This window comes from Somniosus microcephalus, chromosome 7 (genome assembly GCF_052327205.1).
Source record: "Somniosus microcephalus isolate GS21.2 chromosome 7, FLI_Smic_1.0, whole genome shotgun sequence".
Classification (NCBI taxonomy): domain Eukaryota; kingdom Metazoa; phylum Chordata; class Chondrichthyes; order Squaliformes; family Somniosidae; genus Somniosus; species Somniosus microcephalus.
The window spans coordinates 167,067,267-167,355,624 of record NC_140993.1 but is presented as its reverse complement, the minus strand read 5'-3'; the positions used below and the strand labels follow the sequence as shown (position 1 = coordinate 167,355,624).

The 288,358-nt window shown below is 45.8% G+C and overlaps 1 protein-coding gene across 7 annotated transcripts; it reads right to left on the bottom strand.

The window, feature by feature from the left end:
• Positions 1 to 70,258: 70,258 nt before the first annotated feature.
• On the bottom strand, positions 70,259 to 251,572 carry LOC147114995 (hepatocyte nuclear factor 4-gamma-like). 7 transcript variants are annotated; one of them, XM_085993192.1, is made up of 12 exons: positions 250,903 to 251,457; positions 205,322 to 205,388; positions 203,884 to 204,094; positions 120,540 to 120,711; positions 105,041 to 105,135; positions 101,556 to 101,662; positions 99,690 to 99,848; positions 92,885 to 92,972; positions 92,590 to 92,742; positions 84,870 to 85,106; positions 81,944 to 82,066; positions 70,259 to 71,770 (listed from the first exon to the last, which is right to left on the bottom strand). In XM_085993192.1, exons 4-12 carry the CDS (start codon positions 120,683 to 120,685, stop codon positions 71,646 to 71,648), a joined length of 1,233 nt encoding a protein of 410 aa, XP_085849318.1. In that variant the 5' UTR covers positions 120,686 to 120,711; positions 203,884 to 204,094; positions 205,322 to 205,388; positions 250,903 to 251,457; the 3' UTR covers positions 70,259 to 71,645. The 7 variants fall into 7 exon arrangements, with proteins under 7 accessions (XP_085849318.1, XP_085849319.1, XP_085849321.1 ...); XM_085993193.1 differs by lacking the exon at positions 205,322 to 205,388; XM_085993195.1 differs by lacking the exons at positions 203,884 to 204,094; positions 205,322 to 205,388; positions 250,903 to 251,457 and adding an exon at positions 251,499 to 251,572.
• Positions 251,573 to 288,358: the final 36,786 nt, after the last annotated feature.

Below are 288,358 nucleotides of genomic sequence, written 5' to 3'. Positions count from 1 at the left end.
ATTGCAGCGTCAAAGCTGAAATGAGAGCCACCACAAAACAAACATTCCAAACATAATTTATAAATTTATCAATTCCAAATCAAAACAACAATGTCAGCTAATCACCTTTGTACATTCCCTTAGAGTTTGTCTTTCATGTTGCTTTTCCTGGGGAAGGCTGCTGACTTTCAGTGGTGGGGGGTAGAGACTGCAGATGGCCTTGCAGGATGGCTTCGAGCAGCTCTGGGCCTAGAAGGCCCGGCTGTATACAGCACCACCTCGGCATGGACGGCAGCAGTCTGGGCTGGCTGGATAACAGGCAGCAACAAGGGCATTAGCGGAGTGGCTTTGGTGGGAGGATGAAGGCTGTCTTCCTCAGAGAGGACAGTGGGTTCTTGCTCTACAGAGCCACTGCCACTCCCCCGGGGTGGTGCCTCAGCATTCCTAGCCATTTGTTGGGGGACCGATTGCTGGACTACTGTGAGACCCTGCGAGTCCCTTTCCACATTCGTAAACAATATTCCCTCTAATTTTTGGGGGGACTCACTGCCCCTTTAACAAGCTGCATTGCCCATTCAAAGTTCCGCGCCTGTGTGGTTTTTCCCTTAAAAGCCAGTGAGCCAGCTTTGCAGGACCTCCAGAGCATTGCGCGGCCACGCAGCTTAAAGGGAGCATTGCTCATAAACCCAGCCACAATGTCAGAAGTCTGAGCTTCCACAGCAGCACTGAGACGTTGGGTCACTTCCGCCTGTGCTGCAGTGGAAGCTGCGACATCGCCCATCACAAGTAGCATCATGGTTGGATCCACAAGGTCTCTCATGGGGTCGCCCATCATTTTCAAACTAGAAATCACGGACTCCAAGCTCTGCACAAAGCCCCGTGCAATGTTGGAGCCGGACTCCTCCATGTTCCTTGACACTGACATGAGTGTCTCTAGCAGGCTTTCCATTGCACCTAGTATTTCTGCCCATCACCCTTCTTCTGAAGGCTGCCCCATTGAGGTCATCATCTGAGTTGTGTGTGTAAGGAAATCTCTTAAACTCAATTAAATGATTCCTTGTGAGTCAGGTTCGAGCATATTGTCCAAATGCAAGTTTATTACTCAGACACCAATAGGATAATAATTATTACAGTTATACAATAGACTCATACAACCTGGTTTCCTGCAGACCCAAGGTGATCAAACTTGGCCTCCGTAGGTGTTGGACTTCCGACCATCCCGTGAGCTCTAACTACAAGAAGGCTGCTACCTGTTCTTTTGTATCCCTCTTTTGTCGTTTGTCACATGCTCAAAAACCTTCCAGCCTCCTTAAAGTACCCTCCCCCTTTAATGTGTCATATCACATGATGCCCAGAATGTATATTGAAGCGAGGTTCCTTCTCACCAAACCTCCAGACTTGACATAATAGCCATCTTGATGGTTTAACTGTTATTAATCAGTTTAATCTGACATCCTACCTTAATATTACAAAAGGAACAGGACGATCTAGACAATCCCAGATAGTTAATGTGACACTGCTTGGGTGCTTCCATTGTTCTGGCCAATACCTGATACTCGCACCTCACATGGGATGTAGCCAACATGTCTGCTAGTTGCTACTTCCATTGTTCTGACTAATCTCCAATATTAGCATATCCTAATCAGACAATGGCCTAGAGATATGATGGGACACCTGACACAGAAGCAAGTTTCTAACATTTCCCCCCTAATGAACCTTAGTTTCAAACTCTGGTTCATTTTTTTTTTGCGTTCAGCTCTCAGCCTGATCACCGTGAGTCTACAAACTTACGAACTGCGCAGTACCAACTTATTTACAAATAATTTTGCGGATTTTGCTAATTGCATATGAGCTTTCCATACTCATGGGGACTCTCCAAAAGGCCCCCATAAATAGGCAGAGCCTGCCAGACCCGCAGCTGGTCCACCAACCGGCGACACATGCCGCGTATACGTATCAAAGTAATAATGATAGTGATGGTCAACACAAATTGAACAACTAAGAAAGCATAAGAGAGCATACGAGCCCAGGCAGATTGCCCCACATTATATACCATTTCCCACCATTTGTGATTCCTTTCTCGATATCTTTATTATCCTGTTGCATACAAACCAAATGTTCTTGCAAGGTAGTTGTATGTTGAAGGATTGATTTCAAATTAAGCGATAGGGGGGAATCGGGTGGACCACCGATCTTAGGGCCTCCTGAAGGGGCAGCTCCAACTGTATTTCTGTAACGTTGTGCAAGTGAACTGGTATTAACATTTTACCTCCGAATTTGACTGGTTCAACTGGGGAGAGACAGAACATAGGGCTATTAAGCGAGCAGAGGGTTTCCCTGTGATGTAGGTGTGAGGCACTGGTTGTAACGCAGTAACTTCCCCTGCCCACGTAGGCAGTTCTCACCTGACCAGGACTCCATCGGCTTATGGCGCCTGTGCAGTTTGGAGAATGCTCGTCGAATGTGAACCCACACGCGGGTGTAGTGTGCTGGAACACATCACACCTACACACTCACTCCTTTCCAACTTGTCAGCAACACTCCAAGTCTGGGGCTAACCTTGTGCTCTTTCTAATAATCAACCATCGAGGATGGTCCCGAAATTCCTTAAAGATAGTATCGTAATGTTCAATGATGCCTATGGATTCTACCTTATACAACCGCACAGGAGGGGCTGTAGAGCTCACGATGATCGGGACTACCAATATCACTGGGACCCGGCCGACACTGCCCTGAAAGTGGGCCTGAGAGGCGAGAAAGGCCAGGCCGTGCCACCTGATGCGTTTATATTCTTCTTCCGTCTTATTGGTTCCTAGCTAAGTGGCCAAATGGTGATTCTTGACAAAGGCAGGAATATGATTAGATTCGAGGTCAGACAACTCTTTTTGTATTAAGGTAAGCACAAAGTTTCCATACAGACTACAGGTGATTGTTTTGGAGATGTTCTGCTGTGCGTACTCTTGGTTGTTTTCCCCATTAATCTCATTGACCTTATCCGAGATGGACTGCATGGCCGCTACTAACTCTTGGGTGGATAACAGCGTTTTACCTTGTTCATGGATTAGGTCCCCGCTTTGGTCATTTAATTTGGTTACAAGTCCCTTCAGTTGCCTCCACATGACTTTGTCATGTTCCCACATAGATTTGACATCTATACGATTCAGGCCGGCCACGTCGGCGGTGGCTCCTATCCCCACCCATTCGGCTAAACCTCGTTTGCATTGGGCCTTCGGCCCGTCACCCATGTCTGAGTCAGGGCTCCTCCATCTGTCATTTGGTTCCTCGCCTGCATGTCGCCTACCACTTCATTTAACATGAGGCGAAACAAATTAAGGCAGCTACTGTGGCCCAATCTGTCAGACATATGCAGAGAGGTTAAATTAAAAACAACCTGAACAATTTCAAAGCGCATATCATTTTATAACAAATGGCCTGATTCCATCACATCCAACCCATTTGTTTGTGGATTAGAGAGTAACATGGCACAAGGGGGACCTGGACTTCCGACAGCATTTTTACCTGGTTTCCCAATGGCCTCTAACCTCACGAGAGCTGCCATATGCGCTGTCATCACCCGGCTCACAACGGACGTTACCACTGTGCCTATTCCAGAACTGGGCCCAGTTTAACATTTGAATTAGTACCAGGCCATTCTTTCCATCAGATTGTCGGGATATTTTCCCTTTATAGGGCACCCCGACATCCCCTACAGGAGGGGCAAACATGCCAAATTGGTCTTGAAACCACCGCCACCGGATCGCACCGCTGTTCCATTACTGTTACAAATGCATTTTACCCGAAACTCATTCCCTTCCTCCACACGTGTGCCAATAGTTCGATTCCCATACAACAGTTCTTCCATGTAACCAGGGCTTGCCACCTCCCAGTGGCAGTTCCACCGTCGACTCAGTCATTCCTCGATTTCTCTCACCCTTTCTTCTTCTCTGGTTGGATTATATTTATACCGTTCACCTTGAGGGCCACTCCAGCAGCAACCCATAATCACTGCTGAGTGACACATTTGAAGCATTCCCAATTCGATTATCATACGCATCCACCCAACGATTCTCACCATACCTGGGAAGTGATCAAACACAGTATCTGGTTACTTATCAGTCTGTTTGCTGTTTCTTCTGGCCTCGCCTCCGGTCCTGTTTTGGCCAATGTGAGGATAACTGCGGTGAGAGAGAGGGTCCCGGGGCCATATAGTCACCAGACAGTACCCACGTGGGCTGGGTAGTGTAGGATTCTCAAAATTAACAGATTCCCCAAAACGAAGGAAAATCCTATTAAAAGTGACTTTGGACCCTTGCTAAAAACATCAGGCGTGATAAAAGGGCATGTTCGGCCTAACAAGGAGATTCAAGGTCAGAAACAGACTTGGCATTTTAAAAGGACATGCTCAGGCATGTTTGGGGAAAAGACTGAAACAAATAATGGGATCTACCTCTGCAGTAGACAGTTTGAGTATTTGAGGTAGTCAAACTGTCTGGGGGAACTGCAAACATCACTCAGCCCCTATCAAGAAAATTACATGCTAACAATAGACCCACAGAAGAACAGCCTCACAGAACCCATCCAAAAACATGCATAAACCAAATCGTTTAGCCAACCTACAAAGAATCTCAGGTCCCACAGGAAACTCAAAGCTTGAGGACAATTCACCACAATTAGATAAGTGCTCAACAGCTCAGGAAAACCATCCCAAAACTACTTCTCACATTTTAAACTACTTCAACAACTCAGGAAGCCATCTCGAAACTGCTTAAACATTTTACACAACTTAATATTAACGAGCCCGCCAAAATCTAACAATGGAGTTGAACTGATTTGGCGCGCAGATTAGCAGGCCTCGATTAGTATAATTGGAGGCCTGTTTTAACAGTTAAGGAGTACAGGAACCTCAGACAGGAAACAGCAACAGTTCCAAGTTCAAGGAGAGCCATCGCCGAGCAACATCAAGGTTGAGGAGCAAACATCTCGAAGCAGTTCTCTCTCAAAGAAGAAGTAACACACCAACGGACACCTCGTGGCACCAAGGGCCCCACGAAACAACCAACCGAATATTACCCACAGCCAACCGGGTAATACTGGGCCACCGCGACCAACGAAAAACCAACTTGGAAGAAACCGAAGATCCGCAAGTTTTTCCACTCTAGAAACTATCCTGACTTACCCCTGGGTAAGATTTTATCCAAAAGACTCTAGGCCCTATTTCTAACCAAAGGAAATTGGGTACTCACCTGATAAATCCAATACGCACCCTACCGCAACAGCGGACTCGCGAAGGCTGACCAGCTATGCAGGTGAAGTCCTCTATCGCGTCCGGGGTATGGCAGGCCCCAACCAACACATCTAGTGAACCCCGAAATTGCGAACCAGCTCAACTTTCAAGGAGTCGTTTTGGTGAGCATTATCCCTGGTCCTTTAGAGCCTAACTTAGCTGGTAAGGTGGGATTGGGAGGGGTGAGAGATTTGTCTACTATAATTTTTCCCACGTGTATGTCGAAGTGTTTCCCTATTTTATTAGAGTGTTATTATTGTGTTGTATTTTCTTTCTCAAATAAAGATCAAAGTTTTTGCACCAAAACCAGTTGTCTGCTGCACTTGTATCACAACCCCCAAATAAGTCCACGGTCTAGAACCAAGGGAGTGGGAGCGATTCGAACCGCTCATAAGTCAGAGGTGAAGCTGACCCCAAACACCACCCCTTACAGTAGTTGGACGGGGCCACAGCTCCCTGTCGGCAATGGCCATTGGTTCATCATGTGGCCAACATTCATCGGCATGATCATTTTTAAACTGTCTACTTGTCCCTTAGATACCGGACCTTTATACAGTTTCAGCTGGTTAACATGGACCCACCGGTCTGCATTTTTCTGCTTGGACCCTTGACAGTGTATTTTATATACTTGTGGACATAATTTATCAATGATCGGGTAAGGACCCTCGAACTTTGGGTTCCATTTCCCATCTTGATGATTGACCCGTGTCATCACCTGGTCTCCCACCTTATAACCTTCAGAATCGACTGACGAACACCCAGGGGAACCTATTCTGGCCATACCCAAGTTAAGGGCTGTGGACCGCTACACCTGCTCCAAATGGTTTTGGAGCAATTGCATTCTTTGATTCATGTGGACTCCCTCCACCTGGGGGCCGTACAGATAACCAGCCACCCACATTTCTGGCAGCCGCATTCTCCTCCCAGCTAAACCCCGTACTCTTTGAGGGGATTGCCCTACTAGCCGTTAGAAGGAGGGGTAGCAGGCTGTCCCATTCCTTCTCATAATCAGTGAGGGCTTTCACTAACTGATTTTTAAGGGTTCGGTTAATTCATTCCACTATTCCTGCTGCTTAGGAGTTATACGGGATCTGAAAGCATGACTTTATCCCCAACAATTTAAGAGTTTCTTTCATCACCTGATCTGTGAAATGGGAACCTTGATCAGATTTCATATTTTCTTGGGCTCAAAGCCACTTCCCTGCCGGCTCCCCATAACCCTTCATGGCTTTCTGGGGCAGAGAATTCCACAAATTTACGACTCGCTGAAAGAAGAAATTCCTCCTCATCTCAGTTCTAAAAGGGCGACCCTTTATTCTGAAACTATGCCCCCGAGTTCTGAAGTTCCCCACGAGGGGAAACATCCTCTCTGCATCTACCTTGTCGAGCCCCCTCAGTATCTTATATGTTTCAATAAGATCACCTCTCATTCTTCTAAATTCCAATGAGTATAGGCCCAACCTGCTCAACCTTTCTTCATAAGTCAACCCCCTCATCTCTAGAATTAACCTAGTGAATCGTCTCTGAACTGCCTCCAATGCAAGTATATCCTTCCTTAAATAAGGAGACCAAAACTGTACGCAGTACTCAAGGTGTGGTCTCACCAATACCCTGTACAGTTGTAGCAGGGCTTCCCTGCTTTTATACTCCAACCCCCTTGCAATAAAGGCCAACATTCCATTTGCCTTTTTGATTACTTGCTGTACCTGCATGCTATCTTTTTGTGTTTCATGCACAAGGACCCCCAGGTCCCTCTTACGTTAGGCCACCACATATTTTGGGATAATCTCTGTGTTAGACCCTCTCCCTTCTGAAGTCCACTGGACACGTGTCCATTGGACAATTTCGGCCTGTAGAGGGTCTGGGATTACCACCCGATTTTGGAACTGTATTAATTGATCAGGTTCCCATGTGAGGTCCTCACTGTTTTTGGGACACCCTGGGGGCCATGCCATGGTGCCCTTCATGGCTTGCCTGATTGCTGTAATCCAAGGGTCCTGGCTCTGCATTTCCACCAACATCGGGCTATTCCGATGGGTAGGCTGCAGCGGAGTAACGGGAGCCTTAGCCACGGCCGGGGCTGCCCATTCCTCCCCACTCTCCCGGAAGCCTCTGGCCAATTCATCAGTCCCAGGGGGTATTTTTAGAATGTGTTTTAACCCTCACTATGGCCACGGGATGTTGCCGCTCCCTCGGTTGGCTAAGGACATATTGCAATAATCCAGCCGTGGGGAGTGGTTTGCCATCTGCGGAGGCAAAGCCTCTCTTTTCCCAGATGGGTAGATAATCAGTTAGGGATAGGCAGTTAAAGTGACTATTAAAGAAGATAGTTAAAGGCTTTTCCCCATCTGGTATTTGAAGGACGTAGGCTACAGTGGCCAGTTCAGCTTGCTGTGCCGATTGCCCTCCCAAAATGTAACTGATTTTCCTATGCCCTCTATGGGTGCATAAACTCCAAATCCAGACACAGGTCCCTCTGGTGTAAGGCTGCTAGACCTGTCCACAAAGACATGCAGTGAGTCAGGAATAGGGTGGGTGCCAAACAGCCCTTCACCCGGTTCTGGTATCACCAAAGTGCACTCGTGCGGTTTTCCTGATATCAGAGCACCAGCTGCTAAATACAAGAAGGAGGTGGCCTCACATTTGACTATCAGGTTACGTTCTTGCAGACCTAACTGTAAAGTCTGTGGGTTATATGGTGAATTAATACACAGACTGCAAGAGTAACTTTAACAGGACTTTACTATTCGAAGGTCAGGGCAAATCTACCCAATAAATCCTTACACAGCACTTATATACCGGTGTGGTCACCACCGGTATTACAGTATACAGTAGCCAAGATAAAGTAGTGCAACCCTTAAAATAGTTCTCTTAAAGGTGGAACGTTACATACACTACAATCCTCCCTTTTTAGGTTAACAATATATACATATTCCCATTAATATAACATCTTAACATATATACAACTTTATGTGAAACAGTTCACAGATTCAGTCTCTCTGGAGGCTTCCGGACTCTGTCCGGATAACGCCTCGGTGGTGTAGTCGTTTTCGGTGGTGTAGTAGGCTCTTCTGGCAAGGTCGATTCGGCTTGAAGGACCGTTTCAGGTTCATCAGATTCCAGTATTACCGGATCGGAGGTAGATGCTCTGGGTATCTCTGTTTCAACATTAGACGTATAGAGTTGTGGAGTAGGTTGGGCCTTTGTGGATGATTCTATGATCTGGTCAACATGGCGCCTTATTATGCTTTCACCAATGTCCACGGTATACATCAACGGTCCTAGCCTTTTTCCAATAGTTCCCGGCTGCCATTTCTCGGTACGGTAGTCCCGGGCCAAAACTTGTTGACCTATCTGAAAGGATCTAGTTGGCCTTTCATTCATGCCTTGAAATTGCTGGTTCTCTACGTCCCTTCTGACGTTTGGCTTAATCAAATCCAGCCGGCATCTTATTCTTCTATTGAAAAACATCATGGCGGGAGTTTGGTTTGTGACCGCATGTGTTGCATTCCTGTACGCCAACAAGAAGTTATCTACCTTATGTTGTAGATTTATGTCTTCATTACCCATGGCCTTTATGGCCTTCTTGAAGGTCTGGACAACCCTTTCAGCTAATCCATTGGTGGCGGGATGGTATGGGGCGGACGTATAGTGCTTGACCCCATTGCTTTTTAAGAACTTCCTGAATTCTTCGGACACAAATTGCGGTCCATTATCAGAACAGATCTGTTCCGGCAGCCCATTCCTGGCAAATATGGTCCTTAATACTGTGATGGTTTTTTCCGTGGTGGTGGAGGACATTTTTATTACCTCCGGCCACTTGGAGTGTGCATCCACCGCGATTAAAAACATTGAGTCCATAAATGGACCAGCAAAGTCGATATGTACCCTTTGCCATGGAGATGAGGGCCACTCCCATGGATGCAGAGGAGCTTGTGGTGGCGCGTTTTGGACCTTCTGGCATCCTAGACAGCTCTTGGTTATTTCTTCGATGTCTCCATCAATACCTGGCCACCACACAAACGCTCTGGCTAGGTTCTTCATTTTCACTCCACCCAGATGCCCCTCGTGAAGCTCCTTTAGTACTTTCTGCTGGAGTTTGGGTGGAATCACCACTCTAGATCCACACATCAAGGTTCGTCGGCACACTGACAGCTGTTCTCTTCTGTGCGAAAATGCTGGCAGCATTGGTTCGCCATGTACTGGCCATCCCTCCACCGTTAAATCGTAGACTCGTGAGAGAGTCGGGTCATTTCTTGTTTCCTTTTCGATCATGGAATTTGTCACTGGTAGACATTCCATTATGGTTGAGTGGAACATCTCCACTGGGTCCACTGTAGTCGCCTCTTCTTCCACTGGCAACGGTAGGCGCGATAACCCATCAGCATTTCCATGCTGTTTGGACCTTTTGTATTCGATGTCATATTGGTGTGCCCCTAGTAGAACGGACCACCTCTGTAGCCTTTGTGCTGTCATAGTGGAAACGGCCTTGTTAGGGTTGAATATGGACACCAACGGCTGGTGGTCTGTCAGCAATGTAAACGTCTTGCCCTGCAGGTAATGATTGAATTTCTTTACTCCCCACACAAGGCTGAGAGCCTCCCTATCTATCTGAGCATAATTTCGCTCAGCGGAGGTCAATGATCGGGACGCAAATGCGACTGGCCTTTCCGAGCCATTTGGTAACTTGTGTGAGAGTACAGCTCCAATACCATAAGGGGAAGCATCACAAGCTAGACGAAGAGGTAGCGTTGGGTTGAAGTGAGCCAACACTTCCTCAGAGGTAATCAATGCCTTGCTTCTGCGAAAGGCCTTCTTACAGTCCTCGCTCCACTTCCATGGTACTTCTTTCCGCAACAGAGCATTCAGCGGATGCAGCACCGTGGATAGATTTGGCAGAAACTTATGGTAATAATTAATCAACCCCAGAAACGACCTCAACTGTGATACATTTTCCGGAGCGGGGGCCTTCACGACCGCTTCGATCTTGTCAGGTGACTTGTGCAGCCCCTCTTGGTCAATGACATGACCGCAGTACGAGATCCGTTTCTGGAAGAACTCACATTTCTGGCGATTAACTCGAAGGCCATATTCCTTCAACCTGGTGAGCACCAGTTTCAAATTTGTGAGGTGTTCCTCCTCGTCTTCTCCCGTAATCAGGATATCGTCCAAGTAACACTGAGTGCTTGGAATATCCTGTAAGACCTGCTCCATGGCCCTCTGCCAAATTGCTGGAGCCGAAGCTACTCCAAAAACCAGTCTATTATATCGATACAAGCCTCTGTGCGTGTTGATTGTGAGATACTGGCGTGACTCTTCCTCGACCTCCATCTGTAAATATGCTTGTGCCAGGTCTATCTTGGTGAAGTGTTTCCCGCCAGACAATGAAGCAAAGATATCCTCAATCCGCGGAAGCGGGTATTGTACCGTGTGAAGCACCGGATTAACTGTGATCTTGAAGTCTCCGCAGATGCGGACCTTCCCCGGTCCCCCTGGCTTGCTACTTGATGAAGACTTCATGACGGGAACAATGGGCGTGGCCCACTCACTCCAGTCCACCTTCGACAGTACCCCTGCACGTTCAAGCTCTTCCAGTTCTGCTTCCACAGCAGGTCGTATCGCGTAAGGTACCGATCTGGCTTTGAAAAATTTTGGGCTTGCATGTTCTGCAATCTTGATTTTTGCCTTAATTCCTCTCAGTGTTCCCAGTCCCTGCTGGAATACCTCTTTAGCCTCGTCCAATATTCTGGACAATCGTTCAGGTTTGACATCTTTCTTTCCGAAATCTACCGTCATTGTGTTTAGTGAGTGCCAGTCTATCTTTATTTTCCTGATCCACTCCCGTCCCAGAAGTGGTGGACCTCCCTCGGGTAGTACATATAAGTCCATTTCTTGGTGATCTTTGCCCTTGTGTCTCACCTTGACTTTTATCTTTCCGATGGGGTATACTTTATGCCCCGTGTATGTCTGCAATACTATCTCCGTATCCCGTAGGGGAATATGTTTGAATAACTTTTTGTAATCTTGTTTATTCATGACTGTCAACGCCGATCCAGTGTCCACTTCCATCTTCACTTGGACTTTTGCAATCTGCAGTGTGACCCAGATAGTTTGTCGGTCAGCTTCTTTACTCACATTGTGAATCCTCAGACTACCCAGTTCCTTGCTGTTGGGGTCTGAATCCGAATTCAGTTCATCTGGACTCTTCACAGTCACCTTATGTACCTTTCTGTACTTCTTCTGCGGTGACTTATTGTTGCTGGTCTTCTTTCCTGACCGGCATACTTTAGCTATGTGACCAAGTTTGCCACATTTTCTACATTCCTGGTTTTTAAACCAGCATTGGTTCTGGTCGTGTGTTGTCTTCCCACAACGGTAACATTTCGTTGTACCCGAAGTCATTTGATCCACACTGAGTACCGCTGTCTTCAGCTGCATTTCCGCCGTGCCTCTCGCTGCGGCTTCGTGCGATGCTGCAATAAGGACAGCCTTATCAAGTGTAAGATCGTTCTCTTCGAGCAGTCGCTTTTGTGTTCCTTCCTTCGACATCCCGCACACGAACTTGTCTCTCAGTGCCTCTGTCAGATTTACCCCAAACTGACAGTCTTTTGCTAGCCTACGCAGTTCAACCAGGTACTCCGCGTTGCTTTCCTCCTTTAGTTGCGTTCTCCCGTAAAATTTAGTTCGTTCCGCTAACATCAGCGGTGTGGGGTTCACATGATCCTTCAGGACAGCAACAATATTAGCGAAAGACTGATCCGTCGGTTTAGCTGGTGATAGAAGATGCTTCAATAACCCGTATGTCTTCGCACCCATTGAGTTTAGTAAGGTTAGAGCTTTATCATAATTTGCTATCTTATTGACCTTACAATATATCTCGATGCGTTCTACATACGTGGTCCAATCTTCCACATCAGAATCGAATTCGTTGATGTTGCCACGCTTAGGCATCTTCACAATCTTCCTGAGAAACAACAACGAAATTTTTCTTTAACTTTTTTTTTCCAAAAATGGCGGTTTCCCACGCTTGTCTTCTTCCCCTGCCCACTTTCAAAATGGCGGTTTCCCGCTCCTGTCTTCTTCTCCGCCTACTGGCGGGAGGGGTAAGCTTTTCCCTCGGGCGACGACCGCTGGCTTTCTGGGTTCGCAGCCTGCGCGCCGGCTTCAGTGCGTTCTTTGTTCCCTTTTCTCGGCAGGGCAACCGTCGCTGGGGACAACCCGTTGACGGCGAACAGTTCCAGCCGCTGGCTGAATCTCCTCGGTCTCCCTCGCTCGGCTCTGTCTCTCCCGCTCGCTCGGGCTCTGTCTCTCCCTCAGCGGCTTCCAATCGCGCCTCCCAGCCCTCTCGCAGTCCGGTCCTTTCCTCCCCCGGCTGCGGCTGAGTTCTCCGCGGTTTCTTATTTTTATTTCTTCCCGCGCCTTACGATCCCGGTCGCAGCGCCTCGCGGCCTCGGTAGCTGCTCGGCCTTTCGCCGGTCGCAGTCGAGCTGTCTCACGATGCTGTTGCGTCTCCCAGCCCGCTTGTAGCCCGGTCTCTCACACCGGCTGCGTTCCCGCTGGTAGCCCGGTCTCTCACACCGGCTGCGTTCCCGCTTGCACCGCGGCTTCCGTGCCCCACGCTGCCCCAGTCTCAGCGCCTCTGGGCCCGACTTCTGTCCGGCTCCTTTCCCCCCCGACCATGGTCGAGTTCACCGCCCTTCCTCCGTTCTTTTTTTTTAATTTTCCCCCTACTCACAGTCAACGTGGCCGACTTGCTTCTCGTGGCTGATCGGCTCACTCACCACCGTGGCAGAAGGGATGATCACTGCCTGTTGCTGATGGAAGGCTTCGTGTCTGAATTCTTCCTTCTTCCTTGCTCTGCAGACTCGAGTCTTCTCTCAGCAGAATGACGAGGGCGGGTGCCTCCTCTCGACGCTCGTTAACTGCTTCGGGTGTATCGCTGCCGCAGGGTAAGATCGAACTCGTCGCCACTGTAAAGTCTGTGGGTTATATGGTGAATTAATACACAGACTACAAGAGTAACTTTAACAGGACTTTACTATTCGAAGGTCAGGGCGAATCTGCCCAATAAATCCTTACACAGCACTTATATACCGGTGTGGTCACCACCGGTATTACAGTATACAGTAGCCAAGATAAAGTAGTGCAACCCTTAAAATAGTTCTCTTAAAGGTGGAACGTTACATACACTACACTAACGGCCATCACACAATCCTGTTACTGGATACTGTTCCATCCCGCAACAACCCGGACAGTAACAAATCAGTGGGAGTATGAGCAGTGAGGAAGACCACCTCCTCCAAACCAGTAATGTATGCGAACTTGTTAGTGGCCCAGCACACAGCCAGTAGGTGCCGCTCACATATTATGCATCTGTTCCACAGGCGATAGGCCGTGGGATGCGTATGCCACAGGAACCAGCGTCCCATGTCTTTCCTGCAAAAGGACCGCTGACAGCTACCTCCATGGAGTAGGATTTCCCTGCTTCTGGAGTTTTTAATGCTGGCGCATCTGTGACGGCCTGTTTAACCTATACCACTGCTTGTTCCTGCAAGGGTCCCCACTCCCAGGGAGTGCCTTTCCTAAGTAATGTATACAAGGGGGCCGTTCGGGCCACAAAGTCCTCAATAAACATTCTATGTTATCATACCAACCCGAGGAATCGTTGCAACGATGGGACATCAAGAGGTATCAGGATACCCTTTACAGCGTCTAGTGTATTCTCAGCAATTTTCCTAGACCCGTGTGATAGTGTAATGCCCAGATAGGTTACATTGGGTTGTGCTATCTGTGCATTTTTGGGGTTTAATTTCAGTCCACTCTGGGTGATCAATGTCAACAATTCTTGGAGCAGTTCCACATGGCCTCTCGCCGCAAAAAGTGCACCAATTGGTCTTGTAACATTTGGTGAAAGATGGATGGGGAATTGTGGAAGCCATGTGGTAGGCATGTCCACGTGTTCCATTTCCTGCTTTTTTTCCAGTTCTGACGAAAGGTCAATTACCTGAAACATTAACTCTGTTTCTCTCTTCACAGGTGCTGCCTGACCTGCTGAGTTTCTCCAGCATTTTCTGTTTTTATTTCAGATTTCCAGCATTTGCAGTACTTAATTTTTGTCCACGTATACTGTTGGCACTGCAGGGTAAATGCAAATTTATATTGACACGGTTCAGTGAGGGGGGCGGACCAAAAGCCATTTGAGACATCCAGTACCGTGAAGACCTTTGATGTGGCTGAGGTACGCATTTGACCCTCCGGGGAAGAGGTGACTGTTGGCGCCACAGTTGGGGAATGACGATTGACTTCTCTGTAATCAATTGTTAACTGCCAGGCCCCATCGGGTTTCCGGACCGGCCAGACAGGGGGAATTACAGGTACTGGCCTTGCGCAACACCCCCTGTGTTACCAAGGACTCGATGACCTGTGCCACAGGTCCCTCTGCTTCCTTCAGGAACCGGTACTGTCTAGCGGGCCAGATGGGATCTGGGCCTTGTATATTAACTTCCCGGTCCATCCTCCCACACTCATTTTTATGTCTGGCCCAACATGTAGTGTTATGTCCTCATGAGACTTTTAGTATTGTGTTTTGTCTCCCCCTAGTGGTTTTACTACTTACCTCCTTATTGTTGATTTATATCATGTGACATGATGTGAAAGTGAAAGTAAAACACAACCACGAGGGAGCTTAGAATTCATGGCTGGCGATGTACACAGTATCTAACGCCATCCTTCCCAGTTTCCCCCTTTGACTGGCATTGTCTGTAAGTAGCCTTTTATCAGATGTCTTTATGTTTGACCTATGTCACCATTTCTTGATATTTGTGGCCAGATGAGTTAAAATATTGCACTTTGTGGAGTTTCCATGTGGCTGGCTATTAGTCTTTCTCCTGGCATTCATGTGTTAGACCTTTGATTGTTGTATCAGATTTACCTCAAATTGTAATAGAACCGTCGAGTTATAGTGGTAACGTTTTGTTCTACTATCCTAGGTTTATTTTGTGTATTCAGATCGTGATTGTAATATCAATCGGCCTTATTTGATGTTGTAATTTCTTGCTCTCTTGTAGTTTCACCCTGTGTCATTAAACTGGATGAAAAGTAACAACGCCTCCTGTTTGGTGATGAGGGTTTAGCTGTCTGTCGAATCATAGTCGTGAGGAGGACAGAACAGTGAAAAGACACCTTTCTAATGGGCGAATCTACTAAAGGTACAGATATTCAACACCAACATGATTCAATGCATCTCCGAAGCCACACATTCCAGACACCAGTCACAAGAGCTGAAATGGAGGAACAGTCACCATCGAAACAAGCAGAGGAGACCAGATCTCACTGTTCTGGCTCCTCCAGGCATTCAAGTAGGTCTGTTACTGGTGCAGCAGCAGCAATGGCCAGAGCCAAGGCCGAAGCAGCCAAAGCAAAGATATCCTTTGCTCAAAGGGAAATGGACATAAAAATGGAAAAGGCACGTATTGAAGCAACATTAGCCGTATTGGATATGGAAAAAGAGGCAGCAGCAGCTCTAGCGGAGGCAGAAGTCCTTGAAGCAGCTGTTGAAGGTGAAGCAACAGGCAGCAACCTTAACCTTCATCTCCCTCACCAAGATCCAATGCAACGCACCACAGAATACATACAAAGCCACTCCAGTCACAAACTGTTAACTCTTCAATGCCCGACATAGAGCCTGTTCCAGAGTTAATACACGAACAGGAGGAGCCTGGCCATGCATCTCAGTGCCGTTGTGAGCTCAACAAAAACACTGTGGAAGAGGATGAACACAAGTTCCAACCAGAAGACCAAAGGCTAACCCATCATTATCGTTCACAATATCTGCAGACCTATCGCAGTCCAGCTGCTTTACCTCACTACGAACAGACCCAAGGCATGTCAGATTTTGTGAGGTTCTTCGCACGTCATGAACTCGTCACCACCGGGTTGCTACAGTTCAACGACCAACCTGAAGACTACAGGGCATACAGGTCTACTTTTCGGAACACCATAAGAGGGTTAGACCTGTCAGCAAGCGAAGAAATTGACCTACTCGCTAAATGGCTGGGTAAGGAATCCTCTGAGCAGGCCAAGAGAATTTGAGCTGTGCACATTAACCTCCCGGAAAGGGGGTTGAAGAGGATATGGGATCGTCTGGACGAGAGCTATGGCTCCCCGGAGGTGGTTGAGAATGCACTGTTTAAGAAGCTGGAGAACTTTCCCAAGATCCTCAATCGAGACCGCCTGAAGCTCAGAGAGTTAGGTGATGTCCTAATGGAAATTGACTCAGCCAAAACTGAGGGATGTCTGCCAGGTCTTCTGTACCTTGACACGGCACGTGGGATAAACCCCATTGTTGAAAAGTTACCATTCAGCTTGCAAGAAAGATGGATAACTCAGGGATCAAAGTATAAGGAAGATCACAACGTTCCCTTCCCACCTTTCTCCTTTTTTGCCAAGTTTATCTGCCAGCAAGCTAAAATAAGAAACGACCCAAGCTTCTTCTTCTCCACTCAAAGCCCTGGGCCACCGAAGACAGCACAGTCTGCTACAAGCTACAACCAGAGAACTCCAGTGTCAGTTCATAAAACTGAAATGTCACTGTTCACCACCTCCTCCAGCGACGACGCAGGTGGGAAAACGGACGACCCCGTCAAGCAATGCCCCATTCACAACAAGCCGCACCCGCTCAGGAGGTGTCGGAGCTTCAGAGAACGGACTTTGGAGAATCGCAAATCGTTCTTAAAGGAACGCGGCATCTGTTATAAATGCTGTTCCTCTTCAACCCACCTGACACGGGACTGTATCACGGCCGTCAAATGTGCAGAATGCAATAGCGAAGGCCACAACACAGCACTCCACCCAGGTCCAGCCCCCTGGGTCTCAACGGCCTCTACCGCCGCAGCAGAGAACGGCGGGGAGGAAGAGGAAGACATTCTGACACCTGAAGTAGCCTCACATTGCACCAAGGTCTGCGGAGCACACATCAGCGGCAAATCCTGTTCCAAAATCTGTCTTGTGACGGTCTACCCTGAAGGACAGCAAGAGAAAGCCATAAAGACATACGCCATGCTGGATGATCAGAGTAACAGATCACTCGCCAAGTCTCAGTTCTTTGACCACTTTAACATAGAAGGAGCAGCTCCCCATATTCACTGAAAACTTGTGCCGGCCTAGTGGAGACATCAGGAAGGAGGGCCAGTGGTTTCGTAGTGGAGACCCTTGATGGAAAGACGAGCCTGCCTCTGCCCACACCAATAGAGTGTAACCAGGTGCCTGATAACAGGTCAGAGGTCCCTACACCTGAAGCAACGCTTCATCATGCTCATCTCAAACCAGTGGCTTACCAGATTCCACCGTTGAACCCTCAAGCTCCCATCCTGCTTCTACTAGGCAGAGACATATTGAGAATCCACAAGGTACGTGAACAGGTAAATGGTCCACACGACTCACCTTATGTTCAGAGACTTGACCTAGGGTGGGTCATCATCGGTGATGTTTGTCTGGGAAATGCCCACAGACCTGCCAAAGTGAACACATTCCATACAAATGTGCTGGAGAATGGTCGCCCCTCACTCTTTGATCCGTGCCCCAACAGCTTTCAAGTGAAAGAAAGATACGGCATACAGGTTCCAAGCTCTCTCTCTGATGATCCTACTGAGCAACCAGAACACAGAAAGCAAGAGGATCATCTTGGCCAGGCAGTCTTCAAAGGGACGAGTGACGATGACAAGTTAGCTCCTTCCATTGAGGACAAACTCCTTATAAAGAACATGGATGAAGAGGTCTTCATGGACAGTAGCAATAGTTGGGTCGCTCCTCTACCGTTCAGAACTCCAAGACGATGGCTTCCTAACAACCGAGGACAGGCACTCAATCGACTCATCTCTCTCCGCCGCACGCTGGAAAGAAAGCCAGATACAAAGGACCACTTCATTTCATTCATGCAGAAAGCCTTTGCCTCAGAAGACCACACCAATGATCTAAAGGACCTGGACCTTGGAGTTGACTTACCTCCTCTACAGCGCAGCCTTGGGCTCAGTTGGGACCTGAATACGGATACCTTTACCTTCCAAGTTGAAGACAGCGAAAAGCCCTTCACTCGTTGTGGTGTCCTTTCTACAGTGAATGGCCTGTTCGACCCCCTTGGGTTTGTGGCACCAGTCATCATCCGAGGAAAAGCTCTGCTTAGAGACCTCACGGCAGACACAAACGATTGGGATTCACCACTACCTCGAGAAAAGGAGGGATCTTGGCACACTTGGAGAAACTCTCTCCAAGACCTCAGAAAGCTTCAAATTCCAAGACCCTATACTCTCATCTCTCCCTCTGAAGCTCAACACAAAGAAATATGTGTCTTTTCTGATGCTTCAAACAATGCCATAGCTGCAGTTGCCTACCTCAAGGTCACAAACCCCAATGGAGATTGTGAAGCAGGCTTCATCCTCGGCAAGGCAAGGTTAACACCACATCCCGAACACAGCATTCCACGACTGGAGCTCTGTGCTGCCGTTCTGGCTGTAGAGATGGCAGAACTGACCACCTCCGAGATTGATCTCAAGCCTGATTCTATCCCGTTCTACACAGACAGTAAGGTGGTGCTGGGCTACATATGCAACCAGACTAGAAGGTTTTATGTGTACGTCAATAACAGAGTCCAACGCAGCAGAAGGTCAACACAACCTGAACAATGGCAGTACGTGCCTACTCACCTGAATCCAGCCGATCACGCCACCAGATCTGTCACTGCATCTCGCTTAAGGGATACCACATGGCTTATAGGACCTGAATTCCTGTGTCGTCCCCAGCAGAAAGTCACAGAAGTGTCATTCTTCTCCATACGTGGACCGGCCAAGCAGCTTCGATCTGACTGTGGTACCAACTTCATCGGAGCCTGCAAGGAGCTCGACATTCCTTCTTCTAACGATGACAACACAGTTAAGAGATACCTCGCAGACCAAGGTTGCACCTGGATCTTCAATCCGCCACATTCCTCACATATGGGAGGTTCATGGGAACGAATGATCGGCATCACACGCCGCATATCGGATGCAATGCTTCTGGAACATGGATTTTCCAGACTCACTCATGAAGCCTTCACCACATTCATGGCTGAAGTGGTAGCCATCATCGATGCAAGACCACTCGTCCTTCCTTCATCAGATGCAGAGTTTCCATTCATCCTGACGCCTGCCACCCTCCTCACTCAGAAAGGAGAAGCCATTCCTACACCTCCAGGAGAGTTCGGCAGCAAGGACCTCTACAGACATCAGTGGAAGCAGGTACAGAGTCTGGCCAACACCTTCTGGAGCTGTTGGCGACGCGAGTACCTGTCAACTCTCCAAGCACGTAGCAAATGGCAGTCATCAAAGACCAACGTGCAGACGAGGAACATAGTTTCAATGAAGGACAGTCAGAACAAAAGAAGTGAATGGCTGATGGGGATCATCTCAAAGGTTTTCCCCAGCAAAGATGGTAGAGTTCGGAAGGTAGAGGTCAAGATCCCAATCAGTGATGGGACAAAGCTCTTCTACAGGCCAATCGCAGAGATCGTGCTTCTTCTCTCCAAGGAAGACCAGACGGTTGCTCCCTGATAAGTTATATTTTCTTTATTATGTGGCATCTTAGAGATACCAGACGGGGAGTGTTATGTCCTCATGAGACTTTTAGTATTGTGTTTTGTCTCCCCCTAGTGGTTTTACTACTTACCTCCTTATTGTTGATTTATGTCATGTGACATGATGAGAAAGTGAAAGTAAAACACAACCACGAGGGAGCTTAGAATTCATGGCTGGCGATGTACACAGTATCTAACGCCATCCTTCCCAGTTTCCCCCTTTGACTGGCATTGTCTGTAAGTAGCCTTTTATCAGATGTCTTTATGTTTGATCTATGTCACCATTTCTTGATATTTGTGGCCAGATGAGTTAAAATATTGCACTTTGTGGAGTTTCCATGTGGCTGGCTATTAGTCGTTCTCCTGGCTTTGATTGTTGTATCAGATTTACCTCAAATTGTAATAGAACCATCGAGTTATAGTGGTAACGTTTCATTCTACTATCCTAGGTTTATTTTGTGTATTCAGATCATGATTGTAATATCAATCGGCCTTATTTGATGTTGTAATTTCTTGCTCTCTTGTAGTTTCACCCTGTGTCATTAAACTGGATGAAAAGTAACAACGCCTCCTGTTTGGTGATGAGGGTTTAGCTGTCTGTTGAATCATAGTCGTGAGGAGGACAGAACATGTAGCCTGTTGATCACCCCCTCAACCTCGAGCAAATTGTGCCTGAGAAGTTGGTTGAGACGGTATTCAACCCACACCCCCACGGACCAAATTTTTCCTTTGGGTCGGACTACTGCATTCCCTCCCGTGTCCATATTCCCTCGCCACAGACATTGATTAATCATGTCTAACACAATACAGGTAGACTATCCTTTATCCGATAACCTCGGGACCAGCCGTGTTTCGGTTTTCGGAAAATTTCGGATTTCGGAAGGTATTTTATAAGACTGGGAAATTTGTCGGGGGTGGGTCGGCGGGGGTCAGGGTCGGCGGGGGTCCGCGGGGGGGTCGGTGGGGTGTCGGGGGTGGGGGTCGTCGGGGTCGGCGGTGGGGGTTGGCGGGGGGTTCGGCGGGGGTCGGGGTCGGCAGGGGGATCGGCGGGGGTCGGCGGGGGGTTCGGCGGGGGGTTGGCGGGGGGGTCGGCGGGGGGTTCTGTGGGGGGGTCCACGGGGGTCCGCGGCGGGGTCGGCGGGGGGGTCGGCGGGAGTCGGTGTCCGCGGGGGTCCGCGGGGGGGTAGGCGGGGGGGTCGGCGGGGGTCGGGGTCGGCGGGGGGGTCGGCGGGGGTCGGCGGGGGGGTCGGCGGGGGTCGGGGTCGGGGTCGGCGGGGGGGTCGGCGGGGGGTTCCGCGGGGGGGTCCACGGGGGTCCGCGGGGGGGTCGGCGGGTGGGTCGGCGGGAGTCGGGGTCGGCGGGGGTCCGCGGGGGGGTAGGCGGGGGGGTCGGCGGGGGGGTCGGCGGGGGTCCGCGGGGGGGTAGGTGGGGGGGTTGGCGGGGGTCGGGGTCGGGGTCGGCGGGGGGGTCGGCGGGGGTCCGCGGGCGGGTCGTCGGCGGGGGTCGGGGTCGTGCGCCACTCTGGTCATGTCGTGCGCACGACTTACGCTGAACGAAAAAACCTTCGGTTTTTAGAGGGTTCCGGTTTTCGGAAGTTTGGATAAAAGGTAGTCTACCTGTATCATGTTTCCGTAGCCAATCTACCCCTAATATGCCATCTGATTCCTCGCTGTGTCCCTTTGTCCAAACAACTGGGTGCCCACGGTCAGGCTAGTTTCACTAACTGACCGTGGTCCATTCCTCCCCCAAAGCCTCCTAATTCTATCACTCCTTTATAGGCCAATGTCTAGGGAATTTCTCTCCACACACACGTGTGGGTCGCCCCGGTATCGACCAACAACATTCGGGAGAGACCCCCACTGTTGCGGTTACATGAAGCCTGCCGTATGGGGTCTGAATGCCACACACTCACAGATGCCTGTACCAGCGAGGCCACCAACCATCGTAGTGGACTTGGAGCATTACTCGGCCCGGGCCTTGTGGCATACACCCGCCCCACCTGCCCGTTTTCCCTCATATATCATTTAAATTCCTCAATCTCTTTCCGCAAACAGTCCACCTCATCGTTCCCTCTTCCTGTCAGGCCCTTCCCATGAGGCCAGCTAGATCCCCCATTTAGACATTGCTGGGGAAAATGGCCCCTTTGCCCACAGTTCCAACACCCTGGAGCTGACTGAGTCTGGGTTTTAGGGGAGTGCTGGATGGGGGGCCCATACTGTGGGCACCCCTCGTTCCTCCATGGGGGCGCCGTGGGATGTACACCCAGGAGCTAGATCACATGGATCTTTGCCTTTTGGGATTTTACTTGTTCCCACTTCCAGTCCATCCACCCCCTTACCCACTCCTCATTGTGGTTTTCATTGGAGGGATCGTAAATATCGTTAATTGCATTATGCTTTTCATGCACGGCCCAAATCAGATATTGAATCCACTGCCTTACTTCGAACCGATTGTCACTATCACGATCGCGCCTGGGAAAGGCTGCCTGATGGTGATTCCATAATCGGTCTGCAAACACATTCGGAGGCTCACTGGCCTCCTGCTTGCATTCCAGCAGGCCTTTTAGGACATTGCGATTGGACGCCGACCCATGACCAGTGGCTTTCCACACTGCTTCTTTCACCCCTCTCCAGGTCCCAGTGCCTTTCTTAAATGAGAGAGGAAGAGTCTTATACACATCTGGATGACACACATGGAGCAGCAATTTCACACTTTCCCCCTCATCACAATTTTGTAGGTCAGCTACTTGTTGTATTGTGGTTATACTGGGACTCGGGTCCTCTCTAGGCTTAATCTGTGGGCTATGGTACTGTGGTGGTTCCCACATCCTCCCCTCTTGTGTCTTTCTTTGTTACCTTAAGGGGCATCATCACCCCTTTTCCCTCTACACTCATGCCTGCACCACCCTCATCCAGGTCGCCCTGTTCCTCCCTTCTACGTTCATATTCCCAGCAGCCCATGTGAAATCATCACACTCTATTTCTCCCGCTGAACCTAGCTGTTCCCCAACCCGTCGCCCCGATACAGCGAGCATAAGGCCCCGTTGTTGCTCCAACTTATCCTTCAACTCCCAAATCTATTTTTGACACACATAATGATTGTCTCCCTTTCCAGCAATTTTCTGGTCCTCCACTCGTTGCTTAAGAACACCCCTTAGGCCGGCACTCAGTTCATCGGTTTTCCTTTGGTATTGTTCTACCAGCCCTTTCTTTTCTCCCAGCTTTGGCTCTCACTGCATCAATTTCCTGATCTTATCACCAATCTCAATCTGTAAATAAGAAAGTGATCCGGACAGAGACTCACAATGCTGCTTTTTGTCCTCCAACTGCTTCCCAACCTCACTCTGGTTCATCTCCACCACTCCCTTTTGTCCTTCTAATTCTTCTTTTAATTTGGTAGTTTTCTGCATTTGCCACAGAATAATCGTGGCTTTCCAAACATGCCGTTTAATTTTCTTTTCCTTCTGTAATCTTTTGTATAATCTGTCCCAGACTGTCTACCTCAGACACTAATGATTTGCATGCTTCTAGCTTCTTGTCCACATATTTCTGAATAGTACTGAGTAACTCTTCCGCCATGGCGCCTACCTCCTGTACTCAACTTGTGACCGAGAGACCGTCCCCTAATTTATTTCACTTAGTCGCAAACGTCTCCCTTTTTATAACCCAAAGGGTGATCCACTCATTTATTTTACTTAGTCGCAAACTGTACCCCTTCAAATAACCCAAGGAATGGTCCACTAATTTATTTCACTTAGTCGCACAGCGTACCCCTCCCATTGGAAGCGTGTCTAGCAATCTAACTTACTTTTTTCAACACTTTTACTCGAGCCCACCCAGGGACGCCAATAAGTAAGGAAATCTCTTAAACTCAATTAAATGATTCCTCGTGATTCGGGCTCGAACGTATTGTCCAAGTGCAAGTTTGTTACTCAGACACCAATAGGATAATAAGTATTACGGATATACAATAGCCTCATACAACCTGGTTTCCCGCAGACCCAAGGTGATCAAGCTTGGCCTCCATAGGTGTTGGGCTGCCAAGCATCCCGTGAGCTCAAACTACAAGAAGGCTGCTACCTGTTCTTTTGTATCCCTCTTTTGTCATCTATCACATGTTCAAAACTTCTAGGCATCCTTAAAGTACCCTTGTGGCGGAGACCACATAGGGACAATAACACAATGTATAGCCAATGCTGTTATATGTACCTAAACACAATTCACTTTGTATAGCAATGTTGTGATATGTACATGCTGGATTGGGGTTTTGGTGCAGGGTCCCTTTAAGAGTGTCGGGAACGTGATGATGTCATGACGTCGGTTGCGTGATGACGTCATAGTCCCTGCACGGGGCTGAGCCTTCAGACCTCGTGGAGATTGATTAAAGTAAGACATGTTTTGTTTTTGCTTAAAGAAAAGTCTCAGCCTGTTGATTTCTGTCGACTCCAACATTGGTGACCCCGCTGCTCTTTTGGACGATTCTGTAATGATCAGTAACCTGTCATTCTGGAATGGAACACTAGGTGGTGCTGTATGTATATAAGAGTGGGCTACCCATGATGCACTAGGCTACCCACAAGGCAGCAGTCAAAATGGAGGCCTCTACAGATACTGTACCTAGTCCACATGTGCTCAATAAAGTGTCCAGCAAAAGCTAGCTGTTCTTAATAAAAACGACTAGTTATTAATGAACATAACATGGTACCAGGATTGGTAAGATCTGCTGAATATTGTGCAACGCGACATGGAGAATTTGAAGGCACCAGAGCATTTGAAACTCACAGTAACTATCGACTACAATTGGCAGACTTTTAAACAACAATTCAAACTCTACATTGCTGCCATCGGGTACGGTACGAAGCCAGACGCAAGGAAAATAGCGTTGCTGCCCATGGTTGGAGGACAACAGGCGATAGAGGTATTTAATACATTTGTATTTAATCCAGAGGAGAACAGAGGAAAGTTAGACGATGTGCTAAAGAAATTTGATACACATGGTTCTCCCAAAAAGAATGAAACCTATGAGAGGTACATCTTCTGTTCACGGACACAGCAGCAAAATGAGACTTTTGATAGCTTTATAACTGATCTGAAACTGAAAGCACAGACATGTAATTTCTCTGAGCTCAAAGCATCCATGATTCGTGACCAGATTGTGTTTGGTATTCATGATAAAAAAAGTCAGGGACCGTCTGTTGAGAGAAACCGAACTGACATTGGAAATTGCTGTGAAAATATGCCAAGCCAGCGAGCTAGCTCGAAAGCACGCAAAGACTTTCAGTGAAATCAATAATGATGCGATTGTAATGAATGATAATGATGCTGTCGGTGCTGTGTCCTACAAGGGGAAGAAGCATGGGCAGAACAGAAATGAAAAGCAATCGGAGGATGACATTTTTAATTGTAAGTGCTGTGGTTACAAACACCAGTTAAGACAATGCCCAGCGTTTGGAAAAATGTGCACAAAGTGTAATGGAAAGAATCACTTTGCCAAACAATGCTTGTCAAAAGTAAAAACAAAGAAAGGGCAACGAGTTAATGTGATTGAGGACACTGATTTAAGTGAGACATTTTTTGTACGAATGGTGTCATGTGACAATGTCAAAAATTATACAGAGAATGTGCAGCCCTCAGATATGGACAATGCTGAACATAAAATTAATGCAGTAAAAGAGGACAAATGGATGATCCCACTGCAGGTAAATGGAGCATTAGTTACATTGAAACTAGACACTGGGGCAAAAGCAAACTTAATCAGTATGAGTGACATTAAAAATATGAAAGAAAAGCCCAAAATACAGAAAAAGTCAGTACTACTGAAGGACAATAATGGACAGAAAATAGATAGCTTAGGTGTATGCAGACTTAAAGTGACAGTCAAAGACAAAGTGCATCATCTCATGTTTTCTGTTGTGGCTGAAGGTCTTGATTCACTATTAGGTGACAAAGCTTGTGAGGACTTAGAACTGGTCAAGAGAGTATACCGTATAAACTGTGCCATAAGCAGACCAGATGACTCAGTGGATTCTGCAGTAAATAATTTCCAGGATGTGTTCAAAGGATTTGGAGTTTTACCATTCACTTACAAGATCCAGCTAAAGGATGCTCAGCCATTGGTACATGCTCCACGAAGAGTTCCAGCACCCCTGCGTGACCGGCTCAAGAATGAACTGGACAGAACGACCACACTAGGAGTCATCAGGAAAGTCGAAGAGCCAACAGACTGGGTTAACTCCATGGTATGTGTAAAGAAAAAGAACAATGATCTAAGAATATGCATGGATCCAAAGGACTTAAGTGCAAACATAAAACGTGAAGACTACCAGATTCCCAAGTGAGAAGAAATCACCAGTGAAATGTCAGCTGCCAGATACTTTACAAAGCTCGATGCCTCACAAGGATTTTGGCAACTAAAACTGGATGAAGAGAGCACCAAATACTGTACCTTCAACACACCATTCGGCAGGTATTGTTTCCTCAGAATGCCTTTCGGGATAATATCTGCATCTGAAATCTTTCATAGAGTGATGGAACACATAATTGAAGGTCTGGAAGGAGTTCGGGTCTATGTTGATAACATCATCATCTGGGGCTCCACACTGAAAGAACACAATGAGAGACTGACTAAAGTGCTACAGAGCATACGCCGGAATGGACTGAAGCTCAACAAAGCCAACTGTCAGTTTGGCATCCAGGAAGTCACTTTCCTAGGAGATAATCTATCTGGTAAAGGAATAGAGCCAGATATGGAAAAAGTAAATGCCATACTCAACATACCCCGACCCACTGACAAAAAAGGAGTGCTACGCATCATGGGGATGATAAACTTCATTGGAAAGTTCATTCCTAACTTGTCAGCCAAGACAGCCTGTCTGCGAGACCTGCTATGTAAAACAAAGGAGTTCGCATGGACAGAAAGACATGAACAAGAGTGGATAAACCTCAAAACAGTGCTGACAACCACACCTGTACTCACCTTCTTTGACCCAACAAAAAGAATCAAAGTGTCAACGGATGCATCAAAAGATGGCCTAGGTGCGGTCTTGCTACAAGCAGAGGGTGAAGATTGGAAGCCTGTTGCCTATGCCTCCAGGTCTATGACTGATACTGAGTGTTGATACGCCCAGATTGAAAAGGAATGTCTAGGCTTGGTAGTTGGATTAGAAAAGTTCCATGGCTACATATATGGACTTCCCACCTTCACAGTTGAGACAGCCCACAGCCCACTGGTTGCCATCATAAAAAAGAACCTGAATGAGATGTCTCCAAGGATTCAATGACTCATGATGAAGCTGCAAAGATATGACTTTGAACTGATCTACACACCAGGCAAATACATAGTGTTAGCAGATGCACTATCCCGAGCACCCACAATGAGTTATGTGAGCTCGACTGAAGAAGATGTGGATGTTCATGTGAGTATGGTCACTGCTGCGCTGCCCATGTCAGACACAAAATCAAAGCAAATAGCAGAAGAAACAGTAAAAGATACAGTATTACAAACAGTAATAGAGAACATTCATCATGGTTGGCCAAAAGGTTCCTGTCCAAAATATTTTCACATAAGGCCAGAATTGAGTGTCGCAAGTGGACTATTACTAAAACAGAACAGAATAGTCATTCCACAGGCTCTACGTCAAGACATGCTCAAAAGGATTCATGAGGGACACCTCGGAATTGAAAAATGCAAATGGAGTGCAAGAGACACTGTTTATTGGCCTGGCATAAATAAGGACATTGAGAACATGATAGGCAAATCTGAGACATGTCAGAAACACCAAAACAAACAAGCAAAGGAAACAATGACAGTAGCTGACATACCAACAGCACCATGGCAAAAGGTTGGTATGGACCTTTTTCATTTGAATGGTAAGGACTATCTAATCGTGATTGACTACTATTCTAACTATTCTGAGATGGCGCTGCTCTCAAGCACCACAGCAAGCAGTGTCATAATGCATGTGAAATCCATCTTCGCCAGACATGGAATTCCCAGGATTGCCGTTAGCGACAATGGTCCGTGCTTCAACTGTAAGGAGTGGCAACAGTTTGCAGCACATTATGACTTTCAACACATCACATCCAGTCCTTTGTATGCTCAGTCGAATGGTAAGGCAGAGAAAGGTGTTCAAGTTCTCAAGCAGCTACTGAAGAAAGCAACAGAAAGCAAGTCTGATCCTTATCTCGCCCTGCTGAGCTACCGAGCCTCACCTTTAGACTCTGGTTCTTCACCTGCTGAACTCCTAATGGGTCGCAAGTTGCGTGCCACGCTACCCTGCTGTGCAAAAGAAAAGCAGAGTAAGGAACTGAGACAGAGACTTCAACTGTTAAAGCTGAAACAGAAATCATACTATGACAAGTCATCCAAAGCTCTGAAACCATTGACAAGGGATGATGTTGTCAGGATTGAGGATCCAGATGCATGGAACAGGAAAGCTACAGTTCTTGAGGAAGTAGGACCAAGGTCATACACTGTTAGAACTGAGGAAGGACAGATTCTCAGGAGGAACCGCCGTTCCCTCCTAAAAACACAAGAGACTATCGAAGAGCAAATCGATGACAATGCCACAACTGAATCTTGTCACTCACCACCAGAACAATCTAACACAAATACACATACAGGCTCTCATGAAAACACATCAGACTTACCTGTGCTGAGAAGATCCACATGTGAAGTAAAAAAGCCTGATAGACTTAATCTTTGAGTACAAAGAAAACTACGTTGAAAATGTATTGACTGTTGAAGATGTTTATGTTGTTATTGATTGATATTGATTGATACTGATTTTGTTTAACCTCAAAGAAAGGGGGATGTAATGATCAGTAACCTGTCATTCTGGAATGGAACACTAGGTGGTGCTGTATATATATATAAAAGAGTGGGCTACCCACGATGCACTAGGCTACCCACAAGGCAGCAGTCAAGATGGAGGCCTCTACAGATACTATACCTAGTCCACATGTGCTCAATAAAGTGTCTAGCAAAAGCTAGCTGTTCTTAATAAAAACGACTAGTTATTAATGAACATAACAGATTCCAAAGACCTCATCTGAAATGGCGACGAATGCCGTTTCCGTCAAATTACCTGAGTTTCAGGAACAACAGGCTGCCGCTTGGTTCGCCCAGGCCGAGGCTCAATTTGCAATCCGGGACATCACCGCGGACGACACGAGGTACTACTACGTCGTCTCTGCTCTCGGCAGCTCCGCCGCGGCCAGAGTCGCGAACCTGCTCAAAAACCCCCCGGAGCTCAACAAATATGGTACGCTGAAGGCGCACCTCTTACGAACTTTCGGACTCACCGAAGCCGAACGCGCACATCAGCTTCTCTCTCTACCTGGGCTGGGCGACTCCAAGCCCTCGGAGCTGATGGACCACATGCTGGCCCTCCTGGGCACACACACGCCGTGCTTCCTCTTCAAGGAACTGTTCCTCCAACAGCTGCCAGGCCAGGTACGGTCGGCATTAGCCAACTCTTCCACTACCAATTTCCGTGACCTGGCCAAGGAGGCCGACAAATTTTTCTCCGCCGGGCAACAATACTGCGCAGCCACACGGAGCCCTGCCCCCACTGATACAGCCCAACGGCGGCAACCCTCAAGCCTCTGCTTCTACCATGCGCAGTTCGGCCCCAAAGCCAGGAAGTGCCGGCCCCCGTGCAGTTTTCCCACATTGAAGCAAACTAAAGACCACTCGTCGGGTGCCATGGCTGTCGGCTGTTCAGGCAGTTTGTTGTTTATTACAGACACCGACTCCGGACGTCGTTTCCTTTGTGACACGGGCGCCCAGGTGAGCGTCCTGCCCGCATCAACCATAGACATTCAAGGGGGGAACCACGGTCCTGTCCTTGAAGCCGCCAAGGGCAGTTCCATCCGCACCTTCGGGAAACGGAACGTGGCACTTTGTTTTGGCGGGCAACGGTTCACCTGGGACTTTATAACAGCAAAAGTGTCCATCCCCCGTCTCGGCGCTGACTTCCTCTGCGCCAATGGCCTTTTGGTGGATGTCAAGAACCGACGTCTCATCAACGCGGAAACCTTCAGCTCGCTCCCATGTTCCCTCAGCAGGTCCAACGCGACGCAGTTGTCCAGTGCACTCTCGGCCTCCGACGAGTTTTCCCGCCTCCTCGCCCAGTTCCCGGACCTTACGAAACCCACGTTCTCATCCGCCGCCACCAAACACGGGGTAGAACATAACATTTTGACCACCGGTCCGCCCTTCTACACCTGCGCTCAGCGCCTCGACCCGGGGAAGCTCGCCATCGCCAAAGCCGAGTTCGACACCATTAAGCGCCGGTTGAACAGTTCATGGGCTTCGCCCCTCCACATCGCCCCGAAACCAGGCGGTGGGTGGCGCCCGTGCGGAGACTACCGGCGCCTCAATGACGCAACGACCCCCGACCGCTATCCGATTCCACACATCCAGGACTTTTCCGCCCGCCTGGCCGGGAAAGTGGTATTCTCAAAGTGGACCTCGTCCGGGGTTATCACCAGGTCCCTGTCCGGCCGCAGGATGTCCCGAAAACCGCGGTGATCACCCCGTTCGGGATATTCGAATTTCTCCGCATGCCATTCGGCATCAAAAACGCTGCACAGGCTTTTCAACGCCTTATGGACACCGTGTTACGGGACCTGACATTCCTGTTCGTATACCTGGACGACATCCTCATCGCCTGTGCCTTCAGGATGGAACATGTGTCCCACCTCCGGACTCTTTTCGAACGACTCAGCCAACACGGCCTAATCGTCAACCCGGCCAAGTGCCTGTTCAGGCTGTCCTCAATCGACTTTCTCGGGCACCGCATCACAAAGGACGGGGCGGTGCCACTCCCATCGAAAGTGGAGGCCATGATGGACTTCCCGCGACCCCTCATCGTTAAGACCCTGCAGGAGTTTTTGGGCATGGTGAACATTTACCATTGTTTCATCCCCCGAGCAGCCCAGCTTATGCGACCCCTTTACGAGGCCCTCAAAGGCAAGCCCGACAAACTCGCCGTCAACTGGTCTGATGAGATGGCCAATTCTTTCACGGACACGAAAAGGGCCCTGGCTAACGTGACCAGGCTGGCGCATCCGTTGCCCGATGCGCCGATCGCTCTCACCACCGATGCCTCGGACTACGCGGGCAGCGCCATCCACGAACAGTGGGTCAATGGCGCCTGGCAGCCGCTCGCTGTGACATCAGCAGGAAGCAGGTAAGTGATTGGTTGGTGAGTATTTCTCTCTTTTTTAAACCTTAACTCTGGTTTATAGTTTCTAAGGTCTCTCTGGTGTAGCGAGAACTGTTGGTAAACTATTTAACTGTAGTGTAATTAGTGGGATTGATTGATTTAATTTAAATTCAATTAATTAAAGGGTAAATCATGGCAGGACAGCCTGGGCAAGTGATATGCTCCTCCTGCGATATGTGGGAACTCAGGGACACTTCCTGTGTCCCGGGCAACTACGTGTGCAGGAAGTGCACCCAGCTGCAGCTACTGACAGACCGCATTGCGGCGCTGGAGCTGCGATTGGATGCATCATGAATAGCACGTTTAGGGAGTTGGACACACCACAGGTAGAGGTTGGACAGGAAGAAAGGGAACGGGTGACCAACAGGCAGAGTACTAGGCGCAGGCAGGTAGTGCAGGGGTCCCCTGTGGCCATCCCCCTCTCCAACAGATACACCACTTTGAGTACTGTTGGGGGGGATGGCACATCAGAGGAAGGTAGCAGCAGCCAACATCCTGGCACCAGGGGTGGCTCTGCTGCACAGAAAGGGAGGAAAAAGAGTGGTAGAGCTATAGTAATAGGGGATTCAATTGTAAGGGGAATAGATAGGTGTTTCTGCGGCCGCAAATGAGACTCCAGGATGATGTGTTGCCTCCCTGGTGCAAGGGTCAAGGATGTCTCCGAGCGGCTGCAGAACATCTTGGAAGGGGAGGGTGAACAGCCAGTTGTCATGGTGCATATAGGCACCAACGATGTAGGTAAAAAGCGGGATGAGGTCCTAAAAGTGGAATATAGGGAGTTAGGAGGTAAATTAGAAAACAGGACCTCAAAGGTAGTAATCTCAGGATTGCTACCAGTGACACATGCTAGTCAGAGTAGAAATAGAAGGATACTTCAGATGAATACGTGGCTAGAGGAATGGTGCCAGGGGGAGGGATTCAAGTTCCTGGGACATTGGAACTGGTTCTGGGGGAGGTGGGACCAGTTCAAACCGGACGGTCTGCATCTGAGCAGGGCTGGAACCGATGTCCTAGGGGGTTTGTTTGCTAGTGCTGTGGGGGAGGGTTTAAACTAAAATGGAAGGGGATTGGGAACCTGAGCAGGGAGACAGAGGAAAGGGAAACAAGGATAAAAGCAAAAGATAGGAAGGAGAAAAACAAAAGTGGCAGTCAGAGAAATCAAGGGTATAAATCAAACATGGCCACAGTAAATAATAATTCTAATAGGCCTAAGAGCATTAAAAAAACAAGCCTGAAGGCTTTATGTCTTAATGCGAGGAGCATTTGTAATAAGGTGGATGAATTGACTGTGCAAATAGAGGTAAACGAATACGATTTGGTTGGGATTACGGAAACATGGCTCAAGGATGGCCAAGACGGGGAACTCAACATCCAGGGGTATTCGATATTCAGGAAAGATAGGCAAAAAGGAAAGGGAGGTGGGGTAGCATTACTGGTTAAAGAAGGGATTAACACAATTGTAATGAAGGATATTAGCTCTGATGATGTGGAATCTGTATGGGTAGAATTGAGAAATACTAAGGGGAAAAAAACATTAGTGGGAAAGGTATATAGACCTCCAAACAGTAAGGCAGAGGTTGGGGATGGCATTAAAAGGGAAATTAAAGAAGCGTGCAATAAGGGCACAGCATTCATCATGGGTGACTTTAATCTACATATAGATTGGGCTAACCAAATTAGTAACAATACTGTGGAGGAGGAATTCCTGGAGTGTTTACGGGATGGTTTCCTGGACCAATATGTCGAGGAACCAACCAGAGACCAGGTGATCTTAGACTGGGTATTATGTAACGAGAAAGGATTAATTAGCAATCTTGTTGTATGAGCCCCCTTGGGTCGGAGCGATCATAATATGATCGAATTCTTCATTAAGATGGAGAATGAAGTAGTTGACTCAGAAACTAGGGTCCTCAATTTAAATAAAGGAAACTACGATGGTCTGAGGAGCGAGTTGGGTAGGATTGAGTGGGGAATGGCGCTCAAAGGGTTGATGGTGGATAGGCAATGGCAAACATTCAAAGATCAAATGGATGAACTACAGAAGTTGTTCATCCCAGTTTGGCATAAAAATAAAACAAAAAAGGTGACTCAACCATGGCTAACAAGGGAAATTAGGGATAGCATAAGATCCAAGGAGAGGACATACAAACTGGCCAGAAAAAGCAATAATCCTGAGGATTGGGAGCAGTTCAGGATTCAACAAAGGAGGACAAAAGGATTAATTAAGAAAGGGAAAATAGAATATGAGAGTAAGCTTGCAGGGAACATAAAAACTGACTGTAAAAGCTTTTATAGATATGTGAAGAGAAAAAGATTGGTCAAGTCAAGCGTAGGTCCCTTGCAGTCAGAATCGGGGGAATTTATAATGGGGAACAAAGAAATGGATGACCAACGAAATACATATTTTGGTTCTGTCTTCACAAAGGAGGACACAAATAACCTCCCAGAAATACCGGGGAACATAGGGTCTGATGAAAGGGTGGAACTGCAAGAAATCAGTATTTGTAGGGAAATGGTGTTAGGAAAAACGATGGGACTGAAGGCCGATAAATCCCCAGGGCCTGATAATCTACATCCCAGGGTACTTAAGGAAGTGGCCCGAGAAATAGTAGATGCATTGCTGGTCATCTTCCAGAACTCAATAGACTCTGGAACAGTACCCATGGATTGGAGGGTAGCTAATGTTACCCCACTATTCAAAAAAGGTGGCAGAGAAAAAGCGGGGAATTATAGACCGGTAAGCCTGACATCGGTAGTGGGGAAAATGCTAGAGTCCATTATAAAAGTCCATTATAAGTTGAATCCATGTGTTAATGGAGACACTGAATGCAGGAGTTGATTTAACAAGTGTTTACTGAACAAAGTCTGGAGGTGAACTAACTATACAAGACGCTATACAGGCTTATATACCCGAGTGGTCACTACCGGTACTACAGTACACAGGGGCTTCAAAAAAACATCGTTCCTCTTAAAGGTACATACACTACAATTCCTCCCCTTTTAGATAAATAGTACATAACATTTTAAGTAATCATTAAATAACATTTTTACAAGAACAATAATCTACACATTTGCTGAAGTTAATCAATTACAAATTCAGTCTCTCTGGGGGCTTCCTGACTCGGTCCGGATAACGCCTCGGTGGTGTAGTAGGTTTCGGTGGTGTAGTAGGTTCTTTTGGCAAGGTCGATTCGGCTTGAATGCCAGTGTCGGGTTCACCTGGTTCCAGTATCATCGGATCGGAGGTAGATACTATGGGTATCTCTGCTTCATCACTAGGCGTATAGAGTTGTGGTGTAGGTTGTCCCTTTTCGGATGACTCTATGATCTGGTCAGCATGGTGCCTTATTATGCTTTCTCCAATGTCCACGGTATACATCAGCGGTCCTAGTCGTGTGCAAATAGTTCCAGGCTGCCATTTCTCAGTACGGTAATCCCGGGCCAAAACTTGTTGACCTATCTGGAAGGTTCTAGTTGGCCTTTCATTCATGCTTTGAAATTGCCGGTTCTCTACGTCCCTTCTGATGTTTGGCTTGATTAAATCCAGCCGGCATCTTAGTCTTCTATTGAAAAACATCATGGCGGGGGTTTGGTGTGTAACCACATGTGTTGCATTCCTGTACGCAAACAAGAAGTTATCTACCTTATGTTGTAGATTTATGTCTTCATTACCCATGGCCTTTATGGCCTTCTTGAAGGTCTGGACAAACCTTTCAGCTAATCCATTGGTGGCGGGATGGTATGGGGTGGACGTGTAGTGCTTAACCCCATTGTTTTTTAAGAACTTCCTGAATTCTTCGGATACAAATTGCGGTCCATTATCAGAACAGATCTGTTCAGGCAGCCCATTCCTGGCGAATATGGTCCTTAATACTGTGATGGTTTTTTCCGTGGTGGTGGAGGACATCTTTATTACCTCCGGCCACTTGGAGTGTGCATCCACCGCGATTAAGAACATTGAGTCCATATATGGACCAGCAAAGTCAATATGTACCCTTTGCCATGGAGATGAGGGCCACTCCCATGGATGTAGAGGGGCTTGTGGTGGGGCGTTTTGGACCTTCTGGCATCCTAGACAGCTCTTGGTCATTTCTTCGATGTCTCCATCGATACCTGGCCACCACACAAAAGCTCTGGCTAAGTTCTTCATTTTCACTCCACCCAGATGCCCCTCGTGAAGCTCCTTTAGAACTTTATCCTGGAGTTTGGGAGGAATCACCACTATGGATCCACACATCAAGGTTCCTCGGCACACTGACAGCTGTTCTCTTCTTTGCGAAAATGCTGGCAACAGTGGTTCGCCATGTGCTGGCCATCCCTTCACCGTTAAATCGTAGACTCGTGAGAGAGTCGGGTCATTTCTCGTTTCCTTTTCAATGGTAGAATTTGTCACTGGTAGACATTCCACTATGGTCGAGTGGAACATCTCCACTGGGTCCACTGTAGGCGCCTCTTCTACCGTTGGCAACGGTAGGCGTGATAACCCGTCAGCATTCCCATGCTGTTTTGTTCCTTTGTATTCTGTCATATTGGTGTGCCCCTAGGAAACGGGACCACCTCTGTAGCCTTTGCGCTGTCATAATGGGAACGCCCTTTTTAGGTTTGAATATGGAAACGAGGGGTTGATAATCAGTCAACAAGGTAAATTTTTGTCCGTGTAGGTAATGGTTGAATTTCTTCACCCCCCACACCAGGCTGAGTGCCTCCCTGTCAATCTGGGCATAGTTATACTCAGCTGAGTTCAATGAGCGTGACGCAAACGCTATCGGCCGCTCCGAGCCATCAGGGAATCTATGCGATAATAGCGCTCCCACGCCGTAAGGGGATGCATCGCACGCCAGTCTGATTGGCAGTGATGGGTTGTAATGAGCCAACACTTCCTTGGAAGTGATCAAGCCTTTGCATTTATGGAAGGCACGTTTACAGTCTTCGCTCCATTTCCAAATAACTACCGTTTGTAGCAGTGCGTTAAGAGGGTGTAGAACCGTTGACAAGTTCGGTAAAAATTTATGATAGTAATTTATTAATCCCAGGAACGACCTTAATTGTGAAACATTTTCAGGCGCGGGGGCTTTTACGACCGCTTCAATTTTTTCAGGTGACTTATGCAACCCTTCTTCGTTCATGACATGGCCACAATATGATATTTGTTTCTGGAAAAATTCGCACTTGGGGCGATTTGCTCGTAGGCCCCATTCTCTCAGCCTCGTGAGCACCTGCTCCAAATTGGCAAGGTGTTCGTTGTCGTTTTCTCCTGTTACAAGGATGTCGTCTAGGTAGCATTGAGTCCCCGGAATCCCTTGCAGGACTTGCTCCATAGCTCTTTGCCAGATAGCTGGAGCTGATGCTACTCCGAAAACCAGTCGATTGTACTGGTACAGGCCTTTGTGTGTGTTTATCGTGAGATACCTTTTAGAGGCCTCCTCAACCTCCATCTGTAGATATGCCTGTGCCAAGTCAATTTTGGTGAAACGTTTCCCTCCGGATAGTGAGGCGCAAATATCTTCTATCCTCGGAAGAGGATACTGTACCGTGTGAAGAACCGGGTTTACAGTCACCTTGAAGTCCCCACAGATGCGAATTTTTCTCTGTTCTTCAGATTTATCATTATTCAACGTTTTCTTCATGACCGGGATGATGGGTGTTGCCCACTCGCTCCAATCTACCTTGGATAACACGCCTGCTTTTTCCAAATTCTCCAGCTCTGCCTCGACTGCTGGACGAATTGCGTATGGCACCGGCCTTGCCTTAAAAAACTTGGGAATTGCCGCATCTTCCACTTTTATTGAGGCGGTGGCACCTTTCAGGGTTCCTAGTTCCTGTTGAAACACTTCTTTGGCGTTAGCCAAGATTTCTTTTAATCGTCCAGGTATGACGTCATCATCATTTTTTTCCTTACTGGTCACTGTCAGTGCCTGAATGGAGTGCCAGTCTAAACGTATCTTTCTGATTCATTCACGTCCCAACAACGGTGGACCACCATCTTGCAGAACGTATAAATACAACTTCTGTATTTCCTTGCCGTTGTATACAACAGGCACCCTTATTTTCCCTCTGGGGTATACTTTCTGCCCCGTATATGTCTTCAAGATAATGGATGTGTCTTTCAAAGGTATATGCGAAATAGCCGCTCGTAATCCCGTCGACTTATGACGGTCAGAGCTGATCCTGTATCTAGCTCCATTTTAACTGGGGACCCCGCTATCATGAGGGTAACCCAAATGGTCTGGTAATCTTCTTTGGCAATTACATTATGTAATTTGAGACAGCTTAGTCTCTTGTTTCTGGAGTCGCTATCGCTCTTCTGGTCTTCGGAGCTACTGTCCGTCATCATTTGTACCTTTCTGTACTTTTCCTTATTGACCTTTTTACTGTCAGCGGATTTTTTTCCAGATCTGCATAAACATGCAATGTGTCCCATCTTTCCGCATTGCCGGCATGCTTTGTCCTTGAACCAGCAGCCCCTCTGGTCATGGGTGGATCTGCCGCAGCGATAACATCTCTCGAAACCCCGTGTCATTTCATGGGTGCTGAAGTCCTGTGGCTTTTGCTGTACCTCTGCAGCTCCTCTTGCTGCTGCTTCGTATGATACAGCCACACTGAAAGCCTTGTCCAGTGTCAAATCTTTCTCAGAAAGTAGTCTTTTCTGTGTTCCTTCGCTTAGGAGACCGCAGACAAATTTGTCTCGTAGAGAATCTACCAGTCCTGCCCCGAATTGGCAGTGCTTTGACAGCCTTCGTAATTCGGTGAGGTAATCAGCGTTACTTTCATTCTTGTGCTGATTCCTCCTGAAGAATTTGAATCGTTCCGCTATCAGCAGCGGTGTTGGGTTTAAGTGCTCCTGTAGGGTATCAACAATCTCCTTAAAATTCTTGTCCATCGGTTTGGCTGGAGTGATCAAGTTTCGTAACAGCCCGTATGTCCTTGCGCCCATCAGATTGAGAAGTACCGATGCCTTTTTATCATCCGCTACTTCATTCGCCTTGCAACATACCTCCACTCTTTCCACATATGTGGTCCAATCCTCTATATCACTATCGAAAGCAGTAATATTGCCAGTCTTAGGCATCCTGAAAATCAAAAATGGTGCCTCCCGTGCTTTTCCTTCTTCCCTGCCGAGTCAAGATGGCGCCTCCCGCGCTTTCTCGCTGCTGCCGCTGCTGCCAACGCTGTTCTCCACGGTTCCCGTTGCGACCTGCAGCTTTTAGCGGTATTTCTATTTTTTTTTTATTTGCACATATATTTTAAACAGTTTCTCCGTCACTTGGAGAATCGTTCCCGTCGGACCCTTTGGGACTTTCCCCTCCCTCTGCTCAGTCCGAACGCCGACCTGCTTTGCAGCGCTGGCCGTCTCCTGAGTGCTCCACCCTCTGACTCTGTTTGCTTCTGCTTTCCGACTCGCTGCCCAGCCCTGCTGCAGAGCCACCCGATCGAGCCTCAGCCAGCCGCCCAGGAAGGATCACTGCACTACCTGCCACCAGCCCGTTTAGCTGGTGAAACCACAGTTTTTTTCTTGTTTTTTTCTTTTACCTTCGTCTGAGGAATCGATCTCCTTGAGGTGCTGCCGAATTGCAGGCAAGTTCATTTCTAACTCATCGCCACTGTTGAATCCGTGTGTTAATGGAGACACGGAATGCAGGAGTTGATTTAACAAGTGTTTACTGAACAAAGTCTGGAGGTGAACTAACTATACAAGACGCTATACAGGCTTATATACCCGAGTGGTCACTACCGGTACTACAATACACAGGGGCTTCAAAAAAACAGAGTTCCTCTTAAAGGTACATAAACTACACAGAGCACTTGGAAAGCAGTGACAGGATCGGACAGAGTCAACATGGATTTACAAAAGGTAAATCATGCTTGACTAATCTACTGGAATTTTTTGAGGATGTAACTGGTAAAATAGATAAGGGAGAACCAGTGGATGTGGTGTATTTAGACTTTCAGAAGGCTTTCGATAAGGTCCCGCATAAGAGATTAGCGTGCAAAATTAAGGCACATGGGATTGGGGGCAAGGTATTGACTTGGATAGAGAACTGGATGGCGGACAGAAAGCAAAGATTTGGAATAAACGGGTCGTTTTCCGAGTGGCAGGCAGTGACTAGTGGCGTACCGCAAGGATCGGTCCTAGGACCCCAGCTGTTCACAATATATATTAATGATCTGGACGAGGGAATTGGATGTAATATCTCCAAATTTGCAGACGACACAAAGCGGGGTGGGAGGGTATGCTGTGAGGAGGATGTCATGAAACTCCAGTATGATTTGGACAGGTTGGGTGATTAAAGTGCATTTGCCATGTTTCTGCCCAATGTGGATAAATGTGAGGTTATCCACTTTGGTGGCAAAAACAGGAAAGCAGATTATTATCTGAATGGCAATAGATTGGGAGAAAGGGAAGTGCAAAGAGACCTGGGTGTTCTTGTGCACCAGTCGCTGAAGGTAAGCATGCAGGTGCAGCAGGCGGTTAAGAAGGCAAATGGTATGTTGGCCTTCGGAGCAAGAGGGTTCAAGTACAGGAACAAGAATGTCTTGCTACAGCTGTACGGGCAGCACGGTGGCATAGTGGTTAGCACTGTTGCCTCACAGCGCCAGAGACCCGGGTTCGAATCCAGCCTCGGGCGACTGTCTGTGTGGAGTTTGCACATTCTCCCCGTGTTTGCGTGGGTTTTCTCCGGGTGCTCCGGTTTCCTCCCACAGTCCAAAGATGTGCGGGTTAGGTTGATTGGCTATGATAAATTGACCCTTAGTGTTAGGGGGATTAAATTGGTGGGGTTACAGGGATAGGGTGGGATATGTGTTGGGGTTACGGGGATCGGGTGGGATATGTGTCGGTGCAGGCTCGATGGGCCGAAATGGCCTCTATCTGCACTGTGGGGTTTCTGTGTGATTTTGTGAGGGCCTTGGTGAGACCGTACCTTGAGTATTGTGTGCAGTTTTGGTCGCCTTATCTGAGGAAGGACGTTCTTGCCATGGAAGGAGTACAACGAAGATTCACTAGGCTGATACCTGGGATGGCAGGAATGACGTATGAGGAGAGATTGTGTCGATTGTGCTTATACTCACTGGAGTTTAGAAGATTGAGAGGGGATCTCATCGAAACCTATAAAATTCTGTCAGGCCTGGACAGACTAGATGCTAGAAGGATGTTCCCGATGGTCGGGGAGTCCAGAACCAGGGGTCATAGTCTAAGGATAAGGGGTAGGACATTTAGGACTGAAATGAGGAGGAATTTCTTCACCCAAAGAGTGGTGAGCCTGTGGAATTCTCTGCCACAGAGGGCGGTGGAGACCTGTTCATTAAATACATTTAAGAAAGAGTTGGATATATTTCTTAAGGCTAAAGGGATCAGGGGATATGGGGAGAAGGCAGGGACAGGGTACTGAATTTGAATGATCAGCCATGATCTCATTGAATGGCGGAGCAGGCTTGAAGGGCCGAATGGCCTGCTCCTATCTTCTATGTTTCTATGTTTCTATGTTTCTATGTTTCAGCCGGCAGCTCCGCCCCAACGAAAGGAAGTACAGTACCTTTGATCGCGAGCTTCTCGGCCTCTACCTCGCCGTCCGACACTTCCGTTTCCTGCTGGAGGCCCGCCCATTTACGGCGTTCATGGACCACAAGCCGTTGACTTTCGCCATGGCCAAAGCCTCCGAGCCATGGTCGGCCCGTCAGCAACGCCAGTTGGCCTTCATCTCGGAGTTTACAACGGACATCCAGCATGTGGCTGGGAAAGACAACCCCGTCGCCGACTGTCTCTCCCGAGCCATCGCCAGCGCTGTGCACCTCGGCATCGACTACACCCGCATGGCGGCTGTAATGTATGTAACTTTAAGGGGGGGAACTACTTTGTACAGCTGATGTATACTGTAGTACCGGCAGTGAACACACCTGTATATAACACTGAGTAGTAATCTGTACAGTTCAGTTGCAGTCTGAGCCACGTTGAGTAAACACCTATTTTACCGTTCTCCGCAGTCTGTGTCTTCTTATACACGGACGTAACATTGGCGACGAGGCAGGTTCGAACCTGCTTCAGAGACCCAGGTAAGGCCTCAGACCGCGGGTGTCGGCGGGAGGCGCGAGCGGGAAGCTTGAAAAAGCTTCAGAGATCCAGGTAAGGCCTCAGACTGCGGGTGTCAGCGGGAGGCGCGAGCGGAAAGCTTTAAAAAGCTTCAGAGACCAGGTAAGGCCTCAGACCGCGGGTGTCGGCGGGAGGCGCGAGCGGGAAGCTTAAAAAGGCTTCAGAGACCCAGGTAAGGCCTCAGACCGCGGGTGTCGGCGGGAGCCACGAGCGGGAAGCTTTAAAAAGCTTCAGAGACCAGGTAAGGCCTCAGACCACGGGTGTCGGCGGGAGGCACGAGCAGGAAGCTTGAAAAAGGTTCAGAGACCCAGGTAAGGCCTCAGACCGCGGGTGTCGGCGGGAGTCGCGAGCGGGAAGCTTGAAAAGGCTTCAGAGACCCAGGTAAGGCCTCAGACCGCGGGTGTCGGTGGGAGGCGCGAGCGGGAAGCTTGAAAAGCTTCAGAGACCCAGATAAGGCCTCAGACCGCGGATGTCGGCGGGAGGCGCGAGCGGGAAGCTTGAAAAGGCTTCAGAGACCCAGGTAAGGCCTCAGACCGCGGGTGTCGGCGGGCGGCGCGAGCGGGAAGCTTGAAAAGGCTTCAGAGACCAGGTAAGGTGTACCAGTCTCCAGTCTCGGACCTCAGAGGGAAGGAGAGAGGTAAAAAGTAATCCAAGTGTGATGTCACCAAAAAGCGGGTAAGTGATTGGTTGGTGAGTATTTCTCTCTTTTGAAGCTTAAACTCTGTGGTTTCTAGAATCGGGGCAGAGGGTATTTAAGAATAATATTAATAAATTTAATTAATTACATAGAATGGGAGAACAGGTGATGTGTTGCTGCTGCAATATGTGGGAGCTGGTGGACACCATTGATGCTCACAGTGATCACATTTGCAGTAAGTGTTGGCTGCTCGAGGAATTCCGGCTCCGTGTTGAAGAGCTGGAGTCCGAGCTTCAAACACTGAGACACATCAGGGAGGGGGAGAGTTACCTGGACTCTGTGTATCAGGAGGTAGTCACACCAATTAGATTAATTAATTCAGATGTAGTCCGTGGCCAGGGTCAGGATGGTGTGACTATAAGTGAGGCAGGTACGGGGATCCATGAAGTAGTGTTGGAGGAGCCGCAGCCCTTGCTCTTGTCCAACAGGTTTGAGGCTCTTACTCCCTGTGAGGATGGGAACGAGGACTGCGGGGAGGATGAGCAACCCGGCCACAGCACCATGGAGCGGGGGGCCATTCAAGTGGGGGGAGATAAAAGAAATGCTGTAGTGGTAGGGGATAGTATCGTTAGGGGGATAGATAGAGTTCTTTGCAGCCGAGAGCGAGAGTCCCAAAGGCTGTGTTGCCTGCCCGGTGCCACTGTTAAGGACATCTCCTCTGGGCTGGAGAGAAACTTGGAGTGGGAGGGTGAGGATCCAGTTATCGTGGTCCATGTTGGTACCAACGACATAGATAGGACAAGGAAGGAGGTTCTGCTGAGGGAGTTTGAGCAGCTAAGGGTCAAATTAAAAAGCAGAACCACAAGGGTAATAATCTCTGGATTACTATCTGAGCTACATGCAAATTTGGCTAGGGTAAATAAAATTAGAGAGTTAAATACGTGGCTAAAAGCCTGGGGTGGGAGAAATGGGTTTTGCTTCCTGGGACACTGGCATCAGTACTGGGACAGGAGAGAGCTGTTCCGTTGGGACGGACTTCACTTGGCCAGTGCTGGGACTAGAGTCCTGGCGAATCGAATAACTAGGGCTGTAGAGAGGGCTTTAAACTAATTAGTGGGGGGGAGGTTTTAAGAGAGCGAAAAGTAAAAATGACAGCGGAGAAGGCAATAGAGCAAGGTAGCAGTGGGGGAATTAAAAACCAGAGCGTGTCAGGAAGGGACAGAATGTATAATGATAAAGGTAAAGTAGTAAAAGGGGTAAAAGCAGGAATAAATTGTCAGAAAACATATTTGAAAGTTCTTTATCTGAATGTGCGCAGCATTCGTAACAAAATTGACGAGTTGACGGTACAAATAACTACACATGGGTATGATCTGGTGGCCATTACGGAAACATGGCTGCAAGATGATCATGACTGGGAACTAAACATACAAGGGTATTTGACAATTAGGAAGGACAGACAGGAAGGAAAGGGAGGTGGGGTTGCTATGTTAATCAAGGATGGAATCACTGCAATAGTCAGAAATGATATTGGGTCAAAGGATCAGGATAGTGAAATAGTTTGGGTGGAGATAAGGAATAAGAAGGGGAAAAAGTCACTAGTGGGCGTAGTCTATAGGCCTCCTAACAGTGGCAACTCTGTTGGTCGGAGTATAAATCAGGAAATAGTTGGAGCTTGTAATAAGGGAACAGCTATAATCATGGGGGATTTTAACTTTCATATTGACTGGACTAATCAAATTGGGCATGGCAGCCTTGAGGAAGAGTTCATAGAGTGTATTAGAGACGGGTTCCTTGAGCAGTATGTAACTGAACCAACCAGGGAGCAGGCAATCTTAGATCTGGTCCTGTGTAATGAAACAGGATTTATAAAAAATGTCCTAGGAAAGGATCCCCTTGGAATGAGTAACCATAATATGGTTGAATTCCAAATTCAGTTTGAGGATGACAGAGTTGGATCTCAAACCAGCATACTGAGCTTAAATAAAGGAGACTATGAAGGTATGAGAGTAGAATTGACTAAAGTGGACTGGGAAAACAGGTTAAAGTGTAAGACGGTACAAGAGCAGTGGTCTACATTCAAGGAGATATTTCACATCTTTCAAGATAAATATATTCCACTGAGGAAAAGGGGGAGGAAAAGAAAAGACAGCCATCCGTGGCTTAGTAAAGTAATAAAGGATAGTATCCGACTGAAAACAAGGGCATATAAAGTAGCCAAATCTAGTGGGAGGATAGAAGATTGGGAAGCATTTAAAAGCAGGCAAACAATAGCTAAAAGATTAATTAAGAAAGGGAAGATAGATTATGAAAGTAAACTAGCAAAAAATATAAAAACAGATAGCAAGAGTTTCTACAGCTATATAAAAAGAAAAAGGGTGGCTAAAGTGAACGTTGGTCCCTTAGAGGATGGGACCGGGAAACTAGTGGTGGGGAACATGGAGATGGCAAAGACGCTGAACAAATATTTTGCATCAGTCTTTACAGTAGAGGACACTAAAAATATCCCAATACTGGACAAACAGGGGGCAATGGGGGGGAGGAGCTAAAGATGATTAAAATCACTAAGGAGATAATGGGACTTAAGGCGGATAAATACCCGGACCTGATGGCCTACATCCTAGGGTCTTGAGAGAAGTGGCGGTAGGGATTGTGGATGCATTGGTGATTATTTTCCAGAACTCCCTGGACTTAGGAAAGGTCCCGGCAGATTGGAAAACTGCTAATGTAACACCCTTATTTAAGAAGGGAAGTAGACAAAAAGCTGGAAACTATAGACCAGTTAGCCTAACATCTGTGGTTGGCAAAATGTTGGAGTCCATTATTAAGGAAACAGTAACAGAGCATTTGGATAAACATAATTTAATAGGACAGAGTCAGCATGGTTTTATGAAGGGGAAGTCATGTTTGACAAATTTGCTCGAATTCTTTGAGGATGTAACATACAGGGTGGATAAAGGGGAACCAGTGGATGTAGTGTATTTGGACTTCCAAAAGGCATTTGACAAGGTTCCACACAAAAGATTACTGATCAAGATGAGAAATCATGGGATTGGGGGTAATATACTGGCATGGGTGGAAGATTGGCTATCTAACAGAAAACAAAGAGTTGGGATAAATGGTTCATTCTTGGGCTGGCAATCAGTAACCAGTGGTGTTCCGCAGGGGTCAGTGCTGGGACCCCAACTCTTTACAATCTATATTAACGATTTGGAGGAAGGGACCGAGTGCAACATATCCAAGTTTGCCGATGATACAAAGATGGGAGGGAAAGCAATGAGTGAGGAGGACATAAAAAACCTGCAAAAGGACATAGACAGGCTAAGTGAGTGGGCAGAGATTTGGCAGATGCAATATAATGTTGGAAAGTGTGAGGTTATGCACTTTGGCAGAAAAAATCAAAGAGCAAGTTATTATCTAAATGAAGAGAAACTGCAAAGTGCTACAGTACAAAGGGATCTGGGGGTCCTGGTGCATGAAACACAAAAAGTTAGTATGCAGGTGCAGCAGTTGATCAGGAAGGCCAATGGAATCTTGGCTTTTATTGCAAGGGGGATGGAGTATAAAAACAGGGAAGTCTTGCTGCAGTTATACAGGGTATTGGTGAGGCCACACCTGGAATACTGCGTGCAGTTTTGGTTTCCATATTTAAGAAAAGATATACTTGCTCTCGAGGTGGTTCAGAGAAGGTTCACTCAGTTGATTCCGGAGATGAGGGGGTTGACGTATGAGGAAAGGTTGAGTAGGTTGGGACTCTACTCATTGGAGTTCAGAAGAATGAGAGGCGATCTTATCGGAACATATAAGATTGTGAGGGGGCTTGATCAGGTGGATGCGGGGAGGATGATTCCACTGATGGGTGAGACAAGAACTAGGGGGCATAATCTAAGAATAAGGGGCTGCGCTTTCAAAACTGAGATGAGGAGAAACTTCTTCACTCAGAGGGTAGTAAATCTATGGAATTTGCTACCCCAGAGAGCTGTGGAAGCTGCAACATTAAATACATTTAAAATGGAGATAGACAGTTTCCTAGCAGATAAGGGAATTAGGGGTTACGGGGAGAGGGCAGGAAAGTGGACGTGAGTCTAGATTTGGATCAGCCATGATCCTATTGAATGGCAGAGCAGGCCCGAGGGGCTGTATGCCTACTCCTGCTCCTACTTCTTATGTTCTTATGTTCTGCATCACCTCCCGGGGATTCATTCCTGGAGATCAGTGGATTGGAGGTCAAGGCCAGAGACTCGGGCGTCGACCACGGGCAACTGCCCAGTCATCCAGCAGAGACTCGAGAATTGCGGGGGAGGCTGTCGAGAGCCAGGCTTGGCTTTCCAGTCTAGGTGGTCCAGCGAAACGGGCTGGCAACAGGTAGTGCGCAGACCTTCCCGGACAGCGGCGGGCTAGAGCCCGACCGAGCGGCACAGCAAAGGGCCGAGCAGCATCGATGGGGGAGAGAGAGAGAGGGCAGAGCGCACAGGGCGCAGCCGGTGTTCAGGGCCCGAGCAGCGTCGGAGAGAGGGAGAGAGAGAAGCGCGCGAAACCTACAGGGCGCCGCCATTTCCACGAGAACTGCCGGAAGCGGCGTCGGCAGCAGCGGGGGAGGAAGGAAAGCGCAGGAGACGCCATTTTAAGCCATTGGGAGATGCCATTTTAAACCACACCCAAAATGCCGAAGAGTGGCAGTACCACCGCATTTGACAATGAAGTCAAAGATTGGACTACATATGTTGAACGAATAGAGGTGTACTGCAAGGCAAATGAGGTGTCAGATGACAAGAAAGCGTCGGTATTGTTGAATTTAATGGGTGCAAAGACATATGGGTTATTGCGAAATCTAGTAACCCCAACGAAGCCAATGGAAAAGAGTTTTGAAGACATAGTAACGATACTAAAGGAACATTTAAACCCCACACCGCTGCTGATAGCAGAAAGATTCAAGTTTCACAAACGGAACCAGCATAAGGATGAAAGTAATGCTGTTTATTTAACAGAACTGCGCAAACTATCGAAACACTGCCAGTTTGGAGCGGGACTGGCAGATACCTTAAGGGACAAGTTTGTGTGTGGGCTTCAAAGTGAAGGAACCCAGAAACGGCTTTTATCTGAAAAGGACCTTACGCTGGAAAAGGCTTTCAGCATTGCGGTATCATATGAAGCAGCAGCACGGGGCACTGCAGAGATACAACAGAGACCGCAAGAATATGGCACAAACGAAATGTCATATTGAACAGAGAAGTGCTATCGCTGCGGCAGAACAACACACGACCAGAATGATTGCTGGTTCAAAGACAAAGTGTGCAGACAGTGTGGAAAAGTAGGACACCTAGCACGAGTCTGCAGGTCGGGAAAGAAAACCAGCAATAAGAAACCTACCAAAGGAAAGTACAAGAAGATACATAAGATGACGGAGAATAGTTCAGACGAACAAAAGAGTGATAATGACTCCGAAAGCAGGGAACTGAGTTGTCTGAAACTACATAATGTGATCACAACGGAGGATCACCGAACCATTTGGGTCACTCTCAAGATAGCAGGAGTCCAGGTAAAGATGGAATTGGACACAGGATCAGCTTTAACAGCCATAAACCGACGGGACTACGAGCGGCTATTCTCACACATACCCTTGAGAGACACAAAAATTATTTTGAAGACGTACACGGGGCAAAAAGTCTACCCAAAAGGAAAAATAAGGGTGACCGTTATATATAACGGTAAGGAAACACCAAAACTAGACCTGTATGTATTGCAAGATGGAGGACCACCATTACTGGGACGTGAATGGATCCGGAAAATACAACTGGATTGGCATTCCATACAGGCACTGACTGTGGCTGACAAAAAGGATGACGACGTCACACCTGGGCGACTGTCAAAGATCCTAACTGACGCGAAAGAAGTGTTCCAGCAAGGACTGGGAACACTAAAAGGCATGACAGCGACGATTAAAATTGAAGAAAACGCAAGTCCAAAATTTTTTAAGGCCAGACCGGTACCTTATGCGATCCGCCCAGCCGTCGAAGCAGAGCTGGAGAGTCTGGAACGTTCAGGCGTACTGTCTAAGGTAGACTGGAGCGAGTGGGCTACACCCATCGTCCCTGTGATGAAAAAGTCGTTGAGCAGCACGCCTGGGGAACCAAGGAAGGTTCGCATCTGTGGGGACTTTAAGGTAACAGTGAACCCGGTCCTTCACACCGTACAATATCCACTTCCGCGGATTGAAGATATTTTCGCCTCGCTATCTGGAGGGAAACGCTTCACTAAGATTGATCTGGCCCAGGCGTATCTGCAAATGGAGGTAGAAGAAGCATCAAAAAAATACCTCACAATCAACACCCATAAAGGTCTCTACCAATACAACCGGCTGGTATTCGGGGTAGCATCAGCTCCGGCTAATTGGCAGAGGGCAATGGAACAAGTCCTGCAAAGGGATCCCAGGGACCCAGTGTTATTTGGACGACATCCTGGTCACAGGCGAAAATGACAGTGACCACCTTGCCAACCTGGAGCAGGTGCTCACTAGATTGCAGGAATATGGGCTCCGAGCTAAACGCACCAAATGCGAGTTTTTTAGAAAACAGATCTCGTATTGTGGCCACGTTATCAATAAAGAGGGGTTACATAAGTCCCCAGAGAAGATTGAGGTAGTAGTCAAGGCTCCATCACCGGAAAATATGTCACAACTGAGGTCGTTCCTCGGGCTGGTAAACTACTACCATAAGTTCTTGCCAAATTTGTCTACAATACTACACCCACTGAACACCCTACTGCAAACTGGGGTGCCATGGAAGTGGAGTGACGAATGTAGACGAGCTTTCCAGAAGAGCAAAATACTAATCACATCGAAAGAGGTATTGGCCCATTACAACCCAGCATTACCAATGCGGTTGGCATGTGATGCGTCACCCTACGGCATTGGAGCGGTGCTGTCGCACAAATTCTCGGACGGCTCAGAGAGGCCAATAGCCTTTGCGTCACGATCACTAACCTCAGCCGAGCGTAACTACGCCCGGATTGACAGGGAGGCCCTCAGCCTAGTGTGGGGAGTGAAAAAGTTCAATCACTATTTGCACGGGCAGAAATTCACCTTGCTGACTGATCACCAGCCTCTTGTCTCCATTTTTAATCCAAAGAAGGGCGTTCCGGTGATGACTGCGCAACGGCTACAAAGATGGTCACTTTTTCTAGGGGCGCACCACTATGAGATTGAATATAAGGGCACAAAACAGCATGGAAATGCTGATGGGCTATCACACCTGCCACTGCCTACTGCGGAGGAAACACCAGCAGTGGATCCTGTTGAAATATTTCATTCGACTATAGTTGAATACCTACCGGTAACTAACGCTTGTACCGAAAAGGTGACCCGACACTGTCTCGGGTATATGATTTGATGGTGAAGGGATGGCCAGCACATGGCGACTCACTGTTGCCAGTATTCTCAACAAGGAGAGAACAGCTGTCAGTGTGCCGGGGGACCTTGATGTGTCGATCCCGAGTGGTAATTCCACCCAAGTTAAGGGATAGAGTGCTCAATGAGCTTCATGAGGGTCATCTGGGAGGGGTAAAAGTGAAAAGCCTAGCCAGGGCTTATGTGTGGTGGCCGGGAATCAATAAACAAATCAAGGACCTGACCAAGAGCTGCTCAGTATGCCAGAAAGTCCAAAATGCACCACCTCAGGCCCCTCTACACCCATGGGAGTGGCCCTCATCTCCATGGCAACGGGTTCACATTGATTTTGCTGGTCCATTCATGGACTCAATGTTTTTAACAGCCGTGGATGCGCACTCGAAATGGCCTGAGGTCATCAAAATCTCCTCCACCACCACGGAGAAAACTATTGCAGTCCTGTGGACCATTTTTGCCAGGAATGGCTTGCCAGAACAGATTTGCTCCGACAACGGACCGCAGTTTGTGTCCGAAGAGTTCCGGAGGTTCTTGAAAAAGAATAGGGTAAGGCATTACACATCCGCCCCATATCATCCAGCCACAAATGGATTGGCTGAGAGGTTCGTACAAACCTTTAAGAAGGCAATAAAGGCTATGTACAATGACAACATTCCGCTGCAGCACAAGGTGGACAATTTCCTGTTCACCTACCGGAATGCAACACATGCAGTCACCAACCAGGCCCCAGCCATGATGCTCTTTAACTGAAGGTTAAGATCTCACCTGGATTTGCTCAGACCAAACGTACGAAGAGATGTTGAGAGTAAGCAATTCCAGCACATCCATGAGAAGCCAACAAGGAGCTTCAATGTAGGGCAACCAGTCTTGGCCCGCAACTACCGAACAGAAAAATGGCAGCCAGGAACGATATGCACACGGCAGGGCCCACTAATGTACACAGTGGACGTTGGGGAGAGCATCGTGAGACGCCATGCTGACCAGATCCTAGAGTCACAGGAACAAGTCAACCCCATGCCTCGCCCATACGTACCTGGTGATGAACCCGACGTACAGGTCGCATCTACCCCAGAAACTGTAGCATCGGAAGCTGATGAACCAACCGATGACAGGGGGCCAGAATCACCTCCGCACCAACAGCAAGACACTCAGGAAAGGCGCTATCCAGAAAGGATCAGGAAGCCTCCCCAAAGACTGAATATATAAATAGGCTATTTTCAGCTAATGTTGCATGTTTATAGTGTTAATTGTAATTAGTTTGATATTTAATTGTTAAATGAGTGTTATGGTACTGTTAGTCTAAAAGGGGAGGAATTGTAATGTATGTACCTTTAAGGGGGGGAACTACTTTGTACAGCTCATGTATACTGTAATTCCGGCAGTGACCACACCTGTATATAACACTGAGTAGTAATCTGTACAGTTCAGTTGCAGTCTGAGCCACGTTGAGTAAACACCTATTTTACCGTTCTCTGCAGTCTGTGTCTTCTTATGCACGGACGTAACAGCGGCCGACCAGGCCTCCGACCCGGACGTCCAGGCCTACAGGATGGCGGTCACGGGCCTTCAACTAGCAGATGTCGCATTCGACGCTGCCGGCACCACACTCCTGTGCGATGTCTCCGTTGGGCAGCCACGTCCCATCGTGCCCGAAGGGTGGAGATGGCAAGTATTCGACGCCATCCATTATCTTTCCCACCCGGGCAGGAAGCTGTCACAGAAGCTGGTGGCGGCCAAGTTCGTCTGGCACGGGCTCAGGAAAGACGTTCACGACTGGGCCAGCACCTGCGTGGTATGCCAACGCTCGAAAGTACATCGCCATACTAAGGCCCCGTTGGCGCCTTTCGCGGTGCCCGAGAGGCTGTTCGACCATGTTAACGTGGACCTGGAGGGGCCCCTACCGCCCTCCTGCAGGTTTACCCACCTCCTCACAATGGTCGACAGAACCACCCGATGGCCGGAAGCCGTCCCGCTGTCTTCAACAATGGCCGCCGATGTGGCTCGGGCGTTCATCAGCACTTGGGTCGCCCGGTTCGGCGCCCCATCTGACATTTCCTCCGACCGGGGTCCCCAGTTCATGTCAGCGCTCTGGAACGCTGTCACCCGAGGCCTCGGGTTGAAACTCCACCGCACTACAGCATACCACCCTCAGGCTAACGGGCTGTGTGAACGGTTTCATCGCTCCATGAAAGCCGAGCTCCGAGCCAGCCTCCGGACGACGGCTGGATCAACAGATTCCCGTGGGTCATGCTGGGACTCAGGACCGCTCCCAAGGAGGACCTCCAATCCTCGTCCGCCGAGCTCGTTTACGGACAGCCGCTGCGGGTTCCCAGGGATTTCGTCCCCAACGCAACGGAACCTTGGTCCGCAGCCCGTCAGCTGTCCGACCTTCTGGACAACGCTAAGGTTTTTGCTCCGGTGCCCAGGTCGCAGCACGGCCTCCCACAGTCCCACGTTCCGCTCGACCTTCGTGCGGCTGAGTACGTTTTCATCCGCCACGACGCCCACCGAGGACCTCTTCGCCACCCTACGATGGACCATTCCGTGGTCCTGGAAACCGGGGACAAGACCTTCATCGTGGATGTTGGCGGTAAGCCGGACTGCATTTCTGTGGACCGTCTCAAGCCGGCCCACCTGGATCTGGATCGTCCCGTTGAGTTGGCACAGCCCCCGAGACGGTGCCGACCTCCGGTTTCCACACCCTCAATCCACCACCGACCGCCCAAGGTCCCTCCGACGAACGCCCCTGTCCCCACCCCGGAATTGAGGAGCCGTTCCAACCATGTGATCCGGCCCCCCCAATGACTGACATTGCCAGTACTAGTGAATTCTGGGGGGACGTATGTGGCGGAGACCACATAGGGACAATAACACAATGTATAGCCAATGCTGTTATATGTACCTAAGCACAATTCACTTTGTATAGCAATGTTGTGATATGTGCATGCTGCGTTGGGTTATTGGTGCAGGGTCCCTTTAAGAGCATCGGGAACGTGATGACGTCATGATGTCGGTTGCGTGATGACGTCATAGTCCCTGCACGGGGCTGAGCCTTCAGACCTCGTGGAGATTGATTAAAGTAAGACACGTTTTGTTTTTGCTTAAAGAAAAGTCTCAGCCTGTTGATTTCTGTCGACTCCAACACCCTCCCCCTTTAATGTGAGTCATATCACATGATGCCCAGAATGTATATTGAAGCAAGGTTCCTTCTCACCAAACCTCCAGACTTGACATAATAGCTATTTTGATGGTTTAACTGTTAATTAGTTTCACCTGACATCCTACCTTAATATTACAAAAGTAACAGGACGACCTAGACAATCCCAGATTGTTAATGTGACACTGCTTGGGTGCTTCCATTGTTCTAGCCAATACCTGATACTCACACCTCACATGGGATGTAGCCAACATGTCTGCTAGTTGCTACTTCCTTTGTCCTGACTAATCTTCAATATTAGCATATCCCACTCAGACAATGGCCTAGAGATATGATAGGACACCTGACACAGAAGCAAGTTCTAACAGTGTGCAGAAGAACTTGTGCGCAAACTCATCCTCCGGGGAACTGGCCTCCAAGTTACCCTTTCCTCCTGGCCTTGCTGCAGCCCATCCATACCCAGTGACTCACCACATGCAGATCCCGCCTCTATACTACCCTCTAAAGTACACACAGTGCCATTTTCTGAGTTGGTGCCTATGGGTGCCAGATGCAGTGATGGTGTGTTTTCTCCTCCTTCACTGTCCTCCTCCATTACTTCGGGGACTGGCTGTGCTGGTGGGACCTCTTGGGTATCTGAAAGGAGAAATACACAAGGGTCAGGTTGTGGTGAGGGGAGGAAAGCAATAAATCCATGCATACGCCATCAGCAGCTTGTAAGTGAGAAGAGATTGTGGGATGAGGGGGAAGTGGGATGTGAGAAGAAGGATTAGGTTTTAACATACCATCGTCATCAGCAATGGTTTCAACTTCCCCGCTCGTCACGGACTCTGTGACGGCCACTCCAGTGATCTCCAGTGTTGCTTCCTCCAGCTCCATCAGATTCTGCAGACGGGCTTCCCCTCCACCCGTCTGCTGCTGCTAGCAGGGGTGATGAGCCACCTTTACCTGCAAGAGAAAGGGAAGTGTGTCAGTGAGTGCAGTGCAATGTGTTTGGGTAATGTGCCTGCCATGGTTGAATAGCTGACAGTGTGTGCAAGGTGTGAGATGTGGTTGTGAGGCTTGAATCAGTGGTAAGTGTGTGAGGGTGACGAGAGCTATGTTTGTGAGGTGCGAGTGGTGATAGGTAGAGATTGTTGGTAGGTGAGTGATGGGGGTGTGGTGCATTGAGCAGTGTGTGAGGCTAGAGGTGCAGATGATGGGATATGGCATTTGATGATGCATTCACTCACCTTGACCACTTGTATGAGGTCATTAAACTTTTTGCAGCACTGGATCCAGGCCTTGGAGACAAAACTCGTTGCACTGATAGCTTCAGCGATCTCCTCCCAGAGCCTTCTGCTGCTTTGCCTTGAAGGCCTCCTGCCCCCCTGCGGGTGAGGACCGGATTGTGTCTTTGAACCCCCAAGACCAAAGCCTCCAGTGCTGCATCTGAAAATCACCTCGCCCTTTCTCTTAGCTGTTGGGCCATGGCTCTCTGCACAAAGACCATGAGGTGCTGCTGCAACAAAGTACCTCCCCTTTAAGTAACGCAGACAGCCTAGGGCCAAACTTTATTGGTCAGTAAACTGTACCCGATATTGGCACCAGCCGCCCCCCCCGCCCCCAACGCCCGTCAAGTGCTAAGCCAATCAGCATTGCGTTTAGCGCGGGGATCAGTGCTGCAATCATTATAATGAGCAGGCAGCACAAATTTTGCATGTTGCCTGCACCACTTTGAACGGGCGCGGGCAGATAGCGCTTTGCGCTGCTGTCTTCAGGCCTAATTGAATTTCTAGGCCAGACTGTATCTTGGCACGTCTGATTTCCAGTGTAAAATGAACAATTGTTTAGCTTCTCCTTTAAGCTTGGCATAATTTATTTTTAAATGGGCTTACTCAATAGCTCACTGGATGAATGTACTACTAGTTGTGGTACTGATCTGTGGAAGATGATGTTGGCTTTGATCCCTGGCCTGTGTTGATTTAAGAGACCTCAGTTTACATAGGATTACATAGAATATACAGCACAGAAACAGGCCATTCGGCCCAACCAGTCCATGCTGGCGTTTATGCTCCACTCGAGCCTCCGCCCAACTTTCCTCATCTAAATCTATCAGCATAACCCTCTATTCCCTTCTCCCTCATATGTTTGTCCAGCCTCCCCTTAAATGCATCTTTACTATTTGCTTCAACCACTCCCTGTGGTAGCGAGTTCCACATTCTCACCACTCTTTGGGTAAAGAAGTTTCTTCTGAATTCCATATTGGATTGCTTGGTGACTATCTTATATTGATGGCCTCCAGTTATGCTCTTCCCCACAAGTGGAAACATTGGCTGAGATCTTACCTGAGGAGGTACGTTGGGGGCGGGACTGCTGGTTTTCAGGTTCTAGTCCCACCCCCAGTGACGTCTGACGACCTGACACTATTTTCCCCTGATTGGCCTTGTTAAGCCTGCCCTGTGGGCTTGCCGGCCAATTAAGGGAAAGCCAGTGTCAGATGACGTCAGTGCATGACGCTTCATCTGCCGGTTTTCTTAAAGGGACAGGCCCCATAATTTTTTGACAGATGAATTGTCAGTGTTTGACAGCATTGAGGTGCTGTCAAACACTGACAATCACTGTCCAAAGGTGAGCCCTTGCATCCAGGCTCACCAATGACTCGCTCCTTAGGAGAAAACAGATGGCAGCTGCATGCGAGATTGCAGAAGCCATTTGTCAATTCTCCCTATCAGATGAGGCTTCACAGAAACATCAAATCTTGTCACCTGCAGATACATATAAACAGAATAAAATTATTTCTCACTACATTCTCTCACCTGTCATACTTACCTGTGCACCATTGCACCCATCACACTACCTCTGCAGCTGTCATTTGCACACTTACACTGTAGCAGACCCACAGCTCGCCTCGCTGACCCTGGCGGGGTTTCCCGCCGTCGGGAAGACCGCATCAGCAGGCGGAAAATGGTGAAAAGCCTCTTAACTGCCTGTTAACTACCTGTTACCAGGCAGTTAATTTTCTTTAATCTCCTTCCCGCCGCTCGGAGATGGGTCCCTGCATGAGTCAGGGACCCACCTCCTGGGAAGATGGTTTGGAGGCAGGTTGGGAGCGGGGTTGGGACCCGCTCCCAATTTTTCCAATTTTCCCAGCAGTCCCGCCTCCTCAGGGCTAGGAAAATCCAACCCATTCTCTCTGTATCCACTCTATCAAAACCTTTCATAATTTTATAGACCTCTATTAGGTCACCCCTCAGCCTTCTTTTTTCAAGAGAAAAGAGACCCAGCCTGTTCATCCTTTCCTGATATGTATACCCTCGCATTTCTGGTATCATCCTTGTAAATCTTCTCTGTACCCTCTCCAGTGCCTCTATATCCTTTTTATAATATGGCGATCAGAACTGTACGCAGTAATCCAAGTGTGGTCTAACCAAGGTTCGATACAGGTTTAGCATAACTTCCCTACTATTCAATTCTATACCTCTAGAAATAAACCCTAGTGCTTGGATTGCATTTTAAAGGCCTTGCTAATCTGTGTCGCAACTTCTAGTGATTTGTGTATTTGTACTCCAAGATCCCCTTGTCCCTCTACCCCACCTAGACTCGCACCCTCCAAGTGATGTGACCCCCCTATTCTTTCTACCAAAATGTAATGCCTCACATTTGTCTGTGCTGAACTTCATTTGCCAATTATTTGCCCATTCTGCAAGTTTATTAATGTCCTCCTGTCATTTGTTGCAGTCCTCTTCAGTATTGACTATCCCAATTTGGTATCATCCGCAAATTTAGAAATTGTGTTTTTGATTCCAAAGTCTAAATCGTTAATGTAAATTGTGAACAGCAGTGGTCCCAGCACTGATCCTTGTGGAACACCACTACCCACCTTCTGCCACTGTGAATAGCTACCCTTTACTCCCACTCTCTGCTTTCTGTCTTGAAGCCAGCTAGCAATCCATTCTGCTACTTGTCCCCTGACTCCGCATTCTCTGACATTATTCATCAGTCTATTATGGGGTACCTTATTGAAGGCCTTTTGAAAATCTAGATAAATTACATCTACTGCATTACCATTGTCTACTCTCTCTGTTATCTCTTCAAAAAATTCAATGAGGTTGGTCAAGCAAGATTTTCCCTTTTGAAATCCATGCTGACTATTCATTATTATATTTTTTGTTTCTAGCTGTTCTTCTATTCTCTCCTTTAGTAGGGATTCCATTATTTTTCCTACCACCGATGTTAAGCTGACTGGTCTATAATTCCCTGGACATGTTCTAACCCCTTCTTAAATATAGGTATTACGTTAGCTATCTGCCAGTCCTCTGGCACTACACCTTTTTCTAATGAATTATTAAATATGTGTAGTAATACCTCTGCTATCTCTTCCCTAGATTCTTTTAAAATGCGTGGATGCAATCCATCCAGACCGCAATGGACAGCTCCAGTTAGCCACAGGGCCAGCAGGCTAGGGATATGGGAAAAAAGGATCTAAAGCCTGTCTTATGTTGGAAATTGTGTGTGAGGGAATGTTGGATGAAGGTGGGGCCTGCCTGTAACGTGAAATAGCTTGTCTATACTCAAGCCTAGATTTTCTGTTTTTGGTATAATTTCAACCTGAAAGACTATTGGTGGATTTGTCGTAACTTTGTTGCAAGAATGGCGGAATCCCAATCAAGTATATGCACATAAACGGGGTTTCCACCGCACTTTTGATGAATTTATAGCAGAGGAGTGGAAGTGGCTCTGAGGAAATTCCCAGCCATAGTGATACAATGGATAACCTTTTAATTATGGGTTTAAAATACGATTAATAGCATTTTAAGAAATTGTGAACATAATGATTATCAAGATGAATATTAAAGTTTAATGGCAAAACACTCTTGGACTAGTCTGATAGTTTTTTTATTCATTCTCAGGGTGTGGGTGCTACCAGCAAGGCTGGTATTTATTGGCCATTCCCTGTTGGTGCTAGTGGGCCTCCATCTTGAACTGCTGCAGTTCATGTGCTGAAAGTACTCCCATAATGCTGAAGGTACTCCCATAATGCTGAAGGTACTCCCATAATGCTGAAGGTACTCCCATAATGCTGTTTATACTTTGTAGCAGTTTGTTACAGCTGAGTGGCTTACTGGGCCTTTTCAGAGGGCAGTTAAGAGTCAACCACATAAATATGGGTCTGGAGTCATATATAAGCTTGACTGTGAAGGGCAGCAGGTTTCTTTTCCATAAAATACTTTAGTGAACCAGTCAGACAGCTTGAAGGTCACTCCTTATTTCAGAATATTTTGGAAACTAGATACAAATTCTCAGACTGGAATTTGAACTCACATTTTGTGGAATATTAGTCCAGGCCTCTGGCTTGACTGGACCAGTAACATAACCATTACATTACAGTACCCATTTTATTTGCGATTAGGTAGAGTAGATCAAGTCTAAAGAAAAGTTTATTTCCCCAGTTGTAATTTGTAATTGTTTTGATTTATTTGATATTCATTTTAGTTACATCTAAACTTTGCACAATCCAGAGTAGAATACTTCATATTACATATTTGACATTTTTACAGTAAAAGTAAACATCATTTCCTGCATTGATACAATTGATTAGATTAACTGCTGTGTTCTGTCACCACCTATGATAAAGAAACATTGACTACTTTTAAATTAATCGGTGCCCTATAACTAAAATTACATATTTATTTTTTGGCAAATATATCCAGCAGAGTCAGTTGAGCAAAGAAGCATTCTAAAAAAGCTCGGAGAAAACTGGTCTCCACATCTTTGTGGTTAACTTGTGTAATCTGATGATGTCTATCTATAGCTAGTGATCACTGAATCTGTGCTGAGGTGACATTTTCTGTTCCATATAAATTGCAGCACAACTTGTGGAGGCAGCAAATTATTCAGCATGACAGATTCTGCCTCAAGAATTATGTTGATGAGTATTTTATTTGTAATTACAAGTTCCTCTGAGCAGTAGTGTCAAATAGTCTTGGCAGGCCTTCATGTCAATCCTATATCAGCTTAAACATTACTACCCACATTGCCCCTCAAAGCCTTGTAACAACTATTGATGAAGTGGTTAGATGGCCCAACATTTCAATGTGGAATTGCGATCCTGGGCCTCCTCCAACTGCCGGTGCGCAGTGCTTGCGTATCCCAGGGGCGCAGTTAGTTCGATGCATCCCCTGGGATCACATGGGCCATGGAGAGCCAATGGTAGGAGGGAATGCTTCATTCATAAGTTTGACAGGAAGAGCTGTCGAACCTATAAATACTATAAGCCCCATAAACATCACCAAAACCTCAAATAAATTTTTAAAAAATCACATTTTTAAAATAAACTATAAATTACATGAAACAACTATTTTAAACAATAATTTAAATTTTTGAAAAATGTATTACATTTTCTAACGGGGCTAAAAATAAACTTACCTTTCTTTAAAGTATATAAAAATAATAAACCTGTGGAAAGAATGTTTTGATTTTAATTAATTCACCACTTACCTTGTTAAAAGCAGGCCTTGCGACTGCTTTTTACATGTCTAACTTCTGGAGACTTACCTTCCCGGAGAAACTTGGGAAAAAAACGTAAGTTCAATGCGCACGTGCTGCCTCTCCCGTGCATGCGTTCCACCTCTTATCCCCTTCTTTCAGGGGAATGGAAGTGCCGGTTTCCCGCACATGCGCAGTGCATGCACGAAACCGGCACTTCCATTGGGCTTACGGGTGAGTACCCCATGCGTACTCACCCGTGGAGACCCGAATTTCTGGGCCAGTGTTGCAGCCCCATCTTTAACTTGTGCTCCCTATGAATGTGCCTCCACACTGAGAGTATAGAATCAGTGAATTTACCCTTACAAATGCCCGATATCATTTTACATAGAAATGAAATCAGAAAATGCTATAAATACACACCAGGTTAGTCAACATCTGTTAAAATAAAGACAAGCAAACATTTCGGGGTCGACTTTCATTTATTGCAGGCGATGGGTAAAGCGATTGTACCACCTGCCCAATAGCAGCAGTGAGAGGCCTGGTCCGTTTTCATGGTGAGGCCTCATTTGAATTTGATTGGCGACCTGATGGCACCTAATGAGTGTTAACGGGCAAGTCACCGATTGGGGCAGGGGGGACAGCAAATCCAGTGCTGAGCTGGAGGTATTCACTTAAAGAGAAGGCAATCCCAATTGGGGGTTGCATGAAAGAACTGGAGCGGGCCAGAAGATTTTCTTAACGAATATACATTTCATTGAGTAATAAAAACTCCACAGGAAAAGAAGTTAAGGATAGCATCAGATTAAAAGAAGAGGCAAAGAATAGTACTAAGCCTAAGGATTGGGAGAGCTTTAGAAACCAGCAAAGGATGACCAAAAAATTGATTAAAAGGGAGGAAATAGAATGAGTGTAAACTAGCAAGCAATATAAAAACAGATTATAAGAGCTTCTACAAGTATGTAAAAAGGAAGAGAGTAGCAAAAGTCAGCATTTGTCCCTTAGAGGCTGAAACAGGATACATTATATTGGGAGCAAGAAAATGGCAGGGATTTTAAACAAATATTTTGTATCTGTCTTCACAGTAGAAGACACAAAGGCATACCAAAAATAATGGGGAACCAAGGGACTAATGAGAGTGAGGAACTTAAAGTAATTAATACCAGTAGAGAAAAAGTTCTTGAGAAACTAATGGGACTAAAAGCCAACAAATCCCCTGGACCTGATGGCCTACATCCTATGGTTCTAAAAGAGCTGGCTGCAGAAATAATGGATGCATTGATTGTGATCTTCCAAAATTACCTAGATTCTATAATGGTCCCAGTGGATTGGAAGGTAGCAAATTCAAGAAAGGAGGGAAAGAGAAAACAGGGAACTACAGGCCAGGTAACCTAACATCAGTCATTAAGAAAATGCTGGAATCTATTATTAAGGAAGTAGAAGGGCACTTAGAAAATCATAATAGAATTAGGCAGTCAAATTTTTAAGCAAGTGTGGAGGAGGGGAGGAAAGAACAAAGGGAAGGTCTGTGATAGGCTGGAAGGCAAGAGAGATTAAAAGACAAAAGGGGTGATGGTGCAAGGCAAAAGGAGATGGTAATAGGACAGGTTAAGAAACAAAATGTTTCCCTTGGCGGGTGAGAACAGAACTAGAGGACATAATTTAAGGATAAGGGCTAAACCATTTAGGACAGAGATGAGGGGGAATTTCTTCACTCAGAGAGTGGTGAACCTGTGGAACTCATTGCCACAGAGGGCAGTGTACGCCAGCTCATTAAATATATTTAAGAGGGAATTAGATATATTTCTACGGGCAAAAGGGGTTAAGGGTTACGGAGAGAAGGCGGGGACGGGATACTGAATTAAAGGATCAGCCATGATCTCATTAAATGGCGGAGCAGGCACGAAGGGCCGAATGGCCTACTCCTGCTCCTATCTTCTATGTATCTATGTATCTATGTAAAAGCTGAGTCTAGATGAGGTGTAAATGGCAATGGCAGAATCATTGAGTATATTTAAGGCTGAGATCGATAGATTTTTGGACTGTAGGGGAATCAAGGGATATGGGAATCGGGCGAGAGAGTGGAGTTGAGATCGAAGATCAGCCATTATCTTATTGAATGGCAGAGCAGGCTCAAGGGTGCCATATGGCCTACTCCTGCTCCTAATTCTTATGTTCTTATGAAATATTTTCCACACATGATTTAAAATTTTAAAAATTGCTTCTGTGATCAGGGTGCAAGCCATAATACAGTATACAGAGTAGAAATTGTTCCTCGTTGTACCATTTTTCACCATTTTGGATCAGGCGATCCAATGGCCACCTTAAACAGGCATTAAGCCCCTCACATATGCTAATGATATATATAAATCTGGGTTGGCATTCATTTTAACTGCAGATGCTTGTGGGTTTTGAGCCTTTAAGCTCCTTGCTGATATAGGTGCTGAAATTGTTTTGCCTGCTGCCAGATACTGCTGTTCCAATACACTCCCAATCCTTTCACCCTCCCCTTTAAGTTGCTGTTGCTGGCCCTTCAAGATTGGCCATCCCACCAGATTTCCCTCTTCGAGATTAGAAACTTTTCTAAAAGGCATGTGTTTGCAAAATCACTGTTAACAGTGAAAATGGATCACCTGGTCTATCACACATCACATGTGAGCAAGATCAGATGGTGGAGACAGGGACAGCAGTGGAGACTCCTCGTCGGAGGCCGCAGGAGTCTCCTAGCTCTGCTACACTGCATGCAGATGCTGAGCCTCGGGGGCCATCCAGGAAGAGGGCGATCCTGGAGCTTCCGGAACAAGCTCAGGAGGCTCTGACAGGGTTTGCAACCATGGGGACTGTGAGTGTGCAGAGAATGGAGGAGTCAATCTCAAATATGAGCAATGCCGTGGCGCACACGCTGGCCACTGTAGGTTCTGCCATGGAAAGGATGGTAACCTCCATGGAGGACATAAATCGCTAGACTCTGGAGAACATGGTAACACTTCTAGATAGATGGTCATCTATGGAGGATAGATGGGCACCTATCGCAGGGAGGAACCAAAGGTTCATGGACGTCCTTGCTATGAGGAACATCAGCACAGAAATGGGTCCTCATGGCTCTACTGATGTGCAGCAAGGTGCTCTCCAGCTAGCAGGAAAATGCAGTTGGTGGTGGGAGGGGACATGGAAGTGGGGGCTCCTCTCCAAGTGCTCAAACTGGTAACCCCTTACCAGCCCCTCAGTCAGAGCCCCAGATGCCTCCCCTAACAGTGATGGCCGAGTCTGCCCCTGCACAGCCACAGGAGGGCAGACTTTGCCAGGGCCCTCATAGGCTCCAAAACCCAGAGGACAAACGCCAAAAGTGTCTAAGCAGGCACAGCAGGGAAGTGAGCAGGCTGCCTCTACACCTGCTGAAGCCACAGGGGTAGCACCACATAGAAGCACATGGAAAAGAATGCTCCCACATAAATAATCACAAGGGTAGTCACTTGGGTGTTTTGATATAAATGTTAATTTTCTGTTATTTTATTTTGTTGTAATAAAGTAATGTCATGTGAATGTTTGAATGCGTTGTCCTATGTGTGCTCACAATTGGAAGTGGCACAGTGAAGGATGAGGGCGCTTTTCATGTCCAGCAATGGTGGTGACAGTGCTACGATTGAACAGTTCATTGTAGAGATGCTCTATGGTATTGACATGGGGTCATGCCAACCTTCATGTGCATGTGGCAGCCACATGTCTATGCTGCATAAAGTTAGGAGAATCTGGCATTGATTAGGCCATCTGTTCTGGACTTATTACATGCAGGTAGCACCCTCTAGTGGTAGTTAGTGTATAGCAGTGTGTTATTTGACCTTCTTCCTGTCTGCCCCGGAAGTAGTATTCCAGGGAGTGTTTGCTGAGTTGTGAACAAAGCCCACATGAGGCAGCCATTCTCAATCCTCCTCCATCCTTCCTTATACGCTAGGCAAGACGCAATGTCTGTGAGTATCCTTGTTTAGTAACATGGTAACAACCTTGTCGGTATAGTATTTTGACAATACTTTGTCCATAAGAAGTTTATTAGCTGTTAACTACCAAGGTTTAGCTTCAGTGCTATTTACTTATACAGTTAGTCTATTCTGTTTTCATAAACATGTTTGTATCTTATGTAACATCTTATGCATAGTACTCAGCTCTGTGTACAAAACATACTTTGTCTTTGTTTACAGTTTCACAATTTTATTCAAGTAAAGCTTCAAAACTGCACCCTGCTTCTCGAGGAGTTATTTGAATGAGTGTTTAGCTGACTGGATAACTGGATAGGAGTACATCTAGTGAGACCAATACACCATCCCTGGCATCATGGGCAGCAATGTGCTTGCATGCTGGTCGCATTGGGTCAGCTGCCTCCTCCAGGTCTTCCTCATCTGGAACCTCATTCTGCTCCTCCTCCTCCTTCCCCTCCTCTGAAGAGATGTGCGCTCAGCACCTTGTTCCTCAGGCACTGCTAATCCTCGCTGTAGTGCGATGGTATGCAGGGCACAGCAGACAATGATGATTCACGAGATCCTGGCTGGTGCATATTTTGGGCTCCACCAGATCTGTCCAGGCATGTGAAGCGCATTTTGAGCAACCCTATTGTTTGCTGTATGACACTTCTGGTGGAATTGTAGCTTTGATTGTAACATTCCTTAGACTAATTTGGTGGCCTCCTCAATGGTGTCATTAGCCACATCTTCAGGGGATAGTACTTGTCTCCAAGGAGCCAGCTGGAAAGTTCATTTGGTGGTGTGAACAGCTGGGGGACAGTGGACTGGCGCAGGATGTCAGAGTCATGGCAACTGCCAGGGAATCTCGTGGACACATGCATGATGCTCTTCCTATGGTTTCACGCCAGCTGCCCGTTAAGGGAGTGGAAGCCCTTGCAGTTGAGAAATACTGCTGGGTTCTGATGGGGTGGCCTGAAAGGATAATTACTAGTCCTACCCCGGTTCAGGCATATTACCCAGACATTCACTTTCAACTAAAGTTTGAGGTAGCTGAATCCTAAAGATGCTTAATTGGGTCTGAAGGTCCAGACTATCTCCCCCTAAAGGAAAGGAACAACCTGAAGATGTTACCATCCTCCAGATAGCACTTTTAATAACTTTAACTAGACTGTAACATTCTGGATATTATGAGGGTCCGGAAAACTCCTCCAGAATTCTGCAACTCCTCACCAAAGAGTGTACAGAGATTGGGTTCGCAAGTTTGATACAGAAGTACTATGTGAGACAATTCTAAAAATATATAGATTTATTAAAAAACTGACATGTAATTACAGGAGGTGTTTCAATCGCAACATTAACAGTTCCAAATACAAAAATCATACAATTCTACTATCAGAGATCCTTATTCTCAAATCTTAACCTCTCCAGTTATACAGTTCTTAGTTTATTCCAGGATATCCACCAAAATCAAATACAATACCTTGATCCCTGAGATACAAAGAGTTGAAGACTTACAGAGCTACCCTCTGAAGCCGAGAATCGCTTTGCCCCTTCAAGCGAATCTATCATCCCATTTGAAAGTTCAATTTTTATACCCTTTTGCAGTGGTATTTCCTTTGAAGTTTTCTGCTGATGTAAGCTAATTATCTCTAGTCATTTTTCTGCTGACCCCTGCTATTTTTAGAGTTAGATCAGCTGGTAGCATTAAGAATCATGTCTCTACCTTTAGGTGTTTGAAGCTTATCATAAGAAACGGTGTGGTGCAGGCGTATCTATTTGATGTCATTCTTACCAAAGTCTTCTATGCAATTCTTAAGTCACCTCAGCTGGTTGCAACACAGAATCATGTCTCCAGTGTTTCATTTGATGTCATTTTTACAAAGGCATATGTTTCTTTAATTTTCTGTGTTTCTTTCCAAAGTGTAATTTAATACACCTTAACAGGGTATACCATTGTGTTCTTTCCAAAGTTTCAGACTATCAGGAACCTCCAACCTCCTTTTTCAACAAGGCTTTTGATTCAGTGTCAACAACTTATCTTATCTCAATAGCCTGTATGCTATTCACAGCTTCTCCATTGTTGAGGCTTCCAGATTTCCAGACCTAGTTTGTCATGTTTTAATAAAGTCAGAATTCTTTTATAGAATGGTGTATTTTTCTGAATAGGTATATTGCTTATTCCTTCACAGGCCACATGATGCCCTGCACCTGTGGGAAGGCAACCAGTTTGACAAAGCCTAGCGCCCGCTGAGTAACACTTGCTTCATCAGTGGAAAAGTGGATGTAATTGGAGGACTTGGCAAAGAGGGCATCGGTGACCTGCGTGATGCATCTGTGGGCAGCCGACTGGGAGATGCCGTTAATGTCTGCTTTTGATCCCTGGAAGGACCCTGACACAAAGAAGTTGAGTGCGGTGGTGACTTTGACAACCACTGGTAAGGTGTGTCCAACCGCTCCTCTGGGCTGCAGGTCTTGATCGAGCATTGTGCAAATGTCTGCGACTATCTCTCGCGAAAGTCTCAGCCTCCTTTGGCACTGCTGCTCAGTCATGTTGAGGAAGCTCATCCTCTGCCTGCAAACCCTGTATTAGGGGTATCCCCTGCAGTGAGGTGCAGCCCTGTGCTGATGGCCTCTGCCCTGTGCAGCATCAGGTGGTTGAGGAGAAGGTTGGTGCTCTTGTTGTTGGTGCTGCTGGTGTGCCTGGTTCTGCTGCTGCCGTGGCTGATCCTCTTCAGATTCTGAGGACCAGGATAAGAGTATAAATCGTTCCCATTCTGCTGTTATATATGGCAGTTCAGGATGAGATGTTAGAAGCAGTCAGTTAATGGGGAGAGAGGATATTACAAGAAGGTGACAGTGCATATAAAGTTTACAACACACACTTACAACCTCAATTCAGATCAAATGTGTTTTCCAAATCCTTAAATCAGCAACATCTGACATTTGAAAGTGAACTGATGTGAGAGGTTAGCTTTTATACTGCAGTTGCAGCTGTGAACTATTCAGCTTGTTGGAACTGCCGACATACTTACCTGACGTGATCTCTGAACAATGTGAAACCCATTGAAAATGTGCAAACATAGAAAAAGGCTGGCAAAATAGTAGTTAACAACCACTTAACAAGCAGTTAACTATTTTAAATGCCTCCCCCGCCGCTTAGTGTCAGGTCTGTTCTGAAATCGCAGACCCGACACTTTGGAAACTTACATGGAGGTGGGTTCGCGGTGGGTTCCCAACCCGCTGTCAATCATTTCGAATTTAACAGCTGACCTGCCTCCGAACTTGCCCTCTGAGGGAGAGGGATGGAATCGTTGGCTAGGGAATGGAGTTTATGGCGGGGACTGAAGACAATGACTAACATTATAAAAATTGATGCCATGTTGTGTTGAACATGAGGGCATCAAGACATGTATGGGATAAGTAGACCCTAAAATAGTGGACAACAGAAGGAGCACCTATAATAATATGAAAATTAAAAATTAAATATACTGGATAACTTAAATCACAACAAAGTTTTATTGGTTTTGCTTTACAATATGTAATTAAAGAAGGAAATCTGAGCCTACAGAAACCAATACAAGGGTTTTACTCACCTCGGGCTGGATTTTGATACTGGAGGCATGTAGGAGGCGGGACTACAACACGATTTTCACTTGATTGACCTTGTTGAGCCCGCCCAGCGGGCTCAGCAGGCCAATTAAGGGCAACCCGGCAACAGGTGACGTCACAGATTGACATTTCATCTGTCAAGAGCTTTTGACAGATGAAATATCAGCGTTTGACAGCTCTTTGAAGCTGTCAAACACTGACAATCTGTACTCCAAGTTAATTCCTTCCTCTCAGGCTGATTTAGAGATCTCGCCAGAACAGAAAGCTGACTGCCGCAACTTTTCACAGCTCTTTCTGCTTTCTGTGCCGGTGAGATGAGGGACTCCCGAGACTTGAAGGAAGGCTGTAATGGTAAGAAAAGATAAGTAAAACTTCTTTAAACACTTTACACACACCAAACACACTTACCTCTGCACTCATGCACCCATCACTCACCTGAATAATGGACATCTCGACCCCTCCAAGCCCTTCAGCCCGCCGGTCCACCTCGCTAACTTGGCATGGTTTGGAGCTGTCGGGAATCCCACACGTCAAGAATAAAAATAGGGATTAGGCAAAAAACTGCCTGTTAACTACCTGTTAACAGGCAGTTAATTGGCACTAATCCCCTTCCCGCCTCGGGGAGGTGGCTCCCAGCACAGGTCGGGTATCCGCCTCCTTTGAAACTGGCATGGAGGCGGGTTGGGGGCAGGATGGGTTTGTGCCCCCCGATTTCGAGATTTTGCCTCCAATCCCGCCTCCACGGCCCAATGAAAATCCTGCCCCTCATGTCTGGGTCTGTTTTAAACTAATTGATAGAGGTTGATTGTCATGATTAGTCAACAACTCCATTATTGTTGCATCACGTGACTACCAGAATAGTAAAATGTGAATTAGATGGACTTTGGTCTTTTTGTGTCGAGCAATTCCTATATTCCAAAGCACAGGAATGGCCACTCGCTCACAATGAAAGGTTACTGATTAATATAGCAGCACAGCTAATCAGGTATCAGTGAATGAATAGATTAATAATGCACTGGCTTCGACTGAATCAATAAATTCATGGAGCAACCGGCAGCATGAATTAATAAATTAATGGAGAAGCAAGCATGAGTGAATTAATAAATTAATAAAGCACTGCACACCTGCAAATTATAAACTAATGGAGTAACAGGGATCAGTAAGGCATCTGCTGTCCTGAGAGAAGGCAATAACAGGCAGGAGGACTCCAGCCATCACCCTGAAGCCAGTGGCCCCAATGATCAGTAGCATGGCTGTCTAAAAGAAGCGATCAGATCCTGAAAGCCTTAAGACACAGTGGTCACCACAGTCTGGAAGCTGCAATTCCTGCTTCACTCCACTCGGTGCCCTACTGCCTCCAGAGCTGCAGTCTGTGCTTCCAGGATTGGAGCACCGACTGGTCCCTGACTGCTGCTCAGCTAGGAATCTACTGCAAATTCCACTGAAGCTGCCACTTGCTCCATTGGCACCTGTGAGGAAGACAAAACTTCTGTGATGTTGTCACAAAGAGCTGTAGCCTCGAGGGCCACACCTGTCAGTCGCCACACAATCTCAGAGATTGTCCTCAGAGGCTACACATATGTGTGATGTTGCTCGAACATCCTTCTGTTCATGCGAGTAGCCATGAGTTCTGGCTCCCAAAACTCCAAAGCCATGGGCAGCCTTCTCCTCAGCCTCCACTGGAAAGGTGGCACATCCTCATCCGCTTCCCATTCTTCTGGTTCTCTCCTGCTCTGTGAATCACCACATCCTCACTCCCACTATCTAATTCACCCGGGGCAAAGAAATCTGAGCTGGTGCCTGGGAGTGAGGAAGCAAGTGCTGCAGCTTTCCCACCAAGTGAAGGTCAACCTGAAGACTACCAGGAAACTGAAGAGGCCTTCCAGGTAAGATTTTGACTTTCCTTCTTAAAGATTAAAAAAACTGCCAGATTGCCCCTCCTGCTCAGAGAACCAATCGGAATATTGTCAGGCTGAGGACAGGAGAGGTGGGCTTGGCAATCTCCCCTCCCCACCATGTGCAGGCAGGTGCCAGGGATGTGCCCGACATGGCATTTGCACCTGCCTGTTCCTTGCAAATGATGTATCCTCCTACTGCCCCTGTGGTGGGCACAAGCCTGGTGTTAATTCTAGAATTATGACCTGAGGAATTTTGAGGCTCATGAATAATTAGGAAACTACAGAAATGTTAAAATATAAACAAATATGAAGACTAGCCTCAGAACTGCCTGCTCATTCGGGTGCAAGGGTTAAGTTTTTTTAACAGTGAGATCAAGGAGAGCAGCTACATTGATCTTTAAAAGATGGAAGTGCAGGAAGACAAGGCCCTAAAAAGGCAAATGAGATTCTGGCTCTTTTACATTGGGATATTGAATATAAAAGCAAGGAAGTGATGAACATTTGTACAAGACATTAGATAGGCCACAGTTGGAGTATTATATGCAGTTCTAGGCACCTCAATAGAGGATGGATATTAGAGCCAAGGAAAGGATACAGCAAAGTTTCATAGAATGGTACCAGGAATGAAAGTTTATATTTATGAATTTTAGCTATGGGGAAAGATTGGATGGGCTGGGGTTGTTTTCTTTGGAACAGAGGAGGCTGAGGGGATACTTGATTGAGGTGTATAAAATTATGAGGGGCCTACATAGAGTGGGTAGGAAGGACCTATTTCCCTTAGCAGAGGGGTCAATAACCAGGGGGCATAGATTTAAAGTAATTGGTAGAAGGATTAGAGGGGAGTTGAAAAGAACATTTTTCACCCAGAGGGTGGTGGGGGTCTGGAACTCACTGCCTGAAAGGGTTGTAGAGGCAGAAACCCTCATCGCATTTAAAAAGTACTTGGATATGCACTTGAAGTGCCATAAGCTACAAGACTACGGACCAAGAGCTGGAAAGTGGGATTAGGTTGGATAGCTCTTTTTCGACTGGCGCCGACACGATGGGCTGAATGGTCTCCTTCTGTGCTGTAAATTTTTATGATTCTATGAAGAATGATTTAAAAAATAAGGGTTTTTTCATTGGAACAGCAAAGGTTAAGGGATGATTTAACAGAGGTTTTCAAAATTATGAAAGGTTTTGAGATGGTAAGTAGAGAAAGATTGTTTCCATTGATTGGCACAGACTTGGGATTATCACCAGAAGAATGAAGGGGGAAGTTAGAAGAAATATTTTTTGACAGAATTATTAGAATATAGAATGCTTTGCCACAATTGACTACTGAAACATAATTTAAAAGGACATTGATTTAAGTATTTGAAAAGGAAGAATATAAATGGGATAATGGGGAGAGGGAAGGAAATGGGACGAGTATACTGCTCCAACAGGCAAAGGTGCGATGGGCTGAATCTCACAGGAGCACATTACCTTCAAATTCTTCTCCAGGTCACACACAATTCTGACTTGGACATGTACTGCTGTTCCCTCATCATCCCTGGGTCAAAATGTTGGAATTCCTGAGCACATGGACAGCAGCAGTTCAAGAGGCAGACCACCAAGACCTTCTCAGGATAACTAAGGATGGACAGTTAAAGTGGCCTTACCAGCAACACCCACATTCTAAGAACAAATAAAAAATGGCTTCCTCTGTGCTGTCATTTTTATGATTCATTGGGAGGGACCATCTGAGGCAGTTAAAGGTATAGTCAAGTGACAAAAATCTTTCATAAACCAACTTTCAAACTTATCCGAGATAATCTGTATAAATATATTAAAAAGATAAAGCGTGATGACAATGGCAACAGCGATTAATATGGTTAGTCTGAAATAAATACCCTTAAAACATGTGCAAGAGTATTAAGAAGTACTCAAAACCAGAGCTATCTGATGTCAATTATGCTTCACAATTGGAAAGGTGTTAACATTTATTTGTATTTTTACATGTGGAGACCTCCAATTTTCTGAAAATGTTGTAAGTACTGTACATGCAATGTACGGAACACTCAACTCACTTATATAATGCAATGCAATATTTAAAAATTGTGTACACTTTACATTCCAGTATTGATTTTCTTCCAGAAATTGATCATTTTTGATTCATTCACAATAATTAATACAAAAATAATTTCACGTTTATAAAATAGATCATCGCATCACAATAAATTACAATGATTATATAATTACTCACTTTGTATGTACAAACTAAGAAACAGTTGTAAATGGGTTCACCCCATTTCCACAAGGTAGAATAAATGATGCATTTAGGCAATTTAAGGCAGTTTTTTCAGTCAAAAACTATTTGAGCAAAATCTATTTATCAACCATATCTATAGATCAACTCTAAATCATGAAATGTTAAACTTTGATATTACTCTGAAAGCTAATCTGATTTGAGATTATCACACATTTCATAAACAGGTACAAAATAGTAAGTTTCTGGTAAAAACGAGGTGTATTGTTTTTCAGTAAAGCTCCCTCTTCTGGTCATGCAATGTAAAACCATGTTGTAAAACTTGGCAGCCACACTGCTGCTAATAAGAGACATACCAGAGTTGGTACTGTAAGGTATGAATTTAAATGGCAAGACTCAAAACAGGTAAATTTGTAAAAAGGACTATGTACAATTAAAAGAAAGAGATTACTGGTAATGTGATATTGGCTATAATAATCTTGTAAATTTGAGTTTCATAGTTAGTGATATCATCAGTACCCCTTGGTTGGGTTACAACCTTCTAACACACTCAGTCATTTATTCTCCATAAAGGCTTTCATTACTCACCTTCAATTTTCACTTACCTTAAAGCTGAAGTAAAACCAGTCTCAGAAGGCAGAATTTATGGTTTATAACATAACCAAGTATGAAACAGCTTTTTTATTCATGGTCACAGATCTAAATTATGGCTACATCAATTGGAAAATGGTGAAATATAGATGTAAATTGATAAACCTAATCTATAATTTATAAAATTTACAACATGAACTTTTGATATGTGCCAAGTTTGTTTTGCCATTATACAATTAACTTTAACCGAATCCCTTTAAAATATTAACCTGAGATTGCAACTTGTGTTTAAGAGCAATACCCTTTGCTCCTGAAATGGTATACCCCACAAAAACATCAGTGTTGGCAAAGACAAGAAATTAATACAGCCATTTATAGACAGTACAGAACGGCAGTGTTGCTTTCCACCCGTGGCTTGATCCCGTTTGCAGTCCAGTAACTTAATTCGGATCCTGGTTTTCAAGTGTACAGAAAGCACAATCTGTCATTCTTAAAATTAAGTTCGGCATCAATCACAAGCTCTTCTGCTTTGGCAATGGCGCTTGCTGAGAAATAACTGAGAGCTGGTTTGAAGCAAGTTTGTATTGTTCTTGTCCTGAACCTTGTGGAGGAGATGGTAATGGGGTTTCTGGTGCAGCTGCAGAGAAGTGCACACAAAATATAAAGCTATGGTTACAGTCATGGAGCTTTTAAATGGAAAATATATATCTAACAAGGTAAGAAAACATTGGACACATGTTTCTAATATAGTCTGTAAAACTGAATTAATACTGAAGCCACTTGTCAGCTAAGTATTGTCAGTAATACTGTACAGTAAATGACTATCCTTTCAACTCTGGGATACCGAAACTCCAGGTGTACTGAAAGCCCCCAGCATCCTCACTGGCTCCGTCATCTTTACTGTGCACAACACCCTATGTGGTCCCTCACATCATGCTACAAAACTAATAAAGTTATGATGGTGCTGCCTTAGCCCTTTTTTCCCTTTTTCACAGTATGGTGCAGAAATTCTAATTCGGGTGATCAAATTAAGTTGGCTTGGTGCTGACTGAGCAGCACAGTGGCGATGTACACTTTATTTAGCTGTGCATTAGCCTAGGGACATCATCACTCTAAATATTCAATAGAGTGGATAATATTTTATTATACATTAGTCACAAACAAGGGGAGAAATAACAATAGGGCAGATTTTCAACTTGCTGCCCAGAAATAAAAACCGGATGGTTTCTCTAATGGGCAGTAAATCCGCAATTCCAGTTTATACCCGGGCAGCAAGTTGAAACTCAAACCCAATATGATGCGTTTCCTCTTGGGTGTTTCCTAACTCTAAACAACAAGGTTTCTTTAGTATGAACATTATCTTCAAGCTTTTAATAAAATATATTCAAGAAGGAGTTAGATATATTTCTTAAGGCTAAGGGGATCAAAGGATATGGGGAGAAAGCAGGGACAGGGTACTGAATTTGGATGATCAGCCATGATCGCATTGAATGGCAGAGCAGGCTCGAGGGGCCGAATGGCCTACTCCTGCTCCTATCTTCCATGTTTCTATACATAACATTAAAAAGTATTTAAAACACTAAAAAAAAATATTAATTTTATTTAAGGATTCTATATCTGGAGACTCTTGACTTTCTGTGAGATGTTTCTCACACTCACATCTGCTTAGACTTTTATTAAAATAATCTTGACACTACAGCATCCTAATTATAAACTGATTTTGTAAAAATGGAAATGATATGCTACCTTGTACAGGAACAAATCTGGCATTGCTGTACTACCATCGGGTAATACCATACACCTTACACTTTGTGGCATCATCACTTTTATTACTATTTTGCTTATGCTATGCTAACTCATCCATGCACAATGCTTGCTGTACAGAATGGCAAGAAAACCAAAACAATACTATTGTTAATAAACATTACAGTATCAGGAATAAGGCATTGCAGCATCTTGATGGCAGAAGTTTAATTAATCGATCATGGTTCTGCCTGTATTTTGCTAGCTCTGGTCATGGCATCGTCTCAATTGATTAATTGAATTAGGTTGTAGTCCACTTATATCTGAGGCACACGGTGTGAACAATCACTTACAACAGACAAAACCATTAATCCCAAATTCAAATAGCAACCCAAGTGCTGTTAATACCTTTTTAATCAGATAATTAATATTGTTGTAAACAATTGATTTGGTTTGGGATTTGGGATTACTGCTAACTCTCTGCTGATGTTTCTAATCACTGTGATGGAGTGGGGCTGGAGTGAATTGGTTTGAAACATAGAAACATAGAAACATAGAAGATAGGAGCAGGAGTAGGCCATTCGGCCCTTCGAGCCTGCTCCGCCATTCAATGTGATCATGGCTGATCATCCAAACTCAGTACCCTGTCCCCGCCTTTTCCCCATATCCCTTGATCCCTTCAGCCTCAAGAAACATATCCAACTCTTTCTTGAATATATTTAATGAACTGGCCTCCACCGCCCTCTGTGGCAGAGAATTCCACAGGTTCACCACTCTCTGGGTGAAGAAATTCCTCCTCATTTCAGTCCTAAATGACTTACCCCTTATCCTTAGACTATGACCCCTGGTTCTGGACTCCCTGGCCATCAGAAACATCCTTCCTGCATCTAGTCTGTCCAGACCTGACAGAATTTTATAGGTCTCGATGAGATCCCCTCTCAATCTTCTAAACTCCAGTGAGTATAAGCCCAATCGACACAATCTCTCCTCATATGTCATTCCTGCCATCCCAGGTATCAGCCTGGTGAATCTTCGCTGCACTCCCTCCATGGCAAGAACGTCCTTCCTCAGGTATGGTGACCAAAACTGCACACAATACTCAAGGTGCCGTCTCACCAAGGCCCTGTACAACTGTAGCAAGACATCCTTGTTCCTGTACTCGAACCCTCTTGCTACGAAGGCCAACATACCATTTGCCTTCTTAACCGCCTGCTGCACCTGCATGCTTACCTTCAGCGACTGGTGCACAAGGACACCCAGGTCTCTTTGCACTTCCCCTTCTCCCAATCTATTGCCATTCAAATAATAATCTGCCTTCCTGTTTTTGCCACCAAAGTGGATAACCTCACATTTATCCACATTATAGTGCATTTGCCATGTTTCTGCCCAATCACCCAACCTGTCCAAATCGTACTGGATTTTCCCGACATCCTCCTCGCAGCTTACCCTCCCGCCCAGCTTTGTGTCGTCTGCAAATTTGGAGATATTACATCCAATTCCCTCATCCAGATCATTAATATATATTGTGAACAGCTGGGGTCCTAGGACCGATCCTTGCGGTACCCCACTAGTCACTGCCTGCCACTCGGAAAATGACCCGTTTATTCCAACTCTTTGCTTTCTGTCCGCCAACCAGTTCTCTATCCAAGTCAATACCTTGCCCCCAATCCCATGTGCCTTAATTTTGCACGCTAATCTCTTGTGTGGGACCTTATCGAAAGCCTTCTGAAAGTCCAAATACACCACATCCACTGGTTCTCCCTATCTATTTTACCAGTTACATCCTCAAAAAATTCCAGTAGATTAGTCAAGCATGATTTACCTTTTGTAAATCCATGTTGACTTTTTCCGATCCTGTCACTGCTTTCCAAGTGCTCTGCTATTACATCTTTTATAATAGGCTCTAGCATTATCCCCACTACCGATGTCAGGCTTACCGGTCTATAATTCCCCGCTTTTTCTCTACCACTTTTTTGAATAGTGGGGTAACATTAGCTACCCTCCAATCCATGGGTACCGTTCCAGAGTCTATCGAGTTCTGGAAGATGATCAGTAGTGCATCTACTATCTCTAGGGCCACTTCCTTAAGTACCCTGGGATGTAGACCATCAGGCCCTGGGGATTTATCGGCCTTCAGTCCCATCAATTTTCCTAACACCATTTTCCTACAAATACTGATTTCTTTCAGTTCCTCGCTTTCATCAGACCCTATGTTCCCCGGCATCTCTGGGAGGTTATTTGTGTCCTCCTTTGTGAAGACAGAACCAAAGTATGCATTTAGTTGGTCTGCCATTTCCTTGTTTCCCATTATAAATTCCCCCGATTCTGACTGCAAGGGACCTACGCTTGACTTCACTAATCTTTTTCTCTTCACATATCTATAAAAGCTTTTACAGTCAGTTTTTATGTTCCCTGCTAGCTTACTCTCATATTCTATTTTCCCTTTCTTAATCAATCCCTTTGTCCTCCTTTGTTGACTCCTAAACTGCTCCCAATCCTCAGGATTATTGCTTTTTCTAGCCAATTTATATGTCCTCTCCTTGGATCTTATGCTATCCCTAATTTCCCTAGTTAGCCACGGTTGAGTCACCTTTTTTGTTTTATTTTTGCGCCAAACTGGGATGAACAAATTCTGTAGCTCATCCATTCGGTCTTTGAATGTTTGCCATTGCCTATCCACCGTCAACCCTTTGAGCGCCATTCCCCACTCAATCCTGCCCAACTCGCTCCTCAGACCATCATAGTTTCCTTTATTTAAATTGAGGACCCTTGTCTCTGAGTCAACTACTTCATTCTCCATCTTAATGAAGAATTCGATCATATTATGATCGCTCCGACCCAAGGGGCCTCGTACAACAAGATTGCTAATGAATCCTTTCTCGTTGCATAATACCCAGTCTAAGATGGCCTGATCTCTGGTTGGTTCCTCGACATATTGGTCCAGGAAACCATCCCGTAAACACTCCAGGAATTCCTCCTCCACAGTATTGTTACTAATTTGGTTGGCCCAATCTATATGTAGGTTAAAGTCACCCATGATGACTGCTGTGCCCTTATTGCACGCTTCTTTAATTTCCCTTTTAATGCCATCCCCAACCTCCACCTTACTGTTTGGAGGTCTATATACCACTCCCACTAATGTTTTTTCCCCTTAGTATTTCTCAATTCTACCCATACAGATTCCACATCATCAGAGCTAATATCCTTCATTACAATTGTATTAATCCCTTCTTTAACCAGTAATGCTACCCCACCTCCCTTTCCTTTTTGCCTATCTTTCCTGAATATCGAATACCCCTGGATGATGAGTTCCCAGTCTTGGCCATCCTTGAGCCACATTTCTGTAATCCCAACCAAATCGTATTCGTTTACCTCTATTTGCGCAGCCAATTCATCCACCTTATTACAAATGCTCCTCGCATTAAGACACAAAGCCTTCAGGCTTGTTTTTTTAATGCTCTTAGACCTATTAGAATTATTATTTACTGTGGCCACGTTTGATTTAAACCGTTGATTTCACTGACTGCCACTTTTGTTTTTCTCCTTCCTATCTTTTGCTTTTATCCCTGTTTTCCTTTCCTCTGTCTCCCTGCTCAGGTTCCCAACCCCCTGCCATTTTAGTTTAAACCCCCCCGAACAGTGCTAGCAAACCTCCCCGCAAGGATATTTATCCCGCTCTGGTTCAGGTGCAACCCGTCCGACTTGTACAAGTCCCACCTTTCCCAGAAGCAGGCCCAGTGATCCAGGAAACTAAAGCCCTCCCTCCTGCACCAACTCTTTAGCCATGCATTCATCTGCTCTATCCTCCTATTCCTATACTCACTAGCACGTGGCACCGGGAGTAATCCAGAGATTACTACCTTTGAGGTCCTGCTCTTTAATCTGCTACCTAGCTCCCTAAATTCTTGTTGCAGGACCTCATCTGTCTTCCTACCTATGTCGTTGGTCCCAATGTGAACCACGACCTCTGCCTGTTCCCCCTCCCCCTTCAGAATGCCCTGCAGCCGTTCAGTGACATCCTTGACCCTGGCACCAGGGAGGCAACAAACCATCCTGGAGTCACGTCTACGGCCACAGAACCGTCTATCTGTTCCCCTTACGATAGAATCCCCTACCACTATTGCTCTCCCACTCTTTTTCCTCCCTTCCTGAGCAGCAGCAACACCCCCGGCGCCAGGAAGTTGGCTGCTGCTGCCTTCCTCTGGTGAGTCATCCCCCTCAACAGTATCCAAATTGGTATACCTGTTTAAAAGGGGGATGGCCACAGGGGTCTCCTGCACTACCTGCCTGCTTCTACTGCTCCGCCTGGTGGTCACCCATTTCCCTCCTGCCTGTGCAGCCCTACCCTGCGGCGTGACCAACTCATCAAACGTGTAATCCACGACCCTCTCAGCATCGTGAATGCTCCACAACCCATCCATCCGCAGCTCCAGCACCTCAATACGGCCCGTTAGTAGCTGCAGCTGGATGCATTTCCGGCACACGTGGTCATCAGGGACACTGGCAGCGTCCCTGTATTCCCACATAGAGCAAGAGGAGCATAACACGGGGCTGGGCTCTCCTGGCATGACTTACCCCTTTAATTAATTCAATACCACCAGTTAAAGATATACTCTAGGGCGCTTATTTACCAACTGCCCCCACTACACCACAGAGACCCAAGAAAATATAAACCGCAGAATTTAAGCTTGAGGAGAGAGAAGCTGTAGCGTGGGTGAGTCCTGCTAAACTGGAGCAGCTGGGCAGGAGCGTGGTCAGGATTTGGTATCAGCTACAAGGTGCCGAGAGGATCCTGGTACAACTCATTCTTCTGGTGTGCTAAAGGTGACCCTGTGCTCTGGTTTAAGTTCTGTGTTACCTGTGCCATAAGGAATAAAGAAAAAGAAATAACTTTTATTTTTATAGTGCCTTTCATGACCTGAGGACATCCAAAAGTGCTTTACAACTACTGAAGTATTTTTAACATGTAGTCACTGTTGTAATGTAGCCACTTGGCAGCCACTTTGTGCACAGCAAGGTCCCACAAACTGCAATGAAATAAATGACCAGATAGGTGTTGGTTGAAGGATAAATGTTGGCCAGGATACCTGGAGAACTCCCCATCTCTTCTTCCAATAGTGTCATGGGATCTTTTATGTCCACCTGAGAGGGCAAACTGACTAAAGTGACACATAATGGAATGAAATGGGGTCCCACAATTTCTGCCCTATAGTGGGAACGGTAGTATAGTGGTTAGCTTACTGGACTAATAATCCAGAGGCCTGGACTAACGATCCAGAGACGTGAGTTCAAATCCCATCACGACAGCTGGGGAATTTAAATTCAGTTAATTAAATAAATCTGGAACAAAAAGCTAGTATCAGTAATGGTGACCATGAAACTATTGTAAAAACCCATCTGGTTCACTAATGTCCTTTAGGGAAGGAAACCTGGTCTGGCCTATATGTGACTCCAGACCCAAAGCAATGTGGGCCATGAAATGACCTAGCAAGCCATTCAGTTGTACACAACCGCTACAAAAAACAATAAAAATTAAAACCAGACAGACCACCCAGCATCGACGTCGGCAGCAGCTTCGGACACGACAAAGGCACACCCAGCTTGGTTAACCCTGCAAAGTCCTCCTCACTAACATCTGGGGACTTGTACCAAAATTGGGAGGGCTGTCCCACAGACTAGTCAAGCAACAGCCTGACATAGTCATACTCACAGAATCATACCTTTCAGCCAATGACCCAGATTCCTCTATATCCATCCCTGGGTATGTCCTGTCCCACCGGCAGGACAGACCCACCAGAGGTGGCAGCACAATGGTATACAGTTGGGAAGGAGTGACCCTGGGAGTCTTCAAAATTGACTCCGACCCATGAAGTTTCATGGCTTCAGCTCAAGGACGGGCAAGGAAACCTCTTGCTGATTACCACTTACCGCCCTCCCTCAGCTGATGAATCAGTACTCTGCCATGATGAACACCACTTGGAAAAAGCAGTGAGGGTAGCAAGGGCACAGAATGTACTCTGGGTGGGGGACTTCAATGTCCATCACCAAGAGTGGCACGGTAGTACCACTACTGACTGAGCTGGCCGAGTCCTGAAGGACATAGCTGTCAAAATGCGCCTGCGGCAGGTGGTGAGAGAACACGAGGGAAAATCCTACTTAACCTCGTCCTCACCAATCTACCTGTCGCAGATGCATCTGTCCATGACAGCATTGGCAGCAGTGACCACCGCACAGTCCTTGTGGAGGCAAAATCCCGTCTTCACACTGAGGACACCCTCCATCGTGTTGTGTGGCACTACCACCGTGCTAAATGGGATAGATTCAGAACAGATCTAGCAGCTCAAAACTGGGCATCAATGAGGCGCTGTGGGCCATCAGCAGCAGCAGAATTGTACTCCACCACAATCTGTAACCTCATGGCCCGGCATATCCCTCACTCTACCATTACCATCAAGCCAGGGGACCAACCCTGGTTCAATGAGGAGTGCAGAAGAGCATGCTGGGAGCAGCACCAGACATACCTAAAAATGAAGTGCCAACCTGGGAAAGCTGCAACACAGGACTACATGCATGCTAAACAGCGGAAGCAGCATGCTATAGACAGAACTAAGCGATCCCACAATCAATGAATCAGATCAAAGCTCTGTGATCCTACCACATCCAGTCGTGAATGGCGGTGGACCATTAAACAACTAACGGGAGGAGGAGGCTCCAGGAATATCTCCATCCTCAATGATGACGGAGCCTAGCATGTGAGTACAAAAGACAAGGCTGAAGCGTTTGCAACCATCTTCAGCCAGAAGTGCCGAGTGGATGATCCATAGCGGACTCCTCCTGAGGTCCCCACCATCACAAAAGCCAGTCTTCAGCCAATTCGATTCACTCCATGTTTAATCTGGAAACGGCCGAGTGCACTGGATACAGCAAAGGCTATGAGCCCCGACAACATCCCGGCTGTTGTGCTGAAGACTTGAGTTCCAGAACTAGATGCGCCTCTATCCAAGCTGTTCCAGTACAGCTACAACAATGTGGAAAACTGCCCAGGTATGTCCTGTCCACAAAAAGCAGGACAAATCCAATCTGGCCAATTACCGCCCCATCAGTCTACTCTCAATCATCAGCAAAGTGATGGAAGGTATCGTCGATAATGCTATCAAGTGGCACTTACTCACCAATAACCTGCTGATCGATGCTCAGTTTGGGTTCCACCAGGACCACTTGGCTCCCGACCTCATTACAGCCTTGGTCCAAACATGGAAAAAAAGAGCTGAATTCCAGGTGAGGTGAGAGTGACTGCCCTTGACATCAAGGCAGCATTTGACTGAGTCTGGCATCAAAGAGCCCTAGTAAAACTGAAGTCAATGGGAATCAGGGGGAAAACTCTCCACTGGCTGGAGTCATACCTAGCACAAAGGAAGATGGTTGTGGTTGTTGGAGGTCAATCATCTCAGCCCCAGGACATCACTGCAGGAGTTCCTCAGGGCAGTGTCCTAGGCCCAACCATCTTCAGCTGCTTCATCAATGACCTTCCCTCCTTCATAAGGTCAGAAGTGGGGATGTTTGCTGATGATTGCACAGTGTTCAGCGCCATTCGCAAGTCCTCAGATAATGAAGCAGCCCATGCCCGCATGCAGCAAGACCTGGACAACATTCAGGCTTGGGCTAATAAGTGGCAAGTAACATTCACACCACACAAGTACCAGGCAATGACTATCTCCAACAAGTGAGAGTCTAATCACTGCCCCTTGACATTCAACGGCATTACCATCGCCAAATCCGCCACCATCAACATCCTGGGGGTCACCATTAACCAGAAACTTAACTGGACCAGCCACATAAATACTGTGGCTACAAGAGCAGGTCAGAGGCTGGGTATTCTGTGGCGACTATCTCACCTCCTGAATCCCTAAAGCCTTTCCACCATCTACAAGACACATGTAAGGAGTGTGATGGAATACTCTCCACTTGCCTGGATGAGTGCAGCTCCAACAACACTCAAGAAGTTCGACACCATCCAAGTCAAAGCAACCCGCTTAATTGGCACCCCATCCACCACCTTAAAGATTCACTCCCTCCACACCGGCGTACCGTGGCTGCAGTGTGTACCATCTACAAGATGCATGGCAGCAACTCGCCAAGGCTTCTTCGGCAGCACCTCCCAAACCCGCAGCCTCTACCACATTGAAGGACAAGGGCAGCAGGTGCATGGGAACACCATCACCTGCAAGTTACACACCACCCTGACATGGAAGTATATCGCCATTTCTTCATCGTCGCTAGGTCAAAATCCTGGAACTCCCTCCCTAACAGCACTGTGGGAGTACCTTTACCACAAGGACTGCAGCGGTTCAGGAAGGCAGCTCACCACCACCTTCTCAAGGGCAACTAGGGATGGGCAATAAGTGCAGGCCTTGCCAGCGACGCCCACAATCCAGGAATGAATAAAAAATATATACTGTAAATATAATTTCATTGTAATGTTACTCAAATCATAGGTGTCAGCCTTGGCGCAGTGATAGCAGTCTCGCCTCTCAGTCAGAAGTTGTGAGTTCACTCCAGGGACTTGTGCACATAACCTAGGCTGATACTTCAGTGCCTACTGAGGAAGTACTGCACTGTTGGAAGTGCTGTCTTTCTTTCAAATGAGACGTTAAACCGAATCCCCGGCTGCCCTCTCAAGTGGATGTAAAAGGTTCATTGCACTATTCAAAGATCGCGGAAGGTCTCCGTGTCTTGGCCAACATTTAACACTCAGCCTATACCACTAAAACAGATTATTTGGCCATTTCTCTCCTCGCTCTTTGTGGAACCTTGCGTTGCACAAATTGGCTGCTGCATTTCCATACAATGCAATAGTAACTACATTTCAAATGTACCTTATTCGCTGTGAAGCACTTTGGGACATCCTGAGAATATGAAAGGCACTATATAAATGTAAATTCTTTGTTTATTTCTTGCCTCATTGCTATTGCCATCACAGAGGATGCTAATACTTTCATAAAAGTTTCAACCGATTCAAAATTCCAGATTAAAAATGTGCATTCAGATATGTGGAAAAAATACCTACACATCTGTTCACTGTGAACTGCTGCAGGCAGTGAACTGATCAAAATAGTCTGGCCTGTTACTGGATCCTGGGCTACATGAGGGTGTACAGGATGATGGAGGTGGGATTGGTCACTACTTGTACCTGCAAAGGAGGGAAATAAAAGAACATTCTAAAATATGTACTGCACACAACAATACTTCTTGAAATACATGCACTTTATAGAATTAACATTAAAAGATCCAAATTTTTGGTGAACACATCAGTCCATTCTGGCAAAATGCAATTGATTTTTTTTAAGTTTACAAATGAAGCATAGTAATTAAACACAAATTTAGAGCAGTTAAAATTTTTATATAATGCCAAGTATTCAGCTGTGTAAATATCCATTGTGTACTTTTGTAAACTATACACTCATTAAAACTGGAAAGGACTGGTAAAAGTTACAGTCGAGGTACACGCACACATACAAAAATGTGTGCTGATGCTGGAATACTTCGTCAATGTGATCGGAAGACAATACATAATGTCTGAACTATTCTTATTAACTAGTCACATGAAACTTCCACTTGAACATTCAACTATACCTTGCTAAAAGAATAAAACAATGGGGAGTTGATGCAATCACTACATGGAGTTAATGATCAGTTGTGTTTACTTTATTTGTGAGAGCAAAGTTATACAAATACCGGGATTACAGATTAGAATAATCACACATATATTTAAAAAAATATATATGATTCTGTGAGTACGACTCTATCAGGCTGTTGCTTGTCTAGTTTGTGGGATAGTTCTCCCAACTTAGACACCAGTCCCCAGGAGGATCTCATGGGGTTGAGATTGTCGAAGTTATTTTAAACTTTGTATTAATTCTTTACAACTGAGGGGATTAAAAGTCAACCACGCAGTGTGAGGGTGGAGGCACATGTAGGCCAGACTGGGTAGGGATGCGCGCTTTCCTGAATGACATTAGCGAACCGCGCAGTGTGAGGGTGGAGGCACATGTAGGCCAGACTGGGTAGGGATGCGCGCTTTCCTGAATGACATTAGCGAACCAGGCAGTGTGAGGGTGGAGGCACATGTAGGCCAGACTGGGTAGGGATGCGCGCTTTCCTGAATGACATTAGCGAACCAGGCAGTGTGAGGGTGGAGGCACATGTAGGCCAGACTGGGTAGGGATGCGCGCTTTCCTGAGTGACATTAGCGAACCAGGCAGTGTGAGGGTGGAGGCACATGTAGGCCAGACTGGGTAGGGATGCGCGCTTTCCTGAATGACATTAGCGAACCAGGCAGTGTGAGGGTGGAGGCACATGTAGGCCAGACTGGGTAGGGATGCGCGCTTTCCTGAATGACATTAGCGAACCAGGCAGTGTGAGGGTGGAGGCACATGTAGGCCAGACTGGGTAGGGATGCGCGCTTTCCTGAGTGACATTAGCGAACCAGGCAGTGTGAGGGTGGAGGCACATGTAGGCCAGACTGGGTAGGGATGCGCGCTTTCCTGAATGACATTAGCGAACCAGTTGAATTTTTAATAACAATTCAGAAACATTTATGGCTAATTTCACCATTTACTATGGTGAGATTGTAAACTCACAATTTCTGGGTTGCAAGTCTGGTACCATAACTACTAGGCAACTGTATCCGATGCCACTTGGACCTAAAAATTACACTGTGATATTACCATTTATTTTTAAAATGTTAATGCCTCTACTAAAATATTGGACAAAAGAATTTTATGCAAATAGGCAGATAGGTGGCAAATGCAGTGCAATGTAAGAAAAAATGAAGAAATGCATTTTTTGAAATACGACTAGAGACTGGAAATAGACCTTCAATAGTAAGATTTTAAACGGAGTAGAGGACTCTTGGTGTGCAGACATATATGTCTTTGCAGGAGACCGACCATACACATAAATATGTCCGTAAAAAAGTAAACAGAATTCTCAGTTTTGTGCCTAAAGGCATCGAGTAAAAAAGTAAGGAAGTAATGCTAAACTTGTACAAGACCTTAATAAGTCCGCAGTCAGAGTATTGTACATAGTTTTGGGTACCCCATTACTGAAAGGATATAAAAGTAATGGATAAGCTGCAGCATAAATTCACTAAGATGTTACCAGGGTTGAGGGGTTACAGTCAAGAGAAACTTGAGAATTTCATACTTTTCACTAGAGCTGGGAAGGTTTATGGATGACTATCAAACAAAACCTACCACACCATTGATTTGCTAGAATGTCAGAACCTCCACATGCAGTTTGCTAGTGCCACAGAATGTGCCCCATTAACACATTGCATCACAGTATCGTAGAACACAGGATTTTGCCTGTAATTTCTCACATGAAGAATTTCCAATTTCAAGAGTGTCAGATTGGGGATATCAAGTGAAAATAAGATGCTTCATCACAGGAAAGGAAGATATTAGCAGAATAATCAAGCTGAGCTGCAATTAGAGTAGCATTGGCAGAAGCTTGAGAATGGATCACCTTCCAAACTACTGTTCTCGGGAGAAAATTAGGAAAACTAATTTTAAAAATGGGTGGGTGAAGAAGGGTGGTTTAAGGCCAATGAATTACTTTTTGAAGTGTAGTCACTCATTTTTGTAGGCAAACAAGACAGCCAATTTGTGCAACTAATAATATTCATTTTGGTTACACAAAACATAAAAATTGACTGAAAAAACAGTTTCAATGAGATATGTGGCAGGAATTCCATCACAGGTTCTCCCAATTAGCCACTGAAACTTTGGCAGAAACCCTGTTTACACATTTATCTGGTGTATCCGCCGATGTTACAGCGGCCGATCAGGAGGTCCCAGGAGAAAATACCCAGCGATATTACTAAAGTAAAAAATTAAAACAGGAAAACATTTTGAGTTTCCTCATTGGATTATTTAATTATTTAATAAACTGTGTAGTACAATTATCTTGAACTAATAAGAAATCATACATACCTCCTAGCAACATTTCTTGGAGCAAGTTGTCAATTTTAGCTAATCCAAAAAGTTTGACAAATTGAATTTGTTCGATCATCTGCCAAGTTATACTTTGAAGAGTAGGCAACAGCAGTAGCAGCTCTCCAAATCGTCCTCGGGAATCATACTGTCGATCATTAATGTAATCTTCCAAACTAACTTGCACTTGGTAACGCATATTCTTGATTTTTGATGGATTGTTTAAAGCTTTAGCATCTGCGGGAAAATAAATGCAAGATGAAATAAAAATTTGTACGCATATTTGTCACTGGGGATAAGAAGGCTATAAGCGGTTTCAACAGAGTGCTGCAAGTTGGGTGAGTCAGAGTTAGGTGAGGAGTGGAAGGAGGAACTCCCTTGCTTTGCCTTTGTTTTTCCTAACTTTTCACCCTGTAGGAAGAGGCCGGTGTCAGGAGCACCAGGAGAGTGGTGAGTATTTAAACTCACTTTCGCGGGCTTTTTCTCAAAGGCCGGTCAATCTCGCAAACCGGCGGCGGCGTTCCAGAGCCACGCCACGATTCAAAAAGTGACATGGGCAAGAGGAAACAGCTGATTGGGTAAGTACAGCCAGGTGAGTATTTATACTACTCTATAGTTTGACAGTTAAGGTTAATAGCTTATAAAGTTTAGAAGGTCTTAATTTTTGAGGTTATAGTTTCTAAGGTCTCTGTTATGTATCGGGGAGTGCTAATAACCAAGGGCCCTTGAGTATATCATTTAATTGTACTGTGATTGGTGGTATTGATTTGATTTAATTTAATTGAAGGGTAAGTCATGACAGCACAGCTCGGCCCCGTGGCATGCTCCTCCTGCACTATGTGGGAAATCAGGGACACTTCCTGTGTCCCTGATGATCATGTGTGCCGGAAGTGTATCCAGCTGCAGCTACTGGCAGACTGCATTGCGGTGCTGGAGCTGTGAATGGACACATACTGGAGCATTCGCAATGCTGAGGGCGTCATGGATATCACATTTAACCAGTTGGTCACACCGCAGGTAAAGGCTGCACAGGCAGGAAGGGAATGGGTGACCACCAGGCAGAGTAGTAGGCGCAGGCAGGTAGTGCAGGGGTCCCCTGTGGCCATCCCCCTCTCAAACAGATATACCAATTTGGATATTGTTGAGGGAGATGGCTTATCGGGGGAAGGCAGCAGCAGCCAACGTCCTGGCATCATGGGTGGTTCTGCTGCACAGGATGGGAGGAAAAAGAGCGGGAGAGCTATAGTGATAGGGGATTCTATTGTAAGGGGAATAGATAGGTGTTTCTGCGGCCGCAAACGAGACTCCAGGATGGTATGTTGCCTCCCTGGTGCAAGGGTCAAGGATGTCTCAGAGCGACTGCAGGGCATTCTGGAGGGGGAGGGTGAACAGCCAGTTGTCGTGGTGCATGTAGGTAAAAACTGGGATGAGGTCCTAAAAGCTGAATATAGGGAGTTAGGAGGTAAATTAAAAAATAGGACCTCAAAGGTAGTAATCTCAGGATTGCTACCAGTGCCACCTGCTAGTCAGAGTAGAAATAGAAGGATATTTCAGATGAATACGTGGCTAGAGGAATGGTGCAAGGGGGAGGGATTCAAATTCCTGGGACATTGGAACCGGTTCTGGGGGAGGTGGGACCAGTAAAAACTGGACAGTTTGCACCTGGGCAGGACCAGTGTCCTAGGGGGAGTGTTTGCAAGTGCTGTTGGCGAGGGTTTAAACTAAAATGGCAGGGGGAAGCCAGGAGAGAAGCTAAAGACAGGAAGGAGAAAAGCAAAAGTGGCAGTCAGAGAAATCAAGGGTGTAAATCAAACATGGCCACAGTAAATAATAATTCTAACAGGTTTAAGAGTATTAAAAAAACAAGCCTGAAGGCTTTGTGTCTTAATGCGAGGAGCATTCGTAATAAGGTGGATGAATTAGCTGCGCAAATAGATGTAAATGGATATGATATAATTGGGATTATGGAGACATGGCGCCAGGGTAACCAAGGCTGGGAATTCAACAACCAGGGGTATTCAATATTCAGGAAAGAGGCAAAAAGGAAAAGAAGGTGGGGTAACATTGCTGGTTAAAGAGGAGATTAACACAATAGTAAGAAGGATATTAGCTCTGATGATGTGGAATCCGTATGGGTAGAGCTGAGAAACACAAAGGGGCAGAAAACGTTAGTGGGAGTTGTATACAGACCCCCAAACAGTAATGCTGAGGTTGGGGATGGCATTAAAAGGGAAATTAGAGATGCGTGCAATAAGGGCACAGCAGTTATCATGGGTGACTTTAATCTACATATAGATTGGGCTAACCAAATAAGTAACAATACTGTGGAGGAGGAATTCCTGGAGTGTATACGGGGTGGTTTCCTGGACCAATATGTCGAGGAACCAACTGGAGATCAGGCCATCTTAGACTGGGTATTATGTAATGAGAAAGGATTAATTAGCAATCTTGTTGTGCGAGGCCCCTTGGGGCGGAACGATCATAATATGATAGAATTGTTCATTAAGATGGAGAGTGAAGTATTTGACTCAGAGACTAGGGTCCTGAATTTAAATAAAGGAATCTATGATGGTATGAGGTGCAAGTTGGCTAGGATGGATTGGGGAACGTTACTTAAAAGGTTGATGGTGGATAGGCAATGGCAAACATTTAAAGATCGCATGAACTACAGAATTTGTTCATCCCTGTTTTGCATAAAAATAAAACAAAAAAGGTGACTCAACCGTGGCTAACAAGGGAAATTAGGGATAGCATAAGATCCAAGGAGAGGTCATATAAGTTGGCCAGAAAAAGGAATAAACCTGAGGATTGGGAGCAGTTTAGGATTCAGCAAAGGAGGACAAATGGATTAATTAAGAGGGGGAAAATAGAGTATGAGAGTAAGCTTTCAGGGAACATAAAAACTGACTGTAAAAGCTTCTATAGATATGTTAAGAGAAAAAGATTGGTGAAGTCAAGTGTAGGTCGCTTGCAGTCAGAATCAAGGGAATTTATAATGGGGAACAAAGAAATGGCAGACCAATTAAATACATACTTTGGTTCTGTCTTCACAAAGGAGGACACAAATAACGTCCGAGAGATGTCGGGGAACATAAAGTCTAATGAGAGGGAGGAATTGAATGAAATCAGTATTTGTAGGGAAATGGTGTTAGGGAAATTGATGGGATTGAAGGCCGATAAATCCCCAGGGCCTGATAATCTACATCCTACAGTACTTAAGGAAGTGGCCCTAGAAATAGTAGATGCATTGCTGGTCATCTTCCAAAATTCTATAGACTCTGGAACAGTTCCCATAGATTGGAGGGTAGCTAATGTAACCCCACTATTCAAAAAAGGTGGTAGAGAGAAAACGGGGAATTATAGACCGGTAAGCCTGACATCGGTAGTGGGAAAATGCTAGAGTCCATTATAAAAGATGTAATAGCAGAGCACTTGGAAAACAGTGACAAGATCGGACAAAGTCAACATGGATTTACAAAAGGTAAATCATGCTTGACTAATCTATTGGAATTTTTTGATGATGTAACTCGTAGAATAGATAAGCGAGAACCAGTGGATGTGGTGTATTTGGACTTTCAGAAGGCTTTCGATAAGGTCCCGCATAAGAGGTTAGCATGTAAAGTTAAAGCACATGGGATTGGGGGTAAGGTACTGACTTGGAGAGAGATCTGGTTGGCAGACAGGAAGCAAAGAGTTGGAATAACCGGGTCTTTCTCCGAGTGGCAGGCAGTGACTAGTGGGGTACTGCAGGGATCGGTGCTAGGACCCCAGTTATTCACAATATATATTAATGATCTAGATGAGGGAACTAGATGTAATATCTCCTAGTTTGCAGATGACACAAAGCTGGGTGGGCATGTGTGCTGTGAGGAGGATGCCGAGAAACTCCAGTATGCTTTGGACAGGTTGGGTGATTGGGTAGATGCATGGCAGATGCAGGATAATGTGGATAAATGCGAGGTTATTCACTTTGGTGGCAAAAACAGGAAGATTATTATCTGAACGGCAATAGATTGGGAGAAGGGGAAATGCAATGAGACCTGGGTGTCCTTGTGCACCAGTCGCTGAAGGTAAGCATGCAGGTGCAGCAGGCGGTTAAGAAGGCAAATGGTATGTTGACCTTCATAGCGAGAGGATTCGAGTACAGGAACAAGGATGTCTTGCTGCAGTTGTACAGGACCTTGGTGAGACCACACCTTGAGTATTGTGTGCAGTTTTGGTCGCCTTATCTGAGGAAGGATGTTCTTGCCATGGAGGGAGTGCAGCGAAGATTCACCAGACTGATACCTGGGATGGCAGGAATGTCGTATGAGGAGAGATTGGGTCGATTGGGCTTATATTCACTGGAGTTTAGAAGAATGAGAGGGGATCTCATTGAAACTTATAAAATTCTAACAGGACTAGACAGACTAGATGCAGGAAGGATGTTCCCGATGGCGGGGGAGTCCAGAACCAGGGGTCACAGTCTAAAGATAAGGGGTAAGCCATTTAGGACAGAGATGAGGAGGAATTTCTTCACCCAGAGAGTGGTGAACCTGTGGAATTCTCTACCACACAAGGCAGTTGAGGCCAATTCATTAAATATATTCAAGAAGGAGTTAGATATATTTCTTAAGGCTAAAGGGATCAAGGGATATGGGGAGAAAGCAGGGACAGGGTACTGAATTTGGATGATCAGCCATGATCTCATTAAATGGCAGAGAAGGCTCAAGGGGCCGAATGGCCTACTCCTGCTCCTATCTTCTATGTTAAGACAAACTCACATAGGTGTCAAAGAAGTGCAATTTGCCCAAAAGCAATTGACCTTTCAGACTGAGGATTATGTTTAGTAAAATGTAGTAAATGAAAAAGACATTTTTTGTTGTGCAACTGACGACTGTGGACAATACAGATGATTTTCCATCTGCTACAATTAACAGACAAAAAAATTATAGGCTGTATGCCTGTCATTTCCCAAGCTGTGCCAGTCTCCACAGTGGCAAATTACTGCATCACCACTAATATTTCCAACCTAACGCTGATTAGAACAACTAGAACATTGATTTTTTGTGTTTGTGCAAAGACAGAATTTGCACCCATCTCAGCCTGAAAGAGATTCCCCAAAGCAAAGTTTTCATCTGAATGCATCTCCATGATATATAATCACGATGGGCTGTATGATGACACTTGATCATGTGCCTGACAACTTGAACTTTTTCCCTCTGCTCTTCTGCAGGAGAAGGTTCCACATTACAGGAGGGAGCAAATCCTCATGGAAGTCCCTTGCCCCACCAAATTTAGGGCCTTGAGGAACTTTGAAGAGGCCATCCACAAAATCATTGGGTGAGAGGGCTTGGAGGGAGAATCTGATGATGAAGCCCTCGGCCTTTCCCCACCTTAGCCTTGCGACCATCCTTATCATGTTTTTCATTCTCACTTTGCTCACTCTCTCTCACTCACTGGCACCAAAGCATACAGTAAAGCACAAGACCATGTGGCACATTGTGCTATAAGGTATATTTCAAATTTCAATGAGGATAGCATCTCTTTTTTTCTAGCTGTGTCTCAGGAAACCCAGTGGCCCCGACCAGCCCAGCACCTACAGCATCTAGCGTCACTCACTTCTACTGCTGCAAACATCAGCTCAGGTTTATCCATTCAGAGAGATTTAGATAGATAGGCACAGGAGAATTGATCCTGTAATCCACACAACACAAGTGAGCAAGCCTAATATTAAAATTATAATTAGGCCATTTAAGCACTTTTTCACACAGATCAACCATGATCTGACAGAATCTTGGAACAGGCTTGAGAGGCTGAATGGCCTGCTCCTGGTTCCTATATTCCTAACTGCTAGCAGGGGAGGAGCAGGAACTTGCTACTTGAAGGGTCAGCTCAGATCTATCCACACAAGGAATTGGACGTCAGGAGGCCTGTTTTTACAAGAAAGATGCATTTTGAGCACAGAACCTTGCTACAGAACCTTGTTGGAGATTGTACCAGAGCTCGTGGCTGATGTGGAGATGTTCACCACCTGCAGCTATGCAGTGCTAACAGATTCACATAACTGTACACCACCACAGACATCTGCAGCGAAGTGCCCACTGGCAGAGGCCTTGATGCCAGTGTATCTCATGAATGTTCAGATGGCTCCTATAGAAGCCTTGGGTTGCAGTATGGAACACATGCTCCCTTCCAGTTTCCACATGCTTGGGATCACATTGAGACAACTGTTGGTCAGAGTTTTATTGATCTCATTGATGCCATCAGGTCTGTTGTCATGGTAATCAGCAAGGTGGGGCAGCATCCAGTAGAAGGGTGTGGCTAGAGTTGGTTCAGATGAAGCTGCTGTCTCTCTGGATAACAACACATTCATATGCTCATGCCATTCTTTGGATGTGGCAGAAACCATGCCAGCCCCAGCATTCCTGGCATACATCACAGGAACTTGCACGTGTATTCATTTGAATGCAATTCAATGTAATTATATTTAAAGGAAGCTATTTCCTGTTTTTGGTGAGAGTTTCCTGAAATGCCATCCCGGCCCCTCTGATGAGGCCCTAAATATATTTCAATAGCAAAATACTGCAGATGCTGGAAATCCAAAATAACAACAGAAAATGCTGGAAAAACTCAGCAGGCCAGGCAACATCCGTGGAGAGAAATTAGAGTCGACGTTTCGGGTCGAAACCCTTTTTCAAAACTGGAAAGGAAATGAAACAGATCAAAGGCAAGGCTGCGATAGAACAAAAGAAGTAAAGAGACATTAAGAGGTGTTCATATCCAGACGAGATGGTAATAGGACAGTGGAGACAAAAGACGGCTCAGATTAGGTGTGAAGTGTACTGGCAGGATGAGAGACAGCTGCCATGCCCTACATATATTTTCCAGCTTGCTTAACTGTTGCAATTATATACAATTCTCTATTACAACAACTGCCTGTATTTATATAGCATCTTTAACAAAGTTAAAACATCTCAAGTTACTATCCACCTGTTTCTTTTAAATTTCCTTTCGCTGGTACACCAAATGTTCTAACGGAGGTAATTTTGGTTTGGGCGATAGGGCAAAACTGTGCTATTGATTTAGCCGCCCGTTACACATCTTTCCTGATTTTTATTTACATTGACTTCAATGTTTCACCCACAGTTAAAAATCACCCTCAATAAGTTGAGTAATACTAAGATTAGCAATAAAAGGTATTTCCGTGGTGGTTGTTCCCACAGCCAAATTCTCTAAAATTTGAACTTGATTTTTATTTGTTTTATCTAGTTTTATCCATGCCGGTGAGATCCTACAGCCAATCATATGGACAGAGGTGCAATGGTGAGCTCTTTCAGACCTTCCTAGAAATAATTGTTACAAAGACTTATTTTGTTTTTGCTAGATTGGAACAACTAATATTTTTATCCAAATCCATACACATATGGAGTAATGTTAATTTGTACACATTCAGGCATTTTCAAATGCATATTTCTCTTCAAAATGTACCAATAAAAGGCTCCCCACCAGGAATGCCAGTTTTGCTAAATTAGTTCTCCTGACTAAAAAAAACAATATTTCATTATCAAAAGGTAGTGAAGTAATTCAAACCTCAACTTCAGGCTCTTAAAACTTGTAGCTCTAATTTTTATTCATCAGATAGGTTCCGAACTATTTGCTACTTCCAGTGGAAGGCACAATGTCTTGTCACAATGATGCAATGCTAAACGTTCTTTCTGATGTGAAAATTTGTACAGACCTGGATCAAAGAAAACAATTGCTTTCAAGCAGGCATATTCATTGTCATCTATCTGAATTTCTTGGAAAGGTTGCACCAACTCATCCAAAATCCTATTTGCCACACGACTAATTTCCATTTCTGGACTGTTGCGATGTATGGCATAATCATTCCCTGTTGAAAATGGCAATAAATGGTCAGTATTGTATTTTTTTTAATAAGAATTGCTTACTATAATTATAGCGCATTAGTTCTATGGAATATATTTTTTTTTAAATGATACCTGAAAGAAAGATGAATTTGAAGGAAATTTTACCTAGCAATAGAACATCCTTGTATAACATGGATCGTTTTGCCACTCCAAGCAGCAAGTGTTCCCCGGCATGTGCTCTCAACAAAGCAACCTAATTTCACAACATATATAGGGAAGTTAAAAACTACATAATGTGCAACTAATAAGTAATTTCTAAGACTATATACTGACAATTGTCAATGAAAACAGTATGATTACTCTTAATTAGTCTAGGTTCTAAGCTTCGAACAGTTTTATTCTATGACCTCCCTCCACCCCCTAATTTGCCGCCAACCAACAAGCCAAAATTTTAGAAGCTCCATCAAATTTTGGGTAGCTTTTTATTATTTATGATGTTAGGTAATGTACTGCACAATAGGATTAGTTAAAAACAATTACTTCAAAAAGTATAATTAATGACTCTTTTTAAATCTGTCTATAAATTTCTAGTGTCAGCTAAAGTTAACATGCTTGTTTGGCAACATTTGGCTCCCACAAATAACACTTCCATTTTAAAATGATGCCAAGCTATATAGAGTATGTGACAGGATACTGTAAATCAAGGAACCCGTGGCAATCAAATGCTGGCTCTTAATTCCAGTTAAGATCAGGTTTAAAACAAATTCCAAAGTTGAAATGACTCCAATTGGGCAATTTATGGCTCATCTAAAATCATTAAAATTTTGTCCAATTTGAATTATTTCAAATTTGGGCAATTACTTTTTGAAGGTCTGTATCCTTCTTTGAGGACATGCACCCTCTGTTTCCCTTGCTGGGTTCCCTTCCCCAGATCATGTACCACCCGCAAGCAAAAGAACAAGGTAGGTGGTCTGTCACTGTACCACTGCCTATGCCAATCTTAGGCAGGCACTAGAAATTGGATGAAAGTAGCCTGAGGAAGGACCTCCACTCAGCAACGCCTTGTAACAGTATGGCTGAGACTGCAAAGTCAATGGAGCAGGGAAGTTCACTGTTCTTGTAAAAAGATAGCTGCACGCACATGAAGAGGCAGAGGATGTTCTTCTGCATGTGAAAACCACAAATGTTCCTATCCTGAAGTCTGTGGCTGGTGACACACTGCAAATAGTTGGTGCCTTGTATCTACTGGGGGTATCAAATCCTTGTCAGGCATTTTACCAGTTAGGTTTGGGCATCCTCTAGTCCATTTTTTTTGCCAGGTTTCTGATGGCAGGGTAACCTTTCATTGTTTCTGGTGGAGAACTAGGAGGTGATCTGTCCAGAGATGGGGTGATGGAGGCGGAGGCAGGTCCGAACCTAATCCCAGTTGCTGTAATGTACATTGATTTCACACAGTGATGAAAGAACGGGAGAGATACGTCAGTGTTCCTAAGTAGTTTGAGATTTTTGCATTGGTCAGTGGAATGGGCTTTATAAATACTCAGACTGCCCAGGTATGTCCTGTCCACAAAAAGCAGGACAAATCCAACCCAGCCAATTACCGCCCCATCAGTCTACTCTCAATAATCATCAACAGTGCTATCAAGCAGCACTTACTCACCAATAATCTGCTCGCTGATGCCTAGTTTGGGTTCCGCCAAGGCCACTCGGCTCCCGACCTCATTACAGCCTTGGTCCAAACATGGACAAAGGAGCTGAATTCCAGAGGTGAGGTGAGAGTGACTGCCTTTGACATCAAGGCAGCATTTGACCGAGTGTGGCATCAAGGAGCCCTAGTAAAACTGAAGTCAATGGGAATCGGAGGGAAAATGCTCCACTGGCTGGAGTCATACCTAGCACAAAGGAAGACGGTTGTGGTGGTTGAAGGTCAATCATCACAGCCCCAGGACATCGCTGCAGGAGTTCCTCAGGGCAGTATCTTAGGCCCAACCATCTTCAGCTGCTTCACCAAAGACATTCCCTCCAACAGAAGGACAGAAATGGGGATGTTCGCTGATGACTGCACAGTGTTCAGCGCCATTCACAACTCCTCAGATAATGAAGCAGTCCATGCCTGCATCCAACAAGACCTGGATGACGTTCAGGCTTGGGCTGATAAGAGGCAGGTAACATTCGCGCCACAGAAGTGCCAGGCAATGACTATCTCCAACAAGCGAGAGTCTAACTACCGCCCCTTGACATTCAATGGCATTACCATCACCGAATCCCCCACCATCAACATCCTGGGAGTCACCATTGACCAGAAATTTAACTGGACCAGCCACATAAATACTGTGGCAACAAGAGCAGGTCAGAGGCTAGGTATTCTGCGACGGGTATCTCACCTCCTGACTCCCCAAAGCCTTTCCACATCTACAAGGCACAAGTAAGGAGTGTGATGGAATACTCTCCACTTGCCTGGATGAGTGCAGCTCCAACAACACTCAAGAAGCTCAACACCATCCAGGACAAAACAGCCCGCTTGATTGGCACCCCATTCACCACCTTAAAAATTCACTCCCTCCACCACGGCGTACCGTGGCTGCAGTGTGCACCATCTATAAGATGCGCTGCAGCCACTCGCCAAGGCTTCTTCGGCACCACCTCCCAAACCCGTGACCTCTTCCACCTAGAAGGACAAGGGCAGCAGGCGCATGGGAACACCAACACCTCCAAGTTCCCCTCCAAGTCACACACCATCCTGACTTAGAAGTATATCGCCGATCCTTCATCATCGCTGGGTCAAAATCCTGGAACTCCCTACCTAACAGCACTGTGAGAGTACCTTCACCACACGGACTGCAGCGGTTCAAGGCGGCGGCTCACCATCACCTTCTCAAGGGCAATTGGGGATGGGCAATAAATGCTGGCTTTGCCAGCGACGCCCACATCCCATAAACTAATAAAAAAAAGTGAAAATGAAGTCCTTAAAAATCATGAATTCTCAGCACTAGCTGTAACTTATCATTTTAAATGCACTGGCAATCAAAGTAATGTCTATGCATCATTGGAGTTACGTTAATAAGACCGTATCCCATTAATAGCCTTTAACCACTTTAATATTTCAGGCTTCCCGAAGTGGTTCAGTGAGATCAGCTCACAGGTGTTGTGCTGTAGAAACCTTCTTGTTTATATAAAAGGGATGGTTTCTACAGTGGTCAGTTCCACTTTGTAACAGCTGCACATGCACTTTCCATAAGCATCTCTGCTTAGCACTCAGGAGCAAGAACGATAGCTGACCTTTCCCCTACCTTGCCTAAGCTCTCCAACCAAGCGCACTCCCCAGCAGAGATCAGCTAACTCAGCACTGACTTTCTGGCCTCTATGGCTTAGTTTCACACCACAGAGCACATTTACCCATTGAGTTCTCCAAAGACTCACTCAAAATCTTTCTAAAGAAAGCTGACTTATTATCAGGCTGCACACAGGATAAATTGATTGGCCTAGAAATTCAGTTGTTAGCGCCAGCTGCTAGCGCCTTAGGCGGAGGAGAAGTGGGGCGCTAAGCGTCTAGCACCCAGGCGCGGCGCGATCTGCGCCTCTCGCGAACTTCACTCAAGATTTAGCGGCGGCACAGAACCGCAGCGCCCGCTCAGCTGCGCGCGCAGATCGTGACGTCATTTCATGGTGCAACGCCCTTGGTGCGCCCCGAACCGGAACTTCAGTGGCGCCACCCTTCTTTGCACCTGGCGCCCCCAGCGACTGGTAGAGGGGAACGGTTCCCAGTCGCTGCGGGGCGCTATTTAAAGGGGACTCCTCCTGCATTATAAGTGGCAGCCATTTTGTGCCAATCCTTCTGTGTGAGAGACAGATATTTGGAGAGAGACAAAGGCAGAGAGCTTTCTGCTTTGACTCAGCGCTCGCACAGGTACTTCTGGCTTCAGGCCAGAGCTTTGCACTTGGATGTAACTTTCAGTGCCATAGCCTTGAGTCGCCACATATAATGGGGGCTGCAATGGGTAGAAATGTTGGCTTTCTGCATTGCATTCAAAGGGATCAGAGACGCAGTGAGAGAGTGCCAGTCATGGCCAGACGGAGAAGGGCCAACAGGCGTCGGCACATGAGGCCTTACCCACCCAGGGTATACCGCCAGCAGTTCTCATATCTGAACATGTCTGAGGAGCAGTGTGTTCGGAGGCTGCGATACAGAAGGGAGGTGATCACTGAGATCTGCCACCTGCTTCGCAGAGATCTGCAGCCACAGCTGAGGAGCAGGACATCTGTCGGTGGCAGTGAAGGTGACGGTGGCTCTCAACTTCTATGCCACCGGCTCCTTCCAATCCGCTACTGGGGACATTGCCAACATCTCCCAGTTTGCGGTACATTGCTGCATCCGCCAGGTGACCAATGCCCTTTTCAGAAGGAGACGTCAGTACATCTCCTTCCCCATGACCCGGGACAAGCAGCAAGAGCGTGCAATGGGATTTGGAAGAATAGCGGGCTTCCCCATGGTCCAGGGCGTAGAACTGATGAACCAGCAATGGTCAGGCCTTGCTTCAGGGCTGCAGTGTGCAGGGCATGGCAGCCAAACAAGTCGGCCCTCCCCCTTTAAGAGCTGACCGGTGCCAGCGTGTCTGCCTTCATTCAGTAACTCGCCGCACCTGCGCTGTGCCCGCCCTCGGTGTTAGCGCCCCGGCTTGCCGCCTTATGATAGTCGTGCATCGCCTGCTTTAGCGCAGCAGCAACCTCTTGGGGCGATGCAACTGAATATCGGCGAAGGTGGCGCTAAGTTGCACCGGGCGCAAAATTTAGCGAACGCCCGGCTGTAGCGCCCCAACCGTGGCTATACTGAATTTCTAGGCCATTATGTTTTCTATTTAGAGAAAAGAAGTAAAGGTATGCATTTATACAGGACCTAATTACATTTCTCAGAATCACCTCAGAGCATGTCAACAATGCATATTTATAGAGTGCCTTTAATATAAAGAAACACATTCTGAGAGCTTCATAAATAATTGTGAGGAACATGGACACAGAACCAGAAAAGGAAAGACTAGGAAGGAAGGCTGAAGGCTCGTCAAAAAGCTAGGTCTTGAGGAGGTTTTTTTTGAGGAGGGGAACCTTTGGCGTGCAAAGGATGAAAAGTTCCAAACATTAGAACAGAGGCGGCTGAAAACACTGCCATCAACAGTGGGGCAATGGGAGCGGGAATACACAGAAGGCTGTAGAGACAGGGCAGAGCAGAGCCATGGAGGGGTTTATAGAAAAAGGACAAGAATTTTAATGTAGTGTATTGGTCAGTCAGCAATATTGGGGGTGATGGACATGACAACCTAGCAGCTTTTGATCATTTTTCCTGATGTCAGCCCATAAATTACCAGATTTATTGAATTTAATTTCACAACTTGGTAGGATTTAAATTCACAACTTTTAGATTGCTAGTCCAGTACCATAACAATTACACAAACATACCACTTTACTACTTGGTACATAGGAAGATCCCACAAATTGTAATGAACTGAATGACCAATGAAGATGAATTGATAAGAGCCATGGAATAAATTTATGGTTCAATAGTAGTGATACATTATGGAGATTCTTTTACTTGTGAAAAACTTTCATTAGTGGAATGTACCTATTATACTTTGGCCTAGAAATTCGGTGGCGCCCCAAGCTCGCCTGGGCGCCGGAATTTCCGCTCCGGACGGAGCTGCTTGCGCCAGCGCGATATTCAGTTTCAGCGCCCCAAACAGAAGCGGGGCGCTGCTTCTTAAAGGGGAGGGGCCTGCACCAGCGCAATCTCCGATCGTGAGTGCCAGCAAAAGAGCCCGGCACCGAGGAGAAGTGACGGGCTCTTGGGACACAGCCGGCACTGCCCGGGGGGGGATCAGGAGGCCGGGGATGGCGGCGCGAGGAGGTGCTGGCAGGCGGCCAGCAAAAAAAATGGCCGCCCTGCACCTCCCCTTTAATTAGCGCCACTACCGCCACAGGTCGGCCCCCCTGAACCGGTCACAGATTGCGGCCGGCGTTACAGCGGGGGGCGCGATCCAATATCACGATCGGGGCGGTAGCGGGGCACTGCACACACCGATGACGTCATTGGTGGTGGCGCAGCGCTACAGGCTAACGCCGCCATTAGCGCCCCGCTAGATTTCGCGGGGGGCATGGCCAGTGGCGCTAAAGCCACTAAGTGCCCTCTTTGGGCACTAACTGGTGGCGCAGCCCACTGAATTTCTAGGCCTTAGTTTCCTACATTACAACAATGACTACACTTCAAAAGTACTTCATTGGCTGTAAAGTGCTTTGGGACGTCCTGAGGTCATGAAAGGCGCTATATAAATGCAAGTCTTTCTTTTTATATTAATGAAAAAAGTCACTGCAACTTATTGCTTATTAAAAACTAAATTCTTTGTCGCAGAGCAGTGTATCCAAAGATTGAAGTTTCAGATCCCACAGCTATGTGATGCCATTATCTAACAGCTTTAGTTATGATAAATCTTGAGTTCTCGTGCCAGAGTCTCTAGAAGGCACTTAGCTGAGTGCCCACATTAAGTTGGCTGAACTTGGAACAGTACCAATTTCTTCAACTTTATTTTTCCTAATTTTTCTCTGGAAATTTTAAAGACAGGTAGAATACAATTTGTAACTAAAATTACAGTTGAGTCATTGAATAGCAGCCAACAGCATTACTTACCCTCAATATATTTGTCATACCATAGGTACATCATGTTGAATATCTAGGTTATAAGTTTACTTGCTGTTTTGATCAGTCAGAATTTGCTCAGATTTTAATTACTATCGATCCAGGTCCTTCCCAAATGTTCTTCAATGTAGGCAGGATTAAAGCAATTCCACATGCATGGATATATGCATATATGGATGTGTGAGTGCAAATACATACACACATACACACACTCAATTCAGCAATGAGTTGATATAAAACTCTCCAGTAAAAAGCTAAATGACCGTTTTGAAAGTGTTCATACTTTACCTGATCATCTAACGGCAATTCACAAAATGCTGGAATGTATTTTGCCCATTCCACCAAAACCAGCAACTGTTCCTTCATTGACTCGCAGACATCACTAACACTAGCAATTTTCTTTGTGGTAATGTCTGTGCTTGCTGCAGAAGCCGAGAGGGTGATCTGCTGGGAAACAAAAACCGGGACCAAATTAAATTACAGCTCAGGAAATGTTAATTGTTTTCACAAGCAGTTGCTGTTCCCAGAACACGATCCAAAGAACCATTCATGCAGATAATTAAAAAACCAAATGAGATTATTTTTGCTCCACTAGTGACTAATGTGAATGGAAATGTGCAGCCTGTTGTTTGTCCACCATCAATGAGATTTTAAAAGAACCTGCAAACAGGTTTCTGACTTTTAAAAAGATTCATGTTTTTGGTAGTATGATACCATTGAAAATAAAACATGGAGCCAGAAAAATTAGTCAACCAAAAAAAAGTGTTTTGTTTGTAAAGAAAGTCATAAAACCATACCACGTGAAGTCTTTGAAAGTTAATTAACTTTTTGTGAAAAGCATTGGAACTGAAATATTTAACACCGAGCATCAGCTCCCCATTTTTAAATGTAGTTCATTGCCAAACATCTGATATCATTCAAAATTATGCTGAGAAAATTAATTGTCCAACTTTAAAAAGTAAAAAAAAGCGGTTGATATATCACGGCTAAGCATTTTATGATAAATTAACAATGATCTGTTTACACCGTAGCTACAGTGTGTTATACAAGTGTATTTCTCCAAAAGTTACATATTATGTTGATCTTATGGTGCCAGCTTTAAGCTAGCAAATCACAATAATTTAACTCCATGCTGGTATTCTGCCCTCACAGTGCAATGCAGTATATAGGTCAAACTGTAATTTGATATATTCTTTGATTTGTGAGCAAAATGTTGTGTGTACATTAAGAAAGATGTGTGTAACGTGGCTAACTGTGCCTTTCTTCTAGTGACAAAGGAGCTTCATGCAGAGTTTCTTCTAGCACATTCACTTTACTGCCCTGGCATTGACGACAACCCTGCTGTCAGCAACAGAGAGAAACGAGGTGGTGCTGCTGTCTATAGAAGTCATGTGTCCCACCAACAGAGGAAGAGAGTTTCTGTGGGCACCTCAGGAGGAAACTGTGGTTCCAATGATAATATAAACAGAACTCGGTCAGTTTGTCAGAGATAGAAGTGGCCATGCCTGTATAGGCCAGCAAAGCAGTAATGTGCTTTCCAGCCTTTACATTCTTTCTCCAGCCTTAAGGCAACGTACACTGGACAGGTGCCAAGTCACAAACACAAACTTAAAGAACTGTGCTTGTCCCTGTGTAGCTTGTTCCTGGTGCTGTGGAGCCTGCCTCATAGGCAGCAACACTGAACCACTAAATGGCCTACAACATAAATGCCCCATTAGAAAGCCCATGATGACTTGGTCTGTTTTAATACAGTAAAATATTAGCAAGCAATTCAGTTCTGTCAAAACAATAGATCTTCACAGGTGGCTGGTTTACTCAAAGCTGAGATTACATTTCAACGAAAATCAAAGTTTTATTTCAAATCCTGTTTAATAAGTGGCAGGAATTTCCTCAGGAGTGCTCCCGATCGGCCAACGTAATTTTGATGGAAGATCAATGGAAACTCTGTTTGCACGTGCATCCTGGGTCTCAGCCGATCTTTCGGCAAAGTTACAGTGGCTAATCAGAAGAACCCTCAGGCTAATTGTACTGAGAACTGACACGATCATCTCTCCTTCCTGTCTGAAGGGTGAAGCATGGCAGCAGGAGACAACAATGGAAAATTAGAAGCAAGAGGAGAGAGAAATTCAAAGTCTTGTACTTTATCTGCTCTACCTGACGAGAAAGAACTTCAGCCTGAGCCAGCGTGTTGATAGAGGGTGAGCTGCTGCTCTCGTAATTGTTCCTTCTGTTACTTATTCGATCCCGCTCATTTTGTACGGCTAAAGAAGAAACATTTTTGTTATCCAGCACCGAACCCTCTGAAATCAAGAGTATCTTTTGTACATGGCTGAGTATCAGAAACCTGCTCCAGATGCAGTTTTAATGAAGCTTTATCTCTCAGGTGGTTTGACAGCCGTTATGTGGAGCACTGTCCTCACACAGAGCTAATCACCAACATTATGTGCTCCACCAGCTCTGAAAGTGTTTTAATTATCCATTCCTTGAAACTGCTAATATTGTCCCTCTTTGCTGATCAAAATATTCATTTTGTTATATAAAACCATTAGTTAAACATAATTCTGCAATCTTGCATTAGAGCTTAAAGCATGGTTTAAGGTCAATTTTGCTGGCACTCTAACTGTGTTCTATCCTGTTAAAATTCTGGGGAAATATCCACAAAAAACAGCATTGCTATCTTGTTCTTCGTAACAACATTACTACAGTATTATCAGCAGCAGCAAAGGAAGAAATGAATGATCCCATTCAGAACTGGATGTTCTTAGCTTGTGGCATGGGCACAAGATGAATGTTAGATAAGCCTCATTCAATAAATAATCTTGTGCCCAGCCTACTTGTTGAGACTAGGACTTGTTTAGTACAGGAAAAAGGCACATTGTGCTTTACACCTCACCCTCCCCTTAACTATCTTATTTGAACTGAAACAAATTAGGCTAACTTTGTAGCCAAGATGAAGCATTTAAAGAACACTGTCCTTTGGTGGTATTTTAAAATAAAAGACGTTACATATTGAAAAAAGCTTTTCAGTAAAGTGAAGTAGATTTCAAACATGAAACTTGTCTACATATAGCAAGAAATAGTGCAGAAGATGCATCAGTCCAGCAGTTAATAAAGAACCAATCTATTGCACAAAATCAACAATGATAAAAAGTCAGGGTTACATTCACATTTCATGGCTTGGCTTATTTTCAATTTGTCTAAAAGCCCAAATTAATCTTCATTTTAATAAGATTTTATTTCTTTTAAACATTAAACTCAATTTATACAATTATTGGAATTCTAATCTATTTCCAAATACCTACTGATCGACTGGTGTACTGGTTTGTAGTATTCAAAGTTAAATAAACAGTTTCACAGGTTAAGGTTTATGGCAGCTGTTTATACCAGCTCAGCAGTATACTTTCCACATTTATATTTAACCAGTACATTACAATACAACATACATTTACATCTGGCTTTCAAATACAATTTTATTACCCAGAGTGGAAGGCATTGAACTGTATTAAACAACTTCAGAAAATATTACTCATTAACCATTTTGTATGATATACCAGTACAATGCAACACACTCAATAATAAAAGGGTATTTGGTAGACCGCAAATACAACAGATATGTGATGTGCTGTTCAGCCATTTCTGAAAACTATCTGGTCACATTATATTTTTGAACACTATCAAAAAGGCCTTGGACATAGATGAAAGTTTGTATGTAATTAATGGGCCCAGGATTCTAAAGCCTCAAAATTCAAGATTCTATTTCAGGCAGGGAGTGTCGCTCGATGACAGCGCAGATCAGGAATCAGTGTGCCTGCTTCACGGCGCTCCTGGAATCGGGAGTGCTGCGATTGGCTACACCTGACCTCCAGGCCTGCCAAGTCACCACTGGCCTTATTTGAATATGTCAAACTGAGAGCCAGTGGCGAAGCACCATCAAGTTTCCTGGATTTTGACCGCTGATGCACCCGGGGTAAGTTAGACTTGGTTCTGTGAGGCGCAGCAACTGTCAGGATCAGCTGTTTAAGATGAAAGTGAGGAGTTCCTGAAACAGAAGAGGCTGGAGAATTTTTAATTCATATTTTTTTGCCATTCTGCCTACTGCCACCTGCACTTACTTTAGACTGCTTCTCACAGGGTCAGACCACCGGCAGGTTTACAGACACACCCCACTCCCTACCTGCCATTGCGGCTTCTCAGAGGCAGGTATAGCATTCCCGATGGGCAACTGTTCTTGATTTTTCCCCCTGCCTTCTAAGGGCTAGGGTCATGCTCTACAAAGGGCTTATGGGCCTGAGCTTGCTCCTTGGCAGCTTAGCACCACCTTGCATGATCCACCGGTGCAGTGCTGAGGGGAATGCTGGAGGCTTGGCATGTGCTGCTATCCAGAGGGACACCAGGGTCATGCAGCTCTGAACCCTGGGTGACTTCATCCTCATCATCCTTTTCTTCATCATCATCATTATCATCTTCCTCCTCCTGTGCCATCCATTACTATGGTGGATCTGCAAAAAAGGAAGGAAGAAGCCAAGAGTGACTGAGCATCACTCCCTTGGGATTCAGGAAATAAAGAAGGGTTTGGAATGTTGTGTCTGTGTGATGCTTCACGGGGATGCCAAGGTGACAATGGCAGTCAGTAACCTGTGGTGAGGGATTTAAAGGTGGAAATGCCCCTACGGTGGCCTGCCTTTGATGGGCATTGTGTGCCAAATTGTTCTACAAGAAGATATAGTGAATGACGGTAAGGCTGGCAGTTGAGGAGTGTGTGCCAAGTGGCATGAGAGAGGTGAAGAGATATGGGGTTATGATGCTGTTAAAGTGGAGGAAGGGGATTTGGGTTGTGCATATAAGTAATTGCTGTGAGGGGAGCTGGGTAACCATAGTGCAAGATGCTGAGTTGGAGCCCCTCCTTAACCAGAGAGCACTGTGAAGGATTAGTTATGCAGATGCTGCTTTGAGAGATTGACAAGTGTGATCATGCCTAGGGTGGGCAAGGAAGAAAATGGCAAATGTCTAGTGTGTTACTCTGCCAGCCCTGCTGAGGATGTGGAACTTTTTGCAGCACTGTTCTGCAGTCCCGGGGGGTGACAGAATTGGCAGTCAGTGCTGGTGCCACCTGAACCTCATAATTCTGGGTTACTTGGTGGCACCCGCCCAGGAGCCTGTTCATCCTGCCTTCAGTTTCCTCCAGAAAGGCTTGGGGGGTCTGAATGATTGAAGTTGTGCATTCTTTTATTCTTTGGCTTGGTGCCATGCCCTGCTGCACTTTGGGAACAGCTGGTACAACTGTAATAAAAATATTGATACGTCATGCAATAAACTTCTTGACGAGTGAAGTGAAAGAGCCAAGCATTGTTCCGCTCTTACTTGTTTGTCCCCATTCCACTTCTGAAGAGTTCAGGTTGAACTATGTTTGTAAAGGTTGCATAGAAGTTTCCAGGTAGTTCAGCTACTTACACCTGTTTTATACCAATACCTGGACCAATGGGAATGCAAGTAAGAGACCCAGGAAACTCATATGTATCTTCCTCTAGAGACCACTGATAGATACAACACTTTTTTTCTTAAAGGTGCAACAGTGGTGCAAGTCATTTCAAGGAAATTCTAGGCCATTGATTCAATTGATCATCTTTTGCCAGTCTTACCTTCTTTCTTCATGCCAGCTCGAAAACATTTCTTCAATCTGCAATATCTGCACTGGTTCCTCTTGTCTTTGTCAACAACACACTGCCGATTAAACCTGAGGGTTCATATAGCAAACTCTTAACTAACTATGAACCAGAACACACAGTCAGGGTTGTCATTAGGATTTTAAAAAGTTAAGTTCTGAAACTGAAAAAGATAAAATGTCAAGTTCCTGCTCTCTATTTCTAAACACAGCGACTTATCTAAACAAGAAGACTCAGTATTGCTGTTTCACTCATTTCCCTCCTGGTTATTTTCCTCTCTATTTTCCTCCTTTCTTGAAGGTCATGGCTCATGTTGGAACACATTTACACAAGCAACAGCAGGCCTGTGGTACACAAGGACATAAGAAAAATCAAGAGTGAGAAAAAACCATTTGGCTCACTTGGAGCTTATCCCTGCAGTATGTTGACCCTCTAATCCCAGCATTTAGACCTAGATTTTTCTCAGTTCAAGAAAAACAGGAGGCATGCCCATTTCTTATAAAAAATTATGTCCCACTATTGAAACTGCAGGAATGCTTAGTTTAAAATGTTATGATTTCTGAGAATGTGGTACAGTTAGTGGAAATTGTAAAAGAAAGCCAATTATGACACATCTGTTATAATGATCTTGTAACACTTCTCAAACAGTTAATAAGTCACTTAACTGTTACAAATGTCAAAAGGAGTGTTAATGCAGCTTAGGAGTGTGCAACAATTGTGCAAAATGCCTCAATGTCAAGTTTAAATGACCAGGTTGGATGTACTGGCAACAGCTGTAACGGACAAACATGAGAATGGAGGTTGGCCCCCGACTATCCAAAAAAGGCAACAAGTATGGCAGTATGTCATGGAAGGAGTCTATTTGATCTGAATGACTTGGAGGAGCTAGTGGGAGATCCAGATTAAAGTGCAGAACCTAAAGAAGAACATAAAGGTAAAGTATTAATATCACTATAAATTAACGGCAGGGGATACACATAAAAATGAAAAAAGTAGCAGATATATATTCTAAATTGCAGCAGTGACAGAACATTATGAGCAAGGACATAGTAAGTCAAGTAAACTGGAAGTGAAATACTGGAGATGTGCAAATACCATTACATATACAACTACTAGCTGGGGGAGCCCGGCTTTGCCAGGGCTGTTTTGGGCCGGGCGGTTTAAATCGAGTCCCAGGCTTTGGGGCCTGTCTGTCTGTCCCTGTGTGAATCTGCTGCCGGGCAACATTTCTACCTTTTAATAGCTTCAAAGATGAAAGTGAAAGTACTTATAAAACATTTTTGATAAATGTTATGTAATTTTTAAAAGAGATACTAACTTTTTCGAAGCTGGATTAGCAGAGTTTGAGCTGGAAGTAGTGAAGCAATGGCTGCCCGATGCCCGAGTTGAAAAGCATTAGTCCCGCCCACAGATGCAGCGATTGGCCAACCATCAGGCGACTGAACTGTAGGATTGGTCAATCGTGCCGGCACAGGATTGGTCAACCTTGACGTCAGTCAATCAATGCTACTTAGCAGATAATGAGTTTAATTTTGAAGGTGTTTTGCATAACGCGCGAACAATTTTTGTCCGGCCGAAACGTAAATACACTTAGGACGGTTCTGGAATCATCAGCTTTCTTTCGACGTAATGCACGTGTAGGTACGCTCTATAACTTTCGAGTTAATTCAAGACAGACAGACAGACGGAATGACAGACAGAAGTATCCTTTTATATATATATAGATAGATGGGAAAGAGCATATACCATATGAAGGAGCCTCCACAGGCCAAGCACCTGCCTAAATCTTCACTGCTCTTATGTTTAAGTTCAAAACTGGCACCTAACAAGAGGGGACACTATGGTACAAATGGTAGATACTATAACCAGAGATAGCTCATGCCATAAGAGAAAGGAATTGTTAATTTATCTGGGAGACGGAGTCAGAAGGGTGTTGCGACTCTGGATATTAACGGGGTAGACACGCTAATGAATATGTAAGGTAGGAATCGTGTTCTATTCTGTGGACATTTTGGGGGTGTAATTCAACTTCGACAAAGGGCGCAAAACGGGCGGTAGCAGATTGGCTGCCTGTTATACACCCGCCTGATTTTCCTCTCCATTGAAGAGAATGGAAAGGAAAATCAGGCAGGGTGAATAACGGACCGCCAATTCTCTACCGCCTGTTTTGCGCCCCCTCTGAAGCTGAATTTCACCCTCTTTGCTGCATCAACACATCATTCTTTCATTGTCTAGAAAGGAATATCAGTTGCTCAAAAGGGAAATAAAGGGCTGGAGTCGGGACAACAACTTTCGGGGTTGTAGTCCCGCCTCCATCGAGTTCTAGCCAACCCACGTGATTTTGACTTGATTGACCTTGTTGAGCCCGCCCAGCGGGTTCAGCAGGCCAAATAAGGGCCACCTGGCAACAAGTGATGTCACAGATTGATATTTCATCTGTCAAGACCCTTTGACAGATGAAATATCAGCGTTTCACAGCTGTTTGAAGCTGTCAAACACTGACAATCTGCACTCCAGGTTAATTCCTTCCTCTCAGGATGATTTAGAGATCTCCCTGGAACAGAAAGCTGAATGCTGCAATTTTTGACAGCTCACAGCCATTCTGCTTTCTGTGCCGATGAGATGAGGGACTCCAGAGACCTGAAGGAAGGGAGGCTGTAAAGGTAAGTAAAGGTATGTAAAACTTATTTAAACACTTTACACACACCAAAAACACTTACCTTTACACTCATGCACCCATCACTCACCTGAACACCGGACATCTCGACCCCTCCAAGCCCTTCATCCCGACGGTCCGCCTCCTCTAACTTGGTGTGGTTTGGAGTCGTTGGGAATCCCACACTTCAACATTAAAAATAGGGATTAGGCTAACAACTGCCTGTTAACTACCTGTTAACAGGCAGTTAATTGGCACTAATCCCCTTCCCGCCTCGGGGAGGCGGGTCCCAGTGCGGGGCGGGTACCCGTCTCCTTTGAAACTGGCATGGAGGCGGGTTGGGTGCGGGATGGGTTTGTGCCCCCCAATTTCGGGATTTTAACCCCCCACACGCCTCCAATCCCGCCTCCACGGCCCAATGAAAACCCTGCCCAAAATGTCTATATCTTGAGATTTCCCCTATAGTTCTTGAAATGATCACATCAAATGACATCAAAGTTGAGGGGAGCGGTGAGCTTGCCGGCCACTGATCGTGCCATCTCTCTTTGTGGCCCAGGGGACCTTTATAGCCTCCTACTTCAGTGAGCTGCCTTCTTAAACACCTTCTTTCTAGACTGTATCACTTAAGTTTCTCTAATCTTTTATCATAGCTCACCCTTTTACACCTGGGTTTCGTTTGGTTTCACTTTATTCAGTATACCATTTTTGTGCATGGTAGCCAAAACTGGACAGAGTATCCAAAGAATGGTCTAACTGCACAGAGGCCTTAACATAATTTATGTAGACTTACATTATGTGGTTATGGCTATATGTATTCATAGTATTCAACTGGTATACATGGCACTGCATCAACAAGGATGGGAGGTAACCAGCAGTCTCAGGGATCAGTGCTCGGGCCATTACTGTTCACAATGTATATAAGTGATTTGGAAGTGGAGTCAGAAACAAAACTACCTAGTTTTGCTGAGAATACAAGACTTGTGGCTGGGGGCAGGAAGGTGGATGGGCATTGGCAGTGGAAGAGGGTAGGGGGTTGCAAGTAAGACAAGTGGACCAAATGCAGAGAGAATTGGATAGTTTACAAAGTGGGATGGACAGTATTGTTTAATGTTAATGCAAATTCATCAGACTAGGGAAGGGGAATAAGCAGTGGGAATATAAGATAAAGAGTTATTAGTCCACGTAACACAACACAGAAGGATCTGAGGAGTACTCGTGGATGGGTTACTGAAACTGTCAGCATAGTGTGCAGCAACTGTAAAGAAAGCAAACAAGATCTTAGAGAGTATAGCCAGAGGAATAGAGTATAAGTCCCAGAAAATGTTAATAACCCATCCATGAGTAGTCCTCAGATCCTTCTGTGTTGTGTTGTGTGGACTATTAACTATTTTACTTATTTATCCCAAGGAAACTAATATTGAATCAGGAGCAGGGACTCAACAAAATTAAAACAAGCAACATAAGCAAAATAACAGTAATGAAAAAAATAAGAACATAAGAAATAGGAGCAGGAGTAGGCCATTTGGCCCTTCGAGCCTGTTCCTTCATTCATTAAGATCATGGCTGATCTACCTCATCTCCACCTTCCTGCACTATCCCCATATCCCTTGATTCCCTTAATATTCAAAAATCTATCAATCTCTGTCTTGAATATACTCAACGACTGAGCCTCCACAGCCCTCTGGGGTAAAGAATTACAAAGATTCACCACCCTCTGAGTGAAGAAATTTCTCCTCATCTCAGTCCTAAATGGCCGACCCCTTATTCTGAGACTGTAACCCCTGGTTCTAGACTCCCCAGCCAGGGGAAACATCCTCTCTGCATCTACCCTGTCAAGTCCTGTAAGAATTTTGTATGTTTCAATGAGATCACCTCTCATTCTTCTAAACTCTAGAGAATATATACTCAATCTCTCCTCATAGGAAAATCCCCCCATCCCAGGAACCAGTCTGGTGAACCTTCGTTGCACTCCCTCTATGGCAAGTATATCCTTCCTTAGGTAAGGAGACCAAAACTATACACAATACTCCAGGTGTGGCCTCACCAGGGCCCTATATAATTGCAGTAAGATGTATTTACTCTTATACTCAAATCCTCTTGTAATAAAGGCCAACATACCATTTGCTTTCCTAATTGCTTGCTGTACCTGCATGTTAACTTTCAATGATTCTTGTACAAGGTCACCCAGGTCCCTCTGAGCACCAACATTTCCCAATCTCTCACCATTTAAAAAATACTCTGCTTTTCTATTTTTTCTACAAAAGTAAATAACTTCACATTTCTCCACATTAAATTCAATTTGCCATGTTCTTGCCCACTCGCTTAGCCTGCTTATATCCCCTTGATAATGGCACTAAAGGGTAACAAAACCCTAAGATCAGATGGTTTCCATTCCAGGAGTTTAAAGGAAGTAGATGAGCACATTGCAGATAGCCTAACTATAATCTTCCAAAGTTCTCTTGATTCAGGAGCCGTTCCTTTAGATTGGAAAATTGTGCATGTCACTCCACTATTTAAGAATGGTGAGAGGGAGAAATCAGGGAATTATAGACCAGTTAGTCTGACATCAGTTGTCGGGAAATTACTAGAGTCTATAATTAAGGATAGGGTGACTGAACACCTTGAAAATGATCAGCTGATCAACGAGTGCCAGCATGGATTTGTAAAAGGAAGGTCACGCCTGATGAACCTAATTGAATTTTTTGAAGAGGGGACTAAAGTAGTGGACAGGGAAGTGACCCTGGATGTTATTTATATGGACTTCCAGAAGGCATTTGATAAAGTCCCTCATAAGAGACTGTTAACTAAGGTTGAAGCACATGGAATTGAAGGCAAATTATTGACCTGGTTAGGAAATTAGCTGAGCGGCAGGAGACAGAGAGTAGGGATAATGGGTAGGTACTCAAATTGGCAAGCTGTGATTAGTGGTTTCCTGCAGGGATCTGTGTTGGGGCCTCAACTATTCACAGTATTTATTATTGACTTAGATGATGGGATAGAAAGTCGTATATCCAAATTTGCCAATGACACAAAGATAGGTGGCATTGTAGGCAGTGTAGATGAAAGCATAAAATTACAAAGAGATATTGATAGATTAAGTGAATGGGCAAAACTGTGGCAAATGGATTTCAATGTAGGCAAATGTGAGGTCATCCACTCTGGGTAATGGGTGACTTGATTGAAGTTTTCAAGATATTAAGGAGATCAGATAGGGTAGATAGAGAGAATCTATTTCCGCTGGTTGGGGAATCTAGGACTCGGAGGCATAGTCTAAAAATTAGAGCCAGACCTTACAGGAGTGAAATTAGGAAACACTTCTACACAAAAAGGGTGGTAGAAGTTTGGAACTCTCTTCCGCAAATGGCAATTGTTAATTTTAAATTGGAGATTGATAGCTTTTTGTTAACCAAAGGTGTTAAGGGATATGGGCCAAAGGCATGTATATGGAGTTAAGTCACAGACCAGCCATGATCTCATTGAATGACGGAACAGGCCCGAGGGACTAAATGACCGACTCCTGTTCCGATGTTCCTATTCCCACTGCTTACTCCCCTTCCCTAGTCTGATGAATTTGCAATTAGCTTGCACAAAGCACTTATTCAGCCAATTCAGAATAAATTGTACAATTATGGTCACTGTACAATATCCAAAGATTGGGGAGGTTTTGGCAAAGGATAACTAACTTGATACCCAAATTGGGCACCTAAGCTCTGAGGAGATTCACTAGAAATTGGAAATGTTTATAGATGGGAAAAGGGGATTTAAAGCCATATATTCAGAATTCTAAGGGGTAAAGATAAAGTAAATCTGAATAATATGTTTAACATAATCACAAACTCTGCAAGAGGACACAGATTCAAGCTCAAGAGAAAGGAAGCAGAACAGCTATCTTAGATTTAAGTGTTTTATGCAGAGTGTGGTGGATGTTTGGAACAGACTGCCCAGGGAGGCACTGGAGGCAGATAGTGCTGGTAAATTCAAGAGTGAGATAGATATTTGGCAGAGGGAAGAATTGAACATATGAAAATAATGGCCTGGAAAAGACTCACAGGTTTATCTAACCTGTCCCAGAATTGTAGGCAATAAAGTTCTATATAGTATATTGTGGCGGAGACCACATAGGGACAGTAACACAATTCACTATGTATAGCCAATGTTGTTATCGCTCCACGTTATGTACGGAACTTGGTTGGGTTATCGGGGCAGGGTCCCTTTAAGAGTCGTCGATTGTGTGATGACGTCATAGCCCTGCGACGAGGCCGAGTCCAGAGTTTTGGGAAGGCAGGCTGTCGCTTGGTTCGCCCAGGCCGAGGCTCAGTTTGCACTCCGGGACATCACCGCGGATGACACGAAGTATTATTACATCGTCTCTGCTCTCGGCAGCTCCACAAGCCGTGCTTCCTCTTCAGAGAACTGTTCCTACAACAGCTGCCAGGGCTGGTACGGTCGGCTTTAGCCAACTCTCATATTAGTGATTTCCGCGACCTGGCCAAGGAGGCCGACAAATTTTTCTCCGCCGGGCAACAGTACTGCGCGGCCATGCGGGGCCCTGCCCCCACCGCCACAGCCCAACGGCAGCAGCCCCCAAGCATGTGCTTCTACCACGTGCAATTCGGCCCCAACGCTAAGAAGTGCCGGCCCCCGTGCAGCTTTACCGCGTCGGGAAACGCGAAGGTCCACTCATTAGCTACCATGGCTGTCGGCTGTCATTACGGACACTGACTCTGGACATCGTTTCCTCTGCGACACGGGTGCCCAGGTGTGCGTCCTGCCCGCGTCAACCGTAGACATACAGGGGGGGAACCACGGCCCCGCCCTCGAAGCCGCCAACGGCAGTTCCATCCGTACTTTCGGGAAACGGAGCGTGGCGCTGTGTTTTGGCGGGCAGCGTTTCGCTTGGGACTTTGTTACAGCGAAAGTGTCCACCCCCCTTCTCGGCGCTGACTTCCTCTGCACTAATGGCCTTTTGGTGGACGTCAAGAACCGACGTCTCGTCAACGCTGAGACATTCAGTTCGCTCCAGTGTTCGCTCAGTGGTTCCGGCACGACGAAGTTGTCCAGCGCACTCTCGGCCTCCGACGAGTTTTCCTGCCTCCTCGCCGGGTTCCCGGACCTCACGAAGCCCACTTTCTCGTCTGCCGCCACCAAGCATGGGGTAGAACACCACATCCCGACCACCAGTCCGCCTGTCTATGCCCGCGCTTGGCGCCTCGACCCGGGGAAACTCGACATCGCTAAAGCCGAGTTCGATACAATGGTGTGCCTCGGCATCATTCGCCAGTCGAACAGTCCGTGGGCCTCGCCCCGCCACATCGCACCAAAACCAGGCGGCGGTTGGCGCCCGTGCGGCGATTACCGGCGCCTCAATGACGCTACGATCCCCGACTGCTACCCGATTCCACACATCCAGGACTTTTCTGCCCGCCTGGCCGGGAAAGTTGTTTTCTCTAAAGTGGACCTCGTTCGGGGTTACCACCAGGTCCCCGTTTGGCCGCAGGATGTCCCAAAAACCATGGTGATCACCCCGTTCGGGCTGTTTGAATTCCTCCGCATGCCATTCAGTCTCAAAAACGCCGCTCAGGCTTTTCAATGCCTAATGGACACCATGTTACGGGACCTGCCTTTCCTGTTCGTCTACCTGGACGACATTCTCATCGCCAGCGCCTCGGGCACCGCATCACGGAGGACAGGGCGGTGCCACTGCCGTCGAAAGTGGAGGCCGTGAAGGATTTTCTGCGACCCCTCACCGTGAGGGCCCTGCAGGAGTTTTTGGGCATGGTGAACTTTTATCATCGCTTTGTTCCCCGGGCAGCCCAGCTTATGCAGCCCCTTTACGAGGCCCTCAAAGGCAAGCCTGTCAAGCTTGACGTCGACTGGTCCGAGGAGATGGCCAATTCTTTCACAGACACGAAAAGGGCCCTGGCTAACGTGACCATGCTGGCGCATCCGTTGCCAGATGCGCCGATCGCTCTCACCACTGACGCTTCAGACTACGCTGTCGGCGCCGTCCATTAACAGTGGGTCAACAGCACCTGGCAGCTGCTCGCCTTCTTCAGCCGGTAGCTCCGCCCCAACGAACGGAAGTACAGCACCTTCGATCGCGAGCTTTTCGGCCTCTACCTTGCCGTCTGACACTTCCGTTTCCTGCTGGAGGCCCGCCCGTTCACGGCGTTCGTGGACCACAAGCCGTTGACCTTCGCCATGGCCAAAGTTTCCGAGCTGTGGTCGGCCCGTCAGCAATGCCAGCATTCCTTCGTCTCCGAGTTCACGACGGACATCTAGCATGTGGCTGGGAAAAACAACCCTGTCGCCGACTGTCTCTCCCAGGCCGTCGCCAGCGCCATACACCTCGGCATCGACTACACCCGCATGGCGGCCGACCAGGCCTCCGACCCAGACGTCCAGGCCTACAGGACGGCTGTCACGGGCCTTCAGTTAGCGGACGTTGCGTTTGACAATGCCGGCACCACGCTCCCGTGCGACGTCTCCGCTGAGCAGTCACGCCCCGTCGTGCCCGACGGGTGGAGACGGCAGGTTTTCGACGCAGTCCATAGCCTTTACCACCCAGGCAGGAAGCCGTCACAGAAGCTGGTGGCGGCTAAGTTCGTCTGGCACGGGCTCAAGAAGGACGTTCGTGACTGGGCCAATACCTGCGTGGTATGCCAGCGCTCGAAAGTGCATCGCCATACTAAGGCCCCGTTGGCGGCTTTCGCGGTGCCCGAGAGGCGGTTCGACCATGTTAACGTGGACCTGGTGGGGCCTCTGCTGCCCTCCCGCAGGTTCACCCACCTCCTCACGATGGTCGACAGAACCACCCGATGGCCGGAAGCCGTCCCGCTGTCGTCAACAAAGTCTGCCGATGTGGCTCGGGCGTTCATCAACACTTGGGTCGCCCGGTTCGGCGCCCCATCTGACGTCTCCTCCGACCGGGGGCCCCAGTTCACATCGAAGCTCTGGAACGCTGTCGCCCAAGGCCTCAGGTTGAGACTCCATCGCACCACCGCATATCACCCTCAGGCTAACGGGCTGTGCGAACGGTTTCATCGCTCCATGAAGGCCGCGCTCCGGGCCAGCCTCCGGGACGACAGTTGGATCGACAGACTCCCGTGCGTCATCCTGGGACTCAGGACCGCCCCCAAGGAGGACCTCCAGTCCTCGCCGGCGAGCTCATCTATGGGCAGCCGCTGCAGGTTCCAGGGGATTTCGTCCCCAACGCCACGGACCCTTGGTCCGCAGCCCGTCAGTGGTCCGCCCTCCTGGACAACGCCAAGGTTTTCGCGCCGGTGCCCACGTTGCAGCACGGTCTCCCTCAGTCCCACGTTCCGCCCGACCTTCGTGCGGCGGAGTACGTTTTCATCCGCCACGATGCCCACCGGGGACCTCTTCACCCACCCTACGATGGACCATTCCGCATCCTGGAAGCCGGGGACAAGCCCTTTGTAGTGGATGTCGGCAGTAAGCCGGACTACATTTCCATGGACCGTCTTAAGCCGGCCCACCTGGATCTGGACCGACCCGTTGGGTTGGCTCAGCCCCTGCGCCGGGGCCGACCTCCGGCTTCTGCACCCTCAGTCCACCACCGAGCGCCCGGGGACCCTCCTGCGACCCCCTGGTCGTGTGATCCGGGCCCCTCAACGACTGACATTGCCAGTTCTAGTGAATTTTGGGGGGGATGTCTGTGGCGGAGACCACATAGGGACAGTAACACAATTCACTATGTATAGCCAATGTTATTATTGTTCCACGTTATGTACGGAACTTGGTTGGGTTATCGGGGCAGGGTCCCTTTAAGAGTCGTCGATTGTGTGATGACATCATAGCCCTGCGACGAGGCCGAGTCCCTCAGTCCATGCGGAGAGTTAATAAAGCTAACACACGTTTTTCTTTGCTGCTATGAAAGTCTCGCAGTCTGTTTAGTTCCAGCGACTCCTACAATATGGTATTTTTTCAAACTTTGGGACCAGACAGATGGACCCAATGACCTCTTGCAGGCATGTAAATTCCTCTCTTCCCGCTCCTGCACGGTTACGTCTTGTGGCCCCCGAGGATCTATCCTTGGCCCATTCCTATTTCTCACCTACATGCTGACCCTCAGCAATATCATCCAAAAACACAGCGGCAGTTTCCACATGTATCTGACGACACCCAGCTCTACCCCACCACCACCTCTCTCAATCCCTCCACTGTCTCTAAATTGTCTAACTGCTTGTCTGATATCCAGTGCTGGATGAGCAGAAATTTGCTTCAACTAAATATTGGGAAGACCAATGCCATTGTCTTCAAACCCTGCCACAAACTCCATTCCCTAGCCACCAACTCCATCCCTCTCCCTGGCAACTGTCTGAGAGTGAACTAGTCTGTTAACAACCTTGGTGTCATATGTGATCCCGAGATGAGCTTCTGACCGCATATCTGTGCCATCACCAAGAACGCCTATTTCTACCTCCATAACATTGCCCAACTCCGCCCATCTGCTACTGAAACCCTCATTCACGCCTTTGTTACCTCTAGACTTGACTATTCCAATGCACTCTGAGTCGGTCTCCCATCTTCCACCCTGCATAAACTTGAGGTCATCCAAAACTCTGCTGCCCATCTCCTAACTTGCACCAAGTCCCAGTCGTCCATCACCCCTGTGCTCGCTGACCTACATTGGCTCCCGGTTAAGCAACATTTCAATTTTATAATTCTTATCCTCGTTTTCAAATCCCTCCATGGCCTCGCCTCTTCCTATCTCTGTAACCTTCTCTAGCCCTACAACCCTCAGATATCTGTGCTCCTCCAATACTGGCTTCTTGCGCAACCCCAAATATAATCACTGCACCATTGGCAACAGTGCCTTCAGCTGCCTATGCCTTAAGCTCTGGAATTCCCTCTCATATCTCTCCACCTCTCTTTCCGCCTTTAAGACTCTCCTTAAAACCTAGTTCTTTGACCAAGCATTTGGTCATCTGCCCAAATATCTCATTATGTGGCTCGGTGTCAAATTTTGTTTGATATCGCTCCTGTGAAGCACCTTGGAATGTTTTACTACGTTAAAGGCGTTATATAAATACAAGTTGTTTTTGTTGTCATTGTATGTACATTTCTCATGAGTACTGTTAGTTTTTTTTTAACCAGTTTCTTATCCAGTCCCATATTCTACCCTGAATTGCAGTAGTAGCTCACCATATCAACCATTCTTTATGTGGAGCCTAGACAGTGAGTGTCAGCAACCTATATATGGAAACATAGAAGATAGGAGCAGGAGTAGGCCATTCGGCCCCTCGAGCCTGCTCCGCCATTCAATGAGATCATGGCTGATCTCAGCTGAGCTTAATCCTATCTCCACTCAACATCAATACATACAGCTTTCCAGTAGGGGACACTGGGCACCATCAGAACCAGGAACGCTGGCCAACTTTTTTCATTTGCCTACCCTAAAGACAAGTGCCATCCTGCACAGACTATAGATTGAAGCTACAACTTTCTTGGTCTGTATGGTTCAGCTATACACCCAAAAAATTTCCACCTATCCAAAAGTTAAGCAATAAGATTAAAATAAACCTTATTTGTAAGTAATCAGTAATGTTTGAAACAAAACATCTTTATACCATGAAAACTAATCCAAACAAAATGCTGTGAATAAATTAATAATCTCTTTGCTGGGAGCAAGCGGAAGCCAAGCGCAGGCAGCGCAAGGAGTGCACGTCAACCCAAGCACCCCGCCCACCCGCCCCTTCAACCACCATCTGCCCCACCTGTGACAGAGACTGTAGGTCCCGCATTGGACTAATCAGTCACCTGCGAGCTCTTTTTAATGTGGAAGCAAGTCATCCTCGGTTCCGAGTGACTGCCTAAGAAGAAGAAGAAGAATCTTGAAGATTGTTTTTGGTCCTAAAACTGTAGATTTGGTTTACTACAATAATTGCTACACTGCTACATCATTGAGACTACTTCAGAACCAAAACACAAGCAGAAGGGATTCTTTAGTAAAACTGATGATTGCTTGTTCACATATTTACTCTGGGTCACTTGGCAATGTCAATACAAGAAATCACACAACACCAGGTTATAGTCCAACAGCTTTATTTGAAATCACAAGCTTTCGGAGCGCTGCTCCTTCATCAGGTGAAGTGGAGAGATACATAAAAAAACATCTTATATAGTCAGAGAATAATGTCAGATGTTTACAGGTAATCTTTCTAACTGCCATTTATCACACCTCGGCAGAGAGATAATCACAGCAATCAAAGGTGTAAATGGTGTCCAAACAGGTCAGTCAGGAAAACATTACATCAAAGAACAATGAGGTGGGGTCACAAGGGGTCAAATGTTGCAGATGCTGGGGTCTGTATGAAAAACAAAAAACATTTTTTTTGCTGGAAATCACAGCAGGTCCGGCCGCATCTGTGTGGAGAGAACAAGCCAACGATGACTCGAGTCTGGATGACCCTACGTCAGGTGGGGTTACATGTAGCGTGACATGAACCCAAGATCTCGGTTGAGGCCGTCCTCATGGGTGCGGAACTTGGCTATCAGTTTCTGCTCGACGATTTTGCGTTGTCGTGTGTCTCGAAGGTCGCCTTGGAGAACTAGACAACCAGGAACACTACAGGCAGTTACCCGCAGATCCGACCAAAGAACACACCCACCAACTCAACAGACTGATCAAGACCTTCAATCCAGAACTTCAAAGCATCCTACGCGCTCTCATCCCACGTATTCCCCGCGTGGGAGACTTCTACTGCCTCCCAAAGATACACAAAGCCAACACACCCGGACGTCCTATTGTATCAGGCAACGGAACCCTGTGTGAGAACCTCTCTGGATACGTCGAGGGCATCCTGAAACCCATCATACAGGGAACCCCCAGCTTCTGTCGTGACACTACAGACTTCTTACAGAAACTCAGCACCCACGGACCAGTTGAACCAGGAACACTCCTCGCCACGATGGACGTCTCGGCACTCTACACCAGTATCCCCCACGATGACAGCATCGCTGTGACAGCCTCAGTACTCAACACCAACAACAGTCAATCTCCAGACGCCATCCTACAACTCATCCGCTTCATCCTTGACCACAATGTCTTCACCTTCGACAACCAGTTCTTTACCCAAACACATGGAACAGCCATGGGGACCAAATTTGCACCCCAATACGCCAACATCTTCATGCACAAGTTCGAGCAAGACTTCTTCGCTGCACAGGATCTCCAACCAACGCTACACACCAGATACATCGACGACGTTTTCTTCCTATGGACCCACGGCAAAGAATCACTGAAAAGACTACACGATAACATCAACAAGTTCCATCCCACCATCAAACTCACCATGGACTACTCCTCAGAATCGGTTTCATTCTTGGACACACGAACCTCCATCAAAGACGGACACCTCAGCACTTCACTCTACCGCAAGCCCACGGACAACCTCAGGATGCTCCACTTCTCCAGCTTCCACCCTAACCACGTTAAAGAAGCCATCAGCCATCCCCTATGGACAAGCCCTGCGAATACACAGGATCTGCTCAGACGAGGAGGAACGCGATGGACACCTACAGACGCTGAAAGATGCCCTCGTAAGAACGGGATATGACGCTCGACTCGTTGATCGACAGTTCCGATGGGCCACAGCGAAAAATCGCATAGACCTCCTCAGAAGACAAACACGGGACACAACCAACAGAGTACCCTTCGTCGTCCAGTACTTCCCCGGAGCAGAGAAACTACGCCATGTTCTTCGCAGCCTTCAACATGTCATCGATGACGATGAACACCTCGCTAAGGCCATCCCCACGCCTCCACTACTTGCCTTCAAACAGCCGCCTAACCTCAAACAGACCATCGTTCGCAGCAAATTACCCAGCTTTCAGGAGAACAGCGACCACGACACCACACAACCCTTCCACAGCAACCTCTGCAAGACATGCCAGATCATCAACACAGATACCATCATCACACATGAGGACACCACCCACCAGGTACATGGTACATACTCATGTGACTCGGCCAACGTTGTCTACCTCATACGTTGCAGGAAAGGATGCCCCGGAGCATGGTATATTGGCGAGACCATGCAGACACTGCGACAATGGATGAACGGACACCGCGCAACAATCGCCAGGCAGGAGTGTTCCCTCCCAGTCGGGGAACACTTCAGCAGTCAAGGACATTCAGCCTCCGATCTTCGGGTAAGCATTCTCCAAGGCGGCCTTCGAGACACACGACAACGCAAAATCGTCGAGCAGAAACTGATAGCCAAGTTCCGCACCCATGAGGACGGCCTCAACCGAGATCTTGGGTTCATGTCACGCTACATGTAACCCCACCTGACGTAGGGTCATCCAGACGCGAGTCGTCGTTGGCTTGTTCTCTCCACACAGATGCGGCCGGACCTGCTGTGATTTCCAGCAAAAAAAATGTTTTTTGTCTGTTTTTTTGTTTTTCATACAGACCCCAGCATCTGCAACATTTGACCCCTTGTGACCCCACCTCATTGTTCTTTGATGTAATGTTTTCCTGACTGACCTGTTTGGACACCATTTACACCTTTGATTGCTGTGATTATCTCTCTGCCGAGGTGTGATAAATGGCAGTTAGAAAGACTACCTGTAAACATCTGACATTATTCTCTGACTATATAAGCTGTGTTTTTATGCATCTCTCCACTTCACCTGACAAAGGAGCAGCGCTCCGAAAGCTTGTGATTTCAAATAAAGCTGTTGGACTATAACCTGGTGTTGTGTGATTTCTTACATTTGTCCACCCCAGTCCAACACCGGCATCGCCACACAATGTCAATACAGTATAAGCAGGAGATCGAAGTGGTGTACCTGCATGAGTATACATGGCTCTTCCTTATGCTTCGCCTGAAGAAACCCTTGCAGCCATCACAACTGGAGGCACCATAGTGTTTTCCTGTTGCTCTGTCCCCACAGATTGCACACAAAGTGCTAATACTATTGTCTGATGTGTTCATGGTGTTTGTCTCTGTTGGAGAAGTGTCTGAGTGAGGAAAGAACATACTTAGTTATACTTAGCAGGCAGCACAGTTACAAAGCCATGAAAAATCTTCACTAACAGACACCTGTCATCCTCTCTTGCCATTTCAATTAGTATGTGCTGTTATGTTACACTACAAAGTGAGCCACATCAAATGCCTTTATTATTCTGATGAGTGTCTTTGTACTGTCAGAAGCAAAAGGATCTAAAAATTCACTTGAACATTAATTTTGCTATCACAGTTATTCTTTGATCACATATGGCAACTATATGCAATAAAACACCTATCACAATCTGTAAAAACAGCCATCTTTTAGAAATGGATGTGTTTATTTAAAGTAGTAGTATCATTTTGCAGTGCTGTACTTAGTCAATTTCAGGCCAGTTGCATAAATTCAAAATCAAATAATCTCTGTATGGTTTCAGAAGGCTGATTCAGGACTGGCAAAATCAAAAATATATTAAACTATAATTTGTAGTTTAATACAAATCCAAACAGGGAACAATGTACTTTCTCTTTCAGTTCTAATGCTCAGAAGAGGGAGCAGTGGAACTTTAGGCATGCTTTCAAATGGAAATGATTAAGACTGACATTGGCACAGTTACAAAAATATCTGCTGTCTTCTAACAAGTAACCATAAATGATTTCTTAAATGACAAGTCTTGTACATTTGCCAACAAATAATTACTCTTAAGCACTATGATATCAAGGACAAAACATAAACTAGTGTAGCAGGACTATAATATCATCTGAACCACAATCTGAAAGTCATTAGCAATATTTTCTATATAAGTGGGACTAGTCTGTAGAATTTAATCATTCGTAACTTCAATTTGATCTCTTCCTCTTAACTCTCCCACCTGCATTGGGAAACTCTCCTTCTTTGGAGGTTTTAGAAAGTAATCCTCCTTAAAACTTAAGAGATGACCCTGAATAGAATTAGACTCTGAGAGTGTCAATGTGACAAATACTGAAACTAATGTCTAAGTCATCATAGCCCAGAAATGACTGTTGGGATGCTTGTTATGTTCATTAAATAATGAACTGAGGAATGTTATACAAACGTATTAAGCAGTCATCTGCTAATATCACCAACAGTAATTTCTAAGCTCACGTTACATAAACCAGTATGCCACAAATAATTTGAAATAAATACTGATGTACATACAAGTACATAGTTAATCCTGTATTGAGTTCATAAAAGAATAACCAATAGTTAAAAGCTTTACACTGGTTAAATAATCAGTGAAGAGACGAGGTAACCATTAGCTTGATATCTAAATTTTACTTCTCATCTCGTCCAAAAACTGGTTGTGTATAATTTTTAAGCTCTGGAAAAAAAGCTCAATGATTGGAAAGCCTATTCCAATGAAATTAAATGAATTGAGTAAATGAATTAAGTAAGACATTTAACTCAGAAATGTACATTAAGTCTTTTTTCTGTTGAAGTTGTCAGAAGACTAAAAATTATAGGATTGAAATAAATGAAGCAGGGAATACTCCAGCTGACTTTACTTTAAGCTGTTGACACACTAATTGACAGCCTGCAAGTGGGTGGCACATGATTTTAAAAAAGCAGTACCCAGATTCATAACAACACTGCCAAATATGCTGTCACTTATTAAGAGTGAAAGAAAGAATCTCAATAGAGAAGTCCTAACCATAACTACAGTAAAACTTATTTTAAATTCAACAATTCTTTATACAATTTACTTTTGGTTCTTTACATTACTTCAACCTACTGATCTTCATAACTAAGCAATGCATTATCAACCAACTACTGTAACTTACCATGGGCACTGTACAGCAACTGCATATTTTCAAACTCCAAAGCAGTGTAAGATGGGTCTAAAGCTTCACTATAATTTGCCATGTCCATATCCAAGAACGATTCAGGCAGCCTCATTATAAATGTACGCACAGCTATGTCTTATACGTCCCACTAGCCGACAGCACTATCCACTAGATTGTCTTTTACACATTCAGAATTTTGAAATGCTGCCCACAATAAACTACGTGATCAGCTTGTATAACTTTATGTGGTGGAATGGGAGGAGTCCTTGAAGACACAGACTCATTCTGCACAGTTATGTTAGCTGCGACTTCTGGACCAAGAGTACCCAACTGAGGTTATGATTTCCATGGGATTTTAGTGTGTGTTTTATCATTTGACATTGAAAGTCAGCAATAGTTATTGGCTTTCTAATTACATTAAGTGCTCTAAAGAGGACTTTGCTACATAAAAATACAGTTACACTGAAACATAAATGAAGCGTAAAGGGAAGATATCAATATTGATCAAGTGCATAGGACTTAATTTTTCAATTGTTACCAGTAAATGTTGTGGCTGTTTGTTCAACTTTGGCAATTACTGCTAATTATATTTATTTGCAAAGTCAACGGAAAACAGAATGAGGCTAGATTTAATACAACAAAACTTGACCTATTAGACTGTGTGACTTCTCAGAAGATGTACCAACATTATCATTTAAATTAGGATACAAAATAAGGCAAATGCCTTCTATATACAATGAAAGTGCTGAATGTCCTCATCACTTATATTAAATGATGCTCTGTGTTTGATAACCATTGCTGGAATGTCACAAAGTTCCACAGAACTTTGTACAAAAGCAGGGATTAGTAAGTTAAAAATAGAAAAAAGGTAAGAAGCTACAATATTTCTCTCTATTATAATGAATTAGCACACTCGAGAGTGTGTTCTAAAGCAGGAATACATTGATCTTTGGATGATAGTGATAAACTACTTGAGGTTCACTTTTGTAGTCTATGGCATCATCTCAACCCCTACTTTATAACAAACTCCAAACTGTACATTATTCTACACACAGAGGGGACATCTGCATATCTTTTATATAGTTTCCTTAGCACTTTTACTGTATAAATATTCTCTATGAACATGAAGCATTTATACATACTGGGCACAATCGGGAACAGCACACTTGTGACTTCATCAGTTCTATGCTGGCTGAGGTCCCCTCATGAATTATTCTCTGTCAATTTGTTCTAAACTACATTTGAAAAATAAAATCACAATAGTGCCAAAAACTATAAACCTGCTTTGTTATTGTACACTGGATATCGCTGAATGTTGCTTATGCAGCTGAACTTGGAAAGTAAACACAATTCCAACTGAAGAACTATAAAATACTTTACACAGCTCATACTGAAGATAGTGAAAAATGCTTTCCTCAGAAAAAATAGATAATAGTCACAATCTACCAAGTCTTATCTGATTTTGCATTACACCATTAAATGGAACCAAGAAAGCTTCATATATCTTATCTCTACAACTATTAAATGTGTACTCATTCAGCATTCAATGTTCTGCCCCCTGCCTCCAATAATTTTAAAAGCAACTGATATTCTGATAAAAATCTAATCTTATCTACAAGGTTACATTCATAAAAAAATAAATTCCAAGAGAGTATCCCACTTCATCATGCTGGGATATAATCTGCTTGAATCAGACACGAGCAGTAAAAATCTGATTTGGCATTATAGGATCATATTTTTCTCTCTTCACAGTAGAGATGTGCAACACTAATAGATTGGACCATTTGTCTTTCTTTAGCTCTGCTGTGAGAATTGTTCCTATTCAAAATTAATTCAGGCAGGAAAATTAGTGCAAAACAAAAACAGATTGTTACCTGTTAAGGCCTCATTCAAGGTCAATCAGGAGAAACTTCTACAGAGCTTTAAAAGGGGGAAGAGTTTAGTTATAAAGGAAATATAAGTATTGAACTCCAGGTGACACCCAGATTTAACCAGCTTAAAGGAGTTATCTGGAACAGGTGCAAAGGCCATTGGTGGTATCTTGGTGTAACAGCAGCAAGAGGAGAGGACAGATCAAGAGGGTAAAGGCCATCGGAGACACACAACTCACAGAACAAACACTGTAGGCAGCATATTTACTTCAATAGAGTCAGCCACCCGGCCATGACTAAGCAGCTGTGCATGGTGAGTCTCAGGCTCAGCAAGGAGACTGACTGAGACATGCCACCTGATCCACAAAGACCTGCAGCAAGAGGCTTCTATCTGACTGTGCAGTCAATACCCTCAATTTATATCCCAAAAGGTCTACGCAAGCAATCATAGGAGGACATTTCCAGAGTCAAACACTTTGGTTGGCTTTTGGGCAATTAACATTTCACTTTCTGCACAAAGGCAGATTGTAAGGGATCTATCTATCTTTATCAATCTTTCTCTCACATATATACATTAAACATCTTACAGTGTTGGGGATACCCGAGATGAAAAAAATGCTTTATTTTATATATTAAATGACATCAAGGAATATTAAAAGCTTTAATGAGAAGCAATCCTAGTGTATGTTAAAGCTGCAGGTTTTTTTAAAATAACGTTTACATTTCATAACTTTCTGCACAGTGCACGGTATTTGTTTAGAAATGGGAATTATGAGTAATGAGTTGGATTCTCATGATAAAATCTAAATCTGTATGTATTTTAAAGGCTGTAGTAATGAAGTAATGTAGTAATTTAAATGAATGAATGACAATCTGTTTTCTGATTGAAGGGCTAAGCCCACGTGATCCACAAGGTAGGCTTCCAGCTAAAATCGGGCAAGTGACTTACCCGTTGACATCTTGCACCAATCCCAGTGTTCTATTTTAACCTGCTCTTCTGAGCAGGCAACATGGACACACACCTGAAGCCTGCGGGGTCCTTCTTTAAAACTGCAGATCTGGGTCCGATGATGGCATCGAGCCCCAACTGCAATTTTAACTGGTGGCCTGAGCGGGGAAGCCCTTGTGCTTTTCATTCCAGGACAAGACAACAAGAAAAGGACCTGAGCCAGAAGAGTTTAAAGTAAACTAAGTAAAAGTACACTAAATGCTAAGTGTTATGCTTCTGTGCTCCTGGGTCATGCGGGGAGTGCACATCAAGAAATTGCACACCTCCAGCTCATTCATTTTAAGCAGAAATTTTCACTTAAGCACTTTAAGGCAGGAATAGAAAGCAGGAACCAGCTGAAAATGTAAAAAAGTTGTGGTGGAGGAGGTACCTTAGGGCTCAATAGGGGCTGTGGATGGGTCGGGAAGGAGGCTGACTGGCAGGACCATGAATGGGGTGGGATGGTCCTAATGGGTGCCATTTATTTGGGCCCCTCTCCCACACAAAGCATGCACTATCCTGCTTCCACACAATGCTGCCACATGTTAGCAACTGCCAGTACTGCCAGCATCTGACCCCCAACCCCCTCCCCAATGCTCCAAAATGTCCTTTCTATTCCTGCTGGACCCCATGACATCCTGGCCAGACTTCCCTATCCCCAACATGAAGAAATACATCTGCAAAAGACACAGATAGCCAGTTCAGATTACATTTTTACACCCCCAAGTGTTACTATCAAACATAAGACACTCAAATCACTTACAGGAGTGACTGATGCCACTAAACCTGAAAAACTATCAAAAGCAAACCTGAATTTATAACAGAGACTATTCTCAAGGAGCTCCTTCAGGTTTCTGAGGTCAAAGATGGTTCTGAACTGTCAGGATGCAATAAGAGAGTCACAGAAGGATATAGATCACAGAGAATGCAGCAAAAGAATTACTGAAGGATACAGTTCAGTTGTGTAACTGGGCAGACAAATAGCAAACAGGAGACCAAAAGAAGATTAAGTATATATAGAATGGGGAGAAAGTAGCAAAATAGATTAAAAACTGGTTCGTTGAATGGAAACAGCATAGGAATTGAGGGCAGTTTCTCAGAGTAATTGGAAGTGTTTAGCAGTGTCCTACAGGGTTCTGTTCTGGGAATGCTGCTCTTTGCCATGTACATCATTGGTAGCAGTGACCACCGCACAGTAATTGTGGAGACAAAGTCACGTCTTCACACTGAGGACACCCTCCATCGTGTTGTGGGGCACTACCACCGTGCCAAATGGGATAGATTCAGAACAGATGTAGCAGCTCAAAACTGGGCATCTATGAGGCGCTGTGGGCCATCAGCAGCAGCAGAATTTTATTCCACCACAATCTGTAACCTCATGGCCTGGCACTCTACCATTACCATCTAGCCAGGTGACCAACCCTGGAGTGTTGAAGAGCATGCCAGGAGCAACACCAGACGTACCTAAAAATGCGGTGCCAACCTGGGGAAGCTGCAACACAGGGCTACATGTATGCTAAACAGCAGAAGCAGCAGGCTATAGACAGAGTTAAGTGATCCCACAATCAACAGATCAGATCAAAGCTCTGCAGTTCTGCCACATTCAGTCGTGATTGGCAGTGGACCATTAACCAGCTAACGGGAGGAGGAGGCTCCACGAATATCCCCAATCTCAATGATGGTGGAGCCCAGCACGTGAGTGCAAAAGACAAGGCTGAAGCGTTTGCAACCATCTTTAGCAAAAAGTGCCGAGTGGATGATCCATATCAACCTTCTCCCGAGGTCCCCACCACCCCAGAAGCCAGTCTTCAGTCAATTCGATTCACACCGCGTGATATCAAGAATCGGCTGAGCACACTGGATACAGCAAAGGCTGTAGGCCCTAGCAACATCCGGCTGTCGTGCTAAAGGCTTGTGCTCCAGAACTAGCCACACCTCTAGCCAAGCTGTTCCAGTACAGCTATAACACTGGCATCTATCCGACAATGTGCAAAACTGTCCAGGTATGTCCTGTCCACAAAAAGCAGGACAAATCCAATCCAGCCAATTACCGCCCCATCAGTCTACTCTCAATCATCAGCAAAGTGATGGAAGATGTCATCGACAGTGCAATCAAGCAGCATTTACTCATCAATTGGGTTCTGCCAGGACCACTCGCCTCCAGACCTCATTACAGCCTTGGTCTGAACATGGACAAAGGAGCTGAATTCCAGAGGTGAGGCAAGAGTGACTGCCCTTAATTGACCGAGTGTGGCATGAAAGAGCCCTAGTAAAACTGAAGTCAATGGGAATTGGGGAAAACTCTCCACTGGCTGGAGTCATATTTAGCACAAAGGAAGATGGCTGTGGTGGTTGGAGTGTCCTAGGCCCAACCATCTTCAGCTGCTTCATCAATGACCTTCCTTCCATCATAAGGTCAGAAGTGGGGATGTTTGCTGATGATTGCACAGTGTTCAGTGCCATTCACAACTCCTCAGATAATGAAGCAGTCCATGCCTGCATGCAGCAAGACCTGGACAACATTCAGGCTTGGGCTGATGAGTGGCAGGTAACATTCGCGCCACACAAGTGCCAGGCAATGATTATCTCCAACAAGCGAGTGTCTAACCACCGCCCTATGACATTCAATGACATTACCATCGCCGAATCCCTCACCATCAATATCCTGGGGGGTCACCATTGACCAGAAACTTAACTGGACCATCCAAATAAATACTGTGGCAACAAGAGCAGGTCAGAGGTTGGGTATTCTGTGGCGAGTGTCACACCTCCTGACTCCCCAAAGCCTTTCTACCATCTACAAGGCACAAGTAAGGAGTGTGATGGAATACTCTCCACTTGCCTGGATGAGTGCAGCTCCAACAACACTCAAGAAGCTCGACACCATCCAAGACAAAGCAGTCCGCTTGATTGGCACCCCATCCACCATCTTAAACATTAACTCCCTACACCACCAGCGTACCGTGGCTGCAGTGTGTACCATCTACAAGATGCACTGCAGCAACTTGCCAAGGCTTCTTCGGCAGCACCTCCCAAACCCACGACCTCTACCACCTAGAAGGACAAGGGCAGCAGGCGCATGGGAACGCCACCACCTCCAAGTTCCCCTCCAAGTCACACACCATCCTGACTTGGAAGTATATTGCCGTTCCTTCATCGTCGCTGGGTCAAAATCCTGGACCTCCCTCCCTAACAGCACTGTGGGAGTACCTTCACCACACGGAATGCAGCAGTTCAAGAAGGCAGTTCACCACCACCTTCTCAAGGGCAACTAGGGATGGGCAATAAATGCTGGCCTTGCCAGCGACGCCCACATCCCATGAACGAATAAAAAAAAATCAATGTTATGGATATAGGTCTAGAGACAGTGGTGTCCATACTTGAAGATGATACAAAGTTAGGAGGCATATCAATATCTCTTGCTGCTTCTTTTGGTCCTCAGAATGATTTAATATGCCTTCTGAATTAGTATTGTCAGCAAGTATGGACATAATGAGTAAAAAGTGCCCTATGGAATTCAATGTCAGTAAACGTGGTATATTTCAGTTAAAAAAAAGACAAAAGTGTTAATTACACTTTGAATGGGGGAAAGCTGGGTGATGTGGAAGAGAAAAGGTATTGGGGGTTCAGGTTAACAAGACATTAAAAGCAGCACCTTAAGTGGGTGAGACCATAAAAAAGAAAATGGAATGGAGCCCCCTTTGAGTTATGAACTTCTTTATATACTTTACTAGCAGGGGGGGCCCGGCGTTGCCAGGGCAGTTTAGAGGGCCGCGCGGTTGACGGCTGGCCACTGCCGCTCCCCCGCTCTGTGTCTCGGGCCGCGCGGTTGACGGCCGCCCGCTGCCGCTCCCCCGCTCTGTGTCTCGGGCCGAGTGGTTGTGAGGCCCGGCCCGCGTGACCCCAACTCACCTCCCGCTCTGGGGAGCCGACGCAGTATCGGGCCGCGCAGTTGACGGCCGCCCGCTACCGCTTCCCCGCTCTGTGTCTCGGGCCAAGCGGTTGTGAGGCCCAGCCCGAGTGACCCCAACTCACCTCCCAATGCGGCGGGCTGACGCAGTCTCGGGCCGCGTGGTTGACGGCCGCCCACTCTGTGTCTCGGTCGCTGTGGAGGAAAAGCAGGGGAAAAATGGCGGCGATAATTTCGGGAGGCTGCAGGATTAGGTCCCGCCCATGATGCACCGATTGGTCAACCGTCAGGTCACTGAACTGTAGGATTGGTCAACCATCACGTCACTCAATGCTAATGAGCGGTAGGATTGGTCAACCGCTAATGAGCGGATTTTTGAAAGTTTTTTGTATACTGTTTGAACAATTTTTGTCTGACCAAAAAGTAAATATGCCTATGACACTCCCCTGATCATAACCTTTCTTTTGATATAACATATGTGTAGGTACGCTCTATAACTTCTGAGTGTATAGCGGACAGACAGACGGACAGACAAACCAACCGCTTTATATATATGTGTGTATGTATGCACCCTATTAACTGCGCCCTCAATTAGAGAGTAGTGGAATTTGTGACTTCTTAGCTAACTGATGAACTGCATGAGTTTGGGAAGGAGTAACTGGCCAACGCTCCCAATCTTGAACACTACCAAGGTGAAAATGTGTAGGTGAGCAAAGGACTTTGTTTGGTTGTGATGCATTCTACCTCTCCTTCTGTTCGAAGAGCCTTGCAACACTCACCACCTAGGCTCACATATGAAAAAAGACCATTTGAACAAGATCCCTAGAGGTAATCAATGCCCATGGAACCATCCATACTTCAACAAGGAGGCAATGCCTTTCAGAGAGGTGGGGGAGAGGGGAAAGGAGTGAGTAAAAATAAATGCATTGATATGCAAAGTATACTGGTACATAACTGAAGGCGCCAGTTACCTGTGGGTATTTTGCTTAGTTGTACATTTCTGTGGTGTCAGTGGTGCTTTAGGTAAATAATTATGACTACCAAGTTGAATGTACTTCTGTTAATCATTAATACTTTATATAACAAAATCTTAATTAGAATATAAGTAGTGGATGCATCGATCATGATTTTATTTTTTGATTCATAAATATTTGATGGTGAATTCTTTATTTCATGAAGGTGGTCAGTTCCAGCAAGTTACATGTGAACACTCTTAGTTTAGATCAGGGTAAACTTGCTTCATTGTCCTAGCAAGTTGCTTTAAGCCTAACTTGCAAAGGGAACACATACTACACTTATGTTACATTTCTAATTCCCACAGGAGCTGCCCATGTGGTCTCTCTCATGCCAATTGGGAACATAGCTGAGCCTCCCCAACACGTTTCATTCAGGTCCCCTTTAGTCTCCAGAGGAGACTTTTATCCCATCAATCCTGGCTCGCTTCAAGGCCAGGCTCCAGAGGCAAAAGGATAATAATCTAAACTACTCTGCCAGCCACTCCCCTTGCTTAAGATTTCTATAAATAGCAGGGACAACAGCCAGTTTGCAAATATTTGTACCATAGCCCAGCTAATCATTCATTCACCCAAAGCACAGTGCGCCTGAACTCCATCACACTAACCACTGCCACAGACCCCAACTGTCAGGCAGACATTAACACTGCACTATCCAGGGATATGTACAGCAGGTTTATTAACATTGATGCTGTGTGATTCTTCCCCTTTATCAGTCAGAGGTATGAGATTGACAAAAAGGGAAATTAACAGAAAGCATCTATTGTTTAAATATTGCACACAGGCTTCCTGTGTGTGCTTTTTTAAAAATATAAAATAGTTTGAAAATTGGCTATATCAATGTAACTCCAAAATCATGGGACAAAAAGTTACTATATAAAATATTGCTGATTTGGCAACTCGTTCAAGTAGCTAACATTTGCATTAGAAATTATTCATTTTAATATAGTTCCAAAGGCCTTAAATTCCCATGAATGGACCTCCTGATCTGTGATCCAGAAGCTATTTTTTCTCTATACTCCATCCTCACAGACATATGACAGAAGTGATTAACAGTTGCCCTATTTGCAGTAATCTGCTCACTAGATTTAATGTATTCTAGCTACCAAACTCATTGAAATGACTGATATTATTATATAGGGCTGAACATAATGTCATATTACCTCATGGGTGTATAGTACTCTGTTTATTTGGGCTTCAGCATTTAACAAGATCTGCTCAGGTCAAGAGTTATGATATACATAGCACTTTTGAACTTCAAAAAGATATCCCCCATGTGAGGCATAAATAACTCATCAACTCATTTTCTGTAATCTACGTAGAATTATCCTTTGTGCAATGAGCACCATGCGATGCCCAGGCAGGGGCAGCATTTGCCTTGTGGGAGTCCCGTGCAAACGTTTGGGCACTGGATCCGCTTGGGGCTCCCGACTGTGCAATTACAAGGGGTTGCAAGGTCCTAATGCTGCACCTGACTTCACCGATGCTGGGGGAAGGTCCATACAGACAAGTCATGCAGAAAAGGAGTGCGTTAGGCTGAGACCTCAGCCTGCCTGGACTGGCCAATGCTGCCAGTGGCAGCCGGCTACGGGGTCTGGATCCACTCAGGACCCTGTGCAATTGCACGGCCCTAATGCCTCCCCTGTGCCCTGTCCTTTGAAGGACCAAAATGTAGCACCACCTCCACTTCTTTCCCTACATGGTCCTATGTGTTATTTCCCAGTTCTCCAAGCCCATCTCTACTATGTGAAGAAACTGCCATGTGTTGCTAGATTTTCCTGAAATCTGCCGCTAAAAGTTGTGGAACATCTCTCTAGCCTTTGTCTTTACTCAGACAACAGCTACTGGCCCAAATCAATTTCTTCCACCAAAGAGCTTTCTTACTCTCAAATAAATATGTTGTTCTCATGGGTAGTCAGGATACATAAAGCCACCTCATCACCAATGTATGATAATATAGTAGATTTCGGGGGCTAAATTCGGTTGACGTCGCTAACCTCCCGCTGAATTTAATAAGGGTAGGAAGGCCTGCAGTACCGTGGCACGACGTGCCGCAGCGCCACGTAGTGCCGCAATATTGGCTCGCAGTGCCCCAAGAGGGACGTGGGGCGCTTCCAGTAGCGCCCCTCCTCCGTCCCGGGGCGCTACCTGGGAAAAATCGGCTGCGGAGGCGCTAACCTTTTCAGCGCCCCAGCGAAGGTAGCATCCAAAAGGGGGCACTACCCAATTTTTACCCCTTAATCACAGAAATGTTTATGACTCTGAGATGTTATTATCTTGATAATATAAATCACATCATTACAGTTGCCCAGCACATTATAAGGATCTTAACATTAGGCCTGACCCATGAACAGATTACAGAGTAATGACAACTAATTCTGCCTCAGTTGATTCTGCCTCAGTTGACACAAGTGCATTGGATATTAGGAAGTGGCATTTTTTGACAGCATGCCCACCCTTTCAAAAGCTTCATTAGTAATTGGTAGGGACCGCAATCCAACTTTGGTTCAATACCCAGGTTTATCTTAATGTTATAAAATATGGTGTCACCTCCTTGAATATAATTTTAAAATTTCGTCGTAAATGGCACTATGCTCTACTCAGTGAATGGAATTTTGTGGACGGCTTTTAATAATTCACGCTAATATGCCCTTAGGTTCTATTATCTAGTGTCGGCCTTGGCCGGGGCAGCACTCTTGCCTCTGAGTCAGAAGGCTGGGACTCGAGTACATAATCTAGGCTGACTCTGTTGGAGGTTTCAGAAGAAGCACTGAATGAACTGAGGCCTCATCTGTCTGGTCAGGTGGTTGTAAATGATCCCAAGGCATTATTCAAAGTTTTTCTGGTGTCCTGACCAACAGTCATTCATCTAGCAACACCAGCAGAAACAATTTTTAGCTGTTTATTTATCTCATTTGCTATTTTTGAGACCTTGCTGTATACAATTTGGCTAGAGTAGTTGCTTACAAAATAACAATGATTACATGTCTTGAGGACATGAACATTGCTGTATAAAGTTCTTTCATCATTCTTTCTAGCTGCAGGAATACTTTTAGTTCTTTGTCAGTGGATAGTTTTGAATTCCATTTTTGAACCAATACCCCTTTCTTGTTCCTGCCAAAATCTTCTGGCTTGAGCTGCACCTTAGGCTTGGCAGACATGGCCTTGCTTTGTATCTTACTCGAGTGAACAGTCTGTCCATTGAACCTCTACCAGATTTGTTCAGTTCAATGCTTAAGAACAGAAGAAATAGGAGCAGGAGTAGGCCATATGGCCCCTCGAGCCTGCTCCACCATTCGATAAGATCATGGCTGATCTACGGCCTCTACTACACTTTGCCGCCCGATCCCCATATCCCTCGATTCCCTTAGAGTCTAAAAATCTATCGATCTCAGCCTTGAATATACTCAACAACTGAGCATCCACAGCCCTCTGGGGTAGAGAATGCCAAAGATTCACAACCCTCTGAGTGAAGAAATGTCTCATCTCAGTCCCTCATGGCTGCCCCTTATCCTGTGATTGCGACCCATATTTCTAGACTCTTCAGCCAGGGAAACAGCTTCTCAGCATCTACCCTGTCAAGCCTTCTCAGAATCTTATATGTTTCAATGAGGTCACCTTTCATTCTTCTAAACTCTAGAGAGTAGAGGCCCATTCTACTGAACCTCTCCTCAAAAGACAAACCTCTCATCCCAGGAATCAGTCTAGTGAAACTTCGTTGCATCTCCTCTAAGGCAAGTATATTCTTGCACAGGTATGGAGACTAAGGCCTAAAAATTCAGTTGCTTTGCGCCTCCAGTTAGCGTCTTAAGAGGGCGCGAATGGGGCGCAAAGAAACTAGCGTCTGGGCGCAGCGCTGCCAAGACCTCCCGGGAAATTCAGTGGGAGGTTAGCGATGGCGGTAACTGTTAGCACCCCGTGGCGATGTGCCACCGGCGATGACATCATTGCCGTGCGCAGCACCCCGCTCACGTCCCGGCCACTATCTTCAGTAGCACCCCCTGATTTACCGCCGGACGCTATGTCCGACGGGGTCAGGGGGGCCTACCTGCGGCCGGGGTGGCGTTAATTAAAGGCAAGGTGCCAGGCGGCCATTTTTGTTGCTGGCTGCCTGCCAGCACCTGCCCCCGTTGCCATCCCCGACCTCCTGACCAGCCCCCCCGCAGAGTGCCAGCTGTGCTCCATGAGCCCAGCACTTCTCGAGTGCCTGGCTCTTTTGCCGGCACTCCGATCCCTGGTGGCCCAGCTGGGCCCCGGGTCGCGCTGCACAAGGCCCCTCCCCTTTCAGAAGGGAAGGAAGGCCTGCAGTACCACGGCACGATGTGCCATAGCGCGTGGTGCAGAGGCACATAGTGCCACGATATTCCCTCACAGCGCCCCAAGAGGGAGGCGGGGCACGTCCAGTAGCGCCCCTCTTCCCCCTTGGGGCGCTACCGATGAATTTTGGCTGCGGGGGCGTTAATTTTTTCAGGGCGCTAAAAGTAGCACCCTGGCGAAGTTAGTGCCCCAAAGGGGGCGCAACTCAATTTTTCCCCCTAAAACTGTGCACAGTACTCCAGGTGTGGTCTCACCAAAGCCCTGTACAATTGCAGTAAGACTTCTTTACTCTTGTACTCCAACCCCCTTGCAATAAAGCCCAACATACCATTTGCCTTCCTAATTGCTTGTAGTACCTGCATGTTAACTTCCTGTGTTTCGTGTACAAGACATCCAAATCTCTCTGAACACTAACATTTAATAGTTTCTCACCATTTAAAAATTATTCTGCTTTTCTATTCTTACTACCAAAGTGAATAATCTCACATTTCCTCACATTATACTCCATCTGCCACCTTCTTGCCCACTCACTTAACCTGTCTGCATCCCTTTGGAGGCTCTTTGTGTCCTCCTCACAGCTTACTTTCCCAGCTAGCTTTGTATCAGCAGCAAACTTGGATACATTACACTCTGTCCCTTCATCTAAGTCATTAATATAGACTAAATAGCCGATCCATGCAGCACACCACTAGTTACAGCCTGCCAACCTGAAAAAGACCCATTTATCCCGACTCTCTGTTTTCTGTCCTTTAACCAATCCTCTATCTGTGCTAATATATTACCCCCAATCCCATGAGACCTTACCTTCTGTAATGCTTGCAGGCTACTTCAGTTTTTCTGCCCTCGTTAGTTTAACCAGTTCTAGACTGTTTTGTCCATAGCATTGCCGTACGCTTCAGCTGGTCCAATTTAATCTTCAAGTAATAACAACAGAAAAAGCTGGAAAAACTCAGCAGGCCAGGATATTCGACCTGAAACGTTAACTCTGTTTCTCTCTCCACGGATGCTGCCCTGGCCTGCTGAGTTTTTCCAGCTTTTTCTATTGTTATTTCGGATTTCCAGCATCCGCAGTATTTTGCTATCGTATTAATCTTCAAGTAGTCTACCTGGTCTATGAGTAACATATCCCACTGCGATGGCACCAATTGTTCTAATTTCAACCATCGTCTATCTCGATGACTTAACAGCCATAAAGTTTCTGTAAGCAGACCCTGTCGCCAACACTTTGAAAAACTGCACTGTTTCTATATTCTGTCTGTACACAGGTATGTCTAAGAAGGATTGACATTTACTCCAGTTGCAGTAATCTGTTTACTGGGTTTAACATCACATTATGATTAAAAAAACCTCTTCATAATAGCAGATATTAGCACACAGACCAGAAGTTTACAGCTTAAAACAATTCATATATTTTTTTACAATTAAATAGTAATATGGGGCACAAACATTCCTAAAAGTAATATATGTGCATCACATTCAAAACCTATACAGTGGAATGAACTGTCTCTTTCACATCAAAGGAACTACAGTATTCTGTTAATTAAATCAAAGGAAACAAATGTATTTCATTTTAGATCAAAAAACAGAGTTTGATCTTTAAATACAGTATATGGAAAAAGCACCTCAGACTTGGTCCTATTGTATTCCATTTTCTGCAGCGACACTGAAAGATGAAAAGCTTTGTTAAGATGGCTCACATTTAGGTGGTAATGTCGGCAACAAGCAGGAGATTCCTTGGTATAAAACTGCAGACAACTCAAATGAATGACAGTGTGTGTCTTTCGGCTGCAACCACAGTAAATCTATGATTACCATCAATGAACTTGTGAAAGAAAAAAGTAAAACAGTTTTTAAAAAAAGCATATTTGAACAGAGATCAGACTTGTGTTGATTGCCTTTCAGGTAATGATTAATAGCAGCAACTTTCAAGCTGCAGAACAAGAGCATTTCGTGCACTTCCCAGATTGTATTACTTTATCTTCACATAGCTTTCATTTCTGAACTGGTGGTGTCATTTGGCAAATGGTCAACAGCATTAAAAATACGTTAGGAATAAATAATTAGCAATTTGCTGTTTGTTGCTTTTTTGGGGGTCACGCGATGTATCCTATTTTCACAAAGTAAATGTGTAACTAACTACAAATCTGCTGTAGATAAGTTTTGGCATTTAACAACCAGTGTGCAATTGGATCGGATGTTTTATCTGTTATTTAAAACAGAAATATCAGAGAATTTGTTGATATTTTCAAAAACTACTCCAGGAACTACTCATTCAGATTTGCCACCTAAAAATGGCTACTTATGTCTTACACAGTGTCAAGAATACTCGCTGAACAAAATCAGCAGAAATACCTGTGGCAATCAGAAACAGGTTTCTTGGTTTTACGTAGCAAAATATCACAACTAGTTGCTACAGTCACTAAAAAAGCTAATACACTGATGATGGCAGCATTAAGTTCAAAATGTTCCAGGTTCAATTCCTAGACTGTGATGATTAAGGATTCCAGGTGAGGACATGATTGGGCTCAGCCTTAATAGTCAGCTTGGTCAATAGCCTGCTATTCCAGGCTCACAGCTGAAGAAAGGCGACATAAGCGAATACTGGAATGAGGTCGGTGCTCATGAAACCAAACCCAGTAACAGTGAGCACTTTCAGGAGAGTAAGAGGGCAGATAATTGCCAAAATAGCTTTCTTTAAAGTAATTATTCATCAAAACATGTATATAAAAACTTCTCTCTATATAAACAGGCTAGAGTATTAATTTATCAACTAGAGTCAGGATAGCCAAATCAGGCCACATTATCGATTTCACCACATGATAAGTGACATTACTTTGTGTGCCTTCATCTCAATGATACTCAATTTTGAGGCTTACTTGAACAAAGCAAAAAATTATACTTTCTTATACCAATCCCAAAGGTTTCAATTCAGATAATAAATAACAAGAAGACACTTTTTGTTTACTGGCAGTGACAGCTAAATGAGGAAAAATGCGATTTGAGATTCCACAAGTTTCATGACATAAGTGAATGTATTGGATTTCTGAGTCTAACAAAATGAAATAAAACACAGAAAAAAAGAACATGCAGTTATATAGCATGTTGTACCATCCTCAGGATGTCCCAAAGCATTTCACAACCAATAGGTTACTATTGTTATGAAAGTTAAAATGACAGCCCAGTTTCTTACAGCAAAGTCCCACAAAAAAAATAAAAGAGAACAGTCTGCTACAAGTCTGTTTAGCAAATGTTTTTTGCCTGGGAAGAGCCATTCATCGTCACCATGTCACCATTTTCACCATGATGTCATCATGTGCGAGTGGCATAATGATGTGTTTCAATATGATTTCTATCTTTGAACCTTATATTTACAAAGAAAAAAATACCAAATATGTTCCTGATGATAGTGCCTTCATTTTTAAAAAATAGCATTTTGTAGCCCAATCTGATTAGACTTCAAAAATGCAGTTGATCAAAATCCTACTTTTTCCTCAGGCTACATATTTTCCTGTATTTTCTCCAAAGGTGTCATTGTTATTTTCCCTGTGTATCCACAAGAGTGAAAATATCTCAAGAAGAGTACAAAAGCAGTAAAATTGTTATGATGCTTTCAAAAATAGTAAAATATCATTATATCTGGCTGTGACTAGTGTCTGTCGCTTCTCCTTCCCCCATAAAAGACAATTATCAACTAACTGGGTCCACAATGAAACATGCATATCCTACCTGCTTTGTTTCACAGACTTTGTAACCTCACTGTTTTACAATCACTAGTCTGCGAATGGATTTCTGTGCCTGGGCTTTCTGTGGGAATTCACCAGCAGGAGATTGGAGGAACCACCAGTAAAACAGCATAAATGCCTAAAAAATGACATTGTACGTTGTTTTTCTGGGGGTTCCACTAATATCCTGCCAAAGGTACAACAGCAGGACATGGAAATTTGGGATCACGCCTTATTTTGCTCTTTCATGAAGTAATTCGATGTATCAAAGTTTTTTGCTCAAATGTTTTCCTGGAGTTAACCGCAGCTCAATTGGTAGTTTTCAAGTAGAGTTTTAATTGAATAATGTTGTGTAATGATAAGTTTTTTTTAAACACAGACAGTGGAAGTTTAAATGATGTGGTCATTCTTTCTTGATCATCTTGATGTACAAATGTGGGTAAAGCACCAAAGAGAATCTCTTACCAGCTCTGCAAAGTCAAGTTAAATAGTGAAGTACTTAGCAATTTAACCATTCTTATTCTGCCTGCTAACTATAGTATGGTTTTACATAAGTTCATTAACTTCTATCAAAACATCTTGACATTTGGTTTAGCGTATCAGCCAATAAGTAACATGATTAGACTATATAGATAAAATAGATTAGGGTTTCATAAACAATTAGTCATGAGGGCTTGATCACTTTATTCTCACATGTACATAGAAACATCTTTTGTAAATAAGCTGAGCAAGGTAAAAGTTGTTTGGTTCATGTTTCCACTGACATACCTGTTTAGTCACAAAGTGCTTGTTTAAAAACATTTCTGGTGTAGAACTTGGTATATGTTTCACCAGTTTTTCAGGCGTATAACAGACACAACGTATACCAATTTCTGGGCGCGGGGTCCTGCGCCAATCTGCGCCAGTGGTGTGGCCGCCACCATATTGGCACTGGCGTGGGAGCTGGCTGATTTCCCAACAAGAGGGGGCAGGTTTAAAATTTTGAAGAGCAAGTTTGAAAGTATTTCTTTACATAGAAGATGATTAGTAGTGGTTGAAGTCAAGGAGCTGGACTCACCCATATTCAAACAACAAATCAAAGAACAGATGGTTAGAAATAATTCTTAACGCCAGATCACTAGACTTATTTAAGAAGCAGCTAGATACATAATATACATACACACACAGATACAACATATATATAATAGACAGATGGTTTGGTATTCTGGAAGGATAAAATCAAATGGGCAAAAGAGTCTTTTTCATCTAAAACTATCTTGTGACTAAATATAACCAATTACTTCTATTAATATTATGAAGCTGTTGAAAATTTACATTTCTTGAAGTACATATCTGGGGACTGGTACTGGTGGGAAATCCACGTCTGCTCACTTCTGTCATTTTCCCTTTGTAGCAGTGAGGAAATAAGAACTGTAAATACATGCAAATTTCTGCCCAGAGGGATTAATGGACTGTTATTGCCTTGGGATTGTGGCAGCAATCTTAGTGCCAAAGAGGTATTCAGCACACATGGATAAAAGCAAAGGGACATGACACAACAATATCTCTGGTGAAAAAGCTGCAGGAGGATTTGAAATACTTGGGGATCAGGCAGACAGGTGGAAGATGAAATTCAATGCAGGAAAATGAATAGTTCTTCACACGGGGACAAAGAACAGACTATTACTTAACTGGAAAGAAAATAAGGTGCTTGGAAAATGAAAGAGATCTGGTGGTCCTGATTGACAATAAGTTGAAGCTATTGCAACAATGTTCAGTGGCAGGAAGTAAAACAAATCAGATTTTGAGATGTATTAAAAGTTCAATATTAAGCCAAAAGAGTGAGGATTTCCTGCCATTTAGAATACTGTGTACAGTTCTGGTCTCTGCAGTACACAAAGGATATTGCAGCTATTGAAAGGATACAGAAGAGAGCAACCAGAACAATTGAGGGGATGGAGGGATTGGATTATGAGCAGCGATTATGTAACTTGGGCACATTCTTACTGGAAAATAGAAGGTTCAGAGGCGATATGATTGCTGTGTTTATGATTCTAAAGGACTAGATAATGTAGACCATGACAAGTGTTTCACTTTGTCCAGAACAGCAGAAACAGAGGAGACGGCCTGTACTTGAAGTGAAGTAAATTAAAAATTAATCTGTGGAAACATTGGCCCCGATATTTGCAGGGAGGGAGTGGGGGCGCATGTTTGCAGGGCGAGGGGAACCCGGAAATGCCGGGATCACGGAGGTCCTGATGAATTTAACAGTAGGACCTCTATCATTTTTTACTCCATCTCCCACCCAGATTGAGAGGCTGGCCGGCTGTCAGGCGAGAATGCCAGCGGTAGAAGGCCACAGCCTGGAACGGATCCCGGCAACCGGGAAACATCGAGGGTTGTTGGGGGGGCTCGGACTGGAAATCTGGAGGGAGGGGGGTTTGGGGCAGGGGGAGCAGCAGAAGATTTGCTTGAGGGGCCGGGATGAGCACTCCTGCTCCTTCTGGCCCATAGGCAAAGCTCTATAAAAAGCAATTACCTGCTGGATCCGGTTTCTTCCGCCTCCCTTTAGCTGCCGGGTTTCCATGCCTTGGGAAATCCAGCCGGCAGACGTTAAATTTAACTCACTGTTTAATATCAGGAACGGAACCTCATTTATATATTATAATCATGGACCCACCACTCCAGAGTGGGTTACTTGGACGCTCCCAAACCCACTGCAGTTAAAACAGAAGTTGGCGTGTTCATGGTGGGTTGGCGTCACGTTTCGCAAATTTGACGAGTTAACCAACCTCCCAACTGACTCTCTCCTGCCCGTCGTAGATGGGTTAAAATTCCCCCCATTATTTCAGTCAGCGAGTGGCCAATCTATGGAACAAGCACCCTGGGGAGATGATGGAAGCGGATAGTATTGATTCATTCAAATGTAAATTAGATCGATATATTTTAGAAAATAACATTTTGGGATAGAGTATATGTAAAACATGACGTGGTAAATGTAGCATGCTTGGGAGGAACAGGTGATGTTGGACCCATGGGGGGGTAATTTTAACCCCTAGGGTGGGTGGGGTGGTTAAAAGTAAAAAAGTGGGCAACCCGACCCCGACCCACCTCCAACATGCCCGCCTCCAGTTTTAAAGGAGGCCATTCGGGGAGGCGGTGTGACTACTAGCATGGTGGAAGGCGAACTGTAATGATATCAGCAAATAGAGATGGTATTTGCCTGTTCGATTATGATGCCTTACCAGCATGATTGCATGTATTGATTGCTTGTGCCTGACCAGCAGAGGGCATGTGACAGAGACAAGCAAGGCAGTTTAGTTTAGTTTCAGTTTCGTTCTAGATGCATCACTAGCATCATGTCTCCTGTAAATGCTGTTAAAAGAGTTGAACAGACTTTAGATTAAAAGACATTCTCTTTCATAAATGTCTCGTCATTGAACCCACAAAGAAATCAATACATGGTGTCAGAAGTGATTGAAAGAGATGAAGAGAAAAAATCTGAAGTTAAATCAGCTCTCTACAAATTAGCAAGCCAAAAGAGAACATCGTTGCTTACCATTGGAGAATAGCTAACGAAGTGAAAAATGGATGGTTTACACCCACCGGCGACGCTTCAGTTGACAGGTAATGTGGCTGAAAATTGGAGGAGATTCAAACAACGTTAAGAGTTGCATTTAGCGGCAATCGGCGCTGACGAGAAAAGTAATAAAAGGAAATCGTCACTGTTCTTACATGTCGTGGGTGATGAAGCGCTGGAGGTGTATAATAACTTCACATTCGCTGTTGATGGAGACAAAATGAAGCTAGATAAAATAATGGAACAGTTTGAGGCCTACTGCATACCTAAACGTAATGTGACGTTTGAGAGGCACAGATTTTTCACATGTGTACAGAAAATGGGAGAGACTATTGATCAGTATGTGACTGAACTGAGAAACAGAAGCAAATCGTGTGAATTTGGGGGACTGACAGACTCGCTGATAAAAGACAGACTGGTGTGTGGTATTCCAGATAATGGTCTAAGGGAAAGACTGCTAAGAGAGCAAGATCTAGACCTGGGAAAAGCCATAGCACTGTGTACGGCTACAGAGACTGTGAAGTTGCAGGCAAAGGAGCTGTTCAGTGACAATAGCTGCAACGTGGATGCAGTGAGAATGAACGGATACAAACCGTTTAACAAAAAGAGCACCAATGTGAAAAAAGAGGCGTGGCCAGCGAACGAAAATGAAAGGGACAATCGAAAGTCATGTAGTCAATGCGTTACACAGCATCCACCAAAAAAGTGTCCAGCATATGGTAAAAAATGCAACAGTTGCAACAAAAACAACCATTATGCCCATTGCTGTAAGAACCAAGCGCAACAAAGCAAGGTCCATACAGTAGATGAAAGCGAGATAGAGGAGTTCAATGTGGATGTTGTGTCTGAAAACAAAAAAGAAAGAGACTGGATGTTGACACTAAAAGTGAATGACATACACATTCCATTTAAATTGGATACTGGAGCACAAGTTAATGTGATATCAGATACTGATTTTAAGAAAATTAGACCCAGACCAAAGATACATGGAATAAAAGTGAAAGTGACAGGATACTCAGGTACTGATATACCAGTGAAAGGAAGATGCATTGTCAAAGTAACACACAAGGACAGCGAGCACACGCTAGCATTAATCATGGTGCCAAAGGATGTGCAAGCCATACTAGGTTTAAAAGCCTGTGAGAGACTGAACCTGGTAAAGAGAGTCCTCGTTGTGGAAAGCGAAGGAGAGACAGTCTATGATGAACTGAATGTTGCGTACACACCGGGTAAGCTGATGTATACAGCAGACACGTTGTCCAGAGCTGTTGACCCAGGACAGCCCGCAAACACAGTGAAAAGACTGATGTACAAGGCAAAAGACAGTGGAACTGACTTCTACCAGAGCATGCTTGTATACCGCACAACGCCGCTCGAGTGTGGTATGTCACCAGCCCAACTCCTTATGGGACATATGCTAAGGTCAAACCTACCCATCCCGGAGAACCTCCTGAAAACAAAAGAGGGGGAGAAAGTGAGGAAGTTCAAAGAACAGAAAGAAAAGCAAAAGTACTACTATGACAGAGGAACACAAAACCTACCTGAACTCCACACTGGTGACCAAGTAAGGTTGAAAGACAAAACAAACACATGGACTCAGAAGGGAACTGTCCTGAGTGAAGTTCAACCAAGATCATACACCATTCAGACAGATGAGGGTGCTGTTCTGAGAAGAAATCGTAGGGATCTTCTCATGGGACCAGCCACAGCAGGTCAAGAGACTGATACTGTGGAACAACCTGATCACGCAGCTGAGAACCAATCATCTGAGGCAACAACTCAGATTCAAGGACAATCAATCAGAAAATCCTCAAGACACGTGAAGCCTCCTGAGAGACTCATTGAGCAAATTTAAGGACTATTGTTATTGAAGGAAGTAATGTTATCTTATTCTTTCTTCAAGTTCTAGTGTATTGACATATTTCATGTGAACACACAAAGCAAGGTTAAAAAACCTTGATAATGATAATGTAAGTTCATTAAGTGTTACAGTTAAAATGCACATTAATACAAAGAAAACATGTTGTTAGTTAAAAGTAAAATACTTTTGTTTTAAGAAAAGGAGATGTAATGATATCAGCAAATAGAGATGGTATTTGCCTGTTCGATTATGATGCCTTACCAGCATGATTGCATGTATTGATTGCTTGTGCCTGACCAGCAGAGGGCATGTGACAGAGACAAGCAAGGCAGTTTAGTTTAGTTTCAGTTTCGTTCTAGATGCATCACTAGCATCATGTCTCCTGTAAATGCTGTTAAAAGAGTTGAACAGACTTTAGATTAAAAGACATTCTCTTTCATAAATGTCTCGTCATTGAACCCACAAAGAAATCAATACACGAACTAGATGGATTTTGGTCTTTTTTTGTCTTGCAACACCTACGTTCCTAAGATACATTGCCATTTAGAGCCAGGAGGCAGACAATACATTTATTCCCATAGAATAGAGATAGAACCAAATTTTCTTGACCTTACTAATATTACCACCTAACACGCAAGGAGAAAATCAGGTGGCGAGTTGATAATACCTCTAACTGTCTGATTGAAGATTGGCTAGCCTCTTTCTTAAGTCCAGACAGGATCGCTATTATTGGCACCAAAGAGATATAACCCTGATAGTAGTATATTTTTATCATTTCTATATCACAGTATTGCTGGCAATTAACATACTTTTGGTAGCTGCCACTGAGACGATCTAGCTCATTGTGCTTACTTCACATTAATAGCAAATTAAATCAAACTGTAATCATACACCATTTATGACTGCAGTTATTCTGTTAAAGTGCAACTCGGCCTTAATTACTGGCACAAGTAATCCAAAAGGCCACTTCCTGTTAATGGTTAGTTTGGCTTATACTTCTGTCTGATTGTATAACTGCATGCAGTAGAAATGACATGCAAACTACCAAATCTTTTGAAGACTAAAACAAAGTGAATGGGATTTTTCATTCAGATATGGCAATATAACCAAAAATGTTCTGCTCCAAACTCTTTTGGACTTAGTTGGCTAATCAAAGTATAGGAAATGGGAATTGCAGAAAACTCTTTTGCAACCTTTAGATCAGCAAACTTGTAGTGATGTTCTACCCTTGAAAACAGTAGCACATCTCCATGTAGTCTCCAAAACCAAGACTTTGCATTAAAAACACCAGAATGGGATGTGACCTATTGGCTTGTCCATGGTGCTAATCAGGGCTGCCTGGCCCTCCAGTGTTGTAAAGTACTTGCTGCTGAGGGTGTTCAACCAAAGCCAATCTTTACAAGAGATGAGAAATTCAAAGTCATCAAACTTAGGCTGCTGGATATTTTGTCAAATAAAATTCAAATACTCATCCTGTTACAACCCAGAGATTTAATACTGCCAATGCTGAATCAGCATGCTTCTTTTGCACATTTAGGTAGTTATTTCCATATTATGGAATAAATATTATTATTGGCAGTGTTGTCATATAAATGCTCAATGCACCTATCAAATTTCTCACCATTATTTTAATGGTATCATTGACCCATCTATTTTACCTTGGCTATCGCCTAAGGAGAAAGAGGAATTTAACAAAAGTGCACTAACATCACAGTAATTTCCAAGCTTTCCCCACTGGATCAATTAAAGGGGCTGTGTCACCATGTTACAGTGTCTTTTAAGGCACTTTCTTTACCATGCACTGCATACAAGAGGGAACGATATGAATTCATCACAGAGTTTGTATTTGCTGATACAAACTTTATTTTATATTTTAAAAACAATCAAACTACACTGTAAAAGGATTTTACTGCAGCAGATACTACATCCACCACAGATGCTGTCATGAGTCTGAGTTTTTGGAGCAGACATTTTCTAAACCATTTCCCACTGGCTGCTTGCTGTAGCCAAATGAGAAAATCTGTGGCCCCTCCAGGTCTCAGGAACATTAGTACTCAAAACAACAAAAGCAATAAAAAGAGGAGCACTGGAATTGCTAGATAAAAAAAGACCAAGGTCCATCTAGTTCACCTTCTACCATTTCTGGCAGTCGCTGGATACAATGATAATAGAGTTGTTGACTAATCACAGCAACCAATCTCTATCAATTAGTCTACAGCAGACCCAGATATGACACGAGGAAAACCCCAGTGATGGAGAGCTTTGGGAACCATATGTCCAAATACACCTGTTCCTCCCAAGCCTGCTACACTCACCACATGTCGTGTCTCAAATTACTGATATACTGTATCCCAAAAGGTTATTTTCTGAAAGAAATCTATCTAATTTTCATTTGAATAAATCAATACGAACTGCTTCTACCGTCTTGCTCGGGAGCCTGTTCCATAGACTGACCACACGTTCACTGAAATATTGTTTCAGCAGATTAGCTTTGATTTGAACTCCCCCCGCCCCCCTGGCCCCGCTTCACGCACAGGCCATGTTCTCTGGTTCTACTGTTCTGGACAAGTGGGGGAAGGAAGGATTCAACCTCAACAACCACTAACGAGATCAATCAAAAAGGGAGAAAATGGATGTGGCTTTTACGTGTGCAAGAGCAAATGTGATCTTTTCACCCTTTGGAATGTACAGAAGACACAAGCAGCAAATGCTACATTGGAGAAAAGGAAGAGATGTCCCCAAGGAGCCAGATAGAGTAGAACTGGATGTGTCAGTGTTCCCCAGAGGAGTTACACAAATGGAGCATTCAACAGCAGCAGGAATACCCTTATAAGTGAATAAAGAGACAGAAATAGGACAAATGCAATTAGCTGAAGGGTTGAACCCACGGAATCAAAGAGTTGTGTAAAATTATTTAAAAGCCCAGAGAAGGGATTGAGCTACCTGAAAAGGAGAAATTTGCAGAACTATGGGGAAAGAGCAGTGGTTTGGGGCTAATTGCATAGTTCTTTCAAACAGCCAGCACAGGGCTAAGTTTTAATGGGGAAGGCAGGTTGGGGACTGGGGAGATGAGGAGGGAGGGAGAGAATAATGCATCGGGGCCGGAGGATTGGGTGGGTGGGTGGGAAGCAACTGGGCCTGCCCGAGGATCATCGTGGGGGTTGGGGGGGGTGAAACATTGGGGCTGGCCTGAGGATCATTGGTGTGGGGGGGGGTGGAGCCGGAGATGGCGATCGGCGGCCTCGTGGGGGCGGTCTCCAATCGCAGGGGGTGGGTTAGGCAGGAACCCTGGATCCAGGAGTATGTGTAAAGGCACTTACCTCCTGGATCCAGCAGTCCTCATCTTGCTGTAGCTGGCGAGTTTTATGAAGTGTGCAAAACAGTTAAACACAAAATGGATATTAACATAGGAACATGAGTAGGCCAATCAGCCCCTCGAGCCTGTTCCATCATTCAATGAATGAGTATTGCATGGCTGATCTGCGGCCTAACTCCATGTACCTGCCTTTGGCCCATATCCCTTAATACCTTTGGTTAACAGAAATCTATGAATTTCAGATTTAAAATTAACAATTCATCTAGCATCAATTGCTGTTTGCGGAAGAGAGTTTCAAACTTCTACCACCCTTTGTGTGTAGAAGTGTTTCCGAATTTCACTTCTGAAAGGTCTGGCTCCAATTTTTGGACTGTGCCCCCTAGTCCTAGACTCCCCAACCAGCAGAAATAGTTTCTCTCTATCTACTCTATCTGTCCCGCTTAATATCTTGAAAGCTTCGATCAGATCACCCCTTAACCTTCTAAATTCTAGGGAATACAAACCTAATTTGTGTAATCTCTCCTCGTAACTTAACCCTTGGAGTCCGGGTATCCTTCTGGTAAACCTACACTGCACTCCCTCCAAGGCCAATACATCCTTCCTAAGGTGCGGTGCCCAGAACTACTCACAGTACTCCAGGTGTGGTCTAACCTGGGTTTTGTACAGCTGCTGCATAACTTCTACCCCCTTGTATTCTAGTCCTCTAGATATAAAAGCTAGCATTCCATTAGCCTTTTTAATTATTTTCTGTATCTGTTCATGATATTTTAATGATCTACGTACCTGGACCCCCAAGTCTCTTTGGACATCCACTGTTTTTAGCTTTTTACAATTTAGAAAGTACCCTGTTCTATCCTTTTTAGGTCCAAAGTGGAAGACCTCACATTTGCTTACATTGAAATCCATTTGCCACAGTTTTGCCCGTTCACTTAATCTATCAATATCCCTTTGTAATTTTATGCTTTCATCTACACTGCCTACACTGCCGCCTATCTTTGTGTCACCGGCAAATTTAGATAAATGACTTTCTTTGCCATCATCTAAATCGTTAATACATACCGTGAATAGTTGAGGCCCCAACACAGATCCCTGCGGGACACCACTAGTCACATCCTGCCAATTTGAGTACCTACCCATTATCCCTACTGCCCTTCTCTTGTCGCTCAGCCAATTGCCTAACCAGGTCAATAATTTGCCCTCAATTCTGTGGGCTTCTACCTTAGTTAACAGTCTCTTATGTGGGCCTTCTGGAAGTCCATATAAATAACATCCATAGACATTCCGCTCTCTACTACTTTAGGCACCTCTTCAAAAAAATTCAATCAGGTTTGTCGGGCATGACCTACCTTTCACAAATCCATGCTGGCTCTCTCTGATCAACTGAAAATTCAAGGTGTTCAGTCACCCTATCCTTAATTAAGACTCTAGCAATTTCCCAACAAGTTAGACTAACTGGTCTATAATTCCCTGGTTTCCCTCTCTCACCATTCTTAAATAGCGGAGTGACATACGCAATATTACAATCTAAAAAGAATGGTTCCTGAATCGAGAGAAGTTTGGAAGATTATAGTTAGGGCATCTGCAATGTCCTCACCTACTTCCTTTAAAACCCTGGGATGGAAACCATCTGGTCCTGGGGATTTGTCACTCTAGTGTCATTATTTTCTTCATTACTGTTATTTTACTTACATTAATTTTATTGAGTCCCTGTCCCTGATTCAATATTAGTTTCCTTGGGATTTCTGGCATGCTATCTTCTTCTTCTACTGTAAATACTGACACAAAGTAATTATTCAACATGTCCACCATTTTCTTATCATTGACAATATCAGTTTTTAAAGGGGCAACATTGCTCCTGACTACCCTCTTTTTCCTAATGTAATTGTAAAAATTCTTTGTATTGATTTTGATATTTCTTGCAAGTTTCTTTTGATACTCCCTTTTGTAGCTCTTACTATCTGTTTTGTGGCCCTTTGCTGTTCTTTGTATTTTTCCCACTCGCCAGGATCTGTGCTATTTTTGTATGTCCTTTCCTTTAGTTTTATGCTGTCCTTTACCTCTTTATAATCGTCCATGGCTGTTTTTTTGGCAAGTAGAGCTCTTGCCCCTCAGGGGTATAAACTGGTCCTGTACCACGTTAAATTATTTTTTGAACATCTCCCACTGATCTTCTGTTGTTTTACCCATTAACAGATTTGCCCAGTTTACTGTGGACAGTCTCTGCTTCATCCCATTGAAGTTGGCCTTACACAAATCTAGAATCTTAGTAGCTGTTTCGCGTTTCTCCCTTTCAAACACTACATTGACTTCGATCATGTTATGATCGCTATTGGATAAATGTTCACGCACAGTTAGGCTGTTAACTAAATCTGGCTCATTACTTATTACTAAATCTAATATGGCTTTTCCCCTTGTTGCCTCTAGGACATATTGTTGTAGAAAACACACTCAAGAAATTCACTACCTTTCAGACAGGTGCTAGTCTACTTATCTCAATCTACATGAAAGTTAAAATCTCCCATTAAAACCACTCTGCCTTTGCTACACGCTTATCTAATCTAATTCCAGCCTCATTATAATATTTAAATAGACTGCCCGCCTCCTGGCAGCGGGTTGGCTACCTGCCCCTGTTAAAACTGAAAATGGGTGGGTTGGAGGTGGGTTCAGGTCGGGATTCTGATTTTTAACACCCACGGCCCCAACCCACACATTTTTTTAGGTTAAAATTCCCCCATAGTCTCCTTCTGTGCTGTATGATTCTATGATTCTGTGAAATGAGAGCAAGTGGAAGCTTTTAGAGGATTTGGTTATGAAGGTACAGAATAAAAAGGAATGGGATGGACAGGTACCTGATAGACAATCTCTGGACACATTAACAGCCTCAACACTTACTATAAACCTTACTGTATACAATGTTGCATGTATGAACAAAAGGAGATGTTTACTTTCACGTGTTCTTATAATTAACCAATAATTAACTGGACCAGTTGGTCTTTTCCTGTATATTAATGAGTTAACCAGTCAGCAGATTGCAGAAGACTCGACTTAATCATCAAACATGAGGGTTTGATTGTCTGCATCTCATGTTATAAAGAACACAAGAAATTAGTTACTATATACTTGAAAAATTTTAGCTGCTATTTCTTAGTCAATTTGTATCTATAAATATACCCTACTCTTGTAACCTTGTACATAACCTGGTGTCATATATTGTATAATTTTGTTAGAAATACACTCTTCCACATTGTTTAGGAATAGTGTGAACAGCAGGGACCCAGAAGGGACTCCTGCAAAACTCGATAGTGAGACAGAGCCTTATATATCTATTGTATAATAAAATTTGCATGTGAGCCAAATGTTCCACTGACAAATCCTACACAAACATTCCTCAGGAGATTCTCATGTTAAAATGTCCACAGTAGTGGCGACACCCCCTGTGATGCTTGCCCATAACACCAGTAGGTGCCGCTCCAATAGGATTCCAAATGTTAAACTGATCACTGACCCACAGGCTGCCTGCACCACCAATTATTGAACATGCTTTGAATTTTCAGCATGTTGGTGCAGGCCTCCCACCAGTGGTAGCACCTGTGTCCCCAGTCTGCCAGCTCCACCACCAGCGGTGGCACTGCACGTTTCAATCAGTCTTCCTTTAGACTGTAAGTTTTTGAATTTGCCACTGCCCCACTGGCTCTCGGCTGCTGCAGGGCCACTCCTTAATTACTGGACCTCTCGGAAGTCCTGCCTGGTCAGTTCTTGATGTTCCCTAGCCTACCTTCTCCGTTTATTATGGTTTCCTTCCATCAACTGCACTTACTTTGGGGCTTCCATTCCCATCCTGGTCACCATTGTGATCTCTTTCTTTGCCTGTCTGCCCCCACCCCACTTTGTTAGCTGCCATATATCTCATTAGGCTTCGGCCTGCACTCCCTAATAGCCCCAACACCTCTATCTTCACCGTTGTCCTGCTGCCAGTCTCTGCAGTCTTCTAATGGTGCAATTTGTTGTTTAAAGCACTTATAAATACAGTAGAGCTTATTACATGCAGTAATCAACAAAGGTATCAGACTGGCTGCAAGGGAAACCTGTTAGGGGATGAGCAGAAGAGATTACAAGTGAATTCAGCACAGGGATTAGGAACAGTAGAGATGGAGTGAGAGGAAGGTGGATTAGCAGAAGTGAGAGTTCAAGCTGTGCTTGTCAAAGGCCCAATGACAAACTAATAACTATGTTTCTATGGGCTTCGGTAGGGCAGAGGGAGGTATGTGGTATCTCTCGGGGTCAAATTGGCACAAGATGATATGCATGGGATGGGAGATTCTAACCAAGTTGATCCTCTGTGACAGGCTAGGTAAACCTTTACATGAGCCAGGCATGTCCACTGTACATCAGACCGCTATTGATGGTTGAGCAGTCTGGCTCATTGATGTGGCCTGGTTGGATAGACCCAACACTGAGAACTAGGATATTCTCCCTACTCTTGATAACCCTAGAAGCAATGCCCTAATGTGTACAATGGTTGTAGCTGAACAGGCAGCAGGAAGCTCCAGTGCCCTGTTGTTTTAGGCTATGTGGTTTTAACTGGTTAAACTTCAGCAGTATTCCTGTATGCACATTCAAGTGAGTAATTTTAAAAACTTATCTTTTTGGTGGCAGCTTTAAGGAAGCTGGTTAGACCACATGTAGACCTAGTTTTCCGGAATGCAACTGGTCCGGCGCAGGCTGCGTTCAGGGCAAACCAATTTGGTAAAGGAAGCATCAAATGGGCACCAGGCCTCTTATTTCCATATGCAAAGAGCTTAACACCTGTTTCATGCACCGGCCCGGGATGTCTCTTTTGATGTCTATATAACAATATGACGGGCGGCGCACTTCTGGCTCAAAATGCGTGCACGCACACCACCCACCTTATTGGAGGCTTTAGCGGCTATTTTATGTTTGTAAAATGGGTGTGGCATCATTGAATTTCTAGGCCATACAGTTTAGCCCTTTTGTGTTGCCTGTAAAAGATGCACGGGTTGAAGGGTGTCAGGCGTATGGGAGAGGAAGGGACAGTGCTAGCAAGAAAAAAAGGATAAAACTATCTAAAAGGAACATGTCCAGGAACTGCAAACTGCAGCTTTAGGTGAACATGAGGTTGCTGTGAAGTAAAAAGAGGGAGGCAGTTGCAGTTGGTTAGGGGATGTAAAGCGTCAAGTGACAGTATGCCTGGGAGTGGTTATGTTCCTGGACTGGTAATCCAGAGAATGCGAGTTTAAATCAGACCGTGGTAGCTTGAGAATTTGAATTCAGTTTTTAAAAATCTGGAAATAAAAAGCTGGTATCAGTCATTAAAAGCTCAGTGCTTTAGGGAAGGCAACCGGCTGTCCTTACCCGGGGGGGCCTATATATGATTCCAGTCTCAAACCAAGGAGGCTGACACTTGGCTGCCTTCTGAAATGGCAGATGAAGCCACTCAGTTGTATCAAGGGGAAGGCCCACCACCAACTTCTCGAGGCAACTAGGGATTCGCAATCAATGCCAACCTAGCAGCAACACCCACATTCTGAGAATGAATAATTAAAAAAGCCAAAGCCCTTCACCTCATCTTCTGTATGGACAGGGAGAAGCAGAGCAACTGGAGACCTGAGTGAGGACACCACCACACAGCCTCCTCCACATCCAGTAAACATTCTCTCAAGCACAAATTTAACAATAGACGTCCGTTCGGTTTTGTCTCTGTTGTCGTGGAGACGTTGTCAAACAAACAAAAAAGTTCTGCATCTAAACCACAAGAGCTAAAAACTCGGCAAATGAATGCAGTATTATCAGCAATGTGATTTGTTTGACAGGGTCATTCTCTGACTTCATTCTTCCAGCAAGGAGCCTCGCCCACCAAGGACGCATATCGGAAATTGCAGCAGGCGAGGCTCCCCGCCAGGAGCACACTTTTGGAAAGTTAACCCCTTATATGTATTGAGTGAACACAGGATGCAAAATATATTCCATGGTAAGATCATCATTTTTGCATCACCTTCAAATGGAATAGAAAGGGGATTGAAGGCAGAGTTGGAATCCCCTGGCTTTTAAAATAGGAGAATTTTATTATTTAAAAATGTCATTCATTCCCATAAATGTTACATATGGGAATTAAATTTTAAAATGATAAATTTGACTGACTTTTCCTAATTCTATGTTTTTTTATTAAAACATGTTCCAAAAGCAGAGAATAAACCTAGGAGCACCTATGATCAAAGGACTGAAATTGTAGATCTGCCATTAAGAGATTTTTTTTGATGAATAAATATAATGCATTCTGTAGAAACTTTCATCATTTTCCTTTCTCAGTAATTAACTTTTTCATGTTTTACAGATATTATATTTATTTTCTTAATTTACTCCGCCTCTCTTCTGAAGATACCGACCATGCTGGAGTTCGGTTACTTGATGCCGGCCCTCTGCTAACCTGACCCAAGTGACCAGTTTTGTGTTTGAGCCTATACAATGGGGGGAATTTTAACCCCAAAAAAGAGGTGGGTTGCCATCGGGTGCGAAGTGAAAGTGTTAAAATTTGAATCCCGACCAGAACCCGACTTCAACCCGCACACTTCTGGTTTTAACAGAGGCGGGACGGGACGGGACGGGATGGGCGGCCAACCCGCTCCCAGGAGGCGGCCCAGCTATTTAAATATTATAATGAGGTTGGCATGCCTCAGATTTAACCACCATTTTAAATTTAACTGTAGCCAGCTAATGGAAGGCGAGGACTGCAGGATCCAGGAGGTAAGCGCCTTTACACTTACCTCCTGCATCCAGGATCTCTGCCTAACCCACACCCTGCGATCGGTGACCCCCTGACTGCCCCCCGCCAAGAGTACTCCAATCCCCCTCCCAAGCCTCCGATTACCCCCGCAAGGTCTCCCCACCCAATGCTCCTCCAGCCCCCTGACGAGCTCCTGCCCCCCCCATCCCACCCCAACCACCCCCGCTCCTCCGGCTCTCCAATGATGTTCCTGGCCCCCCGACGTGCTTTCGCTTGCAACCGCCCCCCCTCCCCTGTGCTCCTCCGGCCCCCCTCATGCTCCTCCAGCCTCCCCCGACCACCCCCAGCCCCCACACGATCCAACCCTTTCTCCTCCCTGCGGCCTAGTGCCGTAGGCCTACCTGCCTGCAGCCAGCGGGTGGGAAACTGAGGTCTCCCATGCAAATCAAGCAATGCCATTAAATTCGGCAGGGCCTATGGGAAACCCATTCTCCCAGGTTTCCCGACTGCTTCTGAGCCCCCCCACTCCCAACCCACCAAAGTATTAAAATTCAGGCCATTATCAGGAGGTTATTTAAGTGTGGAGAGCCTTACAGTAAAGCCTGATTCAACCATCATCCAATGGCACTTTGCAGCAGAGGATCACTGGTTAGTCAGCTTCAACATAGCCATTCCAGTTGAAACTTCCAGCACATACCTAACTAGCTATCCTGTGAGAGGTCCCACTTGCATGGTGGCCTATGTTGAGGAGCACACAAAATGTAAGGCACGGTTTCCTGCACTGGTGCACTAGTTGGATTCTGTTCAGCTTTTAGCATTTGATAAAATGATTACCTTCTATAATGATATAGGCCAGGAATTTCCTTGTGGCTCCTCCCGCTCAGATGTCGTAACTTCATTGGAAATGTGACGGAAACCCCATTTGCGGAGTTTCTGTCACACTTTCGGCGAAGTACTGGCGGCGGTGTAGGAGCAGCTCCGAGGAAATTCCCAAATATCCCTTTGCAGTAAAACCTAAAGACCATACAACATATGCCACAGATCAGAGCCTGTGCATCTCATTCGGGTCAGTCAGAACTTAACCAAGAAATATAGTACAGGACGGAAGAGGCTCCACAGTCCACCTGGCCAGTCCCAAAAATGAGTTCCTCAGACTTGCCCATTGCCCCAAATACCTATCCAATTCTCCCTTAAATGTTTTTACACTCTCTGCCTCTACTGTCTCCCTGGGTTTCCACTGAATGGATAGGGTTAAAATTGCCCCTAGCGATTTTCTTCTGGGGTTGGAGCGGAGTCAACATTTGCCATGTTACACATACACTGTAATTTTTGCCGCTGGCCATTAATTCCAGGGCTATGTGAAGCATGTACAGAGTGCTTCATCACCTTCCTCTGACCCCCCTTCTCCCAATCTCACCCCCTGCCGCGTTTTCACTATCTCCTCTGACCCCGAACGATCAGTCCTCAGCAAAGGCCTGAGCTTCATCCCGTTCCGCTCCCACCTCAATGAATTTTGAGCTCGGCACGATGCTGAGCTCTTTTTCCGTCGCCTTCATCCCCATGCCCACTTCTTTGGCCAGGAGTCTTCCCCCCATATGGCTGACCCTTTCTCCCGCTTTCAGAATTCCCGTTCTACTTGGACCCCTTCCTCTGGCCTCTTACCCTCTCTAGATCTTTTCATTGCTAACTGCCGCCGTGACATCGGCCGTCTCCATTTCTCTGCTCCCCTCACTCACTCCAACCTACCTCCGTCTGAACTTGCAGCACTCCATTTTCTCAGATCCAATCCCGACCTTGCCATTAAACCTGCCGACAAGGGTGGTGCTGTTGTTGTTTGGCGAATCGACCTCTACCTAGCGGAAGCTGAACGCCAACTCTCCAACACCTCCTCCGACCTCCACCTGGACCATGACCCCACTACCGAACATCAAACCACTGTTTCCAGGACTGTCACTGACCTCATCTCCTCTGGAGATCTTCCCCCCGCGGACACCAACCTCATAGTTCCCCAACCCCGCACAGCCCGCTTCTACCTCCTTCCCAAGATCCACAAACAGGACTGCCCCGGTAGACCCATCGTTTCAGCCTGTTCTTGCCCCACAGAACTTATCTCTTCCTATCTCAACTCTATTTTTTCTCCCCTTGTCCAGTCTCTTCCCACCTACATCCATGGCTCTTCTGATGCCCTCCGTCACTTTAACAGTTTCCAGTTTCCTGGCCCCAACTGCCTCCCTTTCACCATGGACGTACAATCCCTCTACACCTCCATCCCCCACCAGGATGGCCTGAGGGCGCTCCGCTTCTTCCTTGAACAGAGGCCCAACCAGTCCCCATCCACCACCACTCTCCTCCGCCTGGCTGAACTTGTTCTCATGTTGAACAACTGCTCCTTTGACTCCACTCATTTCCTCCAAATTAAAGGTGATGCTATGGGTACCCGCACGGGTCCTAGCTATGCCTGCCTTTTCGTGGGATATGTGGAACACTCTTTGTTCCAGTCCTACTCGGGTCCCCTCCCTCACCTCTTTTTCCAGTACATTGATGACTGTATCGGTGCCGTTTCTATTAAATCCGTGTATTAATGGAGACACGGAATGCAGGAGTTGGTTTAACAAGTCTTTACTGAATGGAGACAATCTGGAAACTGAAACTACAGAAGCCTGCCAGGGCCTTTTATACAGGGACGGTCACTGCCGGTACTGCAGTCTGAGACCAGTTATTCCCTTAAAGGGACATACACAACAATTCCTCCCCTTTTAGATAAACAGTACATAACATTCATTTAACAACTAAATAATAACTAATTACAATTACAATTACGGTTGCTAGATACATTAGTTGAAGTTAAGCAATTATAAGTTCAGTCTTTGAGGAGGCTTCCTGATTCTGTCTGGATAACGCCTCTTTGGGATATCAGGTTCTTCTGGCAAGGTTGAGTCGGGATCAATGTCGTTGTTTGGTTCGTCTGCTTCCAATATCACCGATTCTGCGGTAGATGCAATTGGTACTTTGGTTTCATCGCCAGGTGTATCAGATCGTGGTGTGGAGTTGAGGTTTTCCAGTGACTGTAGAATCTGGTCAGCATGGCGTCTTACAATGCTTTCTCCAACGTCCACGGTATACATTAGAGGTCCTTGCCGTGTACAGATCGTTCGTGGCTGCCATTTCTCTGTGCGGTAGTCCCGGGCCAAAACTGGTTGACCTATCTTAAAACTCCTGGTCGGCCTTTCATTCATATTCTGAAACTGCCTGTTCTCCACATCTCTTCTGACATTTGGCTTAACCAAATCCAAGCGGCATCGTAGTCTTCGATTGAAGAACATCATGGCTGGAGTTTGGTTGGTAACCGCATGTGTCGCATTCCGGTAGGCAAACAAGAAGTTATCCACCTTGTGTTGTAGGGGTATATCTTCATTACACATTGCCTTGATAGCCTTCTTGAATGTTTGAACAAACCTCTCGGCCAATCCATTAGTGGCTGGATGATATGGGGCGGATGTGTAACGCTTAACACCATTGTTCTTTAAGAACCTCCGGAACTCTTCAGACACAAACTGTGGTCCATTGTCAGAGCAAATCTGTTCAGGCAGCCCATTCCTGGCAAATATGGTTCGTAAGACTGTGATAGTTTTTTCTGTGGTGGTTGAGGACATTTTTATTACCTCTGGCCATTTTGAATGTGCATCCACCGCAATTAAAAACATCGAGTCCATAAAGGGACCAGCAAAATCAATGTGCACCCTTTGCCATGGAGATGAGAGCCACTCCCATGGATGTAGAGGGGCTTGTGGTGGGTCGTTTTCAACCTTCTGGCATCCTGTACAGCTCTTGGTCATCTCTTCGATTTCTCAATCGATTCCCGGCCACCACACAAATGCTCTGGCTAAGTTCTTCATTTTTACCCCTCCCAGATGACCCTCATGAAGCTCATTGAGCACTCTATCCTTCAATTTGGGTGGAATTACTACTCTGGATCCACACATCAAGGTTCCTCTGCACACTGACAGCTGTTCTCTTCTCAGCGAGAATGCTGGCAGCAGTGGTTCGCCATGTGCTGGCCATCCCTTCACCGTTAAATCATAGACCCAGGAGAGTGTCGGGTCATTTCGTGTTTCCCTTTCTATGTTTGCATTGATCATGGAGACATTCGACAATAGTCGAGTGGAATAACTCCACTGGATCCACTGCCAGTTCTTCTTCCACCGTCGGCAACGGTAGGCGCGACAATCCATCAGCATCCCCATGCTGTTTAGTTCCTTTGTACTCAATGTCATATTGGTGTGCCTCTAGGAAAAGGGACCACCTCTGTAGCCATTGTGCCGTCATTATCGGTACGCCCTTCTGAGGGTTGAAAATGGAGACAAGAGGTTGATGATCAGTTAATAGAGTAAATTTCTGACCGTGCAGGTAGTGATTGAACTTCTTCACCCCCCACACCAGGCTGAGGGCCTTTCTGTCAATCTGGGTGTAGTTACGCTCGGCTGAAGTTAACGAGCGTGACGCAAAAGCTATCGGCCTCTCCGAACCATCAAGGAATTTATGTGACAGTACCGCCCCAATGCCGTAGGGAGACGCATCACACGCCAGTCTTATCGGTAGTGATGGGTTGTAGTGAGCCAATACTTCTCTTGAAGTGATTAGGTCCTTACTCTTCTGAAAGGCCCGCTTACATTCATTGCTCCATTTCCATGCTACTCCCGTTCGTAGTAGGGCGTTCAGTGGATGCAGAATTGTGGGCAAATTCGGCAAAAACTTATGGTAGTAATTCACCAATCCGAGGAATGACCTCAGTTGTGACACATTTTCAGGCGCTGGAACCTTAACTAACGCTTCAATTTTGTCAGGGGACTTATGCAACCCCTCTTCATCAATCACGTGGCCACAATACAATATCTGTTTCTTAAAAAACTCGCACTTGGGGCGATTGGCTCATAGCCCATGTTCACGTAGTCTAGTGAGCACCTGCTCTAGGTTGGCAAGGTGTTCACTGTCATCTTCACCTGTCACTAGGATGTCGTCCAAATAACACTGAGTCCTCGGAATCCCTTGCAGGACTTGTTCCATCACTCTTTGCCATATCGCCGGAGCTGATGCTACTCCGAATACCAGTCGATTATACTGGTAAAGACCTTTGTGAGTGTTTATCGTGAGATACTTCCGAGAGGATTCTTCAACCTCCATCTGCAAATATGCTTGCGCTAGGTCAATTTTTGTAAAACGCTTCCCTCCGGATAGTGAGGCGAAGATATCTTCTATCCTTGGAAGAGGGTATTGGACTGTGTGAAGGACTGGGTTCACTGTCACCTTGAAGTCCCCACAGATGCAAACCTTCCTTGGCTCCTCAGACTTATTGTTTAACGTTTTCTTCATGACAGGAACGATGGGTGTCGCCCACTCGCTCCAGTCTACCTTAGATAACATGCCTGCATTCTCCAGATTCTCCAGCTCTGCCTCGACGGCTGGGCGAATTGCATATGGTACCGGTCTTACTTTGAAAAACTTGGGAATTGCATTCTCCTCTATTTTTATCGAGGCAGTTACGCCTTTAAGAGTGCCCAGTTCTTGTTGAAATACCTCTTTGGCGTCAGCTAAGATTGTTGACAATCGTCCAGGAGTGACGTCGTCATCCTTTTTACCAGCCACCGTCAGTGCCTGAATGGAGTGCCAGTCTAAACTTATCTTTCTGATCCATTCACGTCCCAATAACGGTGGTCCACCATCTTGCAGAATGTAGAGATACAATTTCCGTATTTTCTTGCCGTTGTATTCGACAGGCACCCTTATTTTTCCTCTGGGGTATACTTTTTGCCCCGTATACGTCCTCAAGGCAATGGATGTCTCTCTCAAGGGTATGTGTGAGAATAGCCGCTCGTAGTCTCGTCGATTCATGATGGTTAGAGCTGATCCTGTATCCAATTCCATTTTGACTTGAGACCCTGCTATCGTGAGGGTGACCCAAATGGTTCGGTGATCCTCTTTTGCGATTACGTTGTGAAGTTTGAGACAGCTTAGTCTCTTGTTCCCGGATTCACTATCGCTCATCTGGTCTTCGGAACTACTGTCTGTCATCTTTTGTACTTTCCTGTACGGTTCCTTAGTAGCCTTTTTATTGTCATTGGTCTTCTTCTCAGACCTGCAAACTCGTGCAATGTGTCCCATCTTTCCGCATTGCCTGCATATTTTGTCCTTGGACCAGCAGTCCTTCTGGTCATGGTTTGTTCTGCCGCAGCGATAACATTTTGCAAATCCCCGTGTCATTTCATGGGTGCCGTATTCCTGTGGCTTTTGTTGTATTTCCGCAGCTCCCCTTGCTGCTGCTTCGTATGATACTGCCATGCTGAAAGCCTTATCTAGCGTCAGCTCTTTCTCTGAGAGTAACCTCTTCTGGGTTCCTTCACTCAGGAGTCCACAGACAAATTTGTCCTGTAAGGTATCTGCCAGTCCTGCTCCGAACTGGCAGTGCTTTGATAGCTTGCGTAGTTCCGTAAGGTAATCAGCATTGCTCTCATTTTTATGCTGATTTCTCCTGTGGAATTTAAATCTTTCTGCTATCAGCAGCGGTGTAGGATTTAGGTGTTCCTGTAGGATAGCAACAATTTCATTAAAACTCTTCGCCTTCGGTTTGGCTGGAGTAATCAGGTCCCGCAATAGGCCGTACGTTCTTGCGCCCATTAAATTTAGCAATACCGATGCCTTTTTCCCCTCGGCTATTTCGTTTGCCTCGCAATATACCTCGACTCTTTCCACATACGTGGTCCAGTCTTCTATTGCATTATCGAAGGCAGTGATCGCCAGTGTTTGGCATCTTGAAAATCTAAGATGGCGTCTCCCGCGCTTTCCCGCCGCTGTCAACGCCGCTCTCCGTGGTATTTTTATTTTTAACCGTTCCTGTCGTGGAGCGGACCCTCTGGGACACTTCCCTCCCTCTTCTTACGTCCGAACGCTGCCCGGCTGCGAAGCACTGGCCGCGCCCTGTGTGCTCCACCCTCTCTCTCTCTTTGCTTCCCGACTCGCTGCCCGGCCCCGTTGCAGAGCCACCCGATCGAGCTCTAGCCCGCCGCAGCCCAGGAAGGATCAGTGCACTACCTGCCACCAGCCCGATTAGCTGGGAAACCACAGACTGGGGAACCAAGCCTGGCTCTTGACAGTCTCCCCTGCAAGTTTTCAATCTGATGATTTGGAGGGCGGTTGCCCACGGTCGACGCCCTTTTCTTGAGTTTCTTTGGATTTTTTTTTTTTCTTTTCTGGCTTCAACCTTCAATAACGTCGTCTGAGGTGCTGCCGAGTTGCAGGTAAGTTCGTTTCTTACTCGTCGCCAGTATTAAATCCGTGTGTTAATGGAGACACGGAATGCAGGAGTTGGTTTAACAAGTCTTTACTGAATGGAGTCAATGGAGAACTGAAACTACAGAAGCCTGCCAGGGCCTTTTATACAGGGACGGTCACTGCCGGTACCGCAGTCTGAGACCAGTTATTCCCTTAAAGGGACATACACAACAGTTTCCTGCTCTCGCCCTGAATTAGACAATTTCATTCACTTTGCCTCCAATTTCCACCCTTCCCTCACCTTCACATGGTCCATCTCCGACTCTTCCCTTCCCTTCCTCAACTTCTCCGTCTCCATTTCTGGGGATAGGTTATTGACCAACATTCACTACAAGCCCACTGACTCCCACAGCTACCTGGACTACACTTCCTCCCACCCCGCCTCCTGTATTCCACTCTATTCCATTCTCCCAGTTTCTCCGTCTCCACCGCATCTGCTCCGACGATGCCACCTTCCACACCAGTGCTTCCGACATGTCTTCCTTTTTCCTCAACCGAGGATTCCCCTCTACCGTGGTAGACACGGCCCTCGACCATGTCTGTTCCATCACCCGCACTTCTGCCCTCACCCCTGTCCCTCCCTCCCGGAACCACGATAGGGTTCCCTTTGTCCTCATCTTTCACCCCACCAGCCTCCATATTACGACGGATCATCCTCCGCCATCTCTAACATGATCCCACCACCAAACGCATCTTCCCCTCCCCTTTCAGCATTCCGTAGGGACCGCTCCCTCCGAGACACCCTAGTCCACTCCTCTATCACCCCCAGCAGCCCTTCCCCCGGCACCTTCCCGTACAAGCGCAGGAGATGCAACACCTGCCCTTATTCCTCCCCCCTTCCCACTGTCCAGGGCCCCAAACACCCCTTCCAGGTGAAACAGTGATTTACTTGTACTTCTTGCAATTTAGTATACTGTATTCATTGCTCACGATGTGGTCTCCTCTACAATGGAGAGACCAAACGCAGATTGGGTGACCGCTTTGCGGAACACCTCCATTCAGTCCATAAGGGTGACCCCGAGCTTCCGGTCGCCTGTCATTTCAATTCACTGCTCCATTCCCACTCAGACCTCACCATCCCTGGCCTCTTGCGTTGTTCCATGGAAGCTCAGCGTAAGCACGAGGAACAGCACCTCATCTTCTGATTAGGCACTTTATAGCCTTCCGGACTCAATATTGAGTTCAACAATTTCAGATCATAACCTCGGCCCCTATCATATTTTTATATATTTTTTATCCACACTTTTGGTTTGTACCTTTTTTTTTCTCTCCCACATGGCAGCTGTCTTTCATTCTGCCAGCACATTTCACACTTCATCTAGAGCCATCCTTTGTTTCTTAACCTGTCCTATTACCATCTCGTCTCACCTTGAATATCTCTTAATGTCTCTTCACCTCTCACAGACCTTCCCTTGTGTTATTTCATCCCCTCCCCCATTTCCCAGCACCCAAACTTGCTTTTTAATCTGTTTCATTTCCTGCTTTTTTCTCAGTTCTGATGAAGGGTATTTGACCTGAAACGTTAACTCTGTTTCTCTCTCCACGGATGTTGCCTGGCCTGCTGAGTTTTTCCAGCGTTTTCTGTTGTTATTACAGACACTCTCCTGGTTGGTATAGCACAGGTTTCATTCAGGTGCAGGCTGCAGTGTAGCATTGTCTTGTCAGCTGTGCTTGTTCTCTACAGCTACCTATCAGTCTCAGATCAGAGATGTGCTCTAACAGCAGCATGAATCTTTTTTAGACCATTGAAGCAGGGTATCCCAATGTAGACAGAAGTTAGCATCAACTCACAATTGTTAAGTGCTAAATGTTTGCATCAAGTGCATTTATGTAGAGGTGCATTTCAGTAGTTGCAATCCATTGATGTATTTGCATTCTGCTTTCTAATTATTTCAATTCAAAGTTTAGCTTATAATTATTTGTAAGCGTTGTTTAACATGAAATTTTGAAGACTGCGATCTTCTTGATTGCTGCATCTATAACATACAAACCAACCTAAAAAACTGGCAAGAACTGACCAACAGATTTTTTTTAAAGTGACAGTGCTGCAAAAACACTGATCGATCAAAATCGATTAATGAAAGCTTTATCAGACATGACTGCAAGGTGTTAGACTGAAAGTGCGGTGTGACTTATACTACAGATATACCCAACATTCCAACACTTACTGCAGAAGAAAAGCCGAATGTACACAATAGTGCAGTTTGCAGCAGTGGTGGGTTTAGAATTTACTGGAAGGTGATGGGGGTGTTGAAAGCACAAGATTTTGCCTGGAGGGGTTTCTGCTTCAGCACCTGCCGGCCCATGATTTGCCACCCATTAAAGTGAATGGGTGGAAAATTGTAGCCTAGTGAGCAGAGAATTGGAAAATTCAGCCTTATGTTCTGGTGCATATTCAAATGCTTTGTAGCCTATTCTAGTTCTGACTTTCAAGTCAAAAATAATTTCTCCTGGAAGGGTTACAGATACTCGAGGGGCTGAATGGCCTACTCCTGCTCCTATCTTCTATGTTTCTATACTTTAAATACAAAACTAAAACTGATTGTACGGGATTCAATACAGCTTTACAGAATCCAGTAAATGTCACCTCAGATACATCAATCAGAAAAGCTGGGCCATCACGTTAATTTGTGAACTGAAATTCTTTACACCTACAAGAGACGGGAGCCTGCCACCTGTATCTGGCCTGATCTACGTGTGACTCCAGTCCCACACGGCATGGTCAATGCTGAATGCCCACTAAGGTAACTAGGGATGGGCGATGAATGTGGTCTTGCCAGCATCGCCCCAAAATTTAAAACAATGGCTCAGATTTTGATGTAAAAATAATGGTGAGATGAATGGCGCTCACTGTAATTTATGCGCAAATGGTACAGCAACTTCAGGCAAGGGGCAGGCGCGCAGTTAAATGCCAATATCCAAAAGTTGCACCATTCTACCATTAGCTTCATGGAAAGAGCATCTCGCTGTCTGCCTCCCCATTGAAATAGATTGAATGGCGTAAAATGCACAGTTGATACAAACTAAACTCGCCACAGAAAGTTAAGTCTTGTCACCACAAGTGCAAGTACCCATTTAATGATGTGATAAGTGTTAATTATTGCTAGTCAAGCTCTCTGGCACTGAAAATTCACTATTACAAGTGTGGAGTCTCATTCCTTCAAGTATTTATTGTTGGAGATTTTTAAAATGTTAAATTTAAAATTAAAAACAATGGCCTAGAAATTCAGTATAGCCACGTTTGGGGCGCTACAGCCGGGCGGCCGCAAAAGTTTGCACCCGGCGCAACTTCCCGCCACCTTCACCGATGTTCAGTGGCATCGCCCCAAGAGGTTGCTGCTGCGCTAAAGCAGGCGATGTACGACTATCATTAGGCGCTAAGCCGGTGATCCGGGGCGCTACCCCCGAGGACGGGCGCAGCGCAGGTGCGGCGAGTTGCTCAATGAAGGCAGACATGCTGGCGCCGGTCAGCTCTTAAAGGGGAAGGGTCGACTTGTTTGGCTGCCATGCCCTGCACACTGCAGCCCTGAAGCAAGGCCTGACCATTGCTGATCAGTTCTACGCCCTCAACCATGGGGAAGCCCGCTATTCCTCCAAATCCCATTGCACGCTCTTGCTGCTTGTCCAGGGTCATGGGGAAGGAGATGTACTGACGTCTCCTTCTGAAAAGGGCATTATTCACCTGGTGGATGCAGCAATGTACCGCGAACTGGGAGATGTTGGCAATGTCCCCAGTAGCGGATTGGAAGGAGCCAGTGGCATCGAAGTTGAGAGCCACCGTCACCTTCACTGCCACTGACAGAGACGTCCTGCTCCTCAGCTGTGGCTGCAGATCTCTGCAACGCAGGCGTCAGATCTCAGTGATCACCTCCCTTCTGAATCGCATCCTCCGAACACACTGCTCCTCAGACATGTTCAGATATGAGAACTGCTGGCGGTATACCCTGGGTGGGTAAGGCCTCCTGTGCCGACGCCTGTCGGCCAATCTCCGTCTGGCCATGACTGGCACTCTCTCACGGCATCTCTGATCCCTTTGAATGCAATGCAGAAAGCCAACGTTTCCACCCACTGCAGCCCCCATTATATGTGGCGACTCAAGGCTATGGCACTGAAAGTGAAATCTAAGTGCAAAGCTCTGGCCTGAAGCCACAAGTACCTGTGCAAGCGCTGAGTCAAAGCAGAAAGCTCTCTGCCTTTGTCTCTCTCCAAATATCCGTCTCTCACACAGAGGGATTGGCACAAAATGGCTGCCACTTATACTGCAGGAGGAGTCCCCTTTAAATAGCGCCCCCCGCGCCCCGCAGCGACTGGGAACCGTTCCCCTCTACCAGTCACTGGGGGCGCCAGGCGCAAAGAAGGGCGGCGCCACTGAATTTCCGGTTCGGGGCGCACAAAAGGCGTTGCACGATGAAATGACGTCAGGATCTGCGCGCGCAGCTGAGCGCACGCAAAGGCTTTGCGCCGCCGCTAAATCTTTACTGAAGTTGGGGAGAGGCGCAAATCGCGCTGCGCCCGGCCGCTAGCCGCCTAGCGCCCCACATCTCCTCCTCCTAAGGCGCTAGCGGCTGGCGCAAACAACTGAATTTCTAGGCCAAAATGTTTTACTTTTCCTTTCTATCTCTTTTTTCTCTCTCTTAATCCAATCTTTCTTTCCCTCTCTTTATTTCTCTTTCTTTATCTGATTTGACATAAAATTCACCCACTCTAATTTACACTTCCTTCTCCGCCATTCCTCTATTTATTTCACAATCCTTCAATCTGATTGGTTATGGAGATACACAATTGCTTGCCCTCTTCACTAATCTAAGGTCACGATTATCCCTACCTCGGCAGATCCGTGGCCGGCCCCAACCCTACTGCTGTCTCCATTCTGGCCTCCAACATGGCTTTTCCCTGATTGGGCTTGTTAAGCCTGCCCAGTGAGTTTCTTGGCCAATTGAAGGAAGCGAGTCTGATGATGTAATTTGATGATGTGTCTGATGTGCCTCAATAAATCCGAGACTCAATGTTAGTGGAACAAAACAAGGCTTTTATTAACTTAGAAGGTAACACACAGTGGAGAGGTATCTTCCATCCAGAGGTCTGCTGTACTGGATGCGAGGCAGGCTGAGCCAGCTTACATAGGGGCCAGGTATGGGCGGAGCCCTACACACAATACATTACAATACAATACAATGGTGAGGAAACGGAACTGAGGTAAGGGAAATGAAACTGAAACTAAACCACAGTCACAGGCAGAAAATACTGTGAGTGATGAATGGCATATTTCATCACATTCACCCCTTCTATAGATTTAGTCTGTTCAGGGGTTTGATAGTCCTCTGTGACCGACGTGGCTGTTGTGGTGCCGCGGGTGTCGGCTGGGTGTCCCCGGTGGCCTCCTGGGTCTCTGCCGGGGGTGCCGCCAGGGTTGTTGAAGGGGTAGTTGGTGGGGGTACCGTTGGTCGATATTCTTCCGGGGGTGATGAAAGAGTAGTGGGTGGGTAAGAGTTGCTGTGATCGTTGTTGCTGCTGTTGTCGTGGTTGTTGTCGTTACCGGCTGGGGCGACGTCTTTTATGGACACGGTGTCCTCCCTTCCGTCGGCGTGCCGGACATACGCGTATTGGGGGTTGGCGTGGAGTAGGTGCACTGACTCCACGAGAGGGTCCGTCTTGTGGCCCCTCACATGCCTTCGCACGAATACCGGACCTGGGGTGGAGAGCCATGACGGCATGGATACGCCTGAGGTGGATTTCCGGGGAAAGACAAACATTCGTTCATGGGGCGTGGCATTAGTGGCAGTACACAATAGCGACCGTATCGAATGGAGCACATCTGGGAGGACTTCCTGCCAGTGGGAGATAGGGAGGCCCTTGGTCCTTAGAGCTAGAGTGATTGCTTTCCATACTGTCCCGTTCTCTCGCTCCACTTGACCGTTACCCCGGGGGTTGTAGCTGGTGGTACGGCTCGTGGCGATCCCCCTGGACAGCATGTACTGGCGTAGCTCTTCACTCATGAAGGACGCCCCCCTATCCGTACGGATGTAGCTCGGCATACCAAACAGGCAGAACAGGCTGTTGAGGCATTTAATGACCGTGGCGCTGGTCATGTCTGGGCAGGGGAAGGCGAATGGGAACCGGGAGTATTCGTCCACAATGCTCAGGAAGTAAACATTGCGGTCGACGGACGGGAGGGGGCCCTTGAAATCTAAGCTGAGCCGCTCAAAGGGCCGTGTAGCTTTGATTAAGTGGGCTCTATCTGGGCGGTAGAACCGAGGCTTGCAGTCAGCGCAAGTGCGGCAGTTCCTGGCCAGAGACCGAACTTCCTCAATCGAGTAGGGTAAGTTGCGGGACTTTATGAAGTGGAACAGCCGCGTGACCCCTGGGTGGCAGAGGTCGTTGTGGAGGGTCTGTAGCCGATCCCCGGTGGCGCTGGCACACATCCCTCGTGAGAGGGCGTCAGGGGATTCGTTAAGGGCCGCTGGCCGGTAAATGATGTCATAATCGAAGGTGGAGAGCTCGATCCGCCACCTAAGAATCTTATCATTTTTAATCTTCCCCCTCTGTTTATTATTGAACATAAACGCTACCGACCGCTGGTCGGTAAGTAGGGTGAAGCGTTTGCCGGCTAGGTAGTGGCGCCAGTGGCGCACTGCCTCCACAATGGCTTGGGCCTCCTTTTCCACGGAGGAGTGTCTGATCTCAGGCCCTTGGAGGGTCCTCGAGAAGAAAGCTACGGGCCACCCCGCCTGGTTGAGGGTGGCCGCCAAGGCAAAGTCAGACGCATCACTTTCCACTTGAAATGGAGTGTTCTCGTCCACTGCCTGTAGCGTGGCCCGCTCAATATCCTGCTTAATGCTTTTGAAGGCAGCGTGGGCCTCAGCAGAGAGCGGAAAAGAGGATGCTTTCAAGAGGGGGCGGGCTTTGTCGGAGTAGTTGGGGACCCATTGGGAATAATAAGAAAATAACCCCAGGCACCTTTTCAGGGCTTTGGGAGTGTTGGGCAGGGGCAGCTCCCGTAGGGGGCGCAATCGGTCGGGGTCTGGTCCGATTTCCCCATTCTCCACCACGCTGCCTAGTATGCAGAGGCGCATGGTGTTGAAAACGCACTTGTCCTCGTTGTAGGTGAGGTTGAGTTTTTGTGCGGTTTTCAGGAACCTCTCGAGGTTCGAGTCGTGATCCTGCTGGTTGTGACCGCAGATGGTGACATTGTCGAGGTAGGGGAAGGTTGCCTGCAAGTGGTGGTCATCGACCATGCGGTCCATCTCCCTCTGGAAGACCGAGGCCCCATTCGTCACCCCAAAGGGGACTCTGAGGAATTGGTAGAGGCGTCCGTTCACCTCGAAGGCGGTGTACAGGCGGTCCTCTGGTCTGATAGGGAGCTGGTGGTACGCTGACTTGAGGTCGATGGTGGAGAACACCCGGTATTGGGCGATTTGGTTCACCATTTCTGATATGCGGGGTAGCGGGTAGGCGTCTAGTTGGGTGTACCTGTTGATCGTTTGGCTATAGTCGATCACCATCCGTTTCTTCTCGCTACCCCTTACCACCACCACTTGGGCGCGCCACGGGCTGTTGCTGCGTTCAATAATGCGCTCCTTCAGGAGCCTGTCTACCTCGGTCGCGATAAACTGCCTGTCCTCCCAGCTGTACCTCCTGCTTTTGGTCGCTATTCGCCGGCAGTTGGGAGTAAGGTTCGCGAATAGCGAAGGCGGCTTTACCTTCAGGGTAGCCAGACCGCACACTGTGAGGGGCGGCTGGGACCCACCGTACTTGAGCGTGATGCTTTGGTGGTTGCACTGGAAATCCAGGCCCAAGATCACGCTCGCACATAGATTCTTCATGATTAGTACTTTAAAATTATCGTATACAGTTCCGTTAATGGACAATTGTACCGTGCAGTAACCCATAATGGTCGATGTCTGGGTTTTATCAGCCATAGAGATGGTACCCCGAGTAGGGACCACCTTTAGGGAGAGTTGTTGTACCAGTTCAGGGTGGATAAAACTCTCCGTGCTTCCACTGTCAATTAAACATTTAACCCCGCACCCGTTTACCTCGATGTCCACCATTGATTTGGATAGCGGGTGCGGCCTGGTCTGGTCCACTGTGACCGATGCCACTGTAGGGCCCTGATCGAGACAAGATGGCGTCCACGCTGTCTGCTCACAAGATGGCGGACCCCACGAGGTCGGGCAAGATGGTGTCCAAGATGGCCGCTCCCACGGCGCACACGCGGCGGTGGCGGGTTTTCCGGCGGGGTTCCCTCTGCACACCTTCCCGAAGTGCCCCTTCTTACCGCACTTAAAGCAGGTGGTGCCTTTCGCCGGGCACAGGTTTCTGGTGTGCTTCGGCTGCCCGCAGAAGTAGCAGTTGGGTCCCCGACGCGTCGCGGCTGTCGTAGGGCTTCTGGGGGGAGAGCGGGGCCCCGACGGTGTCGGGCTGCCGGGCGGGGAAGATGCCTTCCAAGATGGCGGCGCCCTTGGTGCACACGTGGCGGCGTGGACGGCGCGGGCTGAAGAGTAGGCGTCCGAGTTTCTCTGGGCCACATCCAGGGATCGCGCTGTGTCCACAGCCTGTTTCAGGTCCAATCCCGTTTTTTCCAGCAGTCTCTGCCGGATGTAAGTGGAGCTGAGGCCTGTGATAAAGGCATCGCGAACAAGCTCGTCAGTGTACACTGCGGCTTTTACATCTTGGCACTTGCAGTCTTTGCCAAGCGTTTTCAGGGTGCCTAGGAACTCATCCAGCGATTCCCCAGGTCGCTGTGCGCGAGTAGCGAGCAGATGCCTAGTATACACCTCATTCGTATGCTGCTGGTAATGCACCTTTAAGAGGTCGCAGGCGGCCGGGTACGTGTCGGCGTCTTGGATGAGGGGGTAAACCCGGTGGCTTACCTAATTCCGCAGGATTCCGAGTTTCATACTTGCAGCGTCCGTGGTGCCTTTGACGGCTGCGGAATTGTCCAGGAAGAATTCCATACACATAAACCAGTGTCCGAAGCATGCCGATGCGTCCGAAGCATGCTGGTCCAAATCCAAACGTTCGGGTTTCAAGAGTTGATCCATTGTGTTGAAAAGTAAGTTAATAAAATTGATGTGCCTCAATAAATCCGAGACTCAATGTTAGCGGAACAAAACAAGGCTTTTATTAACTTAGAAGGTAACACACAGTGGAGAGGTATCTTCCATCCAGAGGTCTGCTGTACTGGATGCGAGGCAGGCTGAGCCAGCTTACATAGGGGCCAGGTATGGGCGGAGCCCTACACACAATACATTACAATACAATACAATGGTGAGGAAATGGAACTGAGGTAAGGGAAATGAAACTGAAACTAAACCACAGTCACAGGCAGAGAATACTGTGAGTGATGAATGGCATATTTCATCACAGTGTCATCAGCCGGTTTCCTTAAACAGACCATGAGCAAATTTAGTTTGACTTTGTGCTGTCAGTGTTCTACAGCATTGAGGTGCTACAAACACTGACAATGACTGCACAGAGGTGCAGGGCTGCACCCAGGCTCTCCCATTACTCCCTCCATATGCTTATGGAGGGAGTTACAGCATGCAGTGAGGTTCTCTTCCCTTCCAATGGGTGGAAGAGACCTCCCCAGGAGACCAACGCAGCCTGGTTGCACATTGCACAGGAGGGCAAAAGCAGAGATATGGTCAGGAGGACTAGGCTGCAATGTTGCAAACCTTTCAGTGATCTCAGTAGATCACAAAATGTTATTGCAAAGCCACACTCAACCTCATCCTGCTGTGCCACTCATCACATCCCCATCACTCTGCCTTCCCTACCCTACCCCTGCACATCCTTACTCACACCAACTTACTTTGCACCTCCACCCATCCCTCTCTATCTACATTATCACCTCCCCTTCTCACTAGCCACCCCTCACACTCACCCTCATCCTAATCAAATCATACCAACTAACAACACACAAGCGTAGGCACTTGTGTGTTTTAGCCAATGTTCATGTGAAGTTTCTGTTAATATGCTGTCAAACATTGAAATCTTTGGGCTGAATTTTCCCAGCGCTCAGAGGGCGGGTTCGGAGGTGGCTCCACTGTCAAAATAGCAAAGATTGAGAGCAAGTAGGGAACCCGCTGTCAACACGCCTCCACGCGAGTCTACCAGGTATCGGATCTCACTATGGCCAGATTTACTTCACTTGATGCTGTACACCCTGGATGCCAAATGATGCGCCAGGTTGGCACCACCCCACACCAACACCATAAAGCACTCTTACAATGCCCAAGTCATTCCTTTCACACTCATCACCATTGCGTGGGAGGAACGTTATGTCTCACTATTCACTACAACCCACTAAGCCACTTCCAAAGGTGCACACAAATCTGTCCAAGAACGCAAAGCGCTGAAAATAAAGGTTTCAATGTTTGACAGCACATTACCAGAAACTTCACATTGGCTAAATCAGCCAAATGCTTACCCTTATGTGTTGTTAGTTGGTATGCTTGCAGTAGGATGAGGGGGAGTGTGAGGGGTGGCTAGTGAAATGGGGAAGCGATAATGTAGATCATGGGATATAGGGATATATACAGGCTAAGTGAGTGGGTAAGAACATGGCAAATGGAATATAATGTGGAGAAATGTGAAGTTATTCACTTTTGTATGAAAAATAGAAAAGTAGAGTATTTTTTAAATGGTAAGAGATTGGGAAATGTTGGTGTTCAGAGGGACCTGGGTGTCCTTGTACACAAATCCCAGGATGTAACTGGTAAAATAGATAAGGGAGAACCAGTGGATGTGGTGTATTTGGACTTTCAGAAGGCTTTCGATAAGGTCCCACATAAGAGATTAGCGTGCAAAATTAAGGCACATGGGATTGGGGGCAAGGTATTGACTTGGGTAGAGAACTGGTTGGCGGACAGAAAGCAAAGAGTTGGAATAAACGGGTCGTTTTCCGAGTGGCAGGCAGTGACTAGTGGGGTACCGCAAGGATCGGTCCTAGGACCCCAGCTGTTCACAATATATATTAATGATCTGGACGAGGGAATTGGATGTAATATCTCCAAATTTGCAGACGACACAAAGCTGGGTGGGAGGCTAAGCTGTGAGGAGGATGCCGTGAAACTCCAGTACGATTTGGACAGGTTGGGTGATTGGGCAGAAACATGGCAAATGCACTATAATGTGGATAAATGTGAGGTTATCCACTTTGGTGGCAAAAACAGGAAGGCAGATTATTATTTGAATGGCAATAGATTGGGAGAAGGGGAAGTGCAAAGTGACCTGGGTGTTATTGTGCACCAGTCGCTAAAGGTAAGCATGCAGGTGCAGCAGGCTGTTAAGGCGGCAAATGGTATGTTGGCCTTCGTAGCAAGAGGGTTCAAGTACAGGAACAAGGATGTCTTGCTACAGTTGTACAGGGCCTTGGTGAGGCCGCACCTTGAGTATTGTGTGCAGTTTTGGTCGCCTTACCTGAGGAAGGACATTCTTGCCATGGAGGGAGTGCAGCGAAGATTCACCAGGCTGATACCTGGGATGGCAGGAATGACGTATGAGGAGAGATTGTGTCGATTGGACTTATACTCACTGGAGTTTAGAAGATTGAGAGGGGATCTCATCGAAACCTATAAAATTCTGTCGGGCCTGGACAGACTAGATGCAGGAAGGATGTTTCTGATGGCCGGGGAGTCCAGAACCAGGGGTCATAGTCTAAGGATAAGGGGTAAGCCTTAATGAGGAGGAATTTCTTCACCCAGAGAGTGGTGAACCTGTGGAATTCACTACCACAGAGGGCGGTGGAGGCCAGTTCATTAAATATATTCAAGAAAGAGTTGGATATATTTCTTGAGGCTAAAGGGATCAAGGGATATGGGGAGAAGGCAGGGACAGGGTACTGAATTTGGATGATCAGCCATGATCTCAGTGAATGGCGGAGCAGGCTCGAAGGGCCGAATGGCCTACTCCTGCTCCTATCTTCTATGTTTCTATGTCTATGTTACATGCAGGTACAGCAAGCAATGAGAAAAGCAAATGATATGTTGGCCTTTATTACAAGAGGATTTGAGTAAAAGAGCAAAGACGTCTTACTGCAATTATATAGGGCCCTGGTGAGACCACACCTGGAGTATTATGTACAGTTTTCGTCTACTTACCATAGAGGGAGTGCAATGAAGATTCACCAGACTGATTCCTGGGATGGGGGGATTATCCTATGAGGAGAGATTGAGTAGACTAGGCCTATATTCTCCAGAGTTTAGAAGAATGAGTGGTGATCTCATTGAAACATATAAAATTCTTACAGGGCTTGACAGGGTAGATGCAGGAAGGACGTTTCCCCTGGCTTGGGAGTCTAGAACCAGGGGTCACAGTCTCAGAATAAGGGGTTGGCCATTTAGGACTGCGATGAGAAGAAATTTCTTCACTCAGATGGTGGTGAATCTTTGGAATTCTCTACTTCAGAGAGCTGTGGAGGCTCAGTCGTTGAGTATATTCAAGACAGAGATCTGATAGATTTTTGAATATTAAGGGAATCAAGGGATATAGGGATAGTGCATGAAAGGGGAGATGAGGTAGAAGATCAGCCATGATCTTATTGAATGGCGGAGCGGGCTCGAAGGGCCAAATGGCCTACTCATGCTCCTACTTCTTATGTTCTTATGTAGATAGAGAGGGATGGGTGGAGTTGCAAGGTACGTTGGCGTGAGTAAGGATGTGCAGGAGTAGGATAGGGAAGGCAGAGTGATGTAGATGTGATGAGTGGCACAGCAGGATGAGGTCGAGTGTGGCTTGGCAGTAACGTTTCGTGATCTACTGGGATCATTGAAAGATTTGCGCCACTGCAACCTTGTCCTCCTGACGACATCACTGCTTGTGCCCTCCTGTGCAATGTGCATTGCGTTGCTCTTCTGAGGAGGTCTCTTCCGCCCATGGGAAGGGAAGAGAACCTTCCTGCATGCTGTGACTCCCTCCATAAGCTTATGGAGGGAGTCATGGGAGAGCCTGGGTGCAGCCTTTGTGCAGTGCTTGTCAGTGTTTGCAGAACCTCAATGCTGTAGAACACTGACAACAGAAGTCAAACTCAATTTGGACATGGCTCCTTTAAGGAAACTGGCTGATGGCACATCATCAAATGACGTCATCAAACCTGCTTCCTTATAATTGGTCAGGAACCTCGCAGGCGGGTTTACCAAGCCCAATCAATGTAAAATCACTTGGAGTGTGCGAGTTGCAGTAGGCAGCGGACTGGGACCGTGACACGGCCGCCCCGGACCTGCCTTGGTTGGCGAAATTGCGACCCAAATTTTCAACATGTTATGTTTTTGGGCAGATTTGTGCGCACCTTTGGAAGTGGCTTAGTGAGTTGCAGTGAATGGTGAGACATAACAGTACCGCCCGCAATGCTGATGAGTGTGAAAGGAATGGCATGGGCATTGTAGGGATGCTATATGTTGTTGATGTGGGGTGGTGCCAACCTGGCACATTATGTGGCAGCCAGGGTTGTGCAATGTCAAGTGAAGTAAATGTGGACATGGTGAGGCCATCCCTGGCGTCCTGGGCAGCAATGTGGTTGGGTGCTGATGCCATGTGTTCTGTGCAGCATCAGTTGATTGTGGAGAAGGTTGGTGTGGTTGTTGGCATGGCTGGTGTGCCTGGTACTGGGTTGATCTTTGTCAGATTCTGAAGACCACGTTGAGAGAGTTTCAAGGGCACCCATGCTGATGGAAAAGATCACAGGTGAAGTAGAGATGACAGAAGCGATCTGTCAATGGTGAGAGAGGTAATGAGGTCAGACTGGCTGGAGACTTGTGTAAAGAATTGCAACATCCTGAATCTGTAGTGAAAATGCAGTTTAGAGAAGCTAGTAGTTAAGGGAACATTTCTCAATCAGCTGGGAGCTTTGAGTTGACATTTGAAGCTGGCAACTCATCAGCTGATTCAATGGCCACTGACCTCCCACCTCAGCTTCACAGACAAGGTCTCGGCACAGCTGGAAACCGGTGGGAGAGCTGTGAAAGTTAAAAAGTCGTGAAAAAAGCATTGTTAAGTGGCTGTAAACAAGCCACTAATGATTTGAATTGTGTCCCCTGCCGCTGCCTGTCGGGTCTGCTCAGCGCTGGCAGAACAGACATCAGGAAATGCAGGTGTGCGCGTTTTGACAGTGGGTTTCTGACCCGCTGTCAATAATTTTAAATTTCACAGCTGACCTGCCACCAATCGGGTCCACTGAGCAAAATCGCAGCCTAAATATGCAAGGGCAAGTCTAACTAACGGTAGATGCCGTTAGATACCATGGCACATCAAAATCTGGGTCATTACATACCTACAATAAACTGAAGCAGCAGTGTATTCATCATGCACAAAATAAAACTGGCTCACGATCACATCTGTCCCTGTCCCAAACCCTTTGATAGCCCAGAGGCAGGTACAGAATTGCATGAATCAAGGGCATGCTAATTGACCTATTTTAATTCATCAATTTTTATTTCTAAGTAGCTTCAGGAAGGATAACAGTGAGTCAATATCATTGAAACAAAACTGTAGAATGGAGCTTCACTGAAGTATCACATCCAAAAATTAACCTGTTTTTTCCTTCTTTTAGATGCTGTTCAAACTGCTGTGCATTTCCAATATTTTCTAACATATGAATCTAGATAATTCCTAACAGGCTCGTATTACATTCTTCTGTCTGCTAATTTAACAAAGTTGTTACTGATTTACATCATTAATTTATGCAAACCAGATCAATAGGAACCTAAAGGCATTTTAACCTGAGCCTCAGTGGGAACTTGCTGTCAGGCTGAAGCCGGTCAGGAGTTGGTGGGAATGACAAAGAGGCCCCCCCGGTAAGTCAGAACATTTCTTTTGTGGGGCCCAGAGGAGCAGGAGTACACCTCGGAGTCTTCAAGGAAAATCGCAGCCTCTGCTGCCCCTGACTCCCCCCCACCCCTCTCCCTCTGGTGAGACCCCTCCAAATCCCCCTCCCTACCACCTACCTGGAAGCCAAGGGCCACGTGAACTTCCCCTGCCTGCAGCCACATTGTGCACTTTTCCAGCTCATTCGAGACAGAAGTAGACCGTAGCTTCCTACTGCCTCTGGCAGGTGGGAAATTAACTCACTGCTGCCGTTTCCCACTGGAAACCTGCTCCGAGTTAAAATTCACCCCGTAATTGCAACTCTCAGAAACCATCACCTCATCTGAAAACATTTCTGCCTTAACATTGTGCATATCTAACAGTGGGAGAACATAGGGGTAGATTTTCGGCTTGCGTGGGAAATGATTGGGTTTCCCCGAATGTGGGGTTTCCAGCACACATAAAAAAGTGTCAGCCAGCTCCACGCAATTTTCCCTCAAGTGGCTAATTAATTCCCAGCATGTGGGAAGCCTTGCTAATTGTCCAATTCCAGTCAGAAATCCCCACAGTATGATGTCATCATTCGTGGTGCTTTCAAGGTCCATAGCAAGCACTGCATCGTCTGAAGGCTTCCAAACGAACCATACAGGATGGCAGAGGAGCCTACAGCAGCTGTGGCCAGTGCCAGACCACGAGCTGCCTTCAAATTCGACGAGGCTTCACTGCAGGCATTATTGGATGGGGTTAGGGCCCACAGGGAGGTCCTCTTCCCTAGGTCAAGGAGGAAGAGGCCTCCCACTGAGATCAATGCTGCATGGATGCAGGTGTCAGCAGATGCCAACTCACCAGAAGAACCTTGGCATTACATCTCTAACTCCTTCCTTTACTCCCCCACAGTACCATCCAGAGCCCCCGTCCTCACTGTGGAGGAGGAAGAGGCTGTGCAGCCAGACTCCTCAGAGGAAGCTCCAACCTCTGAGGGCGCAGTGTCAGCAGAAGTAAGCGCACCCAGCACCAGCGCAGACACTCACACCTCGGGGGGACCTTCGGGACATAGAGTAGTGTTCTCACCTGGTGTTTCACAGCTCACAAGTGAGCCTCAGCAGATTCTGGAGACAGGGACAGCAGTGGAGAGTCCTCGTCGGAGGGCACAGGACTCTGCCAGCTCAGCTCAGCTGTGCTGCATGTCGACCCTCTGCCTCTGGGTCCATCCACAAGAGAAGAGGTGATGGATCTCCATGCACAGATGCAGGAGTCTCTGGCAGCTTTTGTCTCCAGGGTCGCTGCGAGTGTGGAGCGAATGGAGGAGTCCATAGCGACCATGAGCAGAGCCTTTGTGGAGTCATTGGCGCATGAACGCATCACCATGGAAAGGTTGGCAACCCCCATGGAGGAGATAACTCGCCAGGGTACGGAAAACATGGTGAGTGCTCATAAGAGAATGACATCTCTTGAGGAGCGTTGGCCATCTGTTGACAGAGAACCCAGATCTTCATGGAAGTCCTTCTGAGTAGGACTGCCAGTGCAGAAACGGGTCCCCATGGCCCCCTAAAGCGCAGCAGGGTGCTCTCAAGCCACTTCCAAGCGCTGGCCCCTTCTGGCCTGTGCAGCTTCAGGTGAGTGAGCAGCAGCCTGGTGCTCCTGTTGCTGATCCTGCTGTTCCTGGTTCTGCTGCTGCCGCCTCTGCTGCTGGAGATCCTCTCATGGCAAGAAGGGAAGGAAAAAAAGGCGTCCCATGCTTCTCGTAGATGCCTCCACTGAGGAAGCGCTGAGTGAGGGTGGCGAGAGGGGCTTCCCAGGAGATCACATTGGAGATGTGTGTGAGGCTCCAACCTTCCACAGCTGTGCCTAAGCCTTGAAGAAGTAGCCCCAAACCTGCAACAAGGTCCTTCAACATACAAGTGCTGTCCCTTTAAATCGCAGCTTCTCCAATTGACCTGCAGCTGACAGCAAGCAAGCCGGCAAGGTTCACGCCAGGTCTCAGCAGCAGGGATCCCCGCAGGCGGGTTTGATGTGGGGAAAGCCCCAAAGTTACAACGGCCCCGGAAAAACTACCTCAACAAGCTGATAATTGCTTATTAGTGTTCCGACGACCAGTCCCGCCAGCGGCGGCCGGGACTGAAGCGGGTCACGGAGAAACGGCGGTCCGAAAGTCGGACGGGGCGGGGAATCAGGCGGGGGGGGGGGGTCCCGACCCACTTTTTTGCCGATTTTTGGCCCCCGGCCGCATGAAAAGCCGCCCGACGGTGGCCAGAAAATTGACCCCATAATGTCTGATTGGTTGTTTCTAGCAGCCTTTTGGCTCACCAGCCGAGCAATCTGATTGGGATTGGAGGTTATCAGTGTCAACCAATAAAAAAAATAGCTGATTTTTCATTGTAAAATGCTGCCCGTCATCTTGACAAGCTGATGGTTTCCACATATGAGCTATAATATATATTCTACCAGAAAAAAAATGTGCAGATCGACAAAGGTAATCTGTTATGAATTAGATTTATTTGCGTGGGTTTCCTCCGGGTGCTCCGGTTTCCTCCCACAGTCCAAAGATGTGCGGGTTAGGTTGATTGGCTATGATAAAAAATTGACCCTTAGTGTTAGGGGGATTAAATACGTGGGGTTACGGGGATAGGGTGGGATATGTGTTGGTGTAGGGGTTACGGGGATCGGGTGGGACATGTGTCGGTGCAGGCTCGATGGGCCGAAATGGCCTCTATCTGCACTGTGGGGTTTCTGTGATTCTGTGATTCTGTGAGCACCAATTATATTACATTGAATATGATACGGTTTACATAAAGCTACATGCATAATTCTAAGAAAACTCAAGTTACTATGTTGTTACTAAAACCAGCACAGATAAGATGTTCACCACTTAGTTGTCTCAAACAAGTACCAGTGCCTATTACATTAAAAAAAATTCTACACAGATCAAGCTCCAAGATACATATTGAAAAAGCTCCAAGTTTCTTTTTTCGAAGCATGAAGTGAAACGATAGATGGTGCATACCTCACTAGCTGCCTCATAGTTTTTCATTCATGCAACTATGGAGAAGGTTGATACGGTTCTAGCGCTTCTAAACTGCTTAAATTAACATAGCTCTGAGGCTCTGATCCTTTACTTTTCCCCTCACTAACTCCGAACACTTAAAATCAATTATCAATTATTTTAACAGGAGGCAAAATGTTAAATATCTTCACTGCCAGCATGGGAATTCCACTGATGTGGAAAGTGGAACTACTGAATGGAACAACGAAAGCAAACAGAATGCAACTCATCACATGTTCCCAATATATCGCACACCCTTTTCCTCACCTTTATCTAAAACCAAAAGTGCACAGTAAATGAATTGAGTGAGCAATTACCAATCTTGCTACAAACACTTTCTAATAAGAGAAAGAACAAAATCAAATGTTTCTGCAGTGGCATTTTCAAATATTTTTGTTCTATTTGTTAAAACCCATTCTCAATAAGGCTTCATATAAACTACCTAAGTTAATCATGACTTTACTGCAATATGAACATTTACTGCTGAAGATTCATACATTTCAATATTTCTGTCAACATTTAGTTATTTCAAAATAAGAATCTTTGTTCGAAAAATATTATTTAGCCTTTTTAATTGTTTGGGGTGCTTCAGGCAATCCCATTCATTGCTATCCATTTTCTCCTCCAACATACAGATATGCACACACACTTCCATCATTATTTTATCACAAATTTAAGTCTTATCCTGCAATGAAAATCTGTCCTGTTCCACTTTTAGTTTTATAGACCTACTGTTCATAGCTAAAGCACCAGGTTATTCCACACATTTGAAGGGGCATCATTTTTGTCAGAAAGAATCTTTGCGTATAAGCACCTATGGTAATAACATAAATTGTGCTGAAATACATCACCCCTTCACCTGGAAGTGAGAGCATTGAAGGAAGGGGTTCACAGGTCGAACGCGTGTGCCAGAGAGGCAGTGCTTACGCCTGGAACTTCTGGTTCTTTTACAGGTTTCTCCGGGAAGGTAATTCTCCAGCAGCTAGCTTTGAAAAAGCAGTCACAAGGCCTGCTTTTAACAAGGTAAGTGGTGAATTAAGTAAAATTAAAACATTTTTATTATTTTTAAATAATTTAAAGAAAGGTAAGTTTATTTTTAGCCCCATTAAAAACTAATTAATTTTTTCAAAAATTTAAATTATTGTTTAAAATAGTTATTTTATGTAATTTATAATTATTTTAAAAATGTGATGTTTTTTAAAATGTATTTGAAGTTTGTTAGGTTTTGGGGCCGATTTCTACTCATAGATTTGACAGGTCCTCCTGTCAAATCTATGAATAGAGATTCCCTGCTATGATTGGCTCTCCATGGCCCATGTGATCCCAGGGGACGCTTCGAACTAACTGCGCCCCTGGGATACGCAAGCACTGTGCGCCGGCAGCTGAAGCAGGCCCAGGATCGGAATCCCACGCGGGCCCACAGCACAATGGCCGGCGCGTTAGGTAAGTGCAGGTCAGGGGCTTGCACCGGCGGGAAGCCTCCAACCCGAATTTGTGGCCCATTCAATAGATGTTTTTTTTCATGAACATAGGATCCCATCATTAATCTTGCACTAGAAGTCACATCTAAACTTATCTGGTTGCCTCTTTAATAATTAAAACATTGGCTGAGGAATTGTCAGCCAATGGTAGAAGAAGAAGCCAGTACAAGTATCCCTTGAGACACATTTTGTATCTAATGGTGGTTTCTAATAAGCCAATGGCCCAGACTTTGCGGGGCCAATGACGGCATACGCTGTCGTAAGCCTTGTAAAAGGCCCCGCAAGTTCTGGGTTTCTGCATGCGCTGCGCATGTGCAAAAACCCGGAACTTGCAATCTGTCAAGGTTCGCCTTGACAGATCATACGAACCAACCCAAAAATCACTTTAGTTGGCACAGAACTACTGCCCAACAAATGCCTACGAAACCCTTATGCGTGGTAAAAGCAGGCGTAGGGCCTGCTTTCACCAGTGTAAGGATTAATACAAAGGTTAAGTTAAAAATGTTAAATTAAAAAATCATCCACAAACATTTAAAAATAGTTTATGTAAATTTTGGCCTGGATTAAAATGTTATTTTATTGTAAATGCTTCATTAAAGGGACTTTTAATTACATTTCAAAATGGGAACAATTATTTTTATTCCAGTCGTGCAAATTATTTAGGGATCCCCCATATGCGTATGGGGATTCTGTTCATAAATGGAATTCCTATAAGCATATGAGGAATCCTCCTTTCTGATAGGAGGACCTGGCCCACGTGATCCCAGGAACGCTTCTGAACTGCCGGCGTCCCTGGGATCTGTGGGCCTTTACGCAGGCGTACGCCTGCAGGCCCAGGACATGAAGTCTCCGAAGCCCGGGAGCCAGCAGGTACGTACGTATTCTTTTTTCAGGTCGGAGGTGTACTCCAGAGGTACGCCTCCGACCACAAATTCTGGCCCCATTATGAGGATGGGAGTGAGGCCTGGCTAGGTGAAGCAGTTATACCTTTCGCAAACAAACAAACAGTATGTTGCAGCTAATCAATACAATGCATGAGGGGAAATGATGTCACCACAGTGATATAGGCAATGCCACCATCATGTAATGGTGCAATGCAGAATGTATTATGGGTATGGAGAAAGTAAAACCATTTCACTGCAGCCAGTTACTTCACATCAGAGGAACAAAAAATAGGTTCACACAGGAGTCTGAAAGTTGTTCCCATAGACCAATTTTTGTATTTTTCTTTATTTCTTGACTAACAAAAACATTATTTTTGTTGTTATAATTGATAAAGAATATTTTCTGTAATCATAGCACTGTTTCACTTTGGGTTGCTGATGGTGACTTGCCAAAGTTAGGGCAGGGGGTCATCAGGAGTGTTTCAGAAATGTTGGTATTCAGAGGGACCTGGGTGTCATTGTACATGAATCACAGAAGGTTAACATAGAGGTACAGCAAGCAATTAGGAAAGCAAATGTCATATTAGCCTTTATTGCAAAGGGATTGGAGTATATAAAAGAGTAAAGAAGGCTTACTGCAAGTATATAGGACCTTGGTGAGACCTGGAGTATTGTGTACAGTTTTGGTCTCCATACCTAAGGAAGGATATACTTGCCTTAGAGGGAGGGCAACCATGGGCTTGATTTTAATAGCCCTGAGGAGGCGGGTTTGGAGGTGGGTCAGCAGTGAAAATCGGAAAAAAGTGGCTCGAGACACCCAACCCGCCTCCACCTGATTTTCGTGAGTGTCGGGTCAGCTACTCCCAAACTGACCCGGCTGGAACCGGTGGGACAGGTAGTTCAGGCCACTTTAAGTGTGCGCTTGGAAGCTTCTTGCCTCAACTTAAGTCTATAGCAACGGGATAGGAACCATTTACATCCTCTCATCCTGGTCATCAGATTTGGAGGAAGAGCAGCACCAGCAACGCCAACCTCCTCCTCACCCACCTGATGCTGCACTGGACACAGGGCATCAGCCCCTGACAAAATTGCTGGCCAGGAGGCCAGCGATGGCATAACCATGGCCAGATTTTCTTCACTTGATGATGTAAACCCTGGCTGCCACATGATGTGCCAGGTTGACACCATCCCACACCAGCACAGGTGAAGCATCCCTTTAATGTCTAAGCCATTCCATGCACACACATCCACTATAGTGCGGGGGGGGGGGGGGGAGTTATGACTGAACAATCACTGGAACTCAGTAAGACACTTCTCAATGTGCGCTCAGATCTGTCCAATAAGGGGCACTTTTGGAAAAAGGTATTACACTGTATGACAACACATTACCAGAAACTTCACATGGACATTGGCTAAACCTCTCAAGTGCCTACCCTTGTGTGTTGTTAGTTGGTATGCTTGCAGTAGGATGAGGGTGAGTGTGAGGGGTGGCTAGTAAGATGGGGAAGTGATAAAGTAGATAGAGAGGGTTGGGTGGTGGTTCAAGGTAAGTTGGTGTCCTGAGGAGGTCTCTTCTGCCTTTGGAAGGGAAGAGAACCTCCCTGCATGCTGTGACTCCCTCCATAAGCATATGGAGGGAGTCACTGGAGAGCCTGGGTGCAAGTGTTCATCAGTGTTTTCAGCACCTCAATGCTGTCAAACACAGACAGATCAACTGTCAAAATAAAATTGTGCATGGTCCCTTTAAGGAAACCGGCAGATGACGTGTCATCAAATGATGTCATCAGACCTGCTTTCTGTTAATTGACCGGGGCTTAACAAGGCCAATGAAGGGAAAATCATGTCTGCAGAGTGGAGGCAGCTGGGAGCGGGACCGGAACACGGAAACCAGCTGACCCACCTCCAGAATTAAAATTAGCACCAAAGGTTCACTAGACTGATTCCTGGGATGAGGGGATTGTTCTATGAGGAGAGATTGAGTAGACTAGGCCTATATTCCCTAGAGTTTAGAAAAATAAGAGGTGATCTCATTGAAACATATAAAATTCTTAAGGGGCTTGACAGGGTAGATGTTGAGAGGCTGTTTCCCCTGGCTGGGGAGTCTAGAACTAGGAGTCACAGTCTCAGAATAAGGGGCCGGCCATTTAGGACTGAGATGAGGAGGAATTTCTTCAGAGGTTTGTGAATTTTTGAAATTCTCTACCCCAAAGGGCTGTGGATGCTCAGTCGTTGAGTACATTCAAGACAGAGATCGCTAGATTTTTGGATACTAAGGGAATCAAGGGATATGGGGATAGGGTGGGAAAGTGGAGTTGAGGTGGAAGATCAGCCATGATCTTATTGAATGGCAGAGCAGGCTTGAAGGGGCAAATGGCCTACTCCTGCTCTTATTTCTTATATGTCAGTGATCCCCCTGCACTGAATCTGAAAATACTAGAATAGAGCACTTGAGAAAAAAGTCTTCCAAAATTTGAGAGATCTCTGTGCTGAGTCCAAAATGTTGATAATGCCATTAAAAAATTGGACCCAGAGTTAGAAAATAATCGAGTAAAAATAGGGCAAGAAATACCAGAGAGAACACATTTCAATACATGTTGTTAATTTAAAATTTATATCTGCAAAATAATTTCATCTAGTTATGTTTTTCCCCCAAAGTACTTAAGGTTGCACACATGACGGTATACAACCTGCTCAACTGAGCTGAACATCAAACCCCATATCCAGTCCATCCAAAATGGGCCATTTGCACCTCCAAAACATTATTTGTCTCCACCCCTACCTCATCTCCACTGCAACAATAAACCACGCCTTTCTCACTTCTACACTCGCCTTTAATCATTGGTCCCAAGATCCACTGTATATAAACTCAAACTTTTCCAGAACTCTGCTGCCTGTATCAGCTCTGATCAAAATCCAGTTTATCCATTACCCCAATCCTTGTAGATCTCCATTGTCTCTGCACATCCTTATCTTCAAATCCCTCACCCCTTTCTACCATTCAACTTTTATCAGCCCTGTCTGCACTTTCTTCAAACTTTAGTCTACCACACCCTCTGCTCTTGTCCCCACACTTTCTCCCTAAAACTTTGTCTTGCTTCCTTAAAATCAATCTCTTCAACTGTGCTTTTGATCACCATTTCCGATTCTCCTTCTACTTGGGCCCCAACTGTGAACCACCTTGAGGTGTTTTGCGATGTTAAGATATTAGGAACTACTCAGGGATAAAAAGGGAGATCTAATTGTGGAGGATGAAGGTATGATGGAAATATATTAAATAAATATTTTACATCAGTTTTTAGAAATGATGGTGGAAGTAAGAATGTAGGTGTAATAAAGAAGGATAAATAAAGACTTTGCTAAGTGGCAGAAAAAGTCTTTTAAGTGCATTTACTGAATTCTAGTGAGTAAAAAAGTGAATTATTTGAAGTAAGTTTAATTTTTTTTTTTATAGAGTAAATTAAGCTGTTGGGGAGTTGAAACCGGAAGTAGAATCCGGGTATAAAAAGGGGCGGGCTTAGTGCGGTAGCGCTGAGTGTGGTCGCATTGAGTGTAAGTAGAGTTTGGTAAGTGGCAGAGTTCGGGCAAGTGGGAGGTGAGGGGGTGCTTGTTGCTCTGTTTTGCTTCCCTCTCTCAGGCTAATCTAACAATGCGGATGTGGAGCAGTGAGACAATTCAACCAGACAGGTCCCCCAGACAGCTTCCACGAGGGAGGTTGGTGATCAACTGGTTGATAGGTTCTCTTCTATACCTTTAAGTTGGTAAGTCCTATTAAATAGTGGTGTAATATTATCATCTATATCGGGGCAAAGGGTCTTCATAACTAATAAGAAATTTAATTAATTACACAGATATGGGTGAACAGGTGATGTGTCACTGTTGCGAAATGTGGGAGCTGGTGGACCCCATTGAGGCTCACGGTGATTACATTTGCGATAAGTGTTTGCTGCTAGAGGAACTCAAGCTCCATGTTAAAGAGCTCGAGACCGAGCTTCAGACACTGCAACACATCAGGGAGGGGGAGAAGTTCCTGGACTCTATGTTTCAGGAGGTGGTCACACCTATGAAATTAATTACTGCAGATGTAGTCCGTGGTCAGGGACAGGACGGTGTGACTACGAGTGAGGAAGGTACAGGGATCCAGGATGTAGTGTTGAAGGAGCTGCAGCCCTTGCTCTTGTCAAGCAGGATTGAGGTTCTTACTTCCTGTGAGGGCAGGAGCGGGGACTGCAGGGAGGATGAGCAACCTGGCCACAGCACCGTGGTACAGGGGGCCATTCAAGTGGAGGGAGTAAAAAGAAATGTTGTAGTGGTAGGGGATAGTATCATTAGGGGGGTAGATAGGGTTCTCTGCAATCAAGAGCGGGAGTCCAGAAGGCTGTGTTGCCTGCCCGGTGCCAGGGTTAAGGACATCTCTTCTGGGCTGGAAAGAAACTTGGAGTGGGAGAGGGAGGATCCAGTTGTCGTGATCCATGTTGGTACAAACGATGTAGATAGGACATGGAAGAAGGTTCTGTTAAAGGAGTATGAGCAGCTGGGGGTCAAATTAAAAAACAGAACTTCAAGGGTAATAATCTCTGGGTTATTACCTGAGCCACAAGCGAATTTGGCTAGGATAAATAAAATTAAAGAGTTAAATGCGTGGCTCAAAGACTGGTGTGGGAGAAATGGGTTTTGCTTCTTGGGACACTGGCACCAGTACTGGGACAGGAGCGAGCTGTACGGTTGGGACGGACTCCACTTGGCCAGTGCTGGGACTAGAGTCCTGGTGAATCATATAACTAGGGCTGTAGAGAGGGCTTTAAACTAATTAGTGGGGGGGAGGTTTCGAGAGAGCAAATAATAGAAATGACAATGGAGAAGGTCATAGACTTAGGTAGCAGTGGGGAAATTAAAAAACAGAACATGTCAGGAAGGTACAGAAGGTATGGAGTAAAAGGTAAAGTAGTAAAAGGGGAAAAAACAGGAACTAAGTGTCACAAAACATATTTGAAAGTTCTCTATCTGAATGCACGTAGCATTCGTAACAAAATGAATGAGTTAACGGCACAAATAACTACATATGGGTATGATCTTGTGGCCATTACAGAAACATGGCTGCAGGGTGACCATGATTGGGAATTAAACATACCAGGTTATTTAACAATCAGGAAGGACAGGCAGGAAGGGAGGGGAGGTGGGGTGGCTATGTTAATAAAGGAAGGAATCACTATAATACAGAGAAATGATATTGGGTCAAAGGAGCAGGATAGTGAAACAGTTTGGGTAGAGATAAGGAATAATAAGGGGAAAAAAACACTAGTGGGCGTAGTCTATAGGCCTCCGAACAGTTGCAACTCTGTTGGACGGAGTATTAATTAGGAAATAGTTGAGGCTTGTAATAAGGGAACAGCTATAATTATGGGGGATTTTAATTATCATATTAACTGGACAAATCAAATTGGGCAGAGCAGCCTTGAGGATGAGTTCATTGAGTGTATTAGAGATGGGTTTCTTGAGCAGTATGTAACTGAACCGACCAGGGGGCAAGCAACCTTAGATTTGGTCCTGTGTAACGAGACAGGATTAATTAAAAATGTCATAGTAAAGGATCCCCTTGGAATGAGTGACCATAACATGGTTGAATTCCATATTCAAGTAGAGGGTGAGAAGGTTGGTTCTCAAACAAGCGTGCTGAGCTTGAATAAAGGAGACTATGAAGGTATGAGAGTGGAATTGATTAGAGTGGACTGGGAAAATAGATTAAAGGGTAAGACGGTACATGATCAGTGGTGTACATTTAAGGAGTTATTTTACAACTTCCAAAAAATATATATTCCACTGAGGAAAAAAGGGTGTAAAAGAAAAGATAGCCATCCATGGCTAAGTAAAGTAATTAAGGATAGTATCCGACTAAAAACAAGGGCATATAAGGTAGCCAAATCTAGTGGGAGGATAGAAGATTGGGAAGTCTTTAAAAGACAGCAAAAAATAACTAAAAGATTGATTAAGAAAGGGAAGATAGATTATGAAAGTAAATTAGCAAAAAATATAAAAAGTTAGCAAAAGTTTCTATAGTTATATAAAAAGAAAAAGGGTGGCTAAAGTAAATGTTGGTCCCTTAGAGGATGAGACTGGGAAATTAATGGTGGGAAACATGGAGATGGCAAAAACGCTGAACAAATATTTTGTATCAGTCTTTACAGTAGAGGACACCAAGAATATCCCAACACTGGACAAACAGGGGGCTCTAGGGGGAGAGGAGCTAAATACGATTAAAATCACTAAGGAAGTGGTACTTGGTAAAATAATGGGACTTAAGCCGAATAAATCACCTGGACCTGATGGCTTACATCCAAGGGTCTTGAGGGAAGTGGCGGTAGGGATTGTGGATGCATTGGTAATAATTTTCCAAAACTCCCTGGACTCAGCAAAGGTCCCGGCAGATTGGAAAACTGCTAATGTAACACCCTTATTTAAAAAGGGTAGTAGGCAGAAGGCTGGAAACTATAGACCGGTTAGCCTAACATCTGTGGTTGGTAAAATGTTAGAGTCCATTATTAAGGAGACAGTAACGGGACATTTGGATAAACATAATTTAATAGGACAAACTCAGCATGGTTTCATGAAGGGGAAGTCATGTTTGACAAATTTGCTCGAGTTCTTTGAGGAAGTAACATATAGGGTGGATAAAGGAGAACCAGTGGACATAGTGTATTTAGACTTCCAAAAGGCATTTAACAAGGTGCCACACAAAAGATTATTGCTCAAGATAAAAAATCACGGGATTGGGGGTAATATTCTGGCGTGGGTGGAGAATTGGCTCTCTAACAGAAAGCAGACAGTTGGGATAAATGGTTCATTCTCAGACTGGCAATCAGTAACTAGTGGTGTTCCGCAGGGGTCAGTGCTGGGTCCCCAACTCTTTGCAATCTATATTAACGATTTGGAGGAGGGGACCGAGTGTAACATATCAAAGTTTGCAGATGATACAAAGAGGAGAGGGAAAGTAGTGAGTGAGGAGGACACAAAAAACCTGCAAAGTGACATAGACAGACTAAGTAAGTGGGCAGAGATTTGGCAGATGGAATAAAATACTGGAAAATGTGAGGTTATGCACTTTGGCAGGAAAAATCATAGAGCAAGTTATTATCTTAATGGCAAGAAACTGGAAAGTACTGTAGTACAAAGGGATCGGGGGGTCCTGGTGCACAAAACTCAAAAAGTTAGTATGCAGGTGCAGCAAGTGATCAAGGAGGCCAATGGAATGTTGGCTTTTATTGCTAGGGGGATAGAATATAAAAACAGGGAGGTATTGCTGCAGTTATACAAGGTATTGATGAGACCGCACCTGGAATACTGCATACAGTTTTGGTGTCCATACTTAAGAAAAGACATACTTGCTCTCGAGTCAGTACAAAGAAGGTTCACTCGGTTAATCCTGGGGATGAGGGGGTGGTCATATGAGGAGAGGTTGAGTAGATTGGGACTCTACTCATTGGAGTTCAGAAGAATGAGAGGCGAACTTATTGAAACATATAAGATTGTGAAGGGGCTTGATCGGGTGGATGCGGTGAGGATGTTCCCAATGATGGGTGAAACTAGAAGGGCATAATCTTAAAATAAGGGGCTGCTCTTTCAAAACTGAGATGAGGAGAAACTTCTTCACTCAGAGGGTGGTAGGATTGTGGAATTTGCTGCCCCAGAAAGCAGTGGAAGCTACATCATTAAATAAATTTAAAACAGAAATAGATAATTCCCTTTACTTCTAGGAAACTAAGGGTTACGGGGAGTGGGCAGGAAATTGGACATGAGTCTAGGTTCGGAATGGTCATGGCCCTGTGGGTAGTGGAGCGGGCCCAGGGGCCGTGTAGCCTGGTTCTGCTCCTACTTGTGTTCTAATTCTGTGTTAGATTTCAGGAGATGGTTTTATTCCTGTTCCTGGCTGGGGTGGAGATCGTCTTTACAGAAGGTAAGTACTGTAGAAAATATAGGGGCAGAGTGATCTCCTGGAAGAGTTTCGATCGCCTAGATGGGTCGGAGAGGAATTTCCCAGATTTTTTCTCCCAAATTGGCCATTGGGTTTTTTATCTGGTTTTTCGCCTCTCCCGGGAGATCATATGGGTTCGGGTGGGATGGAGAGTGATAGAAGATTTGAGGTTAGGATCAGATCAGCCATGATCTTATTGAATGGTGGAGCAGGCTCGAGGGGCCGATTGGCCTACTCCTGCTCCTATTTCTTATGTTCTTATGTGACTGTACAGCTAACTGTAGAAAAGGAATTGGATCTGAAAACAAATGAGCTAAAAACCTAGCATGGACCAGTTGAGCCGAATGGCCTTTTTCCGTGCAATGTAATTCAGGATGACATAGTCACCAGGTCCTGATAGCATGCACCCTAGGCTGTTGAAGGCAGTCAGAGAGAAGATGACAGAGGCTCTGGCCAAAATTTTTTAATTCTCCTGAAATATACCAGTGGGAACAGGCATACACGTGGTTAAAATGGCAGTCGGGTGCTTCCCGTTGCGTTCTCAACCCATTCACGCCCTCCTCCATTTTAACTGATGGATTTTTGGCAGCGTTGGAGCCTCCCTCTACAGGCAAGTGGCAATAACTAATTACTGTTAATAATTGATAGAGAGAAAATGCCAAGCCTGACTGTTTCAAAAACATCTTTACCAGCACAGATAGGAAGAAAAACAGATTACTATTGACTGCCTCTAGTTCTATTACATGAACATGTATAAGTAATAGTCACTTCTTTCTTAAATTATGAAATACTTGGTAAATTCCTCAATAAAATCATTTGAATATGTTCTATCTTTTGTAAATTAATCCCAATACAATCAGTTATTACTGGGACAAATGCAATGCTAAAATCGCAGTAAGTGTATTGCAATAAAATTCTCGTATTCAAACTTGTTTATTTAGTTATATTTCTTAATTGCCGAGACCTTCGTACCTGGTGATACCTGGCGCTACACCATCTCTGCCAATAATCCTTTGCATTTTGAAATTCCAATGTTGTTGCTAACAAGCAGTGAACACTTTGTTTAAACATAAGCTCAGAAAGGTGTGGTAAGACCTAAACATTTAGTGGGCTCCACCAGCCACCTTCACAGACTGGTTCCAAGGAACTGAAGTGACTACATGTTTCTTTAGTGAGCAAACCCAATGAAGAGTTGTCTAGTTCTTCTCACTCTTGAGATTTGATGAGAGATGGGAATGACTTGTGTAGGAGTCAGATTAAACCTGTGTAATTCTTTTACGCTAGGTTTTGTTCTATCAAAGGTACTCATTTTAGTAGAACTGTAACCCATATGTATCTTTGCAGCAGATTTAGTTATATAATTTTCCAATGTTCAATGCTTTCCCTCAGAAACAATTAAAGTTTATCAATATGTAGAGGAAAAATATCATCTATTGCACATGATAAAAAAAAGTCTGAACAGTGTTAGTGCTTAGAAATCATTCCTCGTGAATCTCCCATGCTGTTGCTCACAAATTCCACTTTAACCATTCCATACATTATCTAATCATGAAGGTCTACAACTTTCATCCAAAAGCCTGTTCATGTAATGAACTATGTAAAAAAATACACATTAGAAATGCTACTTCAATCTCTCATGGACAGATTTATTAATCTTTATTATTTTCTAGCTTATTCTATCATAAGTAACTTGCTATGTCTTGCGGCTTCTGTGTAAATAAATCTCCCTCTATGGGTAGTCTTCTGACAGCATGCTTCCAATGGGTGAGGCTCCACACCGGGAGTGCGATTCCATAAAAGTATCCCTCATTGGTTTTAGCCTGAATATAATGGTCTGACGGTGTGGTATATAGCATCTTCTTGAGTAGACAGGAGAATGGGGTGGGCATCCTATGTAATCTCTGGTACAATACATCATATTGAATGGTAATAGTTAGTCCCATGGCATGCCATTCCACTCACAGCACACAGAAAGGTGGAGATTTTGGTTCATAGGAGACTTGATCTGCTTCTGGAAATTACCTTCCTACTGTGAACAGTGAAAAGTGGTGGGAAAAAGCACAAACTATAACAGCTATCTTAGCAGCTAAGAGGCTGTAACCTTGAGTGGCTGTGCATGCATGCTGATTCTGGGATATATAAGTTATTGTTATTGCCCTGAAAGCAATAGGTTTTTTAGCAAACACTGATAACTTATCTATTTTGTGCTGGGAAGTCTCCACCCCATGTGTTGCTATTTTGTTCACGCAATGCTATAAAGTTCTGTCATTTACTTCACACAAGCAGTAACTTCCGTTGTAACCCTTAAAGGACTAAACCATTGCCTTATGTCCAAAATAAATGAGTATCCATCTGCATAGTGTAATCACTATCACTATAACCACTGAATTATTCCCACAATTAAGCTCAGCCGCATAAAGTTTTGAAAGCATCATATGGAACACGTCAACTTCTCATCCCTTTAGTTCTCAAAATATTTAAACCCAAACATACATTTCGTTTTTGATAAAACTCATTGCATTAGTTATATTTTACAAAATACTGTCCTGAGTTTTCAAAAAAAAGACACTCACATTATTGCAGTAACATTGCTCCAGCAGGATAATCACACTAATTATATCCATAATAATCTTAGGCACTTACATCAGCTACTTTTAATTGTGAAATATAATGCACATTTCAAAATCAAATTCTCTACTTTACAGCTACTTTGCATGCATCTTAACTTTTAAACGTTTTTTTTGTTGCTAAATTGCCAAATTTCTTCCCTCCCCTCCTGATTAACATTGATTACTTGTTGGGGTACAGTTCCATAGGAGTCATATGCTATCTCCCCAAAATGACTATTCCTAATGTATGGGTGAATGTTGACAGGCTATTCAACTGTGGGCGATACCAAACCTCACCCAAATTCTGTCCTTACCTAATATTAACATATGCAACCTCCTATTAGGGGGGAAACTGGATTACAATCAGGAATGGGAATCCTAGCTTATTTTTCCACTCAACAACCTGGGGGACAGATGTCAATTGTAGCACTCCTACTTGGATAAGGTTGGTTCTTGTAGCTCAGCTATGAAACTCCATGCTGAATAGATAAATGCACTGAGGGCCATGAACTCTCTGCACACATTTTATGAATGTACTTTCAAATTAGTTATGTGTCTTCCACAAATACAACAGTGCAGAAATAGGGGATATTGTAATGGTGGCAGTGCAGTGGGGATCTTGCAGCATCAACAGTGGAAGCTGCAGCTATGAGGGGTCACAGGTATGATTTTCTCAGATCACAGAGTTTCCAAGTGTGACTCCACTGCACTGGGGAGATACTGAGCAGAATCCAGCCACTTCCTTAGAAGAAGGGGGAAAGTAGAGGGTGAATTGTAATGGCCCATACTTCCACACATCCTAGCAACCAAATCAGACATTGACAGTGGCTTAGAAGAATACTGCCTTCCTGTCTATGGATGGTGGGTGGGAGAATGAGTGAGGTTTGTCGATATACTCTAGTTTCTTATTAACTATGGTTGACATTTTCCTAAGTTAAACATATAAGTGGAGGATGAGTGCTGGGTAGACAAAAAAGACATCATAATGCTGAGGAGTGAACAGAAAGTCTGAAATCATAGAAATTACAGCACAAAAGGAGACCATTTGGCCCCTTGTAATTGTGCCAGTGCTAGCTCTTCAACTGCAGTTATCTACTCAAATCCTATTTCCATGCCCTTTTCCCATATCCCCTCATATTCATTCTTTTCAAATATTTATCCAATTTCCTTTTAAATTATGACATCTGCATGGATTTGAGAGAGGCAAGGCGTGTTTGACAAATTTAATAGAAGTTTTGAAGTGATCAATTGGATAAAGGGAAAGCATTCGACGCAGTGCATATGGATATTCAGAAGATATTCAGTAAGGTGTCTCACAAGAGGCTTGTTAGAAAATTCTGGTGTATGATATAAGAGGAAATGTAGTAGTAGGTATAGAAGGTTGATTGATAGACAGGAAACAAAGGGGTTGATTTTAACTTGCAATGCCTCACATTAACGGGTGGCAATGGCCTCAAAATGGGGTGCTAGCCTTACCACCCCATTAATCCACATGATGCGACCAATGCCATTTTGAAAGGGGTCCACCGCTGGGGACCCAAAATGCCTCCCTCATTTAGGCAGTAACCCCATTTCAATATGCAAATCGGGAACCTAGGCCCCCGATTGCCACTGTCAGTTGGAAATCGGAACATGCAACGTGCATTGTGCATACTCCACTCCAATCATCTCCACAGGCAATAGAAGAAAAGAGACATAGCGAAGATAAGTTTTGATAAAATTTATGTGAGGCCAGAAGGAGGAGGAATGCAAAAATAATCTGGGCCCCGATATTGGTAGGCCTCAGTCTGGCGAGCTGCATCGGGATACAGTTCAAGGCCTTGCAGCTCACCGGCCCGATGTTAATGAGGCCGTTGCTCAAAATCACTGCTGCTTCTTTGCTTGGAGCAAAGGCAAAATGCCAGCACGTTCCATCGGTCGGTCACCCAAAACTCAAAATCGACACCAGTGCTTCCAATATGTCTTCCTTTTTCCTCAACTGAGAATTCTCTTGTCAACAGTGGGCCCTCAACTGTGCCCATCTCATTTCCCACACTTCTGACTTCACCCCTTCCCCTCCCTCCCAAAACCACGATAGGGTTCCCCTTGTCCTCACCTTCCACATTCAACGGATCATCCTCCATCATTTCCACCACCTCTAGTGCGATGCCGCCACCAAACACATCTTCCCCTCCCCTCCCCTTTCAGCATTCCGAAGGGACTGTTCCCTGCGCGACACCCTGGTCCACTCGTCCATCAACCCTAACACCAGCTCTCCTTCCAACGGCACCTTCCCATGCAAGCGCAGGAGATGCAACCCCTGCCCTTTTACCTCCTCCCTTCCAAGCCCCCAAATACTCCTTTCAGGTGAAACAGCGATTTATTTGTACTTCATCAATTTATTATACACTGTTCATGGTGCAGCCTCCTCTACACTGGGGAAACCAAATGCAGACTGGGTGATTACTTTGATGAACACCTTCATTCAGTCTGCCAGTGTGACCCTGAGCTTGCCATTTTAATTCAACATCCCACTCCCACTCTGACCTCTCTGTCCTCTTACACGGTTCCAATGAAGCTCAACGCAAGCTCGAGGAACAGCACCTCATCATTCGATTAGACACTTTACAGTTTCTGGGCTCAACACGGAGTTCAATAATTTCAGATCATCATGACCACTTCCATTTTTTAGGGGGAGAAATTCGGTATCGCCCCGTTTGGGGTGCATTTATCAGCCGGGCGCAAAGTTTAGTGCCTGGTGCTAATTATTGCCTCCGACTGCAAAATTGGCTTCTATCGCCCCTGGAGGTGATTTGAGCGCTAAATCAGGCGCTACACACCTCTCTTAAGGCGCTAATGCCGAGGAGCGAGGCACTATCTCAGAGTGCTGGCAAAGCTCATGTGATGTCAGTCAGCAATGGAACACAAACACACTGGTGCCATCCAGTTCTTAAAGGGGAGGGTCGCTCTTGCTCTCCATCCACACCCTGCTCATTGCAGCCTTGAATCTCAGCCTGGAGAGACCTGTACATCAAATCTGCTGGAAAGAACAATGGAGAGGCCTAGGGAAAGAGCTCACAGTGCTCATAGTCTCTTCTAAATTGATGCAAGGAAGGTCAAATCAAAATGAACCTGCAAAGTGCTGCTCAGTACCCAAAACTCCTTCATACAGCGTTGAATCTCTCCAGAAGTCTCTCTCTCTCATTCAGAATGCGTGGTGCAAAAATGTCACCAACAAAAAAAGGCAGGAAGCAGTCGCCTTTAAGTAGCGCTCCCCCAGTCCCTTCCCAACTGCAAAACATTCCCCTCAACCTGTCATTGCTAGTGGCAGGCGGAAAGGCAGGGGGCGCCACTCAATACCTGGTCCGGGGCACTGCACGCTCGACTGACGTCATGATCTGCGGGCGCAGGAGATTGTGGTGGTAGTGTTTAGTGCCACCGCAAAATGTCTGGTCAATTTCGCGAGCGGCGCAAACATCGCTGCACCCGGGCGCTAGTTGATCTGTGCAACCAGCGCAAAGCAACCAAATTTTCCCCCTTTAGTCTTTATTTTATTTTTGCCCTGGGAGAGGCAAAATGAACAAGAGAAAAAAAAACTGTGCTCAATTCAGAAAAACTCTGGGAAATAAATCTCCATCTCCCTAAAATACTCAAGTGAAGCTCCAGGAGACTGTGATGTCCCATAACTCCTCGCAATCCCAGCTAACTACAAGCTCTATAATGGAAATGTCCAATTCACTTAATTCCACTGTAAAGAGTTAGAGTGAATCCACACTCATCGTGCTTTGGTAGTCGGTTTCACAGGATGATGACTCACTGTGAAAAGAAATAGTTCTCAGCACCTGATTTAAATTTTTGCCTAACAATTTTATATGCATGTCAGCTAGTCCTGCCATCCCAATCCTTATCAAATAATCTATCTAACCAAGTTCCATCCTTTCATCATTTTAAAAACCTCAATCATTTCCAATACAGTTTCAGAGTGGTTACTGTAGTCAGCAAGCAGGAGGGACAAAGAGAAACGGCTGGATGGGAAGAGGAGAAGGTAACAGCACAATCAAAGAGAAAGTTTCCTGAGAGGCTTTTGAAAGCAGGGAGGGAAGTGAGGGAGTGAGTTCCAGATGGTGGGGGGACTAATGGCTGAAGGTGGCAGCCACTGATGGTGGTAAACAGGGAGGAGATGCACAGCTAGAGGAGATCACTGAGGTGGCACATACAAAGAATGGCCACTTAATATGGTGACCTGTGAATCATATCGCAGCAGGAGTCATCACTTTCAGGAGAGCCAATGGGGAGAAAAATGGCCAAAAAAAATTGTTTGAAAATGTATATAAAATCAAAAAATTGTCACCTTCATCTATGCCTTCGTTACCTCTAGACTTGATTATTCCAATGCACTCCTGGCTGACCTCCCACATTCTACCCTACATAAACTTGAGGTCATCCAAAACTCGGCTGCCCATGTCCTAACTCGCACCAAGTCCCGTTCACCCATCACCCCTGTGCTCGCTAACCTACATTGGCTCCCGGTTAAGCAATGCCTCGATTTCAAAATTCTCATCCTTGTTTTCAAATCCCTCCATGGCTTCATAGAAACATAGAAGATAGGAGCAGGAGGCGGCCATTCGGCCCCTCGAGCCTGTTCCGCCATTTAATGAGATAATGGCTGATCATCCAAATTCAGTACCCTGTCCCTGCTTTCTCCCCATATCCCTTTAGCCTTAAGAAATATATCTAACTCCTTCTTGAGTATATTTAATGAATTGGCCTCATCTGCCTTCTGTGGTAGAGAATTCTACAGGTTCACCACTCAACAAGCCAACTGCTCAACCTCACATAACACATCAAAGATGGTTTTGAGCAAGTGATGGTAACAGGTGCTGTTTTTGTAGACCTGTCAGCAGCATACGATAGTAAACCATAGACGTCTCCTCTGCAAGATTCTAGAGATGACAAAAGAGATTCACTTAACAGAGCTGTTAGAAAGCATGCTTCAGAATCGCCGGTTCTATGTTGAACTAGGTGGGAAGCGCAGCAGGTGGCGTATTCAGAAGAATGGTCTTCCTCAGGGAAGCGTGCTTGCACTGCTGCTGTACAACATCTACACGAATGACCAACCTATAGACGGTGTTACACGCCGTTTTACATATGCTGATGACTTATGTGTCACTGCCCAAAGCACTGATTTTAACACCATGGAGAAAACGCTTTCTGAGGCCTTGGAGGGACTAAAATCCTACTATGAAGAAAACCGCCTTCGCGCAAACCCATCAAAGACGCAAGTTTGTGCATTCCACCTCAGAAACCGTGAAGCCAAACGCCAGCTGAAAGTAACCTGGTGTGGAGCAACACTGACGCATTGCAAGCACCCTATCTACTTAGGAGTCACCCTTGACCGATGCCTCACCTTCAAGAACCACATCGAGAAGACAAAGGCAAAAGTGAGCGAACGAAACAACATCCTGAATAAGCTCACTAACACAAGATGGGGAACAAGCCCGAAAACATTGCGAACCAGTGCACTTGCTCTTTGCTATTTCACTGCCGAATACACCTGCCCTGCATGGGAAAGGTCTACTCATGCCAAGAAGATGGATGCCATTCTGAATGCAAGCTGCTGATTTATCACAGGTTGCTTAAAACCAACAAACACCAACAGCCTATATATCCTGGCGGGTATCGCTCCCCCTGATATAAGAAGAACGGTAGCCAGCAAGAAAGAGCGACTCCGTCAAACATCAGATGAGAGACACCCTCTGCATTGTCATACACCTACACCCAGCCGCCTAAAATCAAGAAAGGGCTTCATGAACAGTGTTGTTCCATTACAATCAACCTCATCTGAAGCCCGCATCGCCTTGTGGAAAGACCGGCTCGCCAGTCTCGAACAACCCCCAGCGATGGAAATTTTACTTGATGAAAGCCTTCCCCCAGGAGCTAATTGCAACTGGGCAACCTGGAAGTGCCTGAACAGACTTAGGACCGGTGTAGGTTGCTCAAAGGTGTCACTAAGCAAATGGGGATATTCAACCAGCCCGACAACTTGTGAATGTGGCACTGAGGCACAGACTATGCAACATCTCCTGCAATGCCCATCGTTAGAGGAACCCTGCACTGTTGCAGATCTTGCCGAATTCAACAAGGCGCAAAAATGTGTCCAGTTCTGGCTGGGCTATGTATAGACTGTCCGTGGACACGATAAGAAGAAGAGACCACTCTCTGGGTGAAGAAATTCCTCCTCATCTCAGTCCTAAATGGCTTACCCCTTATCCTTAGACTGTGACCCCTGGTTCTGGACTCCTCCACCATCGAGAACATCCTTCCTGCATCTAGTCTGTCTAGTCCTGTTAGAATTTTATAAATTTCAATGAGATCCCCTCTCATTTTTCTAAACTCTAGTGAATATAAGCCTAATCGACCCAATCTCTCTTCATATGTCATTCCTGCCATCCCAGGTATCAGTCTGGTGATTCTTCGCTGCACTCCCTCCATGGCAAGAACACCCTTCCTCAGATAAGGCGACCAAAACTGCACACAGTACTCAAGGTGTGGTCTCACCAAGGCCCTCCTTATCTCTGTAATTGCCTTCAGCCCCACAACCCCCAAGATATCTGCACTCCTCTAATTCTGCCCTCTTGACCATCCCTGATTATAATCGCTCAACCATTGGTGGCCATGTCTTCTGCTGCCTAGGCTCAAAGCTCTGGAATTCTCTGCCTAAACCTCTCCGCCTCACTAACTCTCTTTCCTCCTTTAAGACACTCCTTAAAACCTACCTCTTTGACCAAGCTTTTGGTCACCTGCCCTAATTTCTCCTTATATGTCAAATTTTTTGTGTTATAATACTCCTGTGAAGCATCTTGGGACGCTTTACTTGGTTAAAGGTGCTATATAAATACAAGTTGTTGCTGTTGTTTATTTTCCAAGTTCTAGTATTTATGCCATAGTTCTGGATTCCTCCAGTATCACAATGTTATCACACACATCATGCCAGGATATTGCACCTTAAGGACGCAGAAGTGGTATAAAAGAAACATTATTAGTAGAAGAGGCTAGAAGAAATAATATGGAATCACTGTATATCAATCAAATATGTCTCATTGTAGGATCTATTCTGGTTTGAGCTGGTAGATTACTAACTGTTAATTAGTCATCCAATTATTACCCTGCCTGGCACATTTAAATTGCTGGATGTTGCAACTTTAATAGGCTTCTGGAACTTTGTGGAGACAAGAATCAGTTGCAACTTTGGAGAAGCAGTGACGAGTCTCAAACAACTTGCGATCGTGCTCTGTATGTGCTCCACAAAGGTGATAGTGAATAGTGCTGGAGGTGCCAAGCAAATCTGAATTTGACCTGCAGGTTTAGATTCCAAACATTGTTCTTTGAAGCAGAAGTTTAAATTCGGCTTTCCCCTGCAAATTTCAGTACTTCATATTCTGGCCTTTTTCCTCAAGCTACGCCTGTGTTTTTATCAATTTTCTCTCCTCCTTTCTTGAAGGCACTGACTCATGCAGAAGTATACTTTCATGGCCATTGGCAGCCCTCTGATACCACACCCAGGTACTTATTCTTCAGGTCTGAGGCTACTCAGTGAGTGGCAGTAGGCTATTTCACCAATGAGCATTAAAGGGGGCATCATAACCAAGCCCAGGGCCATCTCACCTGCTGTCTACACAAATGCATTATTCCAGCAATGGACATCAATCGGAAGTGGAACGACAGCTGATTCTGTCTCTATTCGCAGGGACACTGAGGCCAACTGGAGTATCCTTATTGCTGCCTCACATGAGATCAGCTGTTTCAACAGAGACTCAGGATCAAACCTAAAAGCTTCCTGATCTTTATGGTTTACTGCCACACCATTTGGTGCATTTACCCAGTGGACCATGGATAAATGCAACAAATGGTGTGGTAAAAGCGATTAAATTTCTGCTGTTCCATGTAGTTTCCTGAAAATACAGTAATAAGCTACCTCTAGTATTGATTTTGCTTCACTTTGCATGCAAACTAGCAAATAAAATCAAACATTCCAGATTAATCTTAACCAGTGTAAATCAGGATCATGGCATGCATATGGCACTATTCCAATATTTCATATTACCAATGTTTTGTGCAGTGCCCAAATTACATCAGTAATTTGCGATTACACAGCCCATTTAAGATCATGTTTTATATGGCTCACAAAACTACTGAAACAGAAAAATAAGAACTTCACCCTGTAATCAATACTACATGATCTCCAAAGCTGGTATATCAGGTACAGTATTGATCAAAATACCACAGCTGAAAAGTTGAAGTCAAAACAAATAAGTTTATTAAAAAAAAGACATTTGCAGCTAAAAAAAAGCCAGAAAGATGAATGGTGGTAAACAAGGCAATAAAACTCCTATAAAGCAATAAACTTAATCATTTACTAGTACAGGTTTTAACAATCCACCCACTCTGGATCAACAGTATATGACACACTGACAAGAGATTGGGCCCAATTTTCCTAGCAACTAAATGCACAAACACTGACTGGATTTGTATTGGGTATAAGCGGTTCTTGTACCAGACCAGACCTCAGTTACACATTGAAAACTGAAACCCGGGGTCTCAGCATCATGATGGAAGAAATATTTTCTTCATTTATGCTTTATTTTACACTAAACATAATCCCCTATAGTGTATTTACTGTATATACAGTACAGATTCACCATGATCCATCTGTTAATATATTGAAATCATGCATCTGCCCGCACCTCCTGTCCACAAAACATTGGACCTGAAATTGCGGTCAGAGGCTTCCTGCAGGTGAATGCCTCCGTTCCGCAAGAAAAGTACGCACCTACCTGGTGCCTCAGTATCTTCGGACTCTTGCCGTCCTGGGCCTGCAGGCGTAGGCCTGCTTAAAGGCCCACGTATCCCAGGGGCTTCATGCAGTTCGCAAGCGTCCCTGGGATCACGTGGGCCGACCCAACCAATCAAAAAGAGAGATTCCCATTATGCTTATGGGGATTCTATTTATGTACGGAATCCCCAAAAGCATCATAGAAATGACATAAAAAACACACTTTCACACAACCTAAATAAAAATAAATCACATGCTTAAAATTAATAAAAATGCAATTTAATTAAACATTTAAAACAAAAATGTAATTTTTTGAAAAATAAATTTAAACATTTTTATAAAGGCGCCAAAAAAACCTAAACTAATTTTAAAGGTTTTTAAATATTTAAATTATTTAACAAAAATTTTAATATTTATTTAAACCCTTAGCTGGTAAAAGAAGGCGTAAGAGTTTCATAGGCATTTGCTGGGCTGTAGTTGAGCAAATAGTCCAACTCTGCACCAGTGAATGTCCATTTCCTGCGGAAGCAGAGGATCTGTCAAGCTGAAACTTGATAGATTACAAGTTCCGGGTTTTTGCGCATGCGGAAACCCGGAACTTGCGGGGCACTTACGACCGCGTACGCTGTCAGAGGCCCCATAAAATCCGGGCTCTTACTTTCTGTTATCAAATTTTAAAAGAGAGTTGTGTCAACTTTTGCCATTATAAATTCCTATGTCCAAATTTATAATGCTAACTGCTTACATAAACATGTCACACTGTAATTACAGCCTCCCGCCAGTGGTTGGTGTTGCTGTAGCATTTTGATTTTACATCTTCCAGCTCCTTAGCCTGTACTGCAGAGAAGCTCCAATGCTTCAATGAACTTAACTGCTCTGTTTTCAATTTTTCTATTTAAATATAAATATAACAATATAAAGTCAAAGTATTATATAAAATTAGGACAGAATGTATGACTTTAAAATGGAGATTAAATTATGCCTGCACACCCTGGTTCAATTATCCCTGCCTGCTAACATCTCTTCGATTTAAGATTACACTAGGTTTTGACTCCTTGTATGCAGCTTCTATGAACTTCTCGTACTTGTGATTTTTGGTGATGCTCTGTGGTAAAGCTTTTATGTCAATAATTATAATTGAAACTGCCAATGAAAACATTTAAAATGGGAATCCCACTGTAAACACATACTTACCACAATTCTACCACTGGTGGTGCTGAGGCACTTCCCCATTCCCATCTTCCAGCTCCCTTGCTCTTTGGCTTCATCAGCAACCAGTCCCATTCCTTCGCCCATTGTCTTTCAGCCTGACCCCAACTCTTATGCCCACCCCCCACCTTGGTGATAACTCTTGTTAGCCACACCTTAAATCTTTCCTCCTGTTTCCACTGTCAACCATGACACAGTTGGTAGCACACTCACCTCTGAGTCAGAAGGTTGTGGGTTCAAGTCCCAGTTCAGAGGCTTATGCACAAAAATCCAGGCTGACACTCCAGTGCAGTACTGAGGGAGTGCTGCACTGTCAGCAGTGCCATCTCTCAGATGAGACGTTAAACCAAGGCCCTATCTATTCTCTCAAGTGAATGTAAAAGATCCCATGGCACTATTTTGAAGAAGAGCAGGGGGATTATTCCTGGTATCCTGGTCAATATTTATTCCTCAATCAACATTGCTAAAAACAGATTATCTGATTATCATATTACTGTTTGTGGGAGGTTGCTGTGTGCAAATTGTCTGCCACGTTTCCTGCATTACAACAGTGACTACACTTCAAAATGTACTTCATTGGCTGTAAAGCACTTTTGGATGTCTGGTGGTCATGAAAGGTGCTATATAAATGCAAGTCTTTCTTTCTTTCATAGTCACTCCTGGAACCCTCACTCCTTCATCTTTTATCACATTGCTCCCAGCCATTTCTTGTCACCATACAGCCGCTTGCCCTTCTTTCCTCTCCTCGGCTACTGTAGTCACTTTCAGACTGCCAATTTTTTTTGTCCACACCAGTCCCAGTAAAACTGACAAATTTTTTGGGCCTGCCTCCATTTTGCCCCCTGTCTTCCACAGCTACATTTTTTCAGCCAGCAAACACTCTTTTCTCAGCCAGATTGGCATCACTGCTAATCTCTCTTGCCCCAGCTCCAATTCTTCTCAAAACCTCCACCATTGAGGCTCTTGGCACCCCTACCCAACTCTTCCTGGGCCCAATGCAGCCTCCGGCCCTGTTACTTCTCTACCACCTGTCTCAGGGCATTTCTGGCCTTAGCTAGGTATTGGCTTTTGAGGCAAGGAATCGGAATACTTTAGGAACAATCAAAAAATGTGTCTTGTTCATCCAACAAATGAGATTTGGGAAGTTCATCAGACAAGAAATAACTAAGCTCCACTTTCACGTTAAAAGATTTGGAAGCTTCTTAATTAAAAGTAATGAGCAGTAATGTATGAATTTGTGATCTTGGCATGGGCTCACCTGCAGGAGCGCATAGCAGCCTTGAATTGCAAATCCTACATGCAGTGTGGAGGGCTGGCCTCGCCAATTGTGCAATTCAGAGCCTTCCCCTAAATTGAACGGCTACTTGTGCATGGACAATATACAGGCAGACAGGTACAAAACTGGGCCACCCAGCTGCTCAGGCTGTTCACCCTTTATGGGGAGAAGTGCAATGCTGTAGTTGGGTGAAGATGGAGGTGCAAGGGACATTTAGGAGATTTGCGCAATGATCATTGTTCTGGACTGATGGACCATTTTATATGCAGATAGCACCCTCTGGTGGTGGTTATGTGTTAGCAGTGTTTGTGTGGAAGGAGAGGTCATTTGACCTTTCTACCTTTCTTCCTGTGTGACCCATGAAGTAGAATCCCAGGAAGAACCTGGCTTGAGTAATGGAGGATTCCATGAGGGATTCGCAATCCAATGTAATCTGATCTTCTATGTTAGGCCAGGCGCAATATCTGTGAGTATCTTTGTCTATTAGCATGATAGCAACGTTGTCAGAGTAGTATTTTGACAATATGTTTATAAAAAATAATAGTTGGTATTTACAGAAGTTAGTCCAAATGTTAGTTAGTTGTACAATTAGTCTATTCTACTGTTGTAAATATGTTTATATCTTATGTAATATCGAATGTATAGTACTCAGTTTATGTACAAAACATACTTTGTCTTTGTTTACAGTTTCACAAATTTGTTCAAGTAAAGCTTCAAACAGCAAACAGCTTCATGAGGAATTATTTTGAATACGTGTTTAACTTGCTGGATAACTAGATAGGAGCACGTCTAGCGCGGCCAGTACAATTGTGATGGCTGAAACCCCAGCTTTCAGCAATGATGCTTTGGAAGTTTTCTTGCACAAGCTTGCGGCCCAAGTCCTGGGAACAGATGGAAAAGTTGTTCAGTGGCGTCAGAAGTAGTGCCAAGGCAATGCAGCCATCAATTTTTACCATTTCTGCTGCTTTTTTATACAAGACATTGCCTCATTAAAGTGCTGTTCAATTAGCTGCATGCTCATGGAAACTACCTGCCAAAACAATGCACCGTATCGTGCCCTTTTTGCAGAACGCCTTCATTCCATGGAAGCTGATGTGACATTGCCAGTGTGGAGCCAATAGTTTCATGCACAGATCTCCTGACAGGTCAACCTCAAGAGTTGTGTCTGGAAAGCATTATGGGGGTGAAACTGATCAACTCCATTCACTGATAATGAATTGTCAGCCCATTTTACCCCGTGCCCGATTGAAATCAATGGGAAAGAAAATTGGATGTGGTGTAAAATAGACTGCCGATTCACTATCAGCCCGTTTTGTGCTTCTGAAGTGGGACAATTTTACCCCCTATATGATCCCATGAGAATAGTCAGGGCAAGCGAAAGAAGTGCTCAGGACTCGGTGTAGTTTTGATTGCATTACCAATTGCTAACAGCTTCATTCTGACTACAGGCCAGGGCTGCCAACAATCCTCATAAGAAAACTAGGACTGGAGAAGACCAGCATTAATTAAGGTGCATACTACTTTTAAGCCGATGGTCAGAAAGAATTGAGGGCATTCGTGAGGATTAGCTTGGAGTCATTGTGTGGCCACCCAACAATTATCCTCCTTTACCAATGATCCTTCACATTGGCAGTCCATTTATCAATCCTGGCAGTGCAGCCTACAGTTGTTAATATGCTGCATGATGCTGTAAAGTTCTCCGAACTTACTTTTCTTGGAAACCATTGTCTGGAAGATAAATTGCAAAATGCTTTCCTTTTCTTTTCTATAGGTTTTGACTGAGATGAAGAGGCCAGAGGAAGTGTAGGCTTAACTACAAGAACTTCACCACATATCGCAACAAGCACTCTACCTGCCCATGGTCCAGCCCAGATAGTAGCATTCCAAAGCTGTAATTTGTTGAGTTTGACAATGGGACACCGGGTGAAGCACAAAACACAAGTGACAAGAAACAATAAAGAGACATGGTAGGAGAGGAAGCTGAAAGATCTGATGAGATTACAAACCCATGCTGTTTTCCAACAACGGGCAAGCAATTAGTATCTACTTATCTTCAATGAGAATTCATGCAGGAGCAAAAAAGCATTTGCAAACTCCTTAGGCTTCACCTTGAGTTGTCTTCAACAGCTGTCAGATGTGTAGTAAGGGCCTCTGACATCACTCTGCAGGAGGGATCTGCAGAGGAACATGAAAAGACAGCCATCTTCACAGTCTTCTGCAGAAATAGAAACATAGAAACACAGAAGATAGGAGCAGGAGTAGGCCATTCGGCCCATCGAGCCTGCTCTGCCATTCAATGCGATCATGGCTGATCATCCAAATTCAGTACCCGGTCCCTGCTTTCTCCCCATATCCCTTGACCCCTTTAGCCTTAAGAAATATATCCAACTCCTTCTTGAATATATTTAATGTATTGGCCTCTACTGCCTTCTGTGGTAGAGAATTCCACAGGTTCACCACTCTCTGGGTGAAGAAATTCCTCCTCATTGCTGTCCTAAATGGCCTACCCCTTATCCTTAGACTGTAACCCCTGGTTCTGGACTCACCGACCATCAGGAACATCCTTCCTGCATCTAGTCTGTCCAGTCCTGTCAGAATTTTATAAGTTTCAATGAGATCCCCTCTCATTCTTCTAAACTCCAGCGAGTACAAGCCCAATCGTCCCAATCTCTGCTCATACGTCATTCCTGTCATCCCAGGTATTAGCCTGGTGAATCTTCGCTGAACTCCTTCCATGGCAAGAACATCCTTCCTCAGATAAGGTGACCAAAACTGCACACAATACTCAAGATATGGTCTCACCAAAGCCCTGTACAACTGCAGCAAGACATCCTTGTTCCTGTACTCAAACCCTCTCGCTATGAAGGCCAACGTACCATTTGCATTCTTAACCACCTGCTGCACCTACATGCTTACCTTCAGCGACTGGTGCACAAGGACACCCAGGTCTCGTTGCACTTCCCCTTCTCCCAATCTATTGCCATTCAGATAATAATCTGCCTTCCTGTTTTTGCCACCAAAGTGGATAACCTCGCATTTATCCACATTATACTGCATCTGCCATGCTTCTGCCCAATCACCCAACCTGTCCAAATCATCCTGGAGTTTCTCAGCATTCTCCTCACAGCACACACATCCACCCAGCTTTGTGTAGTCTGCAAATTTGGAGATATTACATCTAGTTCCCTTGTCTAGATCATTAATATATATATATATATATATATTGTGAATAGCTGGGGTCCTAGCACCGATCCCTGTGGTACCCCACTGGTCACTGCCTGCCACTCAGAAAAAGACCCGTTTTTGCCAACTCTTGGCTTTCTGTCTGCCAACCAGTTCTCTCTCCAAGTCAATACCTTGCCCCCAATCCCATATGCCTTAACTTTACACACTAATCTCTTATGTGGGACCTTATCGAAAGCCTTCTGAAAGTCCAAATACACCACATCCGCTGGTTCTCCCTTATCTATTTTACTAATTACATCCTCAAAAAATTCCAGTAGATCACTGAGTGAGCAAAAACAAAACGGAGTTTTCTCATGAAGGCTGTGACTGACACTATTGAAATGGTGGGTACGCAGTTGCAAGTGGCTGTACCTGTTGGATCTCATTCATACACTGGCTGGTCGTGTGGGAAGAGTTGTGACAACATGCTTCACCTACATCAGAGAAATCCTAAGACATGCACTCATGCAGATTGCCGGCAACCATTAGAAAGCCTAGCACCAAGGGCACAGCAGAAGAAGTGTCTGAGGAGGTGACCTCCTCTCAAGGAGGTGTCATAACTTCCTACTCCAGCCAGGCCTCTCATGGGAAGGAGGAAATGCCAGACAGCGGACAGGGATTGGCAGCCACTGCATCATCAGATGTGGCTGCAGCTGTTGCAGGGATATCACATGACTCTGCAGCAAAAGCTTCCACACCACGACAATTCCCACAATGACACGTCTGCAAATGGATGCCAGTGGCACTCGTGATGCATCTGCTTGATAGTCACCCTCACCGAATGCAGTGCATCCATCAATGCCTTACAGACACTCATAGACCGGTCATTGCCCCTTGCAGGAGAAGAGAGCCCAGAAATAGTAGATGCATTGCTGGTCATCTTCCAGAACTCGATAGACCCTGGAACAGTACCCATGGATTGGAGGGTAGCTGATGTTACCCCACTATTCAAAAAAGGTGGCAGAGAAAAAGCAGGGAATTATAGACCGGTAAGCCTGACATCGGTAGTGGGGAAAATGCTAGAGTCTATTATAAAAGATGTAATAGCAGAGCACTTGGAAAGCAGTGACAGGATCGGACAAAGTCAACATGGATTTACAAAAGGTAAATCATGCTGGACTAATCTACTGGAATTTTTTGAGGATGTAACTGGTAAAATAGATAAGGGAGAACTAGTGGATGTGGTGTATTTGGACTTTCAGAAGGCTTTCAATAAGGTCCCTCATAAGAGATTAGCGTGCAAAATTAAGGCACATGGGATTGGGGGCAAGGTATTGACTTGGATAGAGGACTGGTTGGCGGACAGAAAGCAAAGAGTTGGAATAAACGGGTCGTTTTCCGAGTGGCAGGCAGTGACTAGTGGGGTACCGCAAGGATCGGTCCTAGGACCCCAGCTGTTCACAATATATATTAATGATCTGGACGAGGGAATTGGATGTAATATCACCAAATTTGCAGACGACACAAAGCTGGGTGGGAGGGTATGCTGTGAGGAGAATGCTGAGAAACTCCAGTACGATTTGGAAAGGTTAGGTGATTGGGCAGAAACATGGCAAATGCACTATAATGTGGATAAATGTGAGGTTATCCACTTTGGTGGCAAAAACAGGAAGGCACATTATTATTTGAATGGCAATAGAGTGGGAGAAGGGGAAGTGCAAAGAGACCTGGGTGTTCTTGTGCATCAGTCGCTGAAGGTAAGCATGCAGGTGCAGCAGGCGGTTAAGAAGGCAAATGGTATGTTGGCCTTCGTAGCAAGAGGGTTCGAGTACAGGAACAAAGATGTCTTGCTACAGTTGTACAGGGCCTTGGTGAGACCGCACCTTGAGTATTGTGTGCAGTTTTGGTCGCCTTATCTGAGGAAGGACGTTCTTGCCATGGAAGGAGTGCAGCGAAGATTCACCAGGCTGATACCTGGGATGGCAGGAATGATGTATGAGGAGAGATTGTGTCGATTGTGCTTATACTCACTAGAGTTTAGAAGATTGAGAGGGGATCTCATCGAAACCTATAAAATTCTGTCAGGCCTGGACAGACTAGATGCTGGAAGGATGTTCCTGATGGTCGGGGAGTCCAGAACCAGGGGTCATAGTCTAAGGATAAGGGGTAGGACATTTAGGACTGAAATGAGGAATTTCTTCACCCAGAGAGTGGTGAACCTGTGGAATTCTCTGCCACAGAGGGCAGTGGAGGCCAGTTCATTAAATATATTCAAGAAAGAGTTGGATATATTTCTTAAGGCTAAAGGGATATGGGGAGAAGGCAGGGACAGGGTACTGAATTTCAATGATCAGCCATGATCTCATTGAATGGCGGAGCAGGCTCGAAGGGCCAAATGGCCTACTCCTGCTCCTCCTATCTTCTATGTTTGTATGTTTGTATGTTTCTAAATACAAGGAAGAGGGAGAGGACCATAGGTGGTCTGCCACAGATTGCGCAATTGACATCTGCGGAGGAGGCCATGGAGATAAGCGGTTTATCAGCAACCCTGACCATCGGAGATGGAGAAACTGGGGCCCGGATATTTACTGGGGTGGGTTAGGTAGGTGGGGGCGAAGTTTCAGATGAGAAAACCGGAAGTCCAGGTTTCTCCCCATGCTGTGGAGTTTTAACACCATAGCATGAGTCTTATGGCCCAGACAGGTTCCCCACCAATCGGGCAGGGAGCACTCCGGAGCAGGCCGCAGGACAGGTAGGTCTGATCCCCGACCCCTGGGGGTTGTCCGATCCCAAGGGAGTCCAATCCCCGATCCTGGGGGCCTTTGTCTGGGGGGGGGGGGGGGGGGGTGGAATCTGATGGGAGGGTGCTTGGGGGTCCAGGGGTAGCACTCCTGCTCCTCCTGGCCCACAAGCAGTGTTGTGAAGGCACTTACTTTCCCCCCGAAGCTGTCCTCACCTTGCTTCAGCTGTCAGGTTTCCACGAGGCCTGGGAAACCCGACCGACCACTGTAAAACCTGCAAAGCCGGTTAAATTAGAAGCTGCCAGCCTCATTAAAATATTTAAAATGCCAACCCGCCTCCTGGGAGCGGGTTGGCTGCAGCCCCTTGCCTCACCTCCGTAAAACCTGGAAGTCGATGGGTTGGAGCCGGCTTCCCGACACGCTCGGAGTTTTTCCCCATTTAACCCCCCACCCTTACCCATTCCCATGCACTCACCCATGTTAAAATTCCCCCGGACTTCACTGCTGCATGGCGACAGCATTAAGGGGGAAAAATTGGGTTGCTTTGCGCCTCCCATTAGCACCCGAGGGGGCACTAACAGGGCACAAAGCACCTAGTACCCGGGCACAGCGCCGCTAACACCTCCCGCGAAATTCAGCAGGAGGTTAACTGGTAGCACTCCGTGGTGCTGCGCCTCCGGTGATGACGTCATCAGGGAGTGCTTCCAGTATCACCCCACCTCCTGCTTGGGGTACTACCATTCAATTTCAGGTGCAGGGACGCTAATTTTTTTGGGACACTAAAAGTAGTGCCCTGGCGAAGTTAGCGCCCCAAGGGGGCGCAAGCCAATTTTTCCCCCTAATTATCTCCGTTCTGCATCTCATACAAGGCGTGACTTGATTTCAACACCAAGTGAAATATGATCATCTTAATTATGCTAAGTTGCAACATTTTTACATTCCCATTACTATCTCGCTTTTAGAGTCGCTTGTTGATGAATGTGAAGACATGAATTGACCAGGACCAATTGGTGCATGTGCAATGGGTTCCTGGTTGGTTACAGGACTGCTTTGTGTCACTGGGGTGGTGGAGGGGCCAGCGATGTGATTGTTACTTTGGTCCAGTGTGAGTGAATAACTGAACCTTTGAGCTATTAGGGAATCTCTGCCATCCTGCGCAGTACTGTGAACAGCTGGTCTGGCGTTGGCTGCCCCATCTTCATCTTCCCCCCTTCCTCGTCCTCCTCTCCATTGGAATTTCAGCAGATGATAAGTGCTGAGTGGCTTAATCCTCCTCCACCTTTAGTCCTCACTGCTGCACTTTGTTGTGCAGAATGCAGCACACAACAGTTATCCTAGGAACCTTCGCTAGCGAGTACTGAAGGGCGCCTCCAGACCGGTCCAAGCACCTGAAGTGCATCTTGCTTGCTCGATGACACAGCTGGTTGTAATTTGGCTGTCATGGTATCGCTCTTGGGGTTCATTGGTGGGGTTCCTCAGAGATTTGAAGGAGGTATCGTTTGTCACCTAGCAGCCACCCCTTAAGGGTGGTTCCAGGTACACACAGGTCAGGCATGCTGGACTGCCGCAGTATAGAAACATAATGGCAGCTCCCAGGGAACCTAGCGCAGACCTGCGTGAACCTTTTCTTGTAGTTGTATGCCAACAGAACTTTGATGAAATTAAATCCCTTGCAATTGACGAATATTCCTGCTTGATCTGGAGGTGCTCAGATTACCACATTTGTGCAATTGATAGCACCCTGTGCCTGTGGGAAGCCAGCTAGAGATGCAAATCCGAGTGCCTGCTCATTCTGGCTATTGACATCGCGGGGAAGTTTAGGCAACTCTCAGCCCTGGCAATCAATCACTCAGTCATCTGTCTTTTGCATTGGTGTGCAGCCAACCCTTGAGATGTCTCTGGTAGCGCCCTGGGATGAATTAGAGGCAAAAAAGTTGGGGGCAATGGTGACTTTCACAGCCACTGGTAATGCATGGCCACCAGGTTCAGCAGGGAGCTGCTCTTCCACTAGGAGGCTGCAACCACCTGACATGATAATCTCAACCTCCAAAAGTGCTGTTCTTCTGAGGTCAAGGAAGCCTCTGTCTGTACACCATTAGGTGGGGCAGTACCTCCTGTGAACTCAACCGCTCTGTTGGGCTCCCCGCTCTGTTGGGCTCCTGCAGCTCCCTCCACACCACGCCCTTGTTGCTGCGGTCTTCCTCGTCTGAAGTCCAATCTAAAGCTGCCACCCATCCTGATGTTGTGTGTGTGAAGACCTCCAAACTGTACAAATAAGTCTCTCAGACCAAGTACTGTCACCAAACCGTTTCCCAGAGGGAACTGAGAAAGCAGCTGTGAACACTGAGCCTTTAGTAATCTCAGGACTCCTGACCTTTAACTAGCCCCATGAAGTGCCGCTCAATCTCGCCTCCGTTTTAATGCAGAGTTACCTGTGCAGGAGGCATTAAATTCAAATTGCGGCAAAAATCTCATTAATTCACCCTGATTTAAATATTAAAATCACTAACCCGCCTCTCCAGAGGGGTTACTCGCTCACACCCAAACAGGAAGTAGGCACGTTTGCGGTGGGTTGAGTTCCAGTTTTAGATTTTTGCCAATTTATCCCCCCCCGACCCTCTCCCTCTCCTCTCCTGTCCATCGTGGGGTGGGGTGTCTATGGCTTGCTTAGTTATGGTCAGGAGAGCAAGAGAGTCCCACGGGAATTCTCCCCTATACTCTGCAGATCATCCTGCAGCAGATGGCATGTGTGCACAGCAGACTGGCTGATTTGACTAATGTCCCCAGAAGGATCCTGTAACATAAAAAGCTAACGGGCCAGAAATTGCTGGAGAAATACTGATGCATTAACGGCACTCACCATTATTCATTCGTAAGACATCCAACAATTTGCGACAATAAAGAGATACAAAGCTGAAAAAATTACCTTCTTGCCGTGAGGCTCCCCATTGCATGTCATGAAATTGCTGGATTTCGGATGTTAATGCGACTTAATCTCACTGCAGCCATTTTAGGGCTGATACATTAAGACATTAAGGGGCTAAATTTGGTTGATTTGCGCCTCCTAACAGGCGGCGCTAACCGTTCGCACTGCATGGCGCTGTGCCTCTGCCGATGACGTCATCACCATGTGCAGCACCCCGCTCGCACCCCGGCTGTAATATTGGCTGGCGCCCCCCCCTCCCCGACTTCCCACCAGACGCCATGTCCGCCGGGGTCAAGGGGCCTACCTGCGGCCGGGGCGGCGCTAGTTAAGGGGAGGTGGCGGGCGGCCATTTTTGTTGTTGGCTGCCTGCCAACACCTGCCCCCATTGCTGTCCCCGGCCCCCATGAAGCCCCCCCCCACCCCCGTAGTGCCGGGCTCGTTTGCCGGCACTCCCAATCCCTGGTGGCCCAGCTGGGCACCAGGATGCGCTAAGCCAGGCCCCTCCCCTTTAATAAGAGGAGGAAGGCCTGCAGTACCACGGCGCGACGTGCCTCAGAGCGTGGTGCTGCGGCACGTAACACCGCGATATTGGCTCGTAGCGCCCCAAGAGGGACACAGGGCGCTTCCAGTAGCGGCCCTCCTCCCTCTCGGGGCACTACCTGGGAAAATCGGCCGTGGCAGCGCTAACTTTTTTGGGGCACTAAAACTAGCTAATATTGGCCAAAGGGGGCGCAACCCAATTTTTACACCAAAGTTATGTCGTAAGGACCCTGTCAATGGCGTGTTTTATGGTCCTGACATGACACTCAACCTCGGAGGCCCAGAAAGGGAACAATGAAGCTGTGGAGTCTCAATTGTTCCTTGAGGTTTCTTATCTGACTTGGCAGTATATTTGTGCCAGTTTTTCCATCCACACTGCTGCTAGTGTTGAAAGTCAATAATTTTCAGGATGCAAAGCTGCTTCAACACTCAAAAATGCAAAATAGATAGGGGTCGATTTTCCGTGAGGCGGGCTTTTAGACGTGCGGGGGGGCAAAAATCCTGAATTCAGGGGTCCCGACACCATCCCGCCTAAAACCCACTTCCACGTAAGTTTCAAAGGAGGCGGGTACCCGCCCCGCACTGGGACCCGCCGACCCGAGGCGGGAAGGGATTAGTGCCAATTAACTGCCAGTTAACAGGCAGTTTTTAGCCTAATCCCTATTTTGAAGGGTGTCGTGTGGGATTCCCGACAGCTCCAAACCACGCCAGGTTAGAGCAGGCGGGCCATCGGGTTGAAGGACTTGGAGGGGTCGAGATGTCGGTGTTCAGGTGAGTGATGGGTGCATGAGTGCAAAGGTAAGTGTGTTTGGTGTGTCTAAAGTATGTAAAGAAGTTTAAATTACCTGTACTTACCTTTACAGCCTTTCTTCCTCTAGGCTTCAGGAGTCCATCATTCAGCCGGTACTGAAAGCTGAATGGCTGCGATCTGTCAAAAGTGACAGCCTGCAGCTTTCAGTGCTGGCGAGAGTTCTAACTGAGTCTGCGTAGAAGGACTCAGGTTAGAAGTAAGACTGTCAGTGTTTGACAGCTTCAAACAGCTGTGAAACACTGATATTTCATCTGCCAACACGTCTTGACAGATGAAATTTCAGTCTGTGACATCACCTGTCGCCGGGTGGCCCTTAATTGGCCTGCTGAGCCCGCTGGGCGGGATCACCAAGGTCAATCAAGGGAAAATCGCGTGGATTGGCCGCATCTCGATGGAGGCGGGACTAAAACCCGGAAGTTGTAGTCCCGCCTCCTTCCTGACTGCTGAATGAAAATCCAGCCCATAGATTTCTTTCAGAAATTTACATTTTGGGATACCGTATATGAGTAAATTGAAACATGACACGTGGCAAGTGTAGCACGCTTGAGAGGAAAAAGCTAACTTTGGACCTATAGTTCCCAAAGCTCTCCACCACTTTGATTTTCCTAGTCTCATTTCTGGGTCTGCAGAGATAGTGGACGCATTGGTTCTGATCTTCCAAAATTCCAAAACGTCTTTTTGTAGACGCATTAGTCAACAACTCTATGACCAACTAGATGGACCATGGTCTATTTTCATCTAGCAATTCCTATGTTTGTATGAAATCAGTGCAATGATGTGCCCATGGGGTGCTCTACTGTTCCTGATCATGATGGACGGGGCCGCTGGCTCTATATTTCATGGTTCAAGAATGTTTGTGCAGTTTTCACAACTACCCAACAACAACAACAACAACTTGAATTTATGTAGCATCTTTAACATAATGGGCCAGAACTTGGTGTCGAGGGCTTGCCGCGCGTGCAAGCCCCCGATGTGCACTTACCCGGCGCGCCGACATCTGAAACCTGGCCCGCAGTGGATTTCCTGTCAGTGGCCCGGTTCTGATGTCGGCGCGCTGTGCTAACCTGACCCAGCGGCGTAGTTAGTGCGATGTGCCGGCTGGGATCAGGTGAGCACTGTTCAGCCAATCAGGGGAGGGGAAACTTCATTCATAAGTTTGAGAGTAAGAACTGTCAAACTCATGTAAAGTACTGCATCCCAAAACACTACTTAAACTTTAAATAAAATTTTTAAAAACATCCCAATCATTAAATTAAGTATAAATAAGTTTTAAAAAATTTAAACAATAATTTTTTTTTTGAAAAAAATAAATTTTTAATAAAAAGGGTCTAAAACTAAACTTACCTTATTGTAGATTCTTTAAAATAATAAACCTGTGGAAAAAAAAATTCTAAATTGCACTAAAACACCACTTACCTGTAAAAATAAATACTTACGTGTGCTTTTTACAAGCGTAAAGACCAGAGGCCTTTACACATGCGCAAATCCCCCAAAACAGAGGAAATCCAAGACACACGCGCTATCCCCTACAGCGCACGCTGAGTGAAAAGGAATGTTATATTGACAGGGGACAGTACAGTCAGGGGAATAGATACTGTTCTCTGCAGCCACGACCAGGAGTTCCAAAGGCTGTGTTGCCTGCCTGGTGCCAGGGTGAAGGATATCTCCTCACAGCTGGAGAAGAATTTGGAGTGGGAGGGGAAGGATCCAGTTGTCGTGGTCCTCGTAGGAACCAATGACATATGTAGAACTAGGAATGATGTTCTGCTGAGAGTTTGAGGAGCTCGGGTCCAGAACCTCAAAAAGGTAATAATCTCTGGATTATGACATGAGCCATGTGCAAATTGGCATAGGGACATGCATATCAGAGATAAATGTGTGGCTCGAACAGTGGTGTGGGAGCAAGGGGTTTCAATTCATGGGGCACTGGCACCAGTACTGGGGAAAGTGGGAGCTGTTCCATTGGGATGGACTCCATTTAAACCAGGCTGGGACCAGTGTCTGGTGAATCAAATAACTAGGGCTGTAGATAGGGCTTTAAATTAAAAAGGGGGGAGGTGTCAGGTATGGGGAAATTTAGAAATCTAAAGGGAACAGTCAAGGCAAAGGAGCAGTGTAGCGATTTGGGTAATGATAAGCAGAGTGTGACAGGAAGGGACTGAGAGTTTAACAGTAATAGTGCATCAGCAAATAAGGTGAAAGCAGGGAATATTGGTAACAAGTTAAAATTAAAGGCTCTTTATCTGAATGCACAAAGCATTCGTAACAAGATAGATGAATTAATGGCACAAATAGAGATAAATGGGTTTGATCTAATCGCCATTACAGAGACGTGGTTGCAAGGTGACCAAGGTTGAGAAGTAAATAGTCCAGGGTACTTGACGTATTGAAAAGACAGGCAGAATGGAAAAGGAGGGGTAGCCCTGATAATAAAGGATGACATAAGCACAGTAGTGAGAAAGGAAAACAGAAAATGCTGGAAATACTCAGCATAAGCTTGAGGAACAGCACCTCATCTTCCAATTAGGCACTTTACAGCCTTCTGGACTCAACATAGAGTTCAACAATTTCAGATCATATCCTCTGCCCCTATCTTTTTTTCATTTTTTCCCCCCCTCTCTCTCTCACATGGCAGCTGTCGATCATTCTGCCATTGCCATTTACACTTCATCTAGAGTCATCTTTTGTTTCTTAACTTGTCCCATTACCATCTCCTTTTGTCTCTATCTTTCCGGCCTTCCACCCTATCACAGACCTTCCCGTTTGTTCTTTCCTCCCCTCCCCCCTCTCCCTGCCCCTACACTTGCTTAAAAACCTGTTCCATCTCCAACTTTTTCCAGTTCTGATGAAGGGTCATCGACCTGAAACATTAACTCTGTTTCTCTCTCCACAGATGCTGCCTGACCTGCTGAGTATTTCTAGCATTTTCTGTTTTTATTTCAGATTTCCAGCATCCGCAGTATTTTGCTTTTGTAGTAGTGAGAAAGGATCCTGGCTCGGAAGATCAGGAAGTAGAATCAGTATGGGTGGAAATAATAAATAACATGGGGTGTAAAACATTTGGGAATAGTTTATAGCTATACCGTTGGACAGAGTTTTAATCAAGAAATAATACGAGATTGTAAAAAAGGCAATGCAATAATCGTGGGGGACTTTAATCTTCATATAGACTGGGCAAATCAAATTGGCAAAGGTAGTCTGGAGGACGAGTTCATGGAATGCATTTGGGATAGTTTCCTAGAACAATACGTCATGGAACCAACCAGGAAAAAGGCTAGTTTAGATTTTGTATTATGTAATGAGATAGGGTTAATTAGTAATCTCAAAGCATCCAATGTGGAAGAGTGATCATAATATGATAAGTATTTCACTCTCAGACTCTATGTGAAATTCTACGTCCGAAACCAGAGTCTTAAACTTAAATAAAACCAATTACAGAGGTATGAAAGGCGTGTTGGCTAAGGTAGAATGGGAAATTAGATTGGAAGGTATTACATAGAAACATAGAAACATAGAGATAGGAACAGGAGTAGGCCATTCGGCCCTTCGAGCCTGCTCCGCCATTCAATGAGATCATGGCTGATCTTCGTCTGAGATCATAGCTGATCTTACCAGTTCAGTACCCCGTCCCTGCCTTTTCTCCGTAACCCTTAATCCCCTTAGCCTTCAGAAATATATCCAATTCTCTCTTGAAAATATTTATTGAATTAGCCTTCACAGCCCTCTGTGGCAGGGAATTCCACAGGCTCACCACTCTGAGTGAAGAAATTCTTCCTCATCTCTGTTTTAAATGATTTGCCCGCTATTTTTAGACTGTGGCCCCTGGTTCTGTGCTCCCCGGCCATTGGAAACATTCTCTCTGAATTCAGCCTGTCCAGGCCTGCCATAATTTTATATGTTTCGATGAGATCCCCTCTCAATCTTCTAAACTCCAGTGAGTACAAGCCCAAACTATTTAATCTCTCTTCGTAGGTCATTCCCGCCATTCCAGGTATCAGCCTGGTGAATCGCCGTTGCACTCTTTCCATGGCAAGAACATCCTTCCGCAGATGGGGCGACCAAAACTGTACACAATACTCCAGATGCGGTCTCACCAGCACCTTGTACAGCTGTAGTAAGGTATCCCTATTCCTATACTCGAACCCCCTTGATATGAAGGCCAACATACCATTTGCCTTCTTAATCGCCTGTTGCACCTGCATGCTCTCCTTCAGTGACTGGTGCACAAGAACACCCAGGTCCCTCTGCACTTCCCCATCTCCCAATCTATTGCCATTTAGATAATAATCTACCCTCCTGTTTTTACCCCCAAAGTGGATAACCTCGCATTTATCCACATTATAGTGCATCTGCCACGTATCTGCCCATTCCCCCAACCTGTCCAAATCGCACTGTAGCCTCCTGACATCCTCATCAGAGCCCACCTCTCCTCCTAGTTTAGTGTCGTCAGCGAATTTGGAAATATTGCATCCAATTCCCTGATCCAGATCATTTATATATATTGTGAACAGCTGGGGTCCCAGGACAGATCCTTGCGGCACCCCGCTGGTCACTGCCTGCCACTCCGAAAACGAGCCGTTTATTCCAACTCTCTGTTTTCTATCCGCCAGCCAGTTCTCTATCCACGTTAATACTTTGCCCCCAATCCCATGAGCCTTAATTTTGCATGATAATCTTTTGTGTGGAACCTTATCGAAGGCTTTCTGGAAGTCAAGGTACACCACATCCACTGGCTCTCCCCCATCTATTTTACCAGTTACTTCCTCAAAAAATTCCAGCAGATTAGTCAAACACGATTTACCCTTTGTAAATCCATGTTGACTCTGTCCGATCCTTTCCCCATTTGTCAAGTGCTCCGCTATTTTATCCTTAATAATGGACTCTAGCATTTTGCCCACAACCGATGTAAGGCTTACTGGTCTATAATTCCCTGCTTTCTCTCTACCCCCCTTTTTAAATATTGGGGTAACATTAGCTACCCTCCAATCCACGGGTACTGTTCCCGAGTCAATGGAGTTCCGGAAGATGATCCTTAGAGCATCTGCTATCTCCAGGGCCACCTCCTTAAGTACCCTAGGATGTAGTTTATCAGGCCCCGGGGATTTGTCGGCCTTCAGTCCCCTCAACTTACCCAACACCATATCCCTAGAGATACTAATTTCTGTCAGCTCCTCCCTCTCATTAGTCCCTATGTTTGCCGATATTCCTGGGAGGTTATTTGTGTCCTCCTTTGTGAATACAGAACCAAAGTATGAGTTTAATTGGTCTGCCATTTCTTTATTCTCCATTATATATTCTCCCGAATCGGACTGCAAGGGACCGACTTGGGATTTTACCAGTCTTTTCCTCCTGATATACCGATAAAAGCTTTTGCAGTCTGTCTTTATGTTTGCTGCAAGTTTACTTTCGTATTCTATTTTCCCCTTCCTGATTAATCCCTTTGTCCTCTTTTGCTGTATCCTGTACTGCCCCCAATCTTCCGGTCTGGTGCTTTTTTTTGCCAGTTGATATGCCCTTTTTTTTTTATTTTATGCTGTCCCTAATTTCCCTCGTTATCCACGGTTGAGTCACCTTTTTAGGTTTATTTTTATGCCAAACCGGTATAAACATGTTCTGGAATTCTTCCATTCTATCTTTGAATGCTTGCCATTGTCTATCCACTGTCAATCCCCCCAGAAACACCACCCAATCAATCATACCCAATTCCCGTCTCATACCCTCGTAATTCCCTTTATTTAAGTTCTGGACCTTAGTCTCTGATTCAATTTCCTCACTCTCCATCTCGACTGAGAGCTCGATCATATTATGATCGCTCTGACCCAAGGGGCCTCGTACAAGAAGATTGCTGATAAGTCCCTTCTCATTGCACAATACCCAGTCTAAAATGGCCTGATCTCGAGTCGGCTCCTCGACATATTGGTCCAGATAACCGTCCCGAAAACATTCCAGGAATTCCTCCTCCTCAGAATTTTTACTAATTTGGGTAGTCCAATCAATATGTAAATTAAAGTCACCCATGATGACAGCTGTGCTCTTATCGCACGCTTCTCTAATTTCCCTTTTTATGCCTTCCCTCACCTCCATATTACTATTTGGAGGCCTATATATCACACCCACTAACGTTTTCCTCCCCTTGCTATTTCTCATTTCTACCCATACAGATTCCGTTTCATCCGAGTTAATATCCTTCCTTTCCATTGCATTAATCCCCTTCTTTACCAGCAATGCTACCCCACCTCCCCTACCTTTTACAGTAGATAAGCAGTGACAAACATTTAAAGAAATATTCCAAAATTCTCAATGAATATACATTCCATTGAGAAATAAAAACTTCACGGGAAATGTGATCCATCCATGGTGAACTAAAGAAGTTAAGGATAGTATTAGATTAAAAGAAGAAGCTTATAATGTTGCAAAGAATACTAGTAAGCCTGAGGATTTGAAGAGCTTTAGAAACCAGCAAAGTGTGACCAAAAATTGATAAAAAGGGAGAAAATAGAATGAGAGTATACCAGCAAGAAATATAAAAACAGATTGTAAGAACTTCTACATGTATGTAAAGAGGAAGAGAGTAGCAAAAGTAAGCATTGGTCCCTTAGAGGCTGAGACAGGGGAACTTATATTGGGGAACAAGGAATTGGCAGAAACTTAAAAAAAATATTTGGTATCTGTCTTCACAGTAGAAAACACAAAAAGCATACCAAAAATAGTGGGGAACCAAGGGGCTAATGAGAATGAGGAACTTCAAGTAATTAAGATCAGTAGAGAAAAAGTACTTGAGAAACTAATGGGACCAAAAGCTGACAAATCCCCCTGGACCTGATGGCCTACATCCTAGGGTTCTAAAAGAGGTGGCTGTAGAGATAGTGGATGCATTGGTTGTGATCTTCCAAAATTACCTAGATTCTGTAGAAGGGTTTCGACCCAAAACGTTGACTCTATTTCTCTCTCCACGGATGTTGCCTGGCCTGCTGAGTTTTTCCAGCATTTTCTGTTGTTACCTAGATTCTAGTTCAGTCCTAGCAGATTGGAAGGTAGCAAATGTAACTCTGCTATTCAACAAAAGATGGAGAGAGAAAACAGGGAACTATAGGACAGTTAGCTTGACATCTGTTGTTGGGAAAAATGCTGGAATCCATTATTAAGGAAGTGCTAACAGAGCACTTAGAAAATCCTAATATGATTATGCAGAGTCAAAATGGTTTTAGCAAAGGGAAAAGGTGTTTGACAAATGTATTAGAGTTTTTGAGCATGTAACTAGCAGGGTAGATAAAGGGGTACCAGTGGATGTAGTATATTTGGATTTCCAAAAAGCATTCGATAAGGTGCCACATAAAAGGTTGCTATGCAAGATAAGGGCTTATGGGGTTGGGGGTAATATATTAGCATGGATAGAGAATTGGTTAACAAACAGAAGAGAGAGAGTAGGAAAAAGGATCATTTTCAGATTGGCAGGCTGTAACTAATGGGGTGCCGCAAGGATCAGTGCTTGGGCCTCAGCTATTTACAATCTATGTTAATGACTTAGACGAAGGGACCGAAAGCAATGTATCTAGGTTTGCTGACGATACAAAGCTTGGTGGGAAAGAAAGCTGTGAGGAGGAAACAAAGAGCATGAAAAGGGATATAGACAGCTTAAGTGAGTAGGCAATGAGGTGGCAGATGGAGTATAATGTGGTAGAAAGAATAGAAAAACAAAATATTTTTTAAACGGTAAGAAACTATTAAATGTTGGTATTCAGAGAGATTTAGGTGTCCTCATACAGGAAACACAGAGGGCAGGATTTTCATTGTGCCATGGAGTCGGGATTAGAGGGGTGCGGGGGGTTAAAATCCTGAAATCAGGGGTCCTGACCCCTTCCCGCACCCAAACCCGCCTCCATGCCAGTTTCAAAGGAGGCAGGTACCCGCCCCGCACTGGGACCCGCCTACCCGAGGCGGGAAGGGATTAGTGCCAATTAACTGCCTGTTAACAGGCAGTTTTTAGCCTAATCCCTATTTTTGATGTTGAAGTGTGGGATTCCCGATGGCTCCAAACCACGCCAAGTTAGAGGAGTCGGGCCGTCGGGTTGAAGGACTTGGAGGGGTCGAGATGTCGGTGTTCAGGTGAGTGATGGGTGCATGAGTGCAAAGGTAAGTGTGTTTGGTATATCTAAAGTGATTAAATAAGTTTTACATACCTTTTCTTACCTTTTCAGCCTTCCTTCCTTTAGGTTCCAGGAGTCGCTCATCTCACCGGCACAGAAAGCAGAATGGCTGCGAACTGTCAAAAGTGACAGCCTTCAGCTTTCTGTGCAGGAGAGATTTCTAACTGAGTCTGTGGAGAAGGACTCAGGTTAGAAGTAAGACTATCAGTGTTTGACAGCTTCAAACAGCTGTGAAACACTGATATTTCATCTGTCAAAAGCTCTTGACAGATGAAATTTCAGTCTGTGACGTCACCTGTTGCCAGGTGGCCCTTAATTGGCCTGCTGAGCCCGCTGGGCGGGCCCAACAAGGTCAATCAAGTTAAAATCGCGTGAATTGGCCGCATCTCGATGGAGGCGGGACTACAACCCCGAAAGTTGTAGTCCCGCCTCCAACCCGACTCCCGAGTTAAATTCCTGCCCAGAGAGTTAGCATGCAGGTACAGCAAGCAATTAGGAAAGCAAATGGCATGTTGACCTTGATTGCTGGAATACAACATTAAGGAAATCTTGCTACAATTGTACAGAGCTTTGGTAAGACCACACCTGGAGTACTGTGTACATTTTTGGTCTCTTTATCTGAGGAAGGATATACTTGCCTTAGAGGCTGTGCAACAAAGGTTCACTAGATTGATTCCTGGGATGAGAGGGTTGTCCTATGAGGAGAGAGCAAGTAGATTGGGCCTATATTCTCTGGAGTTTAGAAGAATGAGGTGTGATCTGAGGGGGATTGACAGGGTAGATGCGGAGAGGTTGTTTCCCCTGGCTGGTGAATCTAGAACTAGGGGGCATAGTCTCAGGATAAGGGGTCGGCCAGTTAAGACCGAGATGAGGAGGAACTTCTTCACTCAGAGGGTTGTGAACCTTTGGAATTCTCCAAATTTTGAACGGTAGCAGAGTGGTTATGTTACTGGAGTAATAATCCAGAGGCCTGGACTAATGACCCATGAGACATGAGTTCAAATCCCACCAAGGCAGCTGTGGAATTTGAATTCAGTCAATTAAATAAAAATCTGGAACAAAAAAAAGCTGGTGTCAGTAATGGTGACCATGAAACCACCAGATTGTCATAAAAACCATCCAGTTCACTAATGTCCTTTAGGGAAGGAAATCTGCTACCCTTACCCGATCAGACTCCAGACCCACAGCAATGTGGTTGACTCTTAACTGCCCCCTGAAATGGCCTAACAAGCCACTCAGTTGTATCAAAGCCACTAGGGAAAACAGCAGCGGTTCAAGAAGGCAGTTCATTACCTCCTTCTCAAGGGTAATTAGGGATGGGCAGTAAATGCCAGTCTTGACAGCGATGCCCACATCCCATGATGAAAAAAAACCCAGACTGTGGATGCTGAATCGCTGAGTATATTCAGGGCTGAGATAGATAGATGTTTGGACTCTAGGGGAATCAAGGGACATGGAGATCGGGGGGGGGGGGGGGGGGGGGGGAAAGTGGAGTTGAGGTCGAAGATCAGCCATGATCTTATTGAATGGTGGAGCAGGCTCGAGGGGCCGTATGGCCGACTCCAGCTCCTAATTCTTATGTTCATGTGGAACCTGACATTGTGTTTTCGGATAATGTCACAGAGGAGCAGCATGTGGATGAGAAATAGGAGGGGGCCAAGGATAGATGCTTGGGGGACTCGAGAGTTAACTGTCCGGGAGCAGAAAGAGAAGCCATTGCAGGTGATTCTCTGGCTACGACTGGATAGATAGGAATAGAACCAGGCAAGTGCAGTCCCATGCAGCTGGATGACAGAGGAGATGCATTGGTGGAGGATGGTGTGGTCAACCATGTCAAAGGATGCAGACAGGTCAAGAAGGACGAGGGGGGATAGTTTACCATGGTCACAGTCACATAGGATGTTATTTGTGATTTTGATAAAGGCCGTTTTGGTGCTGTGGCAGGAGCAAAATCCTGATTGGAGGGATTCAAAAATGAATTCAAACATGAGTTGCGAGAAAGATGGGCATGGATTTGGGAGGTGACAACATGTTCAAGGACTTTGGAGATGAAAGGGAGGTTGGAGATTGAATGGCAGTTTGCAAGGACTGAGGGGTGAAGAGTGTTTTTTGAGGTGAGGGGTGATGCGAGCAGGTTTGAAAGGCAGAGGGAGGGAACGGTTAACAATATCAGCTAACGTGGAGTCCAGGAAAGGAAGTTGGGTAGTCAGCAGTTTGGTGATAATAGGGTCGAGGGAGCAGGAGGTGGGTCTCAGGGAGAAGGTGAGCTTAGAGAGGGCATGAGGGGAGATAGGAGAGAAACTAGAGAGTTCAAGGCTTGAACAGGGGAAACTTTAGGAGAAGTTTGGCTTTATGGGCTAGGGGAAGGGCAGAAAGCAGCAGAGGCCACTGAACGAATGGTCTCAATCTTAGTGACAAAGAAGTCCATGAGCTCCTCACACTTGTTGTTGGAGGTGAGGGTGGAGGAGGCAGAGGAGCGGGGTTTAAAAAGATGCTTTGTTGTGGAGAAGAGAAGCCGAGGGTTATCTTTGCATTCCAGGATGATCCTGGAATAGTGAGCAATTTTATTAGAGAAGAGCAGGACCTGATAGTGCTTTACGTGATCCAGCCAAATCTGGCAATGAATGGTGAAACCAGTTGTCCACCATAAATGTTCAAGTCTGCTTGGACTGACGGAAGTGGAGATGAGAGCTGTGCTGGTGGAATGACCATGGTGTGAGAGAAATAGTTTTAATGGGGGCAAGGGCATCTATACAAAAAGTTCAATCCAGGAACATAGAAATTCACGATCCATTAAAACAGCAATATGTGTAGGCTTTTGCAATCTCATTTAAATAATTCATTTCAGCAGGCCAAGCTGCTTTCCTCTGGAACCACCCAGTTTATTTTAGGCTAGGCCTGTGGGCAGAGCCTCACCTGACAAAGAAAGTCAGCATGGAACCCAAATTTTTAATGATGAGTGGGGTTTCGCATGTCTGCAGGTGGTAAACATTAAGTATCAAATTCAGCCGTTAGAAAATGTCTATATAGAGATAGGCAAGAGTGAACCCAGCTCTTGTTTCCCTGTCTTTCGAATGAGACATTAAACAGAGGCCCTGTCTGCCCTCTCAGGTTTATGTAAAAGATCCCATGGCACTATTCAAAGAAAAGTAGGAGTTCTTCCTTGTTAGTCCTGGCCAATAATTATCCCTCAACCACCATCACTAAACAAAACAGATTATCTTCTCATTTATCTCATTGCTATTGGTGGAACCTTGCTGTGCGCAAATTGGCCACCGTGTTTCCTACATTACAACAGTGACTAAACTTCAGAAGTACTTCATTGGTTGTGAAACATTTTGCGACATCCTGTGGTTGTGAAAGGTGCTTTATAAATGCAAGCTTTTTCTTCCTTCTTTCTTCCCGTGACTGCATGCCCTTCCTTGCATTGACTTTCCCTACATTTATTTGAGTTCTGTTTCCACTCCTGCATTGAATATAAAAATTTTAAATAATGTGGGAAAAAAATTAAATATTCTATATACATAACAGCATGTTGATGCACAGGCAGAAAAATTGGAGGTGGGGGCAATTTCCAGAGAGATATCTCACCGTAACTTTGATGGAAGATTGGTGCAAGAGGAACTTGCATTTATATAGCACCTGTCATGGCCTCAGGACGTTCCAAAATGTTTTATAGCCAAATAAATACTATTTTTGAAGTATAGTAGCTGTTGTAATGTAGGGGAACATGGCGGCCAATTTGCTCACAGCAAGGTCTCACAAACAGCAATAGATAAATGACCAGATAATCTGTTTTCCTTGGTCACGTTGGTTGAGGGATAAATATTGGCCAGGACACCAGGAGAACGCTGGAGAAATGGCCTAATTGGGAGAAGCCTTATGGAAATTCCAGGTGAAGAAATTTTGTATTGTTTTATATTGTTACAAATATATATAGTGAAATTTAAGATTGAACTTTATCATTTATGACGCAGAATAAGTCTCACCTAAAATTAACTTTTTTAATTAAATAAAACTGTTGAAATTGTTAATAAATGTTAGTCATCAAACCTTTCTAGTAATACTGTGAAAAGTGTTATGTTTGAGTCACACACTGGATGTATTGATGGATTTTTGTGCAAAAGTTTCATTAATTTGCATTTGTTTCATTTACATTGTATGTTATCATATCCAGATAAGTGTTCAGCATTTGAAACACTAATGTGATTAAAAAACTGCATACAATGAAAACTCAATTTAATTACCTTTGAATTCAGGTTGGGCTTGAAGTAGTTCAGACTAATGCGACTACTCTTAATTTGACAAAGTTATTACCAGCCCCAACTCTACCAATGTATTCTCAAACCCTGTTTGTGTATTTATACACTCCTTGCTTTTTAAATTGTATACTATTTAATTATGGCCAAGGATTTCAGCCGGGTGTCAGCCATGGTTCAGTTGGTAGCAAATCCTTTCCACCATCTACAAGGCACAAATCAGGAGTGTGATGGAACACACTCCACTTGCCTGGATGAGTGCAGCTCCAACAACACTCAAGAAGCTCAACACCATCCAGGACAAAGCAGCCCGCTTGATTGGCACCCCCTCTAGCACCTTAAACATCCATTCCCTCCACCACCGGCGTACCATGGCTGCAGTGTGTACCATCTACAAGATGCACTGCAGCAACTCTCCAAGGCTTCTTCGACAGCACCTCCCAAACCCGCAACCTCTTAAAACTAGAAGGACAAGGGCAGCAGATGCATGGGAACACCACCACCTCCAAGTTCTCCTCCAAGTCACACATCATCCTGACTTAGAAGTATATTGCTGATCCTTCATCATCGCTGGATCAAAATCCTGGAATTCCCTACCTAACAGCACTGTGGGAGCACATTCACCACACGGACTGCATCGGTTCAAGAAGACGGCTCACCACCACCTTCTCAAGGGCAATTAGGGATGGTCAATAAATGCTGGCCTTACCAGCGACGCCCACATCCCATAAAAACAAATTTTAAAAACTCTCACTTCTGAGTCAGAAGGTTGTGCATTCAAGTCCCATTCCAGGGACTGGAGCACAAAAATCTAGACCGACACTCCAGTGCAGTATTGGGGGAGTGCTGCACTGTTGGTGGTGCAGTCTTTCAGATGAAACGTTAAACCGAGGCTCCATCTGCGCTCTCAGTGGACGTAAAAGATCCCATGGCACTATTTTGAAGAGGAGATGGGGAGTTATCCCCAGTGTCTTGGTCAATACTTATCCCTCAATCAACATCACTACAAAACAGAGTATCTGTAAGCTTATGGGAGCTTGCTGTGTGCAAATTAGCTGCCGTGTTTCCTACATTGCAACAGTGACTACACGTCAAAAATAAGTACTTCATTGGCTGTAAAACACTTCGGGATCTCCTGTGGTCGTAAAAGGCGCTATATAAATGATAGTCTTTCTTTTAGCTGCTGAAAACTTGCATCATAGTAATGGTGCCCTAGAGTGTAAGCTAGTATTCCGGTGCAGAAGTTCTTCAGTGAGTGACTTAGGCCGTTGCTTATGCTACGCCATCAATTCCTGGAATGCTCCGCCTTTACCACTTACTGAAAACAGATAGGAGGTAGTTAACATAGTTCTGCCCCCTTCAAACTCAATGGCGATTGTGATTTTATTGCATTTAAGCCATTCTTCACACCACTGCCACTTAGACTGAAAAATAATGGCACTGGAGACCTGGCAGCAGTGTGATTTATGGGCTTGTATTTGTGGAAGCAGGTTGTTTTATTTCCCAGGCTTTGGGAGTCTTTGCGGTGCCTGGCACAGGCCACACACAAACTCTTGCCTATTGATCCAAATTAGCATGTAATGAACATTATTGGGAAATGATCTAAGCAATCCGGATCTTTCTCTTAATCAATACAAAGCCGTTGACTTGGCAAGTAGCCTGATGCTTTGTGAGTTATATTCATGTCTCTTGACTCCAAGAATTCTAGATAAACCCTGATCACACAGTTATTTTTATACTAGCAGCCACTTAAAACCCTGCTTTTAAAGAAACAATAGCCATTTGTTACACAACCCAATGTGTAGACAGAGATACCTGAAATTAAAAGTCTGCACAAATAAATACTAGTTTTCAATATAGTGCTTAAAAAAAATCAGGTAATTAATTTTCATCTTGGCGATTTGCATCCAATTTCAGGAAAGCAACGCATAAAACATATGTAATATCTAAATGAATACAGATATCAAGGCCCCAATATTTGTGGGGAGGGAGCAGGGGAGCGCAGTTGCAGGGGGGAAACCCGGAAATCGCGGGAATGCGGGGGTCTTGCCGAATTTAACAGCAGGCTCTCTATCATTTTTTAATTCCATTTCCTGCCCGTCAGCCGGCCAGATTGACAGGCAGGAGGCTGCAATTGGGGATGGTCCCTGGCAACTGGGAAAGATTGGGGCATGGTGGGGGTGGGGGGGGAGGGATCAGCCGATTACCACCACGTGGAGAAACCATGATCGGCAGCAGGTTTGCCCGAGGGGCCGGGGAAAGCAACCCTGCTTCTCCTTGTCCACAAGCAGTGCTATAAAATGCACTTACCATTTAGCTGCCAGATTTCCCGAGCCCTGGGGCACTCAGCCAGCCAGCCCTATATTTAAAATCAGGCTCCCAATTGTACTAAGAGGGCGCTAATGGGGTGCAAAGCAACGAGCGCCCGGGCACGGCGATGTTTGCGCCGCTTGTGAAATTGACAAGACATTTTGTGGCGGCGCCAAGCACTACCACTACGATCTGCGCCCACAGATCACAACGTCAGTCGAGCGAGCAACGCCCCAGTAGCGCCTCGAACCGGATATTGAGTGGCGCCCCCTGCCTTTCTGCCTGCCGCTAGCAACGACAGGTTGAGGGGAACGTTTTGCAGTCAGGAAGGGACTGGGGGAGTGCTATTTAAAGGTGGCTACTTCCTGCCTTTTTTTGTCAGTGATATTTTTGCACCATTCTGAGAGAGGAGAGAGAGAGAGACTGACTTCTGGAGAGATTCAATGCTGTGTGAAGGAGTTTTGGGTACTGAGCAGCACTTTGAAGGTTCATTTTGATTTGACCTTTCTTGCATCGATTTAGAAGAGACCATGGGGGCTGCACTGTGAGCTCTTTCCCTGGGTCTCTCCATTGTTCTTTCCAGATGTACAGGTCTCTCCAGGCCGAGATTCAAGGCTGCAATGAGCAGGGTGTGGATGGAGGGCAAGATCAACCCTCCCCTTTAAGAACTGGCCAGCGCCAGGGTGTCTGTGTTCCATTGCTGACTGACATCATGAGCTTCGCCAGCGCTCTGAGGTAGTGCCCTGCTCCTCGACGTTAGCGCCTTGAGAGGTGTGTAGCACCTGATTTAGCGCTCCAATCACCTCCAGGAGCGATAGAAGCCAAGTTTGCAGTCGGAAGCAATAATTAGCAGCAGGCGCTAAACTTTGCGCCCGGCCGATAATTGCGCCCCAAACGGGGCACTACCGAATTTCTCCCCCCTAGTCATTTAACTATATGGGGGGAAAAATTCAGTTGTTTGCACCTCCCGTTCACGCCTTAAGAGGGCGCTAATGGGGCACAAAGCCACTAGCGCCCGGACGCGGCGATGTTTGCGCCGCTTGCGAAATTAACTAGGCATTTTGCGGCGGCGCAAAACACTACCGCCACGATCTCCTGCGCTGGTAGATCATGACGTCAGTTTAGTGCGCAACGCCCCGTTAGCGCCCCGGACCGGATATTGAGCGGCGCCCCCTGATTTACTGCCTGCCGCTAGCAGCGACAGGTTGAGGGGAGCATTTTGCAGTCAGAAAGGGACAGGGGGAGCGCTATTTAAAGACCGCTTCCTGCCTTTTTTTTGTCGGTGACATTTTTGCACCACGCATTCTGAGGGAGAGAGAGAGACTTCTGGAGAGATTCAACACTGTGTGAAGGAGTTTTGGGTACTGAGCAGCACTTTGCAGGTTTATTTTGATTTGCCCTTCCTTGCTTCGCCAGTGCTCTGAGGTAGCGCCTTGCTCCTCGGCCTTTGCGCCTTAAGACAGGTGTGAAGCGCCTGATTTAGCGCTCCAATCACCTCCAGGGGCGATAAAAGTCAAGTTTGCCATCGGAGGAGATAATTAGTGCCAGGCGCTAAACTTTGCGCACGGCCGATAATGGCGCCCCAAACGGGGCGATACCAAATTTTTCCCCCATGGTCTTTTCAATCAGCAGTAAATTAGATTTCTTTCTAGCAAAACCTGTATAGCAAGCAGCCATAAATATGGCATCTGGACCTCCTCTTAACACCTTTCTGTTGTCAATCACAGCTCTGCAATTCATCCTTAAATAGCCTTTATCTGCAGAATTCCAAAAAATCCCTTTGTGGCTTCTGTTTAACTGAAAAGGTCTGTTGAATTTAAGTCTAATTAATCAAGTGTCAAAATCCGGTTTCTCAACCAATTTCAGATGAGTTTGTGTCTTGATAATGGAGCAAGTAATAATGTGGGCAACATTTTTGAAATTAGTTTTTCACCTTTTCAGCCATGTTGGTTTGCTATTACTGTATTATTACATTTGTGTTTGTATAAGAGATTTCACATCCTGAACAGTTTAACTTCTTCCCCCCTCAATAAATTACATTATAATAAGTAAATCAACTTTCAAGTGTGTTGTTTTATCCCTTCTTACAAAGCACTGTGCATTGTGCCAACAGGAAATGGAAATACCCTCACCATCTCAGACAAGCTTCTTAAAAAGATGTTTCCAGTCTATATCTCTCATTTTCTGATATTTTTCAGCTCGTGCATCTGCTAATCAAACACAGGACTTTGTTGGCAGTTAACTAGGTAAAAGGTGAATAAAAGGTGGATAAGCAGTGGTTGATGCTATAGAGGTGGAAGAGTTCAGTAGCTTTTGACAGCCCAGTGAGCCGCCAACCAAGTGATAGCTTCCACTTAAAGTCATAGACCACCAACTCCTTAATACAGTATTAGGTGCTCTACTCTATTGCACAACATGCCAGAGCATTTTAAAACCAGCTCGATTAACAAATTGCCTTACATTATGTACTTTAGTCTCATCTTGTATCATGTTTTAGAAAGAAAATACATTTTTTGATGCATTGCTATTGAGTTAAGATAAATCGTGCCGTTAGCGGCGAGATCATTACATTGGCTATTGGTTGCGCAGCTTCTGATTCGCTGCTATGCTCGCTGTGGCATATCCTAATCAGTTGTCCAGCAAATTTTGGCAAACATTTACCACTTGAGGATCGGGGAGCACCACCGTCTAACTTATGGGATTTGTCACAATATTGACATTGCAGCAAATTATGAGCCTATATCTTTATTTGATCCCATACTTCTCCAGATTGTCCCTATAAATTTACCTTTAATTTGAAGAGTTTCACACAAACAATGCAACTATTAACCAATTTAAGGCTGTCCATGTTTTGTAGCAATACAATATTTTTAGAATATGCACAGGCTAAATTATTTCCCCAACAGTCAACTGACAATTAGCTCATGAGAAATTTGCAGGAATTATATCACAATCATAACTGATTCCGAATGGATAAGATTACATATCAGCATGATGAAGACAAGTAAAGGACTCAGTGAATCAATCAACTAGAATAAAGTTCTATGGAAATCGGAAATAAAAACAGAAAATGCTGGAGATACTCAGCAGGTCAGGCAGCATCTGTGAAGCGAGAAACAGAGTTAACGTTTCAGGTCGATGACCTTTCATCAGAACTGGAAAAAAGCAGGAAATGGAACAGATTTTCAAGCAAGTGCAGGGGCTGGGAAAGGGGGGGGGGGGGATGAAAGAACAAAAGGGAAACAATCTCATTTCAAGATTCAAGTAACAGCCATTTATGTTGTCATTTAACCATCTTGATGTGATTATTACATTACTTTCTACATACAGTACAATTATATAGTAATAGAATTTAAAGTCTTTGGCCTAGAAATTCAGTATAGCCACTTTTGGGGCGGTAAAGTCGGGCGGCCGCTAAAGTTTGCGCCCGGTGCAAAGTCGAGGCCACTTCGCCGATATTTAGTAGCTTCGCCCCAAGAGTTTGCTCGAGCGCTAAAACTGGCGATGCACGACTATCTTTAGGCGCTAAGCCGGCGGTGCTGAGCGATACCGCTGAGGCCGGGCGCAGCGCAGGTGCGGTCATTTCTTGATTGACAGCAGACACCCTGGCGCCGGCCAGCTCTTAAGGGGGAAGGGTCGAGTTGGTCTGCTGCCACGCCCTGGACACTGCAGCCCTCCAGCTAGACCTGAACACTGCTGCTGGACCCAAATAGCACCTGAAAGGATGGAGAAGGCCCGTGAACGAGCGCAGCGCTTCTCAGAACATGATCTGAGGGTGCTGGTTGGCGCTGTGGAGAAGAGACGCCATATCTTGTTTCCGGACAATGGGAAGAAGCCGGCGGCCCGCGTCTACCGGAAAGCCTGGAGGGATGTCGCCACCAGGGTGACATCCAACAGTGAGGTCCCCAGGAGCTCTGTACAATGCCGCAAAAAGCTAAATGATCTCACCAGGATTGTCAGGGTGAGTACCCTTTCCAGTGTCCTCCTCATCCTTGCATGTGCACCTCACATTATGGGCAAAGGGACCTGAAAGCCCTAATGGCCAGCCCTCATACAGCAGCTATGGGACAGTCATGAACATCAATTGCACATTCTGCACTTAACACACTGGCCAAGCTATTTGACCATGGGAGGCAGTGCACACCAGATCAGGGCTACACACTGGCCAGGCTATTCCACCATGGGAGGCAGTGCACACAAGATCAGGGCTACACACTGGCCAGGCAATTCCACCATGGGAGGCAGTGCACACAAGATCAGGGCTACACACTGTACAGAGGCCGTCCTTTCTCTTGCAGGCCAAGCTGGCCAATAATAAGAGGAGCCGGACTGAGACCGGGGGAGGCGGACCCCAGATCCAGCAGCTCACCGAGCTGCAACAGCGCGTGGAGCGCATCATGGGTGCCCGGGTGATTGGCCCCGTTGCATCTGGAGATGCCGACCCTGTTCTGGGCACCAATGGTAAGGACATCACCTTTTGGACCTCTCTCATCCCACTTGCGCATCAGATCTACATCCTTTGCCACTGTCCGACCAATGCGCTGAATGCCACCACTCATGCATCCCTCGCTGATGCCCTCTCCTCACTCTAAAGCTACTCTTGTGCCTTCCTGCTTTCAGATGGTGAGGAGGAGGTCCCTGAAGTTGCCAGCGACAGCCCCTCAGAAGAGGAGGAGGAGGAGGAGGAAGAGGAAGGCGGCCCATCAGGGGAACCCTCAGCCGCGGCAAGCTATGCCAATGTAGGGGACACGTCTTCCCTGGAGGGGAGCCTGGGGGAAGTGTCGGAGGGGAGTGTAGCTCCTGGGACCAGCGGCCTGCAGCAACGCGGGAGGGGGGGTGGAAGCTCAGCGACCTTCTCCCCAGAGGGGGGGAAGGGTCGGAGGGGAGTCCAATTGCTGGGCCCAGCGGCGTCCAGCAACGCAGGAAGGGTCGGGCAGCTCGGCGGCCTTCTCCCCAGAGGGAGAGTCCGGCCTCCAGTCCGGAGACGGTCACCGCCGAGGAGCTGCACCTCCTCGAGGACATGTCCGCGGACTCGGAGCGCCGGCACACGGAGCTCATGGGGGTAGTGGCACGGATGCCTGAGGCCATCGAGTCCCTGTCTCGGAGTGTGACCGAATTCGGGGCCTCACAGGCCAACCAATAACTGTTGGTGAAGACTTGAAAAAAAGTGTCCCAGAAAGTCTCCAGATATGTTTCAAAATTCCTCTTCAAACTTCCAGCAGCACGTGAACAGTGAAAGGTGAGTAGGCCTTTAAGTAGTGCTTGAAATCCCCTGCAATGACTTGTTTACTCCCAATCAGCTGGTCGCTGTCAGGAGAGGGTGTTAGATCTTGCGCTATTCACCAAAGTACCGTGCAGCCTTCTTAATGAGCGCTAGCAGGCAATTTAAGTGGCAATCAGTCCCTTAACAATCCTCTGGGTGGCTATTCTTGCACAAGTTTCAACTCCTTTACCGAGATGGCGCCTTGCGCTAAACATGGGCTAAACTGGCTTTTCAGCTCAAGACCCCATCTTGACCACCTCGGAGGCTCTTTAGCACCTGAAGGAGCCATCGGAAATCGCCCCCAAAGTTTTAATATTCACAATGTAAGTGCTAATTGGTTCAATGTTCAGATGGAGAGCCCAGCTTAATACCTTGTAGATATAGTAAATTAACTGTTGAGCCTAGTGCATGAAAATTTATACTTTGTGCTGATTCAGGAACAGTTAAAATTCACCAAGCAAAATGCTTCTAATTTCTGGTAACATTTTGACTGAAGGAAAAGAGCTAAGGTATAATCAGCTCATTTCCATTTGAAATTTAAAGGTTGCCTGAATTATTTTAAGGTTCTTGTTAGTTTGGTGCAGTCGGTAGCATTTTCACTGCTAGTTAGAAAGTTGTGGGTTTAAGTGCCACTACTGACTTAAGCACATAATCTAGCTAGGCTGATGTTGAGTGCAGTACGGAGATGCCATTTTCTGGATAAGGCATTAAACCGTCTGCCTGGTCAGATGGATTTGGAAGCTCCAATGGTGAAGGAAGTCTTGGTCAACATTCCTCCCTCAGACAACACCACAAGAAACAAACTGTCTGGTCATTCATGTATTTACTGTTTGTGAGACCATACTGTGCACAAATTGCTGCCACATTTGACCACAAAACAGCACTTCAAAGTAATTCATTGAGACATAATGTGCTGATATATAAATGCAAGTTCTTTCTCTTAAACAATGGCTGACATTATAGTGAAGCCAATGCTCAGCACTCGCATTGTGAAAGCACATTTTTCAGGCAATGGTAATCAGTGAAACTGTCTGCATTATATTAGGTTTCTCGCATTGGTATAGTGCAACAGATCATGTTGTGCCAATGGCAAAGATGCTGTATAATGAGTCAAAATTTCAGAAACTTCCCAACACTATCTCATTGTTGTAAATTTAAACAAAAATCATTTCCACAATAGTTTTTTGTACTCATTCTCCAAGTTTTATTTTATCCTTTTACTTCTCTTTATGGAGCCTGGAATAGCTGTCTATTTTATGCATTTAACAGCTTTGTTTTTCAGTTTCTTTCTTATTTCCATATTTTGTTGTTTACCTAAATGATCTTTGTTTTTCTTTCTGCATATTCCACATTTTCTCCTTCTGTGACATTTCATGTCAATGAACATATTTTCAATTTACAATGGACTAAATGAACTTGTGAAAAAGTTAGTTTTGGTAATCCTGTGTGTGTACAAATTTATCCTGTCTACCTTAGGACTAAGTTAACATCTCCCAAGTATTCTGGGAAGATGAAATTTTGTGAGCGGAGGTCAAACCCAGTTCAAATCTAGTCCACCTAACGGCATCATGCAAACTCAGAAGGAACATCCCCATGACTCACTCCCTGGTATTTATTATTAGTATTACTGCTTCCATTACAATTAACTGCAATTAATTGATACCAACAGCAACTGGGTACACGTTACAGAACTGATGGGTTAAGATGACAGCATAAACAGGGAATCACAAGAGCAAAAATAAAGTAAACTTCCATTATCTGCACTCCAAATATTCACTTTCCTGCTCATCCAGTAGAATCGCAGCTAGAAAAAGCCACATCCATAAGAACTAGGAGCAGGAGTAGGAGTAGGCCATTTGGCCCTTCGAGGCTGCTCCGCCATTCAACAAGATCATGGCTGATCTGCTACTTCAAGTCCACCTTCCCGCACTATCCCTTAATTCCCAAAAATGTATTAACCTCTGTCTTGAATATACTCAATGACTGAACCTCCACAGCTCTCTGGGGTAGAGAATTCCAAAGATTCACAACCCTTTGAGTGAAGAAATTTCTCCTCATCTCAGTCCTAAATGGCTGACCTCTTATTCTGAGACTGTGACCCTGTGTTTAAATTCCCCAGCCGGGGAAACATTTTCTCACCATTAACCCTGTCAAACCCCTTAAGAATTTTATATGTTTCAATGAGATTACCTCTCATTCTTCTAAACTCTAGGGAATATAGGGCAATCCCCTCATCCCAGGAACCAGTCTAGCGAACCGAATATGTATTTCCTTGGGTAAGGTGACCAGAACTGTACGCAGTACTCCAGGTGTGGCCTCACCAATGTCCTGTGTAATTGTAGTAAGACTACCTTACTCTTATACTCTAATCCCTTTGTAACAAAAGCTAACATGCCATTTGTTTTCCTAATTGCTTGCTGAACCTGCATGCTAACTTTCTGTGATTCATGTACAAGGATAGCCAGGTCCCACTGAATGCAATCATTTCCCAATCTCTCACCATGCAAAAAATATTCTGCATTTTTGTTTTTCCTACCAAAGTGGATAACTTCACATTTCCCCACATTGTTTTCCATTTGCCATGTTCTTGCCCACTCAGTCAACCTGTCTATATCTCTCTGCAGTCTCTTTGCGTCCTCCTCACAGCTTACTTTCCCACCTAACTTTGTATCATCAGCAAACCTGGATATTTTACACTCGGTCCCCTCATCTAAGTCATTAATATAGATTATAAATAGCTGAGACCCAAGCACTGGTCCTTGTGGTACCCCACTAGTTACAGCCTGCCAACCCGAAAAAGTCCTGTTTATTCCTACTCTCTGTTTTCTGTCCATTAATCAATCCTCAATCCATGCTACTATATTACCCCCCAATCCCATGAGTGCTAATTTTGTGTAATAACCTCTTGTGTGGCACCTTATCAAATGCTTTTTGAAAATCCAAATACACAGCATCCACTGGTTCCCCCTTATCCATCCTAATAGTTACATCTTCAAAAAATAGATTTGTCAAACATGATTTCTCTTTCATAAAACCATGCTGACTCTGCCTACTCATATTACGATTTTCTAAGTGCCCTGTTACCAAGTCCCTAATAATAGATTCTAGCATTTTGCCTACTACTGATGTCAAGCTAACTGGCCTATAGTTCCCAGTTTTTTCTCTTCCTCCTTTTGTCGCCACTTAGTCCCATTAATTTCTCCAGCACTATGAGGGAGAAATTCGGTATCGCCCCATTTGGGGCGCAATTCTCAGCCGGGCACAAAGTTTTGTGCCCAGCGCAAATTATCGCCACCTACTGCGAAATTGGTCTGTTTCGCCCCTGGAGCCGATTGCAGCCCTAAATCAGGCGCTGCACGACTCTAAGGCGCTAAGCCGGAGGAGCGAGGCGCTAACTCAGAGGGCGGGGCGCAGCGCAGGTGCTGTCAGTTAGCGATTGCACACAGACACGCTGGCACCGGTCAGCTCTTAAAAGGGGAGGGTCGATCTGGATTTGCAGCCGCACCCTGCGCATCGGAGCCCTGAATCTCGGCCTGGACAGACCTGTTGCCAAATCCTGCAGCCAAGGAGCGAGCGCAGCGTTTCAGCGAGGGGGCCTTGGAGGCTCTGGTTGGCGCGGTGGAGCACAGGCGATCTCTCCTGTACCCGGAGAGTGCAGGAGGCCTCTGCCCAGCGAGTACCGAAAAGCATGGAGGGAGGTGGCTCACAGAGTGACCTCCAGCAGCATGGTGCCTAGGACCCCTGTGCAATGCAGTAAGAAGTTCAACGACCTCACTCGGGTCATCAGGGTGAGTGCCTTTTTCAGAAACCTTCATCCGTCCATCTCGACCTCGCTTTATGGCCAAAGGGTCTTGAAAGCCCCAATGCCCAGCATTCCTCCAACACCTTTGGCCCCTTCAGGAAACTCACATGCACATTCAGTACTTTGCATACAGTAAGGGCTATTCGACCATGGGAGGCATTTCAGCCAAGATCACGGCTGCATCTTTACTCAGACCCCGTCCTTTTTCTTGCAGGGCAAGCTGGCACATAATAGGAGACAGCAGCAATGGACCGGGGGAGGCCGGCCTCACGTTCAAGCCCTGACCAATCTGGAGCAACGAGTCCACCGGATTGTGGCAAGCCGGATGCTTGGCCCCGTCGCCACTGGAGACGTTGACCCTGTTCTGGCCAGCAATGGTAAGGTCATCACCTTTTTGACCTCTCTCCTTCCACTTGTTCCTCACAACAGCATCCTTTGACACTCTCGATCCAAATCAGTACATCCCTTGCTGCCACCCTGTCCTCACACTAAAGCCACTCTTGTACCTCCCTGCTTTCAGATGCTGATTCACCAGGTGAGGAGGCAGGCCCTCAAGCTGCCACTGGGAGTGAATCTGAAGGCGAGGAGGAAGAGGAAGCCGGACTATCAGCGCAACCCTCTGCCGAGGCAGCCCATGGCCATACTGGGGACACACCTTCCCTGGAGGGGAGCAGGGGGGGGGAAAATGGTCTGATGAGGGTGAAGCTCCAGGACCCAGTGGGCTGCAGCAATGCAAGGGGTGTAGGGAAGCTCGGGGGCCTTCTCCCCGGAGGGAGAGTATGGCCTCGAGTCCTGCTACAGTGAGCGCAGAAGAGGTGCGGCTCCTCGCTGAAATGAGCGCCCAGGCGGAGCAAAGGCACACTGAGCTTATGGCTGCAGTGGCAAGGATGCCCGAATCCATTGAGTCACTGGCAAGCAGTGTCTAGGACTTCGGTGCAGCACAGGCATCTGCCACGCAAATGCCATGTGCTGCAATGCAGTCAGTGGCTGGTCTCATGCAGACACAGATTGAGGCCACGCGAGCACTAACTGGTGTCACCCTCGCTGGATCGGGCAGGTTTCCCCGGGGCCCTCCCCGCGCCGCAGCAGGCCAGCAATCTGTGCTCCAGCAGATTGCTCCGCATGCTGAAGTGCTGCCCCGTGGGAGTGCCAGTGTGTCGGTCGAGCGGGGAGTTGCTGTCCCCTCTCAGGATGACAGCATTCCTGCTGCCAGCACTGTCACTTCACCACTGCAGTTGCCACCACCTGTAGGACAGACTGCTGCCACCCATGCAGAGTTGGAGCAGTCAGCCGCCGGGCCCTCCAGGCCCAGAGCTGGTCCAGGCCTTCCCTCAAGGGCATCTGCAGTCTCAGTTTCTGACACTCAGCAGCCTTCCCCCAAGCTTGCTGCAGCCACTGGCGTCCCAGAGCGGAGGAGCTGCGGGGTGGGAAGGGGGCAATTTCACAAGGGAAGCAGATCACCCTCGAAGGGCAAAAAGTAGAAGGTGTGGCAAAATGTGGTTCATTGTTTTTTTGAAGGCCGAGTATCGTGGTCATATTTTTGTTACTGTTCTGGACATTGTCTCCAGGTTGTGAGAGCCAGTTATGTGATTGACTGTTTCTTTGTGTGTTTCTTTCTATTACTTTGTCATGCGGGAAGGATACACAGTTTTGTTAATAAAGAAGTGTCTTTATTCAAAATGTGCATGTTTGCTCTTTGCACTCATTGTTGCCTTGACCGGCTTAGGGGTTGCGGCAAGGTTCCATTCAGGTTGTTTGAATGGCAGAAGCCATTCCCTCAGAGGGGGCCTAGAAGCGAATTGCTGTAAGCCTTTGACGGACGGCCCTTGCACATTGTGCCTCCCTCCAGTCTTGGTGCTGCTCCTCCTCCTCCTCTGCTGATGCTCCAAGGCCCGCTGGCATTGGCTGGGTCTGGAGGATTGCCAGGTTATGCAGCATGCAGCAGACAACAACGAAGTGGGAGACTCACTCAGGCGAGTACTGCAGGGCTCCTCCAGAGTGGTCCAGACAGCGGAACCGTTGCTTGAGCACGCCGATTGTGTGCTCAACGATGTTCCTGGTAGCTTGATGGCTCGCGTTGTATCGTTCTTCTGCGGGGGTACTGGGCGAACGGAGTGGGGTCATCAGCCAGGTGCACAGAGGATAGCCCGTGTCTCCGAGAAGTCAGCCTCCTGGGTGAAGCGGGGCCTCAAAAAGGTCTGCCACAGAAGTCTGGCGCAGGATGAAGGCATCGTGGCTGCTGCCTGGAAAGTGGGCATTGACAGCGAGTATCAGCTGTCTTTGGTCACAGACCTACTGGACGTTCAAGGAATGGAAGCCCTTTCGGTTGCGGAAATCCTCAGCATTCTCTTGCGGCGCCCGCAAAGCCACATGGGTGCAGTCAATGGCGCCCTGCACCATGGGGAAGCCCGCTAATCTTGCAAAGCCCGCTGCGTGATCTTGCTGCTTGTCCGGGGTCATCAGGAAAGAGATGTACTCTCATCTCCTTTTACAGAGGGCATTTGTGACTTGACGGATGCAGCAATGCACCGCGAACTGGGAGATATTGGCAATGTCCCCAGTAGCAGATTGAAAGGAGCCGGTGGCATAAAAGTTCAGAGCCACTGTTACCTTCACTGCCACCGACAGACGTCCTGCTCCTCAGTTGCGGTTGCAGATCTGGCTGGAGGAGGTGGCAGAGCGCAGTGACCACCTCCTTGCTGAATCGCAGCCTTCACAAACACTGCTCCTCAGACATATTGATGTAGGAGAACTGTTGTCGAAAAACCCTGGGACGGTAAGGTCTCCTGTACAGACGCCTGTTGGCCTTCCTCCGTCTGGCCATGATTGCCACTCTATCTCTGCATCTCTGTGCCCTCTCAATGTGATGGAGAAGCACGACGTTCTCATCCATTGCAGCCCCCATAATATGTGGGCAATCAAAGTTTTGCCGGTGAAAAAGCAAAGCAACTACAAAGTTATGGGCAGAAACCAAAACTACCTCAGACAGCGTTGACTCAATGCAGAAGTCTCTCTTTCTCCCTTTGTCTCTCTGCAAATCTCTCTCTCTCTCTCAGAATGAGTGGTCCAAAAATGGCTACCACACAGACGACAGGAAGAGCCCCTTTAAATAGTGCCCCCCCAGCCCCACAGCGACTGGGAAGCGTTCCAGTCAACCTGTCGTTGGTAGCGACAGGCGGAAAGGAGGGGGGCACCACTGAATTTCCAGTCCGGGGCGCCCCTAGGGCGTTGCACTCTGGAATGACGTCAAGATCTGCATGTGCAGGAGAGCGGGCGGTAGGGTTTAGCGCCGCCGCTAAATGTCCGCTCAATTTCACGAGAGGCGCAGGTCTCGCCGCGCCCGGGCGCTAGTTGGTTAGTGCCCCACTTATCGCCCTCTTAAGGCGCTAACGGGTGGCGCTCACAACTGAATTTCTCCCCCTATGTCTTTACTTATACTGATTTCTTTAAGTTCCTCATTCTCTCTAGACCCTTGGTTCCCCATTATTTCCAGAATGTTTTTTGTGTCTTCTATCGTGAAGCTAGATGCAAAGAAATTTGTTTAATGTCTCTGCCATTTCCTTATTTGCCCATTATAATTTCTCCTGTCCCTGCCTCTAACTTTATTTTCACTAATCTCTTTTTATTTACATACCTGTAGAAATGTTTACAATCTGTTTTTATGTCTCTTGCTAATTTACTCTCATATTCTTTTTTCTCTTTCCTTATCAATATCTTGGTCCTCCTTTGCTGAATTCTGAAATCCTCCCAATCCTCAGGCTTACGACTCTTTCTGGCAACATTATAAGCCTCTTCCTTTGATCTAATACTATCTTTAACTTCTTGTTAGCCACGGTTGGACCACTTTTCTTGTGGGGTTTCTGTGCCTCAAAAGGAATGTATATTTGTTGTAAATTATGTATTAATTCTTGAAATGCTAGCCATTGCTTCTCTACCATCATACCTTTTAATGTAGTTTCTCAATCTACCTTAGCCAACTCGCCCCTCATACCAACGTAGTTTGCTTTGTTTAGATTTAAGACCTTAGTTTCAGACTTAACTAAATCACTGTCAAACTCAATATAAAATTCCATCATATTATGGTCACTCTTCCCTAAAGGCCCCTTTACTACAAGGTTATTAATTAACCCTTTCTCATTGCACGATACTAGATCTAAAATAGCATGTTCCCTAGTTGGTTCCTCAACATACTGATCTAGAAAACTATCTTGTATACATTCCATGAACTTGTCCTCCACGCTATGACTGCAAATTTGGTTTGCCCAGTCTATATGTAAAGTCCCCCATGATTACTGTATTACCCTTGTTACATGCGCCTCTAATTTCCTGATTTATACTTTGCCCTATATTACAACTACTGTTTGGGGGCCTATAAGACAGAGGCCTGGATATTCCCGCTATTCTACTTGAAATCAGGCAGTATATCAGGTGACAAAGAGGAAATGGGGCAGGGAAGCCTGCCACTGGATACCAACCCCTGAAACCGCCACTGGCAATTTTCCTCATTTCCCTCTCCCCAGGAAGAAACTTAGCTGCCTAACTCTTAGCCACCCCACCACAATTAAATGACGGGCAGGAGGTGGGGACAGGGAAACCTGCAAATTTCCCTGCCTCCTGGCTGAAGTACCACCAGTCCCAGCTACCATCAGAAAAACGGTACATAATAGGGCAGCAACGTGAAGCTTGCTGATGTCTCTGCTGGAGGAGAGAGCCTAGAAGTGGCCATCACTCCCTCTAACCTGCCCCTATACTTGGTCCTGGTGTGACTCATTGTAGGCTTTTTCTTGAGTTTCAAAAAATCTTCAGGACGCTTCCAAAGTTTATAACGCTGCCTCACCTTCATTTGGGTGTTGCAGCAATTGAACTGAAGCAGCAGCATCTCACTTTGTTCCCTTGCAGTGCCTAGCTCCATCTCTGTGGCACCACCGGAAGTGGAGGGTCGGAGAGGTATCTCATTGGGTGGGTTGGAAAAATAGCTCAGGAGAGGAAGGGAAAGTACCTCAGTGGAGGAAGGGGGAGGGAGTAGGGGTTGGAAAAGTGCCCTAGTGCCAGTGCTACAGGTCTCAGTGGGGGAGGGAGGGGTTTGGGAAAAAAGTGAAGGTCCCAATTTTTAAACAAACATCCAGGTCTGGATTTTTTAAAAAGTTTACAGCATCCAACATCTTATAGTACTCTCCATTGCACATTTAATTACAGGGTAGGCTGTCACGTAACATGATTACAGCACCTACACGCACAATTTCAATAGAATGTCATGATGCACCCAGCAATTCTGATATATAATATAATATTGGATGATTCTATGCCAAGGAGACATACTAGGGTATGATACCCAAGAACGCCAGACATTGCTATTAAAATTTTACAGCTTTAGTGTAGCCTGTCAGCTGAGTGAGGGAGGGGTCTTAAAAGTGATTCTGCTTTTCATAGTCATCCCTATAATAGCATTTATAGCTCTTTTTTCTTAGAAGATTCCAGCATTTTCTCTACCTCTCCTCCAAAAACACTTTTCTCATTCAGGAGTATTTATAAATCATTCTAGCTACAGCTCATTTGGTAGAACCATTAAATGCAGTTCTGCCAGTCTTCAGAGCAATACTGAAATCCATGCATTTCACTGCTGTTTCTGAGACATGGGTTACTGTTTCCTGAGGCAGAATGGCTGCCTGCATTTGGTTTCAATCAAGGTAAGCAATGGTTTTCAGAAGGAAACAGATCTGTTTTAGCAACTGCTTGGAGCAGTGCAGCCCTTAGGTAAGCAAATCCTGATTAGATCTTCTTTTAAAATTCATTTGGTAGGCTTGGGTTACCTCTCCTGCATGGTGGATTTTCCATGCTGGGACAAGACGTGAGGTACAATCATCAAGTTTGCAACTGGCGAACTATACAAGGGTTCTACTAAATTTAAATGGACCCTATATACTCTATCTATTTCAGGGCTATCTATGCAAGATCTGGAGGAAGCGTTCCATTTTGGCGTTCCATTTTGGGGTTAATGACCCCTGCGGGCAGTACGTTGAAATTTTGGGGGAACACTTGCATCAAACTATTCTCTGTATTTCGAGATTTATCTAACAATGCACTTTTAGGCAACTCATCAATATCTTTCCCCTCATAAGATCTAGTTCTCAGTCACCTCTACATAGCTGAAGAGATTCTGAAGCAGGTCCTTGAATCTTTTCTAGATGTGAAGCCCAGTCATAAACATGATCATGGCTCTTATTGATTCTGTCAAGTATTTACAAGTCCTGTTCAGGGAGTCAAATTGATCATGTAGTGTGCTCTACAGTTGCCTGCATATAGCCCAGGTATGAGTGTCAGACCTTGGTTTCCTGAATCGTCATCCCCAAAGACAGTCTGTGGATATCTTGAAGGGATTGGCGCCCATGCAGCTGGGTCACATGCCCGTAAAAGCAGCCAATTGTTGCCAATCCCATAGAGCAGGCCTGGTAAAACAAAGTAAGGCTCCTTTGGAAATGCTGCCTTTGATTATGATTTGAGAGCCCTTAAAAAGGGCACTATCCCAGAGGAGGAACAGTCTGAAAGGTACTGTACACCAGCACTAGTGTTGCTTTAGCTACATTTGAACCAGGACTTCTAAGTTAAGGGTTCTTGTTTGACAGGAGTCCCATATTGCTAGACTGATAGTTGCCACCATGGAAGGAACAAATGTAATCCGTCACTGATTTACATTGTATTTAGTAGTCATCGCTGACAATATATCAGTGCAAATCAGTGCCAAAATTCTTTCAATATTCATCAATGAATTCCTGTCAGTAAGGGGTGTAAAAGGACTTTCAGCTTCATCCAACACTGATGAATCCCCACTGATGACTCAAGTCTTTTGCACCATGTGATGTTGGTGTTTCATTGGCACCATCATGTTCAAACCTAGATTTCCCAGACTTAATGTGCTTATCTACCCTGTTGTGAATAATGTGGCAATCATGGCACAGTCATTCCTTATAGTTGCATTCTGTTAATCCGAAGCAAATTTGGCAAGCTGCAGTGTCACATTCACGCAAGAGAAATGACTGTTAGTGTCAGCAAGCATGATTGGACTTCTTTATTTCTCACAATCGGCTCCGTAGTGCCCAGTTTTTTGGCACGTGTGCAGATTCGGGTCCAAAATGGTGTCCAAGGCGTGCACACACTTCTGATGCAGGCCACACCGGATGCCATTTTGGTGAGGACATTAGCGGGGCACTGGGAGCGTGTGCCGGAAGTATGCCGAGTACGCACATCATGACATCAATCAGCGTACAACACTGATTTGATGCCAGCACTGCCATTTTTGGCCTCAATGCTCCAGAATTGAGCACTCTTAAACACGCACAGCTGAACATGGGTTCTGCAGCAGGAATGACCCCCACAATCAATGCTATTTAAACAGAGCATCAACTGCTTTCAGGTTAGTTACTGATTGATTTCTACTGGTGAGTTTAAAAAAAATTATTCATGGGTCGTGGCGTCGCTGGCAAGGCCAGCATTTATTGCCCATCCCTAATTGCCCTCGAGAAGGTGGTGGTGAGCTACCAATTCAGAGGGCAGTTAAGAGTCAACCACATTGCTGTGGGTCTGGAGTCACATATAGACCAGACCAGGTAAGCATGGCAGATTTCCTTCCCTAAATGGCATTGGTGAACCAGATGGCTTTTTATTCCTTTGGCAAGTTGCAGTGTCACATTCACACAAGAGAAATGACTGTTCGTGTCAGCAAGCACGATTGGACTTCTCCATTTCTCGCAATTGACTCCGTAGTGCCCAGTTTTTTGGCACGTGTGCGGATTCGGGTCCAAAATGGTGTCCGAGGCGTGCGCACACTTGTGATGCAGGCCTGCTGGATTACTAGTCCAGTAGCATAAGCACTATGCTACCATACCCCAACAATGTGATCAAGCAAACAACTGGGGTGCTTAGACAATACTTCCGCTGCCTGGACCATTTGTAGAAGTGTTTGGTGGTTTGTTATCTGATTGCAGTTGCTTAGATATCCAGGGAGTGGTGTGGCAGGTTACTTCAAGGCTTCTGCTCAGGCCAGTTGCTCCCAGACATGGGTGCAGTAGTTTGTATCCCCATTGGCCTGCAGCATGACAGGGAGAATGAGCAGAGGCAGCACAGAGGAGGACAAACTGCTTGAAGAGGGAGGAGGAGGAGGGGGAGAAGGGCTCTCAGCAGAAGGCCATATCCACCCAGGGTCTTCAAGGAGCAATTCTCCTACCTCAACCTCAGTGAGGAACAGTGTATGCGACATCTCCACTTCACTAAGGAGGTGCTCACTGAAATCTGCCACCTGTTGCAGACCTGCAGCCTCAGAGAAAGGCAAGGATGGCACTGCCAGTGGCTGTGAAAGTGAGCGTGACCATGAATTTCTATGCATCGAGCAACTTCCAGGCTGGAGCAGGTGATATTTCCACCATCTCCCAGTTTGCCATGCACTGTTGCATAAGGGAGATCACTGAGGCTCAGTATGCAAAGAGGCAAGTACATTTCAGTCTCTCTTGCCAGAGAGAAGCAGGCGCAGTGAGCACATGGCTTTGCCAGGAAAACAGGCTTCCCCATGGAGCAGGGTGCTATTGACTGCACACACATTGCTTTGCAGGCGCCGCATCTCAATTCGGAGATGTACCCCAATCGGAAGGGATTCCACTCCCTCAATGTCAGCTGGTATGTGACCATACTCAGCGCATCCTACAAGTCAACGCTCGGTATCCTGACAGGAATCATGATGCCTTCATTCTGCGGCAGTCCGCTTGCACCATCTGCATTTGAGCCACCATGCCTAACCAGAGGGTGGCTACTGCACAACAAGGGATATCCACGAACCACCTGGCTCATGACGATGCACAAACCAAGCACCCGTAGGCAGCATGCTGCCACCCGGAATGTGATCGAGCAGACCATTGGGGTGCTTAGACAATGCTTCCACTGCCTGGACCACTGTAGAGGAGCCCTGCAGTACTCACCTGAGCATGTCTCAAGATTTACTGTGGTCTGCTGAATGCTGCACAACCTCGCCATCATGAGGGCACAGTCCTTGCCACCAGGTATACAGCAAAGAGCTGAGAAGGCGGAAGAGGAAGGGAGGAGGCAACCAACACAGCTCCTTCCTGACTGGGCTGTCCATGATCAACTGATCCAACTGTGGTACCAGTGAAGACAACCCAATTCTCCATTCGCCAACAGTTCCACACCTTACCTTCCCTCTGTTACTGGCCATCACAGCGTCATCTTGGCCACAATGCTGAAATAAAAGCCATCACAAAACAAACATTCCAAACCAACTTTATAAATCAATCAATCCAATATTACATACCAAAGTCAACTAATCACCTTCATGCATTTCCTTCATGCCTGTCTTCCTTGTGGCTTTATCTGTCCTAGTGCCCCTATGCAGTGCTACCCCAGTGGCTGTAGCATAGCTAGTGAAAGCCTGCTGACTTTCAGTGGGGGAGACTGCAGATGGCCTCGGAGGATGACCTCGGGTAGCTCTGGGCCTAGAAGGCCCGGCTTCAGACTGTACCACCTCGGCATGGGTGGCAGTAGTCCGGGCTGGCTGGCTGACAGGCAAAAGCAAGGGCACTGGCAGATTGGCAGTGGTGAAAGCACAAATACTGTCATCCTGAGAGAGGACAGCAGGTTTGTGCTCCACAGTGCCACAGCCAATACCACAGGGTAGCGCCTCAGCAATCCTAGTAATCCATTGCTATGACACCCTTTCAACACTGGTAACCGCAGCCATGATGGCAGCAGTCTGAGCTTGCGAGGATGCAGTCTGAGCTTCCACTGCAGCACCTGCATGTGCTGCATTGGAAGCTGAGACATCAGCCATCAGATGTTGCATCATGGTTGTGGACACAAGTGCGCTAATGGAGTTGCCCGCCACTTCCACGCTGGACAGGATAGGCTCCAAGCTCTGCGCAAAATCCTGTGCAAGATTGGTGCCGGACTCCTCCATGCTCCTTGACCATTGCATTCAGTCTTTCTGGCCGGCCTGCCAGCCAAAGTACCAAGCATTTCATTGTGCATACCCATCAGCCTTCTTTTGTAGGCTGCCCCATTGAAATCCTCATCTGAGTCCAATGCAGCAGAACTCATGTGTGACCTCACCCTCCGGGGAGCTCGTACCTGCACTACCCTTTCTTCCTGCCCTGGCTGCAGGCCACTCGTGCCCAGTAACTCACCGTGTGCAGATACCGTGTCTAACCTATCCTCTAAAGTACTCGGAGTGTCAGTATCTGAGCTGGTGACTGCGAGTGCGAAACCGAGTGACAATGCGTCTTCAGCATCACTTCCTTCTTCCTCTTGCACTTTCTGCTCCTCCACCACTGCCCAGCCAGGTTGCAGTTCTTGGCTATCTGAAAAGGAGAAAGGCACAAGGGTGGTATTGCAGTGAGGGGAGGGGGGAAAAACAAGGAGGTGCATGCTCACACCATTTGCAGCTTGTAAATCAGAAGAGATTGCAGGATGAGGGGGAAGTAGGATGTGAGAAGGAGGATTAGGTATGAGGATACTGATTGTTTCAGTACTGCCGCTGGCCACGGGCTCAGCAATGGCTGCTCCAATTATTTCTAACACCGTCTCCTCCACGGCGGTTAGATCATGCAGGCGCACCTGTCTCACTGCAGTTAGTGTCCTACTGCCTCCGGTTATGAGCCACCTTATTATCCTGCAAGAGTGAGTGAAGTGTGTCAGTGAGTGTGGTGCAATGTGTTTGGGTGATGTGCCTGTCATGATTGAATATCTGGGAGTGTGTGCGAGCTGTGAGATGTGGATGTGAGACTTGCAGCAGTGGTAAATGTGTGAGGGTGAGGTGAAGCTATGAATGTGAGGTATGAGTCATGATTGACATTGATTGTTGGTAGGTGAGTGATTTGAGCAGTGTCTGAGCCTCATGGTGCAGTTGTAACAATATGGCAGTTGAGGATGAATTCACTGACCTTGACCACTCGTGTGAGGTCATTAAACTTCTTGCGGCACTGCATCCAGGTCCTCGGGGCTACACTGCTGGCATTGACCGCGATGGCTATCTGCTCCCATTGCCTTCTCAGAGTTTGTCTGGAGGGCCTCCTGTGGACACAGGACCTCTCTCTTCCTGTCCACCTCTTACACAAAGGCCACCAGTGCTGCATCAGAAAATCTTGGAGCCCGCTTTCTGCCCTATTGCGCCATTACTCTGTGTTGTTCCTGCTTACACTCTGTTCCCCAGCCAGTTGAATCACCTGCTGCAGCCAGAATGCATCTCCCCTTTAAGAAGTGCAGGCTAGCTTTAAGTAGTGCAGGTTAGCTTTAAGTGGGGCTAGCGTCACATGAACTTGGGCCCACTGGTGAGGCGTGCAGCCACTCAGCAGTGCATTCAGTGCTGGGCTGCATGCCACAATCATTATAATTAGCAGGTAGCACAAAGTTTGTATGCTGCCTGCATTACTTTGAACGGGTGTGGGTTAATCGCGCATCGCGATCCCGCACCCATTTTCGGGGGCAGTCAAATTTTTCGCTCTTTGACTGATGTTAGTGCTAACACGTGACCCAAAAATGGAAATGTTTAGTTTCTTTTTGATATTGGCAATATATTGCTGAGTCAGTGCCAAAAATTGTACCAATATAAGCACAGTCACACTGTTTCTGCTCAGTGTAAAATTCAAAATTTGTGCCTTAATCCAGTCTATGCTAATGGTCTTCTTTGTTTTTGCCTGCTTTATGTGATTTCTATTTGGCTGTCTAGGGAGCATATGGTCACTCATGTTACCGTACAAAGTACAGCCATTGTATGATTGTCTTGAAAAAGACAGATTAGAATATTTTCCAGAGCTTCATCATCCGGTGCTAACAGTCTCCTAGGAAATCTGTAGAAACACAAAATCCTGGATGGGCCAATGACAGAATATTCCACATGTCTGACTAATTTAACTTACTCCCACTGAAAGGCTGCAGACATCATCCAAACATTTGGCTATGCGAGGACTAATACAAGAAGCATAAACATTTAGCTGGGGTGGGTGGGGGGTAATGAACTTGGATATTGGCATAGATCCTGGAGCTTCATACAAAGCAAGGGTAGGGGACCATGTGTGAAAGCACCTGTCTGTAATGTCATGGCAGCATCTTTATGTATATGATGATTGCCGTGTGCATTTCCAGAACCGACCAAACTACTCTTTATTCCTATAGTGTGAAAAATATGGAATGAAGAATGTGCTAATTTGACCAGAATCTTTTATTATTTAACATTCACCAGAATTTTGTTTCTCAAATAAAAATAATTTCTAGAAAAGGTTATAATAGCAAATAACAATCACCAATGATTTGACATAATCTACAGCAAGTACTTGAAGAACACATCTATAAAACTTTTGCAATAACCCAGCCAGTTATTACAGTTTTATCTCAGCCATTGTTTAAAATTTGGTACATATTTTGAAATCTTCGTTTGCATAAGCACAATAAATCTGTAACATATATACTGAAAGATCTTCCGCATTTACCTAAAAAATCAATACTGCAGTACGTGCGATATGTTTACATATACATTCAGATGAATCGTAACTTCTATGTTTCATCTGCCATGCTGTTCACCATGTAACTGCACACAGTCCAGTTCTAAATAATAAAGCAAGTAGAAAAAAAGTATATAGCTGAAAGTGCAAAAGTCCTCTTTCAGTTACTCGTTTTCATCTGGTCTAACATTCCATTTGAACATACCCGCAATTAAACTTTTCTTTTATATCGTCATGTATTTCAGAACCCGAGTTTAAATTAAATCACCTTTGCGTTCAACTAACATAAGGCATTCTGCGTCTTAAATGGTTGTAGTAGTTCATCAGAATTAAAATCTTGACACCACACTGAGTAAATATATGCTTTCAGTTACTTCAGAGCCAGGTGGGAGTCAATGACCGAGGTCTCCTGGCACATACAACTGTTAACAGCCAGAAACTGAGACAACGGAAATTTGGCTCTATTATTTACATAAATGTTTGAACTGGGCGAGTAAATATGGGTTTGCCCTGCTATAAACGACTGCACGATACTCAGTTTCTTCTTAAAACTTTTTCCTGTATTACCTACAGTGTATATAGATTCAATTTAATTTTTAAGAAACCATATCGCATTTTTAACCAGGGATAAATAAGGCTGAGAACAGTTTGATTTTTTACAAAGTTACATTAAATCTGAAAAACGCCTAATTAAATAAAAACAATACGCCAAATAATTCTTAAATACATTTTGAAGTCAAAACACAAATGACTGTACCCTAGTAACGAAATTACAGCTCCCTGCCTGGTATTAATGGCATTTCATTTCAATTGACAGCCTCGGGTCATGTTTGCTCACAACCCGTGTAATGAATCTAGTCCGTTCGACCAACACGATGGGCTCCAGCAGCACCTCCCTCACAAATAAAACTCCCCATACACATAACTAGCTGAAAATGATTCTTAAAAAAAATCAACAGGTTACCAAGGAGTGACGTGGACATGCAAAGGAAAGAATTTTAAAAATCTTTTTAAAAGCTCCTCCCCCATCACTTTCTCAAACTCCCAAACGTTACAAAGATGCAGAAATAACAGCGGAGGGCAAAAAGAGAGAAGTCGAGGTCTAAGTACAAGAGGTTGCTGCGAGCGAGAGGGGCGCTCCCATCACGTGTACTGGCCGCTGTTTATATACTTCAGATCACACGGCTCCAGGGAGCGAAGGAAGAAGAAAAAAGCCGCCGATTCTTACCTTTACTCTTTTTAAGCCGCGTTTCTCCTGCTTGTTGCCATTGCAGTGGGCCGCGGGGGCGGGCAGGCGGCTCAGAGAGTGAGTGAGGGCAGGCGGGAGGGGCAGAGAGCGCCCGAGTGTCAGCTCCGAGCCAGCAAGGTGCGCCCTTCCCATCTGCTGCTGAGTGCGGCTCAGTCCCAGGCGCCGGGCCCCGGCCAACCTGTCACTGCATCGATCTTTCAATAAACTCCAAGTGGGTGGAGATGTTAAACAGTAACTAACGTCAAAGCCACTTGTCCGGCTCCACGCCACTTTACCTTGTGCCAAACTGGCCCTTCTCGTCTCACTCGCAGTCGTCCTCTACGTTACCTTCTTGATTTATTTATTTTTTATTAACTTTTGGGGGATGGGGGCGAGGGAAGGATTATCCTTATAGGTTAAAAAAAAGCAGGAACGATCTCTTCCCGAGTACTTAATGTACCACACGCGACCTGTACACGGGTCTTAAGGGTTTTGTTGTCTCTATCGTAACATTTTACATTTCAATCAACGCTTTTCGTAACATGTAGAAACCGAGTAATATTGATTTGCGTGAGGAAAACAGAAACCGTTCTTACCTTTACTGAAGCTCCGCCCATTCCTTATGTCACCTGAAGTGTTTGTCAGAAAGGTGCGGGTAAACCTTGCAGGGAACTTTTATTGCTGTTACATGATCCCAACGGTAACTACATCCTTGTTTTAGTCTGGAATACTGTTTATATCACGACAATTTAGTGATGATGACCAACTTTATGGGAAAAGAGGTTGTTGGGTTTTTGAGGATTTTTCCCCACCATTTTTGCACTAGATATTTTCGCCTTCTGTTTTAAATTCTACACATTTGGAGAAACCACACTCTCTTCACCCTTGAGTGTTTCCATTTGCTCTGATATATGTAGGTAAGATATTATGGCACACCCAAGGTAACAAACAGAGAACCCAAAATCCTCAAAGAAACCACAAGGATAAAACATGCCTTTTTTCATAGATTTTTACAACCTGCCAGCAAAATACTGGTTAAATACAGAAGGCTGGACATTCTTGGGGCGTCGCTCTGTCTTAAGTGTGGCAAAGCGGGACTTTGCACCCACCGATATGGGAGGAAGTTGACTCCATCAGAAATTCTGCGATCAGCTCATTTAAATGATACTGATAGGAGTCCTGTTAGCAAGATGCCAAAATGCCATTGAAGGTAATTTTGTTATTGGAGATGGTCATTTATGTGGCACAAATGTTACTTGTCATTTGTCAGCCCAGGCCTAGATATTGTCCAGGACCTGCTGTAGGCGACTTCAATATTGAAAGAGTTGTGATTGAGTATGAACACTGTAGAATTGGCAGGGAACAATGTCGTTCCTGACTATATGATGGAGGAAACATCAATGATGATGCAGTTAAAGATGGTTGCACAGAGGACATTGGCCTGATGAGCTCCTTTAGTGATGACCTGGGGTTATGATGACTGGTCTTGCTCAACCATTGGTGGCTGTGCCTTCTGTTAGCTAGGCCCTAAGCTCTGGAATTCCCTCCCTAATCCTCTCTTTCCTCCTTTAAGATACTTAATTTTGGTCATCTGTCCTAATTTCTCCTTATGTGGCTCAATGTCAATTTTTTTGTCTTATACTCCTTTGAACCTCCTTGAAATGTTTTACTATGTTAAAGGTGCTATACAAATACAAATTGCTGTTGTTGATCTTCAATAACTATGATTACCTTCCTTGAAGGGAAGTATGACTCGAGCCACAGTGGTTTTTCCTTTGACTTCCAATGACCTCAATTGATGAGGGCTCCTTGGTCGAATGCTGTCTCGATAACATGGCCAACAACTCTCTGCATTAAGGTTGTGATGAGGGCTCCTTGGTCGAATGCTGTCTAGATAACATGGCCAACAACTCTCTGGATTAAGGTTGTGATGAAGTCTGGATCTGAGTGGTTCTGGCAGAACCCAAATTGAATATCAGCAGACAGTTTATTGGTAAGTAGGTGCCACTTGATGACATTATTATTGACTCCATCTACCTCCTAGTGAATGATTGAGGGGAGACTGATAAGGTATTAATTAATCAGGTTAGATTTGTCCTGCTTTCTGTGGATAGTACAGACTTGGACTATTTTCCACATTGTTGACTAGATGCCATTGTCATAGCTGAGCTGGACTGGCTTGCTTAAAAAGGGTGCACAGATCAAGCAGGTGCACTGTTTGCTGATATTCAATTTGAGTTCTGCCAGAACCACTCCGATCCAGACATTCATCACAATCTTAATCCAGAAATGATGTTAACTTTCTTTAGCTGCTTTTGGAAAATCCAGGAGAGGTGAAGGCCTCTATTGAGAAACATTGTTGTACACATTTGCACACAGTGAATTGTATTGTATAAATGTTTAATTCTTTTTGTATAATTTATGTCTATATTATATACAAATCTTAATTGCAATTGAAAGTTTTTCAGCTTGTAGCCAGTCAAAGATTTGCAAAGATATTTGGAGTGATTTGATTGGTTCTTCTGTTTGTTGCTATTGATAACTGTTGCTGAGTAACACCTTTTGATAGGAAATTGTTTTTAAACTACTGGTTGGTAGTTTTCATTGCTGGTTGATACATGTTGATTGGTATGTCCATATCTGCTCAGTAGTACGATAGCAAAATACTGCAGATGCTGAGATGCTGGAAATCCAAAATAACAGAAAATGCTGGAAAATCTCAGCAGGCCAGGCAACATCCGTGGGGAGACCAAACGCAGATTGGGTGACCGCTTTGCGGAACACCTCCGTTCAGTCCGTAAGGGTGACCCCGAGCTCCCGGTCGCCTGTCATTTTAATTTAACGCCCCATTCCCACTCGGACCTCACCGTCCTTGGCCTCTTGCATTGTTCCACGGAAGCTCACTGTAAACTCGAGGAACAGCACCTCATCTTCCGATTAGGCACTTTACAGCCTTCTGGACTCGATATCGAGTTCAACAATTTCAGATCATAAACTCGGCCTCTATTACATTTTTACTTTTTTTTTATCCACACCTTTGTTTTGGACTTTCCTCCCCCCCCCCCCCCCCCCCCCCCCCCCCTTTTTTTTCTCTCTCCCACATGGCAGCTGTCTCCCATTCTGCCAGCGCATTTCACACCGAATCTAGAGCCGTCTTTTGTCTCCACTAGTCCTATCACCATCTCGGCTCATTTTGAATACCTCTTAATGTCGCTTCTCTTTTGTTCTCTCTCAGCCTGGCTTCTTAATCTATTTCATTTCCTGTGCTTCTTTAGTCTTGACAAAGGGTTTTCACCCAAAACGTTGACTCTATTTTCTCTCCACGGATGTTGCCTGACCTGCTGAGTTTTTCCAGCATTTTCTTTTGTTATTTCTGCTCAGTAGTGATTTGTTGCTGTTTTATGAAATTTGAGCAAATCAGTTTCAAGAATCATCCAGTTGATTACCTCCTTCACTGACAAATCAGTAGTTCTCCATGTTGAAGGGAGCATGAGCAGGGCGCATCCATCACCATGAAGGGCTAGGCAGTAGTGCCACCACTGACCATGTCCAAAAGAACATAGCTGCCAGACTGAGCCTGGAGGTGAAGGAACTGACATGAGGGAGTGACTGACTTGACCTCATCAACCTACTTGTCACAGATATGCCTGTCCATGATAGCACTGGCAGGAGTGACCATTGCACAATTCTTACGAAGGTGAAGACTCATCTTCACAGTGAGGACACTCTCCACTGGGTGGGACAGACTAAGGACAGGTCTAGTAGCCCAAAACAGGGCATCCATGAGGCACTGTGAGCTATCAGCAGCAGCAAAATTGCAAACATGCAAACAAACAATGACTGACAGGTAAAGACCCTCTGGTCCATTCAGCCTTACAATATATACACTCCACCCCACCCAAAACCAAGTGATCTGGGAGAGGCAAAAAAACAGATAAAAACCCAGATCAATTTAGCGGGAAAAATCTGGGAAATTCCTCTCTGATCCATCTAGGTGATCAAAACTAGTCCAGGCAATCACTTTGACCCTGAATTCCCTGCAGTACCTACCTTCTGTAAGAGGTGATCTCCGCCTCACCAGAAACAAATCTAGCTCTTGCTTGAAGGAATTCAGCGAATCAGCATCCACCGCATGAGATAGCAGCCTGTTTCAGAGGCCCACTATTCTCTGGGAGAAGAACCACCTCCTGACATCTAACCTAGATCTAGCCTTATTCAACTTAAATTTGTGACCACTGGTCTTCCCTAACCTATTTAATTGAAAAAATAATTGTATACTATTATCTGTAACCTCATGGCGCAACACATTCCTTACTCCTCTATCACCACCTAATTAAATACTGACTAAGAAAGATGTGCTGGGAGCAGCACCAAGCATACCTTAGAATGGCATACCAACCTAGTGAAGCTACAACACAGGACTACCTTCATGCTAAACACCAAAAGCAGCAAGCTACAGATAGAATTTGGTGGTCCCACAACTAATGGATCAGAGAATCTGCATTGTGACTCAAAGCACTGGAGAGGTACCACCAATGCTGCCTCCGCAAGATCCTGCAAATCCATAGGCAGGATAGGCGCACCAACATCAGTGTTCTTGCTCAGGCCAACATCCCCAGCATCGAAGCTTTGATCACGCTCAATCAGCCTTGATGGATGGGTCACATCGTCTGCATGCCCAATACGAGACTCCCAAAACAAGCGCTCTCCTTGGAGCTCCGACATGGCAAGAGAGCCTCAAGTGGGCAGAGGAAACGCTTCAAGGACACCTTCAAAGCCTCCTTGAAAAAGTGCAACATCCCCACCGACACCTGGGAACCCTGGCCCAAGACTGCACAAAGTGGAGGAGAAGCATCTGGGAAGGCGCCGAATACCTCGAGCCTCTTCGCCGGGAGCAAGCGGAAGGCAAGCGCAAACAGCGGAAGGAGCGCACGTCAACCCAAGCACCCCACCCACCCACTCCTTCAACCACCGCCTGCCCCACCTGTGACAGAGACTGCAGGTCCCGCATTGGACTCATCAGTCACCTGAGAACTCATTTTTAATGTGGAAGCAAGTCATCTTCGGTTCCAAGGGACTGCCTAAGAAGAAGAAGAAGGATCAGAGAAAATCTCTGCAGCCTTGCCACATTCAATCAAGAATTGTGTGGACAGTTGAATAACTAATAGAGGAGGAAGCTCCATGAGCATCCCCAATATCAACCAAGGTGGAGCCCAGCATGTGAGTGTGAGACAAGGCTCAAGTGCTTGCAAATGTCTTTAGTCAACAGTGCCAAATCGACAAGCCAACTTGGCCCACTTCCAAGGTTCCCAACATCATTGATCCTAATGCCCAGTCAATTCAAATCACTCCACATGACATTGAGAAGTGTTGAACAAAGCAAAGTTCACAGATCCTGATAACATCCAACAACTGCAACTCCCCACAATAAATCACTTACCGTAAAGAAAATGCATTGTGTTTCATGATATAATGCTGTTGGGAATATAAAATAGTACTGTATATCCTTTAATTTACTGTGAGCAACATCATAGAGACCCACAAATGTTGCATATTTTTCAAATGTTTGGTTGGACTTTGTTAATTGTGGGAATGTATGCAAAGAGTTGCCCAAGAGCAGTACGGTGAGAGTGATCAGAGGGAGACATATACTAGATATTACATTTTGACAATTGGTTTAGTTCACTTAACTGATGCTTGTTTTCCCTGAATATTGCTTCACTGTTTGATGGTGCTGAAGCTGGCACCTTCCAAAACATAATTTGTCTTCATTAAATGTTTTGACTTATTTTTAAGAATGACCTTTGCAGAGTTTCAGGGTAGAGAAACGATTGACACATTACTAATGACAAGAAGAGCAAATAATGAAAAAATTCCCTCCTGGTTTCTCTCATATTTGGGAGTATAATGTATTTAAATACTAACAGAGCTACTGGTTTTTGTGAAGCATGATTTCAGCAAGGCATCAGTAATGAGAAAGGGTTTTATTCTTTTCTGTCTTTCACTTTACTATGTAATCTCTCACTTATCTTTCTAGTATCTCTGTAGCTCTGGAGATATTTTGAATTTGTCCCATCAGTTACTCTAGGCCTGAACTGGAGTTCAATACTCACTTTTCAATTATCTCCCCTCACCAGCCACCCCCCTCCCCCGCTGTAATATGGTACAATTGCTTTTAATTAGGCTTTAACAAGGTCTTAAAAAACAAAAAGTTTTTTTATTTTTCAGTTACTGCTGGTCCCTGAACCCGTTTTGTATGGGACCAATCCTCAGAGTTATATATGGACAAATAAGTGCTCAAATTACATGGCACCAATATGCTGCCAGAAAATCAGTTAGGTAGAACTTCTTCCACTGGTTTTGTGGCAGTTTAAAAAAAAATCTTCCTTCACAGGTCAGAGGTCAATTACTATTGGGCTTTTCATTGTTGGGGCTTACATTAGGCCCAGAATGAAACAAACACCATTGCCATACATTTCTTTTCAACCCTATCCAAGCCTTTCTCCTTCTCAGAGGTTATTGCTCCATAATTCGAGTGGACCAGCAGAGTGGCTACCCATGTTATGTCACTACAGGCATGGGTGCCCACCACTATTTTCAAATGATGCCACCCCAGGGATTGGGAAAGTGGTCACAGCCAGGTGAATCCATTTGGGTGGAAGTGCCCAGCAGGTGTAGGTCCCATTGGATTTTTCAGAGGCACATCAGCCAGGTTTCCCAGAACAGGCCGTAGAACACCCCCAGATATGCCCTTAAGCTGCTGCTGAGAAATGAATTACTTTTGCTGGTTGACCTGGATTAGGATTTCTGATCACTTGGAAATGGGGCAGAAACCCAGTGGATCTTGTTTCTGTCCCAAATTCCAATCCCCCACCAGAACTGACCTGGAATTATTTTTTATTCGTTCCTGGGATGTGGGCATCACTGGCAAGGCCAGCATTTATTGCCCATCCCTAACTACCCTTGAGAAGGTGGTGGTGAGCCACCTTCTTGATCTGTTGCAGTCCACATGGTGAAGGTACTCTTATGTTCATTAATAAATAGACATTCTTATTATGAACACAGCTAGCTTTTGCTAGACACTTTTATTGAGCACATGTGGACTAGGTACAGTATCTGTAGAGGCTTCCATCTTGACTGCTGCCTTGTGGGTAGCCTAGTGCCTCATGGGTAATGTAGTCTTAATATACATACAGCTGGGTAGTGTAGTCTTATATACGTACAGCTATATACAGCTCTACACTGCTCTACGGCTCCACCTAGTGTCCACTATAGAATGACATGTTATTGATCAATACTGGTACTCCCATAGTGATGTTTGGGAGGGAGTTCCAGGATTTTGACCCAGCAACGATGAAGGAATGGTGATATACTTCCAAGTTAAGATGGTGCATGACTTGGAGGGGTACTGGGAGGTGATGGTGTTCCCATGCGCCTGCTGCCCTTGTCCTTCTTGATGGTAGAGGTCGTGGGTTTGGGAGGTGCTGTCGAAGAAGCCGTGGTGAGTTGCTGCAGTGCATCTTGCAGATGGTACACACTGTAGCCACAGTACTCCGGTGGTGGAGGGAGTGAATGTTTAAGGTGGTGGATGGGGTGACAATCAAGGGGGTGCTTAATCCTGGATGGTGTCAAGCTTCTTGAGTGTTGTTGGAGTTGCACTCATCCAGGCAAGTGGAGAGTATTCTATTACACTCCTGACTTGTGCCTTGTAGATGGTGGAAAGGCTTTGGGAAGTCAGGAGGTGAGACACTCGCCACAGAATAGCCAGCCTCTGACCCGCTCTTGTAGCCACAGTATTTATGTGTCTGGTCCAGTTAAAATTCTGGTCAATGGTGAGCTCCAGGATGTTGATGGTGGGGGATTTGGCCATTGAATGTCAAGGGGTGGTGGTTAGATGCTCTCTTGTTGGAGATAATCATTGCCTAGCACTTGTGTGGCACGAATGTTACTTGCCATTTATCAGCCCAAACCTGAATGTCATCCAGGTCTGGCTGCATGCGGGCATGAACTGCTTCATTAGCTGAGGAGTTGTGATTGGAACTGAACACTGTGTAATCATCAGCGAACACCCCACTTCTGACCTTATGATGGAGGGAAGGTCATTGATGAAGCAGCTGAAGATAATTGGGCCTAGGTCACTGCCCTGAGGAACTTCTGCAACAATGTCCTGGGCTGAGATGATTGACCTCCAACAACCACGACCATCTTCATTTGTGCTAGGTATGACACCAGCCAGTGGAGAATTTTTCACCAGATTACCATTGACTTCAATTTTACTATGGTTCCTTGATGTCAAGGGCAGTCACTCTCACCTCACCTCTGGAATTCAGCTCTTTTGTTCATGTTTGGACCAAGGCTGTAATGAGGTTGGGAGCCAAGTGGTCCTGGTGGAACTGAAACTGAGCATCAGTGAGCAGGTTATTGGTGAGTAAGTGCCACTTGATAGCACTGTCGACGACACCTTCCATCACTTTGCTGATGATTGAGAGTAGATTGATGAGGCGGTAATTGGCCAGGTTGGATTTGTGCTGCTTTTTGTGGACAGGAAATACCTGGGCAGTTTTCCACATTGGCGGGTAGATGCCATTGTTGTAGCTTAGCTAGAGGCTTGGCTAGTTCTGGAGCACAAGTGTACAGCACGACAGCTGGGATGTTGTTGGGGCCCATAGCCTTTGCTGCATCCTGTGCGCTCAGCCGTTTCTTGATATCACGTGGAGTGAATCGAATTGGCTGAAGGCTGGCTTCTGTGGTGGTGTGGTCCTCAGGAAGAGGCCAATATGGATCATCCGCTCGGCACTTCTGGCTAAAGATAGTTGCAAATGCTTCAGTCTTGTCTTTTGCACTTGCATGCTGGGCTCCACCATCATTGAGGTTGGGGATGTTCATGGAGCCTCCTCCTCCCATCAGCTGTTTAATGGTCAACACCATTCATGACTGGATGTAGAAGGACTGCAGAGCTTTGATTTGATCCATTGGTTGTGGGATCGCTTAGCTCTGTCTATAGCATGCTGCTTCCGCTGCTTAACATGCATGTAGTCCTGTGTTGCAGCTTCCCCAGGCTGGCACCTCATTTTTAGGTATGCCTGGTGCTGCTCCTGGCATACTCTTCTACACTCCTCATTGAACCAGGGTTGGTCGCCTGGCTTGATGTTAATGGTAAGAGGGATATGCTGGGCCATGAGGTTACAGATTGTGGTGGAATGCAATTCAGCTGCTGCTGATGGCCCACAGTGCCTCCTGGATGCCCAGCTTTGAGCTGCTAGATCTGTTCTGAATCTATCCCATTTAGCACAGTGGTAGTGCCAGACAACACGATGGAAGGTGTCCTCAATGTGAAGACAGGACTTCATCTCCACAGGGACTGTGCGGTAGTCACTGTTACCAATATGGTCAGGGACAGATGCATCTGCGACAGGTAGATTGGTGAGGACGAGGTCAAATAGGTTTTTCCCTCGTATTGGTTCCCTCATCACCTGCTGCAGGCCCAGTCTGGCAGCTATGTGCCTCAGAACTCAGCCAGTAGTGGTGCTACTGAGCCACTCTTGATGGTGGACATTGAAGTCCCCCACCCAGAGTATCTTCTGTGCCCTTGCTACCCTCAGTGCTTCTTCCAAGTGGTGTTCAACATGGAGGAGTACTGATTCATCAGCTGAGGGAGGGCAGTAGGTGGTAATCAGTAGAAGGTTTCCTTGCTCATGCTTGACCTGAAGCCATGAGACTTCATGGGGTCCGGAGTCAATGTTGAGCACTTCCAGAGCCACTCCTTCCCAACTGTATACCACTGTGCCGCCACCACTGGTGGGTCTGTCCTGCTGGTGGGACAGGACATACCCAGGGATGGTGATGGAGGAGTTTGGGACATTGGTTGAAAGGTATGATTCTGTGAGTATGACTAGGTCAGGCTGTTGCTTGACTAGTCTGTGGGACAGCTGTCCCAATTTTGGCACCAGTCCCCAGATGTTAGTGAGGAGGACTTTGCAGGGTCGACTGGGCTGGGTGTGCCATTGTCGTGTCCGAAGCCAGTGCCTAGGTTGATGCCGGGTGGTCCGTCCAGTTTTATTCTTATTATTGTTTCTTATAGCGGTTTGTTACAACTGAGTGGCTTGCTAGGTCATTTCAGAGGGCAGTTAAGAGTCAACCGCATTGCTGTGGGTCTAGAGTCACATATAGGCCAGACCAGGTAAGGACGGCAGATTTCCTTCCCTCAAGGGGTTTTTAACAACAATCTGGTAGTTTCATGGTCACCATTACTGATACCAGCTTTTTATTCCAGATTATTTAATTAACTGAATTTAAATTTCACAGCTGCCATGGTGGGATATGAACTCACTTCTCCGGATTATTAACCCAGGTCTCTGGATTATTGGTCCAGTAACATAACCACTATGCTACCATTCCTGGTCTGCACTCAGGATTGTTTAGCATTTTTATGGACATTCAATATGCCAAAAATGAGCAAATAGAGGAAAATATGGCGCACTGTATTTTTAATACAAATGTATTTCATTATTACTGTGATTTGTCCAGAAAGGGGAAAGTAAATTAACTTGGCCCTGTAAGATTTAGAAAGGTACACAATACACTATTCTGAGTAGCCAATCCTAATTCAAAAATATCCAAGCTAACAGTAGAGGATATGCTGCAGACGATCAGATCAGCACAAGGAGCAAGATAATTTGCTCAATGAAGAGATCAGAAGGGTATGTGAGAACAGGTAAGTGATATTAATGGCTCAATGCTTAACATGTTTAACTACTGTTTAACCGTGGCTCATTTGGTATCACTCTCTCCTCTGAATCAGAAGGTTGTGGGTTCAAGTTCCACTCCAGAGACTTGAGCATATGCTTGCAGTACTGAGGGAGTTCTGCTCTTTTGGAGGTGATGTCTTTCAGATGAGATGTAAACTAAGGCCCTTTCTGCCCTCTCAGGTGGATGGAAAGAATCGCATGGCACTATTCAAAGAAGAGCAAGGGAGTTCTCCCGATGTACTGGTCAACATTTATACCTCAACCAACATCACGTAAAACAGATGATCTGGATATTTATGTCAAAGCTGTGGGAGGTAACAAGGAGAGTCGATGAAGGTAGTGGGTTTGATGTAGTCTCTTAGGCAGACAGGCCCTTGGAACCGAGGATGACTTGCTTCCACATTAAAAATGAGTTCTCAGGTGACTGATGAGTCCAATGCGGGACCTACAGTCTCCGTCACAGGTGGGGCAGACGGTGGTTGAAGGGGCGGGTGGGTGGGGTGCTTGGGTTGATGTGCGCTCCTTGCGCTGCTTGCGTTTGGCTTCCTCTTGCTCCCGGCGAAGAGACTCAAGGCTGCCTTCTCGGATGCTTCTCCTCCACTTTTTGCGGTTTTGAGCCAGGGATTCCCAGGTGTCAGTGGGGATGTTGCACTTTTTCAAGGAGGCTTTGAGGGTGTCCTTGAAGCGTTTCCTCTGCCCACCTGGGGCTCTCTTGCTGTGCCGGAGCTCCGAGTAGAGCGCTTGTTTTGGGAGTCTCGTATCGGGCATGCGGACGATGTGACCCGTCCATCGGAGCTGATCGAGCGTGGTCAAAGCTTCGATGCTGGGGATGTTGGCCTGAGTGAGAACACTGACATTGGTGCACCTATCCTGCCAATGGATTTGCAGGATCTTGCGGAGGCAGCATTGGTGTTACCTCTCCAGTGCTTTGAGGTGCCTGCTGTACATGGTCCATGTCTCTGAGGCATACAGCAGGGCGGGTATCACTGCTGCTCTGTAGACCATGAGCTTATTGCCGGGTTTGAGGTCCTGGTCTTCAAACACTCTCTTCCTCAAGCGACCGAAGGCTGCACTGGCACACTGAAGGCGGTGTTGGACTTCGTCATCGACATCTGCCCTTGTTGACTGTAGGCTCCCGAGGTATGGAAAGTGGTCCACATTGTCCAAGGCCTTGTCGTGGATTTTGATAATCGGGGGCAGTACTGTGTGGTGGGGGCAGGTTGGTAGAGGACCTTTGTCTTACGGATGTTTAGTGTAAGGCCCATGCTCTCGTACCTTTCAGTGAAGGTGTTGACGATGGTTTGGAGTTCGACCTCCGAGTGAGCGCAGACGCATGCGTCATCTGCATACTGTATTTCGATGACAGAGGATGGGACGACCTTGGATCTGGACTGGAGGCGACAGAGGTTGAACAGTTTCCTGTTTGTTCTGTAAATTAGCTCCACTCCAGCGGGGAGCTTACTGAGGGTGAGATGGAGCATTGCAGCAAGGAAGATCGAGAAGAGCGTTGGTGCAATGACACAGCCTTGCTTGACCCCGGTTCGTATGTGAATTGGGTCTGTGGTGGCGCCGTTAGTCAGGATCACGACTTGCATGTCGTTGTAAAGCAGGCAGAGGATGGTGACAAACTTTTGAGGGCAGCCGAATTTGAGGAGGACACGCCATAATCCCTCACAGTTGACAGTGTCGAAGGCCTTTGTGGTTTCAAAGAAGGCCATGTACAGCAGTTGGTGCTGTTCCCTGCATTTCTCTTGTAATTGATGTGCAGTGAAGATCATGTCCATTGTGCCCCTTAGTGGGCGGAATCCGCATTGCAACTCTAGGAGGAGCTCTTCGGCCACTGGGAGAAGGCGATTGAGGAGGATTGTTGCGATGACTTTCCCTGTGGCAGACAGCAGGGAAACTCCTCTGTAATTACCGTGTAGTCTACATGGATTTTAGCAAGGCTTTTGACAAGGTCCCACATGGCAGACTGGTCAGAAAAATAAAAACCCAAGAGATCCAAGGGAAAGGGGCAAGTTGGATCCAAAATTAGCTCAGTGGCAGGAAGCAAAGGGTAATGGCTGACGAGTATTTTTGTGACTGGAAGGTTGTTTCCAGTGGGGTTCCGCAGGGCTCCGTACTCAGTCCCTTGCTTTTTTTGGTAGAAATCAATGAATTAGACTTCAATGTAAGGGGCATAATTAAGAAGTTTGCAGATGATACAAAAATTGGCTAAAATTAAAAGGGTACAGTGGTTGATGGTGAGGAAGAAAGCTGTAGGTTGCAGGAAGATGTCAATGGACTGGTGGGCAGAAATGTGGCAAATGGAATTCAATCCGGAGAAATGTGAGGTAATGCATTTGGAGAAGGCTAACAAGGTAAGGGAATACACAATAAATGGTAGGCTACTGAGAAGTGTGGAGGATCAGAGGGACCTTGGAGTGTATGTCCACAGATCCCTGAAGATAGCAGGACAAGTAGACAAGGTGGTTAAGAAGGCTTACGGGATACTTTCCTTTGTTAGCATAGGCATAGAATATAAGAGCAGGGAGGTTATGCTTGAACTGTATGAAATACTAGTTAGGCCACAGCTAGAGTCCTGCGTGTAGTTCTGGTCACCACATTACAGGAAAGATGTGATTGCACTAGAGAGGATACAGTGGAGATTTATGAGGACGTTGCTAGGACTGGAGAATTGTAGCTATGAGGAAAGATTGGATAGGCTGGGGTTGTTTTCTTTGGATCAGAGGATGATGAGGGGAGACTTAATTGAGGTGTATAAAATTATGAGGGGCTTAGATAGAGTGGATAGGAAGCATCTATTTCCCTTAGCAGTGAGGTCAATAACTAAGGGGCTAAGGGGCATATATTTAAAGTAGTTGGTAATAGGGTTAGAGGAGAGTTGAGGAGAAATTTTATTCACTCAGAGGGTGGTGGAGTCTGGAACTCACTGCCTGAAAGGGTGGTAGAGGCAGAAACCCTCATCACATTTAAAAAGTACTTGGATATGCACTTGAAGTGCCATAAGCTGCAAGAATACGGACCAAGAGCTGGAAAGTGGGATTAGGCTGATAGCTCTTTTTCGACCGGCAGAGACACGATGGGTCAAATGGCCTCCTTCTATGTCGTAAATTTCTATGATTCTATGAAGTGATTCTTCCTTCAATGCAGAACAGCAATTAACAGTAGACTGTTGAACTATATTGCCAAAAGGGTAGAGTACAAGTCAGATGAAGTCATGTTCAAACTGTATATTACTCTTATCAGACTGCACCTTGAGTTTTGTGTTCTGTTCTGGTCACTGAGACACAAGGACTGGAGACAGTGCAGAAAAAAGTTATGTGCTTGATCCCTAGGTTAAAGGTCTGATATCTAAAAAAAAGACTGGAAAAATATCTTTTCAATCTTAAAAAGAAACATCTGAGAGGTACAGAAGCAGAGAAGATAGTAAACAGTATGTAAAAGGTAAATCTGGAAAATTACTTTGAATTAAATTATGGGAGTAGAAAAAAGGGACGCAGGCTCAAACTTGTAAAAGGTAATTTTAAGAGTGATATCAGGAAAGTCTTCTTCACACAAAGAGCCTTCAACAGCCTGATAGTAGTGGAGGGGAAAACCCTGAAAACATTTAAAAAAAAAATCAGAATGGAGACTTTAGGATCTTTCTGAATTGACAAAAAATGTAGATTTTCCAAAGGCATCACATCTGAAAGTGTCAAATTTCAGAGCATCACACCTTGGGGTGTCACACACTATAGGCTAAATATAAGTAAATTGGTTTATTAATCAACAAATAATGACTGACTAAATGTGAATGAATCAAAAACATGATTCAGTCAGTAAGTACCATTGAGCAATGAATAAGCAACAGAAAATTGAGCAAACAACTCACTCAGTTTTGTTTTGAAAGCTACCAATCCTGAACTGGAAAGTAGCAGGAAGTAATCAAGAAAATCACTTCAAAGTAATTTTACTAAAAAAAAGATATCGGAGAGGGGTTAAATTCTGAAGTGATTGAGAATGAGATAAGTGATACTCTCATGGATAAAAGTAAAATTTTAGATAAATTAGTTAAACTAAAGGCAGACAATGAGGGGAATTTTAACCCCCAAAAACAGATGGGTTTGGGTCAGATAGGATATAAAAATGTTTAAAATCTCAAACCCGAACCCACCCACTTCTAGTTTTAACAGAGGTGGATCAGGAGGCAGGTAACGAACCCGCTCGCAGGAGGCGGTTTGCTCATTTAAGTATTTTAATAAGGCTGCTTGCCTCACATTTTAGCTCCATTTTAAAATTAATCCTGGCTGACCAAGTTTCCTGGGCCTCGGGAAACCCGGCAGCTAAAGGGAAGCGAGGACTGCTACGTGGAATATGAATGTGCCTTTCCAGCACTGCTTATGGGCCAGGATGAGCAAGAGTGCTTCCTCTCAGCCCTCCAAACTAATCTGCTTCCCTCCTCGTGATCATTCCCCTCCCCACCCCCAGCGATCAGAACCTTCGTGATCAGACTCATCCCCTGCTTAGAAATCCCGCCCCAGTAAAGATCAGGACCAAAGTGTCAGGGCCCAACAGGACACATCCTGGGATCCTGAGGGAGGTGAAGGCTCTAGAAATTATAGCCCTGATTTTAACCTAACCCTGGTGGGAACGGGACGGATTTGGTTTGCAAACCCGTTTTACACCCCATCCAATTTACTTTCCATTGGAGAGTAAAGTCAAGTGGAGTTAGGGTTGCCAACCCTCCAGGATTGTCCTGGAGTCTCCAGGAATGATAGATTCATCTCCTGAACACTGATGTGAGCAACCCAGGAGAAATAATCAAAGGGGCATTAAAAAAAATCTGTTTTTAAAATTTTCTTTGAATACTTTTGTTTATTAGTTATAAAAATGTTGCAGATGGGAGAAAGGCTGTTTGGCTGGGTGGGTAAAATGGAGGCTGGAAGTCATGTGATGAAACCTTCAGGAATAGGTCCAACCAGAGTTGGCCACCCTTGGCAGCGGTCCGGTCTGAACCCACCCCATTGGTTGGGTTAAAATCTGGGGTTATATTTTAGACCTCTATTGAATGTCGATGTGGTTGATTAGCATTTCCGTGTTGTAACATCAATATATTTCTATTTATAAGGATTTTGTGAAGTTGCTCTAAACATCAATCTTTCCAACTGCAAAGTTACCAGTGAAAGTAACATTCATTACATAAGAAGCTGAAAATAATTGCCTGAACAGTGTCGTAAATTCCTAGAAAACATTTCCTGGAGAGGCCTCACCCCATGCTGGGAGCCTGAGGTTCAATTTGGAGTACTTGGCTGGGGCTTGAATTATTGGTTTGGGTTCCTCCTGATTGGCACACACTGTAGCCAATCATAATAAGCTCCTCTTTTGTCATTTTGGCTCCAGAATGCACTATAAGGATTGCTTCGTTCTGCTTATAAGCATCTAGGTTTGCCATCTCTGGTTGGACATATTGCTGGAGATTTCATCGCGTGACCTCCTGCCTCCAAATGTCCCATCCAGTCAAATAGCCTTTGTTTTCCCCCATCTCCAATATTTTTATAACTTAAAAGTAAAAGTGTTCAAAGAAAAAGAAAAAAAGACACAATTTATTTTAACACCCCAACGACTATGACTTTTTCTCCTGTGTTGCTCAGAGCAGTGTCCAGGAGATTAATCTTAAATTCCTGGAGGCTACTTGCTTCCCTCGTTCATTGATGGAAAAGCCTGGAAACCTGCAAGGTATTTTAACATTTAAATAACATCAGCCATGTACTTTTGAGCTTTGTCTGAGGTTAACAATGGAACAACTATGTACAAGGAGGTTGTTTATTTATACAATTAATGGCCCTAAAATGCCACAGTGATTGTCCTGGATTCCCATTATAACTTCAGCAGGAGACCAGCAGAACTCCTGAAGAAATTATGCAGATGATTGAAAACTCCAATGGAATTTCAGGGCCCATGTTTATTAAAATAGCCACATGGATATTTACTGGTCCAATTCTGACACCACTCACTCCCTAGTCACTCACCTGATCTGGAGCTAGAAATTTACATGCATTTCATGACCTCAAAGAGCCAACTCACCTTCAACACATCTTCACCGTAGCATAAGAATAATATATTGTGCATCCCAACAATAACTCAGTATTAATAAAATCATTTTTTGTAATGATAGCACTGTTTTCCTTCAGGTAGCTTACACTATCTTTCAGAAGTTAGGACAGTGGGAAATGACAATATTTGCAACATCCATACAGAAATGTTTGCAATCCACAGTTTAAGTATTCTTATTTAATTTAATCTTTATAAATGGACACTATTTTTATTCCAAAAATGTTTTGCGCAACTTTTCAATACACTGGGGGTGTAATTGATATTCAGCAGCAGAACAAAGCAGGTGATAGCGAATTGGCAGCCTGTTTTACACCCTGCCCGATTCTCTTCCATTTTAGAGTTTAAAACTCTGCCTCTAATTCTGCTGCTATCCAATATTTGGCAGATCCCCAATTCTCTCCATTGATATGTTAATTCACTGACACCATAAAACACATGGGCCCAACAAAGTGACAGCGCTTGCCGCTGACCTCGAAGAAAGCTGCCCACAAAGACCTAGCGATCTCTGTGGTGTCGATTTCACCTTTCCCGACATTAATATGATTCTGGCGCCAAGTCTAGGGGATCTCCAGCATCCAACAACATTGATGTCATCAAGCAGGCTAAGCTGCCAATCACGTTGAAGAATTCTCACAGACAGCAAATCAGGAAGTAAAATAACCTGATTATCCTTCACTTTTTAAACATTTTACAGAGAGCAAAGTAAAGATTGGGAGATACACATGGGATTAAGGTAGAAGTTGACGTATCCTAAAACATTTTTTTTAAATATTGGCCCAGAAATTCGGGTCTCCACAGGTGAGTACGCACGGGGTACTCACCCGTAGGCCCGATGGAAGTGCCGGTTTCCTGCATGCACTGCGCATGCGCGGGAAACCGGCACTTCCGTTCCTCTGAAAGCAGGGGTTCAGAGGTTGAACGCGTGCGCGGGGGAGTCTGCGCATGCGCTTTGAACTTACGTTTTTTTTACAGGTTATTCCGTGCGGGTAAGTCTTTAGAATTTAGAAATTTAAAAAGCAGGCGTAAAGCCTGCTTTTTACAAGGTAAGTGGTCAATTAATTAAAATTAAAACATTTTTTCCACAGGTTTATTATTTTTAAATACTTTAAAGCAAGGTAAGTTTATTTTTAGCCCCGTTAGAATATAAAATTATTTTTTTCAAAAATTTAAATTATTGTTTAAAATAGTTATTTAATGTAATTTATAGTTTATTTAAAAAATGTGATTTAAAAAAAAAATGTATTTGAAGGTTTACTGCTATTTTGGGGCCATAGTATTTATAAGTCTTGACAGCTCTTCCTGTCAAGACTTATGAATGGAGCATTCTCTGCTCCGATTGGCTGCCCATGGCCCACGTGATCCCAGGGGATGCATCAAACTAACTGCGCCCCTGGGACACGCAAGCACTGCACGCCGGCAGCTGGGCCAGGCCCCGGATCGGAATTCCACGGGGCCCTACTGCTCAACTGCCGGCGTGCAAGGTAAGTGCAGGTCGGGGGCTTGCACCCGTGGGAAGCCCCTGACCCGGATTTCTGGGCCATTATATAAAAAATATGGAAATGCTATCATAATGAAAAAAATTGACATTCCAAATATATAAAATTGTTTTTCAGGGCCAGTGAAGTAATTCAGGAGTAATTATGACTCACTACACTGTTAAAAACCCAGTTACACCTCAATGAACAAGACTTAACTTTTTTGGTGCTTTTTAACAGCGATATTACAGTGTAAAAGGGGACATTCTAGCCAGTTCAGTGATTTCAAAAAGATTGCTGTCTGTGGGGACTTCAACAGCACAGCCTGTGGAGGAGCAGGGAATCACTGACAGCAACTTCTGGATTTCCACATTTAACTGCGCATGTGCGGATGCCAGAAGTTGCTGCTAGTTTCACACAGTAATGATGGCGAACGCTGACAGTTTTGTCCTCATTACAACTGCAAAATTCAGGCCATGGGGTCAGCGATGAGTGTGTGCATCGTGTGTAAGTTCCCAGCTGCTGAAATTCCACCAGTACAACAGGAATCCTCGGCCAATAGGTCTGATTTTACAATTGCAATTTCATTTATTTTAATATTATGTCCAATGAAACAGTAACGTGTGTCTAATGCTTAAATCTAGAATTAAATCAAAAGTCAACAACAAACCCAAAGTAGGAGATTTGTTTATTTTTTATGAAGTTTAGATCCAGTTCAAATGAAACAAATTGTTCAGTTTGGATCCCTTCCAACAGAGATTATCATTCAAACAAACAAGTCACTGACTTCTACAAAACATATTTGTATTTGAATAGTTCTGCAAGGACAGGAATTTCAGCCTTAAGTTAGAACTTTCTCCAAGTCTGCTGATATGTACCAAATTTCTTATTATGTTGCTGTTGCACCTTTAAAAATTTTTTGGACCCACAGATGGCCTCTAACAGGCTTCCTGGATCTGCTCATTGTTATACTCATTGGTGTAGTTATTGGTGTAAACCCTGAGTAAAATGGGTGGAATCAGCTGAACTACCTGGAAACTTTACTACAGCCTTTAAAAACACAGTTCAGCCTGCACTCTTCAGCAGCAGACTGAGGACAAACAGGTAAGAGAGGAACAGTGCTTTCACTTCACTCCAATAACTTTACTGCATGTCTTTAGGATATTTTTTGATTATACTTGTGCAGAATTATGACCTGAGTGACCAGTAAGGATTTTACAACAATCCAATAGCTTGATGGTCAATTTTGATGGCTTTTTAAAACTGAATTCAAGACTTCTATGGTGGGATTTGAATGAATGGTCTGCGATTTTTCCTACCTCAGAGGGTCCGTGGTGGGCGATGTCATGGCCTCGCCGCTGTCTTCATCCTGGCCTCCGACATGACTTTCCCCGATTGGGCTTGTTAAGCCCGCCCAGCAAGTTTCCCGGTTCAATTGAAGGAAGCGGGTCTGATGACGTCATTTGATGATGCGTCATCAACCTGTTTCCTTAAAGGGACCATGCGCAAATTTACTTCGACAGTTGTGCTGTCAGTGTTCTACAGCATTGAGGTGCTGCAAACACTGACAAGCACTGCACAGAGGTTCACGGCTGCACCCAGGCTCTCCCATGACTCCCTGCATATGCTTATGGAGGGAGTCACAGCACACAGGGAGGTTCTCATCCCTTCCAATGGGTGGAAGAGACCTCCCTAGAAGACCAATGCAGCCTGGTTGCACATTGCACAGGAGGACACAAGCAGGGATGTCGGCAGAAGGACAAGGCTGCAGTGGAGCAAACCTTTCAATGCTCTCAGCAGATCACAAAACGTTACTGTAAAGCCACACTCAACCTCATCCTGCTTTGCCACTCATCACATCCCATCACTCTGCCTTCCTTATCCTACTCCTCACATCCTTACTCACACCAACCTCCACCCATCCCTCTCTATCTATATTATCACCTCCCCATCTCACTAGCCACCCCTCACACTCAACCTCACCCTAGTCCAATCATACCAACTAACAACACACCGGCAGCGGGTGGAGGCGGAGCAGCGCGGCAGAGCAACTACAAGAGGCCCCAGAGGCTCAGGCAGGCCTCAGTGAGGCATCAGCAGCGGGTGGAGGCGGAGCAGCACGGCAGAGCGACTACAAGAGGCCCCAGAGGCTCAGGTAGGCCTCAGTGTGGCATCGGCAGCGGGTGGAGGCGGAGCAGCGCGGCAGAGCGACTATAAGAGGCCCCAGAGGCTCAGGTAGGCCTCAGTGCGGCATCGGCAGCGGGTGGAGGTGGAGCAGCGCGGCAGAGCGACTACAAGAAGCCCCAGAGGCTCAGGTAGGCCTCAGTGCGGCATCGGCAGCGGGTGGAGGCGGAGCAGCGCGGCAGAGTGACTACAAGAAGCCCCAGAGGCTCAGGTAGGTGTACCAATCTCCAATCTCAGGCAAGGAGAGAGGTAAAAAGTATTCAAGGTGTGACGTCACCATAAAACAGGTAGGTGATTGGTTGGAGTATTTCTCTCGTTTTAAAACTTTAAGGCTGTGGTTTATTGTTTTTAAGGTTGCTGTGGTGTACCAAGGCCTTTCTGGTGCAGAGTGACTGTTGGTAAACCATTTAACTGGTGTAACTAGAGGGATTGATTTAAGTTAAATCCAATTAATTAAAGGGGATACTAGCATCTAAAATCGGGCAGAGGGTGTCCATAACTTAACAATAAAAAATTTAATTAATTACATAGAATGGAGCAGGTGATGTGTTACTGTTGCGAGATGTGGGAGCCGGTGAACCCCTTTGAGGCTCACGGTGATTACGTCTGTGACAAGTGTCTGTTGCTACAGGAAATCCAGCTCCGTGTTGATGAGCTGGAGTCTGAGCTTCAGACACTGCGACACATCAGGGAGGGGGAGAAGTACCTGGACTCTATGTATCAGGAGGTGGTCACACCTATGAAGTTAAGTAATTCAGATGTAGCCCATGGTCAGGGACAGGACGGTGTGACTACGGGTAAGGCAGGTACGGGGATCCAGGAGGTAGAGCTGGAGGAGCCGCAGCCCTTGCTCTTGACCAACAGGTTCGAGGTTCTTACTCCCTGTGGGGACAGGAGCAGGGACTGCAGGGAGGATGAGCAACCTGGCCACAGCACCATGGAACGGGGGGCCATTCAAGAGGGGGGAGTAAATAGAAATGTTGTAGTGGTAGGGGATAGTATCGTTAGGGGGATAGATAGAGTTCTTTGCAGCCGAGAGCGAGAGTCCCGAAGGCTGTGTTGCCTGCCCGGTGCCAGGGTTAAGGACATCTCCTCTGGACTGGAGAGAAACTTGGAGTGGGAGGGGGAGGATCCAGTTGTCGTGGTCCATGTTGGTACCAACGATATAGATAGGACAAGGAAGGAGGTTCTGCTGAGGGAGTTTGAGCAGCTAGGGGCCAAATTAAAAAGCAGAACCACAAGGGTAATAATCTCTGGATTATTACCTGAGCCACGTGCGAATTTGGCTAGGACAAATAAAATTAGAGAGTTAAATGCGTGGCTCAAAGACTGGTGTGGGAGAAATGGGTTTTGCTTCCTGGGACACTGGCACCAGTACTGGGGCAGGAGGGAGCTGTTCCGTTGGGATGGGCTTCACTTGGCCAGTGCTGGGACTAGAGTCCTGGCGGATCATATAACTAGGGCTGTAGAGAGGGCTTTAAACTAACTAGTGCGGGGGAGGTTCCTAGAGAGCAAATAATTAAAATGACAACAGAGAGGGTCATAGACTTAGGTAGCAGTGGGGAAATTAAAAACCAGACTGTGTCAGGAAGGGGCAGAAGGTATGGAGTAAAAGGTAAATTAATAAAAAGGGCAAAAGCAGGAACTAAGTGTCACAAAACATCTTTGAAAGTTCTCTATCTGAATGCACGTAGCATTCGTAACAAAATAGACGAGTTAATGGCACAAATAACTACATATGGGTATGATCTTGTGGCCATTACAGAAACATGGCTGCAGGGTGACAATGCCTGGGAATTAAACAAACCAGGTTATTTAACGATCAGGAAGGACAGGAAGGAAGGAAGGGGAGGTGGGGTGGCTATGTTAATAAAGGAAGGAATCACTTTAATACAGAGAAATGATATTGGGTCAAAAGATCAGGATAATGAAACAGTTTGGGTGGAGGTAAGGAATAATAAGGGGAAAAAAACACTAGTGGGCATAGTCTATAGGCCTCCGAACAGTGGCAACTCTGTTGGACGGAGTATCAATCAGGAAATAGTTGAGGCTTGTAATAAGGGAACATCTATAATTATGGGGGATTTTAACTATCATATTAATTGGACAAATCAAATTGGGCAGGGCTGCCTTGAGGATGAGTTCATTGAGTGTATTAGGGATGGGTTTCTTGAGCAGTATGTAACTGAACCGACCAGGGGGCAAGCAACCTTAGATCTGGTCCTGTGCAACGAGACAGGATTAATAAAAAATGTCCAAGTAAAGGATCCCCTTGGAATGAGTGACCATAACATGGTTGAATTCCATATTCAATTAGAGGGTGAGAAGGTTGGATCTCAAACAAGCGTGCTAAGCTTGAATAAAGGAAACTATGAAGGTATGAGAGCGGAATTGAGTAGAGTGGATTGGGAAAATAGATTAAAGAGTAAGACGATACATGATCAGTGGTGTACATTTAAGGAGTTATTTTACAACTTCCAAAAAAAATATATTCCACTGAGAAGAAAAGGGTGTAAAAGAAAAGACAGCCATCCGTGGCTAAGTAAAGAAATTAAGGATAGTATTCGACGAAAAACAAGGGCATATAAGGTAGCCAAATCTAGTGGGAGGATAGAGGATTGGGAAAACTTTAAATGACAGCAAAAAATAACAAAAAGATTGATTAAGAAAGGGAAGATAGATTATGAAAGTAAATTAGCAAAAAATATAAAAACAGATAGTAAGAGTTTTTATAGTTATATAAAAAGAAAAAGGGTGGCTAAAGTAAATGTTGGTCCCTTAGAGGATGAGACCGGGAAATTATTGGTGGGAAATATGGAGATGGCAAAAACACTGAATGAATATTTTATATCCGTCTTTACAGTAGAAGACACTAAGAATATCCCAACACTGGACAAACAGGGGGCTATAGGGGGGGAGGAGCTAAACACGATCAAAATCACTAAGGAAGTGGTACTTGGTAAAATAATGGGACTCAAGGCGGATAAATCACCTGGACCAGATGGCTTACATCCTAGAGTCTTGAGGGAAGTGGCGGTAGGGATTGTGGATGCATTGGTAATAATTTTCCAAAACTCCCTAGATTCGGCAATGGTCCCGGCAGACTGGAAAACTGCTAATGTAACACCCTTATTTAAAAAGGGCAGTAGACAGAAGGCTGGAAACTATAGATCGGTTAGCCTAACATCTGTGGTAGGTAAAATTTTGGAGTCCATTATTCAGGAGACAATAACAGGACATTTGGATAATCATAATTTAATAGGACAAAGTCAGCATGGTTTTATGAAGGGGAAGTCATGTTTGACAAATTTGCTGGAGTTCTTTGAGGAAGTAACATATAGGGTGGATAAAGGGGAACCAGTGGACGTAGTGTATTTAGACTTCCAAAAGGCATTTGACAAGGTGCCACACAAAAGATTATTCCTTAAGATAAAAAATCACGGGATTGGGGGTAATATTCTGGCATGGATAGAGGATTGGCTATCTAACAGAAGGCAGAGAGTTGGGATAAATGGTTCATTCTCAGACTGGCAATCAGTAACTAGTGGTGTTCCACAGGGGTCAGTGCTGGGTCCCCAACTCTTTACAATCTATATTAACGATTTGGAGGAGGGGACCGAGTGTAACATATCAAAGTTTGCAGATGATAATAAGATGGGAGGGAAAGTAGTGAGTGAGGAGGACATAAAAAACCTGCAAGGGGACATAGACAGGCTAAGTAAGTGGGCAGAGATTTGGCAGATGGAATACAATACTGGAAAGTGTGAGGTTATGCACTTTAGCAGGAAAAATCGTAGAGCAAGTTATTATCTTAATGGCAAGAAACTGGAAAGTACTGAAGTACAAAGGGATCTGGGGGTCCTGGTGCACGAAACTCAAAAGGTTAGTATGCAGGTGCAGAAAGTGATTAAGAAGGCCAATGGAATGTTGGCTTTTATTGCTAGGGGGATAGAATATAAAAATAGGGAGGTATTGCTTCAGTTGTACAAGGTATTGGTGAGACCGCACCTGGAATACTGCGTACAGTTTTGGTGTCCATACTTAAGAAAGGACATACTTGCTCTCGAGTCAGTACAAAGAAGGTTCACTCGGTCAATCCCGGGGATGAGGGGATGGACATATGAGGAGAGGTTGAGTAGATTGGGACTCTACTCATTGGAGTTCAGAAGAATGAGAGGCGATCTTATTGAAACATATAAGATTGTGAAGGGGTTGGATCGGGTGGATGCGGGGAGGATGTTCCCGATGATGGGTGAAACTAGAACTAGGGGGCATAGTCTTAGAATAAGGGGCTGCTCTTTCAAAACTGAGATGAGGAGGAACTACTTCACTCAGAGGGTGGTAGGTCCATGGAATATGCTGCCCCAAAAAGCTGTAGAAGCTACATCATTACATAAATTTAAAACAGAAATAGACAGTTTCCTAGAAGTAAAGGGAATTAAGGGTTACGGGGAGCGGGCAGGAATTTGGACATGAGTCTAGGTCCGGATCGGTCATGGCCCTGTGGGTAGCGGAGCGGGCCCAGGGGCCGTGTAGCCTGATCCTGCTCCTATTTCGTGTGTCTAATTCTGTTAGATTCAGGAGATGGTTCTGTGACAGTGGATTGGCGGTTAGGATCAGATCAGCCATGATCTTATTGAATGGCGGAGCAGGCTCGAGGGGCCGATTGGCCTACTCCTGCTCCTGCTCCTATTTCTTATGTTCTTATGTTAAGGTAGGCACTTGTGTGTTTTAGCAAATGTTCATGTGACGTTTCTGTTACTGTGCTGTCAAACATTGAAATCTTTATTTTCAACACTTTGTGTTCTTGAACAGATTTGTGAGCACCTTTGGAAGTGGCTTAGTAAGTTACAGTGAATGGTGAGACATAATGGTACCCCCCGCAATGGTGATGAGTGTGAAAGGAATGGCTTGGGCATTGTAGGGATGCTTTATGTTGTTGGTGTGGGGTGATGCCAACCTGGCGCATCAGTAACAGCCAGGGTGTGCAGTGTCAAGTGAAGTAAATGTGGCCATGGTGAGGCCATCCCTGGTGTCCTGGGCAGCAATGTGGTCAGGTGCTGATGCCCTCTGTCCTGTGCAGCCTCAGATGAGTGCGGAGAAGGTTGGTGTGGTTGTTGGTGCTGCTGGTGTGCCTGGTGATGCTGGTGTTGCGGCTGATCATGGTCAGATTCTGAGGACCAAGGTGAGAGTATAAACCATACCCATGCTGATGGAATAGATGGCAAGTGAACTTGAGATGACCGAAGCAATCTGTCAATGGTGAGGGGTTGTTCCAATGAGGTGACACTGGATAGAGTGTTTGCTCCAAACACTTGCTAGCTGCATAAAGCTCAATCTGTCTTCCAAATGCAGTAAGCAACAGCTTCTGAGCTTGGAAATTAAACAGCTGTGAGATGGGAGCTTTTACAGCATATTTCAAGCTGTCAAGTAATGAGATGATTCCATGGCCTTTCAACTCCTGCCCAACTTAACTGACATGATCCCCGGCAGCGTGGACCCCGTTGGCGATCTGGTAAATTCTGAAGCTGAGCTCAAAATTGTTGTTAATCCCCTGTTAACAGGTCATAATGACCTGAATTGCCTCCCCCACTGCTGCATGTTGGGTCTGCTCAGCACTGACAGACCCGACATTTGGCAAAGTTGTGTGGTGGCAGATTGACAGCGGGGTCCCGACCCACTGTCAAAAAAAATTCACCAGCCACCAATCGTGCCCACTGACTCCTTGGAAAATCCCCCCCCCCATGTTCTCTGGATTAGTAGGCCAGGCTTCTGAAATACTAGTCTAATATCATAACTATTACACTGCCATACCCTTAGGTACTGCTCATCCAACTAAGAAGCTGCCAGAGACCAACCAGTGCCTCCGCCTCCATGGAAGCACAGACTGCATCTGGAGGCAATAGGGAGCAGAATGGAATGCAGCAGGAATTGCAGTTTTCCAGACTATGGAGAATGCCTTGTCTCAAGGCTTCCAGGATCTGATAGCTGCCATTAGACAGCCATGCTGCTGATCATTGGAACCACAGATCCAGAGCCCAGTGGAATAGCAATGGCTGGAGTTCACCTGCCTGATACTGCCATCTCTCAGCAGCACATGCCAGGGGTCCAGCCTTTCCACACAGAGCACCACACCATTGGAACATGGGAAGCAACACCAAACTGTCCAGGAGCAAGCTGGCATGAGACAAAGGTCTACTCAGTCTCATGCCCCTTCAGTACAGCATGAGGAGCCAACTACCTCCCATGATCCTGGTCCTCAGGTTGCACTGCGAAGTAGCATTAGAATAAGAGACAGAAAGGCACCCAGGGGAAGCACGGTGTTAGAAGGCAGACTGAGTTACACAGAAGAGATAACTTTCAAGATGATACGTCCTCTAATGCCCCTTGCAACAGTCAGTGAGTGCACCTCTGAGTGAGGGTCATTCTGATGGTCTGCTCCATGTAAATCTGGAACCATTGAAGTTCGGGCTTCTTCGGTGAAGTGCCCTCTTATGCAGAGCTCCTCAGAGACGTCCTTATAAGATCTGTGCTGGCTGTATGTTCTATGGTGGGAGTAATATCTGATGGGCTGCATCCTTCATAAATGGTGCCTGACTTTCCTTAACTCAATCCTGCGCTGCTTCTCCTCCTCCATGACAATGGCATCTGTAATGTATATACCTTTAAGGGGGGAACTACTTTTTACAGCTCATGTGTACTGTAGTACCGGCAGTGACCACACCTGTATATAGCACTGAGTAGTAATCTGTACACTCAGTTCCAGAGTGAGCCACGTTGAGTAAACACCTGTTGTACCGTTTTCCTGCAGTCTGTGTCTTACTACTGACGGACACAACATTGGCGACGAGGCAAATTCGATCCTACCTGCAACCCTGCATCACCTCCCAGGGATTCGTTCCTGGAGACCACTAGATTGGAGGTCAAGGCCAGAGACACGGACGTCGACCACGGGCAACCACCCAGTCATCCAGCAGAGACTCGAGAATTGCGGGGGAAGCTGTTGAGAGCCAGGCTTGGCTTTCCAGTCGTGGTGGTCCAGCGAAACGGGCTGGGAACAGGTAGTGCGCAGACCCTTCCCGGACAGCGGCGGGCTAGAGCCCAACCGAGCGGCACAGCAAAGGGCCGAGCAGCGTCGACGGGAGAGAGAGAGAGAGGGCAGAGCGCACAGGGCGCAGCCGGTGTTCAGGGGCCGAGCAGCGTCGAGGAGAGGGAGAGAGACGCGCAGAAACCCGCGAGGCGCCGCCATTGCCACGAGGACCGCCGAGAGCAGCATTGGCAGCAGTGCAGGAGAAGTGCGTGAAACCTACAGGGCGCCGCCATTGCCATGAGGACCGCCGAAAGCGGTGTTGGCAGCAGCGGGGGAGGAAGGAAAGCGCTGGAGATGCCATTTTAAGCCATTGTAAACCACACCCAAAATGCCGAAGAGTGGCAGTATCACCGCATTTGACAATGAAGTCGAAGATTGGACTACATATGTCGAACGAATAGAGGTATACTGCAAGGCAAATGAGGTGTCAGATGACAAGAAAGCGCCGGTATTGTTAAATTTAATGGGTGCAAAGACGTATGGCTTATTACGAAATCTAGTAACCCCAGCGAAGCCAGTGGAAAAGAGTTTTGGAGACATAGTGATGATACTACAGGAACATTTAAACCCCACACCGCTGCTGATAGCAGAAAGGTTCAAGTTTCACAAACGGAACCAGCATAAGGATGAAAGCAATGCTGAATATTTAACAGAACTGCGCAAACTATCGAAACACTGCCAGTTTGGAACGGGACTGGCAGATACCTTAAGGGACAAGTTTGTGTGTGGGCTTCAAAGTGAAGGAACCCAGAAACGGCTTTTATCTGAAAAGGACCTTACGCTGGACAAGGCTTTCAGCATTGCGGTATCATATGAAGCAGCAGCACGGGGCGCTGCAGAGATACAACAGAGACCGCAAGAATATGGCACAAACGAAATGTCATACAGAACAGAGAAGTGCTATCGCTGCAGCAGAACAACACACGACCACAATGATTGCTGGTTCAAAGACAAAGTGTGCAGACAGTGTGGAAAAGTAGGACACATAGCACGAGTCTGCAGGTCGGGAAAGGAAACCAGCAATAAGAAATCTCCAAAAGAAAAGTACAAGAAGGTACATAAGGTGACGGAGAATAGTTCAGACAAACAAAAGAGTGATACTGACTCCGTAAACAGGGAGCTGAGTTGTCTGAAACTACATAATGTGATCGAAACGGAGGATCACTGAACCATTTGGGTCACTCTCAAGATAGCAGGTGTCCAGGTAAAAATGGAATTGGACACAGGATCAGCCCTAACAGTCATAAACCGACAGGACTATGAGCGGCTATTCTCACACATACCCTTGAGAGACACAAAAATTATTTTGAAGACGTACACTGGGCAAAAAGTCTACCCCAAAGGAAAAATAAGGGTGACCGTTATATATAACGGTAAGGAAACACCAAAACTAGACCTGTATGTATTGCAAAATGAAGGACCACCATTACTGGGACGTGAATGGATCCGGAAAATGTAGCTGGATTGGCATTCCATACAAGCACTGACTGTGGCTGCCAAAAAGGATGACGACGTCACACCTGGGCGACTGTCAAAGATCCTAACCGACGCGCAAGATGTGTTCCAGCAAGGACTCGGAACACTAAAAGGCATGACAGCAACAATTAAAATCGAAGACAACGCAAGCCCAACATTTTTTAAGGCCAGACCGGTACCTTATGCGATCTGCCCAGCCCAGAGCTGGAGAGTTTGGAACATTCAGGAGTACTGTCCAAGGTAGACTGGAGCGAGTGGGCTACACCCATCGTCCCTGTGATGAAAAAGTCGTTGAGCAGCACGCCTGGGGAACCAAGGAAGGTTCGCATGTGTGGGGACTTTAAGTTAACAGTGAACCCAGTCCTTCACACCGTGCAATATCCACTTCCGCGGATTGAAGATATTTTCTCCTCGCTATCTGGAGGGAAACGCTTCACTAAAATTGATCTGGCCCAGGCGTATCTGCAAATGGAGGTAGAAGAAGCATCAGAAAAATACCTCACAATCAACACCCATAAAGGTCTCTACCAATACAACCAGCTGCTATTCGGGGTAGCATCAGCTCCGGCTATTTGGCAAAGGGCAATGGAACAAGTCCTGCAAGGGATCCCAGGGACCCAGTGTTATTTGGACGACATCCTGGTCACGGGCGAAAATGACAGTGATCACCTCGCCAACCTGGAGCAGGTGCTCACTAGATTGAAGGAATATGGGCTCCGAGCTAACCGCCCCAAATGCGAGTTTTTTAAAAAACAGATCTCGTATTGTGGCCATGTTATCGATAAAGAGGGGTTACATAAGTCCCCAGAAAAGATTGAGGCAGTAGTCGAGGCTCCAGCACCGGAAAACGTGTCACAACTGAGGTCGTTCCTCGGGCTGGTAAACTACTACCATAAGTTCTTGCCAAATTTGTCTACAATACTACACCTACTGAACACCCTACTGCAAACTGGAGTGCCATGGAAGTGGAGTGACGAATGTAAACGAGCTTTCCAGAAGAGCAAAACACTAATCACATCGAAAGAGGTATTGGCCCATTTCAACCCAGCACTACCAATTCGGTTGGCGTGAGATGCATCACCCTACGGCATTGGAGCGGTGCTGTCGCACAAATTCTCGGATGGCTCAGAGAGGCCAATAGCCTTTGCGTCACCATCACTAACCTCAGCCGAGCGTAACTACGCCCAGATTGACAGGGAGGCCCTCAGCCTAGTGTGGGGAGTGAAAAAGTTCAATCACTATCTGCACGGGCAGAAATTCACCTTGCTGACTGACCACCAGCCTCTTGTCTCCATTTTTAATCCGAAGAAGGGCGTTCCGGTGATGACTGCGCAACGACTACAAAGATGGTCACTCTTTCTAGGGGCGCACCACTATGAGATTGAATATAAGGGCACGAAACAGCATGGAAATGCTGATGGGCTATCACGTCTGCCACTGCCTACTGTGGAGGAAGCACCAGCAGTGGATCCTGTCGAAATATTTCATTCGACTATAGTTGAATACCTACCGGTAACTAACGCCCGTATAGAAAAGGAGACCCAAAATGACCCGACACTGTCTCGGGTATATGATTTGACGGTGAAGGGATGGCCAGCACATGGCAACTCACTGTTGCCAGCATTCTCAACAAGAAGAGAACAGCTGTCAGTGTGCCGGGGGACCTTGATGTGTGGATCCCGAGTGGTAATTCCACCCAAGTTAAGGGATAGAGTGCACAATGAGCTTCATGAGGGTCACCTGGGAGGGGTAAAAATGAAAAGCCTTGCCAGGGCTTATGTGTGGTGGCCGGGAATCGATAAACAAATCGAGGACCTGACCAAGAGCTGCTCAGGATGCCAGAAACTCCAAAATGCACCACCACAGGCCCCTCTACACCCATGGGAGTGGCCCTCATCTCCATGGCAACAGGTGCATATTGATTTTGCTGGTCCATTCATGGACTCAATGTTTTTAATAGCCGTGGATGCGCACTCGAAATGGCCTGAGGTCATCAAAATGTCCTCCAGCACCACGGAGAAAACTATTGCAGTCCTACGGACCATTTTTGCCAGGAACGGTTTGCCAGAACAGATTTGCTCCAATAACGGACCACAGTTTGTGTCCGAAGAGTCCCGGAGGTTTATGCAGAAGAATGGGGTAAGGCATTACACATCCGCCCCGTATCATCCAGCCACAAATGGATTGGCTGAGAGGTTCGTTCAAACCTTTAAGAAGGCAATAAAGGCTATGTACAATGACAACATTCCGCTGCAGCACAAGGTGGACAATTTCCTGTTCGCCTACCGGAATGCGACACATGCAGTCACCAACCAGGCCCCGGCCATGATGTTCTTTAACCGAAAGTTAAGATCTCGCCTGGAGTTGCTCAGACCAAACGTACGAAGAGATGTTGAGAGTAAGCAATTCCAGCACATCCATGAGAAGCCAACAAGGAGCTTCAATGTAGGGCAACCGGTCTTGGCCCGCGACTACCGAACAGAAAAATGGCAGCCAGGAACGATATGCACACGGCAGGGCCCACTAATGTACACAGTGGACGTTGGGGAGAACATCGTGAGACGCTATGCTGACCAGATCCTAGAGTCACAGGAACAAGTCAACCCCATGCCTCTCCCATACGTACCTGGTGAGGAACCCGACGTACAGGTCGCATCTACCCCAGAAACAGTAGCATCGGAAACTGATGACCCAACCGACGACAGGGTGCCAGAATCGCCTCCGCACCAAGAGTGAGACACTCGGGAAAGGCGCTATCCAGAAAGGATCAGGAAGCCTCCCCAAAGACTGTAGGGGTTGTTGGTTGGGTGGTCGGTTTTGTCCGGGCCTGACCCAGTGGACCTTTTCGAGGCGTCCCCACACTCCCACTTAGTTCTGACACTGGGATCCTACCAGGCAGCTGATGCGCAGAATAACAAGCTCGAGACAGACAAGCAGGTGAAAGGTTAAAATAATAACGGTTTTATTGAGAGAAAAATAAAACAAAACAGGCAAGCAGAGAAATTAATTGGTTCAACGATACTAAACCAAGGCTACAGCTCTATACACTTTAAAAAGGAAAAATAAGGAATACTATATATTAAAAACAGAGGGCACGCGAGTGCGGGAAGGAGTACGACACATCGAGGGGTATCGCACATTAACACTCCCCTTAGCCTTATCCCCACCTCCTACACTATCCCTAACCTAGGTCGAACTAAAATGGGTCAGACTCTCATGCTCACCCAACGCATTGGAACAAAAGCCTTTAGGTTGTCCTGGGACTGCAGCTTTAGTTGGTCTGGCCTGGTAAAGTTCAGTGTGCACTGGCCACACACTCTCCCGTCAGTCAGGTAGTGGATCTTCCTCCTTGGCTGGGCGAAAAGGCTTCCCTCCTGGATCGGGCTGTGCCGTTTAGCGAGGCCCGCTCTGTGCTCCGGTCCGTACCGGGATGGTGCACTCCGTCCCGTGTCTTCCTGGTTCCACTCTGAATCCCTGCCTGAGGTGGTGGGCACGGGGGGCGGGGTGCGGGGGGGCGGGAACAGTCAGGTTTAAATCGGGAGGCAGTACGGACGGGAGCTTCGCCTGCTTACCAAAGCATGGGCCTGCTGCGCATAGTCTTCCCCGTCTTGGAGACTGCTTCTCCCAGTAGAGTCCTTGAAGTTTCCCTTTTGCAGCGAAGTCCCAGGATGAAATCGAAGTGAAGTGTAGAAGCTATCTCTCCCGAAGTGTGTTCCAAGTCGAAGTGTCTCCAACTGCCCTTTCTGTCTGCTTGCTAAAAACAGTTATACTCTCTCGATCTGCCTTGCCTCCCCCAGATCGAGAGGTGTCCCAGGTTACTTTGTTAACTGTAAATGGCTGCAAAACGGCCGATTTCCCACTAACGGCCTTATCACCGGCCCTCATTGTTTCTGGTTTCAGTCACACAATGTTGTCTCTGGTGCCTAGTCCTCTAAAACGGTTTCTGATATGATTGGATCTGTTAGGATAGGCCCGATGATGGTTTTAACTAGCTTAACCCTGATTGCAGTGCAACCAGGTTCATTGTTCTTACCGGCCTACTGGCGACTTGCTATTACATATTCAATTCCATGTCTGGCCTGGAATCCACATAGGGACTGTGGAATTCCAGGCCCTGTCTCCAGTCTTGTTGCTGGGGAGAAAAATGACACACTTCCAGCAGCTTTCTGGTCACGTGTCCCAGAACTCCATTTTGTACGTTTAAAAAGTGGCCAACTTTGTTTGATTCAGAAAGCAGGCGAGGTGGGGGAATTTTGTAAACTCCCTCCACCCCCCTGTGATACATAATAATTTTTCTTGAAAATTCCATTACGTATCATAATTCTGGCCCTCCTTAGTCGACCTTCCCCTTAGATTAATCTCTCCCCTCTACAGATACCTGCGATACATCGCACTTCCCATAACGCGAGACCGTGGTGTACACAAGCAGCTAGAAAAGGAAAAATCAACCAAGTACATTACATTACTTACATCCAAACATGGAGGAGCTCCGACGTCCCTGCTCAGTTCGGTACATTCATCATTCACAATCTTTATTAACAACCACGCCGCAAGAATTCTCATAGTACGGAGAGTCCCTTGGGAGGGTTTACGCAGACGAATCCCCGTTGATTCCCACGTAGTGTTCCTGCCAAGTTCTTTGGTTGCGGAACTGTGCCAACCGACCCCTCCCTCTACACTGCATGCAGACTAGGTACAGTACGATCCCTATCTGACCCACCACCAGGATGTGGGAGGCCAGACGGATCCACGAGGGGACCTCTATACTCTCAAAAATGTCCCACCACGGTGGAACCACTATATCCAAAATCTTGGACCCTATATCTATCGTCTTTTGCTCTAGGGTGTAAAAGTGTTTTTGGGGAAACCACTACGGCCTTCAGTAGCTTTGCGAGGTTTTCAGGGAGAGGGGGAATCTCGTAGCCGAAGTGTGCTACATACTGTAACAATTTGGTTACATTCTCTTTAACAGTGAGGTGAACGGTGGAGGGCTCCGGGATGGGGACAATTCGTTCCTGGGCCACTTGAACTTCTGCCTCGGGTTTGAAACAGAAACTGCTATCACTGCTGTGCTGTCTGTGCCGGTAGTGGGATGCACCGGTGGTGACACAGTAGGTCCCACCTCCTGTATATGCCACCTGGGGGGGAACGTGACCTTGTGCCATCGCCTCCATGGTGCAATTTATAGGCTTCGCGCCAGCTCTGAACCCACACTGCGGTCTTAAAAAGGCATTCAAGTGCTGGGGACACAGGATTATGTGTGCTCCCCGGCTCCGGCACCCTGAAAGGTCCGTGCCTGTCATTTCGTGCTCCCACTTGATGACGTAAGGCGGGACCGCGGCGAAACGAATGTGCGCACCCCCTTGGATCACTCCAATATTCACCACCCTGTACACCGGTGTGGGTCGGGCTGTCCTACTCATGACCGGCATCCTAACAACCACCCCCATGACTGTGTGGTTAGACCGACCACAGTCCACGGGAACTGGATAAGCCTCGGAGGCTAGCCGGAGTTGGCACGGGCTCAATGCGTTCTCATACGGGTGGAGGGCGGCGAGGTGTTTGTTACTGATCCAGGAGGGGACCAAACCCTGTTTCAGGTCCTCCAGATTACTGCGGCCCTCGCCCAGTAACCATGCCCCGTACAGTACACACACCGCGCTCTGCGCTGCTTGGTCAGATGCATTCCTGTCCTCCCGTATGAGAGCATTTACCATTTTCGCATGCTTCTCCAACTCTGCTATGATTTCCTTCAAATGGACCGTCATAGCCTGGTCCTCATGCAACTCCGAGCTCACTACTTTGTCCTCATCCATGAGAATCCCCTTTAGCTGTGTTTTCAGCTCATTTATCTGGGTCTGTAACTCAATGTCATCTAAAGAGTTGATGACAGAAGTCCCAGTATTAAACGCGGTGAAAGTATCACCCAAAATACCCCTTCTCTGTCTCCCCGTGTCGCCCAAAAACTCGCGTGGTGTAGTGTAGAGTTCAGTCCTATCCCCACTAGAAAAATCAAATTCGTAAAACCTCCCGAACATGCCCTTTAAGAGGGCCTGGTATAACTGTTCTGTTTCCTTGGGGCACCACTCGGGTAGACGTACCTCGGTGAGATTTAAGATCACCGAGGCCACCACGTAGTGTACCCCCTGGTACAGCACCTGATCGGTAGGCACTAGTACCAGTCCATTCCCAGGTCCCTTAGTGGTGGTAGGGCACCCTTCCCGGGGTGTCCTATTAGGTGGATTGGTGGGTAACGGCTTGCGGGTGCGCGCCACCAGCTCCGTGGCTTTAACTGGGGCTGCCCCTTGAAAAACCACGCATGAACGTATGTGAAAGCCCCACCTTATCCCCTTCCCCTGGTCCTGCCAGGCGGCAGAGAAGACAACTGAGATTCCTGCGGGGCAGGCCTCCTTCGATCCCCACATACACACATATATCCCTTGCTCGGATTCCCACCATTTGTCCCAACAGACACTTGTCCTTTCTGCCATAGCAGTGACAGTTCGGTGGATGTCATTGTCCATTCGCACCCACGTGGATGAAGCGACTTTTAAGTCATTCTTTAACTTGCGGTTCCACCACCATCGCGCGGCCAGGATCCTTCCGGTGCAGGTCAGGCAGACCTTCTTGCCAACGATGACTCCCACACGCGCAGCCACTATTTCCACCGTGAGACACACTAGGGATGCCTCGCCGTAGGTGAAATCGGGCTGGTCAGAATACTGGGTGGAATTGGACCCGACCCATCCGGGCCAGCGCCCCTGGTGGGTGTAGGTGGCAGGTCCCTCGGAGCCTCTCTCACAGCTCCCTGCAGTGACTACCGGAGCTCTCGGTCCGGAGCACCCAAAAACGTGGGAGTCTTCTACGTCTCCCCGGAGTCCTCTGCTCCCCTCGATTAGGGCGAGCAGGATGGCCAGCTGCCATGCGCGAACGCCTCTCTGTAAAACAAAAAGGAACATGCAGCCAGGTCTCTCCGGAGATGCTCTGGCCTGGGTTAAGCGATGGTTGGGTCCCTCGACCTCGAACCCAAACACATACACTGTGAGCAACAAGACTTACTTAATCACTAAACTTCTAAACCTAACTTAACTTATAATATACTATATACATCCGCCGCCCATCTCCGGACGGCTAAGTCAGTCCCTGGTAGGGCCCCGGCTTGCCATTGCTTCCGGCGGGCCCGCGGTGTCCCTACCTATGGCCCCTTCGTGGTCTGTGGCCGGCCGCTGGGGACCCCTGTCCTCAGCTTTCCTTATCCTCGGGACGGCTCTGGGCAAATGGAAGACGGGTGACCACATCTTATTGGGCTGGGGTGTGCGGGAAGACCTCCTGAGGGTGGGTGGAGCTTTCCTGGCCGGTGGTCCCCTGACTCGGGCCGCCACTCCCTTGCATCCATCCCCCCCTCCTACCGTTGGGACAAACGTCCCGCTGCAGCCTACTGCTGCGACCCGCAGGTCTCCGCCCCCTGTTCCCACGACAGGGCCCGGGGCGGGGTTCCTGACCTCAGGTCCCTCCTTCCCTACACCTGAGCTAGGGGCGGGGCTACTCTCCTCAATCTCCCCCCCCCTCCTCATCTGAACTGAGAGCGGAGGCGCTGCCCTCGGGCTCCTCCCCCTCTATACCCGAGCTGAGGCTGGAGACGCCGCTCTCGGGTTCCTCCCCCTCAGCCACATCCCACAGAAGTGGAGGAACGCCCCACTCGCCGGTGGCTCCTCCCTTCAGACACGTCACCAGACCTGCTGCGGTCTGTGACCTGGTTCCCATATCGGGCTGGGGATTTCTATTCCCCAACCCCTGACCAGCCAGCTGTCCAGCCCTGCTTGGCTTAAACAGCTTGCACTGGTTGATATGAAACCACTTTGTACGCCGGGGCATTTTCACGGCGTACACCATGGGGCTGGCTTTGTCTACCACACTAAAGGGCCCCATGTACAAAGGCTCCAAACTTCCTACTCTGGCATAATTCCTGACCATGACCTGGTCTCCCACTTCCCATTCTTGGTGCCCTTTCGGTTCCAGCAGCAATCGGTTACTCTGATGCTGCCTCCCCATGTTCCCCGCTGCCTGCCCATGGACCTGCTTCAGGTGCTCATAGAGGGTTCGGGCGAACTTGTCCCGATTCACCTCCCGGAGTTGTCCCTCCGTAAGCAGCGGTGCTAACACATGGGTGGGGGTCCTCATGACCCTGCCTGTCATCAGCTCGTACGGGGAGTACCCCGTGCTTTTTGACTGTCTGGCCCGGATCCCCATCAACACTAACGGCAGGATCTCGGCCCATTTGCGGGGCGAGTCCACCGTCTCCTTTCTCAACCGTTCCTTGAGGGTCCGGTTCATGCGCTCCACAATCCCGGATGACTGTGGATTGTGAGCTACATGCCACTTTCCCT

Excerpts from the sequence above, each read along its gene's own strand:
- LOC147114995 (XM_085993189.1), bottom strand. The coding sequence starts at position 122,615 with ATGAGGCTGCCTGAATCGTTCTTGGATATGGACATGGCAAATTATAGT. Across the intron at positions 105,136-120,539 it reads AGCCATGTATACTCATGCAG|GTTTAATCGGCAGTGTGTTG; the intron begins GTACACCACTTC and ends ATGAACCCTCAG. Across the intron at positions 85,107-92,589 it reads AATTGTTTTCTTTGATCCAG|ATGCTAAAGCTTTAAACAAT; the intron begins GTCTGTACAAAT and ends ATTTTCCCGCAG.